This window comes from Achroia grisella, unplaced genomic scaffold (genome assembly GCF_030625045.1).
Source record: "Achroia grisella isolate CSIRO2021 unplaced genomic scaffold, CSIRO_AGI_Agris_v1 utg874, whole genome shotgun sequence".
Taxonomy (NCBI): domain Eukaryota; kingdom Metazoa; phylum Arthropoda; class Insecta; order Lepidoptera; family Pyralidae; genus Achroia; species Achroia grisella.
Genome location: NW_026713051.1, coordinates 2868546 through 3156903, shown reverse-complemented (window position 1 = coordinate 3156903; position 288358 = coordinate 2868546). Strand labels below are relative to the sequence as shown.

At 31.1% G+C, this 288358-nt stretch overlaps 10 protein-coding genes across 15 annotated transcripts; 5 read left to right on the top strand and 5 right to left on the bottom strand.

Annotated features, from left to right (window-relative positions):
* The first annotated feature begins 26860 nt into the window (after positions 1-26860).
* On the top strand, positions 26861-30390 carry LOC131853019 (galactosylgalactosylxylosylprotein 3-beta-glucuronosyltransferase S-like). The gene is made up of 4 exons (XM_059203810.1): positions 26861-27086; positions 27452-27706; positions 28389-28659; positions 28971-30390. The coding sequence occupies exons 1-4, from the start codon at positions 26986-26988 to the stop codon at positions 29376-29378; spliced, it is 1035 nt and encodes a 344-aa protein (XP_059059793.1). The 5' UTR covers positions 26861-26985; the 3' UTR covers positions 29379-30390.
* A 6154-nt stretch (positions 30391-36544) lies between these two features.
* Positions 36545-44639, bottom strand: LOC131853008 (uncharacterized). 2 transcript variants are annotated; one of them, XR_009357963.1, is made up of 8 exons: positions 44378-44639; positions 43366-43483; positions 41800-41961; positions 40706-40939; positions 38824-38955; positions 38132-38304; positions 36807-36956; positions 36595-36665 (listed from the first exon to the last, which is right to left on the bottom strand). XR_009357963.1 is itself a non-coding variant. In XM_059203793.1 (7 exons), the coding sequence occupies exons 1-7, from the start codon at positions 44458-44460 to the stop codon at positions 36581-36583; spliced, it is 987 nt and encodes a 328-aa protein (XP_059059776.1). In that variant the 5' UTR covers positions 44461-44639; the 3' UTR covers positions 36545-36580. The 2 variants fall into 2 exon arrangements, 1 of the variants encoding a protein (XP_059059776.1); XM_059203793.1 differs by lacking the exon at positions 36807-36956 and having other exon boundaries at positions 36545-36665.
* Positions 44640-45733: 1094 nt separating this feature from the next.
* On the top strand, positions 45734-117462 carry LOC131852969 (alpha-mannosidase 2). Its single transcript, XM_059203728.1, has 8 exons — positions 45734-45892; positions 46657-46785; positions 91189-91268; positions 98807-98890; positions 108264-108356; positions 111892-112086; positions 112434-112545; positions 112646-117462. Exons 2-8 carry the CDS (start codon positions 46665-46667, stop codon positions 115357-115359), a joined length of 3399 nt encoding a protein of 1132 aa, XP_059059711.1. The 5' UTR covers positions 45734-45892; positions 46657-46664; the 3' UTR covers positions 115360-117462.
* Positions 117463-118721: 1259 nt separating this feature from the next.
* LOC131852970 (ADP-ribosylation factor-like protein 5B) lies at positions 118722-128370 on the bottom strand. Its single transcript, XM_059203729.1, has 5 exons — positions 128042-128370; positions 126499-126707; positions 123542-123667; positions 121303-121412; positions 118722-118977 (listed from the first exon to the last, which is right to left on the bottom strand). Exons 1-5 carry the CDS (start codon positions 128085-128087, stop codon positions 118929-118931), a joined length of 540 nt encoding a protein of 179 aa, XP_059059712.1. The 5' UTR covers positions 128088-128370; the 3' UTR covers positions 118722-118928.
* Positions 128371-129422: 1052 nt separating this feature from the next.
* On the bottom strand, positions 129423-138107 carry LOC131853108 (alpha-mannosidase 2-like). The gene is made up of 6 exons (XM_059203923.1): positions 138029-138107; positions 136864-137618; positions 135854-135946; positions 135093-135287; positions 134358-134469; positions 129423-133505 (listed from the first exon to the last, which is right to left on the bottom strand). The coding sequence occupies exons 1-6, from the start codon at positions 138105-138107 to the stop codon at positions 130843-130845; spliced, it is 3897 nt and encodes a 1298-aa protein (XP_059059906.1). The 3' UTR covers positions 129423-130842.
* A 2474-nt stretch (positions 138108-140581) lies between these two features.
* Positions 140582-144221, top strand: LOC131853037 (breast cancer anti-estrogen resistance protein 3 homolog). The gene is made up of 6 exons (XM_059203830.1): positions 140582-140652; positions 140926-141153; positions 141565-142553; positions 142633-142801; positions 143057-143234; positions 143584-144221. Exons 1-6 carry the CDS (start codon positions 140650-140652, stop codon positions 143943-143945), a joined length of 1929 nt encoding a protein of 642 aa, XP_059059813.1. The 5' UTR covers positions 140582-140649; the 3' UTR covers positions 143946-144221.
* Positions 144222-144464: 243 nt separating this feature from the next.
* On the bottom strand, positions 144465-154917 carry LOC131852961 (protein DDI1 homolog 2). Of its 2 annotated transcripts, none has more exons than XM_059203713.1 (10): positions 154403-154917; positions 153951-154154; positions 152880-152946; positions 152053-152211; positions 151068-151166; positions 150513-150675; positions 149950-150139; positions 149056-149139; positions 147985-148079; positions 144465-147733 (listed from the first exon to the last, which is right to left on the bottom strand). In XM_059203713.1, exons 1-10 carry the CDS (start codon positions 154662-154664, stop codon positions 147653-147655), a joined length of 1404 nt encoding a protein of 467 aa, XP_059059696.1. In that variant the 5' UTR covers positions 154665-154917; the 3' UTR covers positions 144465-147652. The 2 variants fall into 2 exon arrangements, with proteins under 2 accessions (XP_059059696.1, XP_059059697.1); XM_059203714.1 differs by having other exon boundaries at positions 152880-152931.
* A 2809-nt stretch (positions 154918-157726) lies between these two features.
* LOC131852962 (transmembrane protein 198) lies at positions 157727-182059 on the top strand. Of its 3 annotated transcripts, none has more exons than XM_059203717.1 (10): positions 157727-157828; positions 159880-160122; positions 161696-161806; positions 162519-162670; positions 171806-171878; positions 174615-174706; positions 177480-177624; positions 178041-178177; positions 178720-178917; positions 179292-182059. In XM_059203717.1, the coding sequence occupies exons 2-9, from the start codon at positions 159942-159944 to the stop codon at positions 178903-178905; spliced, it is 1077 nt and encodes a 358-aa protein (XP_059059700.1). In that variant the 5' UTR covers positions 157727-157828; positions 159880-159941; the 3' UTR covers positions 178906-178917; positions 179292-182059. The 3 variants fall into 3 exon arrangements, with proteins under 3 accessions (XP_059059700.1, XP_059059699.1, XP_059059701.1); XM_059203716.1 differs by lacking the exon at positions 157727-157828 and adding an exon at positions 157993-158243; XM_059203718.1 differs by lacking the exons at positions 157727-157828; positions 179292-182059 and adding an exon at positions 157993-158243 and having other exon boundaries at positions 178720-178920.
* An 8352-nt stretch (positions 182060-190411) lies between these two features.
* LOC131852996 (nostrin) lies at positions 190412-260579 on the bottom strand. Of its 2 annotated transcripts, none has more exons than XM_059203779.1 (14): positions 260333-260579; positions 208848-209058; positions 198861-198946; positions 196483-196626; positions 196293-196374; positions 196080-196210; positions 195666-195860; positions 195449-195584; positions 194782-194946; positions 193975-194127; positions 193364-193516; positions 192553-192901; positions 192039-192194; positions 190412-190576 (listed from the first exon to the last, which is right to left on the bottom strand). In XM_059203779.1, exons 2-14 carry the CDS (start codon positions 208965-208967, stop codon positions 190461-190463), a joined length of 1986 nt encoding a protein of 661 aa, XP_059059762.1. In that variant the 5' UTR covers positions 208968-209058; positions 260333-260579; the 3' UTR covers positions 190412-190460. The 2 variants fall into 2 exon arrangements, with proteins under 2 accessions (XP_059059762.1, XP_059059763.1); XM_059203780.1 differs by having other exon boundaries at positions 195666-195857.
* Positions 260580-261314: 735 nt separating this feature from the next.
* Positions 261315-286486, top strand: LOC131853107 (uncharacterized). The gene is made up of 20 exons (XM_059203922.1): positions 261315-261663; positions 262853-263004; positions 270060-270246; positions 271570-271815; positions 272310-272438; positions 273026-273155; positions 273621-273760; positions 274282-274436; positions 274972-275156; positions 275584-275747; positions 276756-276981; positions 278725-278836; positions 280664-280780; positions 281417-281528; positions 282097-282227; positions 282755-282862; positions 284318-284448; positions 284753-284813; positions 285562-285789; positions 286397-286486. Exons 1-20 carry the CDS (start codon positions 261348-261350, stop codon positions 286484-286486), a joined length of 3120 nt encoding a protein of 1039 aa, XP_059059905.1. The 5' UTR covers positions 261315-261347.
* Positions 286487-288358: the final 1872 nt, after the last annotated feature.

Genomic DNA, 288358 nt, shown 5'->3' with positions numbered 1-288358 from the left:
GCGAATATTGTGTTGTGTAAATTTTAATAAATCGTAGCATATTTGCATCTAGAGTTCGCTCTACATAGCTATGTGGAAAAGGGGTGGGGTGGTTTGACTACGATGTCGAGAATGCATCCAACATAATTATTCTTGAAAGCTCGTTTCCTATTTTATATACCTATATAATTAAGGAACAGCTTACTCGATATGCAGTTAATGTTTAATTGCATAACGAACTTGTCTTTGCTACTAAAAATATTATACCATCATTCCATTACTATATCAGTTTGTATTAAGGGCAACAAGATTATAGTAAATTTTCTTTCAGAACGATTTTCAAAAGGAAGTTGCCTAGAGGGCTTTACCCTGAAAGTTCGTTAAGTTAATGCAGTAAAACTTGGAGAACATCGCGTCTGTGCATGAAATACCTCTCTCGAACAAGTCAAAGACAAAGAAGTGAAAATTATTCGCGACGCGACGGCAAAGTCAAAACAAACAATCAAGTAATTTTATATTACCTGATGAATAGTCGCAGTAAGAAAATTTTCGTTAAGTAAAGAATTAAAGTAATTGAGTCTAGTACCTGTATGTCTGTAACTGTTGTATATAATACATTATATAGAGATATATAACTTCCACATTCATTCACAAATTTCAGTGGTTCAGTTGATTCATTCATTTCCCTTTTTGTTTGTTTTGTTTTAACGCAAGCCAATAAAATATACATGTGTTAATTAAATTAAACCTACAGTAGATTTAATATTACCGCATACATAATGCAAATTAGATTGCAAAGGTGTTGGTTTCTAATAAACAAAAAAAAGGTTATTGGAAAACCAGTTACTCTTTTTTGTTTATTAGAAAAAAAAACCAACAGCTTATCAAAGATACAATAAACTACGCCAGCAAAACCATAACAAATATAGTAAAAAATATTACTAATATAAAAAAACTATTGTACCTCAACTATTGTAATTAGGCAGACTGAATAATAATGAAATGTCTTTTTGTAAAAAATATGATATTTAAATAGCATAAATCGCTCTGCAAAGAAATGTGCATAATACATAGAAATTAAGTATGGGTAAGTTTAATATAGGTAAAGCAACAATTTTGCTAGTAATAAAGAACAAAGCAAAAGATTGCAATGGTGCATTTAATCGCACATTCGCACAAAACAGTGCGCCAGAAACTATTTTCAATAAAAAGAGAGCTTTTAAGCTGAAGCAAATTTACCTTTTAATGTCATAGACTAGTAAGTAAATTAACACAACAGAAATATGGAGCAACATCCCAGGCTCGCCAGACGTCACTTATTTTCTGATGAATGGAATATATAATGATTCGAGTAACGCCATTATATAATAAACTGACTGTAAGTGAACTTAACTCATTTTGTTTAGCACTGTTTCGTGAAACTACTCACGGGTCTATTAGACGGCATAGAAGTACCGGGAATTGATTTTTATTGCTATTCTTTTTTTTTCTATACTCATGTAGGTCTATTACAGACCAACAACCGTAAGAGCATTCGAGCTAAGAAGACAGTCAGATCTTATTTTTTTCAAAAGTGCTTGTGCATGTTCACTAAAATACAGATTCATTTATAAGTTAATGATAAGGGAGAATAGAGTGGCCACCTGCATATTCTGTTCTGTATCACATACGGGAAAGTGAAAATCATCCATCATGAAACAATACAAGTAAGTTTTTTCACATACCTAATTCTTGAAAAATGGCGGACTTGTCATACTAACGGTTAAACATACGATCCTAGTGCATACTAACATTATTCAATCATATATGTATATTATATATATATATGATTGAATAATGTTGAATAATGTTATATATATATATATATATATATATAAGATCCATTCCTAAATTACGTTACAACAATTTCAGTAACTTACTAAGCCCATTTCTTCTCATAGTTGTCACATTAAAATAGTAATAACTATATCTTCTCACATTTCCACATACACGCGCACGTAACACCCCTGGTGTTTCAGGCATCCATAGGCTTCGGTAACCATTTACCATCAGATGGGCCTACGCCTGTTTGCCACCATAATAGTAGTATAAATATATATATATATATATATTTAGCAGTATATCACTGCGTATAGATAATATCATTGTTTTATTATTGTAGGTTTAGTTTAAAATTCATACCAAAACCAAAACGTTACGAATCTCATTAGTGTTAATACACAAGTTTAAAACAGAGATAAACGTGTTAATCAGGAGTTTTAGACATAAAAAAATATAATAATAACAAAAATGTTTTTTCTAATCTAATATTAAAGTTCTAGTAGGTACTACAGTTACAGTCGTTATAAATTGTTAGAACTCTGTCTAACAAATACACTAACACAATTTTGTATTATAGGCAAATCAATATTTTTCATCAAGGTGTTGTAAAAGAACGGTTGAATTATGTATAGCAAGAACGATTATAATTAGTGTAGGTAAATTAGTTTTAAACTGGTATTTTTATGATCGTCCATGGTATATCGTTCGATCGATCGATCGATCGTTCTATACGGTACGTTGTGATTCATGTTGGTTTTCAAAATACCTACATATTTGAACTGTAACTACGAATTTTTTGATTTATTAAAAGTTACGTGGAATACGATAGTGTGATGACAATATTGAAAGCTCTACGATTTTTTAACAAGACAGAAAGCGAAAATATTTCCTACGATAAAGGTCATATCATAAATATTTTGTATATCAGAATGTTCAATATACTTTGCTTTTAAAACTTGAATGTGCAGTTTAGTAATCACTCACTAGTTTTGAGTTGTAATAAATATCTTAATAATTATATCTTTAGATGTGGGAACACTGTACTGTCTATTTAATTTTTGAATAACATATCTTTCATGAAGCCAAAATGTAAACCCTAATTTTGTAGAATAAAAAATAATGCGAGAAAAAGTACTGAAAATTATTTTATCCTCTTCTTAACGTTATTCTTATAAGTAGCCGGCTACTGAATAGAAGATTTGTCAAGCCTTAGATAAGGCCAGGCTCTCTAAAGCTAAAATACATTTAAAATAAGCAAGTAAAAATGTATAGAAGGTTTTAGTCAGAGATAATTTTTATGAAATTGTTCATATACCATCGATCATGGATCTTCTTTCTGCCACACAATATTTATGTTGTGTTTTTGTTCAAAGGGTAAGATATATTCAATCAATTTGCGAGGTATAGAAGCATGAGACTAATCCACAGGAAGATTAACGCATGAAAGGATACAATGGGTGTCACATGTCGACTCGATATCTGTAGTGCTGTTCATAGGTAGTCGTTTCATTTGATATTCTCTTTATACTTAAAATGAGAAAAACAGTAGTTCTTCTACTTTGTCTGATGATATTCATGTGAAAATAAATCCTAATACAGTACCTAGTGCTACCTCCTCGATATGTGAATGAGTTTGGCCATTTTCTTATTTAGGGTCAAAAAAGGAAATTACCATTTATCTTCTTTTTTTTTGCCCCAAACACGATTACGTTAATTTTAATTATCGATTATAATAAAATATAATATTAATATTATATCATTTACCCTGAAAAATATGGTTTTCATTAACACACTTTAATACAAAATTAATAAATTTTTAGATGAAAATGATTTGTTTATTGAGATCACTAAAACAAAGGCACGTTTATAAAACAATTGTGCTTAAAATATAATATTTTATAAAATATACACACTTATTTAAAACATATTGATTATTAATAAAAGAAAATGTTGCTTTATGGATCAATACCGTAAAGATTACAATACATACAGAAACTACAACAATATATTTTTGAGGTGTTTAATACAAAAACAGTAATGGACTATTTTAAAGCAAAAGTCTAAATTAAAAAATTACGATTCAACAAATCAGTATCACAGGTACAAACCTTAACTTTATTCAAAAAATTGATATTTGCACCAATCATAGTCTCGGTGACTAAAAAACAGACTATATATATTATTATTCAAAAACATATTAATGTGCTTTTAAAGTAAATAAACTACTTTAATATTACACTACCAATATTAGCAGTAACAAAACTATGAAAACTCTGTGCAACAAATATTCATTGACAACCCAATTCGTTATTTTTAGACTCCAATTATTATGGGGGCTCTTAAATAATGACATTACTGTAGGTGTACATTAACATAGTTCATTGTTGTTAACAAATTAGCTTAATCTTAATCTTCATAATATCATAAACGCGAAAGTTTGTAACTATAGATGTCTGTTACTCTTTCACGCAAAAGCTACGGGACGGATTTTAATGAAACTACATTAATTTAGTTTATGCATCTCTATAACATATAGGCTACATTTTTTATTGATATTTAACGTGGGTGAAACCGCGAGCTCTACTAGTAATGTTATAAACGCGAAAGTTTGTGAGTATACATGTTTGTTACTCTTTCACGCAAAAACTACTGAACGGATTTTGATGAAACTTTACAGTAACATAGTTTATACATCAGAATAGCATATAGGCTATATTTTTTATTGTAATTTAACGAGGATGAAACCGCGAGCTCTACTAGTAATGTTATAAACACGAAAGTTTGTGAGTATGGATGTTTGTTACTTTTTCACGCAAAAACTACTGAACGGATTTTGATGAAACTTTACAGTAATATAGCATATACATCAGAACATAATATAAGCTATATTTTTTTTGAGATTTAAAGCGGGTGAAAATACGGTTACATTTAATAATATTATTAACGCGAAAGTTTGTAAGTATGGTTGTTTGTTACTTTTTCAAGTAAAACCTACTAAAACCTACTAAACGGATTTTGATGAAACTTTACAGTAATATAGCTTTTACGTCAGAATAACATATAGGTTATATTTTTTAGTCAGTCCATATTAAAGTAACTCCGCAGTGTTAAGTAGAAAATTTTAAATTCATAAACGCATCTATGAATCTGAATATGATGACAGATTGTATAATTAAAAACAATAACAAAAAAAATATCTAGCAGAGAATCTGTGCGAAAAGTCTCTAACAAGTACCTACCGGCTAACTTAAATTCTTTTTAGAAAAGATGAGAGACAAAAATTTTATCGGATATGAAATTCTTAACTATATCTAAACAAAGAGATAATACTTGGAATAATATAACATCTGGAATGCAGCAAGACTGTGCAGAAAAGTCGTGGGTAACGGCTACTCTGAAATTATTTTAGAAAAGGCGGCCAACCAATATTATGTCGTAAATTAAATTCAAGACCACAAGGTAAACAAAGACATTATATCGAAATAATAAATTATTTTATTAACTTTGTTGAAAATACTGCAATATCATATTAGTTCTTAATATGTATATTAATGGTATAAAACTTGAGAAACTTTTTGTAAGTTGTCATAAAAAAATGTTTATGATACTGTTACTTATCCTACTAATATTATATATGACACAGTTTCTAATAATATTTAGATGTCACTTTTGGTTTATGTCATAATTTGAAATTAATAAGGCATACTACATTAAAAATAAAATAAATTTGTCTAGATTGTTTAACTAAAAATATATACTATACGTATTCATGTATTAGTTTAAATAAATATATACGAAACATAGTTAAAAATGTAATAAGAATTAAAATATTACCAAGTATTAATTAATTTATAAATTACAAATAATATGTATGAATTTATATGCAGTATTAGTATTTAAATAATATAATATCGAGTTAATAATTAAACTGTCTATGAAAATGTTAACAAGATGTAAGTTTCACAATGACGATCCTTTATTTACATTTTCGGTCTCAAATTTGATTTAGAAGTATAGATATTTAATAAATCAGATATAAATACCTTTTGATATCGTAGACAGTTGCCCGCCGTTCCATTAAAATAACGCACATTTTAAAAGTTCAAAAATTATCACTTTGATTTGAAATTATAAGTTAAAAAAAGTTACGCGATTGCAGATAGTAAATTAATATACAGGATAATACCACACATAGATAAAAAGTTCAATTATAATACAGATAGAACAAATGATAATGACCACGAGTACCGAGTCGGACAAAATCATTTTTATATGCAACTACTCTGCACAGCAAGAGCGTCTATATCAGACTGATGCATCTAGATGCACCCCTGCTCCTAGGGTTCCCACACGCAACAAAATTTCCTTGTTTATGTATTTCATGCACTTCATTACGTCCGGTACTAACCGAATAGATTTATACTATTATGAAGAATGAAATTAACAAATATGATGAACAATATTCAATAAATCGTAAGTGTCCTTCGTCTTGGTTTATACATAACCTACTTCGTTGGAACAAAGAAAAGTTCGGAAAACGGCAATGATCGCCATTGCCGTTTTCCCAGCGTTAGCGTTATAAATTTATATTTGAAAATTTTCAGGGCTGTCTCCTTCAATTCTATACAAATTTTTAATAGGTTTTCATGACAGTGCTTAATTCAAACGTACCGTCTTTCTCTATAACACTGGACCGACTTCTACGATTCTTTTCGCAAATAATTAATGGAGTTTTCGGTGGTAGTTATGGGTTCTATACAAATTTTGTTACGGTTGATGTATAGAAACCAACGTTTTGAAATCTTAATATATTGCTATAATATTTGAGGATATGGATAAGATAACATTTAATAAATGTGTAACAATAGCTTGATAAAAATAGGAAGTAAACATGACGTTTTTTTTGTTTAAATCTTAAAGTGACTGGTACGTTTTGGATTAATTCCGTCCAAGTTTTGGATTCTACACTATTTATTGTACCCTTATATTTACATCATTACATTTGCACAGGTACAAGTACAATACAAGTATTTTCTCAATGCTATGTAATATCACACATAGCATTGAGAAAATACTTTATAAATTACATTATAATATTCAATAGGATTGTATTGCCATAATATGGATATTAACATTATTTTATAGTCGAAAGTTGATTGAATAATGGGGTGTCAAACTTAAGTCATTGTGTACATTGTGACTTGAGTATTTGTTGTGGCCTGTTACAAAGTCATATTATGACAAAATATTGATATGAAATATCTTATATATACCACATTTTCTAATATGCAATAGTAAAGTGCATTAAGAAACAGCTTTTTAATTTTCATATCTCGTTTAATATTTTAAGTAAGCACCTTCTTTTTTAGTACTTACTCTTACTTATTATTTTAAATTGTTCCTTATATGTTATCACTCTCCACACATGTTCCTACGTATTACTTTTTATTAATGAATTGTATAACTAGTCACAAACGTGAACAAGTAAATAGCAAAATAAACAATGAAATAACTTATTTAACGTGTTAATATACTTTTAAAGAAAGTCATAATGTTCTCATTAAATTTTATGTGTGAAAGATATGTTTCATAAATTAGACACTTTTAGAATTTTAATATGTAATAGTTAACTAATGCACAAATTCTTACTAATGTTATAAATACGAAAGTAATCCTGTCTGTCTGTCTCGCTTTTACTACAAAACTACAGAACTCATTTAAATTAAAGTTTGCACATAGTCTACACCCTGAGGAAGGACATAGGCTACTTTTTATTGCGAAAAAAGGGTTGTAGGGTGTTGAAAGGGGAGATATACCCCTATGTATAAACATACAACCGTATATCTATGTAGATATACGTTTATATGTTGTGAAAGGGGAGATATACGTTTGTATGTTTCTATCGTCATTTTTAAAGCTAGAAGCTTGCAACTAATTTTTAGGTTGTTGATTAGATATATGAATAAACATGACATTCAAAGTTTTACCATTAAGGGTGTAAAATAAAATAGAAGAAAGGTTTGTATGGAAATTTTTCATTTTCACCTTGACCGAATGTAAACATTTAAATTATGAATATAATTAAGAAAATCTGAATATAAATAAGTATTCTCTTCAATTTCTTGAACAAAACAAGAGCAAAAGAGTAATAATATTTTTTAAATAATATAGTAAGTTCACGCGCAGCAAAAATTATTAATAAAAAATTACACATAAAAAAATATACTAAAATTTATATTTTCTTGGGTTATAACTCCACTCAATCAATCTTATGTTCAAATGTCTTTTGTTCTGTCTATACTTGATGTCAAATAAAACCGGATAAAAATCAATGAAGATGGCGGCGTTATTTTTAAATATTTTACAAAATTTTTAACTATAAAAACGTTCGCTACTTAAGAGATATAGAGGAGATACTTCTAAAATAATAGTATTTAAATGCAAAGTACAAAATGCAAAATACCTATTTCAATTTTGTAAATTAATAATTTTTAGAAAAAAATATTTTCTTTATATTTAAACATTTTTTGGGACTTATTTTGTACATGCAAAGTGGAACATGCTTTTTGAAGATTGTTAAAAACTTGTGATATTTAATAATAATTAATTCTGTAAGAAATTAATCGTACAGAGTTATAGCACCGTCAAAAAGACAACTCGTGAAGGTTATCTCAGGCATCAGATATTAATTTTACGGTGTCCATGATTGCTATTTATAGGCGACAGTTTTCCATCAGAGGGAAGGGGGCAAGGTCTATTGCCAGCCTTAAATACGTTTCACTTTTATGGTATATTTACATATTCTACATACTAATTTTTAACTGATGATGACAAAATGGGAGATTTAATTCCATAATTTGTGTTAACACTAGACTAACTTCCAGGATTGTTTTTGCAACAAATGAAATAGTATTTTCGTGGGTTCTATGTGGACATTTTTTTACGAAAATCATTTTGTACCCAACTTTTGGAAAAAATCTTAGTACTAAATAATGACGTGCCTAAAAAAATTATACTGATAATAGGCATTTTGCATTTGATGTTTTACATAAGAGAATTGTACTTACACAGGTAGTTGTGGGGCGGCGCAGTGCGCCGGCCCCCGGTGTGACGCGGGTCCACACGTGGCGCTTTCTCCTCGCTGTGGTCAACACGTAAAGTACCACTACAAATAATTTTACAGTGCGAACTCGTAGTCACAGCCAGTTTGATAGAGCCTTGGGCTCATATCAATCGATAACACCTGAAAATCCAGAAATACTTTCAGTACCAACGCAATACCAATATAACAAAGTTTGTGAGTTTGGATGTTCGAGATGAGAATGCTATATATACTATAGTCCGAAAGAATCAAATGATGTCATTATCATCAACTATTACAGAACACCAGTCAGTAGCTAGTTTTAGCTAGTTTCATGAAAGGTGTGAAACACATTGGCATAAAAAGTATTAGTCCTCGAGCCTAAACCAAATTTGATAGTTGTAGATAGTTGTATTATGAAGCCTAATCGTCTTTGACCATTGACCTTATCTGAACATTTGATCTATTATTTTTTAAGAATATTTGTTAACAACCAGTTATTATTTGAAAAAGTTGTTCAGAGTTACTAAATATATTTTTCCCTTTGTGGTCTTGTGCCATTCCCCTATACGGGGAAAAACAATGAAGTCACACCCCCTTTAACCCAAAAAAAAACATGGATGTTTATCATTTCTAATGGACCTACACCAAAAATATATGTGTAATTAAAAAACTGAAAATTTACTAGTGAAACAAATCATTATCTATACAAAACAATCAAATAAACGAAAACTTTCGTAACTTTGTAAAACAGGATTGTCCCAGACTCTGTCCAAAAGTTAGGCCACACCAATTAGAGTAGTTTTACCACCCCGCCCTCCGGGTCCCCACCCATCAACCCCAAAGTTGCCCGGGTCAGCCAGTATCATATATATTGATGTAAATTACTTGTTGCATGTGCAGTGCGCATGCTGGTATCTAACGCACATAATAAAATTTTACGCACGCGCCCGGAAGTGTAAGTGTAGATTTAAGCATTAGTTCATATGTAGAAACCTATTTAGGTCTGGATGGCCTAGATACACTACGTGACAAAACTGGAACACCGATAATACAAACAAACAGTAATACAATTAAACGTCTAAAAAGTTTTATATTATTTATTGCTTCCACAAATATTTTAATTTCAGATTCCAATAATACTTCTAAGGTTTAGCCGTTATTTTAAGTAAAGTTAATAGAAAATATATTGTATATATACTATGTACTTTATAAACATAAAAATAATGGACGGATTTCAAACATTCCGTCTCTTGTATACTAGCTAATGGATTTATATTTAATATAGATTTTTTTTCATATTATAAACAGTGAACAATTATCAGAAAATATAATTTTAACAACGTCATAAAATATGCGATATATTTATTGTACATATGAAGAGATTTGATAGAAATATTACAAAATATAGTTATCCCGTATTAATCCAGTAAACTGGACATTACATTATTTCAAGATTAATTCAAGTGGGAAGTGTTACTTAGGACACATTTCAACAATATATGCTAATAAAGCTCGTAATTTATTGTTTTATTCATGTACGTGTTAAAAAATACAGATTTTATTTGAATAGTGCCAGTTTATTACTCTTCTTATTCTTAGTATAAGTATTACATACTATATTGTATTTTTATTCAATTATTTCGATAAAGTTAAATGCTAACATCCTGCAGGATTCCAGAGTCCGAAGGATGAGTATGTTGAATGGATGGCCCATATATAACATATGTTAGTACCAGAAATATACTTAGTCATAGCGAACAAACGTTCACGAGTTCCATAGAAACAAACACATCTACGAGGTGGAGCTACGACGAAAAGCTTCTCTTTATTGCGTGGAGTAAATTAATCAATAATGCAGTTAAAATAGGAAGGTGCGCAGTGCTTTAACATGTTTAAATACAGGAATAATAAACATTTGGGCGACATAGATTATATAGCCGTTTAAGAATTGTTTTTCGATAGAGATAAGTATATATCTTAAAGATAATAAGAAAAATTTTGAAAAACATTTTATAGCAATATTTTACAGGTAACGCCATCTCGGAGGGTTTTGACGTATCAGTAGTAGTAGCTACAACAATTTGTTGGATTGCAAGAAGCATCTAGTGCTTGAAGTACTCCGAAAATTTACGAGATGGCGTTACATAAAATTAATTTTACTGTTTTACCTATATAATAACAACGTGTGAACCAAAAACTTCTACTGTTTTTGCAAATTGACACAACATATAGAGTAAGAATGCAGAAAGCCAATATATATAGTATTACTTAAAAAATACATTAAATTAAAAAAAAAAAGACAATATTCAGATACACTATCTGTTCTACATATACACGTTATTTAGCGATAAAATTATGAAATTCTAATTTAGGTAGTTTGAAAAAAACGTAATATTTTTATTCTAAAACAACTCACGTTAAATTTGGTATTCAAGTTGAATACCATTTTCTTTTTGGATCTAGTAGTAAGTACATAACTACTAACTATATTCTACCACGCATCGCCGTACCTCAATCTAATTACATTAACTTAATTTCCTGTTCCGGAAGGAAGTGCGGGGTAAAAACTTTATAAACACACTCTTAGGTATATTAGAAATGCAACGATGTTTAAAAATTTCAAATTAAGACTTCGAAGTGTACAATTTTATTACATGAATAAAATGTGATAACTTTACAGACTTATATTATCATCTAGCTGTGCCCGCATCTTGGTATACTTAAAATATGATAAAACTACCTTTTTTAATAATGTATCTTCTAAATGGAATTACACAAACCATAAATGTTACATCACTATATTATGGATTGAGCATTTCCTGGGATTAGTATACGAAAAATTCTAATAATCAGTTTACTTTAGTAGCCTAAGACATCATTACAATTTATTTTTAATGTAGAGAAACGATTCCCGAGGAAACCAACGTTATTAATATCTAGTAAATTCACCATGATGGGCTAACTGACCTCATTTGTCATCACATCATCCTCAACTGATGCCAGTGATTGCCGATAATAATGCAGGCTATACTGATAATTATTCCCACTATTTTTTTTACAGTAACGTCTCTATTCTAACCATAAATAATGAAAGTGGTAATATAAACAAATAACCACATACAAGTGGTACCAGCGATTGCATCTCCATATTAACGCATTCCATGTCTCGACAAATTACGTAAAGAGCTGCTCGGAAAAAGTAGGTGAGCATGAGCATAATCGGCCTTCGCAGCTGTGGCGATGGAAAGCCCTTCAATCAATGCCAAAGCTAACCACTATTCAATCGAGTACATATATGTAGTTTTATGTAAATCTACTACCATTTCATGTTTCTTGAATAAAGATATTTATACATTTTACACAATTTTAGAAAAAAGAGGGGCAGTTTTACAGTTTTTGGGGTATATATATATAAGTATAAATAACATATGTAAGTACCAGAAATGGGGCATACGGGAAAATATTATAGAAATTATTTTTATATAGTATCTGTTATAGAACAGCAATAAGAGGCCTATGTCAATGAATATTTAATTAAGTGCAATTTTGAATTTATTTAAATTAATTTAATCTATAAGAAAAGATTTGATTTTTTTGTTGTTACTAGATACAATTAAGAAATGCTTAATAATTTTTGAATTTGTTTTACATCTGTAGAAAAGTATATTATCAGCTAGTAATATTCAGTGTATTTTATTCTCATATTAGAGATCCATAGAATATTGCACAAGTGCGAGGCGGAGGTAATTCGTTAGTCTAAATATATGTATATAATTTAATAAAGCCTACTTCGGATGATATGGCAGTACCACTTTAATTTACATTATATAAACCAATAGTAATTAATATTAACCGATTTCATCTATTTCTGTATTTATACTTATATAAACACTGTACAAAAAGTATACTGACAAAAATAAGAAGATTACGTAAAGAATTACAAAATTTCAGAAAACTTAATTCTTCGACCGTTGTCATATTCACTGAAGCACAACTTCAGTAGAGTCAGACAGTTTTCAATAATTTAATACCCGTACTTACGAAGAAACTTTTGCGAACATATTTAAGAGCTTATTATCCTATTACTATTCTTTGTGAAGCCGACGTTACAGAACAGGAAGGACACATGCACGTAACCATTAAATATATAGTAATGCAACTTAATTTATCGCTACATATGGATATTTTGAAATCTATCATGGATTTATATAATTATTCCATACGCTACAGCGTGTGCTTCAAGTATAGAACAATCAATTAAAATTCCATGAAAAGTTTTTTTTCCGAATTAGAACAAAAGCCTAAATGGACGAATTGATTTCATCAATTTGTACGATAATAAATATAATTAATATTGTAAAACGAATAATTCTACCTAAAAACACAAAGGTACTTATCTTTCCTTTTTCTAAAGGAAAGTTAATATTTTAGTATCTTTTTTATCTATACTGAGTTATTTTTACTACACATGTCAATCAATTATAGTAATGTATTTTTATTTTCTCCATTCTGTGTTTTATATTATGTACAAAATATTACATTCTATTACTGTAGTGATACTAATATAGCTGCAGTATTATTTTTTAATATCAGTAGGCACGTCTGTATAGATTTATCTTATTTTCTTTTTTAAGATAATTAGCCACTGGATTAAATAATGCTGCTTGTTGGGACTGGTCTGGTTTTAATCGTATTGTGTATGTAATATCTGACCCAAATAAATTAGTGCTAGTTGGTGGTTTGTATTCGCAAGTTTCGAATTGGAAATAAAAATGTAAAGTTACAATAATTATTTAAAAGACCAACACGCAAGTTTTTTTCCCGTTTTTCTTGTGATGAGACATCATTCCGAATGAGGTAGATTAAAAGAATGATAACTATAACTATTCAAAAGTGCTTAAATTAAGTTTATGATATATAAATGATTTTATATTCTATTCCAACGTATGTCAATTCAGCCATTTTAAAATTAACGACAGCCCAGATTATAGATCGCAAATCAAAAACTGCTGTATTTTTCTATTATAATATTCAGACAGATCGAATCATGAGAGCAGGGTTTATATTTTCCAGAACATAGAGCTCTCTGTTAATTGAACTGTCAAACTGACTGTTCAAAGCAGCCACAACTTCAGAGCCAGAACCACAAAATTTCACTTCCAATATATATAACTAAAATAGTTCCATTAGGGAGACGTTAGGGAAACTGTGAATATAAAATATTATATAAAAATGTAATAGTATGAATATAATCTCTAATTAATTGTATTTATTATATATAGCTAAATACCTATATATTTTCTAGTAATTAGATATATTGTAGAACTTATGGATAACGTTTGTGTTAATTTTATTTTTTTTTAGATTTTAATGAATACTAGGTGTTACCACGGACTGCCGTGGAAAATAACTGTTTTTTTTTAGCATATAAATTTCGAAAATAAAAATAAACTAAGTAACTTCTTATAACTTTAGTATGTGCGAGTGATAGTCCCATTGAAATGGGTGCAGCTGTTTGAGAGTATAGCAAGAAGAAACAGAAAGATAGACAAACATTTTTTTTTTATGTAAGGGCCGTATGTACCCTCAAATCCGTTGTAATAAACAATCATTATTGCAGTAATCATCTATAGTGAAAAGCTATTAATTTGAAATTGCAAGATAATTATATTTATTTGTACAGATGTTAGCTCTATTCGTAGTCTTAACTACCTATAAAGGAGATAAAATGCACTGTAATTATTTTCTTGAAAATAAAAATGTTATTTAGTGGGCCGTATAGTTCCAGTGAACATTTTGCGGAAAACATGCATACAAAATGTTGTGTGAACAAGTTCTAAAGGTAGTCTCGATGCATTAAAAAGATAGTACCTCAATGCATGCACTTTATTGCGGTGAGTTACGACGCGGCATTTCACTACTATTTCAAGTATTTTGATATAACTCCACCGAGAATCATAATGGTTAGACAGGAGAACATCTATATTAAATACTACCCACATACCCCTGTTTCACAAAAATATAATAATAAATGAATTACTGAATTCCTAATAAACTAAATAAAAATATACACGGATATACATGTATATATAATATTGTACGTGTATATTTTTTATATTCAAATATGTGACATTTTTATTTATATTTTAATATCCTTTCAAACAGTCTGTTAAATTACTATACATATTTATGTACAATAAATTATATATAATACATACAACATCAAGGTACAAATTAAGTTTAGAAATCCATATTATTTAACTAAATCAGTACTCAATAATTCGACCATAGCGATTCTATCAGACTATATAATATAATAGAAGTATATGTTACGTTCAATCTCCGAAAAAATGTTCATTACTAATACAATACTGCAAGATAATTTTCAACCAACATAAAATCAAACACTTGCAAAAACTTATTTCAATTCAAACTTCTTGACATCAAGCGTTATACTAATTTCCATTCTGTCAATTTCCTTTCAAACAATTCTCAGCTTTAAATAATATTCAATGCCTACCAACTCACCCAGCCAGTCGAGGGTAGCTGTAATACAAATGTAATAGACATAATCAATAATGCATATAGGACATCTTACGAGACTGCCACTTAGTGTCACTTATACAAGTCATTTACTATTTTTCAACTCCAACGTCATGTTCACCTGGCAGTTCCACTTGAGAATTGGCACAAACGGTGCTCTATTTAATGGGTCAATTTACATACAAGCATACATCTATACTATTACAATATGCTATATATTAGAATTCATGTTCATAAAAACTTATTTTACGAGTGATCTTTCTATTTATCTTCTTTACTATTGTTATCATTACATCTTTACATCATCTATACTAATATTATTATGGTTCTATTTGAAAAATTATTTTTGAGTTGGATAGTACACTTGTCGAGGAAGACTTTAAGCTATATAACATTATGTAACGACATGTAAGAACATTATGCTATAGAACCGAAGCATCAGTGAAAATGTTGCGAAAACGGGGAAAATTATTCACATTTGAAAGCTTCAGTTGCGTGCGCTGCGCGAACGATGTCGCAGGCACAGGTAGTATAATATAAACATAAAATCGTAACGATTCGAAATCTAGTTTGATTGTTTCACTATTTATGTGGAATTCAATCAATTATCTATAGAATATGTTATCTAATATGAATTAACATAGAGACTAAAAGGTCTAAAATAGGTATTTTTACCTTATTAATTTTAAATACGCCTACCACTATTGTTAATTAATTTCTTAATAGATAACGTTGTATACTCTCATTTTTTCAAAGATGGCGTGTACAGATGTACAAGCGGCCAAAATTATGGACCCACCCCTAGCTCATAATATAAATAAATAATAAAGAGTAGTATGTACTAGTACATACTGCGGTCTATTATTTCGTACATAGTATATCTTCCTAATATTATTAACGCGAAAATTTGTGAGTTTGAATGTATGTTTGTTACTTTTCACGGAAAAACTATTTAGCCGATTTTGATAAAATTTACAGTAATATAGCTTATACATCAGAAGAACACATAGGCTATAAATTTAAAAGATATTATGTTAATTCGAAATATAATGATAAATATCACGTAAGTGCGATGCAGACGAAGTTGCACGGGTCAGCTAGTATAATATATATATTGTACCTAAGTACATAATAAAATAAACATCACTCGCATTTCCCACCATGATATTGTTTCCTTCTCGTAATAGTATACATAATAAACTGCACAATACGCTAATATTACAATAAAAACACCTCAGCCAGTTGAGTGTCTGCTGAGTGCAGATTTCTAATGAAATAGACTCGCCTTCAATATTATTCCATATTAAATTCAAGTTAAACAAGCGGTGTGCATGTCACTTTATTTAGATCAGCACATATCAAATAGGTGAGCTAATTCCTTCGGGACATTTGTTTGCTCCAATATAGAGTTTGCAACGTCACTTAGAACTGATGTTAAAAATAATGTGAAGTTAACATTTCCCCAGGGCAAAACAGTGGTGTTTATGAATTACTAGTTCTAAACTACACTACTAGTTTGCTCGCGTGAATTCGAATATTTTAACAATATGTTACCATTTAACACCACAAAATGTCAAAGTTATTAAGTACCAAACTTATCATTACTTGTACTGTCAGAATAACATATAGGCTATAAATTTCACGCGGGTGAAACCGCGGGCACAGCTAGTATGTAATAAATGTAATTTAGCACTATATCTTTGCTAATACTGTACGAATGGGCAGTTTTTATACGACTAGGTGGGAAATAATAAAAAGGCCATTCTGTAGGTATATAGATAATTTACAAATTTTATATGAATATATGACAATACTACTTCAAGTCTTTATATAGACTTGAAGTACTTATATATTCAAGTCTTTATATAGACTTGAAGTACGCATAAAATATTAAAGTTTGATTCAGGCAGACTTTAGAATTTTAGAAAAGTTTAATAAAAAATAATCCCAAAGTCAAAACCAGTGTTTCCCTATGTGGGGTCCCGTCCCCACAGGGGGACAATTTGATTGTAAAGGGAGGCAATTCGAAAATGGACTCGACACGAGTTTTAAGCCTTTCACTCCGGCCCATTTAAATGCAACGCTAGATTTCGATGCAATATTTAACGAAAAAAGAAAACTGTTATTATTCGTTTTATTTACTGAATAAAAATAAATATAGAAAAATCTTTATTAATATTATTTGGAATTTGATAATCAGTTTTATATTATATGTTTTTAAAATATTATTAATTTGTTTCGTTAAGAAATTCCTACTTGTTGTATTCCTATTGTTCCTAAAACTTATCATTAAGTTTCTTAAGTGTCAATTCAAGTTTTTAATATAAAAAAATATGTATGTACAAATTTAGGGGGCTTAAGAACTTTAGAAAGGCTAAGGCATACCCTGGTATAAAAAAGGTTGGGAAGCACCGGTCTAAACCATAAGAAAGTGAAAGAATTAGTTCGTATCATTATTTTTTTAATACTTAACCAATTTTAACAATACTTTTGATGGATACATTTTTTTAAATTAGTGTTACCAACAAACTATTCCAATAATGTAACCCAAGATATAAGAAATCATTAATACTAATTATAATTACTAGTGGTCGCTTAGTGATCGAAATTCTAGTATACTTAATTTAAATTACAAGTTTGAACATTTATAAGGTTCTATTGTCAAAGACTTGCTTCACACATTAATAGGTATAGATGACTTTGATAACAGCTCAGAAATAAACTTTGATTCGCTGATTTGACAATTAATAATATTGACATTATTTGACATTGACGTTTTGTTATCAGTCGTTTAAAGTAATGGTAGTGTATGTAATATTTTATTTATTGATTACTAATAAATATATTTTAAAAAATATTTGCATTCATATGGTTAGAACCGAAATAGAAATGAAATTAATATTTATCCAACTAAATTTTTTTATAATCAAAGTTGATTACAGATGGATTAATTGGGAATACATAACAACTAAAACAACGTAAGAAATTGAATAAATTAAAGATAATAATCTATCAGCTCCGTCAATACCGTTATTTATGTATTTGGATTTAAGCTGTAGTTGGACAGTATAGCTTCAACGGAGCTGTAGTAGAAGGCACACCAACCCCACGGGAGAATTTATGGAGTGGCTGAATGCCAACTTCTGCCTGTCGGTTTCAGTCGTAGGTCATTTTAGGAGTGAGTGAGTGAGTCAAATCTTGATTTATGCTATCGTATTTGTGATAACCGTTGGGATGAGACTTATGCCACAGGCTATCGATCGGGGGTTAAATGAGCAACGGTATAAATACGTATACTAAGCTGAGTAAAGTTTAAAAGCTAGAAATAACGCCATCTGTCAAACATTGGTATAAACTTTTTAACACTTTTGGACACAGTTCGAGTTTTAGACACTTTATATTTTACATTATATTAATTCCAACTAGGAGTGAATATAGGAAGTTTATTTTAACAATAATGTCAAAACTGTCCTAACTTTCCAAACAACAATCCAAAAAATGAACGAGGTGTTTGTCTGTTAACGTCTGAGGATAGAAATTATTATAATTTATAATAATTTGGAATAAATGCTCATCAGCTCTATCGGGGATCACAAATTTGAGCTGATCAGATCGTATATTTAGTTTTATACTAATGTTTAATTAGTATAAAACTTATATTAATATTCTCCCGTTGGGGATTGAATTTCCAGGTACAAAGAAACACATATATCTTATTTCTTCTGAGAAGCATATGTTATTTTTTAAGTAATAAGACCGAAATGTAAATTAATACTCAATTTCGTTTGTTGCTACAAAATTTGTAGTACTCCCCTTATAAACTTTCAACCCCAATTTTTTTTACTCGTTTTTTAACTCATTTGGCATTCCAAATTGGTCCATTGACATTCAGAGGTCTAGAAGTCTTTAGACCAGGCTTTGCAAAAAAAATCTTAGTGGGTGTTCTCAACTCAAAATTTATTAACGAAATACACAAACCAATTATATATCCGTAATTTATATATTACATAGATAAAATTATTATTCACCAATTACAGACACAGAGTCCACTAGACCGCTAGTGATTATTTTAATCTACAAAAATCCTTTTGTAAGATATAATGTATACCGTAGGTACTAAGGTGCTATACTACAGGAATAGTGTAAAATCCCGAAGAATATTTCACAATGTACTGAATATTGTTATATAACATACTATGTTATCCCACCAGGTGTAATATATAGAAGTTAAAGTTGCTCCCTTTGTAGACTGGAAGACATGCAATACTCTGAAAGGCAATTTTACTATGCACATATGTAATCCCTCTTTGATTTAACTACACCTGCAAATGTATTTAATGGTAATAAACCCCTCGATAGTACTATTTACAGACGAAGGCTCGCTCCACAAAACTAAATAAACAACTCTCGTAGCCTCTTCAGAAAATTACCTATTACAGAGTAGGTACGTTAGAAAATACACACGTTATATACACACTATACATCAAACTATGCCATGTAACTCCATGGCTATGATATAACTATGCCATGGAGTTAGTTGATTGTGGTTTATGACAATTATTTTCGTTAATTTTTCTTCTATTTTAACAATTTGGTAATAAATCATAATAGTACATAAATGAGACAGTAAAGTAGTATTTATTTGAGTAAAAAATATATAAATATATGCTACCCATAAGATTGCTAACTTCATAAACTAGAAGAATTATTAGACAATAAATTGTGATTTGTACTACTACTTACAATATAACACGTTATTATTTTATACTATCAAATTTTTCATTTAGCCATGTGTCAATAAAACGAAATCTATAAAAAATGAGAAACTCTGTTTGTTCGTATTTGGAGATCATCGAATGGCGGTATGGCAAACCACAACACGTTCAAACGATCAGCAAGTAAATTCAAGTGCGATGCGATAAGATGGATGAACTAAGGAAAATTCAAAAGTTACTTTTCGTTCACATCAGGATTTTCCTTGGTATAATTATGGAGTTTTTCTAATGTTTCTCCCAACCTTATATAATTATAATAACGATACCCTCTAGTACCAAGTTAAGCTGACCTTGTATTAGGGATACTAGACAACTGATAGAAACACTTGAAATATTTTTGATCTGAACACGAACACAAAAGTTTGCATCGTGCGAGGAATCGAACCCGCGACCTTATGGTATATCGCTTTACTTCATCTGAAGTAAAGCGATGTGCAAAAACTGCTAGACCTCTGTGGCCGCCTAATGCCTACATATAATGTAATATGTCTTGGGAATTAACACGTTATTTTTTAATGACCTTTTAGTGCTATCATTGGCATCACACTATATTTTGTGATCATCATCATCATCATCTCAGCCCGGAAGACGTCCACTGCTGGACATAGGCCTCCCCCAAAGATCTCCACGACGATCGGTCCTGCGCTGCTCGCATCCAATGCCTTCCAGCGATCTTGACCAGAATATATTTTGTGATATCTACAAGTAATTATCTTCATAGTTGTAGCTAACAATTGCTATTGTCTATCAAATGCACCAAGATTGTTTTTCAGACCAGTCTAGTATTATGTATACATATATGCTAGTTCTAAGTGCATACAGAATATAAGCTATATAGTCTATATGGACCTAGAACCACCATTATGTATATATAATTACTAGACATATAGACTATAATTTGTGTTTTAAGATGTCATAAAAATAAATTTAATTAATATGTTTTATACTAGCAATCTGGTATATCTGTATGTTCTGTAGATACATTTATGTTAGACTGTTTACTTATATTTTATAAGTATAACACTAACGTAATTACTTTGATTTATTATATTTGGATCATGAGAAAAATTAATCCAGTAATGCTATTGGCGAAGATTATTAATTGGCATAGGACAATTCAATATGATCAGTAATGTCAAATTACACTGTTAATCTTCCTAATTTACAAAATTTAAAGAATATTCTACCTATACTACATATACACAGTAGTATATTTTATAGATGCTGGATTTGACACAGTAATATTCAGTTTTGATATCATGTACATTCATTGAATGCATGTGCCAGTGTTATATAATGGTCACAATAAGGATATAGAAAGACGCAGCAAGCATCAATAGAAACCGACATCCGTTGCAAGGAGGGATCTGTTATTACAGTTAAATGGCAAGGTCCCGACTGAATAGACCCTAGATAAACACCAATGTAACGTCCTATACCTACATTAGATATAACTAGGAACAGCTCGGAAAGATAAACTATTGTAATTCATTGACGTATGAGGAATTACTAAAGAAGAATTATTTTATACTTATTCAAAATTATGCACATTTTTTATTCCACCGGCGTCTCTTTCGTTGCTAGTTTTGCGACTCGGCTTGATTGTCAGTTTGGTCTGTTAGTCTGTTCTTTTATCATTCTCGGTTTAGTCAGGTTTTTGTATACAGTTCAATATACAAAATATAACAAACCAAATAGACTAATTACTTGTAAATCTAAATGAAAATTATATAAAATCTACGAAACAAAGCATTTTTGGAAGATTCCATGTGTTATAATATCGTTATATTTAACTTCAACTGTATCAATTATAAAGTATAACGGTGATCCAGCGGTTTAGCACGCCACCATACTACCGACGGTCACGGGTTCGATTCCTCGCACGCCACAAACATTTGTTTTCATAAGTATGATTATATGTATCGGTCTGGTTGTTTTCTATATATAATATTTATTTATTTACATCATAAATAAGCGAGTTTTACAGTTTCCCGATATGCCCACTTAGGAATATTGCATATATGTGTATGCATTGACGAAAAAATATATCTATGTGTTTATCAGTTATCTAGTACCCATAACACAAGCTTTAGGTAGCTTAACTAGAGACTAGATGGCGCTGTGTGAATTATGCTGAGATTATTATTATTTTCTTTATATATAAACATTATGTGTCTCGTTGTTTGTCCTAAACTACTGAACCGATTGCAAAATGGCTTGCACATTGTGTGCAATTTGATTCAACTTGAAAGATAGGATAGCTTACATCTCAATTTATAATCGCAATATTATTTCATTCAAGAACCTTAACCATAGCAACGCGTAGCCGGTCTGCGAATTAACAATAAAGTATTAATTTTTTTATGTGACTGGAATGGCAAAGAAGCGGGAATGAAATCTAATACAGGCATGAATTACCATTTTGTAGTACTGTCATGTTTCCGTACCCTGTAAGTACCCTGTCATTTATATACCTAAAGGACAATGTTTTTAAGTAATTGGAATGCAAACAAACTGAATAAATATGTATAACATACAATATAACAACTACTATAGAATCCTGTTTATGTATATAGGCCATGAATAGCACTTACCTTCAGGTATAAGGATAATAAAGATAGATAGAAATATATATAAGATAAGGATATGCGATAAGAAAGCAAGACATCATAATTCTTTAGAATGCACAATTTTTTTCATCTTGAATGACAAGGCATGAGTGGCATCACATATGTCTAATAATTAAATGATGTATAGACAACTACAGTCTGTAATTTCATTGTCTAATCGCAATCAACAATTAAAGCTGGGCCTTGAAGTAGTACTTCGAAAGATAATTGTTAGTAATACACACTAAGAACCCTGTTGCTAACAGGTTGACCTTTAGGTGGTTGTCCCTGGAAACCATAATGACAAATTCCTGGTAATGTTGCTAGTTTGGGCTAATTGACCTGACTTCATGCTCAACTTAGTATCCTGCACTGACATCCAACCAGCATAAACAGTCAGCGTATGAGGGTACACCATTCAATTTTAATTCATTAATAAAAAGAATAAGTGAAATAAAAATCCACTCCTGCAACTTTGTATTAAAATATAACTTGGCAGGTTACTTATTATTATATGCTTAAGTTGTTTAGATATAGTTTAAAATGTATCTCAAGCTAGAGGTAACTGACCTGACATCATGCTCAACTTATCATCCAGTATTGATACCCTACCAGAATAAACAGTAAGCGCATTCAAGTACACCATTCAATTTTAATTAATTTATAAAAAGAATAGCTGGAATACAGACCCATTCAGTCAACTTTGTAGGAAGTATAGCCTGGGAGGTTAATTATTATTTAATGCTTAATTTTATCACACTGCTATTCGGATATACAGTTTAAAATGTATCTCAAACAAGTCTTGCCTTATGTACAAACTATAGACAGCCCACTAAGTGAAAATAACTAAATAAAAAAGAATTACAAAAAAAATAGTAGTAATATTTAAGATAATGAACATGGATATCCAAGATATAAACAGGATAACCTAAATTTGGATTAAAGAAGCAGTAGTTATTTTTATAGTAGGTGGTAGTCCCAAACCCAGGACAAAGGAATAGAGGATGAGCAAATAGAAATAGTTAAAACAGCAGGGAAACTATGGACTAGAATTACTCAAGACAGAATGGAATGATAAAGATTAGATGAGGCCTTTGCTTGGAAGCAAGCAGATGACCAAGAGCTATTAGATATAGTGTAAACAGCAAAATAAAAATATACGAGTGTTACATCTGAATAAAGGACTATAATAAAAAATAAAGAGTTAATTTTATATATCAACAATTGAAGAAAGATGTTCATGTTGTTTATTACATTATTTGTGTTCTGTTACAGCCTACATATATCCTAACTATGTAACTGGATAACACATAACTGAATCGGTGTCATCTGATAAAATATTGTACACTCGGGAACAATAGCTTTTATTATTTATGTGTGATAAACTATCTCTGCTTTGAAGTTTGTCAGGTTAACACTACATTAACATATATTACAGGATTTTAGTGTTATATCTTAAAGTCTAAGTAGTTAATAGAGCAAAGAAAACAATGTTGTCAAAGGAATATAATTTCTTTGTAGCAATGTGGTAATAACTTGTGTGAGGTCTGTAATGTAAGTTTAATATATTATAGGAGTATGTCAGTTCTTCTTAAATTTAAGTTTAGCACTAGTTCATTGTCTATTGTATATATATAAATTCCCACAGTAATAGTTTATCAGGAGACATTATAAACATACTAGAATCCAAAATTCTTACAAAATTTTGATTTTAAATCTGAATCAAGAATTAACCAATTCCGGTGTGATTTCACTAATGTATTGTAATAAGCTTGACTTTTTTTTTATTATACATAATTTTATTACAGTTTGTTTTGTTAGTAACAAAAATATTACTATTGTATAGAATAGCATAAGTATGAATGGATAGGCATCATATAGGCTTATATGTATAATGTGCCCAATTATTTCTATATTGCCAATTCTATTTTACATCTATCTCTTCTATAACAATTGACACTGCAGAAAGCCAGTGCGGACTTAATATTTAAAATAAATAAATACCAATATTACACTCCGTAATACTCAATACTACTAAGTATACTCAACCATGTCAATATATGTATTGATTTGTATACAAAATCAATTAGCAAATTAAACATATATGATAGTATGTCTGTAGAATATGTATGTATGTTTTGCTAAAAGATATCCATGAGGAGATAGTCCTCAAGGGTAGTAAATAATTTTAGTAGCTAGATGAGTATTATATCACTCACATTATATATTGCATACATTATATATACATTTGTGACTAAAAAAATGATTAAGAATGATTAAGAATTCTAAACTTTACACTAAACTATAAGTTCATCAGCCTATATGTATACAACAGAATGTATACATTATAGTTGTACATATAGAAGGTAGGTTAGAATATTGTTATATTCATTATAAGTAATGTTAAAAGATTCATAATCCATTTTCAAGAGACACCCTGAAAGTACACCACTATCAAATGGAAGCCGCAATGTAGCTCCTTGTCCTAATTAGGATAAGTGAATTCTAGTTGTATAAGTTGCCTGTCAAGATTGTACATAACATGATATATGAAACATAACATAGGGCCGGGAATCATGTGGTATACAGTAATATTTCTCTTAAGCAAGAGAAAACTCGAAAAATTATAAGCTAAGAGCAGAAGCCCGAAGCCTGGATAGCTACCTATTATTATATAGTTGGTACCATGCACGTAGCAGTAAAATATGGAGGATGCATATCCGAAACCCTAAAACTCTTTCCAAACGAAATGATTCACAGAAGCATCTAATAATTACCCCAATTATAGTTTATATCGACTCATATAATTGATTTTTAGTAATAAAACGGGCTGTAAAATGAGATTTACTGTCAAATAGCACACGATCGCACCGCCCTATGCTGATGTTGATTACTGAAAAAACATACTTACCACGCCGAAGACTGACATATTCCGCAAAAAAAACAAATATAAAGGAATAAAGATTAATATTATTAAGAGTTTTTATAGAAATCGTGTAGAATTTATTTAAGTTTCACAATTTTTTCCACAAAACAATAACACTACGCGCAATCACTATAGGACCACCACACTGAAGTTGCCGCCTGCAAGATCAATACAGCCAACTTAACACAAAAAATAAATCAATTATTTCGGAACGACTTCATGTGGTTACTATAGATTTTGTTTTTGTTTTGTATCTTATTTGAAAAGAACAAGATACCTATAATGTACTTACTTATATATAGTATTGACCACCACATCTATTCGATCTTTCATAAAATAATTGATGATGTTAAACCATTATGTACTTCCTTATATTATGTAGGTTCATGCTAGAAATCGTTTTTGTAGTTAAATGCTAGATTTGCACTTAATATTTATTACAATACAAAAGTGAAATAGCTACGTAAATATTTGTAATACCTAGAACACGGTATGATTAAAGAGACAAACAGAACTTAATACTCTTACAGTTGTTGAAACGTATAAAATTTAGAGAATCCTACCTAGATTTATTAATGCCTAAAATATTAACAGGTATACCAAATATAACTTAAATTACTCAAGTCATTGAAAAATTACATACCTACTCCTGCCTATTTACTTGAGACTCGTTCTTTCTGGTGGTGGTGACCTCGTATAAACAAAAATTGCTTAAAAGGACTCCACAGAATAAGTAATTAGTAGTAGATTCAGTACTAGTAGGATGTCCTGTCAGTAAAATATGTTTGTAGGTTAATAAGTATTAAATATCAGCTGCAGTTGGATTGTGTTATATCTATGGAACAGGTATAATACGTATAGGTACTGAATTAGATACCTTGTAAACATTTTAATAATGTTGTTATTAAATTAATAATAAATGACTGTATGAGTATTATTCTAACGATTCCTCGAGTGTAAAAAAATATATCTTATATGTCATTATTGTCATTTGACAAAAGTCAAAATCTGAAATGTCAAAAAGGATTTTAAAATTTAATTTCATATATTTTGTTTGACGTCTTAAATGAATAATTTTTAATGTATTTCAATGTAATTTCAAATTTTGTCTGAGTATGGCTTGTTCAAAACATAACTTAAAAAAATGTGTGTCTAAACAGCAATTTTTATAAAATTATTTGGATTTTAGAGACATTTGAAGCATATGTGCGTTGATAAAATATGATTAAGTATTTCTGATCTGTGAATATGATGAAGTCGGTCGGTGTTTTTAAAAAGATTTTTATAATGGCAGTCTTTTTAAGTATTCTTCTCTCAATTCTGCTTTGGTCAAATCTTGGTATCTTGAGGTGAGTATGTATTTTAATAAGTTTAAAAGCATTAATATCAAAGTCTCACACACGAAACGTTTTACATTGTTTATTTGATCCTGCAACAATATTCTTAAATTGTATAATGGTATGGTATAAAGTTTTTTACTTGATTTATATTTATCATATCAGTTATTTGCATTAACATTGAGTCACAATCTTACACATTTAAAAACTCAGGAATAATCCCTTTAATTTGAGATAATAGTACTTATTGTATTTTTAACACACAATAGGGTCAAATAATTGAAAATCTGAAGAATCTGAGTCAAACATCCATTTTAATTCTTTTATTTAATATTATTATTTACAATTTCAATGAAGGATTTCTTGTATATTTTCAGTCTTGATAATATAGACATCAAAACTATACCAGTGAAAAATAAAATATGTTATGTCAACTTTAATGATGAAAGGAGCAATATGAACAACAAGACAGAATTAAAAATGATATATTATATAACACCTACTTATCCAAGACCTGAACAAATTCCTGAATTAACTAGGCTCGCCCACACACTGATGCATGTGCCTCAAATACATTGGATAATTGCTGATGATCAACCGCTGTGCTCTGAACAAGTATTGAGTATTCTAAAGTAAGTCATATCACAATTGTCCATAAATTAATGCTATATGTATTTGTAATTTTTAGAATATTATTATTTTACTCCTAATAGAAATTTAATTTTGACACAATTAAAGAAAAAACTTATCAAACTACTCCCTTCCACATGCATACTGAAACTGCAAGTTGTGTAACATGTGGAAAACAAAATTCGACTTAATAAATTGTTTCCAATATCACACTTGTGTCACTATAGTGTCCAAAAACTACTGCACTGTATTAGATGGCTATTGCCGTCATGCCACATAGTGAAGTTCGCTTTTATTTATTGTAGACTTAATTCTATAATTTCAGTCTGCTGCATCAATAATAGTATGTCATGTTGATAGAACAAAGAAGTATATATTAAAAATACTTTAGGACTAATAAGGAAAATAAAATGTTATAAATGGCTATCAACTTCTATTGTTTTCAACCTAAAAAGAAAAAATTAAGTATTACTAATAATATTACACAAAATATAAATAATAATTTATATTCTATATATATATATATACCATACATGTTGTATCTTTATTACCTATTATTTATCATCTTCCAGTTTACTAATATTCGGAATTAAAATGGTGTGTTAAACTGCTAGACCACCGAGGTTGTCTATATAATAATGTATATAAAACATTCTTTAATTTGTTTTTTGTTTATAATTACAGACGAACACGCCTACCTTTCACACATCTCTCAAGTCCTAAACCATACCTATATAGAGGAGGGAACTTCCCTCGAGGAGTAGCCAATCGACGCGCAGCAGTCTCTTGGCTCCATGATAATGTTCAGGAAGGCGTGTTGTACTTTGGGGACGATGATAACACTGTTGATCTGCAATTATTTGATGAAATTAGAAATACTAAGAAAGTATCTATGTTTCCTGTAGGATTAATTGGAGGTTTTGGTGTGTCAACTCCCATAGTCAATAATGGAAAGGTGATTACATTTTTTAATAATGATATAATTTTTTATTTTCACTTGCCACTAACGAGACTTGTAGCACACGCCATGAGCGTTGTTTAAGTGAAGTTCCTAACTTGATTATGAATCAAATCATTGTGTTGGGTAAAAAAGTAAAACTGAGGAAAAACCTGGTTCGCATTGTCCTTGCGTGCTGGTCTTATACACGAGTAGCCGTTGGTTTGTGATTTGGTCAATTTTCTACCTAATAAATAAATATCTTCCCAGGAGGCAGTACACGATAATTTCACACAGTTTGTCGAATCTAGATTATTGTACCATTACAGGTCATTGGTTTCTTCGACTCATGGCCGGGTTCCAGAAAATTTCCGGTGGATATGGCAGGATTTGCAGTCAACATAGAATTCTTGAGCCCATCAGCTAACATGCCATACATCGCTGGACACGAGGAGGATCGGTTTTTGGTTAGTTTAGGTTTAAAATTACAAGACATCGAACCTCTAGCAGTAAACTGTTCTAAAATACTAGTGTGGCATACGAAAACAGTAAAATATAAGAAGCCTACATTAAAAGTAAATATAGATAAATTAGATACTGATAAATATCCAAACTTTGTTCATTTGCTCAAAGAGACATCTAGTTTGGGAATGGCAAATCTAGACCCAAGTACTGGTACTAAGTTATTTGTTACGCGTGACCGTAGAACGTACGATAAGCTCCCAGGCTTGCACTAGTTTTCTTTTTATTTTCATGTGTATGTATTGTGTAGATTAACAATTTTAATTGACGATTCAGCGAACAGAACCGACTTTACTTTACTGACTGGTATGACCCGTGTTTTAATTAATTATTGTTACTTATTTCAATTTTGGTGACCTATGTTAATGCTCATTGTTGTAACGCAGTATATATTACAGGGTTAGTTGGAAAGGGTATATACTAAGCCGTAATGATAAACAAAAGTCGTTCGTTAATATGTAACTTACCCATTATGATGAATGACTTTTGTTTTACAACTTTCCCTAAAACCTTATTATGTTTTCGAGAATAACTCCTTTAAAGTTGTATTATAAAAATACAATATTAACAACAACAATCAGCTGTTCTATTTCAAGGTCAAGAAAACTATTGGACATGGCTATTAACAATAGCAATATCTTCGTTAATAAATTTTTACGGTCTCCATTATTCCAATGTAATAATTTGAATGTTAATTCCTGGTGAATTTGTTAATCTAGCCCCGAAAACGTAACCTTGACCTCATCTGTGTGTAACTTGTGTCTCATTCGGTGGTATTCCACCTGTGGATGGTGTCACCAATAAAATATTCAACAAAAAATCCCATAAAAAAAATTCTTAGCGACACTACTTTTATGCTTAGAGTCATAGAACCTAGACCTCTTAGCTACTAAATAACAGACACAGGACATAAGGTATAAATAAGAATTAACCTTTGAAACTATGTATTATTTATTCAACTACTTTTTTTGTTACGTTTTGTTTTTGTTATGGTTTTGTTTTTGTTCTTTGAAATTGTTTTATTTATTCACATAGTTTATTTTTGTTACGTTTATTAGAATTTATCGATTGTTCGTCTAATTTGTACGGAAGAATATCCTTAAAAATATTGTTAAATATGTATTTTTGGTAAGACATCGTAAATTTCTATAAATAATATAATCTTATTGCATTACACCAGTCTTCTCAGGTAACTGATATAATCGATTAGGATGTTTTAATAATTTGTTACTGGTGAAAATGATATAATATTTATTACTTTTATATTTTTTTATGATTATAATTTATTACTCTATAAAAATGTTTAGTGAATTTTAGTCTAAACATCAAAATAAAGTACTTACGCACCTAAGTTACAAGATTTTGCTTATTATATGACTCTGTGAGTGTAGGTAGTGTGTATACTGTATATAATTTTTGTATATGGAACTATAGGGTTGCCGATTCATTGTAATAAGTACCATATGTTTTTATTAGAACAAAAAATCTGAAATTACCGCTTTCAGAAATCATACTACGCGGGTTCAATACACTTTCCTACCAACCCTGTCTGAATATATTCGTGTTCAGGTTTTTTTTATTGAAAAGTTACAAGGATCTATGATATAATTTTATTATAATAACTAATTTGTCTTGTTATTTTATATAGATACTTTATCCATTAAGGATATTATAGTACAAAATTATATTTCCACTGTGATTAAGACTCAATTACAATGTGATCTAGTTTTTATTAACATCATATTCATCATCATTGGAGGTGACAATGTTCATATATTTTAAAAGACTAATTTATATCCGTTATATTAACGGATAAAAAATTATGTCATAGTGATTTGTTTTAATTGATCGGAAAAAAATTCAAGAACTAAGCTCGATATCATAAACCTGGATAAAATCATTTACTGAAGTCCTCGATGGTGTAGCGGTATAAGACACCGCCTTACATCTGATGGTCGTAAGTTCGAAACCTCCCACGGTACAAACACTTGTATTCTTGAATATGATTGTTTGTATTATGTTTCTATTTCCAAAAAAATGATTTTGTGATAGTCCAGGGTTATTATTATTACTAATATTGTGGTACACAGAAACACATATACGTTATTGCACCGAAGTTTATTGATACTAATTATAGTGTTTTTATTTAGCCTGCTTACAGGCATGTTTTAATATATTTTCGTCTCTTTAAACATATTCATCTAACACCAGTATGCTTGTTGTCACTTCTATATTATATTTCTTCACCCTTTTCTATTATTGAGAACATTATAATTCTCAAAAGCTTACGTAACTCGGTGATATAACTAATTATCTTACTTTTCTCTATGCTATGATCTGAGGTATTAATATCGATCGAACAAATGCATAAAGATCAGTTATTCAAATACGAATACCGGATTACTCATGTATTTGTCGAGTATAATTATTATATAGCCAAAGCAAATATACGATGTGCTAAAATATCTAAATGTTGGTTGTTATTAAACATTAAAGTAATTGTATTCTTATGTAATAACTAATAATGTATATTAGTGTGTAAACATTATTAAAATATGAGTGTTAGCTTTAAATAATTGAATATATTTTTTATATTCGTCAAAAAATCAATTATCTGAAAATTTATAATGTTAACATAACCATATATCTAGATTTTCGCGAGGTCGAAATTTTTAATGGATTTTAATGCAAGATACTTCGCATACCTTGACTCAGCTTTTAATGAATAATTTTAAATTGCTTACAATTTAATTATATATATAAGGAGTTGTTTATATATTTAATTATATATACTCTTCAAGTTATTGTCTTTTAAATTAAATTATACCACCAACACAATACATCTTGATCTTGTCAATTGATTAACGTAGTTTTAAATTTAATAATATATTTTATGTATCCAGTAAACCCTGATCCTAGTCTCTAAAATATACATACAGTAGTAATAATACATACCGTTAATAGAGTCTACATACGAAATAACAAATATTAATTAAATACAACACCAATAAAATACGTTTAGATGTACTTCAGGGCCCATGATCATATATATATATATATATATATATATATATATATACACATTTAATTTTATGTTGATAACTGAATTAGCTTTAGCCAATAGTTTCGCCTGCGTGAAGCTAAAATGGAATAAAAATGAATAGAGTCTCATCTCAAATGTTATGGACATTTGGACATACCATCATGATAATTAGTTAACTAGTTACGTTTAAATACTATAAAACAATCTTACTTTTCTAAACATTAATATTAAAGTACAGTGTACACAAGTGTAAATTTTAAATATGTTCTAACTTTATGTCGAATGAACTACTAACAGATCGTGATGTTGTATTAATAAATTCACAAATCCATTTTTCGTTATTATAGGGTTATTAAAAATGCTAATATATCGTAATAGAAGTATAAAATTGTTTTGAACTGTTTAAAGTTTTTATGAATTGAACCACTGTAATTTTATTTAAGAACTAAAAAGTTGGGTTCTTAACAGGTATTAATGTATTGATAATACATGATTGAATACTGGACAGTAAATATGAGCCCACTAAAAATAAAATACTTAATTGAAAGTTTTGTGATAAATAATAAAAAAAAGTCTCATGAGTATATTAATTATGTGTAGGACTACGGCACCAGTGGATTCCCAAAATGTTTTTGTTGATTCCTTTCGAGATCACTACAGTATGTACCCACGTGGCCCCATATACAGAATTGCAGTAAGTTGTACTAGTATTTTTTTAGAACAGATAGTAATTTAATTTTATTACAATAATGTTGATACTGTAGTAGAATATTTACATATAGAATAAACATTTTTATACTATATCAAGACTTCACTTTTAATCGAAAGATCGAAATGTCATGTTTTTATGTATGACACAATATGTATTACGGTTATAAGGTAAATATTAATTATATGTCAATTTAGTACCTACATCATAAAAGTGGCAGCTGATACCACTTATTTAACGGAATGCAGTATTTATCTGCAAGAATTTGGTTAGATTAATCTTTTGTGTCTCATGTTTTTAGTTCCGGACTTAATCTTACATAGCGTTTTTACCAACTTTATAGACATTTTTTTTACGTTAAGTCATAAAAACAGGAAGTTATTCTACCCACTTCTTTAAAGACTGGTGAAATACTTAATGTTGTGACTTTTAAGTTATATATATATATATATATATTATATGCATCTGTCTTTGGTATATGATACAGTTAGAATGACCTCTTAGTGATTCTATTATTGTTGTTCAAACAAATCTGGGATGCAATGTTTTACAATGAGTTTCCTGTAATTTTATGTATCTTCACATAATAATCTAAGAACTACGTTGATGGTCTCAACTAAAAATCATCACGTACACACATTACCGCGGTGTTCGAATCTTTAGTATTTGTATATACGAGTAGAGTCCTCCCCGTTCTTAGATTATTATGTCTATTTATAATTTTTTGTAATATATGTAACAATTTTACATAATGGGGATGACGTCAGCAATAAGACATAATAAATTTATTTTCTAGATATTAACTAATGAATAGTAAATCAAAAGTGATGTACACTTTGTGCCTAAACATTCGCTTAAGATGAAACAAATTGTAATTATGTTTATAGGTATTATAATTTTATATAGTAGTTAGTTTTGTCTTAATAAATGAAATAATTGATTGTGATATATTACATATAATTATAATTGTTTAATGATATACATTTTTACAATATTCACAGAAATAGAAATTGAATTTTTTACTGAAATTTTTAAAGGGTAGCAACAGTCTTATTGAGATAACACACAGGTTTGAATGTTCTTTATCAATTTACACTCAACTATATGATACGGTGGTATGGTTTAGATATCCTATATAGCAACACATGAGTTCATCTATATGTTTCGAATTTACAATATACTTAAAATTGCACGGCCTATTTTACTACTCTTACATTATTATTGGAATAAATTTCAATAAATTGCACAATTATGCAATAGTTATCAAAAAGGAAAGGAAATGAAATTATCGATGTCAATTAAGTCAAGCGTGAACAGTAATATTAATTTAATATTATAATTATTTAGTATTTTTAAGACAAAAGTATTTAAACCCGGCATAATATGTTATTATAGATACAAAAGTAACGAAGCACAGTTCAATCGACAATTATATATGTTGACAATAATTTAGTTAATAAAAATTGCCACAACGTGTAAGAATAATTAAATTTTCAACTTATAGCGAACCACCAAAGATCTCTGTTCATTTATCATAGTATTTAGTATTTACAATTACTAATTTATTCTTATAAAAACACAAATAGAACCTCACTAAAAAGATTTTATAGTCTAGTTACAATGTGAAATCAAAAAGAAACAACCTTTAGTTACTAATAGCTAATTATAAAATACTCTATACACTATATAGATTATACTAATCTCACTACAACAAACTAACTAATAATAAACTAACGTCACTACACTCATGAATTAGTAATAAACTATGGTAATCTTTGCTTCTGCACTTTGGTATTAACTAGAATATAATTTAATATTTTGTTCACCTTAGTAATAATTTGTTACTATAGTGCATTAAATAAACAGTTTATATATGCATTAATTGTGATTTGCTTTTTTTGTATGCTGAGAGAGCAATGTTACCAAAAAAAATATATTAGACTATATTTTTGACTTGTTTTCGCAGATGTATGCAGTAACTTGTATTTATATTATTATTATATATAAATGTATGTATATATATTGTTGGAATGACACATAAACAGATGGCTGTCTAGACGCAACTAGATAAGGATAAAATAAAAATTATTGAATACAGAAGACATCTGTTCTATATATATTGTAATTTACAATTTCTATATTTATACTTTACGAATATTGTAGTTTGAATAGATTGTATGAATTGATAGGGTTTGTTTTATATCATGTTATGTTACTTTTTGCAAGTACTTTTAACTATGATGCTCTACGGCAGAAATGACTAAATTACGAGTTTTTTTTTAAATGGACCATATAATAATGGTGTAGTGCGAGCGAATTATGCAAACGTGGTACCAGTTGGGTGATAAGATCAGCATGAAGTCAGATAGACAGCTCATCGTGGCAAATTCACCACAAATTATAGATACACATAATTGCTATATATTGTATAGTATATCATTACTATATTGGTAGCTACAGTAATGATATTGTCACACTTATCTGGGTGTCAGAGCAAATGACCCCAATACTATTTTTAAACACGAACGAGATAGCTAAAATGTTTGACTGGTACCTAATTATTTAAAATACAATAGGATTATTTACGTTTTTAAATACGGGTCACTTTACAACGATACAACGATTTGTTGCTTGCTTATACACACGCGTGAGAAGAAAAGAAACTCCATGTGTACTTTCTCTTCCACGCTAAGTGTATCGAATAGTAATATTGATTTACACGCGAAACTCAGTATGTAATAATATTTAAATAATAGGCTTAAACACAATTTTTACGATAATTGATGCGTCGAATTTGATAATTATTACAATAGATATACATGTACTATGTATATTTATTTTAGTGTTTACATTAATAAATACATAAAGATTTTTTACGGGAATGGCAATATTTTGTAATGTTAAGTGTTATTATAAACGATGAAATAAGCCAGTCACTGCCATGAGCAAATCAATGTTTAGCGTTCCAATAGTAAATGAAATAGACTTTCCAAGCTTGGAATAGATTTATTTTACAGAGAACTTAAGGAACTAAGGCTGATTTACTTTGCTAATGTATGTAGATATATGTTAATTATTATATTGATATTTATTTCACGTCGTAACTTGTACATTTATAGAAAAAGTTATTGAATGAGGTGTTGATTTTTAAATGTTATCTCAATATACAAATAATGCACTTTTACTATATTTCCTAAGAAACTCAAAGCAATATTGTTAAGTAAGAAAATCCAAAGAATGAAAAGATTTCTGTATTAGTCTCATAAAATACAAACTTCATTCGCACATTATTATTGTATAAGCAATTAATATTTTCTGAATAGATATCCTGAATCACTTCTCCTCTTATTAATGATTGCTTAATGTTATATAATTTGGTACATTTATTAAAATCTAATATTTAATTTAAACTTGTCATGTATATGTGATGTACCTATGACCCACTTGTGACGAACAAATGTGTACTTTAATTATTACCATTTAAGCACATTCCTGTTTGATAATGTAAAATGAAATAAAACTCGAATATCTTAATATTGTTTTTATTTATGATAATAATTACGTAATTTACATAATTATATAGGTCAAGCATCACATCTTATATCATTCCGACCTTAACAGTAAGTATTTATTGTTACTGATTGGTTGGCCATATAATTATTAGTTCAATTTCCAAGTATTTCCTTGAGTTTAGCTCTGTATACTGGCAGCTCCACTCCGTCCCAGTGGAACGTAACTTTGTCGAAGAATCTGGGAAATAGTATATGAATTGTTACAAGATATTATACATATGTACGAGTATATATGACCGGGCGCTCCACATCGGTGCTCCCGGTCGCCCCTCCATCCGATCCCACGCCCAATTCAGACGGGGATCGAAATTACGCCCACCTGAGCCGAGGTTCGAACTCCTAGTGGTGCCCTCAGACTAAAGTCGTATCCGTCAGGCGGGAGTTGACTTCATCCGCTCCATAAGTCCTTCCACATGAACTTTGAACATCTGCACTCGCCCTCTATCGTCCGGTGAGCTGTAAAGGCCAGCTGCGGCCAACAGCATTAGAGTAGTCCGAAAAAAATAAAACGTGTATATAACTTGAAGAATAAGCAGTAAGATGTAAGATCGTTAACTTAGTGATTAATTTCTAATACCAGAGGTAGATTGTAAAAAGTCGTCTGGGTAGATCCCGCAATCTCAGCACCTACTTCAGCAGCCAAGCAATTTGCTTTATAAGCCTTGTTTCGGCTGTAGGGTGCAATTACGCAGTGAAATTACAGTGTAAGTATGGACATGCTAGTCCTGTGGAATGCATGATCTAATCACGGGTGTCACAAGATAAAGTGATACCGTAGTGTTGTTAGGGTATACCCGTATAGGTAGGCGACGGTTAAAACCAGAGGTTCCTAGAGGTATTTCATCATAGACCATGTTTAAAATGTGGTTGGATCCCCGCAACTACATTTCTGCATGATCCCAAAAATTCGACCAAAAAATGTGAAGATTAGAGAACTAACTACGGATATCTGCGAATTGATAGTTTTCGAAGTGGAAATTGATTGATTATTGATTGATAGTTAATAAATTATACAGTGAGTGTATATAAAAAAAAAAATTTGGTATATACATGGTTTTACAATTAACAGTCGCTGAGTTTTTTTTAAATATAATCTGTCTACATTGATAGGTTAAGTCAATCTGACATTTTTCTTTACTTTGAGAATTAAGGGTTAAGATAGTCAGCTTAATTGCCTAGAATGGCACTTATTACATAAAAAAATATATTCTATTGTATTCACTAAGCCGTTAGAAATTATCAGATTAAAAAGCAATTGAAATTAGTTTTGATATGGAAAAATCGATCCGTTTTACCTATCTTAACAATAGTATTAGTAGTTTCTAAGTAACATAGCGTTTTAACATAAAGTTGGATGGATAGACGAAGTTGCGTGTAGATTCCGATTTACCTGTTTAACGAAAGAAGTTGTTTGGTATTCTCCACTTTTAAGGTAAATAGAGCCTGAAGATTAAGATTTTAAATATGCAAACATATAAATATAATTATAATTTGAGTGACATTAAAATGTAACTTTATTTTTTATAAAATTTAGACTGGCCAGTAAAAAGTACCATCACTTCACCTATCTATTAGATGGTACAAACTAATATCCACTAGTATGTACAACAAAATAAAAAATCGCCAGTCGTAATAAGTACTAACCTAACTTGCAATTCGGCCAACACTTTCTTCTCGAGATCAGTCAATCCGCCGTCCAATACTTCTATACTGTCGACCAGTTGTTCCACATTGAAGAAACCGCAAATGTTAGTGTCAATATCTGGTTGATTGAGAGAGTACCAAGTCGCAATGCGTGCTAATTCCACATTCTGTGCCTGTAATTATATTATAAATATAAATTTATATTATAAATATAAATTATTATTAATACACCATATACATTTTAGAATTTTACACTGGGTCCTCAGGTCTGTATCGTAGAAACTGGAGTGACTATTGGTTGTGTACATATTTTACATGTTTTATTTGAGAGATGGTTTACAATTGTTATACTTGACGAAATGACAAGTGGAAACTTCTGTTAAAACTAAAGAATGTTAAAAAGTATTGCTGTATAGTGTGTCTATGAGCATTTTTTGCAGAACTAATTGTAGTATATATAGCAGTATATATCCGATTTGTCACAATTTAGATTAATCGGCGGTTCTGTTCTACTTTAACAAGCAGAGTGCAAATGTAGTTTAAACCGAGAAAAAATCTCATGGAATTATATTACAAACTAGGAAATCTATCAAGCTAACGTCCCACCTATTGGTTAGTAATAATACTCATCATACATGTTACATTATTTATTCAATGAACGATATTTTAAACTTATTTTTTCTTGGCCTTACCTTACAGTAATCTGATGCTTTTTTGCAGACAGCTTTAATGTCATCATTGGCTGGATGCCACGGTTGGGGTCCTTTATTGGAAAGTAACCCCATGCCAGTTGCTGCAGCATTGATTACTCCCACTCCTTTGCTCTGAAAAATATTATTAAAAAAATATATTATAGATCATTATTAAAAAAAGATATATGCTACCAAACTACGCTATATTGCAATTTTAATACTTCTATGTAAAAATAAGTGTTAAAATATACTCTAGGTATCGAATATTTATTTTGTTTGGATGCAACTATACTAAAATAACAAATTCACAGCTACTGCATTTGATATTCGGTATTGTTACATTTGAATAAAATAGAGATCAAATACATATCTTATATTATCTATATATTTCTAAAGCTGTTGTTTTAGAAATATATATAGGTAATAGTAATAAACATTGTTCTTGGTTATTCAAGGGCATAGCTAGATTTTGTTTATGGTGGGGCAGGCAAGAAAATATATGATTTAACATTGTCGACATCGAATGTGACAAAACTAGTACAGTTTGGGGGGCAAATCCGCTGAATATGTATTTCTGTTTGTTTCATTATATTCTCCATAACAGAAACCAATGCCTAGATTCAATACCTAAGTGCTAAAATAGCCCACTGACAACAAACTATCAGGTAATTACTCTAGTTCACACCAATAGAGAACCCCTAACGGTAGTTATTACGACGTTCAAGTGTGTAGGTCAACTCCAAGGGTGAAACAATTACGGGAGCAGAGGAAGAACGTCATACGTAGTTCTATATTGAATAAATGTTCAGAACAACCTTAACCGTCACCTTATGAAACAATTCTTATATAGTACCTTATATAACAATGCTTAACAATAAACAAGATCAGGTTTTAGCTGACTTAAGACTTGACTGACTTAGGATGACCAGGACAAGTAAAGAATGGAGCATCCCGGCTAAAATTATAAGTATAGATTTTTCTCGGACTACTCTAATGCTGTTGGCCGTAGCTGGCATTTACATCTTCACCAGACGATAGGGGGCGAGTGCAGATGGCAATCGAAATCAAAAGAAGTACTTATGGAACGGCTGAAGGCCAACTCCTGCCTAACAGATACGACTTTAATCTGAAGGCACCACTAGGAGTCAAACGGTCGGAGTCGACACAGGCCGTTGTAATTTCGATCCCCGTTTGAATTGGTCACTGTCCATCGGTCGATTGGAGGGGCAAAGTATAGATACCAAGATGGTGGGGTGTGACAAAACGGAATCCGGACACAGGGAGGCCTGTGGGTTTACCTTGAAATGCCATGAATTGGTTCTACATAAATGACCAGATATGGAGCTCTCGTTCAGATTGCTCACCCCTTATCGGAGTTATGCAGTATGAAAGACTATTATATTATATATTAGAATATTTTGAATATTAATGAATCCCAATATTATTTTACCTTTGTTTTATTGTCAACTAGCTGTGCCCGCGATTTCACCCGCGTTTAATTTCAATATAAAATATGTTTTATTCCGATGCACAAGCCATATTACTTTAAAGTTTCATCAAAATCCGTTGAGCAGTTTTTGTGTAAAAACGTATGTGTGTTTTGTGTAACGAACACCCATACTTACAAACTTTCACGATTATAGTATTATATATTTCAAGATATATTTTTAACATTTATTTAAATTAATTACATTGTTGTTTTGTTCGGTATAAATTGTAAAGTTTCAATTTAATTTAATTTTAATTGAAATTTAATATAGTGCGAGTAACATAAAGCGTTAATAAAACAAAATGGTAATTAAATTAATAGAAATAGATAAAATTAACAAAGGCACAGACGGTTGTTTTTGTAAAATAAACAAATAAATAAAAAAACCGTCACCTTAAAGTATTTAGTGTAATTCTGTAGCCGATTGTCTATCAGCGTCGACTTCGCATACGACAGCACTGTAGATATATTCACGTCGGATTCCTCAACTATCATTTGCATTAGATCGATATCGTAATCAGCTATACCTATATATCTAGCTTTGCCATCTCTTACGGCTTTTTCCAATGCTGGCAATGTTTCCTTCAATATTATCGAAGTATCTGGAGCAAATGTCGGATCGTGAACCTGTAAGAATAAAGAAATACTTTTATGTACTATGTAATGTTATATTAAAGGGTCGTAACTATATATTTGTTACAAGTTACATCTGTAGTTGTAATTAGAGTCAGTAGTTAAAAGACATAAAAAAATAATAGACATACTCGCTTCCATAAAGGAAAAGTGTAAAGTCTAAAGGAAAGGTGTAAATAAAGGTGTAATACAGTATAGAAATATAATTATAGTAAACAAATTAAAATTTTTGTTCAGTATGTTATAATATGAAAAATAAAAGGAAAGCGGGGAAGGGGAAAGTCCAAGACACAACTACATTAAGCAGATCAAGGAAATAGTTGCGAGTGTCGTGAACTAAAGAGCAACTAAAGAGTTCGATGGAAAATGGAAACAGGAACTCCACTGACAAGTGCGCGCCTCATAAATTATAAATGAATGTTATAACATTTAACAATTGTTCAGTATTGTTTAAGAGATGCGCGATTTCATTAATTATTACGACAATTTAGTCAACCATAAAGTCCTACTACTAAATATATTAAGGAAAATATTATGGAATTGCACTCTCAAGTGCCACCTTGCGGAACGTCCTCATCAGACAAGGAAAAAAAATTAAATCTTTTTTTAGTTAATTAATTACGAGGTATATTTTATTTTTTATTGTATCCAATAAAAAGGAATGGTCAAAATCGCACAACCCGGTAAAGTTATGTCATATGAGGTGTCATATATGTGATACGTATAAGTGCATGGATACCCATCTGGAATGTGAACTCAAATGTATTGTCAATGTCGTGCGGGCTATACGTAACTAATGGACCCAATTCAGTTTAAATTGGCTACTGTAGGTCAGTGTGGTCTTGACTCCTAACCTGAATTAAGTCGACGTAATCCAATCCAAGCAGATTCAGCGTGTTGTCCACACTCGCTTCTGTTTTCTCGGCACTAAAGTCGAACATTTTATCGGTCTCCTTTTCATATCGTCCAACTTTACTGCCAATGAAATATGTCTCTCTGGGGACACCTTGGAGCGCCTATAAATTATACGGCATTTTAGAATCGGCGAAAATACGTGGGTACGGAAACAGCTGGGCCTGTGAAACAAAGGTTAGGTAACCATGCTTCGCCTCACACGTCAGTCAAATTATCTATGACTAGATATAGATATATAGATACTAGCGATCCGTCCCGGACTCATATGGATCCATGCGTATTATGTGTACGAATAATTATAGATATCTTTGGATTATTAAAAAATCTATTTATTTCTCTTTATAGCTTAGTTTAAATAAGGCACGCTCGGAGTAATAAGTAAATGTATGTGGAGAACTATTCGCATATCAAGCGTCGCGTTCACCATGACATCGACCATTGCCCGATCTTCCGGGGCAATGGTGGTGATATTCAGAGGATATATACAGCAGCAAATATAATTTATTATCGTTTTGATCACAGTTGCATGTTACATATAACTGTTACTGAGCAACAGGAAAACTTATTTTAAATGTGATGGATTAGATTTTTTCTACTAAAATCATTGTGTCTATTAGGCATGACATGTCATGACTGATTATTTATTTAATTATATACCCTACATATATGTATATTGCGGTCTGTATTGTGATAAAATCCAGGACACGAACTATCTCTACATGAAACTTTATCTACATATGAGTGGAATAGTTCGTGTTACGTAAACTTGTAGATGTAGATAAGATCTGCAACAATATCATACAGCATTGATATCAATTGTATTCTGTCCTTGTCAATTTAAATCTAAATAAGAACCTGGTGTTTACGATTTCTGCCACTGGTGGTGAATATTCAACAGTTCAATAAATCAATAACTTATAAAATGAGAAACAATTTAGATATATGAATCACTTTTTGCTCTATCACAGTAACACAGTATTTGAGAAATAATCTTTAACGATAATTAGTCATTTAAAAATAATTTACACAATAAATAAATGTGTGTATACATTAAACATTTAATTTGTTACTTATTACATACAACATCACAGAGTAATGAAACAAATACATAAGTATCAATATTATATGTTTAAGTTTATAACTCCAGTAATCAATAAAGTTCCAAGGTCACCATATGATTGTTGACAAACAAATAGGTACTAAACAATGAATGTATGTGCAAAATAGGATAAAAAGATGACTCAGAAAAACTGTTTCTATAATACTTCAATAGAACAGTCTTTTAAAGACGCTCAAAACTGTCTATTAATGGTCTGTTTGAAAAAGTATATATGTTATGCTGACACACACAGTACATGTGAGATAATTACTTGCTCATTATCTATAATACTGTAGCAGTTGACTACACCTATTTTGTTAGATAACATATCCTGCGTAAATTTATTAAGTTCCATTTAAAAGTTTAATCGTGAAATTATAGCAAACAGATTAGTATTAATAAATACCTTTCCAAAAGTCCGCTCAGAACTACCTTGACCATACCATGGGCCAGTTTCCACATAGTTTATACCACGTTTGAGAGACTCCTTAATTAATTGCAAGCTTCTGTTTTCATCATAGGTTCTGTAATAAATAAGATTGTATATATGTAGTTGAATTTACATTTTGTTGCTATTTTCTTTTGTATGATACTCCACTTAAGTTATAGGTCCTACAGTTACAAAAACAAATCAAGTATCTTAATTTCAATTATTAATTATTAAAAATATATTAATAAATGATCAAAATAGAATAATTTTTGGATAGTTTTATTTCAGAATTGTATTTTGTGTGCTTTTACTATATATAAAGACTAAAATGAAAATGATAGGCATAGGTTACATTATATCTGCCTGTTTACATCATATGTATAGTTTTATAGTACTTATTTAAAAATATTTTTAATTTCTTTAATGAAATTTTCACAATAGATATATATAAACATACACTTTTTGTGTGTTGCTTTCTTTAAATAAATATATATTTTAATATGATTGTTTAGTAGTTACCAGTTCTATATCAGGTGGCAAAATTGAATTTCTGACTGAAATTCATTAATAATAATCAAATGTAACTTATACAAAGCCAAACATTGTAATTTTTATTATTTATTTAAAAAAATTACAATGTGTATTATTATATTTATTGTTATGATGGATCACAAATTTGCATTATTGTTTATAGAAATTTATTTATAAATGTTGACTATTCATACAGTCTGTTATTAGGTTTCCTAGATTATGTAATTTATTTGTGTTGTAATTAAGATTCACGACATTATTACAGCATGTAATGACATGTGCAGTTTATAAAACCTTCCTCAGATAAATATGTTACTATTTCCTAGTAGGTAGTGTTTCAGTAATAATTTTAACTCAATTACGTTAGTTTACCTGTTTATTCAATTTTATCGTAATTTTATAGCATTACGTGCCCTTATAGGTTATCTCAAGTAATATAAAAATATGATTTCCCTACCCATATATATTGGCGAATGCCGCTCCTCCTAAACTGATATGGGAGACCTTGATTCCCGTAGTACCGAGTTCATTATATTTCATTATGATAAATTTCGTTTACTCACAAACTCACAATATAATTTTTCTGTATAATTCTGCCGCCACTATTTACGTGTAATTCTGTTAAAGACTGATCGATAACTAAAATCTATTTTCCTTAGGCATTGTAGATTATGAAATACATTTTTTTATCAAATTATTATTGTAGTGAAGTGGATCATACCTACCAAAGGTAAAGGAAGGTAGTTCAACATAACCATACAAGCAAGAGCTTTAATATTAGTAAATATGTACGTTTTTACTTTTAAATTGTAATAATAATAAATATATGTATATGTAAACAATTTAATACTTCTGTCTGATAACATGACAGACATTCGCTGATTGACATTTTTAAATTAATGTTGCCTTTCCACCAAAGTTTGGCCAACCGGTGCAAATTTTTGATCATATTTTAATGCAATAGTGAGAAACACGATAACAAGATTGTTTTGCACATAAAGATATACTTATTTAAAATAAAAGTTTCAATTATATTAATTTATACTACTGAAATTTGCACCAAATTCAATTAGTCATAATAGAGAGAAAGGCGACTTCATTAATATTTTTTTACTATGGAAATAAATTACACTTTAAGAAATATAAATTTTAAATGCTGTATAAATTGGCCAACTTACTGGCCAATTTATACTTAACTTTGATTTACTTGGCACCCAGCGGATTATAGACATAATATTTTAAAGTTGACAGTCAGTATTTTCGTTTGACGTATGTTTTGACATTGACAACGTGGGTTTCCAACTTATGAATTTTACCCTAAAAGTTAGGCGAAATGCATAAAATCAGTAAAAAAATGTCGACATTTAAGAAATTAAAAAAAAAACAATGTCAGCAATACATTAAGACGATATAATATATATAGCCGTTATTAAGTAGTATTTATAATATCCGGAGTCATCGTTGCATGATTCTTTTATTGTTTGTACTTAGAATAATTACATTTTTAATGAATTACTGTAACAATATTAGAATAATTGGTAGTTTTCTGTAATTATTTAGAATTTTTTATTTATACATTACATCGTAAAAAATACAAAAACATTAATATTAGACATTTTACTCCATTTGTGTAAATCACTTTTGAAAATTATATTATGCTTTAATTTTATCGATATAATCAGCATTTCGATAAATTCAGTTTCTTTAGTATGCCTGTATACACATTTGGGGTAAATATATGTATGAGTTGGCGATACTTGTTATAACTTGAATGCATTTCACTCGAACGCTGCAATCTCGGCTCGATCCTCATTGCTCTCACATCTCTCGAACTATTTCTAATAATTGTGAACGTGAATCTATAAACTTTCGTGTTGACTGAAGTTGTTATAAAATTTATAAAATTCAATAAAACCAAAGAAATTAATGTAAAATGTAAATATTGGTAAAAGGAAATCTATCTTCTATAAACGTAAGTACTGGGCCTATCCAAAATAAATATTATCTACCTACTATTGTTTACGTGTTGTTACTTATAAATTCTTATTTTTTCTACTACTTCGTCTTGTTATTATTTCTCGTTCGTATTCTGTATTTCTTTGTGGAATCTGAGAAATTTATGTGTTTACATGTTTACGGCAGAGGATTAAGAGACATCGGCATCTTAGACATCTCCAAAATTTAGAGTTGACAAGTCATACGGATTTTTTAAAGATGTAGCAATATATAAACATCATTCTTATCTTTATACTGAGGTAGTAATATAAGTATATTATGTTTATTAATAATCTTAATTAAACTTAATATCATAAATTGCCTTAAATATATTGTGGATACATAGACCTACTCCCATTAATTCTTAATATGAAAATACTGTTTCTGGTTAATTGTAAATTCTTGTTTTAGATATAAAAGTTGGTTTAAGTTAAATAAACCATGGCTTAAAAAATAAGGTAAGAGATGGAATTTTTATATTATGTAGGTCATTGTAGGTATATGATCTTGAGTAATATTTATGGCAATGACAATTCATTACATTAAGCATATACTTTAATTATTAGGATACTTGTTATAATAATATAGGTTTAATCAAATTTAATACCCGGTAAATTTATAAAAAAAATACATGCATTAAAGATTTTTTAATATTAGTATCCACCTATTATTATTAAGACCATCTCTCTAAATTATGTCTACAAATGGATTAATTGCTAAATAATATTTTTTATTTTTTAGAGAGCACAATGAGGACCCGAGCACTGCGTTGCCGGTCTTTCCCGACCCGTATATTGGCAATACTCCTGCTGGTCATCGGCTTTGGGGCCTATTGTTACTACTACAGTGGCCCTACATTGACTAAACCAAGTAAGTGCCATTTTATTCTGTATGGATAACACTATTATTATTTAATAGACTTTCAGGGTATGCGGGCATCCAGACCAGTTCTATATATTCATACTCTTCTAGACTTTAATCTTAGTATAAGACAACAACTTAATGGATAGTTAATTTATTTTACTACTGAGCACTTCTAATTTATTTTATTGTCTGTAGAGAAAACTCTATTATTTGTAGTACAGGAAAACTTGTAGGTATACCATGAAAATTGATATCAACATCAATTTCAATCCAATCCATTTTTGAATCGTTCTTTTGAAGTCTAATCAAGAGTAAACTGAATCGGCGCAATCCAACGTCAATGGATCGGAATTTATATTTAGAATAGACGCGATATTTATTTTCTACTATTTCACTTAGATATCGCTTCTAGGAACACCAATTATACCTTTTAAAACCAAGAAAGGATAGTTTTGGAGTTTTTTTTATAAAGTCTCTGTATCGATAAATTAAATAGTACAATCAATTCCTATTCTACTATTGTTACTGATATTATATTTTGATTATAGTTCCACTGTATTATTTATAGATCTAGCGTCTGAAATAACGGCTGTGAATAAAAAACTTTATGTTTGTAACTAAAAATAACGTAAGACTTTGAGTATTGACGAAATAAAAATTAGATCTGCATAAATTGTTTAACATAAAATAAAAAAAACCTCTTTGTTGATAACCCCAATGAAGGAAAATTCGCACGATTTTAGGTGGTTCTACATGAGAACTGGTAAGTATTTCTTTTTATGTATTTACGGTTCCCGTTATGCACTAATCCCAATTGCATTATACTGCGTCTAATGGAAGATGAAATACAGTACAACTATAGGCGTCATATCATAACAGTTAAAATCTAAAAGCGTTACACATGAAATGTCTTAAACCAGCAGTTAGTTGCCGTGAAACAAAAATCCTGGGTTAATGTAAGGAATCCATCTAAAAAAAAGATTGTCTTTTATTAAACTGCACACCATTACTGTCAAGTCACCATAAAAGTGGATTGAATCAACTGAACAAACCACGGTCAACGCTGTATGGATAAAAAAATGTCGTATTTGTAAAGCAAACCTGGTTCGGAATTTGAAATTGGACAGGCAAGAGTACGGCTGCATTGAAAAGTGCAGTTGAGGTCCTAACACATTGCTACTATAAAGTTCAAATTCGATCAGCACTACACTCATTCGATATGATATTTGCGAATGTTGCGATGCTTGTTTGTACGACGCCACAATTTCCACCAAAAGTAAATTAAACATTTTTTTATGGTTTACACTGTGTTAAAATTACATAGGTATGAGTATTAAACGCAATCGGCAGTAAGTAAAATAGAATATGTCATGTGACATGGACGAGCGAGACTTCTGATGCTGCCAATATGCATGCATGACTTTAACGTGAAATTGAAGACAGAATTTTAAATTAACTGCAGCTTGTAGCTAAGGTGATTTCCGGGATTTCACTAAAAGCGACTTCACAGGAAATAAAAAGCTTTCAGTAAGAAACTGATATAAAGGTATATGTAGTTGCAAATCTTAGTGTACGAGTCTCGTATTGTTTGTGTTGTGCAAGAAGTAAGTATAAGCCGCAGGTAGGTACTAGAATTGGTAACTTATAACTTTACTCGTATAACTCATCGCCAACAGCCGTATATTAGCTATGGTATAAAGAGATGTTTCAGATTGTATAAGTGGGAGATCGTAAATAATTGCTTATATGGCACGTCAACAATTATTTGAATATAAGTACATTATTATGCTTCTATCAGTACCAAGAGTTTTTTTAGAAGGTATAAGTACAGCCAAGGTATAGGTACATCCTACTAACAATCGGCAGTTTACCTCATATGTTCACGGGTCATATTCAACTTTCTCTACCTACATTGAATTATTTGGGTGTTATGGAAATATCAGGAGCAAAAGTCACTTAAAAAGGTATAATGCAAACTGCAGGTACCAAGGATTAGTAACGTATCTTATGTTAGCGTGGCTTATTATTTCAGTTCTATGACAATTTAAGACAGAAAAGTAATTTTAGAAAGTATAGGGCGAGACTGTAGTGTGTATAACTGCGATATACGTCGCTCGAATTGTATGGGCTTATGCTAATCCAGCACTAAGGAGGAGATTATCGTTTACGTTTTAATTTTAATAAATGTATAGTAAAATAAATGATTTGTCTTATTATTATAAATAATGGTCGCGCTGTCATAGAGCATAATAAATTTCACATTCAGTAAGACTATAGACAAGTAATATTAAAGACAAAGAATATTAATCTATTCACAATTTTGACTAGAGACTTCAGTACCTATATAGTATAAAACAAAGTCGTTGTCGCTGTCTGTCCGTCCCTATGTATGCTTAAATCTTTAAACTACGCAACGGATTTTGATGCGGGTTTTTTTAAATAAATAAAGTGATTCAAGAGGGAGGTTTTTATGTATAATATATGTACACCCTGGCGAAGCCGGGGCGAGTAGCTAATTAACAATAAACAAAAGAGTATATATGCGTGTATGTCAAATACATGATCGTGACTGTAATGATATTTTATTGATTTATATTAAACAAAATAATATTATTACATAATTAAAAAAATAATTCCTAAAAATATGTATAAAATATAAGTGTGCAATATTTCATATATATACTCTTCCGTTCTCGCAATTTACGTAGAAAGGGGTACAAAGTTTTCGCGTCACATATACTTCACATATTAATAATATATTCAATCATGAAGAAATTGTTTTTTAACGTTTTTATCAATAATAATAATAGCTTAAGATAATTCACACATCGATATTTAGTCCCAAGTTTAGCAGAGCTTGTGTTATGGGTACGAGACTATTAAACAAAAATTTTTTTTTTAAATTACGTACATAATACAAATGTTACCATTGTGCGAGGAATCGATCCCACAACCATCAGAACTAGTGTGTGCTGAACTGGTAGATAACCGAGGTAGTCATTTATAAGAGTACATCTACAAATACGTATATTTACCATACCGACATTTATTGTGAGCGAGATTCCACCATTTTCCCCAACCCTAAAACAATCATTACGAGTGACTGAAAAGGGCAACCGTTCAAACTGGACCACCGCTTTACTGTCTCGTTATCGGAATGTACGTACATACATTGTTGTGCGTTTACTGTTTAAGTTTAAGGGACTTTATTATGATTCACTTATTTGATCATTTCAACATTTGACATGCACTTTTACTTATTTCTATTTTCTTTTACTAACACAATTGTTTTTAACGATATTCGATATTGCTAACCATAAACATGATTTCTGTTGATCTTAATAATATTTCTCCAGTTTTACACATAGGGAAATCTGTTTTGAAAAGATCTTCACCTATTTTTAATTAATATCATTAAACATAGAATATATTTAGCAGATGGTATAGTCTTTTGATCTATTCAGTCATGTTTCAGCTAGTAAGTTACTTCAATAATATACACTGCTCCCTTAATAATTGTATTATATATGTCATTGCAGTGTTATCGGTTAAATAAAAAATAAAAAAAATGGAAATCAACTCTATACTTTTAGTTAAAAATATCTGAATTTTTGTTTTTTTTCTTTGTACCCGTTAATCTCAAATACAGTCTAACAGATTTGGATAGTTTTTTACTAATTATGGTAAGCTTCACTTAAAATTTAATGTCTGTTTGAATATAATAAATTCAGGAAGAAAAATTTATACCGTTACTGGCGCAGTAAATACTTGGTAGGTATATGTCTATATTTGAAGAATTGTAGTATCATCAATAATCAAAAGTTACGTAGATAAAGAATCTGTTGAATTATTGAGTTAATTATCAGTTTTACTTTCTACTCCAATGAAGACGCGCATCTGTTCATATTTTTACAGTAGATTTTCCTCATGGATAAACCTGACATGTGTTTACAAACACGTGTCTGGTATAAAAAAGTAAAACAGCAATTGGAAATAGAAAAGGGAATGAAATATTGCATTTGCCTACTCAGTATTATATGTGTCATTTATATTTGGGGTGTACGTTATTAGATACAACAAGCTAATAGTTTCAGTATATTAGTTTTATTATAGATAAGTATATTGGTTTTAACGACATTAAAAATAAGGACGAAACAAATAACAATCAGTTAAAAGTAGTAAACTATTCAAATCGCCATCGATTCTTACCGGAATCCTTTATCCCGTATTCTTTGAATTTTAAGTTTGAGTATATTAGTTTTATTATAGGTATATTGGTTTTAACGACATTAAAAATAAGGACAAAACAAATGACAATCAGTTAAAAGTAGTGAACTATTCAAATCGCCATTGATTTTTTATCCTTTATCCTGTATTCTTTGAATTTTAATTTTTCTCAATTATTATAAATGCCATGTCTAGTTCAAAGATAATTGACGTGCAAAATGTGAGTATGTATTTTAAAGAGTAAAATTTATAGTCGTGAGGGCGTTGAGAATAAACTGTTTACTAAACTTGTATGTAGGTGGTATTATAATAGGTATTTATACCTCTTAATGTAGTCAATGTAACCGCCGTTCAATAGATTGGAGAAAAAATCAAAGTCAAAAAATTTTCATGTAGGTCTATTACAGACTCTTACGATATGTCAAATCTACCGTCATTTGGGTATGCTTTCGAGATGAATTGCCAAGAAACTCAGCTCGTATTCTTTTTAAATTTTATTCACAATAATACATATTCATATTTAAATTCAAAATTGGGAGAATAGAGTGACCACCTTCATATACTGTTGCAATATTGTCCAAAACAAATGGTGTAATCAGTGTTCGTAACCCGAACAGACCAGTCCCCACAGGCAGCGCCCCTACACGAGCATGACGGATATGAATACGGAGACATATAGGTAATCACGTTGCATGAATAGGTTAGTTTCATTTTGTTATGTACGATAAATGATGACCGCTCAGTCAAGATCAAGTCAGTGTGCGCGAACTTGTACTATCTTGAAGTTCATGACAGGTTGAGGTCGTTGATTAATTTGTTATCATCAATCGAATTAATAATTATAAAATTAAAAGTATTAAATAATTACCGTATAAAAAAACTAAAACAATACAAATTGCATATACTGTTTCGATAACGGAAGTATTTTACGTTCGATTAAAAAAAAATTAAATCGTCGTTAAAAAAATTGGATTCTTTATGTTTTAGAGGTTTCGGAGAGGAGCATTAAAATAATAATTTTGAACGTACTCAAATATATATTTTTTTTTGTATACACAAAAATATTAATTTACAATTGCACTACTATATATATACACACAGATAACAACCAAGATAATAGGTACAAAACAATTATCAATACTTTATATTGAGCGAGGATTGTACCCACAATCATAGGCCAAATGTAAGTTTACTAACTAGTGGTAGTAAATTTACCCACGTCATTTTAAACTAGGAAATTGCAAATCGTTTCAGCTAATATGAAAATGTTTAGATGTAAAGAAAATCATAACAAGTGCGCTACATGACTACATGACCTTCCGCGTGTATTCAAGCGTAAGCGGCGCCGTCGTCCAGTTCATCACGACCAGGACTTACGCGAACTTGTTTGACCAGTTCTTCAACAAATATATGAATACTATGTGACTCATATTGCTCTGTCAATTCTTAATTTTAACTCAATCGACCTTGTCACTATACATATATATAATAATAGAAATCGAAGATATTCCGTATCTATGACGCAATCCTTATCTATGATACCAATGCATAAAATAAATTTCTAATAATTTATGATTTTGTTTCGTAAAGAAAAAACTGTTGCTCGGAGTAGTTATCAGACGTACCGTCAAGTATATAGGCAAGTTCAAAACATCTTTGTTATTGAAAATAAACTTTATTTATTACAAAAATACTTGTCCCGACTGATTGACTGATATAGTAACATATATATATGTAGGTTACTTTACTTAACATTTCTATTTCGTACCTTATGTTATTATTATTAATAATATAAAAGTTAGTAATATATCTTATTATTATTATTTTATATAGATTATAAATGCGAAAGGTTGTAAGTCTGAATGTTGGTTACTCTTTCACGCAAAAACTACTGAACGGATTTTGATGAAACTTTACAGTAATATAGTTTATGCATTAGAATAACGCATAGGCTATATTTTTTTATTGAAATTTAACGCGGGTGAAACCGCGAGCACAGCTAGTAAATAATATTTTACATGTACATTTTTCAGTTTACGAGACTGAACCCTGATTAAAAGTCAGTCAAACGCCTATCCAAATGAAAAAAATGCAAATGGTCTATGAAATATAATGGAATTGCATTATTTTTACACCGACTTAACCATGCATTCTTCATAATATATATACCTAAAAGATGTAAATCTTTTAAAAATATTTAATTTAATTTTATAAGTGCATAGGTAAAAGGAAAACGATAGTAAAAAGACTTGAAATACGGAGATATTAGGAAAACTATTGACAAGACAGTATTTAAGTATAAACAAGAATGTACTATAAAAAAACTATAAATTTAAATACATATCTCATTAGCCAGATTCAACAGTTTTGTATGTTAACTGATATATCATAAAACAATTTGTAGTTTCCACCCGATATACAATTAATTACGTTTAATTAATTATGTTTTTTACTTTATGATGCGGCGCAGTGTGCATGTACATAGGTATGTAGTAGGTTCACGTGCAGTGTGTTGTAGACAGGTAACTGTATTATGTTACTGACACACATTATATTTTAGCCCGAGGGTGCGTTCGCAGTAATTAAACACGACATCGTTGCAATAATTGCAAGCCATATTTTCAGGTAATTGGATTTGAACTAATGAGCTTATCGAAACTTTATTTAACTTTACAATATTATTACTTTGACGGCCTCCTTCGTCTAGCGGTTTCCCACACCGCTACTTCCGATGGTTGCGGGTTCGAGTGCGACGCCCGGACAGTAGTATACATGAGTATGATTGTTTGTATCGGTTTGGGAGTTTTCTAAGTATAATATGTATGTATTTACAAAAAAATATATCTATGTATTTGTATCGGTTATCTGGTACCCATAACACAAGCTTTAGCTGGCTTAACTTGGGTCTAGACGGCACTGTATGAGTGTCCAAAAAAAATTACAAATTTACGATACCATTAAATTTACTTTTGATGTCTGTTTTAATCCACGGCTCTAGAGTTATAGGATAATATTAAGTCATTAGTAAGTAATATTTAGTCTATATCAGTTTTTCCTAATGTAGGGCCCACTTGCCGCAATTTCATTGTAAAAGGGGGCATTTCGAAAATGGACTTTTTATTAAAATTATATGGAAAATGATTTAAATTTTTCATTATATGTTTCCAAAATTCACGTAATGTTTTATTAATAGGTTCCTAATGATTTCTTCTTATTTAAGTTTTTTAAGTGAAAAATATTTTTTTTTTATATTTATTTTGATTTTTTATATATATAAATTTATATTTATATAATTATATATAATTTTTTTATATTATAAATTGCGTTACATTGGGGAAGGGATAGACATATGAATTTTAGAAAGGCACTAAAAAGATTTGGATACACCGGCCTATACGAAAAGGTATCGTAAACTTATATGTCAGTTTATTTCTACCTCTGTCGTATTACTAAATGTGTTCTATCTTCCTACGATTATGAATTAAAATAAGTACATTTATGTTTGCTACTTGCTGTTCATAGTTCTATTCTGTTACCGGCATTACAAATGCTACCATATTACGTAGGCTTTTCACTGTGGTGGCTTTCTTCCTATTGTTGTTATTACACAATCACTATTGTCGCTGCGTGTACGCCATATTTTTTTTATGTTTATCATTGTTACTTGTATGGGAAATTGATTGCCAGCTATATATAAAATATAGATATATACTAGCTGACCCCGCAAACGTTGTATTGCCATATAAATTAAAATCGCTATAGAAAATAGTGGTTGGTGGTAGAAGGGTGAAAATTTAAGGCTATATGTATTTTTTAATGTTACATAATAAAAAAATTGAAAATAAAAAAAAAACTCGAAAATATAAAAAAATATGTTATAAACCTATTCTCAGACCTACTGACTACGTGTAAATTTTCGTCAAAATAGGTCAAGCCGTTTCGGAGGAGAATAAACACGAAACCTTTTTATTATCATCATTATTACATAGTATAAAACAAAGTTGCTGTCGCTGTCTGTCCCTATGTATGCTTAAATCTTTAAAACTACACAACGGATTTTGAAGCGTTTTTTTTAATAGATATAGTGATTCAAGAGGAAGTAAAATATAATTTACCGTGTTACAGTTCAATATATAATTTACCGTGTCGCGAATCTCTTAGAGAACGCTTTAAAGAAACAGGTATCCTTACTGTTCCCTCTCAATATATATATGAAAATATTATGTTCGTACGCAAAAACATAAATTTATTTTAAAAAAATAGTCACTTACACGCCTTTAATACAAGGAATTAAAATAAATTAAATATGCCTAGTTTTCATCTCAAAAAAGTAAGTATTTTTCATGGGACATTATATACGTTTTTATAATAAATTGCCAGATAGTGTTTTAAATTTAAGTGAAGGCAAATTTTAAATACATGTAAAAAATACACTTTGCTTTAGAGCTTTAGAGCTTATTATAAAATAAACGACTACTTAAATGACTACAATGTGTGGACTTAATTAAAATTTTGACTTTTGTTATGAGGTATATAATTTTCCCATTGACATGGATAATGTAATAACATTAAAGAAACTTATTATAAAGTTGTAATGACGTATTGTAAATTAAATAATGTAAATTTAATATTGTAATGGGTGAAAACTGTGGTCGGTACAGACTATGCTGTAAATAATATAATTGATGTAGTGGAGTAACCTGAAACAGTCTTGCTCGCTATAAAGTTCAAACTTGTGGCGGCGTGGTGGGCCGGGTCGATGTGCTCCCTTAAATATGGTTGAGTACAATGATGGCTGGCTCATACTCGTGAACGAGTGATGCTTGTGGGGACTGGTCTGTTCAGGTTGTGAACACTGATTAAATTTTTCTTGTTCTTTGCGATAGCATATGCTGGAGGTCACTCTATTCTCCCAAATTTGAATTTTAATGGCTGTGTATTATTATAAACATGTTCCACTATTATTTGAAAAAAATACGAGCCGAGTTTCTTGTCATTTCTTCTCATCTCGATAGCATTCCGAACTGACGGTAGATTTGACATATCATAAGAGTCTGTAATAGACCTACATGAATAAAGATATTTTGAATTGAATTGTAAGTTCATGTATATATACCCGTGCGAAGCCGGTGCGAGTAGCTAGGTACACATATATATATAACTAGCTAGAATTTTATATACATACATATTAGACTAACTGTCCCGCGTAACTTCGTCTGCATCACACTTACTTAACATTTATCATCGGTAGTTTTTGCGTGAAAGAATAGCAAACATCTATCCATACTCACAAACTTTCGCGTTTAAAATAATAATAAGATTGATACCGTCTTAACCGTTATCCCAGATGGGGTTGCCAGAGGCTCCTTGTAATTGAATTCAACATTACAGGAGACTAGCCTACTTTCTTACTCTCTTAATGTTTTATTTGTCCCTTATCGATTTGTTTCCTTCACCCGAAAATCAGCCTGAAATATAAACGGTCAGATTTGAAATCACAACCTCTTAGGTGGATATGGGGATAGTATATCTCCAGACCACGAAGCTCTCTATAAATCAGTCAAATCTACATTAAATATGAATAATTATAATAGTACAACTTAATATAATTTATTTTGGAATAAAGAAATAAATATTTAATAATGTAATATTAGAATAAGACTTTGTGTAATTTTTTAATTTATTATTTATATGTAACAAGATTAAAAACTTAAAGTAATGATTTTTTTGTTACTATTGCATACCCACCATTTTAAAGTTGTTCTTTAATTATCTATATACTTTAGCATTTATATTTTTAGTTGGTTTAGGTATAATAACATTGAGGTTATCACACCACTTTTAAATTAGTTTTTTTACAATCGTAAATTTATGCAGTAACACAATACATTGAATGAAAACAATTAGTTTCATTCTGTGTTCTATGTGTTTTTTTTTATTCTGCCTCGGTGGAGTGTCTTTTTTATTTCGTACCAAATGTATAGGAAAAGTTTATAACGAGTTTTTACATTTATAGGACTCCAATGTAGCGCGATAGAGTCTTTTGATTATAACTTTTTCTGTTATTTAAAATACTACACTATAATAGTTCAATATTTGATCCTGAATAAACTACAATATAACTTATATGTAGTATAGCTACAACATATGACATAAGGGTAGGTATTTGTATTATATATACATATATACAATACATTGTTCGCTCAGCAATTTCTATTTGTCTATTATTGCAATTGAAATACTATAAGAACAATTGCAGTACGCTTCGCATATTACTATACGATCTCTATGGTTTATAGTCTTGGTTAATCCAATCTTATAACTCATCTCGTACATGCGTGTTGGTTTATTTAATTACTCTTCACAAGACTGACTCGAGATACGCCATCAGTGTTCTGTATTGCTTATATGGAAAATGTTTACGTACTTACAACGTGCAGTTAATTATTTATAGTCTTTATTGCACTAGACACAGAAATTAATTTACTTATTTTACGATTTGTATCAATTTATGAATGACAACATTGCATAAATTGATACAAAAGGCTGTTTTATCACTAAGCATTCTCTTCCAGACTACCTTTGGGTAGAGAAAGTAACGTTAAGTTTAGAAAATTGTAGGTGGTGCATGTAAATGAATATATATATATATATAATTTTTTTTTATAGTCTCTAATATTTTGTAAGAGGTTCTTAAGAAAAATAAAATTTAGGAGAAAATTTTAAACTGTCAGAAAACAATGATTATTTTAGCGTGGCTAGTTTCACATATCGTGCATTTGATGTCAGCGCATTCGTTAAGACGTCTGTAGAATCAGTATTTCATAAATTATGCATAGTCCCACAAATCCTAGGAAAATGAGTCTTGTTACTTTACTTTTTCTACTTTAAATTAAAATACTTTAGTAATAAAAGTACTTTAGTTTGTATTAATTTATATTTTTTTATTGCTTAGGCTTCTTTACATATTATAAAACAAGACGTCATAGCCGCTGTCTGTTCGCTCATATTTTTTAAATTACGCCACGGATTTAATGCAGTTTACAGTAATAGATAGAGATTTCAGAGTAAGGTTTATATGTATACAATACATGCGTGTTACAGTAGAGACGAAGTCGAGAAATTCAAAGATTCAAAGCCGGACGGTCGCTAGTTACATATAAAATAATAATCTACATATATATAATGCCTAGACAGGCAGCAAGCAGCACTAATGGCAGGCTCCCATACAATAAAACAGTTGTGAACAAATCGATGGGTCTCAATATAAAAAAACGTTCGAGATTGAGAGTACGCATTAAAACTCATATCAGGAATATATTTTTTAATAAATGTGGCGGTTTAAAAATAAAAATATTGATTTTTAAAGTTTGGAAGGGCGTTCTCTGTCCTCTAGTTATTTTTTATAGTGGTGAATGACGCGAAGAATATGTGTATTTCCCAAACTTTTTTGTGTCAAATAAGACTTCATTATTTTGTTATTGGAACTTTGTTAAATTTATATCCAGCCAGACAGAAGACATTGCGATGAGAATTTTATATTTAGAAACAATATGATTTGTTTTCTATTGTTCGTAAATTTTTCTCTGTTTACCAATTGTATACGTATTTTACTTTTGTTTTTAACACAGTTTTTTTAATATATATTAAATAAACAGGCGTACCATATCATTTATTATTATATAATAACCATAATTTAAGAATCTATGAATTTCCTTATAATTTCTCTAATTGACAGTCATTTATTTGTAAATATGATAACGTATTGCGTTATTCTGATACACATTATTGTAGAACAGGAAAATGTTTTGTATATTTATGGACGTACACGTAGGCGCGTGACTGGGTGGGGTAAGCTTGGTAGGGGATAGGAAGCCCCGACTATGCTACGGCTATTTGATTGGAAGAGCGCAGCCATTGTAACCTGCCTCATTAGTAATAGAGACCTGTATGCACGGATTCATTAGTTGAAATTTAATTAATATTTTAATACAAATGGATTTATGCGCCGTGGAAAATGTGAATAATCCGAAGAGCAATGCAACTTAGTTAACTTTATTATTCTGAAGTATACACGTATATACTAATATTATATATTATAAACTACATTGTACTTTCATGTGATTAAGTTGGCTTATTATGCTGTTAACAATGTACGTACGTGCATTATGTTAATCTAGGTATTAACTTAACACTGAAATCATTGTTTCATAATGCATTTAGTAGGTATATACATGTTTATGTTTTCAATAGAGCTTTACGGTAGGAAACCTAGTGCTATTATTATATACTATATTCTTCTCACAGATCTTGTTTAATTTGTTCATTAGTCGTCTCATGTAAATCAACTGGCCTCAATATTCTTGACTCCTCCCTCAGACATAGTTATTCAGATAGTTCTAATTTATTAACTATTTTGTTTACTTAGAGTAATTTAAGTTTGTAGTTAATTACACTACACTCTAATATCAAAAGAAAGAGTAATTAAGTAATTATCGGGAAAAGGGGATTGATAGTAATTGGAACAAGTGCCATAAATGATCTGACTTCAACCTCACTCTATGGTACTCTACTGGTGCACATGTGTGCTGTTTATGGTAATAATGTACTGCTTGAAATTTTTGGTAACCTGTTTACAATTTTTGAAATAGAAATAATGTCAGTCTACCTTTTGTTCTTGTAACTCCATAAATTGGATGGAGTATGTTGGCATACGGCCGTTACCGACCTTTTGGAGCACAGTTAAGTTTTCTATAAAAATATATTTAGTCCGTATTTTCGTTGATTCATACCAGCTATTGCTCGTATAATAAATATTGGTAAAACTACATGTGTTTATTTTGTGAGAGTTATCTTTGTGTGATCATACACAGTCCACCAATCCATTACGCAGGATTAATAAATACTGTATTTTGCTTCGTTTGTCTGATATATTTTTTTTAATAAAATATATGCCCAATATATTTGAACTTTTTACAGTGGAAAGGATAATAACTCTTCTGTCCCACAAATTACTAGTTGTCGTGTAGGTATACATTATTCATCGATTTGTAAATCGAGAATAGAAAACATTGTGCGGTCAGCCATTAAAGTAAATTAACAATCGTTTACCTCGTGGCGTTACAATAAAAATTGTTTCTTGGTGTTAACATAATAGAGTTTGTTTTCTCAATTGAGACACAAAATTGAAATTTTCGTATTTGTATTTTATTCTAATATCTTTCAGGCGTATTAGTCATTTGGCAATATTTATATATGTATATTATACGTACAGAGATATATTATACGTATGTAATTCAAAAGGGATCGAAATTAAGACGGCCTGACGCGAGGTTCGAATCTCTAGCGGTGCCCTCAGACTAAAGTCGTATCCTTCAGTCGCTCCATAAGTCCTTCCGCGGGTTTGGAATGCCATTTGCATTCGCACTCGCCCCTATCGTCAGGTGAAGCTGTAAAGGACAGCTGCGGCCAACAGCATTAGAGCAGTCCGAAAAAATAGGGAGAATTTGTACCAAGTCGACTTTACTTCACCTGAGAGCATCTAGCTTTCGATGTATTGTTATTTATAATTATTATTTATTATAATTTAACTGGCTTGGTTATTCATATATATATAACCCTGGACAATTTACACAGCGCCATTTAGACCCAAGTTAAGCTAGCTAGAGTGAACTGATATAAATACTTAGATTTTTTTGTAAATACATACATAATATATATAGGAAACACCCAGACCGATACAAACAGTTATATTCATGAATACAAATGTTTGTACCGTGCGAGGAATTAAACCCGCGTCCATCGGAAATAAAGCTGTGTGTGACCTCGGTGGTGCAGCACCACCGAGGTCGTCAAAGCAAATTCTTGCAGCACTGCTTAAGCAGTGCTTTGGTTTTGGTTTACATAAAATGCGGCGGTAAAATTGCTGTATACACAGTCATAACATGTGACAACTACACGTTGAGCTAAACCACGTGCCATCATATGATGACGTGTGTCCGTGGACTTGGTCATGTATGTAGGCGACCATACTACACCACTTAACATCATCAGGTGGGATGACAGACTTGTCACATTGGTTAAATTAATGTATATTACTAGATGACCCCACAAACGTTGTTTTGCCATATAAATTAAAATCGCTATTAAAAACAGGGGTTGATGGTAGGAGGGTGAATATTCAGGTTTGTATATATATTTTTAATAAAATTAAAAAAAAAAATATAAATAAATTCTTTAAACAAGAAATGTTATGGGCGGACAACCCTTATCAGTCACGGGTATGAATAATAGATAGTAGCCGATTCTCAGACCTACTGAATATGCACATAATAAAATTTCATAAAAATCGGTCAAGCCGTGTAGGAGGAATATGGTAAATAATATTGTGACACGACAATATATATATATATATATAATAGCAGTATGTAATCAGCATATATTTAATACATTCGTTAATCCTGTCGCTCCATAGTCTACACTAAATTAATTCAACTCGAACTAGGTGTAGTATCAAAAGTCAGTATAATTATGTAACTCTATACATTTTCTAATTAATGATCTTTATTAAACAAATGTACATTACGAGTCCTTAATGTTTACAAAAATAAAACAAATATTTAGAAAAACATTGAATAAACACATTTCAATTAGAAAAGAGTTTCGTAAAAAAGTAAAAATAATAACAAATACGGAAGAAGTTTATACGATATTTATTTACGAGTTCCTAGAACTAATTACGGGAAAATAATTTTATACGAGTGTATGAAAGGATTAGATCACAATAAATTTATACCTAACATATTCAGAAAAATGAATAACAAGAAATAAAGCAGCTTGCTTTATAAGAGGATTTGTGCATTATTGTTTGTATTTTTTCTCTATTTGTATCAGTGTTTGTTTCTTTATTAATGTTTTTGCACAATATTGGCTCAATTATATGGGCACGAAATGTTATGTTGGGGTTTTGTGCCTTATACAATGTAGTACTACCTACTTGTATGTCATCAATATGTATGTCTTGGTTTCACAGACAATGTTAAAGGTAGAGCTAATACATGTATATATAAAAAGACTAGCTTTGCACGCAACTTTGTCAGTGTGTAATAGTGACCTTGACGCAATGAAACAATATTTAATGACTTAACCCAAAAAATCAAAGAAAAAGTTTTCATCATTTTAACTTTAAAAATAACAAATTTCCATAGTAACCATCACCCTCTATTTTATTTTTTCCCCCTAAGGGGTAACATTTTTAGAAATATTGAATGTCATATTTATTTATATTTAATCAACAGTCTAAAAATAAAGCTTTATAAATGACGATACTTCTATATAATCAAACATCTCCCCTTTCAACCTTTACAACCCTTTTTTCGTATTAAAACTTACCTGTGTACCAGATTTCGTTTCGTTATTTTTGCGTAAAAGCGAGACAGACAGACGGACAGAGTTACTTTCGCATTTATAATATCGATGAAACAGACTGACTAAAAATAAATTTCTCTTAATAACTAGTCACAACTTGTCCTAGTCTAACATTTATGTGATTTTACCTTGCCTTCTTTAGTGTTCAAACTTTCCATTCATAAAATGCTGTGGCTTGTTAATGAATATTTTTGAATTTATAACCTACATCCAAAGTAAATAAATTAAATAAGATTTTGTTTTAAAACTAAAATTTATTAAAATTATTATAGTGGATATGAACGGATGCTTTCTTTAATTAAAACTGCACTTTTTATATAAAAATACTATATAAATTGGCGAAAATATCTAGTAATGTAAAGAACGAATGTAAGAGGTATAGTTGAATTGAAAACCTCCTCTTTGAAGCCAGTGTAATACTATTGAAAGGTGTATGTGACTTTACTGAGTGTAACAGTCGACAACAGGTTCAAATAGTTCTTTTTCGAATCGATTCCGATACGTTCTTCATCGGATTTTCTACAGGACTTTACTTTTATTTTTGAGGACAGTAGAGCTGAATCCTTTTAGGGTGATCTAATAGCATGTTTGTCCGTACATGTGTAGCGCTTTGATCAAAGGGGTCCAGGATAGGTGCTTGCCGAAAACTCAACAGATAAAGCCAATGCGATGCATCAATATACATACTTATGTGATGTTAAAAGCTTGGTTTTGTTGTATATTCTAATTGTGAAAGTCAGTTTGTTTGTGAATATGTTTCTATGGTGCTTATTGTCTTAGATGATGGCCACGAAATTTGGCATATAGACTCGGTTTAGAATATATATACACATGTAAATTCTTTATAATACGTAAATTAAATTATCTTAACTGAACTGAACTGAAACTAGTGTGCATTAACTAGTAGTGATAGAACAGTTATAATTCTAACATTGTTTCCACTTCCTTAGATATCGCGTTACAAATCGAAAACAACACGTATTAAGGCACGTATTTTGTCGGAATTGCAGGATTTAGGTTACTTTACGTGGAAGTAACCTAAGAATTAGCTACGCAAATAGTTCACGGCATGCTTTCATAACAATCACACAGTAACTTAAACTGAGAGAAAACATGATGCATCGGGAGAGCTAATTTTATGATCCTTTGAATTAAAGCCACTTGCTAAAAAAATACCTACATTTCGTTACCAGAAAAATAAATAAACCATATTGTTAGGGACAATAATCGTCGGTTTCTATCTTTTGAAGATATCGGAAAAGTATAACCTTTTCTATAGACAGGAGTACCAATTTCGAATTGTGGAAAATATTGCATAACATCTAGTTAAATTGCAAATACTTCTAAAGTAGGATGAAAAGAGCGTTCTTCTATAGCTTTTAAATTTACTTGACGTTCCAACGAGTTCACTTCATTGCCCCATTAAAAGAATAGATAGATTTCTATAGTAAGAAGATTTAGGTCTTTAAAAAGTTTATTCCGAGTTCATTGTAACTACTTGGGAAATGTTGTTAGCTCCGTTAAGGTAGTATCTTCAAGAGTTCATTTTGTACGAACAGTGTTTGCGTGTCGAGTAACAAGCTTAACATCCTGGCCTATTTACGGACAGACCTCGCATAACTCATTTTAGTCTTACTATGTTACAGGTTAAGACATTTTTTACCACTTTGACAGTAAGATGCCTAAAAATATCCAGTAGAACATAATAACTTTATTGCGAATATATAAAAATTCAACCTCGTTACTTTTATATTGGCAAAACTCAAAAATTAATAGTATTTGAAATCGGAATAAACTTCGGAAGCCGAAAGTTCTTGATAATGAACATAATTCTCAAATAGGATCAATGAGCACAATATAATATACGTTTTATTAAGTAAGAAAAGTCAAAAGATATCATTACATGTACTTAATAAAAATAAACTCGTAAAACTAACACCAAAAGTAAATAATTTATCCATCACGTCCTTTTTTGTTTCATCATTCATTTTATCAAGAGATTGTCAACATTTATCAACTTCAACAATATGTGATATTAAAAATATCAGTTTATTATTATTAAAATAATAATTTAAGTTGCTTTTAATGTTTTCGTAATTTAAAATTACAATATTAAGAACACGACCTACGTTTGAATGTAGTTGTTTTACTATGACATATACTCGAATGTTAAAATCTAAATCAGTTTTATAATTCAGTATAGGATGTGATATTATCGTGAACATTGGCGGTTTACCGATGCTCGTGCATGGCATGAGGTTTATCGTTAGCGGAAATTTACAAACGTCCACAAACAACTACAAATTTTGGGTTTGATGGTATGATGCTACGCTAAATTAGAAGAGCAAATTATACGGCATGATTATTAGATGCAATAGTAGAAAATAATAGTATGTAAAGAAGTTGATACATTAGTAAGCAATATTAGAGTGCCTTACTGGTATATGAACCACTATAAAAAACATATACGACTCACGCTTGAGACTTGCAAGACGAATGGAAATGAATTTTTCTATCGAGTTGTTAGATAGAGGAAGGTAGCAATGTGTCTGTAGTAGAGATCGTTCCGTTCTCTATATGGTTTCCTATTTTTGTAGGCACTCTGTTGTTGCCTACATGAATAGAATATCGTAAACGTTTACCATCTTAGGCTATGCTTGTTATACCACAATGGTATAAAAATATTCTATGAGAATTCCAATGATAATAATGAATACCTCTCCTATAGATTCCAATTTGTTCGTATTAAGTCGTAATATAAAGTTATTGAATCTCGAACAAAGAATTCTAGTAAATGCATAATACGATTCTTATACAGAATATTCACTCAGTAGATGGTACTTATCCAACTAAGTTTACATTGTAGTAGGTATAGAAAATGAAAAGGAAAATATGTTTACGTTTCAAGAATAGTTAAATCTGAATACCCGCTTTATAAATTTACCTTGTTGGCTGCGAACATCCAATAATCCTATTTGCGACAGTAAACGCAACACCTATGAGCATGTATAAACAGCATAGCTACAGCTTATGTTTTTAAAGCGCGTTTTGAACCTATAATAAATTTAAATTTTAGTCTCGTGCGGTATTTTAAAAGAATATGTCTATTCAAAAGTACTTAAATGTAATTTTGTACTCAAGTACATAAGTATAGTTTTTGATATTAGAACCTTAATATAAATTTATTATGGACGAAATTTGACCATTGGGCGACTCTTAGTTTAAACAAATAGACATTATATATATACAGGGTACTTGTATTATCTATTATGATTGCACGTGGTATATGGGTATGCTCATAATGAAATTATTATTGATTCATTTCACATCAACGCACCTAGGATTTGTGTCACCAGCAACTTGTTTTCTTTGAGGTGTTCCTGTGTCCTAGTTTTGCTAAGCTAATATCACTGATTATTGAAGAGTATTCATTGATTATGTCATAAAAATCAATAATTATACAATAATACATCTATTGAATAATGTTTCCGTGTGATGACGGATTTAAAATATAATACAACTTATGAAGTTACAAGACGTAAACAGAACTATACCGTAAATATACCGAAATATACCGTACGTATATCATGTTCTATCATCTCGGGCAGATTTTTATATAGGTATCTATTTGTATGTATCTCATACAAATAGATATCTATATAATAATCTGCCCGAGATGATAGAACATGATATACGTACGGTATATTTGCAATAAATCCATTCCTGATAATTAAACCGTATTATACCGTCGATGATTATTTGAAAGATGTCTCTCATTCCATTAAACATAGCTAAACTTAATTTACGTAAATTATCATCCAAATGTACACAATATAGACATGTTATGTATGTCTATTTATTCAAAGTTGTGGAATGCAACTCTGTAAAGATATAGAAACCAATACTACCTGAAAATACATTATCGCTATTTGTATTTTTTGTTACTTTCATTCTAATGAAGACTAATAATAATGTTTGAAAGAAAAGGTCAAAAGTGTCAATAGCTGTTACAGGTTTATTAGACATTAAATGTTTTTTACGAATAGTTTGACACCATAATCTAAAAACAACACTTTAATATTAACTAAATTAATATCGGACTGACACAAAAAAAAAGTATTTGATTTAAAAACTTGTTTACGGTACTAAAAAATCTATCTTCTGATTCTATACAGGATACCACACACAAACACACACATATATTAAAACTATGTGAATTTGAGAATGTATTATCATTTCAAGTCGGCTGTAAAGGGTCGATCCTTTTTTTTATTTCCCGGGTCAAAATGTGCTATAGTTACGAATCCCAGACACTTTGTGGCGATGGGTTATTTTGTGACATCTATTATAATGTGACTATGTTTGATCTAGTTCATACGCCTATTGGGGCCATTGACAGAAATTCGGATAGTGTACCTGTTGAATATTGGAGGGATTTGTGAGAACAAAGCGGTTTAGAGGTTTAAAAATTAATGACCTGTGACCCTTTTAAAGGCAAAGTATTCATGGTAAATAAAGTGCGACCCGTCTTAACAGATTCAACATGTCGGAAACGTGTAGGTGTAAAACTCCAGTCATACTTTTCGTATGAATATATGAAAGCAATTTGTATAGCGGTATTTCAATTAGAAACTAATTATAAACCACATAAAGAGAGAGTGTTCTAGCTGAAAGGAGTCGTGTTCGAATCTGACCGACATTTAAACTTTGTGACTCAATTTATATATCTGACCGACTCTCCCGTGATGTAAAAAACCGATGAAAATCCAGAATAATCCGAGATATGGCGCGGTAAGCGCACTCCCTACCATGTTGGTGTCAAATATGCCTACGCAGCGAAATGCGAGCATGACAAATATTGCGTTCTACATTTGTCTACATATGTAGGTACATTTAACGCAGATAGTCAGAAACATCTAACATATATTTCTAACTACTCTATCTAAGGATAAAAGTCGTGAAGGTACATTATTATTACTTTATAAAGTTATTACGGTCTCTCCGATATAGTTCCATATAAAATTCATACTGGAGTTATTCTTAGAAACCCCGCATCTGTTTGTCTCTAGTTTCATATCTCTGCTGCTCAAACAAGTAAAGCAATTTATGTTGACTCCTAAAACTTAATACGAGAGCAGACTTTAAAAACTTACTAGATGTTTTTTAGGTTTCGTAGAATTGTTATACCAGTTAAGTTCTTTGAAACCTTATATATCGCTATTACCTTAATTAAAACCATTGATTACAAAATAAAAAAATCCGATTTCAGAATGTAGAAAGTAATAATACTACATTTAAAATATTGCGCAATAGTTTCAGAATAATGTAATAATTAATTTTAAGTTTTGGAATATTGTAAGCGACCTAAAGACAATAGAATTTAGTACAATCACCAGCTTCAAATAATATTAGCGTAGATTACATTCTAGATAATAATAAATTTTTAAAGACGCTAATTTTTTATGACAAATTCTTAGTAATAACAAGAGACCTAAAGAAATCTAATCAAGAAAATATTTTTAAGTACTTCAACGATGAACAGAGCACGGACTTTTACATTTAATTAAAAGCTTTCATAATTAATGCAGACAAGCTCGTGTGTATAATATATTTATAAATTATGTTTCAAATAAGACCGTTTTATTTGTTCCGCGACTGAATTTGTTAGCTCGTCGTTTGAATTGAACACTATTTAAGACAATTAGTTGGTCAATGATGTTAATTATCTGTTATGTTCCATGTCATAGTTTTATTTTATTATATTAATTATGTACAATTCGATGCAGTGTAATACTGAAATATAATATTTAATCACTGTAATTAATAATATGCATTATAAGTTGCATTAATTAGTGGTTAGCCGCTCGCGTGTGTGTGCACGCGCTACATGAAATGTATTTTGTAAATTCTAAAGTTTCGGACTTAAAATTTTGTGCATGAAATAGGGATACAGACCATATTCATATATTGAATACGGTCCGTAGACGAAGTTATAACATTTTGACTGCAGCTCTCCTGCATTTTAACATCAAGTCCGAGTTAGTTCGGCTTTGAAATTTCGGACAGGCTCTCCCATGGTTAGTTAGACTAATTATCCCTGTCGGCCCGTATTAACTATTGCAACAGAGCATTCAGCTCGCATATGTAAGTCGATATATCAATTTAATCTTTACCATACTTGTATTTATCTGATATAATCTTCAAAATGTATTGATCGTTTATTTTATTTATTTGTCTGTTGGTTTCATGTAAAAGCGACCAGAATTTAGGTATTTAAGTTCACTCCTCCAAAGCAATGGCAAATGACAGCCTCGGTGGTGCAGTGGTTTATCACAGCGCTTTACTTCCGATGGTCACGGGTTCGATTCCTTGAACATTTGTATGCATGAGTATTATTGTTTGTATCGGTCTGGGTGTTTTCTATGTATATTATGCATGCATTTACAAAAAATATGTAAGTATTTATATCAGTTGTCTTGTACCCATAACAGAAGCTTTGGTTATCGTGGTTTATTTATTAAATTAAGCCGAACCCTAAAGTTCGGAATTAAAGCAGAATGGATGAAATGACATCACGTTACGGCGACGACGTGTGACTCATGTTTTTCCCTTAAAACTAAGTGAAAAATTTAAAAGACATCCAGCCTGCTGTATTGTTTGGATCAGAGTGCTGGCCCATAAAAACGATGGGTGAAAGACGACTGAAATGAGAGTGTTAAGATGTATGGTGTGACAGGAATGAATAAGTTAAAGAATGGAATGAAAATTAGTAAGAATATAGCCCCTAGTGTGTGTCTATTGTGTAGGAGAAGTTTCGAACCTATTATTTCCCAAATAATCATCTATTTTCATACGTAACACATAGGAATGAAGAGAATATTTTATAAAAATGTATTGCTATATATACATGCCAACGAAATCACTATTTTGAGAAACACAAATGATCGGTATACTTTTATCTACTAATTTGTACAGTTGGCATATACTCTGGTCAATATAGTTCCTACATTATCACAAAAGTTTGAATTACTATTTATCTTTGTGAGTACATTACATACCAACTCAATAAGGAATTATGGTAAATAAAATGTCGCTCGAATTGCAACATGACGTTAGTTACAATAACATAATTTTAATTGGCACGTAAACAAGCCCATACCAATTTGTTGAAATATTGTAACAGAAAAAAATCCGAAACTATACTACAATATTTCATTTAACTAGCTGAAATACACGTTTTTTATGTTGTTATATTTTGTGTAACTAATTTTCTCTGATGAATCTAATTACTCATCTATCAGATAGATGAGTAGTTAGGTTCATCAGAGAAAATTATCACTTTATGCGATGCTTTTTCGAAGGACTAAGATGTCGCCGTACCCTGTAATTTTATCACCTTATATTACAAGCCAAGCAAGCTACTTGGCGGTCGAAAAAGGTGAAATAAAAGTACCCACATAGACGACTTTGTATAAACTTGGTATATTGGTTACATTAATCACGGTAACGTGTGAAGTCGCAGGCAGAAGCTAGTGAACTTATAATTAGAAACAGAATTTTATTATGTTTACTCTACATGCCATAAGAAGCGATCAAGCGACATGCTTGCAAAATGTCATTTGCTCGAATGGGCTTGAGATAAGCGACATGTGGGTGTTTTGTTTATGTTTGCATATTCATTATTGTATGAATTTACCTAATATATGATTTATAAACACCTCTACACAGACCCTCGTGGACAAAATTGCTTAAGCTATGTTATTCGCTTCCGTTATAAAATACTAGAAATGCACGCGGTTTCATCAGCGTTAAATTTCAATAAATAATATAGCCTATGTGTTGTTCTGATGCATTAGCTATTTAATTGTAAAGTTTCATCAAAATCCGTTCAGTAATTTTTGCGTGAAAGAGTAACAAACAGCCATACTAACAAACTTTGGCATTTATAATATTAAATAATAATAATAGGATTCATTGCCGTTGTAATAGTACATAATAATTACAATAGTAAATTTTATCCAAATACATCGAAAACTTTTTGCTTGAAAGGGTAAATCTCATACAGTCTTTTGTGTTAATAATATGAGCACGATTATTTTGTTTTTATGTATCATTTTTTAACATTTTTATCATCATTCATTTTAAATATATTTAAGAATATAAGTACTGTTTAAACAGTATGTTTCAATTAGCAGAATCTGAATATGAAAGGTATCAAGGCTCAAAAGTAAAGTAATGTACAATTTATATCATAATACCTAATATACGATACAGTGTATATGGAATCGCATATGTAAAATACATACATGTGTATCCTTATTATATATACGTATCTTAGGGTTTATGTCGTCACGTGAAATGGAAAATGGCGGCTAAGAACCTCGGAAAATATTTTTTAAACAAAACGGCTCTTGTGTGATTTACCTTGAAGTGCTCCAAATGTAGATTGGAAAAATATAATGCGCAGGGAGGGATTTACCACTCGAGTAAATATATGTATACATCTTTGTACGTACTTATTTATTATGGAATCCAAACATTGTATATTTCATAATGTTGATAAACGAAGATGTCATATTATATTCTCGATATTTATATGTATTGAGAAAGCAATGATTTTGTAGTGGGTGGATAGATGTTTCAATGTATATTATTATCATGCAAACGCTACTCAATGGATCCTAGATAGATTATATTTTTATATAATGGTAAGTCCATTATATAAAAATATTCTATATTTATAAAATTATTTTCTTATCTGACTATTATTTGTAAGCATAAATCAGTATGTATTTATACTGCCATATTGTACTCAAAGCCTCTGTTATAATTGATAAAAATATTATGAAAGTAAATAAAATATGAAACTATAAATTCGAAATTCAAATAGCGGCCAATTTCTGTATGTACTGATAAATATGGTTTCACAGTTTACTTTGTACATAACAAATATTGTACTCTCTTTATAATGTCAATACAGATATTTTTTAACCAAATTTACACGAGTAGCGATGTGAAAAAGAGTAAATTTTTATATAAAATATAGACGCATCTCTTATCCAAATACTATTTATTATTTCCTCTTTTTATATTTTTATGTTTTTCTAAAATAACATCAGTTTTTACAAAAAATACTCTGCAGCTATTACAATTAACAGTTTATAACTGAGAGCTTAAATGTTAGTTATGTAATGTAATATTACCTTCTTCTTTATCTATTCTCAGAAATCTTACGTTGTCGTCTACGACAAAACATTATAAATACGAGTGTATGAATTCTAAGTAACTGTATTGCTGTGATCTACATTACAGAGCATCACGGAGAAATATGCGTGTATTTGTAACTCACATACCTTCAAAACACCTAACCGTTTCACTGTAATATGGGGTTTATAGCACCATATCGCGAGAAGTGGCGCCATTGCATGTAGGTCATCCGTATTGAGAACATTTTAAGCATATAACCTTTATGTTCATGAATATGAAAATTGATAAGTATGTTATATATATATATATATGATATATATTTCATAAAAAATGCTTCAAATGGGACTGATTTTTTTTAGCCTGGCCATCAAAATTTATTAACACAAAAAAAATTACGACGCGGCAGACGTTCGTTTTCGAAAATAATTTAGTTTCGCGTAAACACAATTTTTAATTCTTGGTCGACCCAATTTAGGAAAACAACTTTACTGTTTAATTGTTTGTGGGTACAGAGATAGGTTGGGTGGGTTAGTTTAAGGAACAGACATTTAATGAATTTTTGTGACTATTGTTAAGTTTCTTATCAATTAATTGTGAGTAGTAATTACACTATATGCAATAATAACTCTGTTAAGCCCTCTGCTTGATTGAAAATTTTTCAGTAGATAAATAAATTTAAGAGGCAGTGTATTCTTCTTACTTTAGCTTTAAAAGTGATATACTGAAAAAGTGATACATTACTTAATTAAGAGCGCACTGTAATAAATACGAACTAATTAATTGGAATAGTAAAATAAATAAATGTATGAACTTCCCCTTAAGATTTAAGGAAATTAGTTGCTGTCTTGTGTCATGTCGTGATGTGACCTATAAGGAAGTTCGTTTGTGTCTCGCTGAACAAAGCATGTTTGCCTTATTCTACATTGAAGATTGTATGAACTTGCAAGTGTACTAGGTGGTCGATTTAATTACATCGATCTTCAGTTAAGCTTTCCTTTATAATATTTTAAAAGATTTAATATATTTTACCCAGACTATTTTTTAATGCATTGCTATATTGTGAAAATTACTTTTTTATTAAATATATTGCTTTTAAACAGGTTTTTACAAACCTTATTATTAATTAAAATTATAAAAGCGAAAGTTTGTGAGTAAAAATGGATGTTTGTTACTCTTTCACGCAAAAATTACTACTAATTACTATTACGGATTGTGATGAAATTTTGTAGTAATATAGCTTATACATTATGAAACCGCAGGCACAGCTATGTAATATTTTTACCAAAAATGTGAAAGCGTAAAAATCTTATTTATAGATTTATACCTCCTATTATAGATGATATGTTGTTGATCATCTTACTTCATGTCTGTATATGATATTGAATACAAAGCGTAATTTCTATTTACATGAATTGATTCGTTCTATTAGATGGGTAATTTTAGATCATTTCAGTACCTTCTGTTGCTAATTTCCATTTCAATAGAATTCTAAACGCCGTAAGTTCTGATGTGATTTCTTAATCAAATATTTTTAATACTTTAGAATAAAATATTAGTAGGTATAAATAACATACATAATACACGTTCTTTCAGATAGGTAAATAAGAAATAATAGATGTGTTGTTCACGGCGACTTTTAATAGCTATTGCATGTGGTTATTACTGTACTATCCTTGAGTAAAGTTTATGTACATTTTCTTCACATAAACCTTTCTCAAGGATAACATCCACTTATTAAAAAATAGTACGAGGATGCAAATGCAGGTACTGGGTAAGACCTAGATAGATAGGACATCATGGGTTGGGTCGGCAACGCATACGTTAGCTCCCCTGTCTGAATTCTTGTGCGTGCCACGGTACCACAAAGGCATTTCATGTGAGTCCAATAAAAATAAACCTTATATCGGTGCTATAAGAATGGGTTTGCGAAAATAGCATGCGAATCTCTATCTTAATAAGTAGCAGAATTCCAAGACATGTGAATTACAGTCTACTTTTAATATCTTTGGCTTATAGTGCCGATACACTAAAATCTAAACTTTCTGTTAATAACCACGGCCAACATTTAATAAACTCCATTTTACTTATTTTACCGGTTTGTTATTTTCTTTTGAGCTATTTTACTGTAATAGTCAAAGTGATTAGAAGGAGGTTTCAAATTTTGTCAATAAAAGGATAAATCAACACGGCCTTCTACTTCTTGGAGTTTGTTTTCTAAATTTTGAATATATAATATATTTTAATTGTTTTCGACTTCGGCAAGCTTAAATAAAATTGAGTTTCAGTTTCGCCGATTAATTAGCCGAAACTATAGCTGAAATCAAATCTACGTTCGTAAGTATTCACTTAATGTAAATACTGATATTTAATATCTGTTGATAATTAACTCTGCTACCTAGACTGGCTGTTATTCTAATTGAAATATACGCGTTTGTATGTACTGAGTATAATATATGTTTATATATTTTTGACAACAAAGCTTAATTTATGGATTAACGGTTTATGAAATTAATTTATCATTGATGGGTGTCTACTATCTTATATGTTATTAACATCGAACTGAATACGGTTTACATGTAACGTAAATAATATAAATTAACATATTACTGGTAGTTTTGCTATAATTCCAGAGATACATGAAAAATACAAAAAATACTATACATACTTACACAACCCAAATTTACCTATACCACCTAGTACGTAAAATCAAAAGAAATAAATATCTAATCATATCCTTAATATATGTATATTAATATACTACGGCTTACGTCTTACGTATCTGCTATTTTTGTACCATAGGCATTACGGGACTGACGATACTATAAAAGTAATCCTTTCTTACTAATACATTTTGGAAACTATCAACTGAAACTGCAATATATCCGCTCACATCTACATCCGGCATGTGTAACTTCTACGGTATAATTAATTAAATGGCGACTCCAACAGTATCGAACAGCCAATGCTTTGACTTAAGGTAATTAAATTCTGCTGTACACAGACCTATATGACGGTCTGTACCGTATTTATTAGTAGTGCTGAGAATATCTGGATATAAACTTAAAGAAGCTTTTCCATTAGGATCCACTGTACTGTATAGTATCTTTACTTTGTGCTGTGAGCGCATCGCTTTACTTTAATTATTGTTGCTTGTAATATGCTCTTTTAATAAGACCTCTGCAATATACAATATCTTAATAATATTATAAACGCATAAGTTTGTAAGTATGGATGGATGTTACTCTTTCACGCAAAAATTGGTGAACGGATTTTGATGAAACTTTACAGTAATATAGCTTATGCATCAGAATAACATATAGGCCATAAATTTCTCGCAAGTGACAACGCGGGCATAGTTAGTTAATATACGTATTTATGACTCAATGGTTTCTAGTGGGTTTTGACGTTAAAAATGTTTAAGAAATATATAGCAGAGCAGGGACTCGACACGGTGGCTAAAAATTTAGACCTGTTTTAAAACTATTAAATGATAGCAATTGCGGTATTTATAATGTCGACTTTTTTAGGATTAGTTTTTTATGTTTGAATTGTCGTAAGTCGAGCTGTATCCTTAACTATACATATTAAATTTAAAATATATAATTTTATACTATACCTTTTTTGACAATAAACTATAAAATTTGACAAAAAATATAAATAAATAATATTTATTTAATGTGATTGGAAACGTTTTATACATATTATCCACGTAGTAAAAAATGCATCCAATTTTATTCATAGCTATACATATATATGTATAAAAATATTCCGCGAATACCAGTTAAACCTCCGTTGTGACACCCCCGTCATGGTAAACGTTAGGCACAGACTTATATCATATAACCTATCAGTTTAAATTTTTTACTTCATAGCTTTTATTATGTCTGTATTATTGAGAAGTCATATTGTCTTTCTTTCAAATCGAACGCACTTAACTGAATGTTATTAGAGTTTATTTATGCTATCTTTGACATACTCCTAAAGTATTTTTCAAATAATAATAATAATAATAATAATCTCAGGACAATTCACATAGCGCCATCAAACACAAGTTAAGCTAGCTAAAGCTCGTGTTATGTTACAAATATATAGATTTTTTTCGTAAAATACACACATATATAATATGTGTATTATAAAACACCCAGACCGACACAAACAATCATACTCATGAATACAAATGTCTGTGCCATGCGAGGAAACAAACCCGCGACCATCGGTAGTAACGCGGTATGTTAAACCACTAGACCACGGAGGCCGTATGTTTCAAATATTACATGTGTCCTAAATATTTAAAGAGAGCTTCCCTATTTGTAGAACTATTAAGTGCGGTTATAGAATAATGCAGTAGCGTAAGTGGTACATACCGGCGTGGGCGGTGGGAGGTCTCGGTGGCGATGATGGTGACCTCCACTCGATACATTGTTATACGTTCTCTGAACTTGCTAAAGGTATCGTCTCGTCTAACTTGCTCGCGTGTATTCGAATAAATCTGTACATCTTCGTAAAGTCATAGGATAGAAAAAAAATTATTCACATAAATTCAAAATTATGTATGTATGGAATTAGGTATTCAAAATTATGTAGGTGAACTACGTTATGTACCATTTTGAAATTTCATTCATTTTAACTTTATATATTTGAATTTAAAACCCTATAACATAAATTTACAATTCCTGAACTGATTAAAAAAAATCGAACATTTAAAATAACAAATAAATCAGCGCTATTTTTACTTTCTATATCTTCCAATATTATGAGGATATAGTAACTGAAGTCTAGTAGAATTAAGATCCTTTTCATTTTCGAAATTAATTAAAAAATAACTTTTACGGTTTTACATTTAAAAGTGTACCATTTCTACGTCTGGTAGCTCTACTTCAGACTTTATTAAAGAGAATTCTATAAAATCATATTTGTTTGCAAATGCAATTATATCATGTACAGGTAGGTATTAACTTTTCTCAACCTCAAATAGAAAGGATCTAATTACGAATAAAGTGTCTATAAGGGAAACATCTCAGACTCGCCCACTAATTTAATAAGAAGATAAAGGGAAACAATAAAGGGAAATCAGTCTTGGTTCTTTCCATTCATGCAACGGTTCTTTTGTCTACACTTAAATTCCTTTTAATTTGGTCACTTTGATTTATGTAGTATAGACTATTGAATACTTTGTAACCTTTTGATATTTTGTTGTTTTTACAGAAGTATAATTATTAAGTACATTATTAATTATTTGTTTAATTTGGTCAAGGTGGCAGATTGGTTTAACCGTCGCGGGACGTCTTTAGCCGTCGTTTTAAGAACTATATAAACGAAGAACTTAAATTCTATAATACTCGTATCTATCTGCTTCATGTTGTTTGAGAGATAATTCTGTTGCAGTATTTATACAAAATACCAAACTAGCAAGTATTCGTATATTAGCTTCCTTGCACAGCTCCGTAACTATGTCTCGCTAGTGGTTTCACAAAGATAATAGCTTGGATTACGAAAACAAAAAGCAACCTAGTGTTGTAGACCAAAGGGTTCATTTATAAACGCCAACAACATTTTGTATATGTCCATCCACAAAATTTTGTAGACGTTTTAAATTCTGGTCTCATTTCTTTTTTAGAATATATTCTGTCTCACCATTTTATATACTTTTTAGAAAATCTTATCTTGTATCGTGTTTAAATCAAAATAAATTTATTTTACTGGAAATAGTTTTTGGAAATTTTCATATAGAAAAACAGTATTATATGTATTATACAAAATATTTTGTTATTGGTCTAACTGCGAGGTTAGATTACAAACATTCCACATGAAGACTAAGGTATTTAATGTAAACATATTTTGCTTCATCGCAAACCGGGTATTCAGCTTTTCAGTGAATATTATATACATACTACACACAAAATATTTTAATACTTCATTGATCCAAAACTTAGCGGTTTGATGTACTAGTATCAGTGAAAATTAATGTTGAGTATCATGGAAAAGAAACGAACAGGATAAGAATGCTGAAGTTAAACTACCAATTTATGTATGTGTTCTGTTGTATGTGTATAAGATGAAAGTAATTTAAAAATTGGTATTTTTAATGCCAGATACAGTTGAATACCAACAATAAATCAAAGTGACGTGGATGTCTATGGCTCCAATTTTTGTTACTTCACAGATCAATTGGTGGCTCTGCACACATAATATTCACATGTAAACTCCGGTCGGTTCTAATAACGCGGCTTATGCGAAATCATGTCGTGATCGGTAGCGAAATCAATCATGATGAATGTTGGGGAACCGCCCCGTCATCGTCAGTACAAGTATCTTATTGTTATACACGTGTAGCAACATTGAATTACTGATGATTTGAGTTACTTATACCAAATTTACTTTATTCTACCGTTTCCTAATACCTTGACGTTTTAAAAGATCGTTGAATGTTCCAGCCGCTGTTCCAGGTCCCAGCATATTGGTGTAAATTTATTATAACACAAATGAACCGGCAAGCGAACGTATGGAAAATCTGTGTCCGAGGCAAAATTACTATGCTTTTAAAACTTTTTAATAATATTAAATACGCTAACTATCCTTTATAGGTACTCATCTAAATTAATACAACTTTAATATTTTATTTATTCATTTGAATTTGTATATGGGTTCGTAATTGTAATCCATAGTAAATAAGTGGTATAAGTGCATAAATATAGTCCAAGCGGATTTCCCAGGCTCAGTCTGGTGTTTATTATTATTGTTGGTATCACTGAAGTTAAATACTGGCTTAAATTGAATTTTTACACAACTTTCATCCTTCTCTTATCATTGTGTTTATTGCTTTATTTGATAAAGACGACTATAAATATTCTCAGCGACTTAAATGGTTATTCCGAGTTATAGTCGTATTTACTGACTAGTTATGAATAAATTGAAATGCTTAATGAGCTAAATCAGTATTGACAATGTTATTTAAATGCACGGTTTAATAATTGACGTATACTCTATTTATAATAGAAGCAGCTAAGGATATTTCTTAATTGACACGTCTCTGGAGGAACGTCAAGCCCCGTCAGACGCTATCAGTACCGTTCCCCGTGTAAACCAATATTGCATAATGCAATTACGCTATACGTTATAATTTTAGACGTATATTGTGCATTGTATATCATTTATAAGATATACAATGGTGTTTTCATAAATGAAAAGTTTTTGTTAGAGACGGCTTTTTGCGATAAGACCGCATTGTGTGTATTTTCCAACATTTTGTTTTCCTTTAGGTATTTTTTCTCAGTACGCAAATAAGAGTTTTTATTACTAATTATAGATAAATATAATATATAATAATTATAAATATAATACAAAACACCTTGTATTTTATGTAGTACAAGGTAACCTTGTATATTGTCTTTAAAAAAATATAGAACCTAATTTTGTTATTACTGAACAACTGTTTTTAAAATAAGCTGAGTTCTCGAATGAATGATTTTATATTAAGTTTCTCACATAAAGAATAAAGAGCCATCTTATGGATCAATATCTGCACAAAAGGACAAAAGTTAAATAGAATAGTACCGATAACAGAAATATGAACGCCTTTTAGATTTTATCTGACTGTACGGTGACATAATGCACTTTTCTGCTTTTTATTTTAGAGTTATAGCTTATTCATCGACATAGTCTCGACTAAGAATAGGAATATTAGATTACAGATAGAAATACTGAAATACTTTTCTATATTTCGATGCGATGCGATCTAGACTGATTCATCATGATAAAGTGTACCTTATCGATCCAGCGCACGATCTATGATACGTGTACTGTCTGGGAAAGTCACAAATACTTTTGACATCAAATTGTCTCAATTTAGTTCCAGGTCTCCAAAATTGAACGGGAGTTATTTATTTAAGATTAATAATAATTAATTCGATTCTGAAATATACTGACTAGTTATTCTCAAGCAATATAATTCTCCGCTGGGTTCTTTAGTTAACTGACGCATATTGTTCTTCGTTCTCCGCGATACAGTATGACAGGTGACTTTATAACACTCTTTACTGTAAACGAACTATATTATGTAAGAAATTTGGATTTGAACTGGATTTATATTCAGTTTGAATAAGATTACACTTGCATATAACATCTGCATAAACAATGAAACTTGTAACATTACCAATAATATTGGTTCGTTGCAATACACTTTATCATTTAAGAAAGATTTAAATGTTTTGGCATTTGTTTTGGAGTTTATAAATTTGGAGATTTGCTCCACACAATAATTATAGATGACCTTAATAATTTCTTTTATGGAGCATATTACGACTTCATAAATGAGCTGTCTAACATGTAAAATTATACGTCTGAATCACCACGCCCTGCTATAACGCTCGAAGTGGCAGACAGATCCTAACTTTATTTGAGATTTATTTTAATGAATTATGGAATGGACCATCTGCCCGAGCTATCGGTGTAAGGGCATTATTGTCTGATAATAAGTATTATTATGAAATCAGGCCAGTTAGTCGATCGTATTGAATTTACCAGGTTATTACGATGTTTTCCAAGACGTGATTCACTTGATAGCGTACAAAGCAAGCAATATATAATTTCCATTACTAGTCAAATCTTATGCTCTCATTTTATTTTAACATTAAAATTATTATTCCAATGGCATATATAATAAGTAGCCCATTTTTGTGGCTACTCAAGGCGACCTGTGGTGTGATGATTACAAGATATGAAGTTTATATTATTCCGCTACTATTTGTTACATAATGGTGGTAAAATTAATAATAAAGATATATTATTATTGTGCATAGAAATTTATTTTCAAACAAGAACTTAATATAAATTTATATGCTAAGCAAAAGGCGGCCTTATCACTTAAAGCTAGTAATACTGTCTCTATCATAAAATCAAGTAAAAATATTGCCAATTGTTTTATTATTTTTATTTTAATGTTATATAAATTTATATCATTATAATTCTACTCTTCGGCCAATAATATGTTAATATTATAGACGTGGCCATTATCCGTTGTGTGCCTATCAGTTCTTCCATATACGGCTTTTTATAAAACAACCTGTCGAAGCGCCATGATCTGTGATACTTGTTATATCCGAAACAGAAGCCGACAATAAAGCTACATTAGTAGTCTACAATGACAGTAAAGTGAATCGCAGAAAAACGGCTCCCGTATAACTTTCCCCTTTGTGGTTGTAGTGGTCAGACCTGTCTTCCCAGATTCTATCAGATTACCATTTTCACTTTCCTAATGCGGTTTCGCATGGAACATAATTGCTTTACATTTTACACTAATAGATGTTTTGTTTCCTTTTTGTCTGATAAAAGTAAATGTGTATCTATATTCAATCCTGATTTCTTAAAGAATAGGTAATATACAGAGTCGAGTATACTATTCAGATATTACCTAATAGCTGTCTATTCATTGACAATTGTCGATACAATATTGTAATAATACCTGTCTACACAACGATAATCCTGGATACGACAGTCGGAAAGTCACGGCGAACGCTACTTATGATATATCCACATTTCGCTGTTAATATTTGAATCCACGCAGCAGGGGCGAGCTCGCTCGCAGTCGTCTCTCAGATTAATTTAATTTGTTGTAGGCGTTTTTCAGTTGGTTTAAATGAAATTTGGCACACGAGGTTTTTGGTGTCGGACAGATTTCATGTCACGACCTATAGGTAGCAAAGCTCTTGGCAACGACGGCCTATAAATATGTATATATTATAAAAATGTTGTAAGTTCTATAGAACGAATTAATCTAAGCTGAGAGCACATATTTTCGAGTCTTTCAGTCGGAATATAAATAAATTATGAAGTCTGAGTACAATAAGGAAATTCTGATTGGTGATTTTCACAAAGAATATGAATTGAATATTAATATAACATAATTCAGAGAGGAATCTTTCTTGTTCAAATAACTTGCTTATTATTAATTTATCTCTAATTATAAATGGGATTATTATATTTTTTAGGTTGTTGATAAAATTGACGTTTACAATAATAGGTATAAGAGAATGTATATTACCTCACCTTAAACGTAATTACACCATTTATAGAAATGAAACTTTTAATTGGATCGCTTTTAGTAGAAAAATTACAATGTTATCAAAATAAGCTGTAGAAATTTTATAATTTTTATAATGGAGAAGGATATAGCCTACTTTTTACTGATCCAGTTATTTCGTTAACATGGACGAACCGCAAGAAATGTATGTATAAATGTTATTTTAATTTATTGTACATACAATATATAATGTGTATAAAAGTTGTGCTATTGTAAGAGCTTTCCTCCAACGAACTGAATGGAGAGAAGTGTCAGTTGTCAGTATTGTACACAATGTGTTACAATATAAGAAATTATATTTATCCCTAGATCTTTTAAGAAAGGGGGCGTTATCGCCCACTTTGGGACTTGGAAGACTGACCTAGGAATACATATAATTAGTAGAATAAATATAATAGATACACAGTTTTCTTAAAACGTCTATCTAGATATACTTATATAAATCTTATAATTATATTATTGTTTAATATATATAGCATTATCATTTCCTTGCCTAGGTATATCCTATTATTTGGGGTAGGCGCAGTACGTCATCTATGTACATACGCATAGTATCTATATAATAGTAATGTTAATACAATAACATTTATTATTGAGTATGTCCAATCATTTTCTTTCTGAGTGATTTATTCGTAAATAAATGAACAATATAGAAATTTGTCTAGATCTTATACGTAGTTGTGTTATCATGGCCGAGTTTGCACTAATTTTATAATTACTTTATTTGACTAGGCAGCTGTTAATTTACCCTTATGGAAGTTTAGAAATGTACGCGAAATCAAAACTTTATAATGAGTTTATTCCACGTTTCCACCTCACATGTAATATTTTAATAGTGCCTTTTAACAAACCGACCGTTAATAATTTGTGGCATTAACTTTAGGTCGTGGAATATTTTGTTTCATTAATTTATTATGTAAATAGCAAAACTCTATTTGTTTATTATCGTTATGTCTAAATTCTTATTTCCTGAATAATACACACACACTTCGATAGCGTAGCAGTTTAGCACGTTATCTTAGTTTCCGATGGTCGCCAGTTCGACCCATAATTAAATATTATTATATATAGATTATTCAAGAGTAATATAGATATAGATTATGTAATTAAAAAATAATTGTAGTATTAGCACCTTGCCCATCATTTTATTGTTAGCTCGTTTGCCAATCCAAGTCGTATGAAATGGCAAAACTGTTCAAAAATCGATTGCGTGTGAAATAGCGAATGTTAATTATACGTATGTCCATATGTTGCGTTAATTGAACAAGTTAAAGCTAAGGAAATTGTACTAGAAATTATCATTTACAGATATTAACATCGATAGAATGTTAATCAAAAATACATTAAGTCTAAGAATTAGTTATTACTAACCAGTGCCGTCTTTCAAGTATGGACACGAACAACGGGGCGCGGTGCCCAGGGCGCCGTGCTCAAGAGGCCGTAAGATACTTTCGCTTACACGAAGGACCAACAATTTTGTATAGATATATATATTTATTGTCCATAAACTACATTTCTGTCGTTAAAATGTTACAGGTAACCTTGGTTCATGTTCCAATTTTTATCCTTATTTGTTTTATCCATTTTCCTATTGTTAAGAAAAGAGTTCTATGAAGTTTACTTTCCCCTAGAAGATTACCAATATGAGTTTTGTTTAATGCAACTGTAATTTTTTTTTTGTCGCTATTAATTTATTTGCCTGTAACACGTAAACATATTATAAACGGGACACTGTCTAATAACATGCTGATGCTCTAATACAAATATTAAGGAATGTTGCCTTGGAAATAAAGATGGTAAATAAGTGATCAGCGTCAGAATATGTCAACAATAGTACCTTAAAGATATGGTGTATTAATAATAAAAGATGCTACTTAGAATTAAAACATTGTAACTTGCATTTTATAATACTTTATTTTAAGAGGATTTGACAATTAATATGGGAATGGCATCTAAAACTTCACGTTTACTGTGGATAGACATACACTACTCCTACATAGGAGTAGTGTATGTCTTAGGAATGGATATGTATCCAATAACATTTCTCATGGCACAGATAGAATTTGCTGTATTGACACGGTACATAGACTAGAGATTGATCGTTGATCGGCGAAAATGAAGATTTATCACGGCGAAAGTTCGCTAGTGTAACCGCACAAATTAATTTGATGCCGAAGTCTGTACAAACAGTCAGTTCCTATCTGCGATGCTAAACCCTGGTATTACTGACTATACACGTACCAGTTCTTGCTACTGTTGACTACAGTGATTTGTTTGTCATAATCGTAACTTCGTTATACAATAAATCCCAAAATATACAAAAGTCTTTATTCCCAATATTTTTTACCAAGAAACGAATTTATGGATCATACGTATATTTAGGTTTTTAATTTAAGAAGCCAAATTGTTAAAGCTAGAGTGTGTTTATCATCAGTATAACTGGGGATTTCTTTTGATATAAAAATTTCATATTTAATTTAGAGAAATGAAAAAAATGCACTCGAAAATTTCCACTGTAATAAACATCACATGGGATACGTGTGTGCTGTTTAATAATCTTACAAAATGTTCTATTCTGCACAAATAATTGTAACTACTATGGGGAAAATCGTGATATATAATTATTAAACCTGTAATTTCGCACAGTTATTGTAGTATTACAACTGTGTCTTACATATTAAATATTTATGATACGATAATGGTGGTGGTGTTCTTGTAAAGAGCAATCAATACAAAGTATTTATTAATTTAGAACTCTAGTATGTCGGTATGTATTTAGTTTTAGTAAATCTGTAAGAACACTTAAGGATTATTTAAATGAACAAATTGTAAAGCATGCCATAGAATGTGGTCACATATAATGTTGGATATATGTATACGGGATATATTTTAACTAGAGTGCGAAGTAGGCTGCGGCTCAATTACTTCCTATTCTGTTGGTAATTAACTCTCACTCATTTGCTGTGCCTTTGTTGTATACTAGGTATTATTCTGAGACTGGGATTAGCAAATAAGCCTCCAACTTACAATACCGGTACTCAACCCCATTATATATTACTTCCACTCTTTAGTTTCCGACACTTAAATATTTTTGTACCATTATAGTTGATACATACACCAACAAAAACATATGTAAAATATATATATATATATATATATATATATATATATATATTACTTAAAGATAAAAATAATATATAGGCACTAGCATAATTCGGAAACTATCCCGTCATAATAGCTGCCAAAATGACATATATTTAGTATTGTACGTTTAGTAAAATTAATTTTATAATATTACTGTTTCTAGAAATCATTGAATAATATTAAAACAGAAAATAAGTTACTTAATATTTACCAGCGCTTGTGATTTTGAAACTGTTAAATAATATTTCCTTTTGAACGTCGAGTAAAACTAGACTGAGGCTGCATAATTAATACCATATAATTCCTATTACTGTTATTATTTAGTAATTTTAATAACAGAAATTAAGCCACTCAATTGTCTGCCATAATTTATTACAGAAATTAGGGTACTCAATTAACTGCCAACATTGGTAACATAAATGCTAAATATTTTAACAAAATATGCAATTTAATAACTATTATTAATTACAGTATTTTAGGATAATATAGCAAGCTGATTTATAGTAATTAGCTAATTAATAAATCCGCAATGAATAAGGAGTTGTAAAACTGTAAGCGAGTATACGAGAATTTCCTCTGATTCGTTGGCAGTGGGTAGTGCTAACACTCCATACGTTGAGATAAGTAAAGTTTTCCAGTACTCGAACACGGTTGACGTGAGGCAGTTACGACTGAATCACGTAAAGAATCGTGTCTAAAAATAATAGAAAGATTTAATAATTTAAAATTTATACTTTATTTTATTTAATTAAAATAATCTTAGAGTCAAATTAGTCCTTACTAATAACTCGAAGATTATTTTTATCTTATATCTATCCTACCTTTAGTATGAACGAGAATAACATTAGTAACGTCACTATTTTTAAAAACAACGTTCCTGCTTCGACGATTATTTTAATATTACTAAAATAATATATAATTATAATAAGATAAAATAATATAATATTCTCCAGATCTCCGCAAATTCTCCAGCGTGACATGGAATAATGATCGAGCAGGGATTTGATTACGTAACGCTATTAGAATTATTTTATTATTGTGAACAGATAATGGAAAGTTCTGTGATTTTGTATTAATCATTTGGCAGATAATTAAACGGTTTGCAACTGCAACTATTCATATATTCACAATAAAATACCATCTAGATCTACAATAGCAGCAAGTTAGATCTTTTTCGTTAGGTAGGTGCGGTAGAATTGGTAATAAATATCTGCGAGGAAAGATATTTCACATAACATTTCAGCGCCGTCAAGAAGCTTATTTTGTAAGCTGTGGGAATGGTAACACATGAGTGGTATCACATACATCGCGCATGGCAACGTGATATCCAAGGCTCATTTATATGCTATATTATAAAACCTTGTATGCTATTGCAGTTCGATAAAAACTTATTACATGTTAAATTTTGTGACTATTGGTAGACCTATTGAAATGCCAAAATATAATAACTTCTTTTATGTAAAGATGTAACTGTTCAAACCTATGTATAGTTGTGTAAGCTTGGTATTTGTGTTAGCCGTAAATGAATTAGTCTATGTCTGTTATTCAGAATACTATTTTCATATATGCCATTTTCTTAATGCGTGGTTGTGTACCATTATATCATCATAAACAAAAAGACTGAGAAACAAACAAAATCATTTATAAATTTATATAATAACTAGCTGTGCCCGCGGTTTCACCCGCGCTATATTTCAATATAAAATATAGTCTATGTGTTATTCTGATAAGCAAAGTAAACTTTCGTAAAAATCCGTTAAGTAGTTTTAAGCGTGAAAGAGTAACAAATACTTACAAACGTTCGCACTTATAATATTAATAAGATTATAAAAAGGAATGAGTAAAAATTATCTATAGGGTTGTAGAAATATACAGAGTCGTATATTTTATACCATTTTATATTCCTTTTATTAAAATAATGTGATGTGGAGTAAATCCCTCAATACATTCAAAGAAATACACCAAGCCGAGCTCCGAGCTAGCATTTCTGTATTTTCTAAGTACTTTATTGGTTTTCAACGTGACGGGAAAGCCAGTGGAATACAGTAAAATACACTTCAGCCACTCAAAATAACGCAAATCATTTTGACTTATTCTTAAAATACCTCTGAGATTCAAACCTACTCATGATTTAACTTATTCCATTTATATTGAAAGCAAATTGAAAATTAAATTAAGGTTGATTCCCACATGTTCCACTATCTTATTAAATGGTATTGCATTTTTAATTAATGGATTGTATTCAACCATTTGAAACATGAGAAAATATTGGTTTTCATATTTTAATAACCTACCAACCAAGATTATAATAAGAAAAGATTTGGCAATTAATATGTTTGTTTGTTATGGATAGACTCAAAATGATTTGTTCTATTTAAAATGTCTTACGTCTATAGGTAGCTATATTTTCAGCGAGTAATATAGACCATTCCATACAGGCAGCACGGGGTGGTCCGACTAGTATTTTCTAAAAATAAGAAATATCTAGAAAGTACGCATTGGGTCTTTTACAACGTTGGATTCAAACAAACATATTATTTGAAGAGATTTATATTATATATATTTACACAATACTTATACTAAAGAACAGACGCCGGTCGTTAAGTTGATTAAAATTTATTTGGTGATCACTATTTATAATTATAATTCAGATATAATTCTTACATTCAGATCATAATAACGTCTACTTGTAAAAGATTTTTTATTATATCTCAAAAATGTTAAATGAATATTATTTTATCTTTTCTTGAAATATTTTTATTGACTGTATTTATTTTAGATTTTTTACTCTAGATGTTTCAAATATGAGCAATATTTATTATTCAGTTTTCTCTAACATAACGTTACAAAAAGTAAGGCTAAGAAATTAACTTGCGTATGATGGCTAAAATATCATACACAAATATAATGAGTTTTGTTATATTTAATATTTATATAATATCTTATTATTTATTTACTATTATAAACGCGAAAGTTTGTGAGTATGGATGGATGTTTTATATTCATTCACGCAAAAACTACTGCTGTTAAGTAGTTTTTGCGTGAAAGAATAACAAACATCCTAATTTTCATGAAACTTTGCAGTAATATAGCTTACGCATCAGAATAACATATAGGCTACATTTTTTATTGAAATTTAACGTGGATGACCGCGGGCACAGCTAGTATTTAATATTACTGTAATATGCGTTATAATAAAGGTATATATTATCGTGACTCCTGCTATCTAACCGGATGTTCATTCAACAGTTTTCTATTTAACAAGTAACTCGCAGGAAAACATACGCCATACGTTTGTGCCAGTTTTATTATGACATGACTCGCGTGATTGCGTCCACAGTAAATTCAATAAAGATAAAATTTCTAACAAACACAATATTTATAATAAATGATTTGTTATATCTGTTCGACATAACGATTGTACGGAAGTGAACGATACATGCGAATAGGTACTATTAATTATACAATACAATACATCATGCTATGGTGCACCATACATACAATACATATAGGGGTGAGCGAATTATTAGTACTGATGACTGGCGGTCCCGATGTTAATAATTACCACGTCAGGTCGAACACCGCGCGGTTACCTTTGGAAATCATTGTGGTATATTCCTAGTGAATTCTTCATAAAATTCTAACTGATTTGACTTCCTGCTGCATTCTGTTTGCCAGCATGCAGGAGAGTGTATTATACTATTTCAGAACATTTATAAACTACTATATACATTATTATACATATTAAATTATATAACATACATTAGAAATATGTTTTTTCCAAACGAATTGAAAAAGGATGAGGTTTTCAATTGAACTGTCATTTTTGTACGCATCATTTGATTTGTTATGTTTACGCTATCTTTTATACGAACCGAATTTCAGAATGGTATCAGAGGTTTTAAAGATACGTTGCTACATTTTTTTAACATTAATATCGTTTTTATAATTTAATATATTAAAATGCACTATATTTACTTATTGCACAAAACTAACATTATTATCAGTAATAAAAACTATTACTATTAGATGTTGAAAAAAACGTATTTTACTCCAGTACACTGCCCAAAACCACCTATTTTGTATAGTATAATAATTTCAAATACCTATTACGAATATACATCTAATATCTAATATCGTATGTATCTAATTTCATAGTATGTACATGTACTAAAACTAGTATGCAGAAGCTTTGTAATCATCTCTTGATGATCCTAACTTCAGCGACATTGTTCTCTAAAGAGAACTAAATTTCAAAGCTGCTTCTATGCATACACGATGCATGAAACTGTTTTCGTAAATTAAACTTTAGTGTCTATTTTAAGGTACGATAAGGTATCATAGAGATGTCTATCCATGTAATGAACAAAATAAAGGCTTAATATCCGTCTCTTGTGTTGTAAGCGCTGCCTACTCATAATGCTCTACTTTGACGAGTAATGAGATTGTTCTCTGTTGAAAAACGGATTGTCTGATCTCAATTTTATAACCAAAAGGAGATAAAGAATCTTATCGAACCATTACTTCCCGCGTTCATGTAGGTTTGAAAAACTTTTAAGAGCAAAACGATTAATAAAGCATATTCATTATACCCTTCTCATCTCATTATCCTAATCCCATCTGTTGATGTCTAATGAATAATTATAATATACGTAGTTTAAAATTGCTTTGTTGCCTAACTATTTACCTGGATTCAAAAAATATAATGTATACCTATATATAGTACTAGATTTTGTTAGTAATGGGGAATAGTCCACCACTATTGCTATTAACGTACCAGATGAAGTCGGCCACCACGCGTACTCCCTTTGAACCATCATAGTTATTTATTTATTTCTTCGGCCTCGGTGGTCTAGAGGTGTAGCACATCGCTTTACTTCCGATGGTCTTGGGTTCGATTCCTCGCACGGTTCACATTTGTATTCAAGATTACAATTGTTAGTATCGATCTGGGTGTTTTCTATATATATTATATATATGTTTACAAAAAATATATATCTAAGTATATATATCAGTTGCCTAGGATCCATAACACAAGCTCTGCTTACCGTGCCGTACCGATGGCACTGTATAAATTGTTTAATTATTTATCATTTCTGGCTCACCTGACTTCTTTTTCACCCTATAATTCTCTACTGGTGCCCCACCTCCGTACACCCCTTCGAGCAGGCGCGTGCACCATTGCTTTATCATAGAAAAAAAAAGGTTTAACTACGTTTTCTCAATTAGTATTAACTAGTTGAGAAAACTTTGTTGAACCTTTAAAATACGAAGGTATATGGATATGTGTTGATGTTAATCTACTTATACAGCTTATTTTTATGAAGAGAAACTCAAATTTAAATGTAAAGTACTTTATGTAGTTTAAGCTTTTGTGAATGATTCTTGCAAATAACGCATATTTGTTATTTGCAAATTGGTGGAGTAGTCTTTAGGAAATTTGTTAGGTAGTTAATATATCAGATTAAGGATATGTTATATACATATTCTCAACGCTGTGCTGCTAATTGCCTTTAGTAATAAATTATTATTATATGCATGAATAAATATGTGAAAAAAATCTTTTTCGTTTTGCTGCCACTGAATACCAGCGGTATGTTTATAGAATATACAATAAAGCTGAGTAAAGTGAGTGAGTATGTATGTAAAAAATATTTATTTTGTTTATTTTTAATTATCTACATATAAAATTAAGTTTCATTGTATATACATTTTATTATTTATTTATTTTTGCTGTATTTATATTGTAACTGAAAAACACTGTATAAATGTAAAACAAGTATGTATCGACTATATTATGGTCAAAATGTGTAACATTAATAATGAAAAAATCATAAGGAAAATTATCTACACTGGTGTGTAGATAATTTTTTCCTTATGATTTATAATAAATGGAATATTGTAATTGAGAGATTATTGGTATAATCTCTCAATTACAATATTCCATTTATTTAGTTTTATTGTCTGCAAGGTGTATTTTAACATAGTATAAAACAGTCACCGCTGCTCTCTTCGCTTATATCTTTCAAGTTATGCTCCGGATTTTAATGCACTTTTCAGCAATAGATAGAGGGATTAAGATGAGGGATCAAGCCGAGAATTTCAAACATTTTTAATGCATCATAATACGTCAATTTTTGTAGCTAGGTTAAAGAAATAGAATATTGTATTCCATTTATCTTACCTATAGTATATCGGTAGATATCAAATATATATATATTTGCACGTATAGACTTAGTAATGTAAATCACGTTAATTGACATAGCGTATGTCCTGACACTGTACTTGAATACAATATGTCCTAATTATATAATCTATTGTTCCAGGTAACAGCATTACTAGCGGGGACGACATCGATCTGAAAGCTCCCCCACCAATTTTCCACGAACCCATCCAGCAAGAGAAGGTTGGTCCATAAAAAAAAACATTTACAAATAAACTACAAGTACATGTAGGTATTGCAGCCTGGAAGCGTTCTGCAAACGCGGCGCCGGCAGCATCAAATTCTTCATTTAGCCTTCCTTGTTCCATTTTGTGAGAGCTCTTTGTTTATTTTTTACTCTTTTTGCCTATTAGCGCCCTGTAACTCAATTCTGCTCAAAATTAATGAGGACTTTCATTGACTATGGAACAGGTTATAGAGCCGATTTAAGTAAGACAGTTATTTACGTGTCATGTGTTAGAAAAGTTTAACATTTTTTCCGTTTTTAATCGATTAGGTAAGTAACTAGTTAATAGATCAACAATGAAATGAGTCCTTATAAAAGAATAATAACGGAACACTTTTTTTATGAAAAGATTTGACATTTTTTGGGTTCTTGTTACTAAAAAGTTAATCTACTTAATATTACAATTGCAGTATATATTTCGAAAATCCGTAAATAAAGAAAAATAAATCTCAAACAAAATACTTTTTATCTGAATATAATATTTATATTAAGAGAATAATAACTACCTATCATACAAAAATTATGAAAACACAAAAAAATAAATACAATATAATAAATAAATTCAAATTGATATCTTTGTAACAATATATAATGTTAATATATTATTTATTGTATAATTAGTTTTTTGTCAAGATCATGTAAATTAACTGTCAACGTCCTTAATTTCGATCTTATTCTAAAATATTAATGTTGGAGCATTGCAGCCTTCATTTCTCTTCTCAGAAACTTCGTTTAAAGTTTTCAGTCTACTTTTAATTTCATCCTAGATAATTACTGCACTGAGATCTTGGTTCTTCAGAAATAAAACGAAACGATTCTTCAACACGTGCTAAATCAATATTCTTACTTAATAAATAATAAGAAATATTATATTCGAGAAATACAAAACTTAAAATGTACAAATATTCATTTTCTCATCTTTACACAGTACGTTGGTGCTGTCTGTTCGCTTATATTTTTTATATTACGCAACGGATTTTAATGCAGTTTTCAGAAATAGATAAAGTAATTCAAGAGGAAGTTTTATATGTATAATACACGTATGTTCTCGTACTATATATAGATCAAGCCGAGAAATTCAGTTGCGACGCCGGGACGCGTCGCTAGTATGGTAATAAATAAATTATCGCAGTAACGACACTCGATGAATACATATTTATTAGTAAAAATTTAAATAAGAATTTTGATAAACACTACAAAAAATATTCAAAATAATATCACACCATACTAATCTGTTTACAGAACGGAAAATATCTGTCACTCGTGCTCTCCATTATCCCCCCAATTCCTCCCTACACCCTTTTCTATACCTGCAATTCCATGGACGTTTATTGCCTCTTCCTATATCTTTTTATTCGAAAATATTTATTATAAGACAATCCTTATAAATGTAAAAAAAATTAACAGAATGTTTGAATGTCTAAATATTTTACATTTTAGTAATAGAAATTAATAAGTTCCATAATAATTAATTAATATAATTATAATAATTACTATATAAAAATAACTTTCAAAACGAAATGCGATTTTTTACCTACTATAATAATATAGAAGGTAAAAGTTTTATTCGTTATATTTCGTTTTAAAATACATACTTAGTAACTTCTTTTCGACGTTTTCCTTTTTTTTGTAGCAGAAAACATTTTTATAAACAAATATAACTGCGCCATCTATTTTAATTTAAGTAGTGAATAGAATGAAAGTTGTTAGTCTAATTAGTACGTTCATATTAAAAAATAACATATCAACGACAACATTGAATAAAATTGCAAGCGGGCGATATTCAGCAACAATAATTTAATTTCATTAATGGCTTGGCGTCGGTTTGTAGCGTGAAATATCAAATATGATATCGTGTATTCAGCAAACTAATGTGTTTGACCACAAAAGCTGGGGCTTGCTTCTGAGCGTTGAGACTGTGTAAAGCTAAGCGAAGATGTCTTATCAATTTTGCTTCACTGCGTCGTTTACCACCTCGTGCACTCATGTCCCTCATCCCATTTCCTCGCTTTCACATTGGAATATTATCTATTCTATTTGTGGGATTCACCAGCATTGTCCACTAGAGATCTGCTATACGAGGATAGGTAAATTAAACGGCCCCGAGCTTATTGAAATAGGTCCTTTTATAACCGACTTCAAAGCACAAGTTTCTCAACTCAGTTGTGTGTTTGTTTGTTACCTCAGAGACATTTATGAAGCGATATTCTATTTATTTTATTTAAGTATATATGCTTGCGGGGATTGATACGAGATGCGAAGTTTTAATATCAAAATAAGACATTCAACGGTCGTTTATGGTTTTTATAAATTATAATGATGATGATGAAACCGTTATAAAACAATATAACGTAGCTGAAATAATGCAGTCGTTTTTTGTATGAAATGACCTCTTTTCTGTTTACCATCATAACAAGCGAGTAAAGCGTACAGTTGATAGTATAAGGTTAATGAAAAAGATATTCTGCAGTTACGAGGGATATATCTATTTCTTTGTATACATTTACGCGACATTAAATACTGGCTAACGTGATGAAATCGTCTTGGATAATCGCCAGTGTATTGCAAAGATGCAGCGACGTTCAGCGTTATATTCACTGCTATGGTATAAGATAAAGATATGCTATGTATTACACGCATGATACAGCGTTCAATCACATAGTAAATCATATTCAGAAATTAATTCTAGCGTGCATTGCGCCACTATATTTGCTTTGTCTGTATCCAAATTTCGGTACGTGCATTGATTGCGATTGGTGTCTAACCAAACCGTGTGACATGGCGATACGGCCTAAATTCTGATAATTTGCAAAGGCAACACGAAGCTTATATTGAATATGTCTAAGCGTCTCTTCTGATATTCTGCTTCCAAATCGGACCTTTGATATTCCACCAACATTCCATTTATCGTCTATGATCGTACTATCATTGAATTTCCATTGGATTGGATACAATATTCTCAAATATTCAAGCATGGTTTACTACCCATACCAGCTGGTTTACAATTGTAGTGTTATAAAAACATTTTGAGTTTTGATAGAATGCCAACATTTTTCGTAATTTTATTCGAATGTTCATATAGCGATGATGGATTGATCGTGATTTCTCAGTTTAGTTATAAAAAAAATAGTAATACGGTAACTACATACTCAGTCTAAACTCAAAATAGCTACATGTAAACATAAAAGAGATCTTTGCCCGCCTGTGGGACAAAAATCTGAATCATAACTGTATTAATATGTTTTATTGGATCAAATTCACGTCCAATAAATACGAGTATGATTTTGTCGATATATGTGCTTTATATTTTAAACTACTACTACTATATTGAATTTAGTTCATTTCTAAGATACGAAGTTTATTTACGTTGCTCTATTTATAATTTACATATCTCTGCCTTTTACGTATGAATGGACCTCAAAGAACACTATTTGAAATCTGCGATTTTATTTCGATTCGATTTCGCTAGTCTGCTGATTTGTGTTTGTTGTTCCTAGTATTGGGTTTCATACAAGCTCTTCCCGTTTGTCAGAAAATCGGGTTCTATAGGGAAATAAATTTTTATTTATACTTGAGAGACGACTAAATGTAAAGAAAAAGCAGTACATATTAAGAATTTGAGCAGAGATTTTTCGTAATGCTGAAGATACTGCTTGTATAAAAATATTTAATACTAGATAAAATAATATATTATTCCGACATACATTTTAGCCCCTAATTCACACATGAGTAGAGATATGCTTGTTGTTACAACAGTTGTTATATTAAAAATTAAAATTATAAGGACACATCAGAATTTTTTAAAAGCTTTGGCAAGCAATGGCTCCTTCGAAATGAGTGCATTTTCAGCTCCGGTTTTTATTCTTTTGTATTGTAATCTCATTGCATTTAAAATCAACGTTAATTAATTGACATCGAGTACACATGAACTTTGTAAATATGTGTCCGATTAAAGAAATAAAGATATCAAATAAAATATCTTTATTCATGTAGGTACAGACACTTGTATTATGACAAATTTCCACCGTCAATTCAGTATTTACTTTCGGCTCAGCTATTATTCTTATCAGTTGAGCTTGTACCTACTTACAAAAATACAGATTCATATTTATATTAAATTAAATCAGGGAATCAGCTGTAATCATAATATTAATACGTGATGCAAAAACTTTGTACCCATTTTTACGGAAATTGCACGGAAGGTGAAGTATGAAATTTAGCACATTTATAGTTTATATAGGGGTTGCGCGCACATAAACTTAAAAGTGCAGAATCCTTCCATTTTTTTAATAAAATATGCGTAAGAAACGAATGAAATCCATATATAAAACGTTACATACGCTATTATTATATTACATAACTGATAACAAAAAGTTCAATGTCAATATTGTTAATTGTCAAATCAGCAAATCGAGATCGAATTTGTTTCTGTGGTATTATCAAAATAATTTATATATTATAGTAATAATAATACTTGAATCAAGTCTGACAATAGAACCTTAATAATGTTCAAACTTATAATTTAAATTAATTATGATCTTTTTCGACCACTATAAGTTTTAATTAAGTCGTTAACAAAGTCTGTTTGTACTAGTAGCTTGTTGTATAACATAATATTTGTTTGTTAATTAATAGCAATACGAATGTAGTGCGCATTTCAATAAATTCCTAGAATATTGAGCAAATCGAGATTTATACATATATCGGTTTTACTGCATAATAGACAGCGTAAATTGTTTTCCTGGCTGCACAAACTAACTAGTGCGAGTAATTAATTATATTAAGTGCGACTGCGAAACACCTACTCCTGCGTACTCAAGTACAGTCTCTTTGATATATGTACGTATATACATTTATTTATGGATTCACGCTCTTTCATATATATTTATTTGAAATAATATAACGAAATATATATGTAGTACATTATTTGCTGTGTACTAAAAATCTGAATAGCTTTAGGCGCACATAGAGCATACATAAGTAGGTATACAATAATACGTATAATAATCTCAGGATAATTCACACAGCGCCATCTAGACACAAGTTACGCTAGATAAAGCTTCTGTTATTGGTACTACATAACTGATACAAATTATGTGAAAGTTTATGAGTATGGGTGTTTGTTACTTTTTCACACAGAAACCACTGAACGGATTTTTTTGAAACTTTACAGTGATATACATACATCAGAATAACAAGCTATAAATTTCACGCGGGTATAACCGCGGACACAGCTAGTAGATGTTTTCTTCGTAAGTACATACAAATAAATAAATATATATACGTAGTAAACACCCAGACCGATACAAACAATCATATTCATGAATTTAAATGTTTGTGCTGTGCGGGGAATCGAAGTCGCGACCATCGGAAGTGAAGGGGTATGCTAGGCCACTGAAGCCATTAATACTGTAATTGCATTGATTATGTTCCGAGAACAAGTGCGTTACTCATTGTAAGGTAATTGTTCACCATTGTGGTAACTAATTTTGTCATCTTGTTTGCTATTACAATTTAGGTGTACTAATACTGAAACTAGTAAAAATAATACAATTCTAACATGCCTTTGTATTTGCATAACGAGGAATATTTTATATCTGAAATAACGACGTACAAGTCACATGTAGAACAGTAGATCGTTATTTTTGTTCTCTTATATTCACTAACGTTTACAGTGAGTTCAGTTAAGTGAACTCCTTACGTGGCGTTAGAACTTTAAGCCTGACTGACATTAACGATATGTCCAGTCGGATGCAATCGAAATAAATGACCACATATAACTTTGGACAGAACGTTTAGATATTTGTATCTTTATTTGTTATTGGGCCTACCCAATACTATACATGTCGAAAATTTGTATGAGACTAAAATCCGATAAATATAAATGATATTAAATAATTGAACGGATTCCTTTCAAATTACTATTTTTTCAACAATTAGGTTATTCTTTGTTTTTTTTTTTTAAATCTATATACAACTAAGGTTTACAATAAATAAATATCTTCTTTTTTCTTAAAACATATATTTCTTTAGTACAAGAATCAACTGTAAAAGATCTTAAAATAATAACTTTGAGTTTAGATCAGTAATCAGTATATACAAATTACACTAATTTCTTTGTTTGTTACGCGAATAGTAGCTCCTAACAACTACAGTACACAAAAAACAAATCGTGATGTGATAAAGAAAATATATAGGCATTCATGTGTTCAGAACACTCAAAATTAGCGATAATTAAAACCCAATTGAAAATAACGCGAATTATTCCGAATATTTTTAATTTGTCAGCTGGTGAATCATATTTTTTTTAATTGACGATAATGAATTCGTACTCCCGCCTGCGCTATCGGTGTATGCAGGCGGTGCACCAGTGGAGGATGATAAAATGTACATGAGGTCAGGTTAGCCATCGTCGCAAATGCACCAGTAATTTATCACGAAGGTTTCTAGGAGGAACCGCGTGGAGGTCACCCTGACATGATACATTGCTAGCATTAGTCCACATTACTAACAATACCCTTCCCCGGTGAGTAATAGCAGGATCTCTGAGTAATACTTATCTATCACCTATATTTTGCTCAGTAATAAAAATATATGACAATTCTAGAAAGAGAATACATTTAAAATTCGTAGAAAAATACATATATAAAAATGTGCAAAGAGTTTACAGCACATACCTTAGTACACACATATAGTATAGTAGTTACTATATACACTACTTACATTTACTTTATATTATTTACAAATAATTAAAAATATCACTTTTATAAATATATATGGACAAAAAGGAAAAAATTATAATATAAAAAATTTTACGTTCATAAGCAGCTAAAATTTCCTACATGAATAAATTATTTTTGAATTTGAATTTATGAGAAGTAGAAATCTAGAAAGAAATTTACTTCTGAAGCACTGTAAAAAGTCATCTGCATATGGGTACGTAAGTCTCACCTATTGTAGCCGCCCAACCCGCCTGTAACTTGTCTAAGCTGTGTTTTGGTGGTAAGGTGCAGATTAGGCAGTGAAATGACAGGATAAGGAGCATGACATCTTACTCCTCTGAAATGACAACGCATACGTGGTTTTACGGGTGTCACTGGATAACGTAATCTCCGAAGGCCTGTTCATGTATATAGGTGAATGTTACCACTTACCAACAGACGGGTCCCCAGTTCGATTACCAGCATTATCATCATTATCATCATCTGCTTCTTCCTTATCCCATTTATTTGGGGTCGGCGTAAGATATCTTCTCCATTCATCCCTGTTCGCAGTCATCTCGCTATTTACTCTCTTTCTTATCATATCGTCTTTCATACAGTCCATCCATCTGTTTTTCGGCCTTCCTCTGCCCTTATACCCATCCACATTCTTATGTAACACCTTCCTTAAGATATTATATTCATTCCGTTAAAACACTAATTAATAAGAATTTTATATTAGTAAAAGTTGTGTGTATTCTGTTAAATAAATAAATTTTGTTTCATGTGTCCAGGTTACCCTAGAGCAATGCCCTATATTGAAGGAGAGCGCAGCCGACATCGACACTGTATCAATCTACCCTTCGTTTAACTTCCAAGTAAGTTCATTTAAACTAATAACTAAGTATATTGCGTTACAGATACACTTTAGATCGTATTCATGTCAAGATCTTCATATTAAACTCAACATCTTCCTTAAAAACACTTTTATAAACACGTCTCAACTTATTATTTTGTATCTGAATACGGAATAGAGTTATCGGAATAAACATTGTTTAATAACAATGTTTATTCCGATAACTCTATTCCGTGTTTACTATTGTAATGCTTACTGGTATAATATACCAGTAAGCATTACAATAGTAATGCTTACTGGTATTACAAATATGAAAGTACTTCTTTCTGTCTGTTGCGATTTCACGCCAAAACTATAGTACTAAATAGATTTAAATGAAATTTGGTGCACGGATAGTATAGACCGCTGTTTCCCATTTAGTGGTACGCGTACCCCCATGCGTATGTGAAGTTGCATCAAGGGGTACGTGCCGCTATCAGTAAAACAATTATACACTAACAAACTTCCACATTTATAATATAAGTGTGATTGCTACAATAAGGTATACGCAAGGTTTGAGGTCTCTTTTGAAATGGTACGCAGCAAAAATTATTTGGGAACCACTGGTATACACTGAGAAAGGAGATAGGTTACTTTTTAATGTGAAAAAAGAGTTGTAAGGGGTTGAAAGGGGAGATGCAAGGTTGTATGTATCATCATTTATAAAGCTAGAAACTTGAAACTTATGGTAGAACGACAAAACTTTTATTTTATTTTAGTATATTAAATATTTTTTTTTTAATTGACCAAGATCACTATTCTACGCGTACAAAGTCGCGAGCACAGCCTAATATATATAACATTCTCTGACACGAGAATGTTGTATAAAAAAGTTTGTAAAAAAACTCCAAACCACATATTTTTTTTGTATCTCAGTAATGGCTTAATCGATTTATCTGTAGCTTTGCTTATATATTATATATAGTAGCAAGTGTACTATATATTTAGTGTAGCTTCATTCCAATCAGATACAGTCAAGTTAAGTCAAGTTGTTCTATTAGCAGGCGTACAAATTTCTAACATATAATAAAAGGAAATCTACTATGGTGGACCTAAACCTATAAGAATTGTTTTTCAGCCAACCCTACAAGTTCAAATGACTGCCTCAAGAAACCCGGGCAAATATTTATTAAGGACCGTTGTTTCTAGGTTATATCAAGTCCACTGAAATGTCTGTATATATGCCACTATGTGTAAGATAAGTCAGGAATAACCTAGTATCTACTGGTACTTTTCTATATTAAAAGACTACTCTGTATTTTATATAAATACAATTCCTATATCTATCTTCTGATCTATCTTCACATAAGATCAGTTAATCCAGTTATGAAAAAGTAACAATCAGACATATACTTTCCCATTTATAATATTGGTATGGCTTGGTATAAACGAATATTTAGCAGAAATATTATTTTATTTTGTTGGATAGCGAATATCCATAATAAAAACTGTACGTAGATTATGCAAGTGTAAATATATACCGCAACTCTTAAATAAATTTCGTGTATTCATCGGATTAAATATTGGATACATGGTTAAAAACCAAAAAAAAGTAGACGGCTGCAGAGATCATACTTCAATCCAATTACATATATTTGCAGCAGTATTGCAATATCAAATAATTCATTTCCATCAAAAGATTCATTTCACGGATCCAATGTTTTTATTTTAAATGTAAATATTTTGTTTTACAATCGGCATATTGAAATTTTCATTTCGTTATTTCATATCGCTGCGTGTAATAAAATACTTTAATTAACTACAATGGTGGAAACAATTTCTCTGTTTTAATTACACAAGGCTATTTCATAGTAAGGGAAATAATACCTGTGAGTAAGGTACAGGGATTACGACAATGTGAAAAGCAATTATTTTCTTAAAATGAAAGCTTTATAATCGAGGAAGGAAATGGTCGTAGAAAAATTAGGAGCGACGACGTCTTGAAGACGGAAGCCGCATCTCCGTTGGTAATTGTTTGCTCCTGAAAGCAAGAAAGAAGATACGAAGCAAATTGTAACGAGCTATATTCATGCATGGAATGTATTCATACGTGTAGTGTACAGTATAACTAAAATTTATTTATAATGCCCTCGTTTCAATGGAGAGAGGAACTTGAAACGAGTTTGCCGGTGAACTCCGATTGTAGTGGGACTTTTTTTAATAGTACTATAGAAATTTATACAATTTCACAATAGTTTGTAAGGTTTAATTGTAGATCGACATCTATTGATGATAAACATAAACAATAAAAATAAACCATCTATAATTCAGGCATCATGTACGAGTATTATTAAGAAATAAAATATATTAAAGTGAAGATATGTTATTGACTTTGATGAGGTTAAATGATTAAATACCTTAGTTCTATAATACACATACACATATTTTTTTCTTAACTAAATTATTTTTTAACTATTGAATGTGCTAATTTATCTTGCATTCTACTGTCACAGTCATAATGAAGAATAATGAAAAATAGAGACAATAACTAAGCTATTAGTTTTATTAAAAAAATAAATAATGTATTTGTACAACTGTTCTTTTGCAAACTGCGTATTTTTTTCTCTTAATGAATACTAACTACCACTTATATAGTGCAAACTAATTTACTCTGTGGTCCAGCGATTTAGCACATCGCTTTATTTCCGATAGTCACGCGTTTGATTCCCGCACGTTACAAGTACATATTTATTTTAATAATTATGATTGTCTGTATTGTGATCCGTCTTTTTTATGTATATATATATTTATTGTGAATTTATCCTCAGACACCCCTTGCAGAAAATAAAACGGTTTTATGTGAAACTGTGCAGTCTTTTCTTTTTTAGAATCATTAGCAGGTTGTTACATACATCCAATTAGCTTCGTTCTAATAATGATGGTGCTCACTATAAAACGTCGTGTTAATTGTTCTGATATCAGTAGGGGCCGGTGCTCTTCGATGGTATCGACCGGGTTGTGTAGTTATTGTTATGTATTTAAAAAATGTATTAAAATAATTATATCAGTTGTCTACCTAACACAAGCTCTGTTTCGCTTAGATCTGATGAGAGGGAACAGTGTAGATTATTATTATATTCGGTGATAATTTAATGAACCGTTTTTACGTGAAATCTTAACACAGTCAATTTTCGCATTTTTTTACAATGTTAAATAAATAACCCTGGACAATTTACACAGCGCCATCTAGTCCTACGGTAAGCAGAGATTGTGTTATGGGTATTAGACAACCTATAATTATAAATACTTAGATATATTTTTTGTAAATACATACATACATAATACACATAGAAAACCACCAGACCGATACGAACAATCATACTAATGAATACAAATGTTTCCACCTTCGAGGTATCGAACCCGTGATCTAAGTAAATCGGTGTGATAAACCGCTGGACCACCGAGGTCGTCATGTTATGATCAATCAACACATTTATCATAGATTCTGGCCTCATGTGCAGGCACGCCTTCCTGAATAAAAGTATAAGACTATTTTACATTAAACTGTGCTATCTATTATTTTTTAAATCATTATAAAATAAAGATCCAATTGGTATGGTTCTCATAATAATGGTGCCCATTTTTATACAACGTCATGTTAATGTTCTGATATCAGTCGCGATCGGGATTCCTCGGTGATATCGACCGTGCTATGTAGTTATTGTTCTTAGGTGCTATGTCGCATTGACGTAACATGTATCCTACAAATACTGAACGCAAATACAGCGTTCTTCTTCTATTTATATCAAATAGGTGTTAAAACTTGTTGAATTTATGTGAATGTGAAATAAATTTAATACCTCAAAGAACGTCTGACTTCTATTTCGTCGCGCCATTAAAAACGTAGTGATTACTTGCTCAAAGGCACCATTCACGTTTGTTATTCAGAAATAAAATTTATTTGAACATTCCATTTTTATTTATTTTCTTTATAGGTAATTGATATTCGTGGCAAAAATGACGTTACTACGGAGTATTAATTTTGCAATTACTTGTTTAATACATAATTAATGTTATATAAAAAATGATAGCTCTCGTTAATATTATAAATAGAATATCTCATTTCAAATTAGCGGTATGATTTAATATGAAATTTGTATCGTAAATGGCTTCATTCACATTAATGAGCGATCAAATACTGTCCAGATTTTAAATTAAAGCGATGTCTGATACCTATCGACTGATTTGAAACTGTGTTTATAACAATATCATAATTGATTTTGTTGAGTGCAACGACCATAACTATATTGACGTGACAGTATATTCGCAAAATTTTCCTTGTATACCAATTACTAATGTATACAAAGCCCCACCTAGTGTTAAGTATTAAGGTAACATGATAGGTGGCAGTTTCTGTATCTTCTCTGTTTATATATCCATATATCTTATCTTAATAATATTAGAAACGCGAAGGTTTGTGAATAGATGATGATGAACAGATGATGGATGGATGTTTGTTACTCTTTCACGCAAAAACTACTGAACGGATTTTGATGAAATTTTACAGTAATATAGCTTATACATCAGAATAACACAGGCTATAATTTTAAAAGATATTAGGTAAATTAGACGAAATATAAATGTCATGTAAGTGTTATGCAGACGAAATTGTAACTAGTATATATATGTACATATACAACTATATAGAAATAACGATGAGTATATCGCACATCGTCTAATCCCAAACCAAGCAGAGCTTACATATATGTATATATGTACTATACGCTAGACTATTGATAGACATATATGTACGTTTATTTGAATATTTTATCTTTGTTTTTTGGTCATGCGTACATAATATATAATGTACTGTACGCAGACATACTCGATTTTTTACATCGTGTAGGGTTTGAACCAGCGACTTTTAACTTAATATTAAATAACTTATTATACACTATGAATATCTGTATATGGTTATATGTTAACCTCTTTTTATATTTAAGAATGTATTGTGTTTATTTCCAACGTAAAGATATTCATTTGTTTTCATATTGTGTCATCTATACTTATAATAAATTAGTAGAGAGATCAATTCTGTACATAGAATCTATTTCCAAAATAACTATCAGGGGTGATTAGTGATTAATACTGATGCCAAAAATGCAATCAGTAAAATTTTTGTCTGTCTGTCTGTCTGTATGTTCGTTATAGAAACAAAAACTACTCGACGGATTTTAAAGAAACTTGGTACAATTATTCTTCATACTCCTGGGCAGGTTATAGTATACTTTTTATCACGCTAGGATCAATAGGAGCAAAGCAGTGAAGGGAAATGTTAGGTAAACGGGAGAAGTTACTTCATTTTTAAGCTTCCGTCGCGTGTGCATATTTAATGGTTAAAGCTACACAGAAATCCTGTATGACGGAAATGGTTGACTCATATATACCTATTCAATAAAAAAAGAATCATATAAATCGGTATAGAGACACCAAAATTATACATGAAATACGGTAATAAGCACTGCACGCTGCAATTGTATTAGACGAACCGGTACGGTTTAATATTGATAAGGTGTAAATAAATATTACGTATATATTTATGTATAAGTATAATGTATTGCTGTATATAGTATATAATTAAGGTTATTATTATTAAATAAAATATTAAATAATTGCATGTAATAAATATTTGTAAATAAATTTATGAAACTGTATTTATGTGTGCGAATCGCCTACACCATAAACAGGCGTAGGGCTCGAGCGCGAGCGTCATACAATATTTGGCTGTTGATGCAAGACTTTCGAGAGCGTTCGACCTTTTTGACAAACAATCTATATCTATACTAATATTATAAAGAGAAAAGATTTATATTTTTGTGTGTATATATCTTTGTATTGAATAGGCTTCGAAACTACTGGACCGATTTGAAAAATTCTTTCTTCACTAGGAAGCTACACTATCCCTGAGTAACTAGGCTATATTATATTTACAAATAAAATAGGGATCCTTTCTAACTCCAATATACATTATTATTGGAGTTAGTACCCAAAGTGTGATAAACTAAACAAAAAATACCTAACACCCGTGCGCTGTAAAAAGTATTGATGATAGAATAAAATGATGTACCACGACTTTGTTGAACACATCATTGTCTACAAAAGTGCCGCGACAGCATGTCTTATAGTTATGTCACAATAAGTGTGTTTAATTTATAAATTTAATTGAAATGCCGCTGCTAGAATAAGCCTTTTATTTGTATCTTGCTATTAATCCTTATCAAAATAAATTCACTTGAACTTTATATTCACGACTGGTTCAATATTTTTATATAACTTTTTGAATGATTCAATTTGGACATTCCATTCGAAAGATATCATGTATTTAAAAATGTAAGTATTAAAAAAAACCCTTTCGAGCTTTAAATCAAATGTATGCAGTGTAGCGATGTGGGGGGGGGGTAACTGGGGTACGAGAGGGGATACTTGCTAAAATAAGATGATCAGGGAAGATAGCGGTAGCAGTTACTCCGTCAGGAATTGCTGCACCTCTCTTAAAGGATGGAAAAACTGCTCATTCTACTTTTAAACATCCGCTATCCGTAAATCTTGAGCAACAATCTACATGTTCTATCCACAAAAATGGGCCTATTGGTAAATTACTACAAAATGCCTTTGTGTGATGAATGCACCATGAGCCATAGAGCACCTATAGAGGCCGTGGATAGTACCTTAAAAGATCTTAGAAATACCTCTGCTCTCATAGGCGGGATTACTTTTGTGTTTGCTGGAGATTTCCGACAGACTCCCTGTCATTAAGCATTACCTACAGTATGCGTACACTCTTATGGTCTTTAATTGAAAGTTTAAAATTACGGACGAATATGAGAGCTCATCTTCAAGAATTACAGATAGTGATTTTCTACAACAACTGTTCAAACTTGGGGAAGGAGTTTTTCCCATTCCAAATTTAAACAAAAATTGTGATATCTTTCTGGATGTCCTTATGTCAAATCGCCCATAATTTAGAATTTTTTATAGATGCCGTCTACCTTGACATCGAATTTGCTCCAAAAAGGTTTTTTTTGCTTAATTTTTAGGGTCATAGTGTGTTACTTAGGAATGGTACTGTTAACGAAATAAACAAAAATTACAATGTAACCGACACCGTGGCTAATACCTATTAGTTATCAGTTATTACCGGCATTAATAAGTTTACTAAACCTCTGGACTGCCACCACACCAATTGACTTTAAAAATCGGAATTCCGATCATGCTTTTGAAAAATTTAAGCCCACCGAACATGGGACGAGGCTGCTTATTAAGGCATTGAAGGACAATTCAATTGTAGCAACAATTATCATCGGTCCGGCAGCTAGGCAACTAGCTCATATATCAATAATACCGATATACGAATACGGCTTCAATTTCTGGTTAAAAAGTAGCTATATAACATCCCACTACTGAGCACGTATCTTTAAACGCGTGATAACCTATAGTCCACGCGAGCGACGCCGCGGGCGGGAAGCTAGTTGAGTAATAAAAGGGTAACTTAAAAATACGGACGTTTTAATTAATACATAGTAATGATTCATTTTTTCAGCTTTCCATTTCCAATGAATTTATGCATTTACTAATTTAATAAAATATAAATATGAATATTTCAAAGGAACTGCACTATTTCAATGTCTTTGAAAAGGAATGAAGCATTTCAAGCAGTCAAAGTTCTCCTTAAGAGAGTGGGTTTTTAATAAATAAGTCTGAAAAGTTACATTCTGTTCCTTTAGTAAGTTTGCAAAACTATTCTGCCCGTGCTTTGTTATTAATTATTAATTCATTTCATTTCAAGATGTATTCTCAATTTTTATTTACATTATAGTAAAACACAACTTTCTATTCATTATTACATTTATATATACTACGTATAAAATGAAGTTAATTCCGCTCCTTTTACTTAGATCTTTTAAACTACGCAACGGATTTTAATGCAGTGTTTAGCAATAGATAGAGTAATTCAAGAGGAATTATATGTATAGAGGAATATTTATACGTATATCCAGCTACTCGCTCCGGCTTCGCACGGGTGTACATGTATTATATATATAAAACTTCCTCTAAAATCACTCTATCTATTATATTAAAACCGCTTCAAAGGCCGTTGTCTAGTTTTAAAGATTTAAGCATTCGTAGGAACAGACAGCGACAGCGACTTTATATTATACAAGTAATAATAATAATGATAATGATACGTGTACATCCGTGCCAAGCTGTGGCGGGTAGCTCGTATATAATAAAATAAGAATAACTATACTGTATTTATTATGAAGTATGTACATAAAAGATTATCTCATCTATTTATTTACATAAATGTTTCATGAATGTAAAAAGGGGTAGCTAATTTTATGTACACTGTTTCAAATTATGGCAAAAAACCCCATATGAAGTTATAGTATTAAGGATATATGTATATAGAATATAGTAAAGGCTATGGTACCACAAACATGAACAATACGAAAATCTGAGCTATCAAGTTACTGTGCAACCGTTATAACTTCGCAATGTGTGGGACTGACTGAAAAGCTTTCCCATTGTTGTCCTTTGTAGTATAGTATAAACTTACATATGTATGTGTATGATTGTCAGATATAGTTTCGAATTATGTGTAAACTGTAGGATTTCGTTTCAGGAGTTTTACTGACTAGCAGTGCCCGTGTTCTGTGATAACCAATGACTAAAAATAAAATATGTGTACAATTATATATTATATATTACTAGATGTGTAAAAAATAGGCTATGTGTTATTCTGGTGCATAAGCAGTACATAAGGTGTACAGTTTCTTCAAAATCCGTTTAGTAGTTTTTGCGTGAAATAGTAACAATTGTACATAATTACAAACTTTCATATTTATAATATTAATTAAGATTTTCTTAATACTTGGCCAGCTTATTGAAATATTCACTAAGTTAATAATTTCACTATTGTATAGGTATTTTATAACATTTCAACGACTTCGTTGGTCTAGCGGTTTAGCAATACGCTTTACGTCGGATGCTTTTAGGTTCGATTTCTCGCAAGATTGTGCAATTGCAAACATTTGTGAGTGTGATTCTTTGCATTGGTCTGGGTGTTGTATATGTATATATTGTGGATGATTTAAAAAAAAATGAATTTTTGAGTTAGATGGCGCTATGTGGATTGTCCCATTTTATTATTATTATCGTTTCCTGCGAAATCTTAACACAGAAACGAAGTTTTTCGTCTTGTTACGTTTTACAGTATTATTATAAGTAAACATAAATTCATACATTTTCCACATATGTATGTATGTATATCTAAGCCATAAATTGTTATTTTGACAAAGTAGATCTGTCTATGAACAATACGATCATGATATAAAAATATACATATATATTTACAGCCCAGTTGGTTGAGAACAAAAGAATTCTGGGAGCAGTCATTCGAAGAGCGCTACGAGAAGATCCGGAATGATAATCGTCGGCCGCGATTGAAGGTAAAATAAGTTAAGAACTATTGTAGCACTAGGTCATAGTGTTACCAACTGCCAACCACTACCTAATATTGCTACTAGTATAGTATATTTTAATGACGCTATAATGAAGTGAAAAGGGCATCTAATGGATTTTTACCTTGTTTAAAGGTAGACTTTGTATAAAGTCTTTGTACTTTTGTCACACCCTTTTCAGCTGCCAAGTAAGTAAGTGTCCTTTGTAAGGTGTATTTCCTTTTAAGGGTGAAATGACTGCCTTATGGCTGTAAAATTACAGATTATAGAGGCATGAGTTCTTAATCCTCCACAATAGAAACGCCGGGGTGTCACCGAATGGATAACATAATAACCTGATGTCCTATAATGATTGCCTCTTACCATCAGGTGAATGGTGATACTACAATATAATAAAAGATTTCTATGCTTTAATTGAGAAATCAGCCCGATTAGTTGAGAGATGCGCGTTCATATAATCAAGTTTGATTCCATTGGCAACTATCAAAATTGTTACGAACGTAATATTTGACATGCCCGAGTTTTGCCGAAAATATTTGAAATAACATGTCAGGTGGCGAGTCTAGCGCTGTCTGCCGACTCGTCTCCCTCAATTTGTTTTTTGATCTGTGTTTCCGTTACCACAAATTCAGTAAAGGAAACTGTGTGTCAATTTATATAGATACTCCCATTAATGTGTATAAATTTATATTGACCAATAGTATTTTAGAGTGGAACAGTTAGAAAACCCATAACATATGTGGTCTAAAAGTTAGGTATTTAAACCGCTATTTTCAACATTTTCTTCTTCTCTTTATGTATTTAAGAGATAAGGTAGTGACTAGTGAGCATATTAGTTCCGTGTTGGCTTCTTAATCAGTTACACACTTATATATTTATATTACATCTAAAATTAAATGTACTGTAAAGATAAATATTATCTACCTATTTAAATTTTTATCTAAAAAAATATAAATTAGTACAGATTGTTTCGATATAAGTTAAATAATTTAAAATTGTCTAAAATAGCGGTTCTGTAAATTAAATATATAATAGAATTTACGAACAGATATGAACAATTTGAAATACAATAAACAAAATACAATGCATATACAATGTTGGCTACTCGAGTTGCATCAGCTGGTGCTGATATAAAACACACCGGCGGTGAGTGCATCTGCATACGGGACTGATTTTCAGCGAGCACTCAAAACTCATGAAAACTTTAACATTACTGCGGCTTTAAATTATTCAACATTTAAATTGTATGTTTGAAACATCATAGGACATAAAATGTAACAGTGATATACGATAATAGCATAGGTAGTATGCTCATATGTAAAGTAATCAATTATAACAATAACAGTAACATCGAGGACGTAGTGTTCTAATAGTTTAGTAAGTCGAGTTAAATATAAAAAGAAATGTGAATTGAAATCTAGTCGGAATTAAAACACAACGACGACGATAGTCTCGTTCCCAGTTCTATCCGAATTTAAACGTGGTACACCCAGCGAAATCTGGACATGTTATGACAGGCATTCACCACGATGTCGACAGGTGATGCCTATACCTCTCACTACATCATCTGACATAACAGTGCTAAAGATACATAACTATTATTACTACTAAAAAAAGATAATATAAAAATGATATAAATTATGCGTTTTCGATTTGTTTTTTGTTTCCATCAAATCAACTAAATCACTTAATTTAGCGTAACAAAATGTCTGCATTGTAATCGACATAATAAACTTTAAAACATTTGCTTTCTCAGATGTAATGAACACAAATTCGTCGTTTGTTTACATTGTACCGCCGGCGACTAATAACACTTCCATTTCGCTTTGTAGCTCTTTTGATCCCAAACGCGTCTGCGGTTTTTTCACAGGACACGACCCGAAATTCTTTGTGAATGTACTTGGGACGCCATGGTAATCATGGTTGAATTTTCCATTACATTGTCTTGAGGCTAAACTACATGCAAAACATTGGGTTTTTCCCATAATAGGACGGTATTACTACTAATACCACGCTATCGAAGAGGTTTTATTTCATGTTTTTCTTAAGTCTCACTAGTGTGTTATACTATATTTTATTCTGCGAGTCATCTTTTACTATTAATTATTAACGAGGACTGCATAGTCGCATTTTAAAAATGAAAGAATGACTCGCCGTTTGCTTCTTTAAAAAAGATTATGCATTATGCAGTGTTTTAACGTTACATTATATTACTCCTGCAACCTAACCTAAGCGCAAAAGCGCCTATTACTGTGAAATTTTTATTCCAAGATTCTACATGAAATTACGTATAAAGAATATTATGGAAAATTATACAGGATTAAATAAGGGCCTTGTATTTTATTTATTTATTAAGTTAAATCTACAGCTTATTATTGCTTGTTAATTATATTTATAACAACTAGAGAGCAGAAGTAATTTGGCTGATGTACAAGCCAATTACAAGGGTACCCGCGGAAGACAATTAATTTCACGTAAAGTTCAAAGAAATCGCTTTTATGATAATAGCTATAGAGAAAATAATTCGATTTTATTTGAAAAGTATATTCTAAAACACTATCTGATAAATAAAATAAAAAAACTCGAATTCTCCTATAGAAATATGCCTCTGTGTATGGGCTAACATGGGCTGTATTTGACGCGGAAATTGCCTGCAGTGGCATGCAGTAGTTATAAATGAAAAAGATTGATCCGTCCATTTTATCCAACAGACAAAAGAACTGACTATCAATCTGAACTTCAACGCAGAAATGAACTCTCTGGATTGCAAAGGGAACACCGAATTCATTTTGACGAATACATCGCGTAATATCCACGCAAAAATATACTGTCAAATTCAGAATCCTTTTTGACAGTTGAACATATTGCTGTTGAAAAGTTTTCACAAAGTTCAATTAATTGTGTCGCCTACCTCAATTTAGGTCTATGGTAATACCGTTGTAATGAACGTAATACCAAATTGTTCACATTTCACGGAGCATTTTCGATTCAAACGTGGCGGATTACGAATCATGTTGTTCCCAAAATCTATCTGAATTCTTTAAAACCGATACAAATATTTGAGCCACGACCATCACGATTTTCCTATAATTGGCACTTAGGTAATCTCATGCATGAACCCTACTTGCTCTTCCCGTTCTGTGTCGAGTGTCTATAATGTTATTATACAATACATAGGCAGCCTTTGTCATGCTAATAACTCGTATCTCAAAAAGGGCACACCTGCTAGTATATGAGTTTATTACTTTGACGGTGTATTCTGTTACGCTTATAATTCAGGACACTGAATATTAGGCGTCCTTTTTAAAAGTTTTGCATTTTACCAATATCAAATAAGTTTTGCATAATTAGAATTCAAAATTAGGTACCTACATTTAATGTATTTTTAATTCTGTGAAGAATTTCGGATGCGTCGTAATTTTAATTTGATATCTTTTATCTGTTATATTTATTTGACACCTATGGATAGCTGCCCGACCTATTAAATCCCGTTCATTTACTTAATTTAATTAACATATTGTAGGTAATCGTCGTCCCTCACTCTCACAATGATCCAGGATGGCTGAAAACTTTCGAACAGTACTTTGAATGGAAGACGAAGAACATTATCAACAACATCATACAAAAGCTCAATCAGTACCCAAATATGACATTTATTTGGACCGAGATCTCATTTCTTAATGCTTGGTGGGAGAGGTCGCACCCCGTGAAGCAAAAGGTGACAATTTTGTTTTTATAATATACGATGTTGCAGATTTTACGATGTAAAATATTTGTATAGTGGAGATAATATTCATGATAAATTTACTAGATTATTTCCTTTTTTTTATTAAAACGTGTTATGATGAAAATATTAATACAATTAAAGATTCTAACAGCTGCAAAGTGACAGCATTCAATTAAAAAAATAGGATTGATGGACTGACACACACTAACTGTTAGCGGACTCTACTAATAGACACGCTTGTCTATGCATCACTCGTACCTCCCGTCCTATACTAATCACTATATTACACATAATGATTTCAAAAGTGTTAAGCGGGTATTTATTTATATTGTTTGCAGGCTCTGAAAAAACTTATAAAAGAAGGCCGACTTGAAATTACAAGTGGCGGATGGGTTATGCCAGATGAAGCTTGTACCCATATCTACGCGTTGGTCGATCAATTTATAGAAGGTAACAAAAAGTGGAGTTACACAAAGCTAATATTTTTTCAGTATCTCAGGTAGAACCAAACAACGAATTACTATAAAATTATAAATGTGCTCATTTTCAGGTCATCACTGGGTTAAAACTAACTTAGGGATTGAACCGAAAACTGGCTGGTCTATTGACCCATTCGGTCATGGACCTACAGTGCCTTACTTACTGGACCAGAGTGGCCTTGAGGGGACCATCATTCAAAGGATTCATTACGCTTGGAAACAATGGCTAGCGGAGCGGCAAATTGAAGAGTTTTACTGGATCCCGGGATGGTCTACTAAGAAACCCTCCATGGTCGTGCATAATCTCCCGTTTGACATATATTCCATTAAAAGCACCTGCGGCCCCCATCCCTCTGTATGTCTCAGTTTTGATTTTAGGAAAATACCCGGTGAATACTCCGAATACACTTCCAAACAGGAAGACATTAACGACCATAATCTTCATTCTAAATCGAAGACTTTGATAGAAGAGTATGATCGAATCGGATCCCTCACTCCTCATAATGTGGTGCTTGTGCCCCTGGGCGATGATTTCCGATATGAATATGGCGTTGAATTTGATGCTCAATATACTAATTATATGAAAATGTTTAATTACATAAACAATCATAAAGAGCTATTCAATGCTGACGTCCAATTTGGTACGCCCCTAGACTACTTCAAGGAAATGAGAGAAAGACACAGGAATATTCCAAGTTTAAAAGGCGATTTCTTTGTATACTCTGACATATTCAGTGAGGGAAAGCCAGCCTATTGGTCGGGATATTATACCACACGGCCTTATCTTAAAATCCTCGCACGTGAATTCGAACATCAACTGCGAACGTCAGAAATTTTGTTTTCGCTCGTTTCCAATTTTATAAAACAATCTAGTAAACGCAAGCTCGTTGCTTCAGAGAAGAGATTAGAGAAATCTTACGAGCAACTTATCGTTGCTCGAAGAAACTTAGGCCTGTTTCAACATCATGATGCAATAACTGGTACCTCAAAAGCGAACGTTATGTATGATTATGGAACTAAATTGTTTGCAAGCATAAATCATTGCCTTCGATTGCAAGAGGCAGCTCTTACAGCAATTATGATTCCAGACGAATCTCTACATACACAGAGCATTATCCAGAGTGAAGTCGAATGGGAAACGTATGGAAAGCCGGCTAAGAAGTTACAAGTGTCCTTCGTGGATAAAAGGAAGGTTATACTATTCAATCCGCTGGCTGTATCAAGAACTGAAATTATTACTGTCAGGTCTAATACAACAAATGTGAGAGTATATGATACCCGCAAAAGAGAATACATACAATATCAAATTACTCCCAACATAGACATTCGTGAAGATGGCAAACGAGCCATAAGTGATACTAGTTTCGACGTCCTTTTTGTTGCTACTTTGCCACCTTTGAGTTCGGTGACATTCAATCTGGAGGAACACACCAATATCTCACACCGTTGTGAAGTATTTTGTAATGGATGTAATGAGATAAAGTCTGATTCCGAAAAGCCTTTGTTCGTTACCAAGAAAATGATGCCAGGAGATATACAATTGGAAAATTCGGTACTCACTTTGTTGATAAATAGGAACACTGGTTTCTTGAGACAGATATTTAGAAAAGACATAAGAAAGAAGAATGTGGTTGAAATGCAGTTCGGTGCTTATCAGAGCGCTCAGAGGCATTCCGGTGCATATTTATTCATGCCTGATTATGATTCACCAGAGAAAAATGTATTGCATCCTTACACTAACGGGAATGGATTGCAAGATGATAATATAATTATAGTATCTGGACCAATATCAACAGAAATCACAACAATGTATTTGCCTTTCCTGGTGCATACAGTAAGGATGTATAATGTAGATGATCCAGTGCTCTCGCGCGGTGTTTTCATAGAAAACATAGTCGACTTCGAAAATCCTCCTAAAAATAGGGAAACGGAGTTGTTCATGAGAATACAGACTGATATCCAAAATGGTGATATACCTGAGTTCTACACCGATCAGAACGGTTTCCAGTATCAAAAGAGAGTAAAGGTGGATAAATTAGGCATAGAGGCTAATTACTACCCTATAACAACTATGGCGTGGCTGCAAGACGAAGAGACACGTTTAACGTTGCTGACGAACCACGCACAAGGAGCTGCTGCTTTCGAACCTGGACGATTGGAAGTAATGCTAGATCGAAGGACCCTGTACGATGACTTTAGAGGCATCGGCGAGGGAGTGGTCGATAATAAACCGACGGTATTCCACAATTGGCTTTTATTGGAACCCATGACGAAACCGAGGGCTAAGAGGCATACGAGTGAAAAAATATTCAAACACGTTAATCAGAGACACTTCAGTCCTAATGAAAAGGATGCGTCGTACGAATTACCTTCACAGATGGCCGACTATATGAGTAAGTCACTGAACTACCCAGTGAACATTTACCTAGTTGATACCAGCGAAGTTGGAGAGATTGAGGTGAAATCACATCAAACTTTCGTGCAAAATTTCCCTTCCGGTGTTCACTTGATGACACTACGTACCATCACCGATGATATTCTAGAGCAATTCCCAAGTCCTGCTTGCTATATGGTGCTCCAAAGATCTGGGGTCAGCTGCTCTATTGGAGATACCACAATGAAAAGGTCTGCTGTGTTCACATCGAAAACTATATTCAGTGGTCTAAAAATTCATAACTTGACAGCCGTTAGCCTAACTGGCCTAAAGACAAAGAAAGCTCTTTCGGGATTGCAGGAGATTGAAATAGACCCTATGGAGGTGAAAACGTTTAAAATTCGTTTTTAAAGACTGTTAGTGATAAGTGGATATGTTTGTAATTTTATAAAATAAGTAAAATGCGATCATACTCGCCTAAATGTGCTTTGGCGAGACATATGACGTGCAAGTGTATCCAATTTGAATTAATTATTAAAGGTGCGACATTTTTGACCTTATATTATAACAATGTATATTAGTGGTATATCGTAACAGATTATTGGTGCAACTTTATCGTATCATTGCATCAGGCAGTTTGTAATTTCGAATGTTATATAATAATATTTTAATGAGCTGATAAATAATTCATTTGCGAACTCCGAATTCATGAGTACATCGTGTGAAGTCATGCAACTACCTCAGGACCAAATGCTATATCATACCTAACGAATCTAATTTTTTAAATAAGTATATTAATACTATATTATATTCAATTCCATTTTGTGTTTATGGACAAATCTGTTTATGTACAAATGAAGAAATGGCAACAACATTTTCAGAATTTAGCCAAATCTTGGTTCCTTGAATTACCGTGACCATAATTTCCTGCAAGATAATTTCTTTCTAGAGGTAATATTTTATAAATAATTTAGTTCTATAGAATTGATTTCATAATAATATTGTTAAAATGTCACCAATCTTTTCTGTATTCAAAGATTATTTTTATGAATACTTTAGATTATTTTTAAATAATCTCGTAATTTTATTAGTGATATACTCGTAATTATGTGTTTATACTATAGGTTATTTATTTGTGAATGATTATTTAGTGTAAAATAAATATTTCATTTTGTTACGTAATACTAAAACATCCCGCCACGTTTGTTTTTTAAGTGTGTTTATTATATTAATATGAATTGTGATTTTACTATGTTATGTTTAGTGTACTGTGATAATAGCCTGCATGACACATTTATTAAATACAGTATTTGCATTTTAATGTACAATTTACAATAGGAGTTGTTAAAATTCATTAATTTTGGAGATGGAAAAATAAATTATATTCTCAAGTATAATGGTACCGATTCTAAAATACTCTAAAATTTTCTCTTAAAATACCGCATTTTTTATATACATTTAGTCAAAAAATAGTAATCGGCGCTCGGTCTCGTTGCATTGCATTTAGTAAGCGCTTTTTAGATATTAATTGGTAAATATAAATTTCTGATTCTCAAATATGAGAACTTTTATATGGAATTCTCTTTGTTATATGCACCTTTGGATGTATTATGTGTCTGAAATTATTGAGCGTAATTATATTCGTAGTTATTTATAGTCATTAGGAATTAATTCAGTAAAATATATGTATGCGGCTATGGACAAGCCACATTATTTGAAAACCGTAGGGTAAACTGTGGTGACCCAGTAGTGAAATGCATACATGGCTTCCCCAAGTAAATGGAGCGATGATCTCAAATGTGTTGCTTGCAGCTCAGTACAAGCTCTTATGTGTAAAAGGGAGGCCAAAGTTTAGTGAACAATGTATGGCTGCTATGATGTTAGCAACGACCAGTTATAATCTATTTTATTTTTAAGGTTACTTTAAATGTTCTGCATGTCTACTATATTTTGTCTACATAACGGCAAAATTATTAATTCTAATTATAGTTGAAATAACTTTAAATGCAAGAAATTTTATTGTTTTTAAAATGTAAAGATATTTTGGTTGTGTCTATTATAGTATGATAGCTAAATATTTATTTAACATAAATGAAATTATTATTGATCGGTATATGTAAGTTATATTTTATTCTCAGAGTGTAAATTAATAATAAAATAGGCACATTTATTACGATATCAGATTATATCAATATATAAAATCTATTTATTATGTGTACATACAATTTATAATTTTCCTACATTAAGCACCGTATATCTATCTAATGTATGCTATTTACATATTTTACTAATTTTACAGTCTCAATGATAAATGATTCAATGGTCTTCAAATTATATCTCTAATACTGATGTTGTGTGATGATTATACATTTTATCTGTGTTTATATAATCAATGTATACATTATTAACTTTTGAGGATGATTATTTAATGTTAGATTAATCAAAGTTGTTTCTACTACACCTACACGGAAAGCGAAGTTAGAATTTCAATTGAGGATATAACTATAATCTAAATCTAAATGGAATTTATATGAAGAGACAAGAAAATGTGCTTAGACTCATATTTTTAAATTTCCTAACATATTCTAAATTATAATTAAAACAGTTTTTGTGTATACTATAATTAAAATATAATGGTATAGTATTTAATAGCCTGTATGATTTTAAATCCAAATTGCAGTTATAAACTATTATAGCCAATTATCCTATCATTTTCCTCGTAGTTGTAGTAAAAAGCATTGTATATCACTTGGGGGAAAGTACAGCTTACTAACTTTGTTATAGATTGTATATTCGTTTATAAATTGTCCATTTCTCCTTTGGGCATTATATTGTTAGAGACAGACAAGCTATTTATTGTATAAACAAGGAGAAAATTCTTCATTATATGAATATACATATATAAGTCACGACTGAAATATATATAATAAGAAAATTTATCTCTACGCTCATAAATAAAACTACGTCCATTTTACTCGTATATATATGATACAGGCCTAAATCAATTTTTAAAATGAACGAATCAGTCATTGTTCATTGTTCGTAACAGATGAGAATGCGAGCAATTTAAAATGCAACACATTTTCTTTGAGAAGAGTAATATACGTATCGTCTCTTCATATATACATACTATAGAAATAAGTATGGTACAATAGCTTTTATATTGCTAGTACTGATTTTTAGGACTTTGTGAAAGTTTTCTACATTTTATAACTACACGTAATACTACTTGTGTTGTGTGCGTTGCATTTTAAATTGTTATTTCCATTCCGGTATTCTTCTAACAACACCGGTAACAAACAAATAAACGATTACAATGAAATTAGACCTAATATCCTCTCCTTTTTTATAAGAAGTGTACATTTTTATATTAACTACAGTATTTATTTCCAAAATCATTTTGTTAACACTATAGTTAATTAGTAATTTTATAAGTATGCCTACCAGTGAGATTTTAGAATGCTGTCTTTTATATGTATACCAAATAATTATTCCGAAATACAGTATCATGTCGTTGTATTTTTTTAATTATTGTAATGTATTTTAAGTGGTCAGCTGGAATTTTGTGGAGTGATCTGATAATGAAATAGAAACGTATCGTAGTCTGCGTGTAATTCGCTCAACTTGCATGGTGTACTAAATCTTTTATATGTTTTTATGTACGAATGTAGGTTGTACTTGTCATATTATAATATAATAGTCATCAATTGATATTAACATTTTGTTCGAAAATTAAGTAGTTGAAATAAACAAATTTAAAATTGTAAGAACATGTTTTATTAAATCCCATTCATCTAAAAACATCGTAAACTCTTATAATTTTTCACATCTTAATGTATATTAAAACTATTATACTGAATTTAAATTGCATTTACAAATTATAAAGTAAATATTATTATTTATTAAAAATATACTTCGTCGCCAAAATAGAGTAACATCAACAATGTCTTCTAATTGTACTCTCACACGTCGGCATCATGTCATTTCTTCTTTATTCTGCTGGCAATCCACTCCAAACCCAAATGCAATCTGTTAATTATATTAGTATGCTCTATTATATAAATGATCCTGCCACTGTAATATCTCCCTGCAGGTTCCGTAACATGGCATGGCGTGTAGATAGGTAGCCAGAAGATAATTAATTTCTACGCTCTATTGAAAGATAAATGGTACTGATAGCTCCAGTAGTAGTTGGAGCTCTACATTGAAGCTGTTGTAATTATAAAAAAATATACTTTTTAGTTTGTGCAATGAGCATGGTACCTTTTGCTTATTTTTGGCTATTATATTTTTAGTGCTATAATAAACACATGAATTGTATTTAAAATTGACATGTGTGAATTCTGTTGTTTATTTTTTTAACTAATTTATAATAAATATATACTAAGATTGCTCCCTCTATGAACTTAGATAAAATATTCAAATTAAAATAATATATGCAGCCTTATTCTTATGTCTGTAATTCTGGATAAATATTAATAGTATATAAGTGATTAAAGAGAAATTGTACGCCGTAGCTATATTACTTATGTACATAAGCAACACCTTGAAAATTACATTGCCATGTGTCCACCGTGAGTGGTACCTATAACGCATTACCATTGCGAAGATCTAAACTGTCATTCTACCATACCCTTTGTATTTTACTGCTACATCTTACCCTTGAATGGTGACATGGAACTACGTATGTCTCTCCTCCTTAAGATTATTTTTAAGTAAGTAGTAAGATATTAAGTTTATTTTGAACCAGTCTGTTACGGAAGGACTGTATTAAGGCTGGTTTAAAATGAGACACGTTCCTAGGTGAGGTAAAATAAGTGTAATCAGCTCGCTATCAAAAATATAAAGGCAATTAATATGGCATAAGAAAACAAACGGTATACAAAACAGAACGTCAAAATATAAAATTCAAATATATATATAAACAAAAAAACTATCAAAAGGTTGCCATCGGCAAAATCCTCAGTGCGTTTCATTGCCAGGTTGGGTGTCACGACAGACGTTACGTGCGAAAAATATTATTTCTTACGAAAATGTACAAACCAGCTCTTATTATAGGTATTGATAATTGGTTTTTATCCCTTCCTTCACAAGTTCGAGAGAATGGTCCCTCTGAACCCGTGGCATACTTAACTAAATTGGGTTGAGTCATTTTTGGTTTTTCACATTCGTCAAATAATGTACCAGGGACGGATTCAAAAGTTAATGTGAATTATGTGACAACTTTAGCAATAGATAAATTAAATAAAAATCATTTTAAATTAGACCCGACAGGAATAGGTATTAAAATGTCTACCTCTTCCGCAGACACGCGAGCGGTTTCTAGTTTATTAAATTCGGCACAACTGATGGGCAGCCGTAGCCAAACTGCGAGGTCGGCAACTTCTAGAAACCTCACACATTTACCTTCTTCAACAACTGAAGAGATACAGGGGGCTGTTTCTCAGAACCATAAGCCAGAACTAGGTATCTTCATGCACTGAAGAGCTAGCAGCAACAAGCTACTATAGCCTGCCAACACCTCGAGGTATTAAAATAGATGTTGCAATATTGAGTCGTTACAACAAGAGGGACACTACTACAAATTTATCTGGGATAACTGCACAGCCTTCATGAATACTGTGAGAGATCGGCGGTCCACCCTGGCAACGATGGCGGTGTATGTCTCTTCGATATCAAACCACTGGCAGACAATTGCCGTTGAGCTCCCAAGAAGCTGGTGCGGTTGCCCGTCAGCTAAATTGGGGAGGATGTTGCCGATGGCAACCTTTTTGATAGTTTTTATGTTTTTTATATATATTTGAATTTTATATTTTGACAGTCTGTTTTTGTATACTGTTTGTTTTCTTATGCCATATTCATTACCGTTATATTTTTGCTAGCGAGCTGATTACACTTATTTTACCTCACCTAGGAACGTGTCTCATTTTAAACCAGCCTTAATACAGTCCTTCCGTAACACAGTCTGTGTAGATATATAAAATATCCATCCATTAATCCATACTCCATTCTCCATATAAATAAAACAGTCTGTTTAATTACGCCATTTATAACTCGAGAACGGCTGGACCGATTTCAATTATATATTTTTAGATTCGTTTGCGCCCCGCGAAATAGAAGAATCGTGAAAATATCGATAATATTCTCAGGACGATATTTTGAAATAAAAAAAACTTAAATATCGAGAACAAAGTTGTCAGTGCCAAATTGATTGGTTTTGATAATTGCACATAGGTCAGACAATCAGTCATCAGTATTAAAATCTCGAAACACGACATTTATTAAATGCTTTCAATTAAAAGGCGGTAGGAATTTGCGGGGTCAGCTAGTCTACAATATGTATGAACCACCTACCCTTCACCGGTTAGAGCACAGCACGCCTGTATGTGCCACGGGTGCTGTTTGATTGAAGTTAGATCCAATTGTTCCGATATTTCAGCAGCTGTCATCGAGCCTTTTACATCCTGAAAACAATTATATATTTATCTATTAATACTATAACTCTTTGGTATTTATGTTTTTTTAACTACTAGCATATGAATGTAAATACAGTACATACACTAAAATAACATTTTGTACAATTTTTGTCTGTTTGTCTATCGGTCTGTTTATTCCGGCTAATCATATCGAGTATGTATATAATAATAAGCCTGGACATATCACACAGCACCAGTTTCCCAAGCTAAGCAGAGTTTATTATGGGTACTAGACAACTGATATTAATACATAGATTTTCTTTGTAAACATATATAATATACATAGAAAACATCCAGACCGATACAAACAATCATACTCATGAATACAAATGTTTGTGCAATGCGAAGAAATCCGCGACCATCGGAAGTAAAGCGGTATGCCGGCCGCTGGACCATCGAGGCCGTCTTGATATATAATACATATAAAATCACCAAATCAAATTATTCTTATTATATGGAATTATACCATATATATGGATTATATGGAATGGTACCATAGCCACATGTCGTATAGAATTCTAATATCCTTAGTAAAAAGTGATCATATCTATACAATAGCCCTAACAATTGCAACCTTGAAGATATAAAAGATGAGATAAAATTGAAACTTCGGTACTTTATTGAATTTAAATTATTACCCTTCACGTTATATCTTTATGAAGTCAACTATCATACCACCGAATATTCAAGTACCAAACCTAATTTACAACCGGCAAGGGGGGATTATTAGTAATGTGGACTCTCGACTCCCTTGCTAGCAACCATGTCAGCTTGACCTCGATGCGGTTCCCCCTGGAAACCATAGTGTTTAATTCCAGGTGAATTTATCACGAGGCTAACTGACCTGACCTCATGCTCATTTTATCATCCTCCACTGGTGCCCCGCCAGCGTAAACCGTAAGCGTAGGCAGGTGACCATTTCATTATCATATACAAAAAAAATTACATCCGGCACGTGTCATAAATGCACTAGTGACGCCACTGTAATTATTATACTTAATAACAGATACAAATGATTGCTCTACTCTTGTTCACACGATTGTTCTCTTTTCAAGATACTTGTGCATTTTTACAGTACACTTGTAACAACATTTGTATTGTTGACGTTACCTTGACCTCGACGGTCTAGCGGTTTAGCACATTAACTTAATTTCCGATGATCGTGTATTCGAACCCTGCGCATTGTATACATTTGCGTTCATGAATATGTTTATATTTGTATTGGTTTGCTGTTTTTATATGTATAATAAAAAACTGTATTTAAATATGCCTATTACCCATTAATATGTTTACTACCTTTATTTATTTTGGTGTTAGAGTACGCTACGTGTAAGATCTCTACTATTTTTCTTTCTATTAGGCGGCATTTTATCTATAACAATTATTTTATCGCGTAAGCAAATATATACAAATATATTATACCATAACTACAAGAATAAGAATTTCAATTATTATTACTAATAGTGTTCGAAAACTAAAATTCAATTGATTAAATAAAATTACAGCTGTAAAGTTCATATATAGCCAGTTCTAAACTCAATATCGGTATCAATACAATTCATTTGTACCTTCTTTTGAAACGTGATCAATATTAAACTGAATAAATCGATAACAATGTCAGCTAGTTCTTTTATTAAGCAATAAGGAAATACGTTGTTAGTGTATAATTTAAAATCATAAAAAGTTGCGAAACAACGCAATCCAATCACATTGCATCAGAAACATTTTCCATAGTAGACAGATTGATCTTCTACAAATCCAGAGTTTAGCAAATTTTAATCTTATAAGACTTACTTATGTTGAAATGTAGTAGTTTCGTTATCGTAAGTATAGTGTGCGGGACTAATCTACCATAGTATTTTTTTCAGACTACTCTAATGCTGTTCGCCGCAGCTAGCCTATACAGGTACATCGGAGGATAGGGGACAAGTGTAGATGGAACTCCAAACCAAAGGAAGGACTTATGGAGCGGCTGAAGGCCAACTCCAGACTAACGAATACGACTTTAGTTTGAGGGCACCGCTAGAGGTTCGAACCTCGGCTCAGGACGTCGTAATTTAGATCCCAGTTTAAATTGGACGGGGGATCGATCGGACGAGTAATATTAGTATATTCACCTGTTTGTTAGCAAAAACAAGGAGGCAGGCTTTACTGAGTTCTTCGTGCGTTAACATACAGTGAAGTTCGTCTCTACTTATTGTTAGTCTTTGACGGTCGGTCGAGTCAATCACCATTATCACGAACTGTAAAAATAGTAAAATATGATTAAGTAAACAACTGAAATGACAGGATCACATGAAAAGTATCAATAAACAACTATAAGTATAAGACTTAGTAGTATCTTAGTCGTTAGTAATTTCACTGACATATTATCACCCTTCAATACTAAATAATTAATTAAGAACACCATGAAGCATGAATATAATAATAGTCAAAAACTGCTGTACTTTATTTACATAAAAAAGTGCCAACCCTAATGGACAACCTATTACTAAGCAGCATGATAAGCAAGCTAAATCCTATTACTGGGGGAAGGGATTTGTTAGTAATGTGGACTGATGACCCCATTACTATCAAAGAACCATGTCAGTTTGACCTCCACACGGGTTTCCACTGGAAACCGTAGTGATAAATTCCTGGTAAATGTATAACAATGGTTATCTGCCCTGACCGATTGTTCATCCTATCATCCTCCACTGATGCCCCGCCAGCGTATACCGTTAGCACACGCGAGCACAAATCCATTAACATCCATTAAAAAAAATGCTATTACTACGATTTATCCTACTACCAAGCTGGCCGTTAAGAATCATATACGGGTACTCTAGTCACCTCTATCAAGACCCTAGAGATAAACTATTGACACATTGCATTCTTACACCGTCTCTACAACGGACACAGTTACAATGATACAGAAAAAAACATATATGTATATTAAATTCGTTCAGTACTAATCAACTACAAGCTAAGTACAATAGTTTATGTTCTAATTGTAATTGTAGTTGTATATTCATCCGCATTTCATTAGTATTCAGTTTAAATTAATAAATAACTTAGTTTATACTTTTAATTTGAGCTTTGCTTATTCTAATATAATACACATATAACAAAACAATAATTAGATTATTAACAATATGGATTACAAAGCGCGAAGAGAAAAAAATAAAATGTATATGTTTATCTATATAAATAAATATATTTAAAAAAATCAAACAATCGCGTAAACGTTCTATATAATGCCAATAGTCATGTAATGCCAATAGGTGCTTTCGCTAATGTTCGTATCAATATTTTTTGCAGATAAATTACTTTAAATGTTAAAATTCTAATATTCTATACAAATGTTGATACATACATTATGATAGCGATCAAACCATATAAATAAACAAATCAAAAAGCCTGGAAATTTATATTATAGACTGATGAATATGAAAATAATAAAAACTATTTGGAATATAAAATTATCCGCTCAATTTTGAATAAGTAAACAAAAATATAACAAAATCGTGATGAGGTGAAAATTATTTGTATGTCTTACTGTTTCATGGAAAAACTGGACGAATTAGGATGAAATTTTTACAAAATATTGTTAAATATAATGTGTAAAATATACTACTATAATATATTAATTTATTAATAAAATACATAATCGGATAAAATAGCAGGCACCACAAGAAGATTCGGAGACGGTTGGGAATAAATATTAATACAAATAATTTTACGTTCATAAGCCGCAAAAAGTAATAAATCCTGCAGGAATAAATGATATTTGATTTTATTTGATTCTCTAGAGCATATAACAGCAAACAATCTATGGTACAAATTATTTAACGTTAAAGCTATAAGAACTTCATAGTAATCTCAATCGTGTTGAATAATCACATATGTATTAATCTTATTATTAATTTTATAAACGCGAAAGTTTGTGATTATAGATGGATGTTTGTTACTCTTTAATGCAAAAACTATTGAACGGATTTTGATGAAACTTTACAGTAATATAGCTTATATATCAGAATAACATATAGGCCATAAATTTCATGCGGGTGAAACCGCGGGCACATCTAGTATGTACTTTTTTATTAATCTTAATATTTTTATCGACCTTAAATTGTAAAAAGGTTGTACATAGGACTAAAGTCTACGCACGCATTTTAGTCGCCATGCAACTTTATTTGTAAGATATTTTCCGATTGAAGGGTGAGATAAAGCAGTGAAATCACATATAGAGACATGAATGACATCTTAGTACTCAGATAACATGTAAGTCCATGTGCTGTTCATGTATATAGGCAATAGTTATCAACCTAAAAGCTTGTTTGCCAGTTGACTGTTTGTCAGTTATTTGAAAGTATTGTTAAGTTCAAATGAATAAAAAGTATTGAAAATCGAATTAAATTAGCCAGAGTTTAGAAATAACATAAGGCAGTGAAATTACAGGGTAAGAGGCATGGAATATCAGCAGTCCTCTGGAATGTTATGCATAAGTGGTTTTACTGGGAATGTCCATAGTGCTGTTCATGTATATTGGCGATAGTTACCACGTAACATCAATTGGGTCAGCAGCCTGTTTGCCATATAATAATTTACACAAAGAAACATATTTTAAGAATAAAGTATACACTATGTATACTTTATCTATTTTATTAGGTTATTTTATACAAACGCTAGCACTAAAAATTATTTTAAAAAAAAATTTTGCCTACATAGAGAAAAAATGCAAATATATACTTATTTAATAATGCAAAAATTAAATTATAAATTTATACTTTTAGCAAAGTTTCGCTAAGCTTTTATATTTCTAAAAATATAAATTTTTCATAGTCACATATATATAGTAATATAATAAAAAATATATGGTGAACTTTATTTATATACTTGCAGGAATATTGGGAAATGCTTTGGGTTGGGTTTTGGGTTTGGCACCCATGACAGGATTTCCCAATATTCCTATTATTCCCAATATCGTATTAATTCACATGGTATTTAGTAGGTTCTCTATGTTTAGTGTAAGAATTTAAATAACATTGGCTCCGAATAAAATACTAAATGGTAAGAATAATTTAATAATTACCTCACTGTTAGTATAATATGTATTCCAGGCTGATCGTAAACTTTGTTGCCCACCAAGATCCCACATAACAAATCGAAGATTTCTCCAAACAACCTCCTCCACATTGGATCCAATTGTAGGTCTTGTGTGCACAGCCTCACCAAGTAACAATTGATACAAAATCGTTGTTTTACCAGCATTGTCTAGGCCGACCAGGACGAGTTTGTGTTCTGAAATCAGATTAAAGAAAATATATTAAAGAAAACCATACACAATAGACAAAGACTAGGATGTAAGTTTCAACTAAAACAATGCAAAAGAAATAAATTGCAATATTCATGAGTAAAAAGAATGTAGATTCATTAATGTATGAGAAACAAATGTCCTGCTCCTAACATATCTATATGAAACAGAATTTGAATGTATTGTACTAAAGAATTTGGTGATAAGAAATAGATAAGATAGACAGCCTAATACTTACCATATATTGATCAATATGAATTAAAATAGATATAAATGTTTAACAGTTACTTTGATTAATGCTGGAATAACAAATAAACAAAAGAAGTATTCAGCTGTTTATATCCTACAATATAAAGTTCATAAATGGATGTAGGTGAGTGTATTCTAGTATTCTTTATATGGTATTTTATTAAAACAAATATTTAGTTTCATTTTAGTCACAAATGTTATCTACTAAAATAAGATTTCTTAAAAATTCAATTATTTATTCAAAGCAAAGTTATATATTATGTTATATCATAAATTTTAAATAACCACACTCGGAATATTCAAGTGATATACTCTACTACATATGAGGGTCACTATAAAATGCTAAAGTAACAACGGAATAATCTAGTACAAAACAGTTAATATTTATGTGATTCTATATATGAAACTTACATATTTAGAGTTGGCTTAATTCATAATGAGAACATACAGTTTTACAATTATTATTGCAATCTTTATTTCCTCCCACAGTACAAACATTTATATTCATATTGTAGTTTTCTGTGTATATTAAGTATGTATTTACAAAAAATTGTATCAAGTATTTCTGTGCGTTGTTAAGCTTTACTTTATGTGGCTCAGTGTGAATAGTCCTGGGTTATTATTATTTATTATAGAAAATCTGAATTCAATACAACATATAAATATAATGTAGATAGATAATATAAGTTCAATCTGTTCTCATAGTCCTACATATACTCTAAGTATATTAAGTAGGCTCTGTCACTAAGTTATGTATTACATTATTAATATATAGACACACAAAAGATAACCTGACAATGTGTGTACATAAGAAACAGAAGGGGACCTTCATGATAACATATTTATAAAGCAAACAAGTTTTTATTGAAGTGGGATTGTGAATACATTTACACATTTAGGTCAGAATCTGAATGCAAAGTCATGACAGAGTAAGATATAGTCATACCTCTACAAATATTTTAAAATACATTACATTATTGCCATTATTACATGTTTTCATGATCGTAAAAACAAATAAGGGTCAAGTATATATACTACGTACATAATCATAAAGTAAAAATATGCAACTGACCTTCATTGCCGAACAAGCTCCAAATCTTCGAAATGAGTAAGCCCATTGTTAGGAACGTTTGCAATCAAGAAGTAAAGGGAACAAAGAGTAGAATGTAAAGTAATTGTCTTACTGGTGTCCCATTCTATAAAGAAATATTGCACACATATAAGATATTGGCCGTCATATTATTACCTCTCAGGTATGTACACGAAGAAATAAATATTTTTAAACATTTATTTAAATAGTTACAAAACTAAAAGACATTTCAAAGAAAAATCTAAGTAAAATAATTAGTACGCGTCAGTCAACTTCTCATTTCATATACGACAAAAGCATTTGTAAGATTAGCCAGATGGGTTTATATAAATGTAGAGCTGTCTGTCACGTCAGAAATGTCAAAAAAAAAGTGTCAAATTATCGTTCATTTCGTACATGTGTCACGTTATCATTCACTGCGATATACGTAAAATTGTCGGAAATAGAGAAGTAAAAAGTTTAAGAGTTGCCAATCGTAATTGTACTAGGATCTTCGTACACAAGCACGATATTTTTAGATTTTGATAAAAAGTACCGTCAAACTAGTATACTTTTTGCTTGAATGTATGACATTTCAAAAATTTTCGAGAAGCACTTAGTACAATCAGAAACCATGATAGCTGATATGGGATGAAAATTTTCTACGGTTTTGTAGGTACTGCTTATACTTGTACAAGTATTTTAAAGTATGGATACTGTACAAAAGATTTCTTAATACATAGTATTTACATTTACATAATTTTATACAAAATTTAGATAAAAACATTTCACAGGGATTTATCAACTAGTAAATAAATAGACTAGTAATACATTTTTTTTTATTATAGAATAATCAGTGGCTGTAATACAATTATTTTCATTAAAATAGGTTAAACTTCCTTTTACAAGAACTTAGAGATAGAGAGAGAATATCTAGGGGTGCCAGTAGCTCTTAAAGGAAAGTCATAATCTAATACGGTTTTATAATTTTTCTATTTGTTTATTATCAAAAATATATATTCGGTTTTGTTAAAGCATTTATTTAATAATATATTTATTAAATAATAGATAATTGTTAATTATTTATGTATTTTGTTAAACAAAACCGAATTTATATTATGGTTAATAAAGAAATAGAAAAAATATATATTATATATTATTATTGAATATATTAATTATCTACAACAATACTTCACAGTTAGAATACACAACGTCTATTAAAAAAAATTCTTAAATAAAATAAATCCGATAAAAGTAACAAAATCGTAACCTATTTTATTAACTAGTTATAAAGGCAATCCCACGAGCTTTGGAAAAAAACTTCTTTTTCTTTATTCTAAAATTTATGACCATAAAAATAATTAAGTATTTTATGGTCATAAATTTTAGAATAAAGAAAAGGTAGTTTTTTTTTCAACTTGAGTGATGTATAGCTAACAATATTTTTCGGTTACTAGAATTTTGTAAACAATAGTACATTAACTTTATGAAAATGATTATTCAACCAATAAAAAGAAACGGAATGTCGAAGAGATCATGATTCTCGTATAATTTTGTATCTACAAGATTTCGATAATTAATAAGTAAATTTTTTAAATGGAAGCGTGAGGCTAAGAGTTTTTCAAGTACCTATATTTAGTTGCGTCGATGTTCTTTATTGTTTGCTAATACGTACCAGGGTCCAGGGGTCAAAAATATTTTATTTTATTCACTACTCTAAACTACACTAGTACACATATTTGATTGAGTAGCATATGCTCACGCGTATCGAGACACAAATGTTAGAACGGAAGGTATACAAAACGGAGAGCAACGGAGGGTATACAAAAAATGAAAAAAAAAATTATATTATAGAACACAAACTATTTTGTTTATTTTGGATTTTTGAGTTACCTACTTGGGTACCTACCGTATTCTCGCGCAAGCGATAGAGACGAGACACAAATGTTAGAACGGAAGGTAGGTATACAAAACGAAATGGAACGGAGGGTAGGTATACAACAAACTAAAAATAAACTATATAGGTACTTTTATATATTATTTATTTTTGTTTGATGACTTTGTCTTCATTGTTTTGCCACTAATTTTATTTAATAAAAATATTTAGCGATGTCATGTATTCCGACCAATTGTCGGAATATTTTTTTAAGTGACCAAGTATGGCAAAAGGTTTTTATGAAAAATATAAACTACAATAATCTACGTAAACGAAAGATTATTAAACGTCCTGGTTTGTTTAAAAAAAGATCAAATGTTAAGTGTAATATAATAAGTTGTTAAAGGTTGCCCTAAATTAAGTCTAACACCCTAAGTTCTCCCAGTTCCTAAAGCATGCCAAAGGTTACCTGTGTTCACTTTGTAAGGTCTAACTTACATAATTTTGGCTGTCTAGTCTGGTACTAAGTAAATTACTTCCGCGATGAACAAATTATCTATTTATGTAACTTCTAAAATGTAATACAGGAATACGTAATAATAAGTTTTATTATAGTTGATAAACTAAACTTAAGTATTTTAGTAAAAGGATCTTCAGGTAGGTATGCACTACATAAAAAATATTCATAGCAATTTTATTTAAATATAGTTACTTCCCTAAATTAGACATTACTTTATCATATCAGTAAAAATATCTTACTAATATTATAAACGCGGAAGTTAGCGAGTGTGGATATGGATAGATGAATGTTTGTTACATTTTCACGCAAAAACTACACAACGGATTCTAAAACTTAACAATAAAATACCACACTTCATACATAAATTTCATGCAGGTGAAAGCGCGGGCACAGCTAGTCTATAATAAATTAAAAATATATTCGCAATGTTATCAGTTCCATCGGTGGAAAATTTCTTAAATTATAAAAAGTTTGTGGAACACCATCACTGGTACCAACTAAATTCGTTAGGTACACTGATTTAACACTGCGAAGAATGTTATCTACAGTGAAGCCACTTTCTCCATTGCAATGAAGATCAGTATTATCTATTCGACATGAAGCGGTCTGTCGAAACAAAACTAACAAAGCTGAATTTGGAGTTTGATTATGTACACCTCGATTCAGTATTGTTCTGTAGTTAACAACTGAAACATCACACGGAAATGATGTTTTTATCAATGGTATAAATGCATAATAAGATAGATTACTGTTTTTCTTACTATTCACGAAAATGTCTAGAGGATAGTTTATGGAGTTGGCCAAATTTAAGGCAGTTTGACTTGGCAATTTGAGATGATTCTCGAATGATAAGTAACCGAAATAGTTTACAGATTCTGCGAAGTTCTCCAGTAATATGATATGACGGTGGTATGTTACAGTATTGTCTGCTAAACCCTCGTGTGTACCCCGACCATCATTAAATAAGATCCTCCTGTCCAACATAACAACCAACTGGCCTTCTTGCAATGCTGTCACTCCTTGTGCATGATCAGTTATGAGCGTTAACCTCTTGTTACTATCTTGAATGTATACCATGTTTGTTATGGGATACATATTTGACTCAATACGTCTAGTTATATTTAAAACACGTTTGGTGTATTGAAAGCCGTTATTATCGGTGTATATTTCGGGATAATTACCATTGCTTATATCGGTTTGAATGGACAGGAATAATTCAAGTTCTCTGTTTTTCGGCGCTACTTCGTAATTCACTTTACTTTCTAAGTAAATAGCGTCGGATAATGGACCTTTGAGAAGATTAAATATTTTTACAGTATGCTGGAGGAAAAGGCCATAAATTGATATGAGTTCAGTAGTAACTTGTCCAGATGTAATCATCAGTAGTTTTGTATTGTACCCAGTTCTATATGGCATTAATATATCCTGAAGTGGTCTCCTTACATCTGTATTGAATAAGAACATTCCAGCATTATGGTCAGAACTTTTAAATGCGCCATAATCGAAAACAACCATTTTTTCTTTGTTGTTACTTTTTTCAATTACAGTTTTTAAGAATCCAGACACTTCATCGAAAATAAGTCTATGTTTGTAATTTTCGAATTGTATGTCCCCTGGTTGTATTGATTGAATATTAAATTTAAAGTATGGGTTTTGACCATAGTCATCGTCTAATTTACATGTTTGACAATAAATAGTAGCAGTGCTCTGTGTTGTATCGTAAGTCTCTTTGACCCTGAATAATTCCAAAGTCATAGGCGGTATATGAATAACGAAAACAATTTTAAAAAACGTTCGTGATATTTTTACGATGTTCTTCGAGTTGTATTTCCAGACTGGATTTATCTGTATAGTAATGTGTTTTTTGTTATGGTCTACAATTCTAATGTTAGGAGTTTTTGTTATAAGCTCCACTATTTCTGTTCTCTCATGACTAAGTGAATTAAATACATATACTTGATCACCGGCTGCAACAGTTCTGAAAACCGAAACGAATTCTCCATCCCTATAAATATATTTTTGAAGATACGGGGCGATCTGATCCGGTTTAATACTTAGCAGACTTGCAGATACTTCCTGTATATACCAACAATCTTTAGCCGTCATTATTATCTGATTATGAACATATCTGAGAGTATTGGCATTTACAGTACCACTTACAACATTCTTATCAAGAAGGCGAGCAACGCTTTCTCTCGATTTTATAAGAAGTTTAAATATTTCTGTCGTATTAAAACCATGAAAGGCATTCATACTAATAGTGAATGTAAACAAAATCTCAGTAGTCCGTAAAGTAGACTGGAGACGCCGCAGTAATACTTTAAGTAAAGGTCGCGATGTGTAAAATCCCGCCCAGTATGCGGGACTTCCTGAGTGTATATCTGCAAAATTCAGAAAGTCACCTTTTAATGTGGGATAATTTTTATGTTTCGCAACAATATTATTGAAATAATCACTAGGTGTGCCGAATTGAACTGTAGCTTTGTATATATTACTATTGGCATTTATGAATTCGGCTAACGTTTGGTAATTCATATATTGATAATCAAATTCAGATTGACTTTCGTAGGCGTATGGCCCTCCTAAAGGAGCCATCATAATGTTATGTGGCGTGATTGTACCAGTCTTGGAATATTGTTCTAGTAATAGTTCTGCTTTTTCTTTAACGTTATAAGGATTTATGTCGAAATTTCTATTGGGTTTGCCGAAATTGAAATCACTACTACATATGGCTTTATTTGGCCCGCAAGCTTTAAAACCGGCTGAATTGAATTGTAAATAATGAGTTAAAACGGAATGTTTTGGTAAACGATCATTTCCTAATCTGTTCAGGGCGTCATTAATATCCGTCGCGCTGGTTTTGTCATTGTCCCAATTTTGAATCCAAACAAAATCGCTGTACTGATATTCCGCTAGATATTGTTCCCAGGAGAAGTGAAGATTTGTCATCACTAAATTGGATATTCCAGACGCCGTCAATAGATAAGCCATTGTAGGGCTATGAGTCACACTGTTTGTAAGCCAACCGACCTTCGGCATGTAATTCAAGTAACATTTTAACCACTGGTGTCCTGAAATAAAAAAAGATATAATATATACAACGTATGGTTTTGATCTAAAATATAAAAAATACGCCTTCAATACTCAAAAAATGTAATATCAGCGTATGTAGTAATATCATTGAACTGTCCAGACTATATACACAACTTGGTAAGCACGCATAGTACATTTTTTTAATGGTGCCGCCACCTGTGCTATCCGTTGCTTGCGTAGCACTAGTGGCAATGATAGTAGGATAATAAAGTCAATCCGTGAAGAGGAAACGCCGCTTCACATCCTATGTTGTAGCCCACTCATGCATAAACAAAATATCTCCTTTGGAAAGTTTACACTCTTTCCCGAGGAGATAAAAACGATCGCTCCTAAGAATATCCTTCAATTCTTGTCCCTGACGGGTCTAGGTAGCGAACTCTGAAAAGGGCGAGCACAATAGATCTATGTAGGTCGCAGTGCTACAGGTGCTACACATCTGACAATAGCCCAAACAATCCAATAAAAAAAAAAGTCAATCCGACCAGTAAGCCAGTTGTAACAATTAACCACCATGGATAGTTTTCTGGATTGCATGGAGGTCGCCTTGAATAGTACACAGTAAGGAGTAGGTCCGCCAGAAATCAATGGTTTTATATTTAAGTGAAAAACATTGGCATTCCGAGTGAGAAGTTTTGGTAACGAGGACTAGCGACCTTATTATAATTTTCAAGTTAGGTCATCCTTCTCACCCTATACCCTGGAAACCATCGTGGTTAATACCTAGAGATTCCGTCATGTTAGGCTAACCGATTTGTCTTATGGTTCCTTAAATTAATATCCATCAAAAAACATAGCTGCTATCAAAGATAAAACCGGTACTTTAAAATTACCTTCTGTAAGTTGGTGTATCAGCCCAAATATGTGTGTGGTAGCTTCATCAGGTTCTACCCACCCTCCTGTGGTGATTTCTAAACGACCTCCTTTTATCAAACGTCGAAACACCTGACCAACATAATAGATTATACACAATAAGTAATTTTTGTACATGTTTTAAACACTTCAATTCATAAAAATCAGGAGGTACGCGGCTTGCTTGTCATACGAATTACATAAAAGAAATATAAGAAAAGATCTTCATCAGCTAAACATTACTTATACCTAGTAATAGACAAATACCTTTCGAGATATATTCCTTTTCCACGTGATAGAAATGCTATCTATCACGTGGAATAAAAAAGTCTGGTATAAAGTGAACAAATTCTGTGCTAAGGTTAGAATTCCACAAAAAAATGTAATGCCGGGGACGTTCCTTTGTATTTTTTACTAAATTGTAAAATCGTAAAAAATCGTTTTGGTAAAAAATATTAGTAAAAATTATTTTTTACCAAAATTGTTTCATATATTCACAATTTGTATTGTGAACATATGAAACAATGTTCGTTGATATTGTGATTCATACACTAGGCTGGGCCTGTTCTGTAGCAACCAGAATACAAATTATCTTAAAGTCTAAATGAACGGATAATTTGTTAAGAAAAAATATAATAATACTATAAAATCAGAAATATCGCCGGAAACATATATTGCGGTATAGAATATCCATTAGAATAGTAAGACTTCCATACCGATCGGCTCTTTTGTGAGGCAGTCTTCCACCATTGGCTCAAATGGGACACCTCGTTCCACGTGAATGTAAGGTTATCATAAAATTGAAGTTTCTTAACAACGTTTGATATAATTTTATTTACGCTGTTATTATGATAATATTCGAAAGATTGTTTCCAAATAGTGTCCACGTGAGTACGAGGTACAAGAATGACCTGTGAAATCAACAAAAGCTCTCATTAGGTAGAATAACAGCATTTATTATGTCTTTCTAGTACTATTGTGGTATCGTAGGTACATAATGACAAAGTTATCATATAGGTATTTAACATCATTATACCCAGTTCTTAAGATGGTGGTAGTTTTGCTAGACCTGTATTTCGCAGCTAATTTTCAGAGAAATATACATATATGCATGCGAAATGTTAAGTTAACAACAGGGTGGATATACCTACTCTATTTTCTTAATGGGAGCCTGTGACACTGCGACCTGAATAGATCTATTGAGCTCGCCCTTTTTCAAAGTTCGCTGCCTAGACCCATGAGGGTCAAATTGAAGACTATTCTTAGCAGCGATGGTTTTTTTTATCTCCTTATAATAGAGCGTATACTTTCCACAAAGGATGTGTAGTGGCATTTCCTTTTCTGCTTTGCAAAATAATACCTACTGAAACTAGTGAGTAGTTACAGTAGGTATGATTTTTTATATTAGTCATGAGACCCAGTACGTGTTTTTATTTTGGATGAAAAATATGTAGGTATGTACTATTGGATATTTTACCTTTAAAGCTGGCCATTTGTGATTTCTCATCAAATATTCATACCGACTGTCATAAATACTGTTCCAAAAATGTTTATTCGCCATCCACAATGGCTGTAAGTGTATAAAATATTTCAGTGTTGTTTTGTTATATACGTGTAAAAATATATAACAATGTCGGGTTTAATCAACTTTTAGCTATCTACGAAAGATTTACTTCTTCAGAAACTGCTTATTCGTATGTGGCAAAAGTTCTATATATTAAAATTAATCTATAAATTTAAATAAAGTACATATAATAATAATTATAAAAGATTTGGATGAAACTTTACAGTAATATCGTTTATACATGAGTATAACAGGTAGGATACAAATTTGATGAGGGTGAAACCGCAAAGACTATGTAATAATAGATGTGCCATCTATTATTACATATTCTACAAAAAAATAAAAATAATACTTTGTGATTTTTATTTACGCATCAATCCGTGAAATATAGATTCATACAGCATTTTTATTAATAATTGATATTGACTTTTTACTCTCGAGCTTCCACTTATGTATTATACCAATTAGTAGCTCCCTAACGATCATCACGTGGGTAGAGCTTATCGGAAAACGGATTTTATTGAGTTCGCAGACGTTCATCGGCAGTTCCACATAAAACTCAAGTTATTAAAATTGTAACTTATGAAGATGTATATTTTATATATTAAATCTTTACATTAAATAGTGACTGTTTTAAATTTGACGCGGTCATTATTTATACGTATAATTAGTAAAACAGGGGAACTTACCACGTTTTATTTTTGTTGTGTTAGTTCACCCGTGATCATGGCGGTTGAAACACTGCCGAAATATCGGAAACTCAAAAAATAAAACGTGGTAAGATGCCGTGGTTTACTAATTGTACGTTAAAAGTGATGTTCCACTCTTAGCGCTTTACAAATCATCACTAAATTAATTTAGAGTCGTATAGAAACAATGTCATTCGTAGACTTAATTAGCTCTCAATGTAACAGTTACCTTACCTCTATATCAAAGTTAGAAAATGTTTCCTGCGCATCAATATTTGCTTTTGTTTCTTGTAAAACAGTACAAGTATAGGAATCGTCCGATACGTTATAGCTATACTTAGACTTTGGATCCGCTATTAATTCCTCTATTAGGAAATCTGCTTTATCAATACCAACTTCGTGCTGACTTGTATCTTGATAATCTGGTTTAATAGTTTTAAGTTTGTGATCGATTGGTGACTTGAAAATGCTTTTTGTTATAACACTCTCATTATCTTTATTCGTCTGTGGAAATTCAGGAATAACAATACCACTTTCCTTATTGTTACCTTTTTGTTCGTAGTTTTGTAAATTATCATCAGCAGTTGGAAAATATTTAGATCGCGTTGGTATTTGATAAAATATTGCTATATCTTTCGGAAATGTATTACTATTCATTATGCTATTGTTAAAGATCGGCAAATACGAGTTGCTAGAATGAAAAGACGATATATTCTTATATAATGTGTTCCTTGTAAGTCGTTGTTCATTGGATAACAGATACTCCTCATTACTCGTCTTCATTCTTGAATAAGATTTGCCGTGATTTGTTTCTGCTACAGATAATATAGTGGAAACTTTGGGCCGTTGCATTTTGAACATAAGTTCCCTGTTGAATTGCAATGACATAGGAAACAATGATGCGTTCCTCCACACCATATTTTCAGTTCCCGTATCACTGAAAGGTCTCTGTATCATTTTTGATTGATTGCGAACAATTTTCCGTAATGCTACAATATAAAATTTATGATATTATTTTATGACGACGATTGTATGCATGGTTATAGTGTTTTCATATATGTAGTTCCGTAAAGGCCAATCTCACAAATATTATTAAAAATAGGTATACTATTATAGAACGAAAACAACCAAACGAGCTTATTTTCATAAGGTTACAAAAACATTCCTTTCCATAAATTATAATATTTAGATAAATTTCTTACTGCATGTATTTTAGATACATACAGTAAGAAATTTATTGTTTTACTATATATATATTTTAATAATGGAATATTGGAAATATTTTAACTCAAAATATTACAGTAATACCTTTAGTCGGTGCGTATTTTCTATGCAACTATGTAACAGTTACCTCAAAAGTAAATAAAATAGTAACTAAGTAAATAGTAATAAAACTTACTTTTTTCATAGCAGTAAATTTTCGAGTTTAACACAATGTTCAATGTGAACACACAAAGTAGTTGGTAAAGACTTCTCATCGTTTAGACATCAAATGCTTAACTTACTTTAAGGCTGACATCAAGTTTGCATGTTTAAAAATTAAAATTTTCAATAAAGATTGTTTCCTTGTCGTCATGCATTATGTCGATCGACATTGTTGATTTTGCATACGATGAACTGTTTATACTTATTTGAGTCAGTATAGTTTCAATTCATTTACTAGTACTGGTTTGGTAGTATAGGTATAATGACTGACTAATGCCCTCTATTACTGAAATATATTTACCACATACTATGTACATATTGTCGTTACTTCCTACGTTAACAGTATATACAGTCAGGACGGGGATGTCAGTCATAGCAATTAGCCCATCGTAACGATTTTATCACGATATGTTTACATCGTATTGTTTGTATTGTCTAGAACTTAAGTGCTATCGTCGTTGTCGATCTCTCATTGTATTAATTTACCAAAATACGCTATAACAGAATAACATAGAGTACTCACTGCCCTCTCCAAGTTATAGACCGTTCTGTCTCGTTCATTACTTTTATATTTTACTATTTGTGCCCGCGGTTTAAATTTCGATAAAAATATAGCGTGTGTGATTATGACGAATAAGCTATATTGCTGTATAGTTTTATAAAGATTAATATAGATCCATGCTTACAATCTTTCGCGTTTATAATATTATTAAGATTATAAACAGCAATTGTATTATTTCTTATTTGAGACAAATAAATATGATTTTTATTATATTTAAGGGAACCCAGTTCCAGATTTGTTTGTTAGTCTTTAAACACAAGGTTTGGTTCATTCATTTTCATAATTTTCATGCATACCATTTTAGCCAGTCCTAACTATTATACAACACACGTTTAATATAATACTGGTACCGCTGTCTAATCTAAGCTAGTCATTTCTTGATACTTGCGTACTCTCATTTTCATTTTACACATTTATTTATGTATATTAAAAATATTGTATACTTGTCTATTTTATAATAGACAAGTAATTTGTCTATGGTAAAAATAAAAGATATCTATGGAAGAACCAGTAAATGAGGGGTTTTGTAAAACAATTAAAATGGTGTGTTTTTTTTAGAAATATAAAAAGGCTATTTGATTTTGAAATTGTATTTTATTCACAAGGTGTCACGGACGGCCCGGACACTACAAAAATGGCGACGAGGATGGGATATTATGAGCCTGGATGAATGGAATAGGTGAGGACGCTATAAAAAAATGATTGGATTGTGTGAAAGATGATATGAATAAAAAAAGAGTATGCAGATATGACGGCCGATAGAAATCAGTGGAAGAAAATGACATACTGCGCTGAACCCAAATAAATGAAATAAAGTCAAGGCAATGATGATGATGATTATGATATTTGTTTCGTCAATCATTCATTCGACATTCTTTCAGCAGCCCCGACCTAACATGTCATGCCCTTTCTCATTTTTACAACAATTTAATTTCCAACGTGTGATATTACGTGACATTTTATATTACCTACTATTACTATCTAATGAATGAACGTGCGTGACAATACTTAAGATGAAATTGTCAGCAAAATAATCTTTATCTTTAAAACGTGCCAGTGAATTAATTTAGATAGTACTGTCGGTAAAATATATGTACATATAAAAAATATAGTTACTGATCTATTAATATCATAGACGTTTGATAGTTTTATGATGAAGAGTAACTGAAAATTCAGTTGCTAATTTAAATATCAATGCAGCCGTTATAAAATATTATTTCTTGTAATCAATTACTTATTATTCAGCAATGAGCAATAATAAAGAGTACCTATAGAATTTGTCATAATTATTTATAAGCGAGGCCTTTTACGAATTAGGCAGAGGTTTTCCCTGTGCCATTGATTTATAATTAAGTACGCATAATATTTAATTAATAAAAAAATAATTTATATTTTCAATCTTGCTTTGATATTCATATTTGAAAGAGCCGTCTCTTTATTTGAATTAAGTATATATTGAATATTTAAATATTTTTCTCAGTATTTTATAATCTTAGAATATTGAGTGGAATAAGTATTTATATTGAAATAAAATTTATGATTTCTTTTGAAAAAGGGATAATTAAAAAATATATACCTACGTAATAAGCGTAAGTAGGCTTCAGAAAATGTTTAATTTATGTGTAATTTCTAACGAAGAAAATACGATAACAAGTATCAAAGGTCGACAAAATTGTGTATTGATATTAATATAAGAAATTGTGACAAATTAATTTTATTTTTAATCAACTTCAAAAAAGACAGTGTTTCCATATTTGATCGTTATTATATGTAGGTATGTATTTTGGAATGATTAAAACAAAATGTCACCTCTCCCTTCTCAAATCGCATGCGCGGTTATCAAGTGCGAAGTTCGTTTATTAAGCTGTGCTACCAACATCGGCGAAAATGGGGCGGTGGTAGCTATTTTATTGATTCCTCCCACCCCAAACTCACCCTCTCTGACCGCGCTGTCGCAATGTGGACCCATTATACACAACTATCACAACCGGAATAGAAAAATATAGATGTGTAACGCCAAGTAAATATACAAAATGGTAAGCATTCGACAAATTTTAATTAAAATTACTAGATATAATTCAAGATTTTCTTCTTTATTTGTCGCCGGTCGATAAATTTTAAAGGAAGTTCGCAGTTAATTTATAATGCGAGCCAATAAACGTGACACTTTTACGAATATGTAAACTCGGTACCTATAATAATTCCACGGCTAAATATTACTTAATTGTGGAATTTTTACAAAAGCTATTAAGTACATTTTGAAGAAGAAAAGATATGAGGTCTGTGTAATCTGAAAATTAATGTTTTAGGACACAAATGCGATGACTACGTCAGGTTTGCTCGAATGGGAGTTTTCCCTGCCATCAGACCAGATTATATCCCATGGCTGGTATCATGGAGCCCTAAGTCGCACGGCAGCAGAGAATCTATTACAACAGGACAGAGAATTCTTAGTAAGGGATTCGTCCTCGCAACCCGACAACTATGTATTGAGTTGCCGCTCCAATGCACAGCATCTTCATTTCGTTATACAACGGGTAAGTCAAACATGTAACAATAAGTAGGTACTTACTCTGTTGCTACATCAATTTACAGAGCTAAATACATTTTCGTGAAAATCGAAGAGTATCCTATTACATGGTCTTATTCCGTCTCAAGTGATATTTATTTCTTATTCTGTAAAATGTTTTGCCAAATGACGACTTAGTCTAATTAGGAATTAAGATGTTTTCTTCTTGTTTATTATCGATATTATTGTTTGTAATGACTATACTCGAGTATCTTAAAGTGTTTACGAACAAAACAATTTGGCACTCCATGTAATCGTAGGTAGGTACTTTGTGTAAAATGTTAGCACAATTATCCCTAGTAGCCTACTCAAGACTTGATTTCACATTGTCAGATTAATGTGCTTGGCTAATTTATTGAAACTGTTTTATGTTTGTTAGATTGTCGTGCACCCCGAAACTGTTTATGAAAGGTATCAATATCAATTTGAAGACGAAGCGTATGACACAGTTGCGGACCTCATAACTTCATATGTCGGCTCGGGAAAACCAATATCAGCTGCTTCAGGCGCAAGAATTCAATATCCCGCCAATCGAATAGTGCCCTTAACAAATTATATTCCAAATGACGACTTAAATTCTGTTATCTCACCAATTGGCGACGGTTCTGGAACTTACAGTCTATACAGTCATTTTGCAGCTAAACCTGGATTACAATTACGAGTTCCCTTCAAGAAGCAACGATCGCATTCATTAACTCCTATTGACATGGGTCAACATGGCAATAATGGGAAAAGCGCAAGTGCAGATGGAGTAATCCAAAGCCAAGCTACTAAGCACGTTAAAAACTTTTCTGGCGATTCCAATTCCAGTTCTAGTACGTGGGATGCAAATTTACCGACAAGCCCCCCTGCTAAACCTGCGCGGTATGAAGGTCCTAAGGCAGATGATAGACGCTTGGAATTACAGAGACTTTACCACGTTTCAGGGTCGGACTCTGGAAACGGTTCTGGAGACTCCACTCAGAGTTCAGCTCACAGTGATCCTAATAAATCACGAATAGAGTCCGATTATAATTTGGTAACCCCTACTATCAAACAGCAATTTGACTATGAGTTGTCAGAGGCTAGATTGTTACAATCTGAAAACTTGGATTACGTAGTTGACTCACGGATTAATCTCGAAAATTTTCAATCACAAATTATACCTCTCGGTTTAACAAAGCCTCTAGAATCAGAGACTTTGCATACTATTAAACTTCTACTTAGAACTTCGGGCCCGCGTATATTAGCAAATCACATGACCAAAGTCGATTTACATTTCTTATTAGATGATGCCATACAGTTAGAAGGTATCGACAGAACAGCATCCGGTTTGGAACTATGTTTTCTTCCCCAGGGCAGAACTTTACGATTAGATGTGATTGAAAGGTAAATTAACACACTTTTATATTAGAATATTATACCTGCACTAAAATTATAGCATTACTGTAACTTGTAACATTTGCAGGATTGAAACATATAGACTGCTTATTGCGGTGACCATCTTAACATGTCAAACTGACCGTCAACGAGCTGACACCATTAACGATTGGATACTCTTAGCTGTGGAGACAAAAACGGCTCTTGGAAATCTATACGGTTTTTCTGCAATCATGTTCGGCTTATGTATGCCACAGGTTAAATATATTTTTATATATTTCTTATGTACTATCATTTTTATATATTCTATCTGAAGTATTTTTCTTATACAAAATATTTATATTATTCATTGCTTATTTGTATTCTGTAAAATCGTACTGTTATAAAACTCTAAATACCGGCTTCCAGTAATGTATTTCATAAATGCTGTACGTATGTTACAAGTCAGCAACTTGTTGCTTTCTCCCTGTCTGAATTGATATTATATTTTAGAAATGCATTTAACATTTCAGGTGGAGTGTTTAGAAAATGCTTGGAATATTTTAAGACGCGTGTACACTGACAACGCGTTTATGTTCGAAGCAAAACTGCGTCCATGCTTTAAGAGCATGAATGAGGGGACAAATCCTTTGCCACCTAATACTACAACTCCTTATGTTCTTCCGTCAGTATTATGCTTCCATTTATTTGGTGAGTATCCGGCTTTAAAAAACTACTATTAAAACTGTGTCGGTATGTGTAACTCGCCAAGCTATATTTTTATTTCTATCTGTTCACAAGGCAACTTATATTGTTATTATTCCAAATACAATAACATATCAATTTAAGTACATGTCGTCTGTGTTACTATACAAGTCGTCTTTCGTGTGAAGATTAAGAATTTGCACCGAAATTATAGAGGTACAGAGATTACATGTTAGTCCTGCGGAATAGCAACGCATGAATTTTATTAAAAACCACAAGTACAACTCGTGTTCTCTAACATATTTATTTACACATATTAGTAATAATTTTATAATATGTTCTTTTCTTGTTAAAGACGGCGAAAGCGGAGGACTTATGCCGCCAGATGATTCATTTCCGACGAGCCTTATGAACACGCTCGAATTTGATTTCAATGCTACGGCCGCTCATCTAGATGCCGCCCGTCATTTCCCTGACCAAGTGGAGATGTTCAAACGCAATGCCCGAACTGTGGTACAAGAAATGTCCTCTTTGGGGTCCACATTGGACCCCACTTTACTGGAATTATTTAGGACCGAATTCCACATAAATTTCTTGTGGGGAGAGCGAGGCGCGTTGACTATACCGAATCAGCGATTTGCTAGACTGACCGACATTCTCACTACCATGGCTAATAAGTTGTCGATCCAACCCGCAGATGCTGTGGACACTATATAAAGTGGACTGTATAATACTAGTGATACTAGTGATCGTTTTAATCATATCATAGATAATAATAATAGTATTACGAACCAAATACATATATATCTACAATAGAACATATTTTATTATTTGATAAAACACAAACTATTTAGACACCACCGAAGTTTAGTATTTGTTAGGAGATATGTAGTATTAGTACCTATACTTGTATGTTAAATATATTATTTCATGTAAAATTAACTTGGCCAAGTATCGTTTTAGTAATTATAAAAGTGTTGTGGAAAAACTAAAGATACATACATGTACTAAGATTGTTAATATAGTATAGTATATATATATATATAAACGACGATATATATATAATTATAATTATTAACGTACTAAAAACTACTATTTAAAAGTATTTAACAAGTTCGCCAGTACGATAACATTTATATACATTTGTAAAACATAAGTAAAATAAAAGTCGATAAAAAAATACCTTCTTTCATTCCATCACACCTAAATTGGAAAAAATAAAACAAAATATTTTTGAATTTCGAACCGTTTAATCATTTAGAATGAAAACATACAAAATAATCAACATAAATTCTAATTTATCTAAGTTTTATATTAATATATGTAAACACTTTATGAATGTATTAATAATAAACCCAGTAATACTGCCCGAATTCTTATAAGCAGAGGTACACAAATTGTTATCTCAAAAGACAATAGTTGTAGAAATAAGTATGCATTAGCATAAAACAATGATAATATAATAAATTTTACATAGAGCCACAGCTTGAAAAAAAGCAAATTTACCTTGCAGTCAATATACATTAAGAGTACAATCAACTATATTATTACTTAGGTATTAATCCGGTAATAAACACCTATCTTAACAACGAATGCTTATTAATAAAAATACATTGTGGGATTACAGATGTAAGTTATCGATAAGTATAAATAGCAAAATTCTCTTGCGGTCGTTCGAAAATGAGGATATAGTCTTAAATAAATTTTAATACATTAGCGAAAAATGGTCCATGAAATTTATTTACTTAAGAATATTTTATACCCAAAGATAGCCCACGATTACAATGGCAAGAGTAATAATTTAGATCGCAACCAGCAAATACCTATATATTATAAATTATTGCTAATAGTATTAATGCTAAAGTGAATCTTTGTTCGTTATGACTTGACGATTTAACAATCAATGGTTGATCATGTATAATTGCATACACCTAGTATACAGGAAGGAAACTTTGAGCCTGCTTACAAAATCATAAAGTACCTCGAGTTTACGTCACTTCATTCTTAAATTATAATTTAATCAAATTTAGCTACTTAAATATTAGTTTTGACTACTCAATAAAAAATTATTAAAATCAACCCAGCCAATTACTAAATTTGCGCCGAAATAGAGAAATATTCTGAACAGCGACGCTATAGTCTAAAAGTACCTAATATTTGTATAAATTCACAATATCTCGAAGAGATAATCAAGTACCAATTAAAATTAATTATATTTTCAATAAAAATATTATTATCTTCATATGTCATTTAGTATAGGTAGGTATATCGTGGTCCGTTAAATTAATTGACAACTAAGTGTTGTTGAACTTGCATTGAAAAATCAATGGATGGCTTGGGATAATACTATGTGGCTGTTTATAGGAGTAATTAATTATTTTATAGTGATATAACTATACAACAAAAAATAATATAAATTGAAGAATTGAAACTAAAATATGTATATAAAGGAATATTCAAAATCTATTTTAAATATCATAAATCTTGTAGAATTTTAATATTCTACCAGCATTTAAAACTATTAATTATTATTTTTTTAATAGCAATGACGAAGACAAGCCAATCACAATAATAAAAATAGAATAGATATAAATCTTTTTATATAAATTATTTGTATTAACAAAATCTTACAAGATACCAAAAAAATATGATGTACTTTTTTCTCGGATTGTACCTATTAAACAAATGTTTCTTTATTATTTTGCAATGATATTATTGTAAATGGGGTAATGAATACCCGTATTTTTACATATTACAATTAGACATTGTAACTAAGGGAGAACTATATGCCTGTAGACGACCCCTATATAAGTTTTACCGGGTAAGGGACCAAAAAAATTATGTAAACTGTGAATAATAAAAAAAACATACATAGAATATTTTTTTTCTATGAAGAATGAGAAGAATTTTTCTTATATACCTGCTTATATAGAAATTGCACATTCTTCATCACCTGTTGTTAAAACAAAATAATATAATCCTGACGTACACGAGAATACCACGGAAGTAAAAAAAAGTCGGTGTATACGTAAAGTAAAATTAGAAACTCGAATAATAAACATAACACTACATTTTCTTCAAGACATGACAAAACATACAGACAAGTATGATGTAACTTGTTCGTGTTAAAATTGGTGTGAGCTTTCTGAATAAATAAACAAACAAACATCTAATCCCACGGTAAGCACAACTTGTGTTATGGGGTACTCGACAACTGATATTAATACATAGATATTTTTTTGTAAATACACAAACAATATACACAGGGTACACCTAGACAGATGCAAACAATCATACTCTGATGACTATGACTACAAATGTTAACCGTACGCGAAATCGAACCCGCGACCACCAGACGTAAAACGGTGTACTAAACCACTAGACCACCAGGACGTCATTAAGAATATCTTTAAAGAGTTTTGTATAACATTGTTTTTCACAAACTGTAACGTTACTTTAGGCTGAAAGTGTTAAGTCAAGTCGTTGAGGACCATGAAGCATTAAGAAATACGCGAGTCCTACATGAGCCTCCATTCCAGATTGCCAATCTCCGAAAATATCCCTATTCCGCTAAGATAGGCTTGTTCAGTCTATAAACATGTTTATATTATGATTATACGATATAATACTTCTACTGACATTTAATTAGGACGCATAAGAATACATCCTACACTTAAACAATACACAGATGATATGAATTATATTATTACAAATACAAGTTACAATAACAACCTATGTGTCACCCGGATATAATGGGAAAATCAATCTATTGATTAAGAAATACTCTATTCGAATTCAATTTCGAATACATACGTTAGAAGACGAGTCTATTAAGCTGCCAATGTAGACACAGCAACAGAAAAAGTATAAAACATACAAAAACACACCTGCTGACTACATGTCCATTAATTATAATATCAAATGTTCCTGTAATTATTAAACTCCAATCAATACATAAATCAGAGCGGTGCACTTATAATCTACTATGAATGGTTATAATTGTATAATTATGGATACATAGACATTGTAATATGCCACAAAAAATCGGGCTGATACATATAAACTTATATTACGCGAACTATTTGATCCAAATTTGCCGTCTTATCGTCAAAATAATATCGATAAAACAGTCTTCCCTTCACATTTGGTAAAGTTTTACTTTACAAGAAGTGAACTACAGTAAACACCGAAATCACATAGAGTAACGCCAGTAATTTATTACGGCCAATTTTATAATATAATTACTACAATGATTAAAATTAACGTTTCCATAGAACAAGCTACATTCATGCCAGCAAACAATATTAACGGTAGTTGATCGTATTTCACTTCACCAAATACGCCTACATGATTGTAGGTACTTCGAGGGTACTCAACAGATCAAATAGTCCTGCAATGCGATCACGCAAAGCTTTCAGTAAACATCAGAATTTCAGTGACTTTGCAACTAGTGCGACCATTGCCTGGGCCTTATCTCCGTTAAACCGTCGCAGTTCGACGATAGCCTGCAAATAATAAAGACGCATAAATTGAAAGAAAGAAAATAAGATTATTTGGTACACATAACAATATCAAAAATATTTTTTTAATTATTGAGAAAACTTACACTTTATAAGTAAAAGTGTAAAATATTTTTTACACCTTTACTGCGACTAAACAATAAAGTCTACTTTAAATATAGTTGAAAATATGCTGCATATAAAACACTGTCACAGTTCGTATTTAGTTTAATGTTACATTACAGTTAGTTACTGACCTGCTCCCGAGTGAATCCAAAGCCTACTATTTCTTCCACCTCGGTTTCGCCAAAAGCATCAGTTGGCAGAATGGTCTGACTAGGATCGACGAGTCCTGAACAAATAAAAAATATTTTTTATGCAAATTAAGATATCAGGCCACATACTAGATAGTACAGAAAATTTTAAAAATCTAAACATATTTTAGAGGGCGGGAAGGGGATTGTTACTAATGTGGATTGACTGATGACCCCTTTGTCAGCAATATAGCACGAAATCATGGGAAAAAATAATGAATTAATCATAAAATCAATCATCATCAATTACTGACCTGACCTCATATTCATATCATCCTCTAGTAGGGACCCGCCAGCGTAAACAATTAGCACAGGCGAGTGCCCCATTCCACTATCATCATTAAAAAGAATAGTTCCTTCTGATTTTTAAGAGAGTATTAAAATTATCAATATAATTTCATAATAAAATTATAATAATATAGGTATGATTAATAAATATATATTAGAGAATAATGTCTATTATCCTCTAATATATATTTATTAATCATGTAGTTTTGATTCTGTTTTTTGTCTTGTTTGTAATATACTTAAGTTAGGTCAATAAATAGTGTATGATTAATAAATATATATTAGAGAATAATGTCTATTATCCTATCAAAACTACATAAAAAAGAGAAAATTTGTTTTTCTAAAGGAGACCGATAAAGAATTGGAAGTTGAAACATGTACGCAAAGCAACGTGCCTCCCACCGCGTGGAGTTTGAGCCATATAAATAGAAACCATTCCCGACGAATGTATAACAATAAAAATAGCCATATAACCACAATAAATCACTTCCAAAAGAGAAAGGTTTGGTTTCTTGATGTTGGTAATTGTCACGACAAAATTTTAATGAAAGAAGTAAAAAACATCTTCCAACATAATTCTTTGTCATTTAATACCATTGCAAGGTCGTACATTGAAGGGAATATTCAGTTTTATCTTATTTCATGCCACTCGTCTTCACACGAAAAGAGGCATCAATTTCAGAATATTTTCTAAAGAAATATTGATATTATCTCTAGTGACTTTACCAATTCTCTGGCCACCAGCTTGTGTTGCAGTGGAAGTGGATTGGCCACTGGTAGTTGGCCTGATAGATAGCCCAGCAGCATTGTCTATAAAATAAATAGAATATAGTCATGCTTCACACACTTAATATGTTAATAACTATAGCACTACACATACAATACATAAACAATATAATTTTACTGGCATGATATCGTTTAAGCAGTCTGCTTCATATAATTCACAACACTGAGATATATGAATACTGATACATATAACACTGAGATAAAATTGAAATATTACTTGCCTTTATGAAGCTGACTGTACTTCCTATAATGAGTGCAATATTCACTACATTCTACATAGAGCAGTACAATATATTACGACTAGGGTATAAAGGTTATCATGAAAGTAAATATTATTTATAATTTATGTTACACGATATAAGTTCCTATACTACATTGTAATCTATTGATATAATTTATTACTTATCTTGTAACATGTTTATTAGAAGAACACACTTATTATCTCACCTACCTAAAAACATAGCAATAAGACGCAAACATTTTACTCAGTAAAATTAGAGCAAAATATATCACTGAATATTTCATAGAAAATTATATAACAATTCGCAAATGTAAAAGAATCTATGGAAGCAGTATATTTCGAATGAACTGTTAAATTAATACATGTAATAAATATTACAACTATGCTCCATTTTCTTGTTAACTAGTTGATAAGTAATGCAAATTCCATAAACTTTCACGGCATAAACTATCAACACATAAACAATAATTGGTTTTACTATTTTTATTGATTTAAATGTTAACGTTAATGTTTTTATTGCATTGAAAACCTTAATAGAGACTTAACAGAGTACACATTAGATTTAACATGTTACTTCTTTTTTCCACGCCCACCTTGCTTTGATTTCTCCAGTGCCTCTTTCACTTGGCGCTCCTCGTGATCCCTCACCGATTGGTTCACGATTTCATCTTCCGAGTAGCCAGAGAGCCTGGCGCACTCCGGCAGATCAGATTCTGATAAGAATAGCGTCTCCGTACCCGTAGTCCCTATACGAAGGACATTCCGTTTCAAGTCAATATTGCACTGCAAAAAAACATTATACTTTTTATATATGCCTAAATAAAAGAAATGTTGAGTAAACGAAAAATTGGAAAAATGTTTTAATAAATTTACCATAAAGGCCTGTCCTCACTAATATGGTTTCTATTTCAAATAATCTCTAATTGAATAAGCATAGAAATGACTCTGCAAATTAAGGTGTATAGGTAATTGTGTTGTGATAAATACATAGTAATATTACAAATACAAAAATGTGTCTGTATGTTTGTTACTATTTCACGGCGGAAGCGATATTATTGAAATTAAAACTAAAGAAAGAATGTCACCTAAATGGACATTGGCTATCCTTTCTCAGTGTCCGGATACAGCTAGTGATGTATATAGTGTATATCCTTACCTGATGTCTTTTGAGCATGTCCAAACCTAGCAACATATCCATAGGTTGTTCTTCCAATACTGAGAATGAAGTAGTTAGGAAGTCTTTTTCAATTCTCATTTGCACCATATGGATACGTCCTATGATGCGCTGAACGCCGACACCTTTTGCTATGCCGGCCCATCTATACAAATGAAAACAAATAAGTAATTATCACTAGTAAATTAATTATACATAAATTATTAATAAATAAATTTAAATAAAATGTCTTAACATAATACTTCTGCGAATTTCATAAATATTATTAATAATAATATATTTAACTTCAAGAAAAACCGTTCCGTCTTATACACAACTTTAAAAACAGAACATAACCTATGACAAATAAACAACGCGATGAGTTGTATTTATTTAAAATGGCCTCTGCACTAAGCATAGCCTGTATGTCAGAGGCCAGGTTGATTAATTGTTGATGTTTCTGTACAATCTGTAATTATATTTAGTAGCATTAACTATAAAAATAATGGGCAAAAAATCCTGTAATAAATGTGATATAATGAAATGAGACTACAGTACCTGGTATCAACGAGTCGCATGATGTTGCAGCGTTCCGCGCAAGCAGCAGACATGATAGTCGTCTGTGCACCAGAATCTATAAAAGCCTTCACGGGGAAGCTGAAAGACATTTATAAGAATGTAATTTCTTTTTTGTACCTAATAATGGATTGTTTCACTAGCCAGCGATGACAGTACAAGAGGCCCGATCTTGCTTCATGTTCATCTTACCATCGCGTAGGATCAACATGAACTTAGACTTGTTAGCCCATTGCACAATTTCATTATCATTTATTGAAAATAAAACCCCCTGTCACAGTATAATATTATTCCCGTTTATGACTTCGATAATATCTTCATATTGTACTAAAGTGTCACGATTAAATTGTTTATAAAATTGTGTAGATATAATATGGATATAATCTAAGGAAGTTTAGAATTGCTTGAAAATACAAATATCGAAAAACTAGGACAACACTAGCTGTGAGAATGGTTAATGGCAACATATCGCCGGGACCAGAAGAAAAATTATAATTGAAATATTTTTTACATTGAATTTGAATATTCTAAATTGTTAAACGGGGATGGGCATAGAAGTAGCCCTAAATAATAGCTTATATCTAAATAAATAAACAAACTGGAAGGGGGTCAAATAGGGGATGAAAGTCTGTCAAAACCAAGTCAAGTTGTCTGCTTATTATTTAATTGTAAAACAGTAGATAACAAAGAAGGGAGATTATATCTTTGCAGACATTTAAACACTTACATAAGTAAACAATGTAAATAAACTAGGTGTATAAAAAAGAAATTCAGTCGAGTTCCTTGACAGTTCTTCTCAACTGTATCTGTATACTGAACTAGATGGAGGGAAAACATATTAATACAAAAAAATTGTCGTTCATAAGGCTACTTAAAATGTACTACATGAATAAATGAATTTTGATTTGATTTGAAGTCTGTATGTCTACTTGGATGAAAAATAAAGGATCTTGTATATTACGCATACCCATTCACATGACAGTTGATGTAAAGCATGACAACAGTTCCAAATGTTTCCGGATTGTACTCCATGGCAGCTTCCATATTGGCTTCAATATTCTTTTGGCGTATTTCCTCAGCAATCATTCTTTGAGCCTCAGTGTCGAAGGGGTCAGAATTCATCATTCTAAAATATATATATACATATATAAATACTAATATTATAAGTACAAAAGTGCATCTGTCGTGTTTACTTTTTTTCACACTAAAATGGCTGAATGAAACTTAATAGAACGTGACATTATATTGATTAGTATTATATTGATTAATAGATTGACAAGTTTTCCAGACATTTCTTGTATTGTATTCTAAATAACACTGGAATTAGCAAATATTAAAAAAAAAACATAATTAATAAAATATTAGAATTTAATAGAATTTGACATTAAAATAGATTGCCACAATATAAAGATGCACATATTCCAAAATTTTAACAAGTTTCTCCAACATTTCTTGCATTGTATTTTAAATAAATTTGATTTTAGAAATATCACATATTTAAAAAAGATTACATAATCAATAAAATATTATTTCAAGGGACAGTCACAATTCAGATGCATAATATAAGAACAAACAATATTACCAAGTTAAATAATTATTTAAATTGTATTATTTTTTATAATATACGTTAAAAAAGAATTGAATAGGACACTTACATTCTGCAATTGATGTGCACATAAATAACAGATTGTGGAGCACATGATGTCCTTTATATTACAATCGCAACATTGTTATTGACTATTTATTGGTTGTTGATGGGTCAATTGATAATAATTATTATTACTAGACACTAACCTTATTCGCTGTTGTTGGCGTTCAGTCCTAGCAGATATTTGTTCTCGAAGCACTGAAGCAAAAGTATCTATAGGCAGAATTTTATTATAATTTATAATTGACTACATTTTTAAGGCATTCTGTTACCTAAAGTATATACTAAAAAATATTGTTTTGCTTGTGAAAGGTGGGAATGTTCAGCAATTTTCTATAAGGAATTTTCTAAGTTTTCCATAGAAGTGTTACAAATTAGATAAGTACATATTTCTAGTAATGTTTAATAAATTTGTTTTATAATCGCAGTTGTATTAGTAGTGGTTTAGCAATCCACCTCACATCCGACGGCCACAGGTCTGATTATCCCATAATAAAATTATTTTTAATCCTGGATATGATTGTATTGACCTGGGTATTATTTATATATGTATGTATTTATGAATATAGTGTATTTAATTAATTCTATTAGTTATTTAGTACCCATAGTATCATCACATCATCTGCTTCTTCCTTATCCTATTTATTAGAGGTTGGTGTAATATGTTTTCTCTTCCATTCATCCCTGTTCACAGTCATCTCGTTATTTATTCCCTTTCTTACCATATCATCTTTCACACTGTCCATGCATCTCTTTTTCGGTCTTCCTCTGCCATATAACCATCCATATTCATATGTAACAGCTTCCTTAAGATATGACTTATCTTCATTCCCTTAGTACCCAGTACAAGGTTTGTTTAGTTTGGTACTAGACAGCTCTATGTAGGTTCTTGGGTTATTATTATAAAAAATTACTAGAACTTCTTAGACAAACATATATTACATAAGGGATTCCGAGAGTCATTTATGTAATATATGTTTGAGATGAGATGAGAAAGAGAGGGAAAATTTATGTTGTTTGTAGAGGTACTCTATAATGGCATGATTAAGACGTTGTTTATTCTATTTTGGGATCTAAAGACCTTCAAAGGACAGCAAGTAACAACTTAACTCAGATCTATAAACTCTCAGATCTTGCGACCTGGGCCATGGGCCCTGTGGTGACCCCACCTCGAGTCGGGTTGACCATGTATAACATGTTACCTAGCAAATACCTACCGAGATTACCACTGAGCAATGCATCAGCCAATCGGGGATTATTTTGTTTAAGTAATGCCAGCTGGTCAGGATTGGCAAGGAACATCTCCCTAATTATGCGAGGGTCCTCTTCCACAGGTGGATTTCTTGCAGCCATTGAAGAGCTTGCCTCAGGTGGCACCTGAATGTTGCTGAAGTCTAAATTGGCTAAACCAGTTGGTAATGCTGCAAGTGGGATATTTATTTTTGTTTCAAAAAAATTTTTACTGTCTAAATAGTAAAAAAAAAACAATTTGACTATTATCTAATGTCATAATAATTTTATTTTCTTAAAAAAGGGCTTTTCTTTATTAAGTAAAGCCAATTTCATAATTGACAACTTCTTGACATGTGCAATGTCATGAATAACAACAAAACAAGATGACAAAGCATATTTGAAAATGGACAAAGAAAGATTAGCTAAACAAAGGTACCTTGGTTAGCATCATTCACATTGAGATTCGAAGCCGACTGGACCATATGCAGTAATACGATAACGTCTCCATCATGCACGCCGTGGTCTTTCAACGACTTTTTGTCATCCAGAAGCGGCTTGCCGTTGAAATTTAGAGTGATGTCTTTCGCAGGAAAACCGGATTCAATCTCGCAGAATGCCTTGAAATTCTCCAGCTCCAGGTCTTCGGAGACATCCAAGACAAAAATCTCGTCATTTAGAGTAGTAATAGTGACTTTCATTGTAGAATTTTGATTATTTGCTTACTCGGGACGAACTGTAGCCGATAGTGTAATTTTGCACTGAGTGTTTTATATTTCGAGAATGACTGTCCGAGTCATTTTATATACAGTACGCCCCGTTATTTGTATGCAAGCCCTTACAATAATAAAAGTGCACAAATAAACTTTTGGAACAGTTCCTAAAATTTTATTCGTAAAGGTGAAACTGGGTATGAAACACCGAACGATGAGAGGTGGCTGGTCTAGTGTTGACCGCTGTTCATTTTCACTTTACCCCATTTTTAGTGTTGTTATGATACACTTGAACATTGTTAAAGAAGAAATTCATAGATAGTGGAATAATTAAAACATGAAAGACATAGAAGACAAAAAACTGAACACCAATAGGTTAGTAAGCAACTATTTTTACAACTACGGTTTTTCTTGTTTAGAAATGTATATGAGTCTGTATGTATTAACTGAGTTAAATAAGACATATGTAAGTAAAATTTATGCATTCAGAGGCCGAGTTATACAAATTACCATAGTATATTTTTACCCTTAAACTACATTGGTATTAAATGTTACCGTAAAAATAGGAAAAAATTGCATAGATTTGCAACACTTGTTCAATTACCGGCTAGAGATGTTAAAAAACTACATTTGCCGATAAACCGTAAAAGTTACGTATTCATTAGAGAAGTAAAATGCTATAACAAAATCTAAATAATTATTTCCTTCTAATATATAGATATTTTATGAACTTAGCATTAATTCATAATATACTTTTATTAATATTCCTACAAAGTGTCTATCTAAAACGTTGTCAATGAGTATTTATTTTCATTTTTTGCTTGGACCGATGTGATTCATTTAACGTTAAACCTATTGCTTAATACTCAAATTGCTACTTAAATTATAAGCCGTATATGGTTGGAGATATTGGTGGATATGGGGATATGAGATATTTATTTCTATAAATAACTTTTGTCTTCCTCTAGTTTCAAACCGATTCACGACAACTTAAACCTATATAAAAAAAATTATCGATAAATGTGATGACGAGCCTATAATTCGAGAAAGCCAGACTGCCTTATTTATTTTTTAAATATACCTTGTATTTGAAATGTTCCTATAGAAAAAAATACCCGAATATACCAAATTTCTATTTATTATAACAGTTCACAGATAATGATTTCAACATTAAATTTCATGGAAGAATAGTATAGGGCAGAACATAGTATACAATATGTAGTTATGCATTCTAAGCGACTCCGTTTTTTGAATGGTATATGTTACAACGGATAAAAAAAATGTGAACTGTTGAGAAATATAATAAAGGAAGAAATGGAAGGGAGGACGTTTAAAAATTTCAAGGCAAGTCAGATTTTAATATCTTTCTTGCTTCTTCTTCCATTTAACACGAGTTAAGATATTGTATTAACGTATCTTGCCTTAGTATACATACTATAAAATAAAGTAGCTGCCGCTGTCTATCATGTATGCTTAAATCTTTAAAACTACGCAACGGATTTTATATCGGTTTTTTAAATAAATAGAGTGATTCTAGTGGAAGGTTTATATCTCGTGCGAAGCCGGGGCGAGTAGCTAGTATATAATAAAAAAATAGATAATGGGATATATATCAATTTTTAAAAATATATTGTAATGGATACAATATTCACTGGATCAGTTAGTAAACAAATTAATTTTGCTCATAAGGCACCAACCTATACTTTATCATTATATTTTTTACAACATTTCTTAAAAATAAACTGTAATAAGATCGCATAAAAATTGAAAATGTTTGTTGAACTAAAAAAAAGACGACAGTTCATGACTCCTAAAATGTCCTTTACAAAATAGACAAACTATAGTGTGCCAGCGACTTCAATCCTTGCACATTTCCGTCATGCAGTTACAGTCGCAAATAGAATTCGAGGCTATGTAAGCAAACAGATTACCATATTGAAATAATAAATTGGTAAAATGGTACGACACTTCAACATACCCATGGTATCAATATTAAAGGGGTAAAACAATACTCAAGAAACTATTTGGAATATAGGTATTCTAAAAGCAAGGCCATAAATATTTTTTTAATAATAGTGGGAATAAGGCAGGTACTTTAAACATTTGACTCAATGTTTTGAGTAGATACATACTTCTGAAACTCACTTTAATTTATTGAAGTACTGATGGATGGTTATAACATACAAAGGAGAGAAACGAACTGCATTAGTATAACTGTGTTACGTATATAATACAGAAGCAAGACAAAATGAACCAACCAGTTTAATTTACAGTCACGCTGAACTACTGCAGTCAGATGAATGTACCTAAGTTTTACAGTTATATTATACTTATAAACTACTAGCTGTCCCGACAAACGTTGTTTTGTCTTAAAATAATAAAAAAAGTTCATTTAGTGGGATGAAAAATAGATGTTGACCGATTCTCAGACTTACTCAATACGTTCACAAAATTTCATGAGAATCGGTCAAGCCGTTTCGGAAGAGTATGGGAACGAAAACTGTGACACGAGAATTTTATATATAAGATGACTTTTAACTTAACTTCATAAAATTGTAATGAAAAGTTTATTGTCAAATTATTAATGAAACATCCGTATATTTTCCGCATTTAAAATAAGTATGGTAATAATAATTATTGACATAAGTGTTATTCAATATATCTGGTGCAGTAAATTAAGCATATAAAATCTTGAACGTACTGTTGTTTTGAATATGTAAAATTTTTCTAGTTGTTAAGATTCATATAATTTAATATGAAGTTAATAATTAAAGAATATAGAAATGTTGACTAGTCCTGTAATGCCATTTTAACCATGACGTTTTATTTTAACATTCATATAATTTAATATGAAGTTAATAATTAAAGAATATAGAAATGTTGACTAGTCCTGTAATGCCATTTTAACCATGACGTTTTATTTTAACATTCATATAATTTAACATGAAGTTAATAATTAAAGAATATAGAAATGTTGACTAGTCCTGAGATGCCATTTTAACCGTGACGTTTTATTATTTATATTACTAGGCGACATCAATCAATTTACTGCAGTGTTATAAACGCATCCCAGGCATCCACACTGGTTCCGGAGCATTGCGGTGACCCGATATCTGAGAGCAGCACGCGACCCACTTAAGCGTATCTGAGGGGTGAGTCTAGGTCTAAGAGTTTAAATTTTCCATTTTCACACTTTATATAAATTATTAAAATGTAAAACCGTTATACGTATTTAATTCTGAGAACCGAAATTACGATTTATAAGACGTAGTCAAGCTCTAGGAGAAAATGAAGTAAAAACTGTCTGACTCTAACTGTGCAGTATTGCACACTAGTCCGTAGCTTTGAGACACAAGTAGAAAACTGGGAAACTCGGAAAAGTGTAGTACCTTTGTTATTTTTTTTTTCTAACTGTAAATACAAAATTTGCACATTTCAGTAAACGTTTTTTTTTGTAATGTATTTATTATTTAAACAATTTTGATTTTCATTATTGTGAACCGTTCATTAGATTGTTTTCTTGGTAATATAAATTAACAATGTGAAATCGACGTTGTTGGTTGAACGGTAAGTTTATAGCCTGTTTACTTTATTAACGTTACAAAGGATTTGTTGGATTTGAAGGTGATGGACTCAATGATATTTTTTGTAGGATTTGATGAACCAATTTTTCATTGACATTTAGTGAAAGTGTATGGAACTGGTTACCATGTACTGCTACAAATGTGCAAATAGTTTTTAACAGTTTTGTTTATATACTTTCCGACATGCTTTTTCCAATATTTATATACACGAGAAGGAGAGTTCATTATTTTAGTAGCTAGATTATAAACTATCCACAATTCTCCCAGCTACCAGTTCTTGATTATTATTGTATGTAGTTTTTATGTTTTTGAGTATTTCAGAAGCATTTTCTCAGACCCTTGTGGTTTTATTCATCCATTAAGAAAAATAAATTGCTCAGGTCCTTAATTTACTTAATTTCTACTTGCCTTTTATGTAATTATAAAAAATATATCTGTTTTTCTGAATTATTGACAACATAACTTGATAGTTTTCTTAATTCAATTTCTGATAACATTTTTATTTTGGCACTACTTTTATAATACACTAATAATCAAGAAAATGAATCACATGCACTCAAAAATAGCTTAATTAAATTTATGGTCTAAACATTAGGCAGCTAAATTTAAATGGTTCTCAATACACTGAAGAACAGACCAGAATTCAAAAAATGTGTCATCATATTTAGACTATAAATATATAAGATTTTCTGCAATGAAACAAATTTTCTGATTACTCATAATCCATGCACATGTTAGTCACTGACAGATGAATCAAATACTAAATTGAATAATTTTTAAATATTGTAATTATTGGCAATTGAATATATAGTAATCTATGTACTCAATAATATTATTAACAGGATTAACATCTAATTATGAACAAAACAAACATACCTACACAGAGCAAAATTAGAACATGCTTTTGCTCTATAATTTATTTATGTATAGATATAGGTACATATTTATTTATTCCATTTAAAGAATCATCAGCATCTTTTGGGGTAAATCTTCATAATGAAAACTGTTAGCCACATTGCCAACAATATATGTCAGTTCAATATACTTGTGGTACAAAACATCAGAATTAATCTGTCACTGTAGTAAGAAACTAATCTAACATGCTCGACTAGTATCTCACCGGTATATATGTTAGAATAGACAAGGGTATCATTCCATATTTTTTTATTGGAATATATTCTCCACCTTCGTTAATTGTTTACTCTAGCAGGATGCCAGTGGAGGATGATAGGATGAGCACGAGGCCAGGTCAGTTGGTTCATCATGATAACAAATCATCATGACAAATTCACCAGGAATTTATTACTATGGTTTCTGGCAAGAGTTATGTGGAGGATAATTTGACTTGGTACAGTGCTACCAATGTAGTAATTAGTTAACATTACCAATAATCCCTTCTCCCCCATCACTGAATATTTATTAATAAAAAAATACAGTAAAAAATAATACATAAACTGTGTTTAAAACTATGTTTACACATAATAAAAACCTAATAATTTGTATTAGTTTAGTATATATTATAACAGTTCCTAGCAACACAATATAATGAACAATGATTTTATTGGTGATGTGAAATCCAATGGCAAATAAGAGGATAAAAATAGGGTAAACATTTTCAGAAATCTCCACAAAGCTGGACATCAACGGGGTATTTGATTTGAAACATCTGAAGGAGAATAAAATGACATCGGTCGGTCAGCTAGTTCCGCAGGTGACACGAGGCCCCCCGAACATGACAACTCCATTCAATGGACCCCACATTGAGGGGTCTTTTTGCACCTCAATTGATTATGATTATGACCCCATTATAAGTGTCATATGTGCTATGTACATGGTTTTTGGGACTGTTTATACACTCTTTGGTGAGTTCACTTTATTCCTATGTACAATTGGAATTTTCTTTTATTATTTGCTACTAGCTGAGGCCCCTGACTTTAGATATACATTCAGAGTAATTCTTTTATGTTTGAACTAATTTGAAAATTGCAAACCAGTTGTCACAACTACACAAATGTACAGACAAAGGGACAAAATTTCTAAAAAATATTCCTTTGATGTTATCAGACAATTTATAATTTTATTTTATTACTACCTGATATCATAACTTTCAATTCCTGGTTTTAAAAATACCATGTATAATTTTTGTCTGTAAATCCGTTGGTATAAAGCAAACACTAAACATTACAGGGAGAACTGCATTCAAATCACTTAAGCCATTTCTGAGAGCCATGAATGCAAAACAGTCAAAATTACTAATAGCTTTTTTTTCTAACATAAAAACAAAGTTGATTAGTTGTTCAGAAAAATATTACCAACCTGAGAACCTTAAATGAGATTTGAACATTTTTTTGTTCTGCATGGGTGAAATGGGTCTTCGATGAAATAAAAAAATGTAAGAGACAAATTTAGCGAATATGAGAGATATTAGCTAAATTTGTCTCTCAAAAGCATTATCATCAGGACATAATGTCTTACTGATTTTTGTAGATCAAAATCTTGTACGTACGTGTACAAGCATCTTCGTACTGTATGCATCCCCCCTCCGATCGATCCTCCGTCCAATTCAAACGGGGATCGAAATTATGACGGCCTGAGCCGAGGTTCGAACCTCGTGACGTGTCCTCAAGCTAAAATATCCGTCAGACGGGTGTTTTCAGGTGCTTTCAGCCACTCTTTCCGCGGGTTTGGAGTGCCATCTGCACTCTCCCCCTATCGTTCGGTGTAGCAGTAAAGGCCAGCTGCGGCCAACAGTATTAGAGTACTCCGAAAAAAAAGTCGGCGTCCCTTAGTACGTGTGTCTCTTTGTGTGTTTGTTACAACATATATCAAAGAGTATTTAGTTTTTCGCTATTTTATAAAAAAGTTTATTTATTATAAAATAGCAAAAAATACATAACAAAAGATTCAACTATAAAAGCATGAACACCAAGTTCTCCATTGTGACAATTCTGTACCACAATGGAGAGACGAAGTGATACCAATGGAGTTTCAATAGACTAGTTACACAGAAACACACAGTTCCCATTGTACAACTAAAACTATGCCACTAACAAAGTTTTAAATGTTACGATACGAGTAACTGCAATTGTATCAACACGCCAGTATGCACAATGCTGTTGTATTGTTTATCTGCTAAAACATTTCTAAACGGCCAAATTGAAAACCAGATACTGTACAACAGATAAACTCAACACTGAATTTCTTTAATAATTTTTATGTCCTTTTAGATGAGGATGAGGTACTATTTTTATCAATTTCATAATCAGTGAATGCAGTTTTCACTAATACATTGTAGTACCCTTCCTTCCTTGTAGCACTTAATGTATATTTGATTCCAATTGGATCAAAACTATAAAATTTATATTATTGTTATGCCGATTATAACAGGCACTCTAAAATATGAATATTTTTTACTGTTCTCATTATATTTTACAGGTTACCGATGCTTCAAAGCCAGTATGTTCCTGACTGGTTTCACTTTTGGTTCTGCTATTGTTTATTTAATATGTCTGCAGGAGTATCTGATGCCACCCTATGGCAATGTAGGTTAGTAATTTAAATATTAAGTAGTCTACGGAGTGAGAATGCAGTCAGTGTACGGCTAGGGGAACAAAGCACGATAAAAATAGCACAAGGAGACTTGTAATAAAAATCTATGCTAACTGCCTGACTAGCAAGGTAATAGTTAGCTGAAATTCTTCTCTAATAAGGAAAGTAAAGTATACATATTTCTTGTGAAATGTTCTGGGTTATTATCCATTATATATTATAAATACGAAAGTGTATCTCTGTTTGTTGCTTATTTATAGACATAGTTTGATGGCTCTTAATGAAACTTGCGAAGATAGATTGTATCATGAGGATGAACATAAGTTATATTTCATAACAAAAAGTACAGACGAAATCGCGAGTAACGACGGGTCTGTTATAATTAAAAAAAGATATTCCTTTTCGTATAATTATGGAACATAAAATAAATTGATTGCACACTGGACTGAATTGAAATTGATAACTATCTCCTACAGACATGAGTACCATGGATATTCACATACTACACTGTAACACCTATGAAGCCACCACGCGGTACTAGTCTTTAGGTTTAAGGACATAGGGTGCATATCCAATAATTGCAGTGTCATAATCCACTGCTCAAAACTGTTATGCAAGCACGATTTGTTGACGGCACCAATGACGGGTCGATATTTAGTAGTTTAAAATAGATAATGTAAATTATTAATTATATAATTTCTTTTCGCAGGTGTCGCATTGTGTGCCGGTCTATTGTTTGGCCTCATTACAATGTTGATACAGTATGTTGGGCTGTTCATGACTGGTTTCCACACCGGCCTCCTCCTGGCTGTAGGGGGCTTGGCCATTTATGACCATTTTCTCGATAGTCGGCCTGCTACAGTAAGTATTAATGTTTTGTTTTTCTTATAAAATATATGTATATTGAGTGAGCGCTCAATGTATGCAGATGAACGGCGAATTGAATTTATCGCGCATCTGCATACTTGATTATGGTATTTCATGTATTGTTTATGACAGGAGTTTAATGATCGTTTGTTCATTTTGAATTTTAACAAGGGGAAGCTACACTATTTTTTTTAAATAGTTCAATGAGTTTTATATTACTGGTATAGCAAAAAAGCTACTCTCCAGATGGTAAGAGGCACTCGTAACCCATATTCATGAACGGCTTCGCCGACATCGCGACTTCAAGTTATGCGCAAGTTATACTTCAAGTTATACTCCCATGGTATATCTTGTACGTTGCCATTCCGTCAAACAAGATGTGAATGCCGTTACCGAGGCATACTGCATTCAATTTTACTGCCCTCAACTCATCCTTAGACTGATACACAGCCAACAATCAAGCTGCTTAGCGGCTCCATGTCCTCAATTCACTCGTAGACTGAAACATGAATGAAGTTTAGCGGCTTTAAATGGTCAGATAGAGGTGCAGATGACTTTGCACATAGACATCTAAATAAAAACCCAATGTAAATAAACAGACTTTAAAAAAAACATTTGAGTTTCCTGCCAGTTCTGGACGGTATGGAAAAAATATAAATACAAAAATTTTCACGTTTATAAGCGGCTAAAATGAATATCCTACAGGAATATATGATTTTTGATTTGTACAAATAATTTTAATATATTTCTATATATCATTGAGTAATTTTTATAGTTTTTTTATAAAGTTGAAAGTATGCGATTCGAGTATGCTATTCGATAACAATATCAATTTCAATCTAATTCAGTAAATACTCATCATACTCTTGAAACGTAATTAATGGTATAAAATAAACCGATTAATCGGAATAGATTTTAGCAGTAGAGTAAACACGCCGAGGTTATTGTTCTTCATCTGTGTAGATGAAGATAGAAGATCTACACAGATCTACATAATTGCATTGCAAAACGCACATCAAATTCCGTGTAATCACACCGGGGAATTTTATCTGTTGCATACAAAAAGTCCTTTGTGCAAACAAAGCAGGACCTCTAAATATTATAATGAAGCGTAGTACTATACTGCGTACACTAACAAGTATATACTTTACTCATAGTGACACTATTGATATAGAGTTTAAATACTTGAAAACGTTAATAATATCAATATAATGTCCAATACATTTTATTATTAGTTACTTTACATCAGTGCGCGCAACTGTAGATACTTATCTATAATAATCCCAGGACAATTCAAACAGGCCATCTGGTCCCAAGTTAAGCTAGCTGAAGCTTGCGTTATGGGTACTAGATAACTGATACAAATTCGTAGATATATATTTTTTCAAAAATACATACATATGTATTTCATTGTACATAGAAAACACTCAGACCGATACAAATCATACTCATAATTACAAATGTTTGAGCCGTGCTAGAATTCGAACCCGCGACCCTCGGAAGTAACACGGTATGCTAAACCACTTGACCAGCGAAGTCGTCGCAGGCAATAATTTATAGTATTATCAAATTGGTGTAGGTGTTGGCTACAACAATGTAACTGCTAGTTTAAAACATGTATGTAGGTGACAGTAATTGAATCTGCGTATGGGATGCACTGGAGCAGTGCATTCGGCTTAACAATGTAATTGCGGCCTCGATTGTTCGCGATTATGTACTACTGTACGCCATGTACAATGTCGAGCGTAATATGTCTGCTTTGATTGTTATTACGTACTGTTTGTAATCCAATAGGTAACAATTTAATATTTTCACTTGAGACTCATGAGAATGATTTCTTTCTTGTCCGCGATGTACTCTTAAACTACTGAACCAATTGCAAATTTGATCCGCATATTGTGTGAAATTTGGTCCAACTTGAAAGATGGGATAGCTTACATCTCAATTTATAGTCGCAATTTTATTTTATTGTAAATGATTTGTCTATTATTAGACACAGCAACGCATGGCCGGGTCTGCTAGTTGATATATATATTGTACCTTTAATGTAGGTAAATACAGTCCTGTCACTGAAGAATTTCTTGAGGACTTTAATACTACAAAAACGGTATTAAACTAGTTTATTTAGAAAATATAGGTATGACAATATTTAGAACGTTCGCGAAATATGACATATTAATTAATAAACGATATATATTATTCCGTTTAATTGGAAACGTTATTTTTTATTGAATTTCCAGTTCAAGGAGACGTCTAGTGTTTCTAAATTCGTAGTAAACTTGAACTCTCATTAAAATAATTGCTGTCCTTCGAATTATTAAATATTTAACACTTCTTGGTTAATTATAAATTTATTAGTAGATTTCATTCGACTAAAGAATGTTTGTAACGTTTTGTAAGTAATATTTTATATGTATTTTAAAAATAATGTTCTGGTAGATCCAACATTAATTGAAATTACATGTATACACTATTTCGTATCTCGATTGGTCTGAAAATTATAGGTCATGACCACACATGTTTTGTGTCTGGCTGTTCCCAGTACAGGCTGTTATTTCAGTTTGAAATCCAGGAAGTCGGTGCACATCTTATTTAAACAAAATACACGGAATTATATTCACTTTTATTCAGTCTTTCATAGATATTTTATAACATAATTTTTTTAAACATCCTTCAAAAGACAAACGCTATATAATTTGTCTGTTATTATGCCATGCTCGACTTGTTTAGTTCACAATGTGAACCATATTCAACGAAACAGAATTTATAATGTTTCAGTGATTCTAAAAATGGCTGCTATTCTATTATGATTATATAATACTAGCCAGCAAAATCGATTCCAATTGATTTTGCTGTAGGCATTTTAAATTGTAACCAATCATGTTCGTACTGAATACTGTTTGCCATTCGACGTAAAATTATAAATTTAAATTATAAACGTCTCATATGTCGGTACAGATTAAATTATCTATGCATTAATAGTATATTTCTTATTCAAAAATAATTACACAATATAAAATAGTTATATGGACGGATATGTTAAAAAATTTCGATTCGACTTCTGAGTCTGACTGACATTTTCGTCTTTTTTGGAACATGCAAAAATGCGATGCCTAAAAGGTGTCCTTTGAGGGATATAACGATCTGATTCGAGTATATTATTTGTAGTTATTACTATTGATAAGAGTATCTTATCACGTGCAATACAAACGCATATTACTAATTTACAGAAAAGTACAGACACAAACATTGTCAAGTGATATGTTGTATGCAACATGAGCCAACATTATCGATACTCTGTAACAGACAGTTTGAATTGTACCTAATCGCCAATTTAGTATTCATATGCAATAATGATAGAGTAGGTATTATTGATACTGGGAATATTATGATTATAGTCGCAATTTTATTGATATTTTTCTATATCATCATTATACTGACGGCCTCGGTGATCTAGCGGTTTAGCATACCGCTTTACTTCCCATTGCTGCGGGTTCGATTCCCACGGCACGGTGCAAACCAAGTATTTGATCCCAAGTGAATGATTATTTGTTTCGGTCTAGGTGTTTTTTTTATGTATGTATTTAAAAAAAATCTAAGAAATTATATCAGACGGCGCTGTGTCAATTGTCCAGGGTTATTTATTTATTATTTATATTATAGTTGCCTTTTGTACGTATTACTATATTATTTGGCTATTAGTAAGTTTTTTTATGTGGAGTGGCAAACAAGTCGACGGCACACCGAATGCCAAATGGCAACCGTCGCCAATCATCGTTGAAATAACGTTAAGAAATAATTGCCGTGGTACTTTCACGCGTTGCTAAGAGGATTGAGATGTCATTTTGGTCGTATATAATATGATGCGTTTAATTTACTAATTATTATCTGCGTCTTTGTCTACTTTGCTGATAGAAAAGATCGCCTGTACTTTCTCGAGATACAATCTATTTTTTTTATATAGATCGAGTGGCAAACAAGCTTATGTTTCACCTGATGGATGTGGTACTCGTCGCCTATATACACGAACACAATTCACAACACGGACATCGTGTCATGTGAAGCCCGTGATACCGAGTGGACTATGATATCAGCCTCCATATCCTCTTAATCTATTTGACGTATCTCATCCTTCAACAGAAATGCATATTACAATTTCCAATAGTGAAATGTTATCAAAGATATATAGGTAGACAGACACTTTAACATAGATATATGCGACTGTAAAATAGGTTTAAACTAACTGCAGTGAGCACTTGACTTGGATGGATTAGTGGGTAGTGTGTAGATCGCGAACGAACTTGTTCCGAAGAGCGATCCCGAAACTAGTTCTCAGTTTTTTGCTCTTTAGCTTGTTTAATACATTGCAAAAGGTTTTGCTAAAATAACTCTTCGTTCCGGGAAAAATAGGAATATGCCTAAAGATTAAGTAGCCTACTGCTATTTGTTTCACTAGAGTTGAGTACGAACGAACTAGAACGCTGCGAACTAAATTGAGCGATCCCAGTCGCGAACTATTACATGCAGGACTACACTGCATGCATCGTTGATCGCCTATTGACTCGGTCGAGTATTTGAGCGTTATAAACACGCTGATTCGATTCCTCGCTACACATAGAGCCAGCTACACTGCTATACCGCCGGTTCGTATCGGGTTTCACTTTTTATGTGCAAACACATGGCGAAAGGCGTAGTTAGGAAAATGGAGTAGATATACATTTTTAATGATTGTGAATTGAGCTTTACTGTATAGTATAGGCATGACAGCGGGTACTGATAGGAGTAATTGGAAGGGGAACGTTCTAGATAATCGGCGGACGGAGGTGATTATGATAACCTCACCTTTAATTTATATTATACATGGTATTTAATAAAGTCGAAAATATTATAAAACGATGCTTAAAACGTGGAGACAGCGATAAGCTATTAACCTCCTATGCTACCAATTAGAATGCGAAAACACGTGAGAAAATGAATGGCACACTACAATGGGAATAATAATTAAGAGCATAATGATATTTTATTTTCTACTAGCGATCCGCTCCGGCTTCACACGGGTTCTCAAAAATCAGAAATATAAACATGTCGAACGACCAATACATAACTTTGATCTACTGTAAACAATTTCCGCAGCTTATGTGATATAGGGATTTGTTTGTATTTTTTTACACTTTAGATTCAACATTTTCATGTTGGTCTACCTGATTACCTATGGACCTATGTTTAAATGGGATAATGTAGGATTCTAATAGTAAATGACTTTTTATAATCGGTCTAGTAGTTTTGGAGACTATTCAGTGCAAACAAACACAATCAAATCTTTCCTCTTAATACTCTCGGTATTACATTTAATTAAAGTTAAAACACGAGTCATCACAGATAAATAATTAAGTCAATTTTGGTTTATATATAGAAATCCAAGTATGTACTGGCGGTTAATAAAACTTGCAATTTATTTCTAAATATAAGTGATAATAACAAATGCATTCCATATTAAAAATATGATTTTGGATGAATACGAGTGCGCTTGTACTTACGTTATCTAAATGCCAAGCACTTACTACATTATACATATAAAATGTACATTAACAATCGATCGGCCGGTAAACATAAGCTTAGTATCTGCCATTAGTCAGCCGCAATAAATCGTAGATATAATATAAGCCTAAACGAACAATGTCTGTATAGTAAAACAATATTTAAAAATAATTGGGACGTACTATACTTATACTACCGAAATAAAAATCAGGTATTCATTTCAGAAACTGCTTAACCGTGTGTTATTTGTATTTCCTTGGCGACTTGTGGTAAGTTTCCGGTAACATTTAGTGTTTCTTTCAGTCCAACAGATAAATAAATAACCCTAGGCAATTAACACAGTCTCACGGTAAGCAGAACTTGTGTTATGGGTAGTAGACAACTGCTACAAATACTTAGTTTTTTTTTGTAAAATATACATGATATATACATACAAAACATCACTCATGAATTCAAATGTTTGCACCGTGCGAGGAATCGAACCTGCGACCATCGGAAGTAAAGGTGGTGTGGTAAACTTCATGACGACAGAGACCGTCTAACAGATATAAAAAATTGTAGCCTATTGTTATTTTATGTAATAATTAGAGTGTTATGTAGCTCAGTTCGCGACAGGGGACAAGAATGTCAATCGACATTGGAACTGACTGTACCAAAGGTTGTGGTGAAAGCAACAAGCTATTAGTGAAAGTGCAGCTGAGCGTAATTTTTTAATAACATCCACTTTTCATTAGTACAGCGAATAAACGTTTGACATTAGCGGACAAGTGTTCCTGTTCCGTTTGTATATGGCAAGGAATAACTGCAACTACTTAAATTTGACCGTATTTTGTAATTAATTAAGTATTCTTTTCAATAACCGTGTCGCGTTCTGCTGGCGTAGGACTTTTTTTTAATGGGTGATAATGGAATGGTGCACCCGCCTGCGCTAACGATTTAGCTAGAAGGGCACCAATGGAGGATGATAACTTGAAGAAGGTCAGATCAGTTAGCCCATCATGATAAATTCACAAGGAATTTATCACGACGGTTTCCAGGGGAACTGCGAGGAGATGAACCTGACATGGTACATTGCTGGTAATGGGGTCATGAGCCGACATTACAAGCACTTACCCCCGCTGGCGTAGGATTATAATTGATGAATACATTATTGATGTGTACCTATTTTTTTATGTAATATTAATGACAAATGATCTGATAAATCTCCCCGTGGTAAGAGACAAAATATCGCCTATTTTATGCTCGCGGTAACAAAGCTAGCGATTAACGGCTATAGTAGGTACGACAAAGGTACCCAGGTACAGGACTTTGTCAAATTTGGACATACTACCTACAGAAGAAAAAACCTCTCGCTTTATTAGATTCGCAGTAAGCCGGCCTATTAGTTTCTTTATTGTCAATGTGTTGCTCTAAATTTATCTATCGCGGCTAAAGCTATTCCGAAGCTATGTCAATTTGAACGTATATTTTCTAAATCGTGCTTCGCGATATATTTGCTAATTGTAATAATTGGTTTTTATTACAATGTGTTGTACTAAATCCTTCAGGATAGACGTCGAGAGCAAATGAATAAATTGATAAAATTTATAAAATAACTGTTAATAATTTTGACATAATTTTATATGATATCAATAGGGTTTCTACATTAATTTTTGTCGGTTTGAAACATATGTTTCGATGAGACTAATATTTGCCCTAGGTCGAAATTATTTGTCTCAGTAGTATTAAAGCTATAAACATAAGGTCTATATTGGTAATATACTTTGTTATTTCGAGCAACGTATAATTTAGTTTTATTACAATGTATTTCAAGTATATAAATATACACCTTGTTTTATAAATATAATTTATTCTGCTTGCGACATCGTATAATTGTCCGTGATAAAAGTTATGTTCTACTAGATGTGCCCGCGGTTTCACCCGCGTCAAACCGATCCGTTCAGTAGTTTTGTGTAACAAACAACAACAATAAACGTCCATACTCACAAACTTTCGCATTTAGACATATATATATTGAGATTAATAAGTATATGTCTTTTATGAACATCTTTGTTAAAGTCTTTGGTTAGGTGTGAAAGCGTACCAAACAAACTCATATTATTACTTATAATATTAGTTACAACCCATATAATTCTAGGCAAAATCCTGTGCTTGGCGTTTTCAATTGTGAATTTGTTTATAGAGTAACGAAAAACTCAATAAACAACGCTTGCGTTAATATAAGAATCTTATTTTTATTGTAATCGTCCTAAAAATATATAGAAAGTACAACTTTTATTTCCGTTCAATTTTATTATTGAGACACAAAATATATAAAAATATTTTGTGTCTCAATAATAAAATTCTCTCTGAATATAAACATACATTAGTATCTCGAGCGAAAGTATTAATTCAATTAATTAATAATGCCAATTTAGAAACTAAGATACTTGTTTTTATGTGTATATTTACCGTTGGAAAGCTAATTTGTCATTTGGTCATTAATAAATACGTTATTTATGGATATAGTTTATATCTACATAATGTGGATAATAAATCGTTAAAGACTTGTTTTGTTTTTTCACATCACTATTCTAATTACTTATTAATGCATTTTAAGCCATTTGACGGACAAAGGATTCTTCTGAGGCACCGTTATTCCTTTATGAATATTAAAATAGCGCTGCAACAGAAGAGTCTTTATTTGTTTTCTACAATATTTACCTAAAATGTATCATTATCTGGAATAAATAAAGTAGCATTTCCTTTGGTACTTAAGAATAGGATTATTAATATTTGTGACGTTTCAAAGATCTTAAAATACTACTTTATACGAATCATAACAGTATTTGCTTTGTACAATCCAACGATGAACAAGCCTAGTTCTTTATTATTTCGTCCCAAAGGAAGATTCAGCTGATTCTACAAAGCAACTACACTTATAACTTGAATGGTGAATAGGGAATATAACTTATATTTCCTTTTCACACAGCAAGCGGTAATCAATATATATCATATGTGGACAAATTAAGCATACAATTCCTTCTAAAATGCATTAGGAAGTCAATAGGAGAACAGACTATTCTGTTTTCTTCACTACAGCCCTTTTCTTGATATCAGACAGTGTAAGAAATCTCAAAGTAAAATAGCTAATCTTTTTTATCATTACATACGCATAATAAAATTGTAAAATAGTGACAAGGCAAGAACTGACTGTTTTTGTATTAATGTTTCCTATAAAAATGACGGAATTAGGAGATTAAAAATTTCAGAATATGTTATTAATTATGAGGCGTCTCAAAAAGGCTAAAGAAAGAGAAAGACTGGGAGAAATACTCCCCAATAGCAAGTTTCTATACGCCGCCTATAATTATATAATGAATTTTTAATCAAATCATAGACGGCGTCATATAGTTGTTTTATATATTGTAATCGTTTGATGACCAGCACTGGACCGTGGTCTACATGATATCTAGGACGGCACTAATTTTCTCATATAATACAATTATCCGCACATTTTTATTTAGGGCGCTATGATAGTAATATTCCCTTAGGACGTTCGGGTATTCTAGCAAATTGTATAACGATATATAATGTCATATATTGTTTCAGTATTGGCTATGTGTGGTGGCATTGCTTGGTTCCGGGATATTCTTTGCTGTCATCAATCTATACTGGAAGAAGGGTGAGTTATTTATATCAATTGAAAGAGTAAACAGTGGTTACAAGTAAGTGGTCACTTATTTACTTAAGAACAATGTTGCACTGATTTACAGTCGCAACAATTGCCTATAGATAAGGACAACACCGGAGACATCATAAACTGTTTACGTCAGTGGTACAGTCACCTCCATATATATTGTTGGGTCTAGAATGGTTAAAAATAGTTTATGGAACACTTCTCTGGAATGACTATCAGAATAACCATATTTTTACAATCAACTTGTTATCTATGTATTTGTAAAATGTTTCGGTTTTAAATGAGGCACTATAATTAATTTTCTTATACATATAATTGATGATTTTGCAGACGAAGATGTATATTTGTGTATTTTTTATTTAGAAGGTTTACCAAAATATTGTAGATTCGAATATTTTTGAAACCATTGTTACTGTTGTTGATGTTGTGTTACGTTGTATAACATGTTTGTGAGTCTGATTGTATCAATCATATAAATCGTCCTGACTATTATCTAATAGAAGCATCTGTCATCCTTCAATCTGAAACACAAATATACGCTTGCTATTTGACCTCAGAAATAGAATGCGACAAAGGTCTTGTGGCCTGCAATTTTCCAATGATTATTTAATATCCTGTCGTTTATCATTCAACACTTGAGATAAACTCAAGTATCGTATTTTTCAATTGATGTAGTCAGCATTAATAATAGCCTTGGATCAAATGTATTACATATGGCTGTCATCTGAAACACGTATTGAGACATGTACATGTCTATTCAAATATTTTATGCTTAAAAATGTACGTGATATTTCATTTACAGAATACGTATTATAAATCAAGATCTATTTATATTTTTTGCCTTGACTGTATTACATGTGAACTATTTTGTTAATACGAGTAGTGGTTTTCCTGCCAGTTGTGAGTTCGATTCCTGCCTGCCATAGTAAATGAAGGTTGCCCACTAACCGTACTTCTACATTAAATTATTATTGCGAAGGTAACGAGGTACCAAAATAGTCTGTTTTCAAATTGTTTCCCGGTATATGTAATTATTTAGAATACATAATGTGTATTTGAACCAACCGTAATTTAAAATAAAGTGTTCATATTCCGACTCAGTTGTTAAAACAATCTTAATTCGTGATGAAAGGTCGTATTCAGTAACACCAAAATAATATTTCGACAATGAAATAAATGGTATATTTATTTTTTTATACTAGTTACTCTAACGTGATTTATACCTATAGCGCAGTTTTAGTAAGTACAACTATATTTTGAAATGTTAGATGCAATTAGTCAATCATTTTTAAATTAATATCGCGAAAATTGCAGACCTTTGGTTAGGATGGTATGGATTGCATGATTACATCAAATTTAGTTTTCCTTAGATTTCCTAAATTTAAAAAAACAATTGATATTAAATACTTTACGTTTGCTACATGATTTTTGAATGATATTATAATGTTAGAGGACGTTAAGTAGCTTTTTTCCATAACACTTATTTTAGTAGTACTGATATTGTATCATACATATATCATATACTCTATACTTTAGAATTAACCGAATATATGACAGACTTGCTAATTATAATTTAATAATTTATAATTTTTTATATTACATAATTATACTGCCAGTAAATTAATGACTATTTTTAATGTAAGTTACATACATGCAAAATTGTTCTACATTTTGTAATTAATGACAAGAAATGAATCTAGAACGGCTAATAGTCATTTTTATTTATAAAAGAAAATATCTGAATTTAATTAATAAGAAGAATACTAAGTAGTTGCGACTTGTGTCGTTTTTTGTCAAATTTTGACAGAAAGAGAAAATGATAGTAATTTATAAAAATAATAATTCTTTATTATGAATCTTTGTAGTGTTATTTCTGACTTGTTTTTACATCAATATACCCGGCTGTTTGTTATTAACTATTAAGCTCTCCCAAACATCTTAAAAGAGAGTATGAACTCGACCCTCAGTTGCGATTAACCACTGTCATTGCCAAATAGCAATCTCAGAACTTTGAAATAACTTGTTATAATGCTTACTTTAGACATTTTCAGAGTATATATAGGTCATATACACTGCACAAACCTGTATATATAAATTTGAATCCGTCTTGTTAAGTCTACAAGACTTGCGGTGATAAAAAGTAATTGTTAATAATTTATTTGTAAATAATTCTTGTAATAATATTGATGATCATTATTTTTATTCTGCGAACCATACACAATTTTTTTTAAATTATAAATATATAGTACAGCCATACACCGTTCAAAGTGTTCAAATGGTTTAATTCCCGGACAATACAAATATTTATGTGAATGTGTTGGCGACCGACCGCCACTAACTGTTTAGATATTTTTATTATGTTTAAGTTTATATTTTTAGAACAATTCTTTTATTTGTCATGTTATTTCATATACTTCACTTTATTATTGATTCATTGTCTTTTAGGTAGTTCGTAAATGTATTCCAATATATTATATTATATCATAAACTACGTGTTTTCATCATTTAGACACCCATACGGTCCACCGATCCATTACAATGAGTTTATCTTGTTATTTACAATGTTTGTAATTACTATATACATAATCTTGTATATGTATTCACAAATGAATAATTTAAGTATGTATCGAAAGGTAGATATCGATAGATATTACAAGCTTAGCTCTGCTTATTCTGGGATTGTGTTGGATTCTTTATTTATTAATAATGTTTTTATTTCAGCTCTCACGATAATTGGTACGAGTGTGTACGGGGGCGCGGTGATAGCGACTTCCTTAGACTACTTCTTTGAAAGGATGGTGATGCTCAAATGGGTCAGTATAATGTTCTATTCCGTTCTATTATTCTACATGCTCAACGATCTAATGGTTGCATCCTGATTAGCGTTGAAAATTCTGATAATTGTGAAGCTGCTTTATCAAGATGCTTGACCATATATCAGGACATATTTATTTATTTAATTCAGGCTATTAATTGGCCGTATTATAAATATCTTACAGACTAATTGAAGACGAAACGCCACTGCACATCCTATGTGGTTGTAGCCCACTCATACATAAACGAAATATCTCCTTTGGAAAGTTTACATCCTTTCCTAAGGAGATAAAAACAAGAATAACCGTCAATTTTTGTCCCTGACGGATCTAGGTAGCGAACTTTGAAAAGGGCACAATACATCTATGTAGGTCGCAGTGCTACAGGTCTATGCATCTGACAATAACCCAAACAACCCAATAAAAAAAAACATACATATGAATGATTTTGAAATAAATATAGGTGTGGTCACGACAGTGATGACGGCAATCTGCCAGTAGTCCTCCTTTATGAAAGTGGTCAGCATGTTGGTGAGGACTCGGGCCACAAACGCCTTGAAACTCCCGTTAATATATAGTTTTTGTCTAATACACCTTAATATAGTCATTAGCAAATTAGGTCGGAAGATTTTAAGTGTGTTTTGAGTGCCATCTGCATCTGCACTCGTCCCCATCATCCGGTGAAGCTGTAAAGGACAGTTTCAAAGGACGACCAACAGCATTAGAGTAGTCCGAAAAAAAATTTTAACAAGTTTTAATTTCAAGTTAATATAAAAAATATATGTTTGTCGTAAATGGCGCCATATATATCATACCATTAGCAGTGGTGTACATACTATATTTTCGATTGAGAACACAATATTATGAAGTTATATGTATATGTAACTGCAGTTTTATCAAATACTACCGTACTAGATGATGTTCATACTATAAGAAGCATTTTTTCAGCACCTAGATTATTCCATATTCTAAATTTAGATTTACGGTTGTTATAGTCTCGATATAGTGCAGTGAATAATAACTATAACTATACAGGAAACTGCGCATGATGCCGTCATGTAACGTCTATTCAATAGGCTATTACTGCAACTGCATCAATTACTGCTATACAGGATGACGTACAGACTGTATAAAGGTCACACCTAGGCTTGGATCACTAGGAATAAAATAATTTCTGTATGTCACAGTGATACTAATGTTTTTTTAATACTGCTTCTTAGCATAGATTAATTTGAAAGCGTCGTTAACATGTGAAAGTTCTTCTCGCTGAAAACAAAACATTTTTTTGTGTATATGGATTCTATTTTAATTCAACTCAAATAAGAGCGTTGCCAACTCTTATAAAACGTATTGTTAGATGCTCTGTGGATGACTTATTATCAAAAATATCGATAAGATATATCCAGCAGCAAGATAATTCCTTATTTTAAAATTGGAATTATTGTTTCGTTTTAGCTTTGAAATAAGTGGCCACTTTGAAAATCTTTAGCTTTGTAATAAGTGGCCAGTTTGAAAATCTTTCAGTATGGCCTACTTATACTCGGAATAGTTTAGACATATTTATATTTGAATAAAATAAGGTGCGAATGTTTATGGCTATAAATAGAAGATGACTTACGTTGGCACGGAAAGCAATAAATCAGTTTCATCGTCAGAAACTTATACCTATCCCATCCAATTTTGGTTTTATAATTTCTATCTCAAGTAGGTATTTATATTATTATAACTGTATGAATTTTGTTGCTGTTTGCTTTATAATATTATCATATCTAGGATTCTATTTTTAAACTAGGTTACTAATGTATATGCAGAAAGAGCCGAGGGTAATGACATCTATCTGAAACATGTCTTATGCACTATATTGATTCCGGAGACTTCTCCCCTCGACCTTAGATAGCATTTGTGATTGTTATATTGTTATTAATATATCATCCTGTCATCCTTAACTAGTGCACCGCCATGTCCAATGTAAACCATTACGGTACAATTACTATTTTATTTTCACAATAAAGAAAAACAGGTAAGGATAGATGATGATTAATTTTACGAATTTTTATAAATAAAATATATACTTTCAGGATTAGTATCTCAAAAATAGCAGTTAATTATTAACTGTCGGAAAACCTACCACCGTCACTCCGATTTATTTTATTTATTATGATTGACTCTATCACTAGATTTACCAGAGATTTAAATAAATACAAAGTTTTTTGTTTCGACTAAATCTGAACTCATGACCTTGCCGGAATATTAAACCATCAGACTAAAACACTCTACTGTCGAATTTAAAATAGATATAATTATTTTTGTTTACAGAAGTTTCTATTGGGTTATATAACATATAATTGACTATATTTATCTAATAGAGATGGCAAACAAGCTGACAAAACAAGTAATGGTAATATTAAATGCGAATAGTTTTCGGCTGCGAAACAATACTCCTGCGTTGCTATTTTGGAAGACTAATATGTTATACTATATACCTAAGCAGTACTGGACAACTGCGACAATTCGCATACCATTCTGGAATACTAAAATATTAATGACTAAATATCCTTCCTGTAATTTAACTGCCTTATCTAATTCTACAATCGACAGCTTACAGAACTAACTAAGCCAAACAGTTTAGTTGAGTAATAAATAGGTGAGACTGGGTACCTCAGTCTCACCTATTTATTACTCAACAGGTGTTTAGTTGTTTGAACAATATAATCCTGAATTACGAATAACGTTGCTACCTGATTTGTAATAAGAATAATAAATATAATTCCAGTTATGGGAACGCGCAAAGTTGGAGCCGGTCGTGCTACCACCGTGCCGACTGTCGTGGTTGACCCTCGCTGCATGGCCTGCCGCTGCGATCGTTGGGCTTACAGCTCAGTGCGCGCTCACAGCCACCGGAATATTCCATGAGCAGAGTGAGTTATATATATATTACTAACTGTGCCCTCGGTTTTATCCGCGTATAATTTCAATATAAAATATAGCATATGTGTTATTCCGATGCATTAGTTTACAGCAATATCTGTAAACTTTCATCGAAATACGTTCAGTAGGTTTGCGTGAATGAGTAACAAACATCCATACTTACAAACTTTGGCATTTATAATATTATTAAGGTAAACGTATTTCATTTTTTATTTATCAATTATTTTCAGGTCATATCTTGAAGATTTGACCTGAAAATAATTGATAAATAAAAAATGCCCTTTATTAGTCACTTTAGGTTTTAAATCTGTAATTAAATCTTAGAACTGCAATAATTAATATTAGGTTCTCATTTGAACTGCAATCATTAATTTGTAATGGCACCTTAATGATTCAAATATGACAGGTATAAGTGCACAAAAGCGTCGCCTGAAAGCGCAGCAGGCGCGGCCCGTAACCCGCGAACAGCGCGCCGAGATGAAGCAACGCAAGTACAGATATTTGTACCAAGTGCGTACCGCACACGGTGACGTCATCTCTCAAGTAAGTTATAAGAACTCATATTTTTCTAATAAACACGCTTTTCTTATACGTATAGAAACCTTTTCTTTTACGTATAGAAAGAAATACATAGTATATATAGTCTGAAGGAAAAATACTAAATGACTAAATCTCATAGCATGGCAATAGTTGTTCATACACGAGATAATCATTTAATGTTAGACATAGATACTTACATGAGTAAATAGTGTAAATAAACTAAATGTAAAAAAAGAAATTCAGTTAAATTTCTTGCCAGAGTTTCTCGATGGATTCTGTATACGGAGCTGGACAGTAGGGAAAAAATTTTAATACAAAATAATCGACGTACATAAGCAGCTAAAATGTCCTATATGTATAAATAGTCTGGATCTGGTCAAGATCACTGTAAGGAGTTGGATACGAGCAGTGCACTTTGGGGCAAGCTTTTATTCAGCAGTGAATGACTTCCGGGCTGAGATAATGATGACGAATAAATATTTTTTTGATTTGATTTGTATACCCAGAATTTTGTAATAAATTTGTTTTTTATGTTATACAAATAGTCGTACGTGCAAGCTCTGCAAAAGAAGGCTCAGTGTGGCAATTGGAGTGGCAGCAGCGGTTGTGCCGGGGGTGAATGCAGCACCTTGCAGAGTGATTCTACTCACCTCACGGTTCTGGCTGGATCCGAGCACGCACCGCCTACAGACTCGGACGATGATCTCAATCAAATACGCGCCGTGCATTAGTGCGGCACGCAGGTATGTTTTCAATTCAATCCGAGACGGGCTGAGCTGAGTTTGGAATCCCTAGCGGTGCCTTCAGACTGAAGTTGTCGACGTTATCTTCAGGTGGGAGAGTTGGTTTCAGCAGCTCCATAAGTCCTTCCCCGGTAAAGAGTGCCATAAGCACTCGTGTCATTAAAATCCGTTCAACCGTTTAGTCCTGAAGTAATAAACAAAGTGACACACTTACGCATTTACAATATGAATTATATCTAAACGAATGGCACTTGGTCTTCTTTGAAATTTTAATTCGTCGAAATAGAAAAGTCCCTTATGTGAGGATGCATAGATATGTATTTAAATATAAAATATGTGAGACATATTTAAAATCATTGTTATTTATCTTTCAGGTAAAAAAGTTTTATCAGACGGAGGGTTGGAGGTTTATTTTTAATCTATGTGTATCCAGTATTTTAAGAGAAACCACTCATATTATTATTATTATTATTGCATATTATGACTAGTTATTATTAGTAATCACATTTTTGTATTCAATGTGAATTATTATATTACAATTATATTATACTTGAATTTATGTAAGTAACGGAGTTCAAGACCTAATACTTCGTTTAAAGGCATCTTATATATTTTTGTGAAAAATATAATAAGTAATTGTGATGAAGATTCTGACGAACATTCCAATGATGCGATTGTAATGTGAATGATAATCGAAACTAGAACGTTGACACCGCCCCTCGTAATAAATATAAGCCCTAATCACTGCCACTAACTTTTTTATAACTCATTTTATAAAATTACGGTCTTGAACTCCTTGTAATCGATATGGTTGTGTTTATTTCGATGATGGTTAATTTGGAATTTTATAATTGTAATTTTACACTACGATTTAATTGTATTGTAATTGATTATTTGATAATCTGAATGTTACATTGTAATAATTGAGATAAAAATGGAATTTTAATGTTGCAGTTTTACAAATACTGTACCGATGGTCGGTCTTAAGTTTCGATGTTTTGACAATATAAATATTAGACAGTGGCTAGTACAATTTATCGCTGAACAAAGTATAATATGGTATTTTAATACGCGTCAAATTCGAATATATTAAGATTTGTATTAGATCGTTTCGATAATAGATGTATTATCTGTTAACGTTATAGATTGGTAAAGTAATGATTAGAGCGAGACCACAAGGCAAATTACAGGAGTGCATGTGTAATGTAGATAATATTTCTTAGTTGAATACCATCTAGGTATCGCTCATTTAAATATATATTGAAATTTTGCTTTTGTGACACCTAAATGTATTTATTATGAAATTCAGCAAGAAATCTCTTTCATTGAATACTGACGCCGCGCCGGCTCAATATACATATGCTTGGAAACATATGCATTTGGTATTGTCTGTTTGTCTTGCTCTAACCTGCAGACTGTTATTTGTTTTACAGTTTGCATTGCTGATCTATGTAGGTAATATGTCTATTATTTCGACATTTTTTAATAGTTGTCAATAAATAGATGTGCGATATTGAATGCTAGTTGCTTCTACCGATAGAGAAGGATTATTGGTACAAAATTATACAAGTACAGTTTAGCCTTAAGATCACTAATTGGACGCATACACCTACCTATAATGTATTTTACATATTATTTATGCGCGTAGCCTACGTTTAATATTTTTATTATTATTAATATAGGATTACTGTTTTCTTGCCAGACATGTACTATATGAAACATTTCTTCTGTCCACTTTCGTCTCATTTCTATATGCTTTAGTTTATGAGGAAGTGTTTGAGGCGGCACTATGAGATTTGGTTTAGACGAACGGGGAACTCTTATGAAGAGTATGTAGTTAGAATTAAGAGAAAGTTATTGTGACAGCTTTATGTAAAAGATTGTTCGGTTATATTTTTATTTATTCACAAGTCCGTATGAATGACTTAATTTTTGTAATAAATTATGAAAATGCAAAGCATGAACGCTTGTAAAAGCTGTATTGTTTATGACTCGATATAGAGTTGTGCACTCGAGCGCAGTTATTTGGTGTGTCTCAACAAATTAGGGAAAGAAATCTTGTATGAAATACAGTTCTATTGTGGTCCATTTATAAATTGTGGTAAACGCCGTGCTCTAGTGCACAGTAAATATTAATTTCTATTCAGCATGTGATAAGTTTGTTATTTGGCCAAAGTTTATTTTAGTTCTAGCAGCGCTATAAGCATAATACATGTTTTATTGTTTAATTTAGATATCTCATTTTGACAAGCACTATTTTTTAAATTGTTAATAGTAATATAAAATTATAATATATTTTATAAATCGTGATACATTAAGTGAATAATTTGTTCAGTGAACTGACGGTTTGTTTTTAAACAACATGTAAAGGTATTTTCAGTAAGTGAGAGATAATAATTTTGATTTAGTGACGTCAGTTCTTGTGAACAGTTGAATGGTAATGGGAGACATAATATGTATATATCGTAATTGTAAGGTAGAGATAGAGCATAGGAAAAAGATGGCGTATCTTAGACTTTTACTATATTTCTCTCTATCTATAAGCATTGTCCACTCAATCGCTCAATTTCTAGTCTTATTTAATATAACATCTCCCACAATAGTGATACTTTATACATCACATTCGCGTACAAAGAGTTTAATGTTTCCGTACAAACAAAAAAAGTAGTTCCATTATTGACTATTGTTTTTAATTTATTTATGACCGTGGATACAAGTTCTTCAGTCAAAATATTAGAGACTGCGTAATACGGAATTAGATATGCTAGTGTTTACATTAGCTCTATTCACATATTTTTGAAGTTATTATGTACGTATATTTTCTATTCTATCTTTTTTTAACTTTTTATTATGTTTATTACAAACTAAAATATTAGCCATGTCTTTATTTAAATTTTATTAAATACTTTGTTAATTATTTTACGTTATAAAAAATGTTATGTTTATTACTGCGGCGGGTGGTCAAAAGTTTTATTGTAGAGGTCTACGTATAAATGAAGTGTCATTGTAGGCATTTATTATATATCTGTTTTTATAAAACAGCATTCGATTATGTTAATTAATTACCCATATAATCAGTTTATTGTTATATTATTTAATATAATTTTAATTTTGTAATCGACATGTATCCCTTTATAATTTTGTTTTATTTATACCCCGTTCTTTACCTTGATTACTTTTATTTTTGTATTAATAGTAAAAAATATAAGCTTATTTTATTTTAATAATCAGGATATAAATGAATTGAGGCAGTATAGCTTAAAACTATAGACGAGAGTATATAGAGCATAGATAATTGCTCTCTATCGCTGTTCGGGATATTTCAAAGCTTTTTAACTGTGAATACCATCGTATTATAAAATTGTTACAGCGTTATTTACAATCAGTAATAATACTTAATTAACAAACTTTCCAGAAATCTCTAGAAGTTTCTCGATATACCCTCTAAAAAGCGTCATATTCGATTGTAGACTACGGGTAAGTCGGATAAAGCAATAAATAACGATGATATTTGTCGAGTATAATTGGTGTTCCTTATATCGCTTTGGTTAGTATGGTTTACATATCAATTTATGTATTTTATACAATTTATTTGTGTTCTTAATTGCAAGTTGCGTCTATATGTGTTTTTAATAGACGACTGCATTATAAAATAATAATTAAATATAAAGAAACAGTAGTACAAAGTGCAGCCATATTGAGGCTTTTTTATGCACCTAGTTCAAGTTATACTTGCAATAATGATTAGTAAAGTTTTTAGGGAGTGCATTTGTCAGTTAAGTTGGTAATGCAGTATTTTCATTGGCAAATATTATGTTGCGTTTTAAAGATATTTAGTTAATTTTACAGTTATATCGCTGATGTTTTAGCTGTCGTTTATTCTATAACATATAATTAAACATTTTTTTAAATTGAATGCAATTATCTGTCTGGTCAGTACAAATGATAAAGGTGGACAATAAACACATTATATTTTGTCAACTTGCTTTGATATGAATATTATATATATTATATAACAGAAGTTCGTGTATAAATTAAAGCAACTTTGTTAATTGTGCAGATAAATAAAACACTTTATGTCATGACTATCACAATAAAATATATTCTAAAAACAAATTAATAAATAAATGTCTACATTCCACATTATTTTGTCTTGTGCAGTTACTGCAACGGATCGTTCAACTGCATGTTTTATTGTTTGCTATTTTGTATCGTATTTTTCTTACAATAATAATAAATATTGATTTATAAAATGAAATTAGGCAATTAATATAATCGATATACAGTATCTTCTTATTTTCCTTTAAATGAAGTATTGAATATTTTATAAAACAGTATTGGTCTAAATAATAATAATGATATATTTAACTTTTTTTGCTGATACAGTACGCTAGTCCGCTATTTATACTGATAACTATTGGATTTTCATATACTTGTGATTGGTGCAGTAATAGAATTAGCATTAAAGTTGTAGCTTGTCTGTTGTCGTTAAATTACACTGAAATTTGGTAACATAGAAATGAATCTATTTTTGTATAGAAGCTCCAGAAAGAATATTCTGCTACGTATATAGATAGTGTACACGTTTGATACGTCGCTACAGTAGCATATCGCATAAAAAAAAGAAAAGATCAGAGTATATGACAATGACGGTACATACTATGATAAGTATACTATAGTACTTTAAATAGAACGGGTCAGAATTAACCGTTATAGCACTAGAGGCTTGCGCAGATGTCAGACCGTCTTAAGTCTTTAAAAGAAACAATTTATTAGTGGGGATTTTGTGATGAAAAGTATGGCAACACTTTATCGGGATTATTAAGTGGTAATCACGAAATAAAAAATGCCATAACTGGATTCCGTAATATTGAAGATTTCAGTTTTAATCAGACTTCCGGTTCTAATCAGGTTTCCGAATATTTCCGAAATCGGTATTTTGTAATTAATTTAAAATATAGAAATTTTTTAGCATTTTTTTACTTTTAATTTTAGTGTAGTCTGGTCACTGGTATTAGCCAGTCCTATTCTTTACTCTTGAATTCAATTTAAAGTATTACGTATCCACTGTATAGTAGGTACCTACATAAAATGTATGTAATAAAAAATGCCCCCCCCTCCCTCCACCCCCTAGGATGCTCTCCGGCCATCATTTTCACAATATACATATTAACATACAATTTGTTCAATTAATATTGCTGTTAATTATTGTGGCATTTTCAAATACATTGACCATACAACAATTTACATCAACATCTCAGTGGTCAAGTTGTCAATGATGCGTTAATGATGAGTTCTGTATTCTTCTGCCAAGTTTTAAATTTACCGACCGGGGCATGGGTCCCGTGTTGGCCCTCTTCCCTCAGATCCGGGACTGTTGTACCCTGATGGTTGTACCTACGACGTCTGCGCATGCCCTATTAAGTTATGCAGCGCGTTTTATACTAAATATTATTAATCAATGTATGTACCATAACACGAGGTGCACTTAAATTTTGTACAATTTACCTCTACGCTTCTACCTCGGGTTTACTCGCTAGCGACCATGTTAAAATTGACACTTGATTCGATTTTATACATTTGTACAGCCACCGAAGTGGTAACGATTGGAACTAAGAACTTTTATATCTATAATTTATGACTCGTAAAACTATAACTGTAATTAAAATAATGTTGTTGATACTAGGTAGGTATAAGTAAGAATGTAGTTATGAAATAAATATATTGATGTTTCAATGTCAATAAGCAGTAACTAAACTATAATGCAAATAAATCGGGAGAAAATAATACATACTATGAAAAAAATAAAATGTATTACGCAAATCACGCTGTGTGAATTGTCCTATAGTAGACTAAAAATACTACATAAAAAGGACGTTCTAGAACTCATTTCATTATGGATATCAATTATGCAATGACTGATTGGTCTATGGATGCTACAAGATATAAAGCCATAACGCTAAAAAATAATAAACTGAAATACCACACGATATTACACTGCCTCCTAATTTTAGAATATTCTGGTTCATAACTACATTCTTACTTTTATTTACTTGAGTCGGATTATAAGTACATTAAGTAATTAAAATACATACAGTACATAGTTACGATTTTTTTTTCGTACTGCCTTTTTAAGTTAGTACATTATATTTTAATATCTATACAGCTTGCTCTTACGCTGAATGGAATAAAAAAAAAACGACGTAAAGTTTGTTTTTGTACGTTTCTTTTTTCTTACATTATATGACATAGTATTAAGATCTTGTTAAGTAACGTAGAGTATTAATATAAACGAGACAGATCCATAGACAAATTAAATTGTCATATCAATTTTACAGAATTAATTTAGCTTAAACATTTAAATCATTGCTATGATTTTTTAAAGATTTTGTACATACTTCGTATATAATCTATTTGTATGTGTCATTATAATAAACCTTTCTAATAATGATATAATATCTTCGTATATACACATATTCTCTATAACATTAGTCATTTGTTACCTATTTCCTTATTAATTTTCGATCCTGAATGATACGGGTATAAAGGCATCCTTCATAAAGGATTTTCATGTCATCCTTCAGAAATTATTTTTTTATTTATATGACAATTAGCCAAAGGACATACTATGGTACTGCCTTATTTTATAATATACTGTGAGTATGCATTGGCAATTTAAATTATTAGTAATATCTAATCTGACTATGGATCAGTCTTCGTGTTTCCACTCCAATCAGAAAAATAATATTACCCCTTATTGATAAAAACCTCCTACTAACTCATTTTAACTATTATGTACTGTGTTTTGTCACTTTATTTAAAGTAAGAAGATGTAAGAGTAACCACGGAAGAATAGGCTGTATGGTCTGGAAACCTTTGCCTTGCAAATAGAAAAACAACAATAACAATAAAAAAGTACAAAGTAAAGAAAAGGATGAAACAGTTTGATATTTAAAATAGGTTTTAACGTTTCACGTTTTTATGAATAAGAGGATAGGATATAATAAAATTATATCTACTTTTGTATTATTCACATTTGTATATAAGTATTGGTCATGAGTATGAATTAGTAATAAGCCATGATATTTCCAATTTGGAATAGTAACAGCATAATAATAATAATAGAAATACGTTTTTGCTAAATCGATCTAACTTGTATTAGGTATATATGTAACGCGTATTTTTATATGTAGAATTAGACGGATGAGTGAATATATTTTCGGAAAAAGAGGCAACAAATTTCAGGGCGTCTCAACCAATAAGCTAATTTTAATATGAGAACTGTCTCATGTATCTTTAATAAAGCGTTTTTGAACAAAATTAATCATACCCCTATTTGTAAGAAATCATGAGAACAATTCCAGTAAATTACTAAACCCACTATACGTTTGGGTATTTTAACCCAGGTTCGGTTTGCCCTTAAGGCGAAGTGTCTAAGTTACATTTTCTAAGTGAGGAGTTTAATTTGAATAGCAAGTTTAATTAAATCTAGTTTTATACGGTTCTTTTGAAATGCGATCAAGATAATATAGTAATATGGAAATATATAATAGTAGCAGTTTTTTTCGGACTACTCTAATGCTGTTGGCCACATCTGGCCTTTACAGCTTCGCCGGACGATAAGGGGGATTAGCATTGGATTCGTCACTTTAAGCACTTGGGCAATTCACACGGCAAACCGGACCTGTTATGGAACTCGTAAAGACCTCAACTATGATGATATGACGGTTGATTAAATGTTATTATTGTGTAGCCTAAGCTAGTTATTCATTAACGGAATAGCGTCCGGTCCAATGCACAATCACGTGATCATGTATTTCTAAACCTAATTCTAAAAAATGTTTAACGTAAATTGATGTCGTAGTACCTACGTTAAGTAAGGGCATTACTTTTAAGATCTGGTATTAATTTTTATTCACAACTGGTGCTGTATCATAAGCATTATTGTCCGAATTTAGATTCATTTTAAGAAAACGAGTTGATAATTTAAATCTAAATGTGTTACAAAAATAGTTTTTATAATACAAAAAAATATCGCAAAATGATCCCTTGAGCATATTTATTTTAAATTAGACTGCTCACAGTATTACACTACGTCCTCTTCGTTATTAATTTAGTTTACACTATAAATCACAAAATAGAGTAGGTATTTAGACAATATATCCACAGATACGTTATGCTGTATATTAATAACAGTTGATAATAAGCTGAGATTAGTCAAACGTAAAAAAATAACTGCCAGTAGCGAAACACTATTTGGATTCTATTTTCAAATTCAATTTAGATAATGACCCGATATAATATTTCTTCACTCTAACACACCATACCGTTGATATCTTTAAGACATTACTATTCTCTATAATGCTTTTTCTGTAATTATTAAAAATATTACAAATATATTATTACATTCAAGTCGTATGTTATAATAAGAATTAGGTGTATTTAATTTGCTTTATATATTGAATATATGTATACATTTTGACATGTCATGACGTTTTATACAATAGGTTACTGATAAGTTAATGAATACAATTAAATATCTAGCATATATTATTACATATACATATGATGATGACGATATTATGTATAATTGTATTGCCTATCTATTAATATAGAACTTCTGCGTATTCGGTTTATACCTACTAATAAAAAATCAAGAAGTGGAGAGCACTCTGTCAATTGATATATTTATGAGATTAAAGTAAGTACTGTCTACACCCAAACAGTGCTCATTTACTGTTTGTTACTGTATACATATGTTTTATATCTACACAAAAAACATACCAATTGTAAACGCATATCTAAGTATATGCTGAAATTAAGATAGTGGATAGATACTAAAACAACTACTGTTTTTTTAACCATATGTCGAGATATTGTCATCATCTACATCTTTTGTTAATTTCAAACGATATTAGAAACTATTTAATATTTTTAAATTATGATATAAAGTACCCATGTGACATTATAATAGTAATATTTCTTTTATTATCGTCTACCGTTGAAATATTCAATTTAGTGTTAAGTACGAAATATATTCGCAAATTTTAATAACAAAATAATTAAATTTATGTAATAGTTTTTATGAAAGGTTTGACTATAAGCCTTTTCAAAGATGTCGTTCAGAACTTATATTGAAATTGATTGTTTCATTGAAATACAGATTTATCGTAAAGTTGTAGTATTTGCAGTATTGCTAAACAGGGATTGAGCTGTAATTCGGTGTAGTCATACTTTTCAGTGTGTCAAGTGATTGTTGTTTAGACATGTTTTGGATAATAATTTCAGTTTTAAATATCCGATGTAATGAATACAAAATCAGCAGAATTTGCAGTTCTCAATATCATTTGCATGACTCAGCACATAACTCGTACAGCTAGCATCCTAGCTTGATTCTACTTAAAAAGGCCTATATACGGATTCAAAAGGTACAATATTGGAGCAGTTTGGTGGAGTGGAGAGCACACTAGTGATCGATTTTGCAACCAACGTGGTAATCCAGGGCCCCACCAATGTCCCAATATTATACCTATTATTAGTGCTGTGTGTAGGTCCTTTATGCCATTGAACGGCGCACCTAGGGGAACAGAAACATTTTCAGCCGATATTTACAGTTAATCTATTGACATGAATTTGGGATTAATAATGAAATTAAAATAATTATAATATTGATTTAGTATTAGAACTTTGGACGCATGGTCCTTTCTTGCCAACACTCGTAATCTAAGAAGGTTATTTTAATAAAGAATTTGTTGTCATCTCGTCTGTAGTTTCATTTGATATCATTCACTGTAAAAGGTTCTAAAGTAATTATACCAGCATGGATAAATTCTTAAACATTTATTTGTTAAACAACACTTTGGTTTATTGTTATGTTTTTATAATTTACACGTTATTAATTACACTTTTGCAATCAGAAATCTTATTAAGTAACTAACACATTTTAAAACATAATTAATTATAAATATAGTTACTTAAATTAATTTATTTCCTTTTCAACATGTGTGCACATTATTTTACAAAATAATTTACAGACCAGACTCGGTCTCATTAATTATTATTCTTCATATAACTTTTAACTTTAAACAGCCAGTTCAGAGAGATTTATATGTCTAGTATGTCTAGTTTTTGAGCGATAGAAATTATGAAAAATAATATCACTAGGCATAAATTGATATTCGAGTTTTTATGCTGTCCAAATTATTTTTAGAATAAATATCATTACTCTTTCAGAAGTAATAACTAGAGTTCTTATAGAATATAAACAACTTTTTATGAAGAACAAGTGAGCGATACACTAATAAGTAATTATTAAATATATTAAGACTGAATTAAAAAAAATATTTTGTCTTTACTAAAACAAATAATAAGGTTTGTGTCTACAAAAAAATATATATGAATATTCAGTGCGTTTTCATAAGATTAATATAATACATAATTCTTTACTTACTAAGATACAGACTGCTTCTTTAGTTATCTATCTAGATTTGGTATTCTATGCGAATTTGAATATAAGTATGTTTATGCCTACTAAAAATACAGTAGGATTGTATGGTAAACAAAGAAAATTACAAAATAATTAGTCGTTGACTAATTTCATTTAATCCTATCCCAATCAAGAACCCATGTAGACAATCTTATAAAGTTACCATCGTTATAGAAAATGATGTATATTGCTCTTTCTAAGTTAATGTATATATATTTATTTATTATACATAATATCTTGTCCCGTATAAATAATAAATCACAAAAGATTATAATAAAATACTCCTACCTATGTACATAAAATGAGATGTATTCTAGAAATGTCACCAAAAATATAAAAATGTGACTAAAGTTATGTTCCATCACAGTGGATGGTTGTTTTTACTTTGGATTTTAGGCCCCATATTTTCTAGCATCATATTTAAATTATTTCTATCTATAACTATCTCTTCCCTGAATGGTAACCCCAATTTTACACTCAACGGAACCAATAAGAGTTATAATAATAGAAAGAATGTAGAATAAAGTTACATATAAGACAGTAATCCGATCCTGTTGTAGATATTTCAATGTACCTAATAGTTAATCATAATTGTTGCATTTGCAATGCTTAGAAAAAACTTGATGTAGGCACTTGTCCTATCTACTTTTATCATCAATAAGCAGCCATTCCTAGCACGAATTGACAAATTTAACGTTTAATATGAAATATTATCGATGTATCTTCAATATCTACAGCGATATTTGATAGTACTGCCATATAAAGCAAGTAGAAGGTTTCAGAATTATATTCTTCTTTAGTCGTGCACTCTAAGCAGAGTTATCGTAGTTTTCATGATGGTATCAGTGGATTATCTTTGTTAACCTCCTTGGTGACAGCTCCTAGCAATTTTATCACTTTAGAATTACCATACTCAAATTAAGCAACTATATTGCTCGTTTTATTCAAATTGGCATATGTTGAAAATGCCAATTAAGTACCTATACAACACTTAATATAAATGACTGATTGCTTCTCAACGTATTCATAGGTATTATCTAAATATATAACTTAATACTCATATGCATGTAGTGATCTCTTCCACATAAGAGGACGGGAAAATTCCGTAGGAACCATTGAGGTCTCCACTCCACCAGCCATCCTCTTGTTTGTCGTGAATATTTATTATATCTCCTGTGAACAAAGGAATCCAATATTTTTATTAAGATACTTGCTGTGATCTTCAAATTAAAATAATTTTATTCCGTATTGTTCCAATAAATGTAAAAGTCCAGATGGATAACCTGTGTGACAAATTAAAACCGTAATAAAATCTGTGCAGCTTTTTAGGCATGACTATGCAATAGCTATGTATTGAATATTAACGATAATAAATTTAAGATACATATTAGATTAAACATTCAAGACTCTTCGCAGAACAAAGAATCATTACTTTAGAAAAGAACTAGACAACAGTTACTAAATCAATGGACATGTCAATATTGGTCTCGTTATTGTAAAACATATTTTTTTATTTATTTATTACTGTTGCTCCACCCTGTTTACCCCATATCATAAACTGTCCTCATCTCTGATCTCACCTTCTTTGATAAATGGGCTATCAAATAGTAAAATATATTTCAAAATCATTTCAGTATACATTGAAATAATATAATTCGTTGCACAAATTTAACGAAAACAAAAAATTCGCATTGCAGCTGACTCGTTCACAAAAACACAATTTGGTAACAATAAAACAATTAAAAAAGAACATTTTATTTGATATCTATTTCCTGGACTGTAGTCTAGTTACGTTCGTTACGTGCGTTACGTTCTTTGTTCTGTTTTAAGAATGCATAATTACATTGTATATATAGTTTCAGCAAGAAGTTACAGCACAAACAGTCGACATATAATTGTACATAACTATTAATACACTACATTATTAATTTAGTATACGGTTTATGTTAAATACCATTACTTTTTATATAATTTTTACATTTATATAAAGCAATAAAATATACAAATACTCAATCGCAGATACATATTTTATTCTTTAAGAAATTTAATTTAAGAATTATAATTTTGCGATTGATAGCGCTAATGGATTCATTAGGACGCACTGGTACCTTGTAATGTCTATTAGGATTAAGTATAACTTGTACTCGAGACTTAAATTGAGAATGTCATGGCATAGTGGTACTTCCACATGCTTCAACCAAAAGGTCATATATTTTATATATCTACTAGCTGTGCCCGCGACTTCGTCCGAGGATATTTGACCATGATATATTTATTAATCTAATCCAAAAATAACAAAGAAATAAAATTATTGTTCTATTTAAGTTACGTTCCCTATATTATTTTATCCCCTTAAGGGAAAATGTTTTTCAAATTTTGTATGTCATATTTAATCAACAGCCTAACAAATAAGTTTCTAACTTCTAGCTTTAAAAATGACGATACTTCCATACAATTTTTTAACCCTTCACATCCCTTTTTTGCATTAAAAAGTATCAGGGTTTAGACTATCTGTGTACGAAATTTCATTTAAATCCGTTCAATAATTTTGGCGTGAAAGCTAGACAGAGCTACTTTCGCATTTATAATATTAGTAAGAATAGTAATGATTTTGCAATTTGTAAAATAGTCTTACCAGGAGTTAAGGTGAGCTCGTCATTCAACCTTGCCTCGTACGTGTAGAGGGCTCGACATTTTCCTACAGACGGGTTCGGCTCGGGCGCTCCATTAGTTTCATTTTTTATGATGTCAGTCAGATCTGTCGAGCTATCGCTTTGAGATGAGAATTCATCTGGAAATAGAACATTAATACAATCTTCCAAATGTTAATTTTCTACTAAGTCGTCTGTGTGATCACCTAAGTCTTACCTATTTAAGCATCAAGCATCTAAGCAAGTTGCTTTATAAATTATGGTGATACAGGATATGGAGATATGACATTTTAGTCTTTCAGAAGAGTGTGATTCTATAGGTGATATCAAAATCTTTAGACTTACGTGAATATTAAAGAGTAATTATTTGTTTTTGTAAATTATACATAAAAAAATCTAATTGATTTTTTATATACTTTCACTTATTTTGTACGTTATTTATCAGCAATTAATATAGGGTGCCTTGAACTAATTGGGGAAATTAAAATGATTGATTACCAAAATCGCTATCTTGCTGATTAGACAGTCCATCACCAGCGCCTCTTTCACTCCAATCCAGTGGACTTTCCGGAGGAGCGTGTGCTTCAATTGACTGCGATTTTACCAGCGGTGCAGGTATGGTGGGTAGGTCCGGAATCACCGGTGTCACTGGAGCGCTCTTGTTGTCATGATTTCTTCTAAAGGATAAATGTTCTATGCGAAGTTTGCTCGAGGCTCTACTCATGATGGAGTCACGCCTCTCTCGTTCTTCACCATTCCCATTTATACTCTTTGATAATGCCGTGTAATTTGGCTGTAGGTTCTTATTAACTTCACTTTGGTAGTCAGCTTGTAACCACGGTGGAACCTGTAAAGTTAGGAAAAGTTTTAGTTATAGTTTGTGACAGATAATGGGTCTGAAGTAATTGTGGGTAGCCAGTAGTACAACAATATTGCTAATATTTGTATCATTATCAATACATAGGCTGCATTGAATATATAGAATGTTTAGAAAATTTTAGTACGTTTAGTAGCTGCATCGAAATCAGTTTATTAGATACCAATACACATATTATAAAATTTAATCATAAAATAAAGTCATAAATATCGGATATTCTATTAAAAACATCGAATGTTTAAGAATTAAAGTTAAGGTATAGGAGCAAGTAGTAGTGAGACTATTTGATACACCATTATTATGTCTGTCTGATCCTACGTCTGTTTCTGCGTCTATCTTCCAGGTGACAAAATCTTCCGGTACGAAAAGTATAACGTGCTCATGTCTTTTAGCCGACATTGCTAAGAGAGAGAGAAAGGTATATAAACTTACTTTAAGTATACTCTGTTGCAGGCCCTGCTTGTCTCTAACGATCTGTATGTGAGTCGCAAGCGGATGTTTCACGGGTGGTCTGTTGTCTAGCTCACTGAGACTCGTTGAAATTTTGAACCTTACTGCTTCCAAATATGTTAACATAGATCTCACCTGGAATGAGTGTGAACTCTATTAGAGATATTTTTTAATTATTGTTAACTTTTTTACTTTTTTTCCGTGATTATAGGAAATGCAAAAGTCTAATAATCAACTGAATGCTAATATACGAGAGCATCATAAGAAGATGAGTTATATTATAAAACCTATCTTGGATAATTAGCATATAGATTCTATTCTAATAAGTAGGTATTATTTATCATTTTTTCTATTTGTTAGTTTTCTAGTTGCCTCTTTTTACGATACGAGATTTCAAAATACAAATAGTTTGAGGCAATTTTTGGATATCTGAAATATTTATGTTCTTCACCAATATAGGTATAGCTTATAAAATATTTACATTAAAAAATGCGGTCTTCCATAACAATATAATTTCATAATCATCATATTTAAGGTATGTGTTATATATACAATTATTCACTATTTGTATAATGATACGTATTATAACTTACATGGTACAGTTTGTCAGCGACATTCTGCTGTGAATCATCGTTTCCGAACGTAGGCGTTTGTTTTATAGCCATGGAAAGCTTTTCTAGACCTTGTTTGGATTTTCTTTCGCGGTCTATATCCTGTTTCACTAGCTGTAGTATCTTCATTAACGCCTGAAAATAGATATGTTTATATGACAATGATATTATACTTTTCTTCGTAACCATATAATCCGTGTCTATTTACTCATAAACCAACCTTTAATTTATTTCTACTGGATGTGAACTGATATAACTAACCACTATCTTTTAATAAACTAAAATCACTATTAAAATGTAGGGGTTGGTGATCAAAGGGTTAAAATTTAGGATTATATGTATTTTTAATGCTACATTATAAAAATATATAATAAAATAAAATGTTGTCCAAAAAATGTTAGGAGTGGACAACCCTTATTACTTAGGTGTATGAAAAATAGATAGTAGCCGATTCTCAGACCTACTGAATATGCATATAAAATTTCAGAAAAATGGTCTAGCCATTTCAGAGAATTTAAGTATAAGATTACGAATACATATTAATTCTGTAAAGTACTTGTAGTTAATAATAATAATAATAATCTCAGGACAACTCACACAGCGCCATCTAGTCCTAAGTTAAGCTAGCTAAAGCTTGTGTTACGGATACTAGATAACGGATACAAGTACATAGATATTTTTTTTATTAAATACATACATATCGTACATAGAAAACACCCAGACCGATACAAGACCGCTAGACCACCGAGGTCGTCAAAGTTAAACATAGTATATAGAATAAGTAGGTACCTGTTTACGTCTTTCTCTGTTCATCGCAAGAGTGGTATGTTCGCAGTAGAAGTCTGGGAGTAGCTGTTCACTCGCGCCCGCAGGAGCGGATCGCACTCCTCTAACCACTCGCATATCCACGTTGGAGTTTGCATTTGTAATTGGATTAATTAGGGCGTTTGTTGCCTACAAACACATATAATATCTAATAAATAATAATAATAATCATCGATATTTGTTTCAATTAAAAACTAATACAACTGCTGATCAAATTACAGAGACACAAAACGGCCTATAGCTCAGTCATATAGCGCAATTTCATGGTATCAACTGTTCACCATATTGATAAGAAAGAAATAATGCCTCAAGTTCTTCATATTAAGCGAAATTAAAGATGAAACATTTTAATTTTGCTTAATATGCTTATTTACCTAAATGTCTCCATTAAATATTTTAAGTAAGCATCGGTACAGTCAACATTAATATATCATTAATGTTGACTGTAAAGTATTTAAGCTCCACATCTCTCTTACCTCAATATTATAAATAAGATATAATGCAAGGAAATTGGGATTTACATTTGAACTTCAGTTTTATAAATGAGGTATGCCTTCTGGATCTTTGTAAAACAAAAACAATTTGTGACACAAATTTTTTTGTAGTAATAATGAGTATACAAAATACTTACATCAGCTAATTGTGGAGGGACTGCCGCTGTTAATTTTAAATAACAATCCGCGAATATTTTCAACTGGGCTAATCTCTCTTCCTCAAGAGATTCTAGCATTCCGGCGCCCTTTACCACACTCGATTCCCATTCTAACCTGTGTTAAATAGAATCATTGTAATTCGTTCAACATTATCTTCATCGATTAAAGTTATATTCATATGATATAGATTATTACCTGGAGCGTTCTGCATGAACGCAAACATTATAGTACTCCACTTCAGTCTTTTTAACAGCGTCTTCTGTTTTTCTCTTTTTCACTTGTAATTTTGCAGCATCTTTTTCACTCGTTGAGTTGGTGAGCCGCTCTGCCCTTGCTGCGCTGAGGATGGAATGTGGAATGTGTCCCACGCTTGAACTGCGTGATATTCTGCTGTGAATAAAGAAATACAGGAGCTGGTAACTAACACTCAGAGCCCCTAAATATGATAAAACAATCGCATTGGCTATAGAATTCGCTAGATATTGTCGCTTAGCAACGAAGGATCCTTCAAGTAAATTTTGACTCAATTAATATCCTGTAAGTTTATTATTTATGTCAAAGTAGATGTACGGATATTAATTTCATCAAATTTATCGCAAATTAGCAGACCTCATATCCAGTGTAGCATCCTGTAACTTTTCATTTTCCCTTGCCGCAGCGTGAGATTGCTTCTTAGATTTGGCTTCTACTGTTCTCCATTCTGTAAGGGCTCGCGTAGTTTTATCCACATTACCTTCGATCTGTGAATATTTTTTATATATAAGTAACTAGATAAGTCTCTAAACATATTTGAAAACATTTATAGTTGCTTATAACGCATACCTTTTTCCTAAGTTTTAATTGGTTATCGGTGATACATTTCATTGGTTTTACAAGTTCTTCTGCCATAGAATTTGAGTAATTCCTGAAACAAGTTTATTTTGTAGTTACTTCGCATTTATATAATGAGAATTCGGGAAGCATTAAACTTTCTAAATGATAACTGAACGAGTGTTCATTAGGTAATAGTTACCTGTGAATTTCCGATTGTTTCTCCATTTCCAAAGCGACATGCTTCCACGCTTCGGCGCATGACCCGACGCTCTCTTTGCAAGCCTTGCTTAGTTTTGTTCCAAGTTTCGCTAAACATTTCGAATAGTAATTTTCTGCTTCAACCCTGCGAAAAAATTGAACAGTTTAACATTTTAAGTGGATGCAATTTCGTAAGCGCCGTGCGGAAGGAAACATAAGTGCTGTGTCGCAATGGTTTGTTTTTATGTCTACGTGATTATCTGTGTTGTTGTGTAAACCGATATAATGCTGTCTCGGCCAATGGGAGGTGATAAATTTATATCGCGCGGTTTATTTGTGTCTCTTGGCCCACTTGGCGGTAACGGCTGCGCTGCGAGACATACTATTTTTGAATATGTGGCCATTGCCTTGCCCTTACTTTGAAGATTAGTAGGTACATTTCAAAAGTAATCTTGTTTTGATATACACAGAAATTACATCCGATCATAAACAATGATTGTGATCAACGTTGGTGTATACCAGCTGTAAAATATAATTGTATCTCTGATTTCGTGATGAAGGCGCATAACATAGGTATAAAATAAACGTACCTATAGATATGAGATTAAGTGCAATTTTTATTTTTTATATCTGATTAAAAATAATGTATATATTTTAGAAAAGCTTTTATATGTATGTGTTGTTATTAATTAACATTCACAATTCATCTTCTTACCATAAAAGATAATAAATATGTAGGTACAAATCAGTTAAGATAGACAGTTTCAATTCCTAAAAGTATTGAATTATTTCATATTTGTATGAAAGTATGAAATGATTTCCAACCAACTGCTGACAAGCGGATGTGCTCAATTCAACGATATCTTTTTGTGTGTACTTTCAAGTCATATACTACATTATTAGATTTTGAGTTATGCTCAAAAAGGAATTGCTGCTATTGTATACGACTTTTCGTATAAAAACTTATAGTTTGCTATCGAATTGTTTCTGAAGTTTATCTATATAGGTTGAGCGAAGTGTGGCGCGCAGGTGTGTAGAACAAATTCATGTCACATGATAAATTTTCTTTACTAGTTTTCGTGAAATGAAGAATAAACAGTTTGTTCATGAGTAATACCTACTTCATTGTTTTATCGGCCGACATAGAAAGTAATATGGAGAAATGTCGATAGCTTATCTATAACGCGCACGACTGAGCCGGACCCGAAGATCACTCATAACCGCTCATTTGAGCATAAAATGCAGTGAAGCGGAACTATTTAACCATTTGTTATTACAAAAATTAGTGAAATAATCGAATCTATAGAATATGTAGCGATATTTATACTGTAAATGTTTATATATATATATATCTATATTACCTATTATAACAGGCACATAGGTACGTGCGTAGAAATTTGCGCTTATCGTGCATTTTTTAAGATTTATTAGGTACATATGTAACTAGAACGTTAGGACAGAAAAAAAAAAATAAGTAGTTATCACACTAAATTCAATTTAACCAATTAATGACTGAATTGCATTATTAAAATTATTTTGTTAACTTTGTTAAATACCTTATTTATTTTTTTCCCGCCATTGGTGAGAGATAAGATAATTATATTATATTATCCACTGATCGAAAAATAAATAATATTTATTTTCCTTTATTTAATCCTTACCACCTTGTAATACTGTCTATAGGTATTAGAATGGATCCACCTACATCACATGTAGACTACCGTCGTGCTATGATACGATACACGATACGTGCGATATGAAAACAAGGTAAACAAAAATAGTCATAAACGAATAAGCATTTTGATATTCCAAAAGGAAATGACGGGAAGTCTATATATATCCATCAAACTGTCTGACTGACATAATCATCTTATATATAGTTTACCTATTCCATATACACCCTACTGACTATCCAGAAACGTGAAATTGCATATAGAGATGTACATTTTTATTTAATATTCTACGGAACGAGATAATGTATGGTGCATGTTCAGCTGTTAGATTTAATTCTAGTCTTTGTAATATTCAAGTATATAAAAACGCGTATAAAAAAATATATAAAAAATTATCAGTTACGAACTAGGTAATCAGGAAATTTTCATAAATACATAGCAATATGCATAAAATTTCACACAGATATTCCCATGGGATTAGTAGGCAACATGTTTCATGCAGGTAATTGTTAAGTGTTTTTCTGGTAATAATAACGGATAATACATATCTACTGCATTGATCCATAAAATATAATTTATAGCAAGTTGAACAACTAAATGTATATATTAAAAACATATGTACATTATCATCAAGTATGGTCAGCGTTACACACGTGCGATTCCGGAGTATAACGCTAGTATAAGACAAGTATAATATAATACAAACCTTTCTTGTAAAATTGCCGCTAATTCTTTACTGAAGTCACTACCTTGTTTTACATATCGCCGCAATTCGTCAAAGCCATTTTGCGCCTGAAAATAAAAATAAATATTTTATTTCAACAATGTTAAAAAAATACTTGTCTATACCAATATAATAAAACATAACAAGTTTTTATTTTTGTTTATATTCTTAAGTGACATGGATGAATTAAGAAGTACACGAATGATTTTTTATAATAGTATTTGTATAAAGCTACAATATGAACAAGAAAGATGCATATTAGCACAATAAGATATATATATACGCACGCGGATAAAAACGCGATATATATATATATAGGTTACGTTACATATAGTAATATAAGTATACTTGAATTGTCTTAAAAATGTTTAGGACATTTTTAACGGTTTTAGATTAAAAAAATTAAATTTTCAATAATCATCGAATTAGATAAATTTGACGCAAGATTTTTCCGGGAATTATATGAATATCATCAACTGTGTTCACGGGTGGGCTATTGTTGGTTGCGACACGACACGACTAAGGGAAACTATTTTTATATTATAGATGTAGTATTTTTAATTGTTACTCTGATGCAGCACAGCGTCGGTGTGGTCGATTTCGTAATATCATTAATATGTTATTTCAGAGATAAGTTTATTGGGAGATATAATTACACAAACTTTCAATATTTCTGAGATCTATGGCACCAGAATTTAGATTTTACTTATATACTGTATAGCTTTTATGTACAAGTTTGAAGTATGATATAGAAGTGAAATTAAACAATTGACATGAGTAGCTCAGTCCTCAGGAATAATATCAGGGTAACTTTGCTTGTGAATAAGTAAGCAGTAACAATGTTATATAATATCCAGGAACAAATACTATATTTTACATAAATCGTATTTTTTATTCGTTTGTCGACAAACCAACGTACAAACGAATTGTATACCTATATTAAAATTACTGTTGTGGTCTCCTTGGTAGGAATGTTTGCTGGTCATTTATAAGATATAACTACGACAGAGTGAACATTTGAGTATAGACTGACACGACAAATACGACAGACTATAGGGATGGGCTTAGAAAATATGCTTGATTTTCAGATACGATTCTCGTTTTAATTCACGACAATTTTAGCAGCCACGACGACCAATAGACCGTCCCGTATATTAAACCAAAATAAAATATAATACTTATATTTTATTTTGGTTTAATATATGTGATGAATATGTTTGAATTTTCAAACTTTAAACTTAAATAAAAGGAAACAAAAAATAACACATATGTCAATACAATTCAAGAACTAAATGAATACATGAAACTACTTCACCTTTCATCGCATCAGTTGCTTACGCCTTTATTTGATAAGCTTTCCAAGTACGGTTCTACAACATTGTTACAACGTCTATATAATATTGTGTAGGCTGAAATGATTTACCCAATCTGACAGTGATAACAAGTAAGGCGACTTTCGCGATATAAACTGTCCAGTAAATTCGCTTTCAATGACCTTATATTTGGTTTTACCAATGTCCTATACACGAATGAGAACTCGATACGTTTGTTATAACGGTTTTGTTCAGATGAAGATAAAATTCATTGCTATTCTACACAACATGTATCTATAATATGATTAATGTACCTATATATATACTTCTAGAAACAATCGAGTGAAATCTATTGTTTTTAGACGTTATACTTTAATAGGTAGGTATCTCGAGTGATTCAATTGTTTAGAATATTAATTTATTATTGCATTTTATAATTATTTGTAATATTAACCGAGTGATTATTATACTGTGTTAGTACTTCCTCACAGTGTCATTATTGCTCTTCAGTTTTATACAGTCTACCAAGAATATGTTGTTTTAGCAGCACAGCGCCTTACATCCGATGGTCACGGGTTCGATTTATTCACGTGTATTTTTGTAAATACAGTCATAATATACGTAGGAAACATCCAGACCAATAGAAACTATCATACTCAAAGTTAAAGTAAGGGAATAAGGTGGTGTTAAAAATGAAAAACCAGGTCGAAAAATGGTTGTATGAAAGTAGATAAAAATATACTTAAGCTATAAAAGAACGCCCTTCAAAGCTAGGTTCATCAATATATTACGTTACATACAAAATGTATAAAATAATAAATTGACTGAATAATAAATAACTATCTATATCACTGTTTTATAAAGTATCCTGCCTTGTAAAGACTTTATATGTACGTCTTCAACATTTATCTAATGATGATTTACTTGAATGGCACATATCTACCTATTGAAATCCCTTCAGCAATTTACATGTGATTGACTAATAAATATTATAAATCACTTGGATAATGATAATATTACAACGGAGATCATTCGAGCACTTATATCACGCAATAGGAAATCAACCATTTGATTAGATACTAACCTCTTATCACGCTAATGATGGCCAAGTTCATGGTGGGTACAAGGTATGACTTAACCAGAAGGACACGACAAAACGGAAAGGATTTCAGGCTTCTTCGAAATCAATATGATTGATTTCTCAGGGCATAGGTATAATATTTTTCGAATTAGTTTATATTAATTTCAAATTTTTTAGACGATATACTGCTAATACTAATATTATAAAGATTTTGCTGGAACACAGTTTTATATTAGTCGATATTTTAATAATTTCGATGTTATTATTGAAAATAATAAAATATTTATTTATCAATAATTATGTTTATAACTGCTGTCCTTTTTAATTTCCTAATTAACATTAAATTATAATACTTACATTGTACAATAATAATCTTAAATCATATTAGTTGTAAATTGTGCATGACCTACCTATATAGAGTACATTGAATCATATATGTTGTTATATCACCTACAAATTAATGTACCCACACAGTTCGCAATAAAGATATATTCTATTCTATTCTAATTAAATGTATATGCCTACATCCATCAGCAAAATGGCAGACAACGGTGTAACATAACGTATCATTTACATTGCAAAATTTGCTACCACGGTTGACTGCTCCAATGAAACACTTGATCATCCGTTAGTCTTTTATATAGTTTTTCACAACCCATCCAACTATGGCTATTAAGCCATATAAACATGAGATTCATTGTACTAAAATGAAGCTAGAGATGTGAATTTTGAATAATTGAGTAGTAAAATAGACAGATTATAAGAATTAAGATACAGTATTACAAGACCTTAAACATAGAGGTTTATATATATATAATAGATATGCGTACTCATCTCGACTAACTTATAGCCAATCATTTGTCATTCCTTCGTCATGATTTATTCAATCCGTCAATTCTAATATGATCATACATATCTTATCATTGGAAGAAGTTTAACGACGACATTCATTAATAAACACCTACTGTCAAATTTTAACGCTTTTGTACATAAATTTGTAAAACATCAAACGCAATGGACATAAAATACGAATTCAGAACTTCAACTTCAGGAGATTTCGAATAGAGCGCAGGTAGAAAAAAATGATTTAAAGAACCTGACAACTTACAATTTAGTGATATTTTTTAATATTTCCATAAGATTTTTTTAGTTTATTTAGATTTAAAAATAAAACGTCTGAAACAGCTTTATCTAATGGAGGTATCAGTTAAAAACAAGTGAGTCTTTCAGCAGTTACATACAATGTGTAAAATCGACCATTTAAATTTGTGGGAAACCTGATTTTCTGATATATAAACTTTCGTCCCTGTACACTAATTCGGAATTATTTAGTGTAAAGGGACAGGTACAGATTGCAGGAAAGCAATCTGTAGGAAGCAAAGAGGAAACATGTTAGAAGGAACACACACACACACAAAAGTAACATTACGATGTCTTGTTGGTATTCGTGATATTTAAATTTATACATGCTTGATTTTTAAAAATGTCCCATAAGAATAAATTATAAGTATTTAAAATGTACTAAGACTAACTTTGGGACAAGTTGTTGTGATAATAACGTCAGTATAATTACTTCACGTCTTATTAACTACTATATGTGTATCTTCGAAGGCGGTCGCCACCCGTGGTTGATTTATCTCGCTTGGTTGGTCAGCTATAACAACTTATCGGTACTTTGTAAGTGTGAATATTTAATGGGCTGCTTTATTTTTCATAAAAAAGTTTTCATTTAATATAATTAATGACCACGTTAATACAGAATGGCATAGATAACACGGGAACCAATCCTTAGTGTTCTAAATTAAATGATTGTAACATGTAACATCTAATATTGAATTAGCAACCTCTCTTAAAGTAGTTTGACATTTGTAATTATATTTTTATTACCTAATGTGAAAGTAAGAGTTTAATTGAATTAAATTGATATCATGCCTAGCATGATAGTAAATACATATGATAACGTATAATTTCTACTGTGTAATGACTACCTATTTAATATATTTTTTTTACTATTTAAGTTTTATATAACGCGTCAATGAAAATCAATACTCAATTGGGGGTCTAGTGATTATGTTCATCTTAAATTATACTAGATAATTAGGCTATAAAATTGATCAAGTGTTGTAATTATTGAGTATTATGTACCTACTACATTATAAGTTACCATATTATTGAGTAACATAGGTACTTACCTATGACGTTACTCATTAATTTACTGACATGTCGCATAGAGATTTATTGTCATTACTTTCCTTAGTATGTTTTCGATTTCTCGTTAGAGGTATAGTATAAAGACTTTATGTAGACTATTAACAGGTATAAATCCATGAGTAGGTAGGTATGCTCAAGAAATTATATATTGTTATAATAGCTTATGTTAATACATTTATCTTATTCGACTTTAGTCGTAACATCAGTCGATGTTGATATTAAATGTCGTGATTATGACTATTTTACATAAATAAGTGCTGTCGTCAATAGACTCAATGACAGACAATCATTTTGATCTACAAGTCACGCGCCCGCGTAACGGTATGACATCAATGGATTAAATTATACCTCCAATAGATATATATACACAACACACAATAAACTTTCTTCAGACCACAACTTTCACTGCGATCGATAAGAGATCTAAAGTCTGTAATGGTATAGTTTGAAATGGACTGCAATGGGTTGGTAACTGTGTTGATTTGTAAGTGTAGCGTATGCGCACGCGCTTTGAATAAAGACGAGCGCACGCACTTCCGCTCGGGAAGTGTGTGCAATACGTACACACAACGTCATATGTTCGAAAAAAAACGTCACATATGTGCTGTAAATAAGAAAGTATATGTGTAAACTACCAAATACTTTTTATACACAACAACCATATTATACAATACATGAAAAATAAATAGATTAAACGTCAGCTTTTGATTACTAATTTCAATGTAAAAATTATAACACGTAACTTAATATGCCTTTTGTATTTTATTAATTTCTATACACGACTGCTCTATAATAGCAGTCTTGTATAGATATTACTAAATTCGACATCTGCATAAAATCATTCATTGATCTCTCTTTGTATCATCAGGACGCCAGTCAAACTACATATGAAACAACGGGATGCTTACATCATTTACAACTTGCGAACGACTGTACGGTTTTTAATGCTGTACGGTACAAACATTTTGTATTTCTTAAGTATGACTGTTTGCACTGTAATAATTTTTTAATTGTTTGATTTTGCCTTGAATAGTAGAATAACTATTAATGTATAGAAAAAACATAGAAAATTAATTTTTATTCAAGTACACATACATTTTTAGACATGGTCAGCTAGTGCTTAATATTTTACACCAGAGACTGGCCCAGAGGTTTATTATCCTAATCAGATGTCAATGGCTGTGAGTAAAATGTTAATGTTAACCATATATAATCTAATTGAGTAAATATATATATCTGGGTGACTCTCCGATAAAGAAAACACTAATAAAAAACTAAGAATAATTTGGGAGATGCCGCCCGCCATGTCAGAGTCAAATATACCCAGGAAAATGTGAGTAGAGTCAAGTGTCGCAGTCACGACCACGTCAACAGCTGACATTGCCATCTCGGATAACAGTCGTGAATGTATCCCTACTAATATTATAAATTTAAAAGTGTGTCTGTTTGTCTATTTGATACTTTTCACGACTTAACGGCCGAACGAATCTTAATGAAATGTACAAAGATTGTAACACGTGTATATACATATTATATACACTTATGTGTATATAGACTTATTTATCTTGTAAACATAAGAGGATTTCGCATGTATCCCACTGGTATTCAATATATTTGAATAATTTAGTATGTAATAGGTATACCCTTACTCAAAAAGTGACATTTAAAGATTTCTTCCACACAAAAATGGGAACCCAGTATGATTTGTGATATGCACACCTACAGTATATTAAGACACCTGTGCATAGATAATTGCCTGTAAATACACAAATATACGTTTAACAAATACAACTACGTGGAACGTCCACGTAGTTGTATTGGTTATATATTATAGCAAACTTGGCGTGAGACTTATACCTACATCTTCATTTTCATAAAAACGTAATACATATAATAGTTATTGAACCGTTTTGTCCTAACTATTGTGTTCCAATTCTATTCTCTTCTATATTTAAATAGAACCAATACAATGCTGTAAGCTTTTAATTTTCATGAATACAGCGAGTGTAATATAGAATTCTATACAAAAAAAAACTTTTCACAATATAATTAAAGAAGATGTCGCCTGGATGGATTGGTCAAATAAATAATGCCATATTCAGACTCTTCTATTTGAACTTAGTTGAAAACTGTCTGAATTATGTAAATTTATACGGCTCTGTATTTACATACAATACAAAGTAATTATATTCACATACTCAACTGATATATGCAAGGAAGGTGATATCTGCTTAAGCGACTAACAAAAACTTGAATGAATGAATGATTTATTCATTTACACTTTTCGATCTCTCTGTCGGAGTCATTTGACTTTTCTCGGTAGGGATTATCCTAGACTTTTATCTATTTACTACAGCTAATACATTTCTTATTCCGACTAGTTGCTTATATTAATATATACATAAAACAAATGCCTCCAATTCCGCATGGACACTCTACTTTTGAGCGTCCAGTTTGTAAGCATTTAATAGTAAAAAATTTGACGGACACTCCGTCCGAAGGAGATTCTTATGTTTGAAAGTCATAAGAATAAGAAATTTACAAATAAAATTTTATGTACCTAATTAAGATACTAACAACGTCACATATTTTATAAAATGAGTAGTTTGTAAATAATTTTGTCACGGAATTCAGATGGTACAGTTACGCAACTAAAGCCTATATATTTATTAACTATGATTTTATTGTAATAGATAATATATATATGTATCTAAGTTCCAGATAATAAATTCTACTTACAGACTATTAAAGTAAGTAGAACTTAGTAGAAAACGATAAAACCCACAGTCACAGATAGAGATAAAATCAACGTCAGTCTGTCAATTTATATTATAAATAAACGTGACAAACTCACTATCATCAAGGTGGAACATCAGTGAAGTAGTTTAGTCGTGCTAAACTACTTTGCTGATGTAACAAGTTTGATGCTCTATCTTAGTACCTTTATATTATAGCAAAACATCATTTAGAGCATCCTTTGTATGTTCTTATAGTTATTGTAATCTATATCGCCATAATATTAGATACTTTTAATCGCGATTTACTGAGAATCTTTTTCTAGGTATTGTACCTAATACTAGTAACAGAATTGACAAGTAATATAGTACTTACTATGTCTATGGGGATTACTTTTGTTTGAACCTCATTAATATTGGATTCGTTTGATTTTAGTCAGATATTTATCAGCTGGATTGTTGGAGGTACTTCAATCAAATCAAATCAAGAAATATTTATTCATGTGCAACATTTTAACCACTTATGAACAAAAATTTTTTGTGCTAATATTTTTACCTATTGAACTAATCATATGAATACTGATTTGTATAAAGCAGTTATCTTGAACTCATATCAGTCTGAAAAAGATTGTTTTTATGTAAATCTCCGGCCTAATTAGATAAAAGGGATGCATTCTGAGTAATTTCCATGTGTTACTATTGAATTTTATCGTAATAAATACGATAAAACATCTGCGTCATACATAATTATTTTTAATATAAAATATTTCGTTTAATCACAATAGCTCTTTTTTATTTTTCTTATATTACGTTTTTACTTTCTATAGACTTAAGTCCATGTCGTTTTGTTTTCGATTCTTTTTTATCATCTTTCTTTCACCTGCTCCACTAAAAATATTGTATTAACTTCTAGTTGCAATAGCTAACATTTGTACTATTCAATTATATACAAAATTACATATACTAATTACAGTCGAGATAAGAAACTTCTAAAACTAATTAAATCAAAGAAAAATAGTGCCACCTCACTAGATTTTCCACAGTTCAAGTAAAAACTTCAATTATCTCAATTACAAATCCATTCGCTTTCACTACTTGGTAGCTACCTGTGGTTGTGTCACACACACAGAGAACAATAAAAATGTTTTTATTACGTCAAACGGTCGTCATAACTATAAGCACCGCTGACTGTGAACATTCTGACTATTTTATGAGATCTGGTGAGATAATAAGGCCATAAATGAAAGTTATAGGCGATTGTAGCTGGTGGTAAACAACGGGCTAAATGTACTAATATTCTTTATTTTTCATTAAATAATTATAAGATCTGATTATCTAAATCATATAATCAAATTATGGTTTATTTGAGCATTACTACTGCTAATAATGAAGCATATCCTCGATGAGGCGAAAAGTGTCTGCTCATTTATTTGCGTGTTAAGATTTCACGTAACGGCTAAAGAAATTAATTTGATAAAGAATATGTTGTTAATATGAGTCAAAACGTAAGCTACATATATCTTAGACAAATATTTATATAACTATTACAATTTTATAGTGCATTTGATTGATTTGATGTAATCTAATAATGATTTGTTATAAATTTTAAATTTGCCATTCACTCTTGTTACTTGATTTGATAATAATGTAAAAGATAGCGATGTATAAATTATTTAAGTCGATGGATTATCCATAATATATGATATACATGTATTAACGAAGTAGACACCACTAGGCTAAGATTAGTATAATTCAATTTAGGGATGAACATAATTTTGGGGTAATACCTACATATAGTTATATCACAAAGTGAGGAAATCAATTACGAAGAATCCGTAATACACTATACTTATACTGAATATATCATATAGTATATGATATATATGGTCATTAAACGGTTATGTTTTTCTAAGTACGTACCCTGATATGGTAACACATTTTTATTTTTATTTTAATTGCATAGTATTTGATTTATTAAGTTAATGTATACGTATTTTTTAATTGTAATATTTGCGCGTCAGTACTGGGGGCCCAACTGAAAATCAGCGCTGGAAACTATTTCCAGCATTATGCTGAGTTGTGGTCCACATTGACTCCGTTTTTTAATGTGTAAATTATTTTTGTATTTCTTATGTTATTACTGTAAAAACGAGTTAATAAAAAAATTCTAAATTCTAAATTCTATAAAAAGTTGAACAACACGTGAAAGTGTTCAAGATCCAATCAGTAAAATAATTATAATATATCACTTCACTCATAAGTTATATTTTATTATATACAGGCGACACGCTCTGAATTTGCACCGGCTTCGCACGGGAATTTCACAAATCTACACAAAACCCTAACGAATTATACAACTAAACCTTCCTCATTCTGTTAATTAGGATTATCGAGCAGACCAGTGCCTCTCAAGCAGCACTCATTCACGAGTATGACGTATAAGCCAGCCATCACTGCGTTGGACCATATTTTAGAGAGCCCAATGACCCGGCTCACCACTCCGCCACATGTCTTGACATTTTAGTGAGCATGACTACTCAATCCACTTGACCTAATACTATTTAAAACGGTGCAAATTCAACGAATTGGAGTGAAAATATTGATAGATGGACTGCATCCAATTACTTACCCAGTAATTATCTTTGAACACTTGATTATGCGAGGATCTAAGATTAATCATGTCCTCTAACGTGTTCTGCCAGCGGTCCATGCCGGCCGCTATCTTGTTGGACACGTTCTCTCTGTTCATGTCGTTGGCACCATTGTCTCCCTCAGGGTCTTGGCGAGATGCAGCATCACCGCTGCTTCGGCTCTCCTTGTTGCCGATGGCGCTTAACGTTCTGGAATGGAAGATGCACATGTTGTACATATTTGTTTGTTGTAATAGGAGCAATATAAACAATGCCGACATATAATAAAAATATAACTGATCGCTGACTGTACATAAAGGATATTTAAAAAATAAGTAATAGAACTCGTAACTAATAATAATAACTAAAAGCAATTAATTTCTAGTCTTCTATTTCTTTTTCGAACTAATTTATGAAATATTCCTATTTTGAAAATAAAAAATTTTTCAATGCTAACTAAAAAAATAAATTAAAAAATGACTTGTTTATAATAATAATATATACAAATATAGCAGGTTACATAGAATTATCTATGTAGTCTGCAAGATATTTGTACGTATATTTATCGTTATATATTTACAAATCGTGATTAATAATATGATTCTAATTTTATCGTATCTAATATTTTTTGCTACTCGTCTAACGCCGCCAAATGTCCAGTATTTATGGGACTTACTATATTTATATAAATTTAGATGTCCCGCTGGGACAATCCATGACCCACATAAACATATACGAAACGGACATGACGTAGGTTGTGAAACTTATACTGATAAATATTTTTTGAACTTTTAATAAAACGTAATATAACAAAATAGTAAATTGTGCCGCTCGAAAAAGAGAATTCCGGGTTTTTTTTTGATCATTTCTCACTTTAGGTTAAAACAGAAGTTGACAACCCGTCATCCCGTTGGTCTAATCGAAGTAACAGGTCAATATTTGTATGCGTGATACAAGACCATAGCTGTCAATTATTCACGGTGCGAGTCGGCAAAATTAATAACTTGATAACCAATGATTTACCTATTTGTTGGGATTAAGTAAAAGTATTAAATCGCATACTGAGAATGACTACTATTTACTAGTCGATTAGCATACAATTGAACATGAGGTAGCTGTTACATCAGCCTCCCTAACAATAACTTTAACACGTTTCGGAATTTAGAATTCATCTTTTAAAGTCATAAAGATCTTACATAAGATCAATCATAAGATCTTATTTAAGACTGAACAAGAAATATCTAAATCTATGGAGCATCTATATATTGCATCCAAATCTATGAGATTAATAATATAATGAGATTTTATATATGTTTATTAGTTCCGTAATGTAAATTTATCTGTCTATAGAGAAGTATTCTTTGTATGTATTTATTAGATATTTATTATCTCAAATAATTTCATGGCTTCAACTGTTACTAAAATGCTAAATAAATGCTAAATATTACGACTTCGGCAACGTAACGTGATTCATTTCCGATATCGATGCGTAATTTATTACTCATTTGAACCAGGTATGTAATTATGAGACATTATTCGCGAATACGCTAGCCTCGGGCAAACCGGAAAGTAATTTAGGCAACGAACTGAAAGTGTATGATGGCGTAGAAATTTTAATAATACTTTAATAAATGATTTAGAACGTCCATAGTGGACGAAATAAACGTAATAAAGACAGAAAGAAATAAAAGAAACTTTACATTTTATCGGTGCACAAAATATACCATATTCAGCGCAAAATATATTCGTTACGTACAAACTTTCGCATTTTATAATATTCATAAGATTGTAGGAGAACCTGGTCGATCTATGGACATCTATTTATACTGTATAAAAAAATGTTTATCAGTATCACCTATTTCCTCCGCCAAACTTACGCTTCGTAAGCAATTTTTGGTTGTAGGAATTGATTAGTCAGTTAAATTACAATATAAAGGGTATACCATCTTAGTCCTTTAAAAAGGCAAACTATCTATTTTATATTTATCTTATCAATTATTACAAATATTAAATTAAAAGTTTCGCAATACGAATACATCAGAGCACTTGTCCCGTAAGATCTTAATTCATTATACAATCGCGTTGAATATCTGATACCAAATGGAGCATGAAGAATTCAGTATTTATGTACATATCTCTGAATCAAATGAGAGAGATGAAGCCAGCCCAAGTTACTAGAACTTCAACTGCGATGATCACAGTAGACGTTTGACGTAGTACGAGTACGACGTAGAGGTTTTTTAATATTAGTTATCTTTAACTATAGTACATATCAATATATCTCTAACTATATTTTAAAAAGTTAAACAAATCAAAATAATAAACGAATATGTATAAATTATTTCCAGATATTTTTATATAGCTTTTATAAAATATTGTGTTGTTCTATTTATTGCCTCCTGGCACAGGCATCTTTATGCTTAAAAGGAGTCTTCAACAACTGTAGAATGTAATTGTAAAATGGTGTTATCTAAATAAAGAATTTTGAATTTTGAATTTTTGAATTTATTACATATATATATTGTAGACTATTTATAACAAATATGTTGCAAAAAAAATCGAATTGAGAACGAATATTAGAGGTTTATATTAATTGTATAATTTCTTTTAATTTCACATCTTTACATTTTAGACGGACTGACGGACTGACGGTGTTAGAGGTAGCTCAATACTGCAAAAGTAAAAGTAGGTATTCTAAGCGCTAAATTGTTAACAAGCTATCACTTACACGTATATTATGTTTTAATTAACCTGTTTTTCTGTTTAATGTACCTAGTCGTATGTTTGTTTTAAAAAAGATTTATATAAAACGGTATACACTGCATTAATATGGCGTATGAAATTAAAATCGGTTAGATTATCACGTAGGAATTAACAGTAAACGATTACGCACTAGTAACATTTATTTATTACGAGGTCACTGACAATGTTAAAAGGAGATTTTATATTGCACAGCTTGTAACATACATTAATTAATTTTTAATTACAAGTAACTGAAAAGACTTTATCATGTAATTACAACATTGTATTAACAACTTAAACAACAAGTCTTACTTGCATTATGTTGTTGTTTTCAGGATATATATTTTAGAGAGGACCTCCTAAACATAGCGGCTTTTTGTTGTAAGTATAAGTAAAATAAAATACACATATACTACACATACATATACTAGAAGCTCAAATTACATTGTAATATGTACTAATATTCTTGTAGTTTCTTAAGGCAATTTTATTCATAGTTTTTTAAATTGTGTTTTACATTATGACCTTTTGTTCCTACCATTGATAGCTATTATTTTTATATTCCCCTGCTGTATTACGTTTCCTCTTAAGGCCTGCAAGAATATTTACTCATATTTTATTAATGTTCCATTTCTAACTCACTTCAATTTGGATTTGAGCTTATATATTTTCACACTTTAGTCATAAAGGGTCTGGACATCTGCTCATTAATCTGAATCAGAAATGAAAACTCGTAGATGTATCAAAGGCATTAAAACACGAGAGGTGGCGGTAAATCTGATAATTATACTAAAGTACGTATTCTGTATATAAATACAATAAAAGCAGATCCAACCATCCGTCAAGGCTGTACTGACCGCATCTGTTTTGTAAATAACGCAGTCTCATAAATCTCTATTGTATTGCTGATTTGACCATTGTATCCATGCCAGGAAGTGTGTGTCCGCTATGCTGTCTAAGTCAATATAATTACATATATCAAATCTAGTTGTATACATTTGTAATAAACGCGACACCTTTCGAAATGTAGTCCACTACTCGACTTCTAAACTTCATCTGTTTAAACAATAGTTGCGACAGGCCCACGGCGCTCTAAATATCCATTTAAAACGAGACTTATTAACTTTATAGAATAGTATTGCGTATCATTTTGTTTTCAATCACGCTAACCCAGATATAGATTTGCGCCCTAATAGCATGCTAGGCGCAATTGGTAGGTACTTTTATTTGTTCAAGATCAAATAGGTGAGTGTTGGCTCTTCGTGCACTTCGCAGGTTCTAGTGACCCCGTTTGAGACATTAGCGTCTCCACGACATCGTCTATCCGTCAACTGGCGAGCTATACAGTTACATTATAACCGCTCCGGGATTGGAGATCAGACGTAAACGATCCACTACACAATGATACGCCCGGACCACTTTCCACGGAGATCGTAATTGCCATCGAAATCTCAGATTAGAAGTTTCCACTGCAGACATCTGTTAGTTTAGTGCCATAAATCATTACAACCTAACTATATTAGGACTGTCGTCTACTAGTAATTTTATTTCTTTAATAAAATTACTGCAAACCAGTATTATCGCCTTTCTCTTAACTTCATGTCTGAGTTGTTTCGAAAATATACTTATGTAGGCATGGGTCAATGTTTCACATTAGGGGAGCACTAATTCAATTATGGTGACCTTTCTATTGGAGTCAATTGACAGCGACCATTTAGAATTGTAGAGGAGTCCTTTCCCCGCAATGTGTCACATTGTGAAATAGCTCCACCATTGTACGGATGTGTCGAATGATGTGGCGAGGCGCGTGATCTGATGTTGACTGTTCAGGGGTCATTACAGCAATCGACCGGTGATTAGGAACATAAAAGGCACCTGTGTCATTGTGCGATTGTTGGCTTCGTGATTTACTTCCAACTGTAAAAAGTGACATTAATCTTGGTAGACAAATTATGCAACTTTGCAACTAGTACACGGTGCCTTTTAAACTCGTAAATAATTCAATTTCACGTGGCAATAGAGAAGATTTGCATAAACGAGCGTCCGCAGACGCTCGTTTATGCAGTTTGTAATAATGTAATTGCCGAGTTACGGAGAGCACCCAATTAAGTTTGCATTTAATATACTTTCCCCAAAAGAGTTTATTTGAGGTTTTTATATTTATAATGAGACAATAAGACCACAGCCGTCGAGCGGAGTACGAATAGTGAAAGCATATTTACAGTGAGGTAGAGATCTAATTATTTTATTTGCTTATTAACACGACAACAATGATTGTATCTATGTATGTATGTACATACAAATTGAGATGTTGAGATGATATAAATACAGCATTGTTTCGAGACAAATGTTCATGTAATACCAGTAATTATGTAAATCATAAAGTATTCATTAACTATATGGCAGATACCATTGTGTTTTACTCACAGATTTAACAATACCTTAATGTTGGAATACCTAGACTCAAAACGTTAAACGCCAAATAAATGCATTTTAGCTATGGATTTAATTTATACTTATCTATCGAGCTATTTAATTATTTCGATTAATAAACAATAAGGGAAACTAAAAAACTAACTAACTGTAGTTTAGTTAGACTCCATCCATAGAGATTTTTTACTACATGATAGTAGTCCTAATTTCAAATCCCAATAAATTGAAACGTTTGTTTGACTGTACTAAATTCGAGTGACTATTATTAAATCTGTTCTCGAGATCTAACACCGCTTGCTCAACTCCCCATGTACCTACAGCGAGATATTGTCGATTTTTTGTTTTGAGACTGAATATAACTTATCATTGCACAGTATTATTACTTTACTGTATTTTTTTATTAGGGCAAGTAATTGTAAGAGGGTCAAATATTATAACATTGTAAGTTCTTATGCTACTATTATATAATGTCTACATTCTGTTCACAAAGTCGTATATTAACATTACGTGATATACCTCTCTACTTTCCAACTAAATAAGTAACAAACATCAGCAATAATTTATAAACAAATATATAAAAAATGCTTCTTTAGAGGTTTATATTGACATAGCATTATTACAATATTACAAGCAATATAATATACAAATTAATATAAGCAATATTACATTAAACTACAACTTCATAAAACTTTTGTGTGTCTGGTTGTTGACTATGAATAGAATAAAACAACTTATTAAATTTAATACAAATTTGGATGAATAAAAAGGAAAGGACTACATAAAAGGAAAAAGGATATCTATAAAATAGCTTGGGATCAATAGGAAACAACAACATAATCGAAAATTCACAATAGATATATAAATGATGACTACTTTTTTTTATAAATTATGACATATAGATCAGTGTAAAAATGTATACTCACAAATTTAATAATGTGAAAGTATGTCAGATCAGTTTAATCTTAATGAAATTTACCGTGAAGATAAATAGAATCCAGGTGATAGATATAGGCAATCTTATATCTATGAAATGCAGCCAAAGTCGCGGGTAATAGTTATATTACACATGTCGTCAATGGCGGTTTTCATCGACAATAGCGGTTATTCAAAACATTCAAGTCTACAGACTCACAAAATCAGATAGAGATATAATAACCAAGGCCAGTAAATCTACCGACACTTTGATTAAGGTCCGTTACGTGGTATTATATAATACTTCAACAGTCATTTATTATGTCTTCTACTAATTGAGATATTTTACGGTTATGTTAAAATTGGCTATAAAATTACAAACTGGCGTTTTGCTATTTTAGTGCTTTTTATGTAAGTTACAAGTTTGTTTGTGGTGTCATGTAATGGTCTAGGTTCCGACTGGAGTTGCTATTTTGTAGCTATATCTAATAGAACTCTAGAATTTACAATACTACATCTGCGTAATAATAATATGAAACATATGTTTTAAACCATAATGTCTAAGCATAATAAATGGTTGTTACCATATTAGAAAAAGAAATATTATTTATTCAAATTAAGCACTTTGTAATAGTCATATTTTTTTATTCTACCAATCATTCGGAACGCAGACTAAACACAAGAAGAATGAGCAAGATACTTGTGCGTTGCTCTTTTGAATAAATGTTATTTTAACAGTTTGTAATAGTTATATTTTTTTATTCTACCAATCATTTGGAACGCAGACTCAACACATGAAGAATGAGCAAGATACTTGTGCGTTGCTCTTTTGAATAAATGTTATTTTAAATAAATTATTATATAGTAACAAGTAAGAGGCATGCGATAATCAACATAGAAACCGCTACGCACTCATTCCTAGCGGAATCAGATAATATTGTTAGCGCCATGAATTTTTAATTTTTTCTACGAAAACATTATTATCATTTACAAACTCATTCTGTGGACAACCTTAACCACTATCTTCCATAGTACCCATTACACCCGAGCACGTACTAACATATTTGTTTTCACGTTTCAAATTATGTTTTGTAGATATAGCAAATGATCTACATAGCAAAAATATATATGTCAAATGTTTTGTGCTTACCTAAATGTGCATAGACGGTTTATTTACAAAACTGCTAGCATATGTCAAATGTAAGAACAAGGTGCATACTTCCGCTGATATTCATTCGCATACGTGAGTTATATAACGCTTAAGGCTGCATATCGCCTACTACTTCTCTATAATAAATCTATAATAATTAATTAAACTCGATAAAATTTTGATAGGATAATGTAACCAATGCTAACTTTCACACTAGTTAGATTTTCTTTAAACAAGTTTGTTTTAGAATTACACATAACGTAATATCTCGATTTCCACAAAAAATACCAATCTTTAGCTCATTCGTATGAACAACCCAAAACATTATGTGCAGGAAATTGGAATTATAATCAATATTCAGAATAAAGAAAAAATATTTTCATATGTACTGTAGTAATAGAGTAAAAGGAGTAAGAGCGGAACGAAAATATTTTTTGTATATTTTGTATTAATATCTTCAATGTACATTTAAAGTAACTAAAAATATGCATATATACTGCGTTACATACAAATGATATCTAAGTAAGTACAAGATATGTAAGGACATAATCATATTAATGCAGTTTAAAGGATTTCATTTTAAGAACTATTCTTAATCTATCGATTGATCGAATGACATAAACGAGAGCACTTACAGAATCACTTCAACTCAACAACAAACACAATAAGTAATAACAGTTTTATAAAGGAAGAAATATTTTTACGGAATTGAAATAAAAGTAACCTATTTGCATAAAGAAACAAGTCAGGCCATCGCTGGCCGTGAAAAAGGATGATCTGAAAGTGGATGAAACACTGACACAATAGCAAACCGGTTTCCGCTTAATCATTATGTCTAAATGATGCAACGAAAGAATTGCCCTTACGTAAAGACGAGATGCGTGGTATATCTAGTCTGTAGACAACGTAATTTATTCCAACTACATTTACTACAGATATATGTATTAAAAAACGATTAAATTATTAACATGCTGTTTCAAATAATAACAATATTGAAGTGTTTCCCTATATACGTATTCTATTCGACCACACACACAATTCTCTGAATCCATATTCGCCTTCTTCTCACATTTGTAAGAAGAATTTGAGTGTATTGTAAATGAACGTGTGAATTCATCAAATTATTTTGTAATGATATATTAATTACATTGTTTACAAAATTATTTTGTACACAAACATTCCTTCTATTTCCTGAAACTATCTCGAATTGCAAATCTTTATTTGTAAAAAAATTGGAGCAAGCCAAACATAATTGAAGTTGGCGATCTTAAGAATATGTACATATTAAAAATATTATTGTAATATGTCCTAAATAAAGAAAGAATAATTTGGTCAATAAAGGAAAGTAGTTTACAAAATAAAGCATTTTGAAATTGAATGATATCGTTTGCAGTTCTTTTACTTGTTTGTTTGAGCCCTAGAAACGAAATCATGAACCGCAATGTAAGGCGCAATAAACTGACCTTAAATTCGATGAATGTTGTTTCTTAACACCCTAATAGGGACAGGTTGTAACAATGCTTGTTTTTTGCCGAGTCGATTAATGTTTTTGTCACAGATTCATATCGCCTTTGAAGCAAGTGTATGACTTGTGAACATAGATAGCAGTTTATAATTTATGCAATACTAGCTGCGCCCGCGGATTCACCTGCATAAATTTTATAGACTACATGTTATTCTAATGCATAAGCTGTATTATTTAAAGTTTCATCAAAATCGTTAAAAATCGTCAAAAAGAGTAACAAATATCCTTCCATACTCACAAATTTTCGTGTTTATAATATTATTAAGTTTAAGAACTCCTATAATGATTTTCTAAGATTCTTAAGATGTTTAAAGAACAAAATCAGTCATGTGGTTCGACTTTAAAATAATATTTTCAGTTTTATAATAATATATAAACATACCAAATGTCTGTGAGATAAAATATTGTCGTATTAACTTTACCAGTTTTTTTATAAATCTCGGCGTTCTATACTTACCGTAAACTTACTCGTTTTATTGGCAAGTACGAATATAAGCGTATCACTACATTTTTCCTTTCATCGTCTCATGAAGATTATTTCTAGAAGTTAAAATCTCATTTATCATTTTTCTAACTTACACACTATCAATGCCGTTGTAGTATGTGATGTTATGTCTTATGATTATGATTTTTTCGTTGCACTGAAATTATCCCACAATTTTAGTATAGGTACCAGTTGAGTTTACGTTTGACGTAAAGGAAATTGGGTTGCGTTGATGAGTGTTTATGAATAGACTTATAATCGAATGCAGACTAGACCAGTTGGATTACAGGACGAGAACATTGCACTAACGATTTGTGCAATCAATGTAAGTGTCGCCAAATAATCAACAAATGTTGCTATCGTTGAATTAAGCAATGCCAAGTTAATTAGTTAAATTGCACAATTGTTGGTTTTAACGCTAAATCCTTTATCACTTATATTAGTACTGTCGTGACCAACATCTATTAGTATGATTATACTAATTGCCCTATATGACGACTTTAGTCTATATAAATGAAATAAAATTCTAGGTCTCAGTGCATAGGGTTACACAATTGGTAGTTTTGGAAAAAAATTTTTACTGAGTTCTTCTACTGCTTAACCTATTTTGCTTGTCTTCTTCGTTTTCAATCAAATTTAGACTTTTCTATTCGGTAGGTAAGATAGGCTTGTAAAGAACGATCTTTAATGTATTGCTTACATATTATTTGCTAATAAAGTATTCGTAACATCATATATAAAAATATAAAGCACTATTTTGCACTGTAAATGCTGAATTTTTATTATAGTCATAACTATATCCCCAGTATGCAATGATTCCTCTTGATGTTATCTTCTCCAAACAATAATCATTATTGTATTAATAAGATGTTATAAAATGGCAAAGTTAAAAGAACACAACGAGACTAATATTATTAGTGACCTATATAACCAATATAACACATGCTCGGCTTTCATTTTAATTTTGTAAATGTATCTGTTCATAGAACAACATTTTATGTATTGGATAATACTTCTAAATACGAATAAAGTGTAAAACTAAGTCAGTATTGCATATGCTATTAGTTATGACAGTCTCAGCACAAGTACATGACATGACCATAGTCGAAAATAGATAATAGGTATATCCTGAGGCAGCCAATTCCTATTTGACTAGTTAATTAAAAACTGAAGGCATATTTGTCTTGGGACATTGGAATATTATTGTTCGGTATTACGTCGCCGTAGTTTGTGTCGAGGTCAGTGCTCATGTGAGCCCTTCCGTTGATAGATACCGTTCCATAGATAATGGTAACATAGTTTTTCGCTGCGAATGTTTTCCGCACTGATTTTTTCGTGTGACTTTTTTAACCATATTTAATTATGTGGATTCATATAAATTACCAGTTTTTTTTTATTCCTGTATATATAGTAAACAATTTGGGCATATTTTTTTATCATTTGTCTATTTATACTCATCTTAATAATATTATAAACGCGAAAGTTTGTGAGTATGAATGTTTGTTACTCTGTCACGTAAAAACTACTGATCGCCTCGTAATAACACATAGGTTATATGTATATATTTTTTAATTTAATGCGGGCACAGTTAGTTAATAATATAATCATCTCTTATATGTATATATCTGACATTACGTATCAAAATATTATTTTATATCTATGTATGTACTAACATTATTTATTATCATAAATACCTTATACTAGTGTATAAGGTATTTATGATATGGGCCTAGTTGCCTGATATAAATAAATAATTAAATTACTATTCATACGCATGAATTTTTCTTATAATTATGTGTCTCTTATAGAACATTGTATATTAATATGATTAGTGTAAGGTTTCAAACGCTACAAACTATTTTGCAAGGTTCTACTCTCGTGGTTTTCTAGACGGCGATCATTTCATTGGATTGACGATCGTTCTCAGGCTCTCAATTTTCCAAGTATTTATATATAAATCAGTCGCCTTTATAAAGTCATTCGAGGCGCACTTGCATGCAACATGTGTTGGCCAAATGTCTTACCCGAGAAATACTTACAATATAAGTACTTAACTCGGTTTTGACGCAATCAATATGAATGTACGGTGACCAACCGCCCTTGAGCCGGGACAGAAATAAAAATGGACCACTTCGAACTTTCACGTCCTACGCACCAGTGAATCTCGACATTTCAACTCGATTTGAAAATATAGTATTGATACTTGCGGCAAACACTAAATTAAATTGTCAGTATTCTTCTGTCTTTTGTACTAAGTACATATAGATACGAATATATTGTGTTGACAATAAATGTTTTTCTTTCTTGTATTTTTAACGCCAATATCAGTCTGATATATTTTGCGTTTTGATTTAGATATTATATGACTTATATTTCAAACTCATAGTAGAATTCCAAAGTAATTTTTAGGGTACAGTAGAAATTTAACCCTAACACACAAAGTACATATTACTAAATAATAAAAGTAAGCTTAAGCACTAGATCAATTCTATTAGTCATAGAAAAACGTTAGATGATAAGAAATATTGGAAACATCGACAGTTTACGGACATAAACGTTAACTTTATATCAACGGGTACTACTACTACTCGTATATGTATTCAATATAAAACTATTACAATGAATCATTTAAATGTAAGTTCGAAGACAAAAGTTTGACTGAGAATCGAAACGGGTGATTCAGTCCTTAATCTATAAAACATACTCCCATGTTGGTCTTAAATCTACAAGTTTATCAGGATTGAACACGGTGCAAAATCTTCAATATTCTATTGTAGATAACGTTTATATCAGATAAAGATATTAGGAATTATTTTATTTATTTTTGTACAACTATGTTATCGCAAATTCACACCAAGATCGAATAGAGCTGTCAATGTATTACAGAATTTGTGATAACCAGTATTTCTCGATATCCCATTCCAATAGTTATCGATATCAGATCGAGGTAAGACGACCTTCACAGAAGTTGATCACTTTTAATTTTAAGTTGTGAAATCTTATATGGAAGGTTGCTTGACAATACTAATAAACAAGCACATATATTCTGAGTTGTGGAAAGTTCTATTTTTTTAACTTATGAAATGCCGGCAGTTTTATTTACTTCATGATTTTTAATTCAGATTTCACATTCAGATGTAACATTTCTCTGCATTTTTTTATTCCCGTCGTAAAACACATCTTTTCTTCTATTTTCATTTCTAAGTCTCCTATTCTATTCTAAATTAACTTATACTATGAACCTTATTTGTCTATAAATGTGCCTGTTTCTTGTAATGTACATCTGGCGCATTAAAGAATTAAAAAATACATTTTAAGATTAATATATTGTATACTACATAGATGTGCCCTCGGCTACATACGCGTTGAAACGCCTATGTGTTATTCTGATGCGTAAGCTATATTACTGTAAAGTTTTATCAAAATCCGTTCAGTAGTTTTTGAGTGAAAAAGTAACAAACATCCATACTTACAAAACTTCGTGTTTACAATATTATTTGATTAAATAAACATAAAAGGACTTTCAATTAAAATCCGTACATTCTCATTGAATAGCTTTATTAAAATTTGGTGTACGAGGATAAATTTGGTAAATTATTCATGATATTTCGTCACACAGAATTGCTTTATCTTCGTCTGTATGAAATAGTAACCTTTAATAACTTAAGTAAACACGAAATCGCTATCAAATATTATAAATGAAAATGTGATTTTTCGGAATCACATTACTAATGATGTTTACTTCCATTCATCCATATTAAATTACCATTAATTTTATAAAATACTATAAAAAAAAGACTATAATACCAACCTTATGAAGTAACGATGAATCAGATCAACCTGTAGCCCGTAGCCCACAAAAGGAAAATATCTATCAAACAAGCTGAGCGATTAGATTCAACTATCCAGTTGAGTGTCTGACTACGTTTCTTATACGATCGTGACTCATCTGTCGTCGTGTCGTGATTCAACTTCCTATATTGGAATGTCTTTATATTTAATCATTTTTTACTCTTTATATATTTTTTTATTATTTTCCTTCATCTATATTTATATTTAACTGTAGTATTTACATTGTAAGATTCCTTGTGAGCATTAAAATGTATAATAATAATAATAACTCAGGACAATGCACACAGCGCCATCTAGACCCAAGTCAAGCCAGCTAAAGCTTATGCGTTATGGGTACTAGATAACTGATACAAGTACATAGATACATAGAAAACACCCAGACCGATACAAACAATCGTACGCATGAATACAAATGTTTGTGCCGTACGAGGAATCGAACCTGCGACCATCGGACGTAAAGCGGTGTGTTAAGCCGCTAGATCACCGAGGTAGTCAAACTACAGATATATACTATTTTAATTATTATATATTTGGTACTATTATCTCAAAGACGTATTTTTGATTGAAAGACCGAGCGAACTGTATAGATAACTCTGGACAGGTAGAGAAAATTTTTAGTAATGGTATCATGGCATGTAACATGATGTTATCTGTGGTAATGGGGACTTGAGATTCCATTGCTAGCAATAGGGTCCCCTCTGCAAACCATCTCAACTATTTCCTGACGTATTTTATATAGTAGGATAACTATCTTGAAATGTGATGAAATTGTTCAATTGTTTATTTGCAAGGAATGTGGTATTCACAGTGGTTACAAAATGGGTACATATAACAATAATAATAATCTCAGGACAATTAACACAGCGCCATCTAGACCCAAGTTAAGCTAGCCAAAGCTTGTGTTATGAATACTAGATAACTGATATATATACATAGTTTTTTTTTTAAATACATACATATTATACATAGAAAACAACCAGACCGATACAAACAATCATACTCATGAATACAAATGTTTGTGCCGTGCGAGGAATCAAACCCGCGACCATCGGTCGAAAAGTGGTGTGCTAGACCGCTAGACCACCGAGGTCGTAAATATATAGTTCTATACAATCCGCCTTATGTGAAAACATGCAAAATTTTATATTGATTTAACTTCATCTTCATCCACTTATACTTGTTATGTGATATTTTAATTAAGCCTATAGGTGTGTACTATATACACATGTGTGTACCAGATACAATAAAAATTATTATCTATCTATCCATATCCTTTTCAATTCCATTGCTCCCAGCAATATATTATAACCATTAGCATAGGCAAGTGCAACATCCGTCATACTCGTGAAAGGGTGCTGCTTGTAGGGACTGGTGTGCTCTAATCACTATGACTGATTTCCTCTTATTTTTTGTTTAACCAGTAGTTGTATATTTAATATTTTTTCTATTTGATTATTTAATTTAATTAGTGCTAATCGGTAGTTTGTATTCACACACTTAAACTTAAATTGTAAAGTAAGAATAAAATTATTTAAAAGAGCAACACGCAAATTTCTTGTTCGTTCTTCTTGTGATGAGACAACTTTCCGAATGAACGGTAGATTAAAAAAAATGTGATGACAATTGAAAAGTGCTTCAATGTAAGTTTATATGAATAAATGATTTTCTATTCTATTCTATTCGTCCATAAAAAAATAAGCAGCAAAAAATATCAGCGCGTACTCTGTCTAGCTTATGACTATATTCACAGATCAGACAGAGTGCGCACTGAGGCTGTTAAAAAATAATGAAATAATTTCTCAAGAATAGTATTATTTGCGAAGACGGAATTTTTAACCCGGAAATGACACAGATTGGCTACTGATCTGAAGACAACTTCACTCACTTATTTCATAAATCTATTCACCCACAGAAAGCCAAGAAAGTGATGAATTATTTTTTTTAATTTAAGTTGGCGATCCCATTACTATTTAAAGGCATACAGAGTTTACAGGATAATAGATACGTCATTATCTTAATTTAAGTAAAAATATTACAGGGAACTCTTATTTAAAATATATATATAGCTTATTACCGCTAATATTATATGTATATTCTGGCTTTCTGTGAGTGAAAAGATTTATGAAATCGGTTAAGTACTATGACTTTATACATTTCAAACAAAAACTATAATCTTTCCTCTTAATAATATTTGTTCAGATCTAAGTAGATGTTCTTAATAACATTTGTTATTAGTTTAAACAGATGGTTATCAGCAATAGCTTTACTCCAAAGTTTTCTGTAAATCTTGGATTTGATATGATAGATATATAATAGATGATTTTTTTGGACTACTATAATGCTGTTGGCCGCAGCTGGCCTTTACAGCTTTACCGGATGATAGGGGCGAGTGCAGTGGCACTCCAAACCCGCGGAAGGACTTATCGAGTGGCTGAAGATCAACTCCCGCTTGACGACTTTAATCTGAGGAACTATTGGTTCCTTTAATCTGAGGAACTATTGGTTCATTAGGTTTGAACCTCGGGTCAGGCCGTAAATAATTGTCTGAATATATTAATAACTTATTATCATCCAGTATGTAACAGTGACCTTGTACATTTATTTACCGTAAATGTGTTAGTGGACACATATGACTATTTCACGTTGTGAAAATGTGTTTATTTCATATTAACACCAAAAATTGTGCAAATGAACTCCCTACTGTCTTGATGTCGTTGGTGACTTGTAAATATACCTAGGCATTAGTAATGGGGTTACAATGTAGCCGTGTCATGTACTTATAGCATTTTGTTGTAAGAATGTATAACATAAATTCTAGAGTACAGTTATAAAACGACCGACCGACAATTAATTCTCACTATGAAAGTGCGTATATGACTATTACAATTATTCTATTAAAACAAACTTTCTAAACTTTTTCTATAGGTATATAGAATTTACCAAGTTATTTTTTTTATTGGGTTGTTTGGGCCATTGTCAAAAAATTGGACCTGTAGCACTGCGACCTACATAGATCGCTACATAGTCCGCTACCTAGACCCGCCAGGGACAAGAATTTAGCTTATGCATGAGTGGGCTACAACCACATAGGATATGTAGTGGTGTTTTCTTTACATTTTCTTTGCAGGCAAAATCCGCAGATTTTTCTTGTGCCATATGTTTTTTCATTTTGTAGTGTCTTATGAGGGCCATTATGTATATTTTGTTTTTATTCAATATCAATAGTCTATTGGAGTATAATCAATATTTTTATGTAAATTACGGGCCACACAATATGGATTTAATTAAATTTTTTAGTAGGAGGAAGTAATTGTAATGTAAGTAATGTGGATTATATATAATAACCCCATTAATAGCAATGTATAATACATTGTCTGGTTTACCTCCACTTGGTTTCCCTTGAGTGATAAATTCAAATATTATCGGCGCAGTAGTTGTAATAGTTTATTTTTTGAGACAAATAAATATGTTTATTATTACTATAATGGACTAACTTACAAAACCACGTGCTCATCTTATCATCCTCCACTGGTGGCCTGCATACTTAAGCCCTTAGTGCAGACGGGTGGATGCACCATTCCATTATCATCCATAAGAAAAAAATACGAGTACGGTATTAGTAAGTAGGTACCTATATACGGCGTTTCAAAAGGTCAAGGTCGCAAGAAGCGCAATGACCCGACACGGCGGCGAAAGCTGCTTGCAGTAGGATAATATCTTTTAATTATGTGCAAATAGATTTACTATACATAAATATCAACAATAATTATTTGTGTTGAATAAAAAATAAAATAAATAATAGAAATAAAAGTTATTTCTTCTTAACTAGCAATAATTATAATTATAAGAAATTTTTTGGTAGTCTAGAAAGTTATACATATTCTCAATTACATAATTGAGCTATAATATAATTGTAACTGACTGTACACATTACTTGTAATATATGTATACTATATATTACGAGATTATTACAAAAAATTTTATGGATGGATTTTACAAAATATTTAGATGAATACTTTAATGGTGATAGTAGAATAGAATCGTAGACAGTAAGGTGACATATACAAAGTATTTTATTTGATATGTTAGTAAGAGAATAAAAAAATAAGACTTTAAATGTGACCAGGAAGTTTGTAACATCGATGAAATATACGAAACTCATAACTAAGATTATCAACAACCGTGATAAATGTTTAAAACAGTGTAATAGATATTTTACAGAATAATATTTCCACACTTCTTTTTCTTCACTTATTATTCAATAATTTGGGTTTCGAAGAGAGCTCTTAGTATTTAAAACCACTGTTATTGTACATAATTTTTCAATAACATGTACATTATGTGTTGCAACAAATAAAGACAATTCTGTTAATTCAATTATATTAAAGAATTTTCTTTTTATTTATTCATTATTGCACTTGGCAATTGTGCAATTGGCGAGCTTAATATCATATGGCATTCCCTATCAGCTAACAATTAGGGAAGAACAGAAAGCGGTTGATGAGCAGGGGTGGGAAAGCACAAACCTATAATTTTACCGAACATAGAATATATATATATATGTATATACTTATATAAATATATGTATAAATACGTCTTCAATATTTAATTATTTAAAATTTCACTCTTCATTCATATAATGTTATGAATTAGTGTTTATCAACAGCGCGTGCGTTAAATTTGTCAATATTATAAAATGCAATTGTGACAATGGAATGTTATTGATACATGTATATATTGGTTCAAAATATTGTACAATATTCTACATATTGTATATTAACAATACGTGTCATTCATACGGATACATTTATGAACGGATAAACTGTTTCAGTTTTCTTTACATAATTAATTATTGCAGAAATTGTTTGTGATTTCACAGAAAAGCATAAAAATATTAGGTTAATATTTTTACAGAATAAAGGGCAAAGCAATTTCTAATATGCCATATAGAGTATTTATATTTGGTATTACTTATCAATAGTATTTTCCAATTATGATTAATATAATTGTCATCATTCAACATCAGACTGCAGTCAAACGCGCTCAAGTTCATAATAAACTGGAGGCGTTCTAGAGATTATTATATACTAGCTGTGCTTGCGATTTCACCAGCATTAAATTTCAATAAAAATATAGCCTATGTGTTATTCTGATGCATAAGCTATATTACTGTAAAATTGCATCAAAATCCGTTCAGTAGTTTATGCGTGAAAGAAAAACATAAACAACACAAACATCCATATTTACAAACTTTCGCATTATAATATTATTAAGATTAAGTTTATTGTCTCATTATCATCAAATATTGGCATCTACCGTTGTTCACATATATATAGTAGACCCACAGGTACTACACATTGATAATCAACTTAGACGTTGTCGGTTTGCCAATTAAATTTATTTATTTATTTATGCACATCTTTGCACAATTATAATATAATAAATTTACACATATAACATGCGTATTATACATACTAACAAGGTGCACCTTGTTAGGTATAGCAACGTGGAAAAGAGGCGGACGTTTTAATAAAATTCATTTTCATGTTCAAATATTCATCAATTCTGTAATATGCTTTCTTTATCAGCATTTGTTTTAACTTGCTCACAAATTGATTATAGTTATTTTCCTTCTTCATTACATGAGATAATTTATTATATATTTATTGCCATAGGATAAGGGTCAGAATATTTTTAAGGTAGTTTGCGCTACATCTAATTATTTATATGGTAATGTACCATTAGTGTCAAAGAAGAATAGTAATTAAAGAACCTGCACTGTGTGTAGTTTTATTTCCAATCCTCATCGATCAGCTTATCGGCGCATTATTACCAGTTTTAAATGGTCGAACGTTCCAACGACCTAAATCTAGATAATCTGACTGCAATATACCAATATGTTATACGATGCTATCTTACTATTGTTAAGAATGTGAGAGTATGTGAAGATTTTCTAGATGCTTCTTACTCAATCACGCTTGAAAATGGTTGCATGGGATTTGGTGTATGGACAGTAATATGGATAAACTCCATATGGATAATTAGAATGTAACTCAAAAATACAGGATTACTAATTGTTAATTTTGAACTGATTTATCCTGTAATTTTGGTACTTTTTTTTCTTTAAAATAAGAACAACAAAGCACACGATAATTTATTGTTTTTATTTTGTTCTTGTTCACGAATTTAAATTGTATTTTAGTTATGTATGAACCTATAAGAGAAACATCAATTTACCACGACCATACCAGACATATAGGCAATTTGAGTACAGTGAAATATCTTCCTTTTCTCGGTAGTTATGGTAATCTTTAATTGTTATAAATACGAATGTGTACTTGTGTGAAATTAAAGATACGTAGGAAGTGTTCATGGCCGCGGCCGTCCATATACATACGATGATCCAAAACCTTGTAATTTGAAAGTTTACAATTATACATCAATGTAGATTTATACGAAAGATTTTAGTATTATATTTTTTTATTTATTGTTAATACCTTATGTTTAATGTTAAATTAACTTGTATACTCATATATCGTATGCAGCGCCGTGATTAGGTATGCAAACGCACTTTATTGTTGTAGAGTAAAATGTATGGAACAAACATGCAAATCATGTTAATTGAAATATATATGTAGTTAGACAGACATATTATATATTCATATTAATTATAATTATAGAACATAACTATATGCTGTAAACTGTGCTCAAAGTCCACCATTTAATATCTTTATTTAAAATACTGTTGACATGCAACCACTTTCATAGAATAATCTAATAAATAATACATAAATTTATGTAATTTACCTTGTAATTATATTAACAGAAGTTCCAATACTTCATGGTCGATTAATTTGCACAGTTAGAGAGCAAACTTAGTTGATTTGTCGTGTTATTTGCACAGACAGATAATTAAATAATGACCTCTTTATTCATAATAACGTCTAATGAATAGATTACAGCTACTCAACTGTTTTGTATTTTTTTGTGTTGTTTTCTTAGTTTTCAATAAAGTAAAAAGATATTACGATAATTAAAAAGGACTATTAACTGATTTTGATAAATCTGTACTAATAGGTATATATAATTGAAGAACTTGTTTGAATTCATCTCAGAAACAAATATTTTTACATTTTATAATGTTTATGTAAGATTATTATAAATTATTTAACATCACGCTATTGCATCAAGGAGCTGATTAAAAAAGATCAGAATAAATACTAAGCCACTAAGCATATATGTAACACCTGCATAGGGACGTAACACAATGCGGTGATTAGAAGAGGCCATTTTTTTTATTGCGGATGTAACAACGATAACAGTACGTTAGTAATAATACGAATTAGTTAACTTAAATTAAAATATTTTTGCTAACAGGACAGTTACTTGATTAAATTAAATTTATTTTCTAAAGTTCCTAACATTTTTCTTTCCTTACATTCATTTTTTGATTAGGAAGTACAACATACGAAACGAGAATGTAGAACCAAAGTCAAAATCGTATGTATGATTGTTTTATATGTATTATGTTTCTGTTCTTCATTAAATATTATTATGAATATATTTAGTATTATTACTTAGTAGAACAAGTAATTTGATGAACACATTTAAATAGCATATTAATTAATGAAGTAACTAGCTTTTTCTATTATCGGACTGCAATGTTAGCTAAACCTAACATTTCGTATTTACTGACTCAAGAGACCTATTTCAACGAACTCCACCGGAGTGCTCCACTTTAAATTGAAAGTGTAAAAGCAGATATAATGATGGGAAATAGCCGAACAATCTCCGTCCGTATTCATCAGATAAAATTACGGTGGTAGAATGTGAAGTGGCCCGATGACCAACGGATGCTGGCACGCAAGATTAAAATTGTAGCAGTATATAGTACCAATTCGAGGGATCTACGGTCAGTGGTTTAGGTAATTGTGTCTTTAATTGTGTTTCTAATGTCCCATTGTCGTTACAAAACGCGAACAATCACGACTTTTTTCAAACTAGAGAACGACATTTTGTCTCTCATTGTTTTGAGGGAATAATTATGAACATTTCGCAGATTGGACAGAAGCAAACATATTATTGTTCAGCCAATTCTGTAAAGTATATGTAATGCAAACACGCCAAATGACGTGTGGCTATGCAATTAAATAACTCTATTGCAACGATATTTAAACTAATCTATACATATAAATAGAAATTATCATTAATTTTCATTACCTTCTATTTTTTTTCTAAAAATTACTTTTGTTGATGATTTGATAAACTTGCAAGTTCTGAAATAATTTAATTATTTTCTGATTAAATATGACAATAGTATATATACAATTATTATACTATAATCTTCTTAATAAATTATATTTGTAAATTAGAAATAAATATTCAGAGATTCAAATCTTTATATGCTGCTTTATAAGTATTTATATACTTACTACTAGCAGAGCTATACAATATCATCTGCGTTATATTTTTCCCATTTTGTCATTTTTTTATTGCAGTTTCGCACCTATTGATCGTAACATGATGTTATGACACTCAGCTATACATGCTATGCGATAATCCATATAGTTAAATAATTGGAATTAAAGAATTTATTTAAATCTATTCAAAATTGGTACAATAAGATGTTAAACGTAAATAACTACATTAGTTTATGAAAAAACTGTGTTTCAGTTATTTGCGCTTACCTCCAGAGTAATGTATACAATTTAAATCAAAAACAAACCAATATTACTACTTAACAAATATATAATGTATATGTCAATACGGATACACTCATTTCTAGAATTCAATATGAATATGTATGTTATATAAATAAATATATATAATAGACGAAGTGTTAATTCGAGTTCGTTTGGAGGACTACTTCACATATCGACATTTATCTCGTATGTGTTTCTCATTAATATTATTGGAACGTATAAGAAACGATCTACCTATATTAAAATTGAAATGATTTAATTAAGGTCTATAGATGTCGATAAGTGACAACTGGACTTTATTGCAACAGATTATAAGGCCGTATGGTGTTATATGAATAATATAATTCGAAAATGTAAAAGTCTAGGCGGAAATATATGAATAAAATTATAAAACTTATATGCGAAATATGTTAATTATATTTTACGTAATAAAACGTAAAAATATATTTGATGTTTGATTGTAAAATTATTTTTCGTGATTGACACACCTTCATTTAGTTAGTAACATACATAACAACATTCAGGGACAGAAGTAAAATATTTTTTCAGACTTTTCGTAATAGCATTTTACCGAAAAACCTCAACGGATACTTAATAAATACTCTTATAATAATATTGATTACTGATCTTAAGAATTGTACCAATTGTACTTTAAGGAAAGTCGGCTATGTAAAACTAGTATTCTAATACTTATAAGTAATGCTTAGTATAAAAATAACTACACAACTGATATATAAATATATATATACATATATATATTTCTATATTATTAATAATATATTTGTACCCGAATATCATTTTTATTTATAAACCGATTGTACTAAAGAAAATAAAAAATTGTAAGTGAAGCTTAACATAATAAATTTGTGAAAACACCACACTGAAATGTAATGAACCGTTTCTGAGATTATCGTGAACTAATTCACATACAAACAGACAAATATTCTAACTATGATTGTTTTCATTTATTATATGTAAGTAGATAAAGTGTAACATAAGATACAAATGAGCGCAAAACAAAATGTGCAGACGAAGCTATTGGCAACGGATAGTATTATCATATTATAACAGACAATCAAATCAAATATATTCAATCGGAAATGTTAATCATGATTGTCAAATCTAATTTACAAATTCAAGGCTCATGTTTTAATTTCACTGACAGGTACTTACAATTCATTCTCCTAATGTATCAACGTGACCATCTAACAATTTTAAATCGATCGATTTAGCAATCGATTGCGTGATAATCGATAACTAAGCGACAAGAAAGCTGATTTGTAACTATATCGATAAAACAGAAAATTCTTGACTAACTAGTAAATAACTAAGTCTGTGTCCAGTTTTATTACATCAATTAATATGTTGATTAATTCGTTAATTAATAAACAATTATATTGTTAACTATCGTGTGACGCACCATTAATTAAAAATGGTAAAGTCAATAATCATGTAACCTGAAACGGAACGTCAGAGGCCAGAGCCAAAGTAATCTATGTGACATTGACAAGTGGATGACGGACGATTGAACGGAGGCAGCGGGAGTTTTGGAGCGAAAGTGTTGATATTATTATAAAAACAAATAAGAGATAGATAATTGTGAATATTGTAGGCATTGAGGTGTTTCTCTCCCTGACTAATCGGCATTATGCCTAAGTCGTCAGGATACTAGTGATTTTAAAAGTTCAGAAGCGGTACCAATCCCGGCTACAAATTCGACTGTAAGGTAATTCTGACTAGAAGTTGTGGTAAGTGAAGTTACGTTAATAACACGCATACCATTAAACGCAGTTTCTCACTTGTTTTATTGAACTTTTGGATGAATTGCTTTCTACATATTAAATAGATTTAGTATGTACGATAACTTGCGAGAGTAATGACATGACATGTAGCACGATATTGAGGTATACAATATACCTAAGAAAGAAGTATTATGAATACATTAAGTATAGAACAACATGGCTATCTAATTAGTTTAAAATACAGAGTAACTATTGTTATGTTATTAATGCCTATGATAGAGTATGATAGGATATCAACAGATTAGAAACAGTTACATTAACTATGTTGACATACAGGTTGAACATGAGAACACATACCATGTTATACATATAAACAGTGTAATGGTATTGCTGAGTTTGTTGCTAATTCACAGTAAATTAGTCTAACTTACTGTTCAGTTTTGTGTGTTTGTTCTATGTGAATTGAATTGAAGAATTGTTATTATTTCTTTACATAGGTACACATATATGTTTGATGATCCCATTTCAGATAAATGACAATCACAGGCATAGTCCAGGTATATGTCTTGATGGTGGTTATATTCCCAAATTGAGACACTGTCATATGTATATATATTATATTGGTTGATACTTTGATATGTGTTTATTAATGAATTAATAAAGCATATTAATATAGATAGACACAGTATATTGTTGACATAAACTGATAACAGCAACATAACATGTTATATTTCATAATATTAGATATTAAAGACATTTTAGATGCTATCTCTTGATTAGCTGTGAAGCTCTCAGTGAAAATAGTACTTAACTCTGATAGTACAATTATTATATTTATTTCTTGCTGTGTTTTGAATTTTATATATATAGCAATGGCTAACAATTGGTAGTAAACTCCAATGTTAAAAAACCGAATAACTGTAAACTATTATTATTAATAGTTCCTTATTTAATCATTATTTAGTATAAAATCCAATTGAGATATATTAGGATCCTCAAGGTTATCATAATCATATGATATTGATTATTAATGTGTTGAAAAAGCACCTAGAAATGATATCCGATTCCTCAAAGGTGTCATATTATGCTGGAATTATATATTATATGTATGCTCAGAATGAATGTATTATATGTTTGAGCAATTGGTTCACTTCTTTGATGCTTCTCTTGAAATTCATTAGAATGGCCCTTAGCAGCCATTGTTGATCAATAAAGGTACTTAAAGGTCCTGTGCAGGTACCTGTAGCTATGTACATTTGTCATTTGAGACAATGTTTAGTAAGTGAGTGTTGGAATTTATAAGCACCACATTAATATGTGACATGTCAGAAAGTGATAGATTACAGGTAAGACTATTCTTACATGGTTCAGTTTTATAATTTATGAAGTTGTCTTTTAACCTAAAGAAAAGCTTTTGGTAACTCCAGAAATGAATGTTATTGGCTCTTGATTGTATTATTGATTGTACAAGAAACCTGTTGAATTTTCTAAACAATACTTGAGCAACAAGGTTGTCTTTAAATTTACTATTAGTGTTATGAATATGAATAAAAGTTTTTGGAAATAAGTTAATATTTGTGTACATACAGAATGTTTGGATATATATATTGAGTCGCAACAGTGAGAGTATTTGCCTTTTGATGAGTTATAACTCTCCATACAGTAAATTGCACAAAATGTCATGATTTTATAATATGAATATGTACAACATACGACAATTGTTATCACAATAATGAAAATAGACTATTGTAATATATTGCAATGTATTGCTATATTGTCCAATCTTGTGTAGTGCATAAGCTAATGAACTGAAGATTTGCTGCAAGGATCTGAGCTTAAGTTATCCATTGAGTTTTATTATTTAGTGTCATTTGTAGAATGACAGTACTAAGAAACTATAAAGTGGACAGATTCATTGTTAAATCTGTATTGGAATTGAAATGTGAACCAAGGAGGAAATCATTGTTTAAATTCAAATTGTATTATATATTTGTGAAGTACAGATAATAAAAAAAAAAAAAACAAGTAGAATATATTATTGAATATTAATATAAATAAATGTATATCAGAAGATAATAACTAATTTAAAGCATTCATGAGTTAATAATGAACTCATCTTGAAGTTAGCACATGGATTGTGTCAAACAGTGTGGTCTAGAATTGTGAAATTTGGATAATAAACTTTATAATTCAGATATTATAGAGGAAAATTATGAGACACAGACAGACAAGATTGTTAGGAAAGAAAAGAGATATGGATATTCTAGAAAACTTTGCTGATGACCTTGGTAATGTGGTTATTAATAGGCTGCATAATTGTCCATGCATAGAAATTCGTTCCCATTCTATACAACCATTATATATTTATGAGAATTCCTGATTGTTGGTGTTTTATGCTATGCCTTTATAAGCATGTGGTTTGTTTTATTTAATATAACTTTGTTACCAAAGAGGATGAGACTGAAGTTAGTCGGTTTTATGAAGATAGCACTTCTATACTGTGGCAAGCTTCCAATTATCTTCTGTGAATCTACTGTACTGTAGAGGACAGTGCATGGTGATTTCGGTATAGCTATGACAGGAATATATAAGTAGACGACAGACAAAAGAAATGTAGGACAGCAGAAAAAAAGATAAGCAGATGACATAAGAAAAAAAAAGGAAACAGCAGGAGAAGACTGGATGCAAACTTCCATAGAGAGAGACATGGATAGTCAGTATGGACGAGCTGGTTTATGAATATGGATACTGGCGTAATTTATGAGATTTTTATATGGTTTACTGATGGATAATAAACTACTTTATGAATAGCATATATGTAGAATGAAAAATAAATACTGCATGGTCTAAGTTGTAAGTTTTACATGTTATAGAGAATTATTTGTTGAGAAAATGTTTGCGAGCTGAGCCATTGCTCTTTAATTATAATGGTATTATAGTGAATACAAATTTAAGAAGCACAGTTATAAGTTAAAAGAAAGTATATATACATAGTTAAAAGAAAAAGAAAAACAAAAGGACAATTGATTGTTGTTAAATGTATGAGCATTAAAGTTTTGAAAAGTGTACATGGGTATACTAGATTTAAGTTGAAAGGATCCTATTGAACCTATAACTGTTTTAAGAGACCTTTATATCCAATGCAAATAAAATGAGAGATAATATAAGTTGTGGAAGTAAGGCTATATCTGTCAATTTAATCCCAGGAATATATAAGAAAAGTTACTAGAGGATATAAATGAAAGTTAAGATATAAGAAAGTTAAATATTGTTAACAATAGATTACAGTTTACAGTTAAAAATTACTGTTGTAGATGGTTTTGCCAATTTTATTAATTTCTAGTTAACCTTTGTTAAATCTTGAGATATTGTATTTATTAAGATTTTAATTGGTTAAAAAAAAAAAGAGTATAATCGAAGCGTATAATGCTAAATTAACGAGCATGTAAGAATTGTTGGTATACATGTTGACTCAATTGACTGGAATATGAGATTGGATGTGTTGTATTTAGACCATTGTCACTTTTGACATAACTGTTGAGTTGAAGTAAAATAAGAGTGTTAACTAAGGCTTTTAATAGTAAACTCATCAACATATAAGAATTGATGTTGTCACTTGCATAGCATACGAGAACGGATGTATTAAATAAGTGAGGGTGTTTTAATGTTGAATTGTACAAAATTACAGGTGTAGAGATATTGGAAGTTTATAATAATAACGCTGATGTTGTTTTCAAATATTTGGTTGATATTGATCAGATAAATAAGATTGAATTAAATTTAAAGCGTTGTCTTTGACGACGACGGAAGTTAAAATTTTTATAAGTAATGATCAACGCAATCAAATGCTGGGCATTTGATTCCATAGATTAGTCTGAGCACCTATATGCACTTGTATGTGTGGCTGAACGCCCTTAGGAGAAATCGGATTGACTATTGTACTAACTAAATAGTTTAAATTGAAATTAATCCTTTCAGAATTGATTTTATGTGTCTGTTGTAATTAATGGGAAATTAGAAGAGGTGCTAATTTATAGAACCCAGACACCGTATACAGACACTTTAGAAATATTATGAATAAAGCGCTCGAGGTGTACAAGATAGTTACACTGCAAGATTGTAGTAAGGACGATCACAAGGTAAAATTTGATACACCTCGATGGAAAATAGTCGGTAAATATACGCGGTGAAGAGTTGTACATGAACGAATAGATCTGAAAGATTAAGGAATGCTAGTGATACAATGATGAGTTACAATCGATGACAAGCTGAATTATGAGCAAAATGGCTAATAGAACGGGCGGTTGATATGACAATGAAAAATGATTTGCAATACTTTGATGAAATTATGAGATTAATATAATAATCATATGACTATGAATACGATTTATGGATTTTAAGGTAAATGATGGTGATTTAGATTTGATGATATACTGATGAGATGATTGCGCTGAGATCGCGGCTGATGGTTCCGTATACGTTAGTTCACGGAGAAAATGGGGATCCGCGTGTGCTCAATGCGACGTACAACGAACGACTCGCTTTTTGTTGATGCTACTCAAGATTTGGTAGATAATGATAGGAGTAGGGTATGTGGTAGTAATATATTGCATGTTCGTTCAGAAATTGGTAGATACTAGATATATATCAACCAGATATATAATTCGAATTTGGTACATAATTAAATTGAATTAACTTATGATTAAATGTTATAAAGTCCTTTAAAGCGTTGGAGAAATAGTAAAATGGAACCAGGAAATCCAGTTCTTAAAGATATGTAATAGAATAAAAAGTAATAGTAAATTTTGATGGGAGTGCATATAACCCATAGTTGAGTTGCAATGTAGAGCACTTGAGGCTGAAGTAAAAATAGCATAGTACCATAAAGAATATGACTAGTTGGAGGCCGTAACTCCTTGCGTGCGCAAGCGGTGAATGCCTCATTGAGAAAATGACCAGTTGTTAAATATTTGATGTGTTTCAGTTGGAGGCCGTAGTTCCTTGTGGCGGCAAGCAGTGGCTGAGTCTAATGAGAATCTGACCAGTTTGAGGCCGTAGCTCCTTGTGTGGGCAAGCGGTGGCTGAGTCTAATGAGAATTTGACCAGTTTGAGGCCGTAGCTCCTTGTGCGGGCAAGCGGTGGCTGAGTCTAATAAAATCCAGATCTGTTGAGACCGTAGTCATAGTGGGCAAGCGGTGGCATTTTTTTAATGTTTTGTTTTAACAGGTATTTCACTAATTAGCTAGGCAGCCGTGTTTGCAGAGATGCTGACTAGTACCTGGTGTGAAAAATTAAGTGATACAACTTAAGGCGGAAAAATATAACAAAGACTGAATTCATGATGTTGAAATGTAATGTGTAGTTGTCAGTGGCAACTTTCATATTTTAAGTATGTAAAGTATCTCAAACTAAATTTTATATGATTTTAATTTTATTATATTACCCGATGTTAACTGTTATGATAATATCGAATGAGGCCCTTCGATAACGTTGGATGGCCGAAGTGGCTACGAATACCATCGATAAAATATAAAGTGAATAGTAGGCTTACTAAACTCACGTTCGTTTGACGAAAGTTAGTAATTCGTTTTATGGAAATTGCGCAAGGTTTTACAACAAACTCCCAGAGTCTGTACTCAATTTGCCAGAAAAAGAAATCAAATGTGTCATAAAATATTTTCTTTGTAAAAAAAAAGCTTATTATAAAATTGAAAAATTTATAAATGTCATCATTTATAAATCAGTGTTTTTTTTAGAAAATATCTAACTTGAAATTCATAGCGCTGTCAATGTTGTCTGATTGAACGGAGATTAAGTGCGTAGCGGTTTTTATGTTGATTGCCGCACGCCTAATCCTTGTTGTTAATTAAATATAAGTAAATCAATATTTATTTAAAAGAGCAACACACAGGTTTCTTGTTTATTCTTCTTGTGATGAATCTGCGTTCCGAATAAGCGATAGATTCAAAAATCTTGACTACTCAAAAGTGCTTATATTAAGTTTGTTTGAATAAAGATTATTTCTATTTCACATTAATCTGGAACAGTGGGTTTTGGTTTATGTTAAACTGGTGTTGTAAAGAAAATTGAGATCAGTATCTACAATCATTTATAGTTCCCTAAATGTACAGGGTTCAAAGGGTGCAATAGATTACTTGACCAGTGAGCTGATGGTATTGTTAAGTAAATCATAACTGAAATTCAATGAATTATGTTATATTAAAATAATTCTCTGGTAAATCAAGAGTATCGTCGAAGTAAAATAGTAGTAGTAGTATTGAGGGTATTAGAACCACTTGAATAATATTGACCTGTTATTTTCTATTGGTGAGGTGAAGGCAGGCAGCGATTTTGTTCTAATTTTATGTCACGAGAATAATACTTTCTCTTTATATTTTTTTCTCTATATATGTAGGTAATTAAGTTTTACCTTTTGTAATGTGATATGTTAAATTTATCCGTTAAAATATTCATGATGAGAAATGTCAAGTTCTATTTTGGAGGTATAAAAAAAAATGCAATGTTCATAAGATCGGAAACTTACATTGTGATGGTGATATGTTACAGTCTGACTCATAGAAGTCAATCACCGCCAAATAATTGTTTGTTACTCTAAAAGGTTGTTCATGTTTTTGGGTGATTTGGATTATGTAAATTAATATATGTTATGTTATATTTTGTGCATTCTGAATGCATGCCGAAACTTAGCTCTGTTAGTATTGATTTTAGATTGTAAACCTTTGACATTATACTAAGATAGTCAATGTTATGAAAGTAATGTGTATCTTTAGTTTATTTAGTTAAGTATTTGTTATATGATCCTGTAGACACTATATCCTTTGATAAGCATGACTACGCTCATCAGTTACCTATGTGTCTGGGCCAGACACTATTGCAGGATGGCCGACTGTTAACTATCGTGTGACGCACCATTAATTAAAAATGGTAAAGTCAATAATCATGTAACCTGAAACGGAACGTCAGAGGCCAGAGCCAAAGTAATCTATGTGACATTGACAAGTGGATGACGGACGATTGAACGGAGGCAGCGGGAGTTTTGGAGCGAAAGTGTTGATATTATTATAAAAACAAATAAGAGATAGATAATTGTGAATATTGTAGGCATTGAGGTGTTTCTCTCCCTGACTAATCGGCATTATGCCTAAGTCGTCAGGATACTAGTGATTTTAAAAATATATATTTAAAATATTTATCGTTTTCGTCAATTAATACCTAGTAGTTAATTTCTAATAATAAAACAAAAAATTGTGGTGATGATAATAATTAACTAATAAATCATCGCGATACTTTGATGTCATGATCAGATAGCATCTCTAAATGCTTATGGGTCAGTTATCTTTTTAATGAGGAGGAAATTAATCTTTATTTTCTTTTAGAATATCTCGTATATTCTAAAAGAAAATAAAGATTGCCCTATAAGATAATATACCTATACCTATACCTATACCTGATAATATATATTTATAATTTTATAAGTTGAATTTAAATAAAATAATAAAATTCATTACATAAACAGCAGTTATAACCTTTCGTATGCTAATGGGAAAATTAATTGTGTTTCTAGACCTCAGGTCTAGAAATATTATCACGTTAGTGTAACAGTTGGGAACTGAACTTCTGGCAACTGTCATTATAGTATCGATTGGGTTCGATTCAATCGATTACAACTCTTTGGGGTGACATCGACGTGACGTCACTGCGGTCACTGGCACTTAGTGAAAGTATCCGAATCATGGAGGCATCAATCTGCAACACTTTCGTCGCGTAAAAATCGATTGTCATTCGTTGCCCGATCCTCGTAGTCGATTTCCCTCTAACAGCATGACCAACTGTACCTGATCCATTTAGCGTAAAGTGGACATACTGTGTCCAGGTCGAGTTAATGTGGACGATTACGTTATTATGTAGGTACCTCGTGTTACGGATGCGCGTTTTCCATAAACAGGGCTGTATATAGTGCAATGGTTTCTGCGTAAAAGATTCATATCAAACTAATTATGTAAACTGTTATTTTTTAAGATACTTGGAATAATTATGATTATGATTAGCATAGATGTACTACACTAATAAAAATAATGCGACTAAGTTTTCCCTTTACAAGTCGACTATAGGGAAATAATTTTACTCAAGTTTTTCACTTCTGCGTATGATTTATTCAAATTGTTGTTTAATATAAAACTTATTCTGGTAGTTAAAAATAAATTTATTTGCAAATAGTGCTACAAAAAATATCTGATATATTTACATATGTGTCATTCCTCTGAGAACCTTATTGAATTGAATCAATTGAAAATTGGTAAAGAGTAGTCATAGACAGTAGACACGGTACATTTATCTACCATATTTCATTCAAATAAAATACTGAGCTAAGTAGTCTATGGTACTTGGTTTATTAAGAGACGACAAATAGGTACCAAATCGAACATGAAGAGTTAACTATCTATATTTGTAATACTCATAAAATGAGGAAAACTGTAATAGTCATGTGTCTTTTTATAATATTAACATTATATTATTATAATTTTAAATAAAAATACATAATTCTAATTTTAGCGACATTCATTCATAAACAAGGAATAAAAAGATTCATGACTATCTTTTTATTATAATATTTGCAATACATTTGTTGCAAATGTAATCATTAAAAACATAGACATGAATTTTTATAAAATAACGTCATTACATTATTTGAACTTTAAATAATAGAATTACAATTCTAACGAAATTGGTATACAACACGGGAGTAAAACCAAGTGTGTTGCAAATATAATATAATCATTAAAATCAGTGCATATTTGGTTAAGAAATTGCATAATACACAATTGAAAACTCAATGTAATTGAGAACATCCTTCGTTTTAAGTCGCTTGTAATACCGGCGTTTATTATTGAGCCAACTATTAAAGACAAGCCGAATGTCTACATTGCATAAGTGTACACAGCTCACATTTCTAATATTGCCCCATTATGAAATTAATCTACACCTATAGTATTAGTTACGTGGTATGTACGTGTGACATCACAATATATGTATAGTAGGTATACCCTTGTATATAATATACACACAGAGACAGAATCAATCATATTTGGATTACTCATTGCTTATGGGTATTTAACAACTGATAAAATTACCTAAATACATTTTCTTGTTACCTTTTTTTGTAAATACATAATATACTCGTATCTAGAAAAGACCCGGAGATATACAACAAGTAGGCATACTCCTGAATATTTGCATCCTGGGTTTAATCGAACTCGCGAGGTATTGAGGCTGTGTACTGAACCGCTAGTCCACCGAGGTATAATAATAGTGATCTCTTTGTTGTGTACATAGAAAAAAACAGTAAATAGAAAAGTAATAACATATGGCGGTCTTATCGCTATAAGTAATTTCTTACAGACAACCTAATATATATATATATATATATATATATATATATATATATATATATATATATATATATATTACTATAAAAAAATACTCCGCGTTTAATATATATATAGGACAGGAGCCGTAATCAACACCATGCACAGAGGCGAACTCATTAATGCTTTTATTAAATATCGATCAACTTTGGTAGGCTGCCAAAATATTCGTCTGTTATTGATAGGGCACTTTGGATTTTTATAACCAAGGTGTAACTTCTGATTGCGCGCATTCCTGGACGGTCTTATTACATATTTTATATCAAAATATATATTAAAACACACACAGTTAAAATTTAGTCACTTATTTATTTAATGTCGATTGTAGTCATAATCTACAAATTTATAAAATTAAAAAAAATCATTAGTTGCTGTATTATTTCATATTAGTATCGCCAGTAAAATAAATTAAATTATAATATTTCATATTTTCTCGTTTTTCGAAATATAATGTTGCATTACTTTACTGTGATATATGTACCTATAAACCTTTATTTTGTTTCTAGTTGAAGTGCTTTTCACTACATTAACAATAAAAGACAACATTACTAAACCGTGAATTCTTTCAAAGATTTCACAAATTCGAATAGGACTCAAAAAACTAGAGAAATCTACCTCGCAATAAACTGAAGATGATGGATTGAGTTAAGATCTTACTTGCTAAAACGTCAAATGCAAAGCAGATAAAACATTTCACAGCATTTGTTTCTAGATTACCTATTCTGTAAACGAGAAATAAAAAGCTAAGTACCCAGCCAGTTTCTTGCGACCTTGCGTGTGGCATCTTTAAAGCTGTAATCAGGGTTGCCAATCTTAGAATATTTAGCCTCGTACGAAGAAGAATATATGGACTCAATTTTGCTCTCTAAACAAGTACGTACGTAATTGACTGTAGCATATAATGTACTAGCTATAACCTGTGGCCCTGCCTGCATGAAATGCAGTGTTACTTGCTGATAATGTATAAGTATTTCTATAGGAAAGAGAATAGAAATCCTATTGAGACATATTTCCGTATGTCAAAATCTCGTACCTACGACGGATTACAATGCCTATCAAAAGTTAAAAATCTCGTAATTTTACGAAAAAAAAAATGGGGATCGAAATTACGGCGGCCGGAGCCGAGGTTCGAACCCCTAGCAGTGCCCTCAGACTAAAGTCATATCCGTTAGGCGGCAGTTGGTCTTCAGCCGCTCCATAAGTCCTTCCTCGTGTTTGGAGTGCCATCTGCACTCACCCCCTATCGTCCGGTGAAGCTGTAAAGGCCAGCTAACAGCCAACGGCCAACAGCAATAGAGTAGTCCGAAAATAAAAAATAAACTGTTACGAAATTCCTTATATCGTTGGCATCCCTGGCCGCAATATTTTTGTTACCACCCACCGACTGAACAGTTACATCGCTGTTTATAATGTAATTTAACAGGTAATTGTAATTGCATTCTGAAAAACCATTCTAGTCCGCTCAGGAATGCCATTATGTTATTGTTTAGCTGCCTTGTATTAATTGTGTAATGTATATTAAAACGGTTTAATCATAGTTTTACACTGTCATATTTGCTCTGTTTCTTAATATACATTAAATAGTAGCTTCATTTTAATCTTGCAACGGATTTTGATACGGTTTCGAATTATATATATAAACATAATTATGACGATCTCGGTGGTCTAGCTATACTAGCACACCGTATTACGTCCGATGGTCGTGGGTCGGTTTCTCCGCACGGTACAAACATATGTATTCATGAGTATGATTATTTGTATCGATCTGATGGTCTTCTGTTGTAATTAGGAATAAAATCTGTGTATTTGTATCAGTTATCTAGTTAGCCATGTCACAAGCTTAAGCTAGCTTAATTAGGGTCTAGATGGCGATGTGTAAACTGATACAAGTACATAGATATTTTGTTTTTCGTAAATACATACATATTATATATATAAAACACCCAGACCCAGACTCATGAATACAAATGTTTGTGCCGTGCGAGCAATCGAATCCGCGACCATCGGACGTAAAGCGGTGTGCAATTATATAATTATTATACCTACATGTTGTCTCTAGAGTATTTAATTTTTGACGCTGTTTTTTACCCTTCCCCTCTGTCCAAATATTGATCGTACTATAGTTACGTGTTTCTATGCAGCGAATAGAACTTTTGAGAATGAGCACTAGCTGAAAGTGTTTCTCTGTGTGTATGCAATCCTCTGTGATGATATCCACAGTAAACCTACTAATGAATAGTTGCCACAAGCGGATTTTAATCAAGGTCACGTCTCGACCAACGGTCATCGGTCCTCAGCAGACGTGACCGGACCTCTTGTTTTCATTCTATTCCGAAACTTATCAGTATTTTTTTATATTGTTATTCTGTATCTTTTTTATTATTATATACAAGCACGTACCTACTACAGGATATTTGAAACAAATGAGTCAAGTGTAAATTAACATTCGCTATTACCACTACAGACAATAAATATTTTATATATTTGCAACTTCTCCATTTGTAATGCTAAAATATATACATATAGGTTTAGCACACCGATTTCCTTCCGATGGTCGTGGGTTCAATTCCTCGCACGGCGTCAACATTAATATTCATAAGTATGATTGTTAATATCAATCTGGGTAATTTTTATATTGTATATTGTGTATTTACAAAAAAAAGTATGTACCTATGTTTGTCAGTTATCAAGTCAAACAAATCTCTGCTTTGCTTGGGACTAGATGGCGCTGTAAGAATTGTCCTGAAATATTATTATTATTATATTAATAGTTTTAAAATATAAAGTCGTGACAGATGGACTATTGAATGGACGGACAGACACATGTCCTTTTTTTTTCTTGCTTTAAAACTCTAATACTAGAACGATAGTCGTTACAAACTAGCCGGCCTCATTATATTTAAAATAGATTGAATGCATCCGTAAACCAGAGGATAGTTACAATTTGTTCCTATTGGGGCTCAGCAACAAATTGATAGATAATGATAAAAATAGACGGAGAATACTATTGCTTCAACGGTCGACGGCAGTTACGTAACGGCTGTAGCCACGACTTCGCAATGGGCAACACTTCGCGGGAACAGGTTTGATTCTGATAAAATTACCTATTAGTTCGTCTGTGTCTATGAATCATAGATTAACTTAGATATTCAATGATTATACTAGTTAAGTATTAAATCGTTTAATATCTATATCTAGGGAATTTCTTTTAGTTCTCTTATGTATTAACCTACTTATTACTAAGTAATAAAATAACTATTATAAATGTATATAAAATATAGGTATATATGAATACGTATATACTGTGTAATGTCACGTTAGAGGGACAGGTATATGAGTAGAAATCAAAAAAGAGGAAAATATAAAACTAAATATCATTCCATACACCTCAATATACATATAGGTACATACTCTCTTTAATATTATCACGACAAATATATAATATAAATAATTTGTTCAACTGTAAACAACAGTGAAAGATGGTTAAATCGGTATATATGGAGGTTATATACCGATTTGATTTAGATATATAGATTAGTTTGTTATTTTAAAACCAGAGCTAATTGAAAATGTACATCATGTTATTGTGTTCCACAAGTATTAAGGTACGTATAACAACATGATCACCGGAGTAAACTATATACAAATGTATATTTGACATATATAAGTAGGTACAGCATACTGTCAAAAATATCTATTCTGATTGATACATTTCTATTAATCCAAAATATCCTTTATAAAGCACTATAATTATCATAATGTTGAACTTTAAGTATTTAATTATAATGCACTGTATGGCCTCAAGACAAATCTCAGTTCTAGTGAGCGAGCAGTGCACAGGTTAAATTATAACGACATATATGAACCATCTAGTGGGCAGTGAAATGTCGAGAGAACCACTATTTATCATTACGAGATTCAATGTGGATTACAAAACATCTAAGTTGTCTACGTTATTACTTACTTAAGGTTGAAAGTGTTGGAACATCGATAAAGATTCTAATACGAAACATACTCGTAAAGTCGATAGTCACCATGGTTTATTTATGACGATTTTGTTTTAATGTATAACGTACAAAATTATTGCACAAGATAATAAAATATTATCTTGTAAATACTGGTAACATTATTATAAATTAAGGGATATTCTTGCAATCAAGAACTTGTACTTTAGATTCAGTTTAATGAATGTTTTAAGAAATTTTGTCGAAATATTATATATGATTCTTTAAAAACTACGTAATTACGTGATGAATACTTAACATACACTTACATACTTAAACACAATTACTTATATTAAAAAGATTGAGAGTTTTTAACTGTATTTAAGTTTATCTCAAAGTAATAAAGGTTATAATTTTCAGGGAACCTATAATTAATAAACTAAATACTATTGTATAATATACAAAATATATATATTAGATATTTCACTCTTCTTTCTCTTCATTACGTACCTACCTAAATTATTACAGATATTTCCATTATAAGGGAAACATAAATGTGTGAGTTATTTGTGTTAATACTATGACTAAGTACATATATAGATATGACTAATATTGCTCAAAGGACTATGTTTCCATGTCAGTAAAAGAAGAAAAAGTAAACACTTTACTCCAGTTTTTAAATTTAATACTAATAATACCTACTTAAATTGCGATAAAATATTCAAGTATAAAATGTTCGAAACGTATCCGGCATACGTTATTGAAATATTTTTGAATGTGGTGTTGTACTGATTTTTTATTCTTAAAACAGACGTTGATGTAATTTCAGGCGTGTTTGTTTAATTATCTGTTGATAATTACAGCTCTAAATGAGTAAACAGTTTCCTTGTTATTTTTAATGCCCTGTAAAAGGTACTATTACGTATAGAAGGTTATATTTAGAGAAACGTTGTTTACTAAATTAACTGGACTTAAACGAAGGGATTATCACACTGAAATTAAAAAAAGTCTCATCAGAATTGATTGTCTGTATAAGCTACAAAACAGCGAATCAACAAACCGCAAAAATATGGAATTAAAGCTTGCTAAATTTAATAATTTGTTCGCAATGAACTAGTGAGATAAGTTACTCGAAAATATATATCTGATACTTGATTATCCAACTTTATCACTTTTCCTACAAATTTCAGAGTGATAGATAAGATCTATGTTAGATCCGCGATATAGTTCACTTATAAATGTAAACTGTAAATTAAATCATAATATGTATATAAAATAAATTATGTACCAGATCTAATAAGTTTCACAACGTATTAACTTATTCATCAGGACTAAGTTGTCATGTCACCCGCTAATTTTATTGGCCTTTAAAGCGAAACACATCTTACCACCTAATCAGCGGCAGAAATAAATAAAATAAAGTGCAGTCGTGCATATAAATTTGTATAAAGTCGTAATAAATGGAAGTATATAGACATACATGTTAAAATAAACTTCCAACATGTACCAATAAGAAACTATCTAATAGTAAACTCAAATAGATAGGGTCATTGGAATTTGTACAAGTGTACAATAAGGGCCGACCATTGTATTCAGCGGCAACCACTTTGTGACACGGTTACCTCTTGTAATTGTTTGTCTTTAGAATTCTCCTCTTATTGTTCGAGGTGTGTTTTCTTTCTTACACATAATAAGTAAAGCTATACGCCTATTGGCGTAGGTAACATTTATTTATTGCAACATTTACGAGACAATGTTTTTATGGTTCTTTCAAAACTATTATTTTTCATTCAATTTCTCATTTCCTATCAATTCCTAATATTATTGCTTTTACTGTTAAATCCCTATGTTTAGCAATGTGTTTCACGCTTTCTTCATCTGAAGATGGTTTCCTTCTTTAACTTTAAGGTTGCTTTTAAAAAATTGCTTTCATCAATGAGTTCGCCTTATTGTAACTATACATGTATTTTTAATATATTATGTATGCCTTCTCTTCGCTGTATGTTACCAATAAAGTATCTATAATACTATCAATTTATCTATCTAAATAAATTTTATTTCTTTTATAGTCTATATGTAAAAACAGATCGTTACTTCGTTCACCTCTACAATTCTTTCAGATCTGAAATGAATTATGAGCTATACCCATATCAGATAATAAATTGTTATTTGTATAGTTTATTTTAACAGCTTTAATGGCACGGTGTATGTACATTGAAAATTTCTCAATCGAATTGTACTTGCATAAAATTCACATATTTCTTTTATCTTTTGATATTCGAATTGCGTTCGGCAATTGCAGTTATCATTATTATCTGACCTTCCCTTGCATTAAACTAAATAAGCAACAGAATAAACAATAAAAATACTATGTGATATCATTAATCTCTAACTATGTGTGTACCTACAGATCTGTCTGCGAGGTACGCCATCTGGCTATTTGTAAATCCGTTTTGATAAAAATATGGTGGTTGAATAGCACCCACTTTGGATTCCGACAGTAAGTACTTCAACAAATTTAAAAATAGACGACGTTATAAATTTATTTCTTTGTATTTTGGTGTATGAAAACAAATTTTGTAGACTTTGTTCTTTTCGGTAATTTGTATGGAGACATTCATATAACACACCGTTGTCCTAAGGTAACATATGAATTTAACATAGTTGTACATATATATAACATATCGTCGTCATTATTAAGAATATGATAATATATCTTACATTGTACTACAATATGAAATCTGGGAACCGTTCGTTATGATTACATACCAAAACTATAAACGCTTTAAATTCCTTTTAATTGTTGGAAAATACTTTCAAAATGTAAATAACATATAAAATAAATATCTATCTATTAATTTTCACCCCTGTACATATGAAAACACTACCGATCAAATATATTGAGATTGAACGACCATAAAGCAATAAAATATTTTTATTTTATTATGTATTATTATACGTGTAAAGGCAACTATAGCGTTAAATTCATTGTTTTGAAGACCATATCATACCTATTAGTAAAGCTATCAACTTCATTTAACTACGTCAATAGGTACAGGACAGTACACATAATTGGCGTGTCATCTCGTAGAATACTAGACTTAAGTACCTATTACAAAATATGACGTTAAAACAGTACTATAAGAGCGTACATATTGTAAATCGTATAAATAATATCGTAGGTTTGTCAACGGGCTGGTTGAAACAACTGTCACAGAGAACAAGTATATGATGCCTGTGTTAGAGAAAGCAAATGTTAATTTGATATTTTGTAACAATAATTACTTATATATTAAAGTGATCTTCCAAGTTTGAATTTAAAAATGAATCTGTATTATAGTAAACAATATTTGAAAAGAATACGAGCTACGGTAGATTTGTCATATCATAAGAATATTACAGATTCTTATAGATATTTTGATTTTTTTTTTATTTTAAATAATTGTATTTTTGTGCATCTATCTATAGGTATTCGTTTAAAAAGATATCTTCTATCTTCACGCCAGATACTGGATAACATATTTAACCAATTATGCAAATTCTATTACTAAATGAAAGACATATTCAATTGGATCAGGAAATAATCGTCAAAGGTTCTGAATGTGTTTGGTTGGAGGCCAAAACAATAGGGTACTGGGCTGCTATAATGAGCCTACACTGGGCAAGTAAAAATTAATTTATAAGATAGTACCCTCGTGCGAATTGAAAAAAAAATATAAGTATTGTAATTAATTTCCTTATTTATTACGGTGTATCAAGGTTAGAAATAGAGTACCTACATAACGGAAATAAACTTATTTATTTCAGTTTATTATTCCGTTGCTTGCATGCAGGACCTTCGCAGTGCCGATTCAACGGCGTATAAAAATGTGTAAATGTATATAATATAATACATAAATTCTTTATGTAAATAAAGTAGAGTTATTTTTATATATACACGAAACTTTATATATATCATTCTATGTAAAGCAAGCCACTGGACTATAAAGGTTGACGGGCCCTTTTAAAAATCGTTTCTGTTTTCTTGTCTATTATTTTATACAAATGATCTTGTTCTTTTATCTTGTTTTATTTATTCTTTCTTCACTAGTTGGTGTGTACTATTTTTCCTAAAAACCAATGTAGTATATATTATTATGGAGAGCTGATGATAACATCGGATGGTGGTAATATTATATATCGTCTTCTACTTTAAATAATTTGAATTAGTGGGCGAGAATTAAAGTGGTTTTCACCAAATAACACTCAACTACCTTGGAGCTTCGCCATTTTCGTAATGTGCTACTGACTAATACTATAGGCACAAACGGACAAACAAGTTTCTATATTAATTAATTACATTTAACAAAAAGGTCAGGTTGTAATGCGTATTCGATTAAAGTTACAGTGATTGGTATTGACTATTATATACGGGCTGTATAAGTTTTCAGATGCCTATTATTCAGATAACTGACAAAAGTAAGTTCTTAAGATTATATTATTCTATGCGTATGCATCTTATTAATATTATTAACACGAATGTTTCTGTGTATAGATGGATGTTTGTTACCCTTTCACGCAAAAACGACTGTACGGATTTTGTTGAAACTTTACAGTAGTATAGCTTATGTATCAGAATAACATATGCGATAAACTTATCGCGGGGGAAATCGCGGGCACAGCAAGTACGCTATAAGTTCCTGAAACCTAAAGAAGTTTCGATGATTCTTTTTCAAATTGTACTGTACTGTATACGGTTTGTTAAAAGAACTAATCGTATCTCTTTACCTTAGGAATTATGGGAAAACATGCCAAGTCAGTTATTTTAATGACTTTGCATTGATATATCAGTGAGTCAGGATAACGGACTTTGTAAGTATAACGTAATTAAAATGAATAATAAATTTAATCTTTATTCAGAATTAAACTTTATTTTCCTTCGTCATTTATTGAGTTTTCCTTGTTTGCCTACCAATCGGTTCGGCGATCGAATCCGTTACCCTCAGGTCGCCTTGAAAGTTTGCTTTCAACAATAAGGCCACCTTATTGTATTTACTTATTGTACCAATTGTGCTTTTACAATTATCTTTTATAACTTTTTTACATTATGTAAAGCAAGTATTTTATACATTGCTGTAATTTCCGCAATGGTGAGGTACCGTCGCCACTATCTTGGCCACATTAACCAAAGACTTCTCTACATAAGACATGATTTTTAAAATTAAGTTGCAATTAGGTACTCATAATTTTTTTCTGAAGAATTTTCGACTTGATGCCTACGGCTACCTTGGGGCCGTTCAAGTATTACGTAAGCACTATAGGGGGGCGAGGGGTCTTTTCTTTGCTTATTTTGGATGACATGGGGGTGGGGGAGTCTGTATGATGATTACGTCATCGGTCGTAATTTACTTTTTTACACGAATGGCAACCCTCACATTGTCTTTGCTAAAAAAACAATACATTAATTAAGAAATGTTTACGTAAGCATGGGTGGAGGGGGTAAGAGCTTTGCTTGCTTTTGCTGACAAGGGGGATGGGGGGTAAATAATTGTGATAAATCTGCTTACGTAATACTTGAACAGCCCCCTTTTTCCAATGGACCCCTTGTCAAATTTACCAGGAAATTAACACAACGGTTTCCAGAAGGAACAGCGTGCAGGTATTATAACTGACATGGTACATTGTCGTTACTGGTCTACATGAACAAACCCCTAATCCCTATGGTTTATATATATGGTATACCTTTGAAAGTGGTAAGAGCTCCATTGACAAGAGCTCTTAAATTAATATAAATACTAGTATTTCATATATACTAAAACATTGAAATATTTTTTTTTTATTTTGAAATGATCTAAAAAACTGGAGCGAAGGGGATTATTAGTAAAGTGGTGTAATAACCCCATTGCTGTTGTTTGACCTCTACACGGTTCCCACTGAAAATCATCACGCCATTTGCCAAAATGGTCAGGTCAGTACCTGACTCCATACTCATTTTATTACGCCAGCGTAATCCGTTCGCGCAGTTGGATGCAGCATACATTATCATCCATAAAGGAAATCTAAAAAGCTAATGGATTAGGACTATCACTCATTTAAATGTGAAATATAACCTAAATACCGATTCATGTCTATGTATTCATTTGTGTGAGTCAGTTACTTCACCCGCGAGCCGAGTAACCAATATTGTTAATCTAATAGTACCTACCTACACATACTAATGTTTACGTAAGCACCCTATGACCCTAGCATATGTAATAAGTTATTTAATAATATGAATAATCAAATAGTAATTTCTAAGTCGCAAAACATCAGAAAATATTTTATTAAAAGAGGTTATTTTTGAGGGAATATTGCCTATCCGGGTACAGAATAATAATAGAAGACAAATAACATCTAGTCCCAAAGAAAGCAGAGGTACCGGATAACTGATATAAATATGTACTAAAATACATTTTAATTTGATATATATCTTTGACATATTAAATGGTTTATAACCAATCAGGAAGTTTTTATTGTTTCTCTGTTTTGTCCATTAAAATTGGAATGTTTCCAAAAAATCTGCAAATGTTAATATTTTTATGGTTAACAGTATATTAATTAAAAATACTATTATAATATGGAAATTCTACCTAGTGATGAAAATGTTTTGTCACCTTTAGTGTTAACGAATGTATCTTTCACCGAATTGTGGCCAGAGATCTTATAAATTGAGAAAACGAGTCCGATATCCAATGTCAAGTATTCTTGTTATAGAATTGTTGTAGGACGAGCGTAGTATGCGCGTGCGCGTCGTTACAAAGAAAAATCCGTGACATTGTATTCTAGTAGTTACCCATTTATCTAGCCTTCATTATGCAGTCACCCACAATGTACCCTCATATACAGATGACACTCAAAACTCGACTCTATAACGTTATAGTTTTAGAGTTATTCGTGGTATGCTTAAGTGGCGTAACACTAATTGCAGTAGGTAGTGAGGAATTATATTTATGTATTGTTTCATCTAAATACGTTTATCAGTCCCACGCACAGACGCCCATGTGTCCTTAGCGATCTTAAAATTAAAAATACAAAGATATACATAGATCACAGTAGATAATATAACGTTCTTAGGCAATAGACTAAAAATTATATGAATATCGGTTTCGGAGAAATTTACGGATTTCATATAATCCATGCTATTTATAATAATAGTTTTTCTGAACTTGCTTGGACGTAGAATAGAATATTTTGCAGTAATTCGCCCAATGGTTGTAAGCTATTATATCTGCGATTCCTAAGAGCCGAATAAAACCAAAAATAATCAAAAGCAAAAGCGGAAATCAAATAATTACACATACATTGCCCACTGACATAACAGGTGAATTCGTTAATAAAAAACTATCTATTTTCTTGTACATTAACCGTGGGTGAAACCGTCAGGCACAGTTAGTTAACTATATTTTATGAGATTCAGTTTTGTGCAATCCCTCTTAATTAATAAAAATACCAAAAATTCAATGAACGTTTTTATATAATTTATTTAAAAGAATGATTAAGGTACTACATTTATTTCTCTAATAATAATACGTGTATTATATTATTATATATTAGCCATATATTTATAAAAGACGATAATTATAATCAAACAATCTCTACCATAAAACCTTGAGGAAAATTATGCGAAAAAATTGCAATTCTAAATTAGGTAATACTGTAAATATTACTGCCACTGGACTATTGTTTTATATATATAATAAGGACATTGCATTTACATTTCGAAATAATATTATAAAACATAAATAAATAAAATATATTCAGAAATACTTCAACGTTGGGAAACGTTGCGATTATTAATTTAATGTGTAAATGTTGCGTTTAATTAAATTTTAATCTAATTACTAATTAAATTGAATATCCAACGTCTTATCTGCTCGTTACTGTGAAGAGGAAAGTGTCAATCGGATTAATTATTTTTATTAACACAGGTTTATAAAAGAGGCAATGACACAATGCAGAAATAATTATCTTCACATTGAAGTATTATAATCACAAAGTGCTAGAGGAGACGCTGCTTTTAGTAAAGAGGAGTTTGCGCCACAATTAATTGAGTGAGCGCCAGAGGAAAGCTATTTGACTAGCTACCTATTTACTATGAACATTATAATTTATTCCTTGTAAATTTGTCCACAATGATTACTGGCCAGACTTCATGCTCATCTCATATATGTACACTCCCCCATCCAGCGTATACCGTCGGCGTAGGAGGATGTACCATTACATATCATCATGCAAAAAATTGTAGGTAGGTACTCTCACAATTACGCGCCGGTTCAATTGCAGGTATTTTGTTTAAAATTAAGTTGTCAACTGAAACAATGCCATGGAATATACCTGTGCATCTAATGTAATCGATGATTTACGAATGTTAAGAAAAACAAAGATTAATTTCAAATGAAAGAAAGTTTTAACTATTAATTTGAAATCGGCGGGCGTGTGCTCTAAATTTAACACTGATACATAATGCTTCAATGTATGACCATAGGTTTCTTCGAATACCGTATTTAATACGTACCAGTCTTAACATTCAACATTTTTTTTTATTTTGACATTATAAGAATACTGATACTGAACCAGCTTATACTAAACTGGTTTTGAGTGTTAGCTGCAGACCTAATTGTTTTCACTTTCCATCTCATTACGATATATCGCTTTGATATACGTATATAAATCCGATGACATTTCGCAAATAAACTTTCAATAACCAGTCATGGATGTTGGCGAAATAAATGAAAGATAATTCAAATAAAAAGCTAACTGGATTTGAAGTAAAAGTTAAATAGACTTGGACAATTGTGCAGACTTGCATTTAATTTATTTACACATGTCATAATTACCATAACAACAACACTAACCCCTTCTTAGTGTACAGAAAAATGTATGGAATTTGGTTATATTATTATTACATTTCTTTGTCAGAGTAAACCTTATCACCAATTGCATAGTAGTACATATATTAGTTACATACGTGCTACTATGCAATAGCCAATCGCAAATAGCATTTTCATATGTAAATAGAAAAATAAGTCAAAATCCACTTAACATGTATTGTATATATATGTGTGTTGTAACTTTTGACACTGTTTTTTGATAATGAACATATCATACATCTTATCTTATTGCGTATATCCAGTTCTACATACGCAGGTTTAACAACATTCTTAGCACGTTTTGTCTAAGACTCACAGAAACAAACAAACTCACGAACGGTCAAAGGATGTTAACATAAAAACAACACATATAACGTCAAGCAACCGAGCCATCCTACAACTTAATAAATAATTTCAACGAACATACTTAAGGCATAATATATAAAAAAGTAACCTTGATGACGTCTGAAAGAACAAGATAAAACTATACGGAAAGCAAATATTGTAATACCTATGATCTTAAACTACTATAGTAAAATCTTACCTTTTGAGTAAATTCGCCATGTTATCACTATTACTAATTACTGCACGATATATTTTAAGAACTGCATTGTAATTATTTAACTGAAATATAAGTAAAAGTCGTCTAATATTGATAGCGATTCACTATCGTCTGCGGAGAGAATATATCATGAGAGATCGGGGTTTTCTTAGCATCATATCGCCTAATCTAACACGTCAATCATCACAGCGACATGTCACTTATGATGGTTTGATAACAGATTAACTACTGCTGCGTCACGTGGAAAGGTACTTATAATCTTACTAATATATATTAATATATTTTTAATGCTTCAGTATGGATCCTAAAGCTTTTACATATATATATATATATATATATATATTTGTACGAAAAATAGGACTCAATTCGTATGAAAAATAGGATATACCTGAATTATTTAAGTTTATGTATGATATATCTATAAGGTTATGATAACATGAATTTAAATCTAAAAGTTCCTCACTGGAAACATCTTTTCAGACTTAAATTCATTGATTTCCAGATGACTGTTTATACCAATTAATAATGACGATGCGCGTCATAATATTATTAATTTCAATCTCGCAAAATTAGATTTTCAGTATGTTTGTTTGATTATATGTATAGTGCACCATCTACGTACATGCATTCCAAGATATTCCATTTTATTATAGAATTTGGCAACCACTCCTATTTTACTGTGATTGGAAATAGTTTAGTTACTATGTTACAATTGCTAAAAGTTCTCTAGCCTAAATTTTGCGTGTTCGTAGGCCTAAAATTAAATATAACCTAGTATAATGCAAAGTTGCGTGATCAAATTAATATTACACCAATATTTATATATATAATAATATAAGACAGCGATTATTTGTTTAGTGTTTTATGTGATAAATCGAAACTAAGATTTGCTAGACTTCGATGCTTCTATAATGCCTGCGGTATTGTGTATGTTACTGGTTATTTACCTCTCGAAAACATTTTTAGGCTATAAGTGTTCTATATAGTATAACCAAGATATTGCGTCTGTGCCAAAAATCCATTAAAATCAGTTTACCTTTATGCGTAGGTTAATAACATCTTTATAAACTGTTATATAGGTATGGTACCGATATTTTAGATGTTATTTATAGATGTTATTGTAAGAATAACTCTAAAATAAATATTTTTGGTGGCCTTCTTTCTATCAAAGATTTGATAAGATAAAGTATTCTCAGTGTAATGGTTTACACTAAAGTCATTCGTGTATACAGACTACCTAGCAGCTGCAACATTTCACCGTCTGCAATTTATTGTTTGCTATATATACCGCATTAAAACAAAAACACATGCAAATTGTAGAAGAAATTACTTTGTTAAGTAAATTAAATTAAACTACACCCACACGAAACTATAGAGAAACACCCAGACCAATACAAACTATTATACTTTTGAATACAAATGTTTGTACCGTACGGGAAATCGAACCCACAGCCATCGGAAGTAAGGCGCTGTGCTAAACAAAAATAGAAAAATATAATGCCTTGATAAAACATTCACAGCAGATACGAAGAAAGTATTTGGTGATTGTAGTAAGTAATCCATTTATCACAATAACATATTTGAGATATTCGTCTTCGTTGAGATTTTATATCCAAACTTATCAGATTTGAATTACAACTCAGCTACAACTTAATAATGGTTTTTCTTAAATACATATTGTACATAGAAAACACAAAGACCGATAGAGACATACTTACGAATACAAATATTTGTGCCGTGCAAGGAATCGAGCCCTCGACCATCGAAAGTAAGGCGATGTGCTACAACCGCTAGACCTCCATGGCCGTCAATGTAGGATATACGTTGTGTGTGTATATAATATATATGTATACAGTAAATATATATTGTAAGTAGCGTAAAACAATACGATTCGTTATCGTAGATATTAAGAACAATACAATCGGGTATTTTTGTAGCACTATGACGTTACCTAATTAGAATATGCAATGTTCTTTAAATCCATACTAATTGTATAAGTATGTACACATGTATGTATACACACGTACAGTGATAATATCTGCTAATTTTTGACGTTGACGTTCAAATGTATTACATTAAAGAAGTGTAAACAGTCTCTTTTATAACTAGTTATATACAATAACAGCTCGGCACAAAATAATGAATACCTATTACTGAATAACAAGCGAAACTGAAATAAAACTTTAACAAGTTGTAATGGAAATAATGGATATAACAATTGGACAGAGTAACTTATATAAATAAGTATATTTGCTTTTTTTCAAATTACCTTATGTAATTCGAAGGCAGGGTAGCGGTGGGTTTAGTAATCCAAGCAACAATTGGGATTACGAAGTGTTAAACATCTAACTCCAGCTCGAAGGATACCACGAGTCTGAGGTCAGACTAAAGATACATTTACATTGCCGAATATTTTCTTATCAGGATCCTAGTTTATGTCCTGGGTCGTAGTAACAAAAACTTTGATTTTACTATTTCGTTCGATGTGATTTTTGAAATGCAAGCAAAATATATTTTAAAATTTATTTCTGTTTTAAAATCTCGTCTATTCTTTTGTTCCATAATCATGTCTAGTACTATTTAAAATTAATTGGAAACTTGTACTTGTACTTCGGATTTCACGTAAACAAAATCATTTCAACTAAAATCCAAAACATACAATCAGTATTTATACTGATAAAGACTTTTTTGTTAGCTATTTTTTGGCAATTAGGGAATATATATTCTTTGCATTAGGTATTTGTTACCGAACGATATTTTCCTTTACAATGAAAACAGAATTACTCCATTTATATATTTTACAATATTTCCAAGCCAAGTATTATCTCATATGTACTATAGTATGTACATGAAGGAATCGTATAAGGCTTATATATAATATTAGCTATTAATGTATCAAATAGTTATTATTATCTATATGGTTGTACTATTATCTGTATTGTACAGGTAACAATTTTCCACTCAGAAAGTAAGAGGGATGCGAATACTGAATAACAAACAATAAAAAGTAGCGAAGGTTAACCTACGTTTATCCAATATTATTGCAAGTTTTATTATTATACTCTCTGCTTTTAAATTTTAAAGTACTAGCTGACCCGCGCAACCTGCTCTGCATTATTATTATATGGCCAATTTACATAATATCTTTTTAAAATATAGCCTAAGTGTTATTATGATGTATTAGCTATATTACTGTAAAGTTTCATCAAAATCCGTTCAGTAGTTTTGGCGTGAAAGAGTAACAAACATCTATCCATACTCACAAACTTTCGCGTTTATAATATTAGGTAGTAAGACTATTCATGATACATATACCTACAAATTATCGTCGAAATATTCAAATAAAGTAACAGTAAGTATATGCAGCCCTACAACAAATATTTCATAAGAAAAAATTAACTCTTTTGTATCTATACAGGTAGGTGACGGGTTCATTTATAAAGTGTAGAATATTGCAACAACTTACTCAATACAAAGTAGGTACTGGTAGGTACTGAGTAAATTGAAATTGATTAAGAATATATCGGTATTGGTAGCATTACAGCATGCACAGAGAGTGGCGTAAGTGAGCTTGGTAATCAAGTAATATATTTATAGAAAGCATTTCTTTGAAATGGCGCGTACTATATGTTCTTAGGGAATTGAGGTAAAATTATTATAACATGGCCAAGATAACATATAGACAGTCAATACTACTCACAGGGATTAATAAAAAGTCAACACATGGCTAAATTTGTGCAAATAGATTACATAGAAAATACTCAGGTATTAGTCTGGGTGCTTACTTTGCCAGTTATGTCCTCCTATTATTATTGTATATAGTACATCATATTTATAAACATTATACATATTACATATATGAACTCAGAATTATAAAGTTTTAGTCGGTCAATTTTACCTCAAAAACTGAGAAGAGGCATAATTATGGATGGAAAAACTGATTGTTTAAAACATTTTTTTTTCAACTGTATAATAAATATATTGGATTATAAGCTGGCAGTAGGTACAAACTGCCATCCTTTCTATGAGTACAATGGTTTATTTTTTAATTTGTTTTGCCTTTACATGGAATCTTATTCCCTCTAATAAACCCTTTAGTTTAAACTATTTGACAATAGGTAAGTTCTTCAACTTTTACAAAATTGTAAATAACTACATTGCGCTACTAAACATCTGGGAAGAATAAATTAATAAATAATACACTTTGTCGCAAATAGAGGGATCTTCCATAACCCTCCTTTTATAACAGCTGCATTATATTATTTTTATTTATTACATTTATATAACTTTTAAATTATTATAATATACTGAAAATCTTAACATTCTAGGTTTAGTAGGTATATTACCATACAGTTTGCTTACCATGATTTTTCAATATTTGAAGTAATTTTAAAGTAAATAGTTGACTGAGTAGGTATGCATCCGTTTATATTGACTTATGAACAGTGAACCATACAATGCAGCACAATATATATATATATATATATTTACGTATAATAATTTTCATCTCAAAGTTAATTAAACAAAAGCTATTACCAGTGTTAAGATAAATTTCATTTGCTAATCTGAAAAATGTCCTAGGTCTCGTCATTTCAACGGGTACATATGAGCTAGACAATTCTTACGTCACCATACATAAACGTCATTTACATGGTTATTCACCTACCTCTAATTTGTCTAAATACCATTGTATACTAGGTATAATTTGTTTTCCCCAAAGTAGTAGGTATTTTGCTAGTTTTTTTTCATTTGTGAGTAAATGGAAACTAACTAGATATGCATCTACCTGTTTAGTATCTAGTTTTTTTTTAAATACAATAGGCGTTTAATATTGGAGCCAGAAGTTTCTATTTATTAAGTCAGTGATAAAATATTTTTATAACTTGTTTAAATAAATATTTTTTGACATCTATTTGGTTCAATGTTTCATAGCTGTGTATTTTCAGATGAGGTCTTATAATCTAATGTACTGTACCTATTTATATATTTCAATTAGTAGTTAAGTGAACCCTCCGCCAAAATTCCATTATCACATGTAACAATGTCAATAAACAAAACGGTTTGTAAGTTCGACTAAACTAAATAAACGGATTAGTACTCACCGATATCCAATGAAAATCCCCGTACCAAACACTTGTGCCAAATCTCACTAAACAACTACGGAATACGAATATTTATTTCACTCGGTTTTCTTGCTTGGAAAACTAATGAATTGTCGTATGTGAAACATTGGGTTGACGCAATAGGCGCAACACATTCAAAGTCTAGTGATGGTGCGGCGCTACTGGAGCGCTGCGAGCGACTAGCGGACCGAGGAACGTCAGCGAAGCGCACACCGACGTGCCGCCATCGCCACCGTATGGGTTTCGGTCACTCATACCATATTCTCGCCGTTGGTCCCTGGAGCCGGATAAATTCAGCAGACTGCGCCCGCGTGGGGGACCTGACCGATTTGCTGCGCTTACTACATTATAATCTAATTCCACTTACCGTGCAAACGACATCTGTTTCCTCAATTTATCACAAACAATTAAAGATTGTTAATGTTGTGTGCCAATACTTTCGTTATTGTTAACGTTATTGTGTACTTCTACATGTTTTAACTTAATACTTTTATGAATTTTCTTAGTAGAAACACAATCGCTACTTGTCCAAGAACAATAAATACTTAAAGTAAATGATTATTATGGTTGAAAGAAGATGATTATTAGATGTAATCAACAGTTTGTCGTGATCGAGACAAAAAATATAGTCTCTTTTTTGATGGATCAAATATATTTTAATCCTAAATTACAAGTTAATATTTTGACGAGGTGAAAAGTTGTCTTCGTAATACATGCACTTATTAGTCCTCCTGTGTGGTAACGCATGAGTGTTACCAGAAGGCATAACAGTATAACAAAAGTATTTCCCTTATTTATTTAAATCCCATTATTTTATTTTAGGTGACCCACAGGTAACCGGCAACATATTTATGATAATATAAGTAGGTCAAGATAAAAAAGTTCGAATATCTTTCATGAAATAATATTTCATATATATTATTGTCTTGACATTCACAAATGAAAGTCTTGTCAAATATTGAACAAATACTAATAAATATAACGATTTCAAGTCATGGAAAAGAAGCGATCTACTTTCACGTCGTCAAAATCTGGTCGAGGAAAGGAAAAAAAAACCGATGTACTAATAAACAAAGGGAAGGGTGATTGTAGTGCTTCTCAAAGTACATCACACACGCAATTCTTTCGCGTTGAGAAATATGGAAAAGTACCTGAAAGAATCACAAAGGAGGAATATTTGGGACACTTGGAATCAATATCAAGCTCATCTGACAGTTTCCGCTGTATACACGGGCCCGAAGGAAAACAGTACACAGCTAAGGGGAAGATGAGAAGGAATCTCTTGAAGAATTTAGATCCTTTGCCAATAAGTAAATAAGTTTATGTGATAGTAGATCAAGTCTAATAATTAATTGAATTGATAATGAATTTTATTGCAGTGGTAGTCTCCATGACGACCTAGGTGGTCTAGCGTTTAGTAGACCACCTTGCATCTGATAGTCGCGGGTAAGATTCCTCGAACAGTGCAAATATTTGTTTTCATGAGAACGATTGTATTTGTCTGGGTGTTTTCTTTGTTCATATATGTGTTTACAAAAAAAAATCTGATACCTATAACAAATCTTCGCTTGGCATGGGATTATGTGTCGGTGTGATTTATCCTGGGGTTATGTGTTATTACTAAAAAGCAACTATCCTCTATAAGTTAACCCCTCATGCGTTGCAATTCTGGATGACTAAGATGTCGAATCTCAGTATGCTGTATCTAAGTTTTCAACTGTAACACAGTCTAATATTATAGCGGCTTAGCTGTTAAAATATAGGTATACATGCAGGCGACTTTTTACGGAGTCTACCTCATGTACAGTGGATATAAGAAGTCTATAAATAATAAAATAACTCAGATATTGCAGTCTACCACGACACAGTAAGGATGACCTCTTAATTTCAAACAACATTCAACGTTGTTATAGAAAGTGCGCCTTGAGACGATTGTCCTTCTAATGATAGAAACGCGCTTTCCTTTGCCCACATATCCTTTGATGGCTGGTAGTCCAGTGATTTAGACTGGCGTGGTATTATGGTGTTATTTTTAATTTCTTTTACGCTAATGGCCTCGTAACTAACATTAAGTTTACTAATACCAGTGGTCAACGTTCAACTGAGTTTAAAGCTTAAATGTCCTTATGATTATTTATATCATTGGATACATACCTACGTCGTTTATATATTTGTGAAATTTAAACGATACATACTGTCCTATTTTCGTAATAGATACTTCAATTTTAACGCTTACATTTTCGTTATGTTGGTGGTATGCTAAGAGGTTTGCCTTAATACTGATAAAAAATTATAGATTATAGATCTATTTTATTACAATCTTCTATAACTTAATTTTTAATATTGGAGTATTTTATCGATTACTTTTGATAAAAAAATTGCTGGAATAAAAAAGATAAAACACTTCATTAACTCGACTCGGTTTATAAGACGTTTGATGTTTTTGTGAATAAGGAAGTAAAACTAGAACGTACAGGTATAGCATATTTGTCTTTTTAGACCGCAAATGGAACGCTGATTGCCCGCTCTTGTACAGTTGGGAGATCGTAAAGAAATTGGAGTTTCTAGTTACAGATTCGACGGTAAATAACCAAATCGACCGGCTAGAAAATCATTTGCGGGATCTGTCCACTATATCTTGTAATGGTTATGTATCCTTTTAAACGGCCTAACCTAACTGTAGCGGTTTAGCTCGCCGCCTTACTTTCGATGGTTGTGGATGCGATTTCTCAGACATAACAATACCTATTTGTATTCAAGAGTATGATTATTTGTACCTGTTTAGGTATTTTCAATTTAAAATATGTATGTATTTACAAAACAAGGATCGATAATAGCTGCCCAGTACCTACCCATAACTCAAACTCTGTTTAGCTTGAGATTACATATACGTAGTGGTGGTTATCAACGTTATCTGTATATATATATATATATATATAAATATCCCCTTGGGCACTTTGTGGCTCAGACGTGCCGTATAGGTAGTTTTTTGTTGATCCTTTTTCACTTGTTGATCCGGAGGCCTTTTGTTGATCTAATGCCAGATGACCATATATAAATGTTGATCCGTTTTGAGCCACAACTGTCACGACGAGTAATAATAATAATTAAGCGATTTATACACGATTTTATACAAATCCACCTTTTTGGCATACGAGCAGTTCTTGATCCAATTCAAACGGGCCAATCAGGGTGCAGCATTTGCCAAGGGCTTCCTCATTGGCACGTTTGGGCTACTACATTATGGCTACAGTAACTTAATAATGTCTAGCTAGTATTTCAAAAATAATAGTCTACCTAATCTAAATATTTATAGAAATCAGTCTGGAGTAACGTGACTCCAGATCAAACCTCAATACTTGTTATTTTTTGGATGGGAAACTTTTCTTTTGTAACAACGTTACTGAGCGAATAAAGAGAAGACGCAACGGCGGATCCAGGGGGGAGCGTCATGGAGGTCATGGGAGTCATGGGGGCGTCATGACTCTCCCCCCCCTTAGCCCAGAACTTAGGTAGACCACTAATTGAACTAAAAAATAATGAAACAGCAAATTTTTTTGCACGATCGGAGTGTTGGTGCAGTAGTATTAATTATAATTAAACATTGTTACTTAAAACATAACAGTTAAAGTACTATAACACTAAAAGCAAAATAGGTATTTTCAAAATACTTTTTCAAAATAAATTACCCTTTGAGTTTTTGTTCAAACCTCAGATATTATATTTATTTTAGGTATATCAATCAATACATAGTATAGCATAGTACAGTCTGTCTGTCTGTCTGTTTGTTCCGGCTAATCTCTGAAATAGCTGGACCGATTTTGACGGGACTTTTTTTGGCAAGTAGCTGATGTAATAAGGAGTAACTTACGCTACTGTTATTTTAGAAAAATAAAATAAAATTTCACGCGGACGAAGTCGCTGGGGCCAGCTAGTCTATAGATATACCGAGATTTAATGTTTAAGTTGCTATTATGTTATTGACAAAATTTTACTGTAATGTTACTATTACGTTATCCTACACAATTTGTATTATTTTGGATGAATAAATAAATAAATAAATAAATAATAATCTATACATCTATACATTTAATAAAAATTGGAGTGTCTGTTTGTAATATTGAAAAAACCGTTTTTTACTACATGCATATGAATATATATAAGGTACATATACCAAAATAACTATTTTTATAATTTTAGTCTGTCTGTCTGTCTGTCTGTTTGTTCCGGCTAATCTCTGAAATGGCTGGACCGATTTTGACGGTAATTTTTTTTGGCAGGTAGCTGATTTATAAGGAGTAACTTAGGTTACTTTTATTTTAGAAAAATAAAGTTAAATTCCACGCGGACGAAGTCGCGTGTACAGCTAGTTGTCGGTAGTCTAGCGATTTAGCTAGCACACTGCTTTGATTCCTGCTTGGTAGTCGAGGGTTCGATTCCTCGCACGCTGCAAACATTTGTATTCATGAGTATGATTGTTTGTAACGGTCTGGGTGTTTTCTATGTCTAGATAATATATATGTATTTACGAAAAAAAATCTTTGTATTTATATCAGTACCCATAACATAATCTTCAGCTAGCTTAACTTTGGTCTAGATGAAGCTGTGTGAATTGTCCTGAGATTACTATTATTACTATAATAAATCTTTTCAAATCAGCCGATGTTTATTTTTGCCATAATACGTGCTGTTACCATGTGATAATATTACGTACGTACTTATTAAACTATTAACTTATTATTAAATTATTAACTATTTATACTGTTTTAAATGTGATGCGTTCATTATTTATATTTCCTTTGAATTAAAGACAAATGTATATATATATATATATTTATATACACTTGCACACTTAGTTGATCCAGCCACGATCCGTAGATATTGCTGATCCACTGTCTCTCTCTTTCTATCACTATCTTTGTATTCTAATATGCGATGTTGCCGTTCCGGCCGAGACCATGCGTTGTTGCCAAATGTATTCGTCGATAGTAGTAGATACTTATACTCGATATATATTTTTTCAACAATTTCCTGCAATAGTGAATCCGTATCGGCATTTTTTTTAAATGCACAAAGATTTTTTGGCTCTGAATATATTTAAAAATCATTTACTTGTGTGTTGATGAATTTATATACTAGTACATGAAGTACCTAATACTTGTTTTGATTTGAATAGGTAGCGATATTATGAATTTATTATACGTAATCTAAAGATTTTGACGAAATAAAAGTAATTAGTTATCTGTTAACCTTGACTTCATGCTGGCACCAGTATTATCAGATGATGAACATACTCTTCGAAAACTTACAGCAGAAATATCGTGTTTGGACTCATTAGATAGGTCTCGATGAATAGAGTTTAAAAAACTTAAAATAAATGGTACATTAGAAATAATGTATAAAAACCCCTTACGTAAAATTCAACCACTTTAAACTTAATAATAATAATAATTAGGAAAAGAGAAAAGCTATACATGCACTGAAAGTAATTGATGCCTTCCACACAATATTTTCAGTATTAAACAACTCTGTTTGTTCAGTAAAAGTGTAAATACACTGGTAACCTTTAATCATATTTTATATGCAAACATTACATATACAAACACTAAAGTTTTATTTCAGAATAGCCAGTAGTTTTCAAGAAATAAGTCTTTGAAATTGTACGTGTAACTTATATATATACCTACTAGTTTTTTCACCATAACAAACAACACCAATATGGCCTAGTTAGTAGTTTACCTGTGTACCAATTAATAATAATAGTAATCTCAGGACAATTCATACAGCTTCATCTAGACCCAAGTTAAGCTAGCTGAAGATTATGTTATGGGTACTAGACAACTGATATAAATACAAAGATTTTTTTCGTAAATACATATATATTATCTATACATAGAAAACACCCAGACCGTTACAAACAATTTAATAATAAGTTAATAGTTTAATAAGTACGTACGTAATATTATCACATGGTAACAGCACGTATTATGGCAAAAATAAACATCGGCTGATTTGAAAAGATTTATTATAGTAATAATAGTAATCTCAGGACAATTCACACAGCTTCATCTAGACCAAAGTTAAGCTAGCTGAAGATTATGTTATGGGTACTGATATAAATACAAAGATTTTTTTTCGTAAATACATATATATTATCTAGACATAGAAAACACCCAGACCGTTACAAACAATCATACTCATGAATACAAATGTTTGCAGCGTGCGAGGAATCGAACCCTCGACTACCAAGCAGGAATCAAAGCAGTGTGCTAGCTAAATCGCTAGACTACCGACAACTAGCTGTACACGCGACTTCGTCCGCGTGGAATTTAACTTTATTTTTCTAAAATAAAAGTAACCTAAGTTACTCCTTATAAATCAGCTACCTGCCAAAAAAAGTACCGTCAAAATCGGTCCAGCCATTTCAGAGATTAGCCGGAACAAACAGACCGACAGACAGACAGACAAAAATTATAAAAATTGTTATTTTGGTATATGTACCTTATATATATTCATATGCATGTAGTAAAAAACGGTTTTTTCTATATTACAAACAGACACTCCAATTTTTATTAAATGTATAGATGTATAGATTATTATTTATTTATTTATTTATTCATCCAAAATAATACAAATTGTGTAGGATAACGTAATAGTAACATTACAGTAAAATTTTGTCAACAACATAATAGCAACTTAAACATTAAATCTCGGTATATCTATAGACTAGCTGGCCCCAGCGACTTCGTCCGCGTGAAATTTTATTTTATTTTTCTAAAATAACATTACGTAAGTTACTCCTTATTACATCAGCTACTTGCCAAAAAAAGTCCCGTCAAAATCGGTCCAGCTATTTCAGAGATTAGCCGGAACAAACAGACAGACAGACAGACAAAACTTGTAAAATATGTTATTTTGGTGTATGTACCGTATTTATATTCATATGCAAGTAGTAAAAAACGGTTATTTCAATATTACAAACAGACACTCCAATTTTATTTACATGTATAGATGTATAGATTAAAAAAAAAGTAACAGTCATAAGGCTAGTCGTATGCCTAATATATATAATAATGTAATAAATTCATTTAAACAGAAATTGCGGGAACATTATTTAAATTTGTAACTTTTTTACTGTCCTTCTCCTTTTTTCACATCTTTCTGTTATATCCATATAGTTCTCTCTATATTTTCTGATTTTCTTACTTTCAATTTGAGACTGTACTTATAATTATATATAATATTTATACATTTATGGGTTATATTTAGATATATATTTATGTATGTATATTGTTATTTTTTTATAGAAATGTATATTTTGCTTATCTTTATTATCTTTATAAATCTTTTTTTGACATTTCTTATTTATATTAGTGCACCGCCAATAATCTTTCGCTGCACCACTCATGGTTGCCTGGTAAATAACGCGGCAAAATATTAAGTCCGCCACATGTACAAATTTTTTTGTGCATTAAAGTTAAAGAAATAAAAAAATACAATACTGTTTAATGAAAATGCGTGTTGTCTAGTGCTTTGAGATGTATCAAAATAAGGTCAACAAAAAAGTCCGTGATGGTATATGTCTATCTCTTAAGGATAACCAACAATAACCATTTTTTATCTTTTACATTTTACGGGATTTTTTTTTTATCGTATGTTTCCCTTAAAATCATGTAAACTATGTTATTAAGTCATAATCTAAAGAAATAATAATATTTTATAGTGACATATCCACTATAAAATACCAAAAAGTAGCAATGTAATTCGTTACGCGCGAATCAGGTGTTAGAAGGTCAAAGGTCGGTGCACCCCGCGTATTTGATAAATAGTGCTTCTCTGGATGTCTTTAAGAGAAAATGGCAGTATGTACGTGTATATGTACAAGTCCTTAAGTGTTAAGTTTTTCAAATGTACATACAGTAAAGAATAAATATTTTTAAGTACAGTACTTACGTACATTAATATAATACCTACTTTTTACTTGTATCTATTGTTATCAAAATTAAATTATAAGTTCTTAACTTGACCACGACTATGTGACCCTCTCTTGGCGCCAAAACGAGTGAAAAAATGAACAGCATACGACGACGACGCAGTACCTATAGAGTGGAGCAACTGCTTATTCAGTTTTATTCAACTATTTAGTCCCTCCACCGTTACAATGAATGGAGGCGGATATTACAATGTACGTAGCATTGCGAATATAAAATATCTAGATTAGGATAATAAATTCATAATTCATAGGCCGTTACGGTATCAGAGCCAAAGTCTTCTTTCTTTGTTTATGTACTGTTAGATGCGACAGCGACTTTGTTTTTATATTACTATGTAATGATTGATATACCTAAAATAAATAAAATATCTGAGGTTTGGACAAAAATTCAAAAGGTACTTAATTTTTAAAAAGTATTTTGAAAATACCTATTTTGCATTTAGTATTTGAAATACAAAACACAAAACTATTTTTGTTTTTAGAGTGACATTTCTATGAATTCACTGTCGATAGCGAGCGATGCGATGGAAAAAGATAACCGTTTATAAAAATATAATAAATAACCCTGGACAATTAACACAGACTGATACTGAACTGATATAAATAGATATTTTTATTTTGTAAATACATATATAATATACATATAAAACACCCAGACCGATGAAAACAATCGATGACCGATGAGTACAAATGTTTGTATCGTGCGAGAAATCGAACCCGCGACCATCGGATGTAAAGCGGTGTGACCACCGAGGCAGTCGAAATATATAAATAATCTTATGAATTTAATTTATTCTAATTTGTTTATGTGCGCGGGGTGCGGTGTACGGTGCTCCCCCCTGCCTCCACCGTTGCTGGAGCTTGCATGTATGGAGCATTGCGAATATAAAATATCTACATTAGTAAATTAATAAAGTCATAATTGATAGACCGTTACGGTATCTATATATATTCGGATGAAAGTAAGTATCGCAGTAAGGACGAGTATATAAAGTGATCAACATAATTAATTGATTTTTGGAATATATTCAGAGCCAAAAAGTCTTTGTGTATACCAAAAATTTAGCCGTTCGGAGCCATTCAGTCACGAATTATTAGTAAAAAAAGTGTCGAGTATATCGTACTATCGACGAATATATATGGCCGCATCGCAAAATAGAATGCGACGTTGCCATACCGCCTGAGATATACGCGATAGAGGTCAAGTTATTCAGTGCAAAAGGTGGAATCAGCAAGTGTTTAGGTTGTGGCGTGATCAACAAAGTGCCCAAAGAGGTGTTTATATATATATATATATATATACATATCTTATTACTTAAATTACCCATAGGTGAAAATGTAGCTGTAGCATTCATAAATATGTCTTGGATTATTTGTTTACATTTTTGTGGTGGAACATTAATTTTTGAGTTTTTTTAGACCCAAAAATTCTGTATATCTTTTAAAAATTACAAAAGATAACAGAATGTTTAGAGAATATAGGTATAAAAGGCGGTCTTATTGCTTACCTAAGTGATCTCAACCAAGCAGCCTGTGGGTAGAAAGTGGCGGAGGAGTAGAATGAAAGAAACCTAAATAATAATATCTAGTAATAAATATATAATATATATATATATATATATATATCTAATCTATAAGATATACATATATATATGTATCTACACATATTATATATATACATAAAAATGTTTATTATCCTTATGAAATGAACAGAAAATTGATATTTTAAGTAGTCTATGTACAGTGTTAGACTATGTGATAGAAGCACAAAATAAACATTCAGTGTTAAAAGAAGTATTGAAATTATTGCTGGAGAATATGGATAAACCGATTCTATTGAACGCTGCTTCGGATGTTGTGACGTACTTTGAACCACTCAGAAAGTATTTAGGATTTTTGGGTATGTGCTTTTCATACTTTTAACCTTATTTACCAAATATGATCTACATCAGCTTCGCATGTATATATTAATATAATATACAGCGTATATCAAACTTGTATAATACTTGTATTTACATTATTCATGAGTCAGTCAGATCAATCATCTAAAGGTCTCTGCCTTTAACGTATTGTTTAAGTATAAACCTATAGTTACTGCATTGTGATATTGTCATTTGTCACCTATAATCATAGGGAATACTATAAAGATCCCGCAATAAAATTGATAAAGCAAATGATAAATCCTAATAATTATGATGACATTTCTCCTATTTGTGACAAGGTTACAGCTTTCTACATTCCATCAGTGGTCTGTTCAAAGAGGACGGTTGATATTGATGATGAATTCCTTAAAAGAATTACAAATAACACAAGGAATACTAATTAGATTAACATGTACAACATTAATGGGGTCAGTAATACTCAAAGGATTTTACTCCTATTAAGGTAGCCTGTTGTCACATGGACCCCACGTGCCAGACGTGATTGGGCGCAACGGTCCACTTTTACTCAATAGTTTATATGTTATTTATATTATACTCGTAATTATGTACGTACGTACGTTACGTATTATAATTATTTTTTTTTATTGTAAGAATACCCAGCTACTGATAAATATATTTGCGTGCTAACCGTAAATGATCTTTGACGACTTTGTTGCGACAGAAGAATATCTCAAAAGGAGACCCTTCCTCAGATTTTAAATTCCAGGCTTGCTACCATTTTGTTTTATGTGCATTTCACTTATAACTATAGAATACATACACACAATATTGAATAAAAGTGATTTTTAAGGACTATACTTAATCTAACACGGTTATTTTTTTATTTCTAATGTTTATTTAAATATTTTGGGTCTTTTACTGTATTACTTATTACTAAACACTTATTCCATTTTATTTTCTGCAATTCTTATTTCTATTTGGTAATATGTTTAGCACATACACGGTTAGAAATAGATTTCTGCTATTTAATTTTAGAATAATGTTTTAATTCTTAATCTTTTAGAACATTCTTAGGAAATAGGTAGTTATTGCTGTTGCTTTACGTTTTGTAGGTCACTTTCTTTGCACAAAAAATATTCTCAAAGCAATAGTATAACGTTAATGTCCCTTAGATTTTTTATGTATTTGTTAAATGTTTTTGTGTGATTGATACTGTAATAATCGATTATGTGTAATTGTAATGGTACGCCATAAATAAAATTCAAAATTATATACGTTCCCATAATATTGTATTTCCTACATATTTTTCAGTTTGCTGTATTCTTTTTTGTGTTGCGAAGGTTACCTTTTAACGCAAATCGCCGATGAAGATCAATTCGATCTGGTCTCCAAGGGTATACTCTGGCAGCTGTCAGCACCTGACCATGCTCGGGGCCGCGGAGCTACTCAACTGCGGCATACTCTCGCCGCAGCGGCACCAGTGTTGTACCAGACAATTGTTAGAATGTTAGCCGTCAGTACCTCGCACAGATACTCGACCTACTTAGAGGTGGCCCTCTTACTGGCTTGCGATAATGTTGATAATTGTAAGCGACTACAACTTTATTTACCACTTTATTTCAAGAATTGAGTTTATATTGTTATGTTGTATAAACTTATTTTAATAAATAAATTAAAATATGGTCGTGCCCTGATGGCACATGCGAAAGTCAAATGTTACAATATGAGAAACTCCAAAGATTTGGCGGGAAAGAGGATTGGTATTAATGTGGACTAATATCCCCACTGCTAGCAATGTACCATGTCAGGTTTATCTCCACGCGGAAACTCCTGGAAACCATCGTTATAATTTTTTGGTGATTTTGTCACGATGGCCTAACTAACCGAACCTCATGCTTAATTTACAATCCACCACTGGTGCCCCGCCATAAGAAATATGACAAAAAGAAAAATAATACATACATCCCATAAAACAAGCCGCCTGATAAGTTGCGTTCAAATATATCCAGCAAAGAGTGGTCGTAACAAGTGTTACATTCACATCAACGTCCATGGTTGTATATATTCAAATAAATTTCAGGTATAGAAATGATGAAAGAAAATATTATTGAAAATATATTTTACCGCTTCAATCCTTACTTCCCTGAAAGGAAATTGCCAGCATACGATATCAATCCAGCAGACCCACAAGATTATAATGTAAAATTAGGTACTTTCAATTAAGTATAGTATGTATATATTTATTTATTTCTTGTTAAAATATACCATACGTTTGTAATTATTAGTATTACAAACATATTGTGTGGTATATTTTAACACGAAATAAATAATGTATGTAATAAATTAGAATATCGATTATTATATAGTTCTATATTTAGATTTTAAACATAGTAAAAGTATAAATATGCCCAAGAGCATCTATTTTAAGTTAAGGTTTTGTAAACATCAAAGTAGGGTACAAAAATTTTCACATAAAAGTTAAATATTTTACTTATGTTTAAACTAATTAATTAAGTCGTGGAACATAGATTTAGTCTGTAATGTAATGAATAGAATAGAATAGAATAGAAAATCATTTATTCAAATAAACTTAATTTAGGCACTTTTGAATAGTCATAACAATTTGTTTTTTATCTACCACTTAATGAAAAAATTAAAGCAAGGATTTTTGAGTATTTAAATTTTTACATTGTCCGTGCTGGATTCTGAGCTATAACAAATACTAGATATAGATATTACATGTATATCTCGTTTGAGAATTTTGATCTGAATAAATATGTCATTTTTCTAATATAGGCGACAGCGGTATGAATATGTCAACTACGCTTTCTTTATTATTGGTACTGGGAAAGACTACAAAACAATATTTGAATGATAATCCAAACTTCCAATTACTTTTACCGTCTCCGGATAATTATGCTCAAAGGTTTGTTTTCTCATGCCATTTGGATTATATTACTTCTTATATAACATTTGACAGCCACGGTGGTCTAGTGGTTTAGTATACCGCTTTACTATCCGATGGTCGTGAGTTCGATTCCTCGCACGGTACAAAGATTTGTATTCACGTATTTTATTTTTATTAGTTCGTTTATATATTTGCGACATAGTTACATTTTTGTTATATTGGTAGAATGTTAATATGAGCAAATATACAGATTAAAAGTTATACTATTAAAATAGTTTATAATTACATTTTTCATATTGGGATGTTTTATCACTTCCTTCTAAATGAAGAATATAGCCAGAATGAAAAAGATGAAACATCATTAACTCGAATCGGTTTATTACGTTTGATGTTTTTGTGAACAAGTAAGTGAAGCGGCATCAATAACGGCACCGGTATTGCCTGCTATCTTATAACATTAATATTCCGAAATTATTGTTGCAGATGTTTTGTGTGGGCATTTAGATACGAGTGCCGAGCAAGAGGACATGGCCATCAGCGGAACACAATGACTGTCATCGCGACTGTTCTATTGCACTGTTTTGGTGACCGGCTGATGACTTTCTCTACTTATCTCATGCCAGGTTATTTTTCATGTATTCAGAGGACATTTTTCATGTACTTCTTTAGCCTTCAAGCAGTAAAATGCTTTAGTTGTCAAACGAAACCTTATCAAGAAACTGTTATCGGATTTTTATTCTCAGCAAAATAAAAGTTCTTTGCTGTTGCTTTAATGCTGCAAATTAGGTATATTGTTAGGTACTTTTATATAATTTATGTCCCTAAAAATTAACTTATTTTTGTGAAACATCCATTGTAGAAATTTAATTATAAATCATATATTTACAATTAATTTTAAACATTATTATTAATTTTAGATTACAACACAATATGAACGTTATTCCAATTAATTAATTTCTCTTTATGGAACAATCTGATCTAAATAGGTTAATTACGCGGCTTATTTATCTGAAATGTGAAGCTTCATGTAATAGTGCATAGTATTGAAATTAGAAACTGCGTGCCAAAGTTTCAATATATTGCAATTTTTTATATGAACTATATTTGTATTTGGTAATACTTTTTTTAATGAACTGTTTTATAGATGTGATGTCGTTGTCAGTGTTGACTGAAATACCTCCTAGAAAAGATTGGACGTCCTCTGTAAGCTTCAACACCTCACAGGTGGATGTTCAGTTCAAGAAAATGCTTATATATTTATCAGTAGATATGATCAAGATCTTCCCGTATAATAAATTTGTAAGTTAATGTATCTTCATTTATAACGTTGTAGGAAAGTTATATATATGTTGCTATAGAAAAAAATATCGTTAGAACTAGGTAAATATAAATAAATCTACCACTTCTTGTCTATGCCGGCCTCACTCTAATATGTAGTTTAACTCAGTTTGTATTATCACTAATACAAACTGAGTTAAACTATTAGAGATTAATATTAAGATTGTATTTATCATCATGGGTTTAAATCAAACCGAATTGTTTTTTAAAGATTCTATTACATAAAAAACACTATGGCTTAAAATAACATATAATATTGTAAATAAACATTCATTCCATTTGATTTCATTTATTATGAAATTAATGAAACATTATAAAACGTAAAAACAACTTTATACAAAGTTTAATTACAGGTTCGCCTCGTGCGGGTTCCAGTGTATAATTGTATCTAATATTTGAGTCTTTCAAATATTTTTAATATAAAAAACTAAATAATCTTCTTCTGTAAAAATTATTGCGCTTATTGATGATGAGTTGAGTGATGAATTGTTTTTAGATGGTGGAATCTCAATACTGGCTTCTTGGCCTCATGTACCTACTTGATCCAGGCCTCTGTTACCTCAGGGCTCGGTGGTCACCAGCTCTTTTCGCAGAACTTCGCAAAACAGCTCTCCAAGCGTTGGTGTGTACACTGCCATTAGCTTCACATCACTTGGTGAAAGATTATGGACTGATAAGAAGGTATATATAAGAAAATAAATTAACATCTATACATATATACATCAAATTGGAGTGCCTGTTTGTAATATTGAAATAACCATTTTTTACTACTTGCATATGAATATTAATACGGTACATATACACCAAAATAACATTTTTTACAATTTTTGTCTGTCTGTCTATCTGTTCCGGCTAATCTCTAAAGTGACTAAACCGATTTTGACTATTTTTGACAGGTAGTTGATCTAATAAGGAGTAACATAGGCTACTTCCTTTTGACAAAGTTTAAATAGCATATGCTGGTCATCACTCTATGCTTTTCAACTCGTAAGCACTCCGAACTGACTGTAGATTTGACATATCATAATAGTCTGAAATAGACCTACATAAATTATTTAGTCAATTTTACAGGAAAGTATATTAAGGATAACCTTGTTTGTGTTTCTAGAATAATGTGGTACATCGAATGGTACTCCGAGAGTCCATATGAACTGCCGGTACTGTACTGGTGTGTTAGACTTCTACAAGTAGCCATTTATAATCGAGTTACACCAGAGCGCACTGCCTCCATTCGCGACCTGTTCGAAACACATGGCATCATTATACTGATTCGTAAGTGTTAATACTCTTACTAGTATTATATAATATCATGTTATCTGTGCTAGCATTAATATCACTCATACAGCTATGACATGCTTGTCATCTTACTGTGGCTGTGCGCCGTCCAATATTGTACATCTGTGGTGCATTACGGTTACGCGGGAAAAAAAAATGACCAAAAGGTCTTCTTCTGCAGGCATACTAATTAATTGTTCTTCATTATTAATTATTTTATATTGTTGTGAATACTATTTATGTTTTCAATTTACGTTTATTATATAAATTATGTTTATTGTATAATAATAAAATACATATAAACACTACAAACCTGAATACATATAAATACAGCCCCTACTATAATACCTGACAGTAAGACATCTTATCAAAATTGACTAAACAGCTGACAGTTAAAAATAATTACAAATTCATCTGGAATCAATCTGCTGATGATAGATTTGAGATATTTGAAACAGGCATAGTTAGGCTATAAGCCATAATGAGATACGTAGCATATTCTTCATGAGTAGAAAATGACTGTATTTATATTGATAGCCACTGAGCCATTTCATTTGAATTGAAGTAAATTTCTACATAGTCATAATTAAAAGTTCGCGACTTCGTCGCCGTGGAATTTAACTTTTTTAAAATAATATAGGTATGTACATTTTTCAGAATAAAAAAGTAAGTTACTCCTTATAACATTAGCTATTGAAGTCTCGTTAAAGTCGTTCCAGCCGTTTCAGAGATTAGCAAGAAAAAAAAACAGACAACCACACAAAACCTAGATTTATAATTTTATTAATCTAAGTAACCTATATAAGTATATATATATATAAGTATACCTATATCTTTTTATATGCATTTAGTAGCAATATGTTGATTTTTTATTATAAACAGACACTTTTTATTTTATTTATTTGTATAGAAATACATTTTGATTCCACCTAATTGCCATATTTTAATAATGTTTTCAATTCGAATACTAGTACTGAATTGATAACTATATTTTTCTTTTTACAGATCTATGTTATACTCTATTGGGACAGAAGTCGCCTCCCATACAAAAGAGCCAAGCCATCATAGCTCTGTGTCTTCGATTACTGACCAGCGCTGTAGAGAATCACACACAACTCAAATGCTGCGTGTATCCCAATATAAAATGGCCGACATGCGTCAACAGTTTAGCTAGGAAAATGCTCGACATAGTAATGTTTTCTCTTGAAAATCATTTTATAATCAGTGACAGGTACGCATCGATATGAATATTATAAATTCGAAATTACATATATATGTCTGTATAGTGTTTTAAATTTGAAATTATTTATACGTCTAAATAATGTAAATCCCCTCCGATCAAATCCCCCGTCCAATTCAAACGCGGATCGAAATTACAACGGCATGAGCCAAGATTCGATGCCCTCAGGGAGTTGACCTCCATTCGCTCTATAAGTCCTTCCACGGGTTTAGGGTGTCATCTGCATCGCCTCCTATCGTCCGGTAGAGCTAAGTAAGGGCCTGCTGCAGCCAACAGCATTAGGGTAATAAAAAAAATAGTAGAAATAGTATAGTTTACCGAGATGAATATCGAGCGAGTTTCAATAGTAACAACAGACGAAGATGTGTGAAGTAGACGAATATGTCTGCCCATAAAAGATTTTATTTACCATCTTCGCCCAGCTCTTCAGTTTACCAGTGATCATGGCGGTAGAAGCACTGCCGAAATTTCGGGAACAGAATAAAAATAAAACTTAGTTTATACGTATGTATATCTGCCAGTTTATGAGGTGAATGTATGTTGTGGACATAGCCTAGTTTTTATCTCAAAAAATACAGGAGACGTTGCTCGTATCGTCTGGTATTGTATACGCAATACGCGGCTCCAGTATCTAAATGATGGTTTAAATCAGTGTTTCCCAATGTTGTGCCCACACCCCAAAAAGGGGCAATTCGAAAATTGACTCTTTATTAAAATTATATGGTTGTGAATTTAAATTTTTCATTATATGTTTTAAAATTTACTGTTTCATTAACATTTTCCTAGGGATTTCTCGCTAAAACCTATTTCTGTTTCTTAAGTGAACAATTAAATTTTTTAAAGTCATAAATTGTATATTGTATAATTGCATTGAATGTATGTTGTATAAGGGTAGGGGGCCATAAGAATATTAAAAAAAGTACAGGTGAAACGTGGCACTAAAATAGTTGAGAAACACTGGTTTAGATTTTACATAAGGTATGTAGGAACATTTAAAATTGGTTTAATATTTATTGCGAGTAACTTTACTAATGTTCATATGATTAATATTACCTACTAATGTTGATACATAATTTTTATCGATATTAAAATACTATTATATATACTATAGAATAGCAGAGAGGGTGGACTCACTGCCGCCACTGAATCATAGACCGTTTTGTCTCCTTTATTAGTTTTAAATTTTATTATTGTTTGGGCATATACATTGGGCAATAATTGTATTAGTTTATGTTTGAGACAAATAAAGATTATTATTATTATTATTATTATATAACTTGATCGCGCCAAACCACACGTTTGTTATAACTATCAATATGATATAGGATGCGAGCAATTAAATACTTAAAACTGTGACAATTACAGACCTTGGCCTGATTACAGGCATTTAGTGTAGATACTCGATATGCAAACAATAATTAATCCTGGAATGTAACTATAACTGTCCGAGTCTTAATTTAATTATTAGAGACCAAGTCGTTTTAATCAAATTTTCTTAATATCGGTTCATCCGTTTAATCGTAGAAAAGTAACAAATAAACGGTCAGAAACGCTTTCATATTTATTATATTTATAATAATAATCTCAAGGACAATTCACACAGTGCCATCTCGACCGACGTTAAGCTGAAGCCTGTGTTATGGGCACTAGAGAACTAATACAAATACATATACATCTTTTTACACAATGTACATTCAGCTATCAATGTACACTAGTATGAATTGCACGTTGCAGGTGGTTAGTGTCATTGCTCAATTTTATTTGGGAGTCAATAGTATGGAAGAAGGAATATAGAGAAACTTTTATTAGTAACAATGGTATTTACAAATTGTTGGATATAATAACAGTAAGTGACTAATTGTTATTAGGAGTGTGATTTTTAGCTGATTTAGTCATTTGTATGCCTGTCACTCGAGTTTAGTATGTAAAATATATATTCGGTACCTATCTACCTAATTAATACAATTTCAGTCAGACTACGTTAATCGAAAAATATATTTGTATATACCTACTTTATTTCGTGTCCATTGCTTTAATTTTATAAATCAAATAGCTACTCGCCTCGGCTTCGTCCAGGTGTAGATGTATTATATATATAAACTTTCCTCTTACATCGCTCTATCTATTTAAAAAAAACGCTTCAAAATCCGTTGCGTTGTTTTAAAGATTTAATCAAACATAGGGACGGACAGACAGCGACAGCGACTTTGTTATAAAACAAATGTGTAATGAAAACAAAATCTTTTTGGCACTGATATTGTAATTTGTATGCGTGTTACTCGAGTACTGGTACCTATGTTGATCGAAAATAATACTATTACGTTAATAATATAAGTACGTACTCTATCTGGGGTCCAGAGTATTTTACTAATCTCTAGGCTTTCAATTGGCTTACTACTAGTTTCCCTCATATTATTGTAATAATAACCTAATCAGTAAAAGGAACTGAGACAAGGGCCGCTCTCACTCGGGGCCGTTCGACAAGATCGTGAGATTGTGAAAAATATTCACTAACAAACGGGAATCGTGACTTCCTTGCGTTGGATAACTAAGTGTTCAATTGAATTAGATGTTGACTCTTGATTGGTTCGCTTTTCAATTCTGGATACTTCTTTTTAATTGGTTTCACTTACTTCCTAATATCAGAATAGGCCGTGTATGTTAAGAAATAAGAAAAGACTAGCTGTGCCGCGGTTTCACTCGCGTTATATTTCAATAGAAAATATAGCCTATGTGTTATTCTGATGCCTAAGCTATATTATTGTAAAGTTTCATCAAAATCCATTCAGTAGTTTTTGCGTGAAAGAGTAACAAACATCCATACTTACAAACTTTCGCATTTGTAATATATGTATTACTTCCTGTGCCTGCGGTTGCACCCGCGTCAAATTTGAATATAAAATATAGCCCATATGTTATTCTGATGTATAAGCTATGTTACTTTAAAGTTTCATCAAAATTCATTCAGTAGTTTTTGCGTGAAAGAGTAGCAGAGATCCATACAAACTTTCGCATTTTTTGTTCCTGGTTTATCCGCGATCTGTATGTCTATTATAATCGGATTGTTTGGCAAATGGCAAAGAGAGTTTGCAGTCCATTGCAAGACTTCTTATTTGATGATGCCCTCTTTTTTTAAAATTTTAAATGTATGCCACATGTATAATATTAATAAAATAATTAATAGTAGATGATCTAATGATCAAAGTAAAATCACGGCGTTATAATTAGTAGATATAGTAGTAGTAATATAGTAGTAGATTTATTGAAAACATAGAAATAATTAGGTGCGTACTTAAAAATTTAAGTACACAACAAGTGTTACATATTTTTAGTAGGTATACTTATATATAATATATAGTATATATATGCTGATTAGTTTCTTACCTCCCGTATCTTTTCTAACAACTGCTGTAAGTCATATCTACTTATACCGTACTCATAAGTTGTATATTCTTCTTGTTATATAGTCTATATATGTATAGATTTTGTTACTTTTATCATTTGACATACTTTAATAACAAAATATATTAATGTTATAATATATATATGAAACAAATTATATGAAAGACTGAACGTGAGTTTAATTCCTAACACTATGTACATAATATATTTCTATATTATGTACAAAGTAGTTCTCACGTAAAATACTTAAAAATTATTTGAACCTTTACAGATGACAAGTGCTCCGGTTCAATGCATCGCCCTGGCGCTTGTGTGTGATGCTGCGCGCGCAGGAGACGCTGTCGGGCAGCTGGTCACGTGGAGAGCGGCTCCTGGGGCTTCCAGCGCGGTAGGTACATTACATTATTTTTCAAACAATATAGTTACACCATAAAATGTCAAAAGTTTAGTCTACAGGTTTACTTAATTTCCCTAATCGACTGTTACGGCATATGAAGACATAAACGACACAAATAAGAAGAAAACAGGTACTAACATATGTATGCTCTAAATAACGCATAGAGTAGTAAGAAGAAGTAGAGTAAATATTAATGTATAATTAGGGTATTACAGGCAATATATCTAGTATATTAAGAAAAAAAAACTTATAAATGTATATGTGTAAACAGGTGATAATAATAAGATATGCCAAAAGGATGTCGCTACATAGGAAGCGACAGATATTATTTTAAATACTAATAATAAAAAAATGACACTCAGACAATTCTATACTGACCACTACAGATAAATTATTTTGGAAAAAAACATTTACTCACGAGAGCAACACACAAGTTTCTTGCTCATTCTTCTTGTGATGAAACTGCGTTCCGAATGAGTGATAGAATAAAAAATATGACTATTCCAGAGTGCTTGTATTGAGTTTATTTTAATAAAGATTATTTGTAAATAAAGGGGCTTTATAAAAAGTAATTCAATTGAGTTTCTTGCTAGTTCTACTCAATTGGGTCTATGGCTACTGTTCCAGCACCCAAACCTAGTGAGACGTGGTGCGACTATTGCTAGTTTAATAGCAGCGATATTTCGAGATGAATGTCGAGCTACTGGAGTTAAACTGAATGAATATAGTATCATGCAAGGTGAATTCATAATGAAACTTACTAGCGATAAGATTGAAAAGATGGTACTGGAAGTGGCAAACAATACCATAGTCCATTTGATGGTAAATAGTATTTACAACCTATCGACATAAACAACACTTGGAAATTCAAGTTGAGAGATAGTTTGAGGGAATCAATTCATATACGAATAGATTCTATTAATTACTTGTTTAATCTAGGCATGTAGCTTTTTCAGGCATTATCACTGGTTACTTTTTAAATGTAGTTTACCTACAATTATTTTCAAAAACACCGTATCTATTTGAGAATATTCTTTACCCATATATTAACATATATATTTAGACGGCCTCGGTTATCTAGCAGTTTAGCACACAGCTTTACTTCCGATGGTCGCGGGTTCGATTCCTCGCACGGTGCAAATATTTGTATTCATCGGTCTGGGGGTTTTCTATATATATTAGGTATGTAGTGTAAGTTGTGTTACCTATGCCATGCTTACCGTGAGACTAGAGGGCGCTATCTTAATTGACCTGGGTTCTTAATTTATTATTTATTTACGTGCACATATACCTATATTACTCTTTAGATTTAGATAGTCCTCTACTATCTTCTGCTGTGCGGTCTGAATTGAATGATCCAGAGTTTAGTGAAGGTAAGAACACGCGGACTCCTGTGTGCTTGGCGGCCGCTGATCTGGCTGGCTCTAGGATGTCCAAGGTATAATATAGAATACCTATTTTCGTTGATACTTTATATAATTATTGGTCTCAGTGGTGTAGCCGGTTAGCACACCATTTTACTTTAAATGGTCGTGCTTTCGACTCCTCGTACGGTATATATATTTGTATGAGTATTGACTGTTTGTTTTCTATGTATTTTGTGTGTACGTATTAAAAAAACCTAATTATTATATCAATAATTATGTCAGTTGTCTAGTAACCATAACACAATCAATACACTACACAGCGGTATGTGAATTTTCCAGGGACAATGCACTAAATATGTAACTGATTGCTGTCTATATATAAAAGATATATGAGAAAAACTAATATAATGACACTTTATAACGTAATAGAACTCAAAACAATGATTGAGAATCTTAATCTGTGCATTTGTGTTCTCTACTAACTATATCAGAAACAGAACAACTTAATCAATGTGGTTATAATCGAGTGCTTGATATATGTCAATTGTTTTACAAAAATTACTAGTTTTACAATATTTCTCACTATGTATTCTTCCAGGCTTATGCTATTTTACACATGTTATCAGTTGATCTGGAATACAGAGTAAATTTAGCCGATGAAGCCTATAATCTGTATAAGAATATACAACTGCCACCTGAAGATGAGGTACATAGAGTTTATTTAATTACCGTATAGATTAATCTATGTAATATACTACGGTATGGAGTTATACATTTAATTCTATTGAAATTTTACAATGATAACGGTTTATGTACCTACTACATTCATGTAGTGAAACAGGTACATGTTTTTTCAAAATATTTCTATTTAACAAGTGTTATAACTTTCCTATATTTAACTTGACAAACAATGAGCTTCTCTAAATAAATAGGTAACTTAAGTATGTGTACAAATAAAGTAAAAAAAATATTTATTTATATAGGACATTTTAGCCGCTTATCAACGTAAATTTTTTGTGTTAATATTGTACCCTCTGGTTCAATTCTGTATACATATTCATTTACGAATTTGCAAGAAACTTACCTGATTTCTTTTTTTTTAAACATTACATTGCTTACTTTTATCTATGTCTATGTTTAACATTCAATGAAAATCCCTTGAAACAACTATTGCCATGTAGGTACGTTTGTATTAAGTAATCGTTTTGTGAGTACCTAATAATAGATTTTGTTCTATAAATATGATTTACAGATGTCTTTGCTAATAGCTTTTAATTAATAATAGCTAGCATATACATATATGCTGACATGCCGTGACTTATGCACCTAGGCACTTATGTTGGTTATCGGGTCGGTACTTCCACACAATGGTGGTAAAAATAGCTTTTGTTCAACGTACAAAATTCGTTGCCAATTGTGAATTTATAACGCCAATACGGTATCGTATTATATGAATAACTAGCTGTTCCCGCGACATCGTCCGCGTGGAATATAACTTTATTTTTCTTAATTAAAGGTTTTTTAAAAATAAAAGTAGCCTGTGTTACTCCTTATTACATCAGCTACCTGCCAAAAAAAGTCCTGTCAAAATCGGTCCAGCCATTTCAGAGATTAGCCGAAACAAACAGACAGACAAAATTTGTAAAAAATGTTATTTTGGTGTATTTATTATTTATATTCATACGCATGTAGTAAAAACGGTTATTTCAATATTACAAACAGACACTCCAATTTTATTTATAGATATGTATAGATGTATAAATATCTAGTCATACCTTTTATACCGTTAATACTTATAAAATCTATATTTTATGTCATTACAGTGAGTATTTATATAAATGTTGTACAACGACTTAATACTATTAGCATTCTCACAATATTATTAATTTAGAATTTGAATTTATTATCGCATCTCAACTATAATTATAAACAAAAACACCCGTTTTTTATTACTTAGCAATAGCATGAGGGAACTAGGTCTCTGGAACCATGCGTATATGTATGAGACGAGTTAATGAAAAACGTACCATGTTTTACTTAAGAATAAAGTTTTTTTTACTCGTACCATTTTACCTACTCCGTAACAGTTCTAGCATGAAAATAACGATAAATAGATTAATATATGATATATCATTGTTCTCATTTTGATATATATAAACAGGCTATCCTGATACTCTGCTCTTTTTACTTGACGATAAAACTTAACGAAGTATGGACGGAGACGCAAGTTCAAAATTTAGGACTACTTCACCAAGATAATAATATACTTAATGAATTTCTACACATCGGAAAGTGAGTTTAAAAGGACTTGGACTTTACTTGTAACTGTAGGTAGGCAAAAGATTTACCTCAACAATAATAGTGTACGTAGATCTCATTGGAGTTTATTTCAAAAATATAGATTCTTGATTCACAATTTTTTTTATTGTACCTATGCAGATTTATATGGTACCGTAGACAGCCATAATTTCATGTATAGAAAGAAATCTTCGCATAATTAAATGAATGCAGATAGGTGGACCTAAACTTGAAAACATTTATTCAAGATGTACGCACATTAATACCTATTAATTATTTTGATTTAACTTTATAACAGAGGTTGGGCCAAAGAAATAAAACGCCAGCAAGAACAAGTTATTGAAAATGAAAGAAAAAAGGTTAGTTTAAATCAGCTTGGTCCTAGACAAATATTCATAAAAATATCACAGTGCCTAATCACATCATCCTAAATGATTTAGGACTAGACAGGTAAGACATCTCTAAAAGTGATACACAAAGGCAGGTTTTGCGTCAAGGTTTTCACCATTTCTTTATCTTCATAGATAATGAAATGATGAAAACCTACTGTTAAAAGTAGATCTGACATAAAGAATAAAATAATGTGTTTAAAAAATATATATATATTTCGTAGTAAACTAAAAGTGGAAGGTTATTAGCACAGTAGTGGTGATATAGGCGACCCCCATCGAGCCTACACTAGAAATTACCTTACTCATGAGTAACTGGTACGACGCTACGGGGTCTGGTTCCATCCCCTTCCCACGCAGTGTTATTAATTGCCATCTATTTTTTTGGTTTGTAAACACTAACGTCTAAAACATTTATCAGTATATAAAATTCTTTATATTAGATAAAGTAATGTATACTTATAATATAAAGGATAATAATTTGAGAGATGGATATGAAAATCTTAATCTGGACATTACATATAGCTCCCAAGTTAAGCAAAATGATGAACAAATGTTTGTACCGTGCGAGGAATCGATTCTCGACCAGAAAGTAAAACGGTGTGCTTTACTTTCTGGTTGCGGGTTCGATTCCTCATAGCTAGCTAACTAAACCGCTAGACCACCGAGAATGCATGGCACTCCCATTGGAAACCTGCAAAGTTGTTTCACATTACAGGAAAGAGATGAAGAAAGTTCTTTGTACTCATTCTTGGGTCGCGTGCGCCTGAACGTAGCCTTAGATGCACTGCGCGAGGTGCGTTGTGTGGCGCGTTCAGCTGACCGCGCCTGCATCACGCATGCGTTACTACACGACGCCGTACGGGCACACCACCGCCGGTCCATCTATACGAAGAAACTTGAGGCAACAGTGCTAAAGACTTACGGTCCTACATTGGATGATCAGGTATTTATCAGAAAGTCTTTAATGAAACCGATGAATTTTCTTTTTCTCGTTCTTCTGCTGTTGGTCGCAGCTGGCCTTTAATGCTTCACCAGACGATAGGGGCCGAGTGCAGATAGCACTCCAAACCCGCGGAAGGACTTATGGAGCGGTTGAAGGCCCAGTCTCGCCTGACGGATACTACTATTTCATTCTGAGGGTACCAATAGGGGTTTCCGCTCTTATTTTCTAAAAACTATTCAATGCTTTATCTAACTACTAGAAGTGGGTAGCCGATTTGAATAAGTTAAATTTTAATAGCGGATCTTACCGCTAATAAAATTAACATAGCAAAACGCGTTCGTTCCTGATTTCATCATAAGATATTGGTACCCAATAAAATTTGTGTAGATAGGTTCTATGGAAGAATAATCTCTTAGTATTTAGTAATAGAAAACCGTAAGGGGTTTCTACGTCAATGTTTCATGGTGTTGCAGCATTGTCGATCTAATATTGTCATTCGTTTTTACGGCAATTCTATAGCATGCAGGCCTAAAGTAGCATGCAATTAGACCGTTAGTAATCTGTCCTTGTCCCCATGTCGCGGTAAACAATGCAACTATTGTTTCAGAATATTACCGGTCAAAACTTAAAGGTGTACAGCATAATTCCAAACGCGAAACCAAGGCTTCGGGAAGATTATTCGGCATCCTCCTCCTGACTATACAATTTTAAATAAATTATTGAATTCCCATATAATTTTAATTATAAATCGTCTGATATTTACTATATTTATTTCACCATCTTTTAAACATCACAATGATTAGCTCTCATTTAGGGTCTGAAAAAGTTAAATTTAATTTAAAGTTTTATTTATGGGACCTTGTCTAGGATATAATTTCAGAATTTACAAAAAGAAACACTTTTAACTACGTTTTTTCATGAGAAGGATTGCAATCAATAAATCGGTTTTTAACATTAGGCAGGTAAATACACACTTTTTACATTAAATTGAGATGCTCTTTACTGCTGAAGATCTCAGTGTGTGTAACGAACGACAAAATACTACTGAAAAAGACTAATTAGTAAGTTTGGGCAGGATCTTTCATACTCAAAAATCACAATATTATTATATGAAGATAGACCATGTTCACGCCACGCCAAGCCTATTCAAATTATGTGTTCGTATTTGAACAGTTCTTAATCTTCTTTTACTTTGTTGCACATCGTATAATTATCGATTATGGAAATTGAACATATAAGTAAAATCATATTAGGTCGAAATAAATCCATAACGAACGATTTAATAAAGTTTGAGTAGAATCTGTCAATACTATCTTTAGCCTTGTCATTTCGTAATAGGATTAAGCATATTAGGGCACTACATGCCTGGTAGACCTGTGTGATCACGATTAACCAGTACACTACTTCCGTGGGTAACTGTAGCTTCGCACGACGTATATTAAAAACAGCAGTTAAGAAAACAGAGGATTATATTTTTCTTAAACATTTATCAGAATGAACACAATATAAAAAGAACGAAATACAGAAACAAGCTAATAATACTTAATTCTAGTAATTAATTGCAACTCATACTGGCGTCCATGATTAAAATATTTGTTACAATATGTTAATATGTATATATAAAAACTGTATATGTATTATAATATAAAAATTCTACTATTGTTTTTCTCTATGCATTGCAATTTATAAAACAGTATATAAATTCAGCTAAAAAAGTAGATATTTTAAAACTTAATAAAATATGTATATTCACATTTACTATATAATTAAATATATGATGTATTTTTCTTTCGTATTAAATTCTTAATGCGAAAGAAATAGATAAAAAAAGTAATAGTTTTAATAAGCAATACTATACATTTTATTCTACAAATTTTTAACTTCTTAATATAGAATTAATAATAATATCAACATATAAAAACTGGTCGAGAAATACATACACTGGTTTCAGAAAAATTTGTTTGTTCTTAGACAAACGAACTTTATCGTGTTATAGCACCTATGAGCAATATGATATATAATAGTAGCCGATCGATAAGGTCGATGTGAAGGATCCAACGATCTCTTCTTTATGGTCGGCAATGCGCACGTGACACCCCAGGTGTCTCAGGCGACCATTGGCTACGGTAACTATTTACAATCAGATGCCGCCGTATGCTTGTTAGCCACCATCGTAGTATAAAAAATACACTAGCATATCTACCAGATTACAACAGTTAATTATACTGGATCAGGCCTCGGCCTTCCGATAGCACATCTCCGCACTTCATTTATTGAGTGGAATCCGTACAACTCACTTATGTATAGTTCATAATCTCTGAATCTATCTAACTGTAACGTACACCAATCACGATTAATCTATGTTGTAATTTCCAAAAGAACAGGAAAGAAAAAGAAAATATGTAGATATATACACTTGGATTACACTCAGCACGTTTACATAATCTTATTATTTTAATCTTATAAACGCGAAAGTTTGTGAGTATGGATGGATTGTTACCCTTTCACGCAAAAACTACTAAACGGATTTTGATGAAACTTTACAGTAATATAGCTGATGCGGGTGAAA

Bases quoted from the DNA above. Each gene is read 5' to 3' on its own strand.
- LOC131852969 (XM_059203728.1), top strand. From the start codon at position 46,665: ATGAGGACCCGAGCACTGCGTTGCCGGTCTTTCCCGACCCGTATATTG. The intron at 46,786-91,188 runs GTAAGTGCCATT...CTATTGTTCCAG, and splicing joins CCCTACATTGACTAAACCAA to GTAACAGCATTACTAGCGGG. The intron at 91,269-98,806 runs GTTGGTCCATAA...TCATGTGTCCAG, and splicing joins AACCCATCCAGCAAGAGAAG to GTTACCCTAGAGCAATGCCC.
- LOC131852962 (XM_059203717.1), top strand. From the start codon at position 159,942: ATGACATCGGTCGGTCAGCTAGTTCCGCAGGTGACACGAGGCCCCCCG. The intron at 177,625-178,040 runs GTGAGTTATATA...CAAATATGACAG, and splicing joins CGGAATATTCCATGAGCAGA to GTATAAGTGCACAAAAGCGT. The intron at 178,178-178,719 runs GTAAGTTATAAG...TTATACAAATAG, and splicing joins ACGGTGACGTCATCTCTCAA to TCGTACGTGCAAGCTCTGCA.
- LOC131852961 (XM_059203713.1), bottom strand. From the start codon at position 154,664: ATGAAAGTCACTATTACTACTCTAAATGACGAGATTTTTGTCTTGGAT. The intron at 151,167-152,052 runs GTATGCGTAATA...AATGTCTTTCAG, and splicing joins ATCAACTGTCATGTGAATGG to CTTCCCCGTGAAGGCTTTTA. The intron at 150,140-150,512 runs GTAAGGATATAC...GTTTTTTTGCAG, and splicing joins ACATGCTCAAAAGACATCAG to TGCAATATTGACTTGAAACG.
- LOC131853107 (XM_059203922.1), top strand. From the start codon at position 261,348: ATGGAAAAGAAGCGATCTACTTTCACGTCGTCAAAATCTGGTCGAGGA. The intron at 270,247-271,569 runs GTATGTGCTTTT...TGTGTTGCGAAG, and splicing joins AAAGTATTTAGGATTTTTGG to GTTACCTTTTAACGCAAATC. The intron at 274,437-274,971 runs GTAAGTTAATGT...AATTGTTTTTAG, and splicing joins TCTTCCCGTATAATAAATTT to ATGGTGGAATCTCAATACTG.
- LOC131853008 (XM_059203793.1), bottom strand. From the start codon at position 44,460: ATGAAATATAATGAACTCGGTACTACGGGAATCAAGGTCTCCCATATC. The intron at 38,956-40,705 runs GTGACGGTTTTT...AATATTTTTCAG, and splicing joins ATTACACTAAATACTTTAAG to AGCAAAGGAGTGGGAGTAAT. The intron at 36,666-38,131 runs GTTAGTACTTAT...ACTATTTCCCAG, and splicing joins TTGGCCGAATTGCAAGTTAG to ATTCTTCGACAAAGTTACGT.
- LOC131853108 (XM_059203923.1), bottom strand. From the start codon at position 138,107: ATGAGAAGTCTTTACCAACTACTTTGTGTGTTCACATTGAACATTGTG. The intron at 137,619-138,028 runs GTAAGTTTTATT...TTTATATTGTAG, and splicing joins AATTTACTGCTATGAAAAAA to CATTACGGAAAATTGTTCGC. The intron at 133,506-134,357 runs GTAATTTTAAAG...TTTTTATTTCAG, and splicing joins GATACACCAACTTACAGAAG to GACACCAGTGGTTAAAATGT.
- LOC131853037 (XM_059203830.1), top strand. The intron at 142,554-142,632 runs GTAAATTAACAC...TAACATTTGCAG, and splicing joins CGATTAGATGTGATTGAAAG to GATTGAAACATATAGACTGC. The intron at 143,235-143,583 runs GTGAGTATCCGG...TTCTTGTTAAAG, and splicing joins ATTATGCTTCCATTTATTTG to ACGGCGAAAGCGGAGGACTT.
- LOC131852996 (XM_059203779.1), bottom strand. From the start codon at position 208,967: ATGAACAGAGAGAACGTGTCCAACAAGATAGCGGCCGGCATGGACCGC. The intron at 196,627-198,860 runs GTTTGTATTATA...ATTTTTTCGCAG, and splicing joins GCGGCAATTTTACAAGAAAG to GGTTGAAGCAGAAAATTACT. The intron at 196,375-196,482 runs GTAACTATTACC...AACTTGTTTCAG, and splicing joins AAACAATCGGAAATTCACAG to GAATTACTCAAATTCTATGG.
- LOC131852970 (XM_059203729.1), bottom strand. From the start codon at position 128,087: ATGGGCTTACTCATTTCGAAGATTTGGAGCTTGTTCGGCAATGAAG. The intron at 126,708-128,041 runs GTCAGTTGCATA...ATCTGATTTCAG, and splicing joins GAGCTTGTTCGGCAATGAAG to AACACAAACTCGTCCTGGTC. The intron at 118,978-121,302 runs GTAGGTGGTTCA...TATAATTAACAG, and splicing joins TGTGCTCTAACCGGTGAAGG to ATTGCATTTGGGTTTGGAGT.
- LOC131853019 (XM_059203810.1), top strand. From the start codon at position 26,986: ATGATGAAGTCGGTCGGTGTTTTTAAAAAGATTTTTATAATGGCAGTC. The intron at 27,087-27,451 runs GTGAGTATGTAT...GTATATTTTCAG, and splicing joins TCAAATCTTGGTATCTTGAG to TCTTGATAATATAGACATCA. The intron at 27,707-28,388 runs GTAAGTCATATC...TTATAATTACAG, and splicing joins CAAGTATTGAGTATTCTAAA to ACGAACACGCCTACCTTTCA.